Below are 252655 nucleotides of genomic sequence, written 5' to 3'. Positions count from 1 at the left end.
CATATGGAAAACACAGGTGTGGCCTGTCATGATTAAGGGAAAAGGCAGTCTTTGTCTTCCTGATCCTGAAGGATTTTCTGATCTCTCCTATAAAAACACTTGTAAGTGAAAGTTATAATGTGTAGTACTTGCAGCCAATGCTTTTCTGAGACTGTGCTCTTATTAGAAGCAAAACAAAATGCAGCTTATGAACACCTGCCAATGAGGACCAAGTCAAGAGGCAGCGTGGGTGTTGGATGAAAGGTGTTGCCCTGGCAGTAAATCCAAGTTGCTCACACCAAAGGAAGTGTTTCTAGGGAAGCTCTCTGAGCAAGAGATAAATACTTAGTCATTCAGAGTAAGCCATAAATGAGTGCTTCTTCTCCAACAAGGGAGGGTCTCATTCCAAGAGCTTAAAAAAATGGGTGGATAGCATTTCTCTCTTCAATCCATCCTTTTACTCACAATATACATTCCTTTGTTAAGAAATAAGAGTCTCTGTAATCGAACTCTTGTTGACAAGTTGTTAGAGAATAATCTATGTGGGTAGTGCTATTTCAACCATAGTTTTTTCATTGATTCTAAATAAGAAAAAAGCACCCAGACCCTTGTATGTTCTAAAATACTGTGCTGTACATATCCTGTGACTTCTTACCTATTCCCCAGAGCCACCAAGTTTTAAGATTCAACTTCTTAAGCATTTCTTCTCATCAGTCTCCTTGTTTCAGTGTTCAATACTCTTGACACACCTGAAGGCTTCATCATCTCTTGCCTATGAGTTGCACAAGCCCAGCCTCCTCAATGGTTTCCCCTACTAACTGGCCTCCCAACCCCATCTCCCATCTTTCCAAATCATGGGCCTGTTGAGACCACTTACCAACCCATCATGGCTCTCTACAAAATGAGGACCAAACTACAGAATTCAGCATGGTAGTAAAAGACCTGCATCTAGTTTCCAGGTACTGGTACCATGCATAGGTCCTAAATCCCATCAATTCCAGATAAACTGCCCTTGCATGAAAGCATCATCACTTTGATTATATCTCTAAACCTTCCCTCTTCACAAAATCACCTTTTTTGTCTCAACTCAACTGACATTTCCTCCAGAAAACTCTCCACCCTTTCTTCCAACTCAAATTAATCAATCACTCTCTTCTCCAAGTTTGTCCAGTGCTAGATATATGTATATGTATATATTTATGCTTTACTGAGATAAAATTCACATACCGCACAATCCACCCACTTAAAGTGTACAATTTAGGGGTGCCTGGGTGGCTCAGTGGGTTAAAGCCTCTGCCTTCCGCTCACGTCATGATCCCAGGGTCCTGGGATGGATCCCTGCTTTGGGCTCTCTGCTCAGCGGGAAGCCGGCTTCCTCCTCTCTCTCTGCTTGCCACTCTGCCTACTTATGATCTCTGTCTGTCAAATAAATAAATAAAAATCTTTAAAAAAATAAAGTGTGCAATTTAATGGGGTTTTTAAAGTATAGCTACAGAGCTATGTATCCATCACAATTTTAGAACCTTTTAATTTTTTTCTTTTTTTAGAGAGAGCGTGCATGCAAGAGAAAGAGAAAGAGACATTGCACGAATGGGGGGCGGGGAGGCAGAGGGAGAAAGAGAAGCAAGCTCTCCCCTGAGCAGAGAGCCCGACATGGGGTCCGATGCCAGGGCCCTGGGATCATGACTTGAGCAGAAGACAGATGCTTTTCTAAACCACCTAGGTGTCCCACAATTTTCGAACATTTTTAATCACCCCAAAAAGAAACCCAGCACCCATTAAGAGTCCCTCCCCATCTCACCCTCCCCTAGCCCCAGGCAATCTTAATCTACTTTCTATAGATTTGCCTATTCAGGACATTTCATATAACTGGAATCACACAAAATGTGGTTCTTTGGGACTGGCTTTTTTCATTTCACCTTTTTCAGAGCTCATCCATGTTTTACCATGTATCAGTACTTCATTTCATTTTATTATTAAATAATAGTATGATATTTGGATATACCAGCTTTTATTTATTTTTCAATTAACGACATTTGGGTTTTTTCAACTTTTTAGCTATTATGAATAATGCCCATATACGCTTTATCATTCAATATGTATGGTTTACTATTATAGGGTTTTTGTTTATTTGGCCTGAATCTATTTTATCACTTATTGATAAACTCCAATGGACAAAGAACATTAGTTCACTCTGTAATTTCCACATGGCAAGTATTCAATAAATGTCTGATGGATGGGTGAATGGGCAAATATTAAAGTTTCTACTGTTGGTTATTCAAGGTACTCGAAATAAAAATATTAGACTGGAATCTAGAAATCAAGAAAAGACACAAAGATTTACCTGGTATATTATAACAAACATGCATGGTTCTTTCATTCTTTTTTTTTTTTTTTTTAAGATTTAATTTATTTACTTGACACAGAGAGATCACAAGTAGGCAGAGAGGCAGGCAGAGAGGGAGAGGACAGAGGAGGAAGCAGGCTCCCCACCGAGCAGAGAGCCCGATGCGGGGCTTGATCCCAGGACCCTGGGATCATGACCCGAGCCAAAGGCAGAGGCTTTAACCCACTGAGCCACCCAGGCGCTCCACATGCATGGTTCTTAAATAAACTTTAATCCCGGCCCTATTTCCTGAAATTCCATACATGGATACAGTTGAGTCTTTCAGGGACGCAGTTCCTTTGCTAATAATAGTTTTGAACTAGGTAGACGGAAGCCTGGAAGACACTAGAATTTTCTCCTAAACTGACTCCATGGTATCTTGTTGCTCTTGGCTTGTCTGAGGTTATTATAGTCTAGGATAGTGGTTCTCCACCCTGGCTGAGCATCACAATCCCCTGTGGAGCTTTTATAAGATACAAATTATCTGGGTCCCGCCTCCCAGATTATGGTTCTACAGCTTGGGTAGGGGCCCAGGTGCTCACATGTTCTCAAAACTATTAAGACATTTCTGATGCATAGCCAGGTTCAAGAATTCCTACATCAAAAGTTGCCCCGAGGTTAAAAAGAATTAATCATATAGAGTGTGAATGAGCACTTTACTCCTAGAGAGTATTTTACTCATCCTGGGATCATGCCCATTAATACCACCTAATGTTTATAAGGCAATTTTATTTGGAAAGAGCTTTGCAGTCATCTTTTATTAGCTAGGCTTGCATGCTGGGTGACCTTGTACAAATCACATAATCCCTTTGTGTCTTAAATCTCCTCACATGTAAACTGTTGGTGATAATACTAACCCACCCTCAAGGGGTATGGTGGAGACTAATGGGGGACTTTAAGGCATTCAGCAAACATAAAAATGTTACATGCATGCTTATTAGACAGGTATGAAGTCCTAGTCACAGCCTTTTAAAATGAAACAAATATCAAAACAAACTTGAGCCTTTCCTACAACCTTCATCATCATCTCAAAGATCCTTTCCCAACACCATAGTATGGCAATGCTCTCTTTCCAGCAAGACTAATAAACTGACTGACATAATCTATAGTCACAAAGAAAGACAGAGCTAATCATGGCAGCACATATGTAAAACATCCCTGAAATAAAGTTAGTTAACCTGCCCATTTATAATTTATAATACAATTTAGAGATTATATCTAAAAAATACCCTCTTCTGAAAAATATTCTTAGAAAATATTTGTGCTTGTTCACACACGACTTGAAGCTAATGCTACGTACTCACTGTTGATGTTAAGCCTGAAGGTGCTTTCTAGTTGGCTGGTTGTTTTTTTATACGGCTATATTTAGCCTCTTCTCATCTCTCCCACCTGGCTGAAAGAATATATGGTCAAAATGAGACTTCGAGACCTAGCTCAGTTGGAGGTGAGTGAGACAGCAAGGCAGAACAAGTTCCCAACCTTGGAACCAAAGATAGGTTTTGTAAGAATAGTGACACACAACAACTAAGGGCTCATTTGTAATGTATTTTCAGCTTCTTGGAAAAGGGAATCAGAAAACAGATACAGTTTTTCCTCTTTCCATTTGGCTTTGAAAGGGCCACAAAACTTTCAAGGGCCAGGTCCCATTATATATTCCAATTCATTTACAAATGAGTGGTATCTGTGCCTCTGAATGGGAATTAGTGCCTTCATATCCACCACAGCTGATCTGACCTATGAACTAAACAAGCATGACCTTTCTGGGGACACTTGACCTTGACTATGCTCTCTTCTCTTTGAGCTCCTGGGTTTGGTTGTATTCCCAAGAGCAGCTGTCTGCTTTAGTCAAGCTCAAGACCTGCTAACAATTAAATTCCATTAAATAAATCTTTATTGAGTATTTATATCTGTGGATAGTATATTGTAGTGGTTACTGTGGAGGCTACAAAAAGTTCCTTGAGATGCTCTCACTCAACGACTTTGGGTCCTTTAGACAGGACAACACCAACAATCTCCCCACAAAGATTCCCAGGGTAGTCAGCTGACATGCTGGTTTTCCGAGGAATCCTAGATTGGCCTTCAGCAGGCACTGAGATGAAATGTTATTAACTTCTCACACAGTATTTTGCTACCTGCAATATCCTGTCAAACCTTGTTCAGAATTCAGAAGTTCCTGTGCAAAGAGCCTCAGTGCACAGAGTTTTACTGGTTGGAAAAGTCCTCTATTATTCATAGTTACTGTTTTTAAAATAAGGTAATTTCTAGCATGTTTCTACATCAATCCTCTTTCAGAGTTTCAGCAGTTTTGTTGACCATCTTAAGGGGAGAAAGAACCACACAGGCTTCATTTTAATAGTTAGGAGAAATTAATGCTAATACATGCCTTCAGTGGGATTCACTTTGGTATCTTGAACACTTTCTTCCATCAATATGGAAAATCCCCAGAAGTATGTATTGTGATTTTTTTCTCTGTAAAGAGATGCAAATGGTTACAATGAGTTTTATGATTTCCTCTGAGTCTTTCCAAGGTTTGTTTTCTCTGTCTCTCAAGGTAAGCATCCCTGCTTTGCAGATCTAGAAGCCAAGATAACATGGATTAGTTTTCTCACTTTTCTCACTGAAACTCAGACCACCTTGTCCCAGACTCCTGCTCTCCTTGAAAGCACAGGAAAAACTTACAGCATTTTAAGACAGAGGAGAAATCAGATACAATTTTCTGGTCCAGTGCTTGTTTTCCATGTCTTTCACATGAGCTCCTTAAGATCTTATATAAAATTTAATGATCCTTACAAGTTTACTTTCTTTCAACTTCTTTAACAAACAAACAAACAAAAAACATGGAGAAACACTCAACTATTTACTTGTGAATCTCTATCGCTTAGGTGATAAAATACAATCTGGGCAGAGCCAAACAAGGCATTAGAGGGTTGAGAGACAAGGAGAATGCTATACATTGAATTTGGGAATTTGAAATGCCCCATTTCAGTGATTTCCCATTTGTCTTCATGTAGAGGGTCAACAATGGCCTCTCATTTGTAGCAGATATTTTGCTCTAGAGGAAGATTTATCTGACTGATCACGGACAGGAATTCTCCAAAGAAACTTTCCACGAAACTGTATCAGTGAGAAGCACCCTATTAACAAATGTTAAAATTTTCAGTTTTACTTTTTATGTCACCTAAGTACAAACCTACCTCCTGAGAGCATCTCTTTCTTTATAGGAAGATTTAAATAAGCAATCTTTTTCCTAAGTATTTTTGGATTAACAGTAATACTTCTCTCACTTGTATTTTAGTCCTGATGATTAAACAGTAAAAATGCTAATTAGTAGCCCACATCTGGAAAGGAAAAGCTATTTCTTGATGGGCAAAATTCAAGCTGAGATGGAGACCTCACAGGGCACTATGATAAACAGGTTGGGTTGCATGCTAAGGGGAAAGGATTAGAGACCAAGTTGACCAACTCCAGAGAGATTTTGGCTTAGTGGAAAAACTAAGCTGAGATCCAAATAGATTACAGACCCAAGACTAAAGTTATCAAAATGCAGACATTTGTTGTTAGCTGGAGAGCACAGAAAATAGGGGGAAATACCCTGTATCTTTCTTTTTGACCCACAACTGACTTTAGAAATCAAACAACTTACATGTTAAGAAAATTTTTTTTCTCCTATTCACTTTTCATTTCTAGAAAGACACCAAGCTAGGGTGAAGAGAACAGTGTTAGATGGGCATCATGAGTACAGTATCCAGAATCCACACCCCTTCTTTCCATAAGTACCTACGAAAAAGTCAAAGGTGCTGTTTTCCAAATTCCACATCTGTCAGTTATTACTTCCATGATGGTGGGCAATTCTGAATTTCTAAATGCATTAGTTTTCACATCCACTTGAGAAGGAATTATAGTATGTATCTCATTGGAATGCTGCAAAGGTTAGAAAAGCCAAGGTATGAGAAAACATCTGGAGACTAAGCGTATATTAGCACTCAGCACATGTTAGAATAATGAGGGAATGGAAGAAGTCAGAGAGGAGTTGAGCTCCCATTGCCCACAGGCTAAAATCTATATATTTAGCTGGGTATTCAGTGTGCTAAAAAATCTGCTTCTTTCTCCTCACCAGCCCTTTGCTGACAACTGTCCTGCTGTAATCAAACATTCTTCAGTACGCCTTGAATTTGTTCACATTCCTGTCTCGTTCTCTGGCATTCTGATCACCCTTAGCCTCCATCTGCCAAAACTCTACCCATCTCTCAAGCATCACAAATCCCACTGTTTCCAGGAATCCTGAGGGACTTACCTTCTCCTCCTCTAAACCCTGGTCCTTACTGTCTAGAGACATAATCCACAAAACACTTAGTGCCCCAGCAGACTCCCTACAAGGCAGAAACCACGGATATAGTTCCCATTGCTGTGCACTCCACACCGTGGTGCCTTGCCAAGGGTAGATGCTGAATAGACTCATGATTGAATAAATGCACGATTTCTCACCCTGCCCCTGTTGCATTCTTGGACAAAACACTTTGCCTCCTTCAGTCTCAGTTGCCTCAGCTGTGAACAGAGGATAACAGCATGGATGTACTCCCCAGGTGTGCTGGGAAGAATAAACCAATGACTGAAAAGCAATTTGAAAATGTAAAATGACATGCTATATATAAATGTTACATAATCAAAATCATTTCCCTCTGTATTATGTTTTATTTGGCTTTATATCTTGGAGTCCTTTGTGGGTTTCAGAATCTCACAGATGCAAAACCATCCACATTAGCACCTAAATTCTCTTGGGTAACCAATGATTGTATTATAGCTCACGGCTACTTTTCCCTGGCATACTTATACATGAATCTGTCATAATTTGGGGTATTCATAACTAATGATACAATTCATTTCTAAGGGATAATCCATTTTTCCCTTCTTTAGCCAGTTACTGTTCCCATACTACTGCCTCAAGGGAACTAACTTCCATTAAACCTCAAATCCAGATGATGAGCACACTGTTTAGAAGCCACAATTGAGGAGATTACAGTCTGAGACCTGGAAAGTGGTTTGTGATTTTGAAGCACTACTCGTTTCCTGTGGCTCTTTTTGTCCCCAATTCTGAATCTCTTGTTCCCTTTATTGTAGTGTACGTGTTACCAAGTGCTCAATGCAGCCTGATTTCCTGGTGCCACGAAAGACTGGATTAGCCCTTCCCACAGGAAAACAGGCAATGCTAGTTTAAAAAAAAATTAGTAAAGGAGACTTCTGACTTTTAAGTCCACTGGAGGATCCGAATCCTAGAAAGGTCCTTCCAAGAAGACAGCAACTCTGAGGAAGAAGAGACAGTAGCAACGTAAGAGGGTGATTGTTAGCATCAAGTGAGCAATTCAATGAAAAGACATGGAACAGTGAAGGACACACGGTGAGTGTTCAGTAAACATTAGGAATTGTCATTGGCAGATGGCCCACTATGAGCCCAGCCCTGTGCTAACAGTTACAGAGTTTCTCAGGTGAGATTCATAGAAAACCAATGAGGAAAACTCAACACCCTTCATCCCCACTCCATTTGGCTCAGAGAAGCTCAGCACCTCATCCACGGTCTCAAACTTAGGAAGGAATGGAAAGAAAATCCAACTTTCAGTCTTTTGTGTTTCTAGAGCCCATATTCTCTGTCCTACTTCTTAGAACACTACTGTTCTAAGGGCTGGGAGTCTATTTTCCCTCCCTTGAATATATGACACTCCCTTTCCAAATTCCTCAGTGTTATTTATTCTGTTACAAAGTTTTAAAACTAAGAGTATTTTTAAATCTCTTATAGTGACCCTTTAACCAATGTGTGTAGTTTTATCTATCAGGCCATTTTCCCAAGACCATGTTAGTCTTTCATCAGACTTGTACTCACAGTGACATTTTTAAGAAGTTCAGTGTAGTTTTTTCTTCCAGGGCACATCTGAGGAAATCCCATGTTTTTGTAGAATGGAGGCTTCCCTTTCTCATGCATTTCTGTGACCACATTTTTACTTGGACCTGTGGCAGTAACACTCACAGGGGGCACCTGCACTGTCACTTAAATGCATGAGACATCATTGTTTTGTGGGTGGTAGCACCCTGGCTACAGACGTTGTGCCAGAGCAATCCCTGTTACAAAACATCTCCTAGTTGTGGTGTACAAACTAACACCATACTTGAGTTTGCAAAATCGCCTATGTAATATTTTGTCCTCTACATGGCAATTAATATTTCAAAAAGCCTTATCATGAGTTATCTCTCCTCTCTGTAAGATTAATCAGAAGTATTGCTGCAGTTTCATAGTTGGGAAACTCCAGTATGGGAAGGTTAATGGCTTGCCCGTAGTCTTAGAATGAACCTACAGCATAGCTGGTATTAGAATCTGCTGCTTCTGATTGCATTTCTTTGCTAAGGTGCTTTAGCTCAGCCTGTTCAAATTCTGAATAATTTTCAAAATGAATACATATTGAGAGAGGTAGTGGAAATGGAAAAAGAGGGGAAAAACAGCATTAACTTATGCAAAGCTTCCAGAAACATTTGGTAATCAAAGAACAAGGATTGTGAGGGCCCTTTTTCCTCACTTCCATTTAAAGAATGAAAGGACCATAATCCAGTGAGATTAAAATGAGTAGAAATTCCAAGTGTAGAGAGGAATTGTTCTGTCCATACTATTTTCCTATATCAACATCATTTTGTTCTTTTCAACAGTGACTACTGTTATAAATGTCATGCATTTACAGTGCTTTGTAACCACTGTCACTGCGTCCCCCTTAAGCAGCTAAACAGAGTAGCCCAATTCTGCTACTGTGGTTTTATGGCAAGGAAGCAAGAGTAAATGGAGGTTAACTGATTGCCAGCAGCACTTGGAGCTCAGATTAGAACCCATAGCTCCTATCAGTCACACCCTTTTGAAATTTAGAAGGTTCCAAAATATTGTTTGTGTCAGAGACGGGTGACAGTGCTTGAAGGCAAATTTGCTCACCACCCACACCACCACCACACACCACCCACACCACCCGTCTTGCTTCCACGGTCTCACGTCAATCTTTTCATTCCCAAGCCATTCCACAAACTTCCTCATCCCTTTGAGGGAAAGAAATTTTCTTCAGGGAAACAGGTTAGTACTAAAGAGGTGACTTCTGTGTCCAGATTTCCATGGTTTTCTGTTTGTTTCATACAGATAGGACTATAATGAGTTCTTACACAAGTAATAGATCTCCTTTTCTCTTGTAAAATATGGAGATGGCTGAAATTCAAGAGATCATTGGGAGAATGACAGCCAAAGGAATAAATCTGTACCAGAGTGATAAACTTTTGTCAAATACCAATTAAAACAGAAGACGGTAATGAAAATGTGAATGAGTGTAGACGTGCTCTTACATGTCATCCATTCTATAAAAGAAAATGAGACCAGTTACTTGTCTAAGAACCCATGGATAATCACATCTGTATGAAACAAACAGACGGAAAACCTTGGAAATCAGGAAACAGAAGTTTCTCATCTAGTTCTAACTTATTTCATAAAAAGAAATTTCCTATTTCCTTTTTTCATCATCTAACATAAATACTATAGCAAGTACAGTCAACAGCCAATGTTTGCCTCCTATTACCAAGGTGATTTTTAAAATAATCACTAGCATCTGTGAAAGACCTTCACAGGGTGTTAATATGATAAACACTGTTGGCAAACTATCCGGGAGTGGGGGGAAAAAAAGGATCCAAGGAAAGACATTTTTCCCATCATCTTCCCATCCCAACCTAGGCAGAGACCTGGTGTGTATTCCATTCAGGTGGTCTACAGCTAATTTCTTGTGGGCAAATGCCATTCTCTCAAGACACAAAGCAGTATGGTAAGCAACTGTTTAAACTGAATGGAATGGGCTCCCTTGTCTGTACCTGTCTTTTGATCCACTAAATGAGGAGGTGTTTAAATACATGCAATTTGTGCATCACAAGTAAATTTCCAGGGCCTACTAAGGACTGTCCAGACCCTGATTTTCTTGCCTGACAGCCTGCCTTATGGACCTTTCCCCACTGAGAAGAGAAGCTGAGGAGCCACCACTTGAAACTCAAACTAGGCCCAAGCTCACCTCTGAGCTGTAGCCTTCCCATTTCACTCCTTTTCAGCTATAGCCCTTTTGCCTTCCTTCTTGCCAGGGATTCTCATCAGAAATTGCTCGTGAGAGCTAAGGAGGTCCTTAGGATGTCCTTAGGAGGGCCAAGCTGCCACTGAAATAACACCTGTAAAAGTCCGTAGTCCCTCACACATGAGAAACTGAAACCTTCAGGACTTCTGAATCTGAGGGAGCCAACGCTCAGTGAGGAATGTGTTGGGGCACCAGAAAGCCTGACCCTTTTCCTGCCTTGCTGAACTGACTAACATGGTTTGAGTGCCTACTTATGGAAGGCGCAGTTCCAGGTACAACAGAGGCCGCTATGCACCCAAAGCTACTGTCTGGAGCCTGATAACATTCTAGGCCTCAACCTGAAAGCAACACCCAACCCTTTGCTTTTTGGCTTGTTACACCCACAGCTCCGTATGTGTGTATGCTGTGGCCAAGGTCCGGGCGTAAAAACAGGCTAAAGAACCTAACCGCCCACAAAAGGAGCCGCAGTGGCGCGGCCGGCCAGAGCCCACAGGGCCTGCTTCAGCTGCGGCTGGCCTAGGGAGCTCAGGCTCCTCCAGTGCCCGCCGCTAGGGAGGTCCCTGAGCTCGATGCAAGGACTTCGGAAGGGGCAGGGGCCGTGAGCTTACACCGTGGGACCCACGTGGCTCGCTCCGAGGCGTTCCTGCCAGCGAGGAGGAGCGTTCCGGGGCCCTCCGGCGGACCCAGGAGAGAGCAGCAGGAGGAGCAGCGCTGCGGTTGCCTATCCACCGGGCAGACCGACCCCAGGTAGGGTCTGGGGGGCCTCCGCTGCGGTCTAGCACCCGAGCCTCCCTTTCGCCCTCCCGCCCCGGTTCTGTCAAATGACTCAGGCGGTATGAGTTGGGAAGGGAGCCTAGGCGCTTGGTCAGGTTCCCGTTGCTGGCGGTAAGAAAGCAGGGCTGAGGAGGGGACGTGTAAGAACTTTCCAGGAGGTCCGCGGAGTCCGAGTTTCATTTCGGAGAGAACCACCAAACCGCAACCAGACCCTCTTCCAGACAGCCTGGAGCTCCAGTTTCGGGCCCGGGCCTCCGACGGTGACTGGGTGATGCGGCCCGGGACTCACCCTCTTTGGGTCTCGGTTTCTTCCCAGTGCTGGGGCTCCCTCGGGGCCAAGTTCGGCGCCTCCCGCGGACGCTAGGTGTGGGCGTTGTCGACCCGGAGTCTGTTCGCGCCGCGGATGGGCTTCTCCCTCCAGAGCTTGCCGATACGCCGTGACCCCTAGGGGTCTGGGTGGCCCCAAGCCTCTCTCAGCCAGGGTCTCTTGGGGCCGCCACTTCCCTCCCAATACGCCCGAATCCCCGCGCAGCTGCCCCCACTGCGCCAGCCAGCCCAGGCGGCCCACCGCAGCCAACTTCTCTGCCGCTGGCGCGTCTCCGCGCCAGGCCTCGGCAGCGACCGATTGGACGGCGGCGGCGGGGCGGAGCCGGACGCTCAGCCCAACCAGCGGCCGCCCGGATTCCTGAGGTCATCGCGATTGGCCGCAGGCTCCGCCAGTCACAGGTTAAAGGCGCCCCGCCCCGGCGGGGCCGACCCAGGGGCTGGCTCCGCCTCGCCCGCCGCGCGGCCCCGCCTCCCTCCGGAGCCCGGTAGCCTCAGCCCCGCGGTCCGCCTCATTCGCTGAGCAGGTCCATGAATTGTCAACGCGTTCCGGACTGCTGCTGAGCCGGGGCGCCCGCCGGGCTTGTCGTGCTCTCTCGGAGGTGCCCGCCCGAACCAGTGTGCAGGGTTCTCTAGAACGAGAGCAGTCGCTGGTTCGGGGCAACTTGGGATTCAGGACCCGCAGCAGGGGCGTCGGTTTTGGATCTGGACCCAGCGAGGAGGGTGAGTGGCCGCGCGCAAAGCGAGAGGCTCCTCTTGGCGCTGTTCGGCAAGCCGGGGGCACTGGACGGGTCTTGGCGGGCGTCGGTGCGTCCGTCCGAGCGTGGCCGCTGTGGGGAGGTCAGGGCCAGGCGGAATTTCCTCCTTGCCGGTGTCCCCACTCCCGAACTTGTTTCAGAGCGTCGCAACTCGGTCCGGGACCCGGCTCCGCGTTCTCACCAACTTGGCATGTTATAATTGCCATCATTAGGGGGGCCTAGGGACGCGTCCCCTGGCCCTCTGCGGCGGTGACACGCGCGCTGGGGGCGGCCTCCGTGCCTAGTCGTGTACGGACAGCAGTTACTACATGGCTTGAGGACCGGCTTCTGGAAAATTTACCCGCGCCGGAGACGGTGCGGCGACCCGGCAGAGGTGTCTGAGCCGTAGCCTGAGCCAGTGACCATCGTCTTCGGGGTGGGTGTTCAGCGGTCAGAGAACTTAAGTGACTAGCTAGGTTCTGCAGCCGGGGCTTCAGTGCTTTGCAGTTACTGAAAGGCATTGACAGCACGGATATTAAACTTTGTAAAGTAATTACTTTCTATTAGCACTTGTATCCACATCCCTCATGAGCTTCTTGGACCTCTGTATCACCTGCAAGGTGTGTCCGAAGGACTTCATTAGGACCAGGGCGAGCTGCTGTCTGTCCCAGTGCAGGAAGCCCGCGAGAATCCTAGACTAGACCCTGAAAGGGACCACCAGGCTGGTCGGTTGGTGTTCAAGTGATGAAGTTGTGACAGGAACTGACAACACAGGATTCAAGGTTAAACCTGACACTTCATCTGTGACCAGTCTGGGATATTTTTCCTTTCTCTGTCATAATGATAAGGGGTCAAAGCAGCTGGCTTTTCTGAGGGCAGTTACATACATGTAGTTTATATTATGTGTGGACTCAATATAATTAAATATAATATTTTCTTGTAATTTTTACTGGATGTGAATAAGAGCTTATTGAACGTCCTAGAGACTTGGGTACACAATTTGGGAATGTTTTCATCTTTGAAAATATGAGAATTGAAAGATATGATATGACTATTCATGCTTTATGCATATGTAGATGTGCGTGTGCATGTGTGTGCGTGTGTGTGTGTAAAATTGATTGGTGTATAAGAAATATATGGAAGGGGAAACAGCCTTGAACTTGTTCTGGTTGAAGAGATAGACCCTCCGATCTATGGAGTGTATGATGAGCATGTGTGTATGCATGTCTGTATCTGCCTGGTCTGTCTAGGTCAGTGTATATGTCCATGAACTTTATGAGCACTCAGTTCAATACCACTCTGGTGCAGATTCTGAGTTCCTGTTTTACAGCCCAGCAGCCGCCAGCCGGCCCATCTGTTAAAACATAACATGTACACTTGAGTCACTTCAGTTGGAGCACTAGTGTGGAGCATGGGCAGGGGGCGACCCTTAGTAGGAACAACATGCTACAAACAAAGACTGCCTCTCAAGTTCTATTTTCGTTCAGTATTCTGCCTAAACTTGTGATTTTTGGTGAGAAAGAAATAGAGTATTTGACTCTTCAGGAATGGCAAACTACGTTTCGTGAAATAATTATACCCATGGTTTGGGGAAAGGGAGTTTATAAGAGAAAAAAAATAAAATCCCTCTAGAAAAGAAATGTGGTCCTTGTCACACTACCATGCAACACTGGTTTACTGCTTTGCAGTAGCATGTATATCAGAAACTGTTTTCTTTTGCTTCTTAAGAGAATGCATTAAAACTGAATTGTTTTGCACCCCCCCAAAAAAAAAATCCTAAATAGAAGTAAACAGAGCTTTATCGCAGGGGCTATTTAATCTACTAGAGTTGAGACTGCCTTAGTAATTCTAATGAAACATGTTTTTAGGAATTTATAACCTGGATATAAATTCACGTTTAGCCTAATCACTAGTTGCAATGGTTCACAATTTATAGTTTAAGAAATCATAAAAAACCTTTATTACAAAAATTCTGATGACTAAAAGGGTATGGGGAGGAGTATAACAGCTTAATAAGTTCCTGCAGCCAAGTGACTGATACTTAAAAAAACTATAAATTCCTTTAATAACATAATTACTTGTGGTGACAAAATAAAGGCAATATTTTTGAGAAGCATAGTTGATATTTTCCCCAATTATTTTATGCTTATAATTACATTTTAGTAATGGTGTTTATTATTTATTATATGTGGGCAGAATAAACTGGAATGGTTCTCAAGAACTCATCACAAGAAATATTGTTTTCATTTTTATGGTACTTAAAACATTTTGGGGAAAATACACATTTCCCTAATCTGTGAGTGTCTTTAAATTTCTGATGGACTAAAAGACAAAATAATTCTCCTGCGTTGATATGGATCATTGGAATCAACTGTGTTGGTCCTTAGAAATTCAGTTTGTGGGCTGGATTCTGTTCTCTTGGTTTTGATTCAGGAGTCTGGGGTGGGGTTTAGTAATCTGTATTTTGAACAGGCATTCCCCAAGTGATTCTGATGCTAGGGATCCCTTCACCATATTTTGAGAAACATTGAAATGGTATTTACGGTATAAAAGAATGATCATATTCTGTGGGTTAATTTAACAAGTAATTTGTCTGGTATTTCCAAGTGGCATTTACCAGCCTTGTGAAATTTATAGGTAACACTCTAACACTCTGTCCTCAACAATGGCACCTTTGGTTCTGTGTTCAGAAGTGTTTTTTGAATCCTAAACTATCCCTGTTCCAGGTTAATCCCAATTCTAAGGAAGTCTCTCTGGAGGGGCAAGGTACTTTGAGACCTCCCCAGTCTTAGTCTCTCCATTGTGTATTCCAAGTCCAGTGGGTTTCTGGGATGCTCTGAGGTGACTTTGCCAGTCGTAACTCATATGGTCGGACATTTCTCACTGGAGAATAGAAGAATCTTAGTCCTCAGGAGCCCCTTTTGACTCCAAAGCCATTCCACGCTTAGAGATTAGAACCTCAGCAGGACTAGTACAGATTTACCCAAGATCAAGGATCTCCTTGAGAAGCTGTAGCTGATTTGCCTCTTGGTCAGGAAGGTGTCCTGGGCCGACTATCCCAAGACCTGGGTGTTCCCATTTTCTTCAACTCATCTTAGAAGTATTTTGAGCTGTCCAATTAATTGGATAGATGGACCTTTCAGCATCATGGAGAGATGGGTTGAAAATTGATTGCTTCTTCTCTATTTAAATCAGTGGGAATTTGGACTTATTAATTATTGCCTGTCAGTTTTTATTTATAGTTGAATACTGACATTCGGGGTCTATTCTCCCATTTCAGACTGGCATAATTCTCAATTTAAAATTTCTCGATAAGGTTTTAATGAAAAAGGATCTATCAGAAGAAGTTGTTCCCATTCCCCCTTTCTATCATCCGTGTACTTGAAAAAAAAACCTGACTTCTCAGAGGTCAGAAGTGTCTGGAATATTTACTTGCCTGATGACAAAAAGACGTGGAGAGGCTGGGACACTGAACTTGGATTGTTCCAGGCCACTGGATCATTACTGGGACTTTCACGGAGCAATTTCTGTTTTAAGGAGCACTTGGCAGGCATGTTTATAGGTCACTTATCTTAACAATCCTTTGAGTACAATGATTCTTTTCCTACTTTGTTACAGATGAGCAAACAGCAGCCACAAAAGAATGATAATATTTAGGTCCTGTCTTTCACATTCAAAGATAACACCAATAACTGAGAAATTGGCCTTGCATTTGAATTATCTTTATTTAGCATCCTGGTGACATGATAGAATTATGCTTAGTCATTCATATCATCTATAATTTCTTTACCTCTTTCTTCAAATTTATTTTTATATTAAATGTGACCTTCAAATAGTTTTCTTTATAAAGTTTACCCCCATTTATGATCATTGGTTCAATGACCCTAACCTTAACCAGCCAGGCTTGACCCAGAATGGCAAATAATTTGCTAACGGTCACAGAGCACAATGGCAGGAAAGCCTATATGTAGAATTCTTTGGACTCATATTTTAGACCTGTACCATGTTGCCTATTGAGTACTATTATGCTGCTAGTAATGTTTTTATAATGGCAGAATAGAATTGTTTATATTTCATTTGCCCAGATTCTGCATGAAGAATGGACCTAGAAAATTTTAAAAGCCTAACGTATAATCAAAGCCCCTGACTGTACAATGGGATTTGTGTGCCTACTTAAAAAACTATGGTAGAATGCTACTTTTCTTGAAACTGGGCCATGGGTCACTGCAAGTTTCTAAGCAACATTTTTTTTTTTTTTTTTTTGGCCATGGCATAGTCTTGACAAAATTCTTTGGTCAAAGGAATTTGACAAAGGCTTTTCTTTTCCAGTTTTCTACCCTTCTTTCTCCACCCCTATTTCCATGGCAAAAATCTACCTATAAAATATTTACTTTTCAAGTCAGTCTACTCCTTGAACATCTCCTAACACTAAAATTTTAGCCATTTTGACTATTTTTCTTCCAACATGCCCTTAATCAGGCTTCTACCTTCACTTCATAGTATTTGGGGCCTAGTCACATCCTCTAATATGGAACAGTCACTGAGCTCTAGAAGTTTTACCCTAGCTTGAGCTTTGTGGATTTAACTACAACAACAATAAGAAGAAAAAGAAAAGAGAAGACTATCAAAGTCATGTTGATAAGTGTGTCATATTAGGTATTCCAAGCTTATAGTTTCCATGGGAAATTTAAGATCCAGATGAATGAAGTGACAGATGCACTTGTCTGTGGCCTTGCAGACACTCTTTAGATACAAGCTGAGAAATATAACTGAAGACAGCATCCCTGGTTACAGAAGAAAAACAAATGTTAAGCTCTGAGAAAGGAACTGACAAAATGTGAAGGCTTGGGGTTGGAAGGGTTGGGGAGAGTGGTGGAAAAGAAGCACCTCCAGTTAAATCCCAGACAGCGTGGTAAGAAATTTATAGAGGAGCTGATGGTTTGGGGTTTCTTGGGGGCATTGGATTCTGTTTTATATTGTCTTCACAACCCGCTCGCCCTGCTTGCTTTAAATAATTTATTATAGCAGCAGGCCTTCCTCTGGTTAGTTTCCTTTTTTATAACTTTCCCCTTCTTATCTCTGGGTCTAATCAGAGGCATATATAATCTTGTGGCTGCTCTAGAGTACTTAGGAAAATCCATGATCAATATTGCTACATTATAAACCCAGGCCGTCATGTTCTATTTTGCAATGTTTTCTTCCCTGTTATATTAACTGAGTATCTATGTTTTAAACAATATTTTATGAATCTTTGCACAGTGAGACTATGGGCTTATTCTTTTTGGCTGAAAGTATCTTTGGAGTGATCCATCATCAGAATGCCGTTGATCTAATGATGTATTTATTGCTCACTATTGTAGCACTGGCAAGAAACCCAGTATGGTTCTAAAAATTTGATTAAAAAGAAATCAAGTTTTTGCAAGGCGTAGCATCCGATTGTGTTAGCAGCTGCCAAGTATATTTTATGCTAAAATATACAGACATATTTCAAGTGAGCAAAATGTGATCTTTTCAAAAGCTTTTAAAACTTTTTCCTATTAGATAAGTAGAACAAGAAGATGCCTCATAATTAGAAAAATTATAAGTGCACTCCCCATCTCAGCCAAAGGTAAGGTATAGTATTTTTTCGGGTTATATTCTTAGACACTAAAATGGATAGATTTATCTGTTTCATTGACAGTAATAAAAACAGTGGTGTTGGGGCACCTGGGTGGCTCGGTTAGTTAAGCCTCTGCCTTCAGCTCAGGTCATGATCCCAGGTTCCTGGGATCGAACCCTGCATCGGGCTTTCTGCTCAGAGAGGACCCTGCTTCTCCCTCCTCCTCTACCTGCTTGTGTGCTCTTTATTTCTGACAAATAAATAAATAAGATCTTAAAAAAAAAAAAAACAGTGGTGATAAGAACTAGCTCCTAGTCCTTGAACAATTTTCCAGGTAACCAATACAAATCAAAATTAATGAACAAACAGTAACTGAGTACCTATCATAGGTAGTACCTCTTTTCTACTTAACTAACTCCAAATGCAGTTCAAGTATTAGCGCCTTTGGGAAGCTTTTCCGTGTCTCTCTTTGGGCTGGTTGTACACTGTCAGCAGAACCATCTCTTGTAACCCCACCCACTCCTGAGTGGGAGCCCCTGGAGGGCAGGGCCCATACCTCTCATCTTGGAGCTTCTCAAGAAAGGGTATGTAAGAAATAGTTGCTAGGTGCACTAGAGGCTACAAAGAATTACAACACTTGTAAGACCTTCAAAGGATGTGCACAAGGATACTCACCATCAGCTGAAATGGTAGTTGATTGATATCAGTTGATTGATAACTGAATCCTAGTGGCAGACTTCTGGCTCTAGCCCCCGTCTCGGGGCTTCATGTAATTGTCATCCTGATCTTTCATCTTTATAGTTCCCCTCTACTCCATTCCTGCCTTGCCTCCTCTTGTGATGTCTTCAGAAATGTCTCCAACTCCACCCACTCCTCCATTATTCTGGCCTTTAATCTGTCCCCTGATTCCCTTTTTTGTTCTCTTACTCCTTGTATCCTATCTTGAATAGGCATCTAACTCATGGGCCCCACTTTGAGGCTTGGGGCAGCCTGAGTTGCATATCTTTGGAAGTCTCAAATGTACTGGCTTTTTTGGCCATCCTGGGCAGCCAACTGGCTAGTTTTGGCTGTGGGAGGTTGGGAGGTCTGGGGGCCATGGAGAAACAAGATGGTTGCTGGGCCGACAGGCCGCAGATAACCAAAACTGAGCATAATAGGGAAATTTGACATTTGAGAGTGATGCTTTAAAAATAATAATAATAAAATTTCAACAGATTTTTAATTTCAAAGATGAACTTTTATAATATTTTTCATCTCTAAATCTTTCATTTAAGAAGCATCCCCCATACAGTTGTGTACATGATGTCATCTGATGGCTTAGGTAAGTTCTCACCTCAGTTCTTCCTCTGAGTGGCTAACTGAACTTCTGCATAGACCATGTGTCCAGGTGGAGTTTATGAGCAGCCAAACTAAGCATAACTGCCTGAGGTCAGGGCCTTTAGGATGATCCTTTTATGTTAGAGCTTAACCTACTTCAAATGACTGCAAGAGATCAAGCACCCTTATTTTCTGTCTCATGTGGGAGATTAAGCCTCAGTGAACATAGGTGCTTTCTTCTTGTACCTGCCAAGAAAATATCATTAGAAAACTGAGTGATTACATCTAAAAGTTATTTAGATGTTCAAGGCATCAGAGAAGATGAGCAATCCTAGATGAGGTCATGGACTCACTGGTTTCTTTTGGATCTTGCAAGTGAGGATCACTTGCCCCTGCCTGTCTCAAGGCTTCTGCTTTCATGTGGGTGCTGGGAGCTAGGAGGATGTCGGGGGGCGGTCCACCAGCGGGGAGGCAGACGTCTGTGGAGCCCATTTCCATCCCTACGACCAGTGGAGGTTCTCCCTGTGCTGCTTTTCTTTGGCATTTTCTCAGATCCACATTTTAGCATCCCATATAGCAAATCTTCCTTTTCCACTCTGTGAATATGTTACATACACTGAGGTTCTCACAGCCAGAAAGTTCTCAGCCTTAAGATTCCCTGATTTGAACTTTTCTCCTTCATGTAGTCCTACCCCCCACTCATGTTTTCCTCTCTTTAATATTCTCTTTCCCTTCCTTTCAGGTAAGAACTCTAGAATCAATGTTCCCACTAATCTTTTCCCTGCAGGAGTTAATCATATTTTTTACCATTTTCAAAAGACTTTGCTAGAGCATGCCAGTATGTTTTTCCAATGCTAAAGAGAAGATCCCAGTTACACACTCTAAACACAGCGCAGATGGAATTAGCCTCACAAAACCTCAGTTTTTTACCAACCAGTGACAGCCTCCCCCCTTACCTAATCACTCTTACTGCCCTCTGCTCATTTTTTATATCATTAAGAAACAAATCACAAACCTCTGCTAGCAAGAGACATACATATTCATGACAACCAAAGAGATGAAGCTTTCTACAAATACCCCAACAGGTATATGTTGAATAGGAAAAAGAAGAGCAGGGTCCCCCTGATATCTTTACAGATAGACCATGTAAAGTGATGCATTGTTTGCTGATAAGTTCATAATCTGTTCTGTTTTTCTTTTGAGGCTGGGTCATTCATTGCCTTCTAGCTAACATCAACCAATGTCACTTTTTCCTTTCCCTTCGGAACTCTGGCCAGTGAGTTTCAGGTAGCTCTCCTTCATTTATTTACTTAATTTTTATTTTTTGGTGTTTCAGATGGTTTAGTCTGGTTTACCTACTTATGTTGCATTGTTTCTCACGGCTGTAGATATTTTTCTACCACTTTCCAGCCCTTGACAGCATCTCACAATTAGACACCATCCTTACATTGAATGCATTTCCATTTTCACAGCAGATCAGTAATGAAGATGTTAAGTGGAATCCTGATAGTGACCCTTTCAAGAGCTAAGGCACCATTTGCTATTCTGTCTTAATTATGGTCTCTTAGCAAATTTTCACCAGTTATAATGTCTACCCCATTTGATAAGTAATGTTTCTCAAATACTGTACAAAATTATGAAATCTATGTGCCTTATAATTTCTGCTCTCCCTTAATGGGCTAAATTTATAATTCCATAATTTTCTTATAGGAAAAATACTTATTAGACTGGAATAGCTAATTTGGTTTCAAGCCATACTGCTTTTTGCTTATTGTGAACCATTGGACATTCATGCGATCTTCTATTTTACCTCATTCCCCACCCCCACCAGCAACTCTGCCAGCAGTAATCACACTGTGACCTTTCCCTCTACGGTCAGTTAGCAGCTATGCTCTTTTGGTAAGATGGATATTTTATTTTACTGGTCCCTAATATTTTCAATTTTAAAATAACTCTGCATAGCTGAAACAAAAATAGCCAAATGTCCTATTACGCTTGTGATATTTCCCCCTTCCTTTCTAGGCACGTCTGTCTCCTGATTATAAATCATAATATTGCACCTCTTCTCTGGAGTGCTTCTGCCCCTTAATCCTCTTGTCCCAGTGGAGTGTGAGGCTGCTTCTTCATCCTTGGTATCTGACCTGTGCCTGGGATCTGTGCTAGTCGTACGAGGTCCCTAATGGAATTCTTGTAATTGTGTCAGGGCTCAGAATTGGAAGCTTTATGGAACATAAGCCCAGTGAGGAGCATAAGCTCACTTTGGTCTTCAGGGAAAAATGTATAAACTAGGCAGGTTGGAAAATGAAAGTCAAAGGTAGACTATGTGGTACCAGCTACTTAGACCAAAGCATCATCTTCCTATTGTTATTTCTGGGTTGTTTTCCCATTGAGATTTTCCAGGTGACTATCCCAGTGTTGTAAATTAAAATGCTATATCACCCCACATCCAGAATTTTGGAGCTTGCTGAGCCAGATTCAGAAGTCCTCATTCCATTCCTAGAGCTTCCCAGAGACAAAGAAACAAGTGATGTTTCCAAATGGAAATGTGCCAGATGTGGTCCACATCTACACACAACACAAGACACCAACTCACATTGACCTACACCATAAGGAAGTGTGTTATCTCATGTGAGTAGGGCAGACAGCAGGATGAGTTGATTTAGTGGCACAATTACATCATCAAGGATATGGGTTCCTTTCATCTCTCTTCCATTGTCATCCTTAGGGACCACTTCACTCTAACACTGGTTCTTATCTTCTTGGCAAGATGGCTGCAGTTGCTCAGATGTCACTCGTGGACATGACAATATCTAGAGCACAGAAAATGGACCACCCTCTCCCAGGGTCTCCTTTTTTGAAGGAGATTAAATAGTACTAAGAAAAGTCTGAAAAGACCTGTCTTCTTATCTCATTGATCGGAACAGTATCACATGCTCCATCTCAAAATCGGCCACTAGCAAGACGTTCTCCATCATTGCTTGAGGGAAGGGAGAGGTGAATTTGAACAAAATTAGGATTCTGTTAGTAAAAGAAGTGTGTGTTGGGAGTGAAGGGTTAATAGATGATGGCAATAAATGTAAGTGTCTACTATACATCATGACTTGGAAAGTAACTCCGAAATTCCCTGTATGACTACTGTGTAGCTGGTAGGTACCATTGAAATGCTATACATTTCTGGACACAAAATGGCTAGGCTAGGTTGACAGGGAGAGCAAGGCCACAATGCAGACTAATTAAGGCCAGAGAAATCAAGCCAAGATCAATAATTATTGTGATTAGAATCACAATAAACCCTAATGAATTCAAATGTACTAATTTATGTCTATTTGTACTTAATAAGTATATGATCTTTACTGAATAAAAAAGATTAAAACAATTTGCCGATTTCTCAATTCTATATTTTGGATATATTATTTTGCAGTATTTGTCCATTTGAATATAAACATTTTTTATTAACCTTATTTACATATCATAGCATTAACAATAATGATAATTACCAATGATTATAACTGGCCGTGATTTATTGAGTGCCCTTTTATAAATTAGGAATTCAGCATCCAAGAGGAGCTAGTCATTTGCTGAGCTCACTTAGCTACTGAGTGGTTAAGGTAGGATTTAAACTTAGGTTCATCTCCCCGGGTCCCTTCCCTCCTCTCCATGACTTCTCTTTACCTTGGAAGACTGTCCCAAGACTACTCTTGCCTGCATGCTGGGCCTCTGCCCATCTCTGTGACCTCATTACTTACCCCTTTGCCCTCACTAGTTTTCCAACCACATAAGCTGGTCTCATTCTCACCTGTGACCCTCTGCAGCTGCTGCACCCTTTATTTGGATCACACATCCTTAGCTCCTGTGGCTCCATTCTTTCCCTTCAGGGCTCCCCTTCACAGTCCCCTCCCTTCCCCCATCCTCTGATCTACTGAGGGGAGCCTTCCCCCATCCTCTGTCTCTGCTCCATTTTTCTTTTTCCTCTATGGTATTTGCCATAATCTTGTATAACTTACCTGCCTGTCTACTTGTTTTTGTTTGTTCCTTCTAGAATATAAAGTTCCATGAGGACAGAGACCCTAGCTGTATTTGTAAAATGAATGAAAAAATCAAGTGACTAAGTTAATGGAGTTATTTAGATGTTTTGACCTCTGATAATCCACAGGCTGCCTTTTCCTCCACACGAGGACTAAAGGAGGATGACAGTTGCCATTGAGCTGAGTACATACACTTTAGATTTTTCTCCTATAAAATCTGGAAACTGAACAAAACCTACTTTTCTTTGTCTCTCTGAGGGCAAAATAAGAGATAGATATGAGAATTCTTTGGGGAAAAGGGAGACGTGCCATAGTAGTATTACATAAAGGTTTTAAGAGAGCTTGGTAGAAGAAGAAAATTTGAGTAATATTCTTAGCTACAGTTTTTATGCTGATTATTTTTAAGGATGCCAGCTCCTTTAATGTTAGGCACAAACCCTTAAAAACTGAAGGTAGACATATAAAGCTTAATTGTAAATTGGAAGAATTATAATTGCATGATAATTTGCAGTGGCAAATTTACTTAAACAAAATTGTTTTCTCTGCTTACACATAATTTTTCATTTGAACTCATGTACCTACCAAAATAATTTATTCCTAGAACTGTGTTCTTAATTATTCTGAAGTAATTATGAAGGTGCAAATTGAAAAATAGCTTTACCTCCCATGTTAATTTGGAAGGGATTGACAGAAGTGAAGCAGTGCCTTCCCGAAGTCCCTTCTCTCTGGCTTTCAGCTCAGGACCTTCTCAACTAAAATACGTGCTTTTGTGTTTTCCTTGCCCTGTTGTTCTGTGGGCTGCTGTGTCATTTGCTAAATACATTGTGAACCATTGTTTTCTGAGGCTTCCAGTGTGACTTTACCACTCAACCAAATAAATCACCATTTCCCCCTTTGACAGGAACTTGACACGCCCCTCTGATCTGCTCACCTTTTCCAGATCTTTCCCCAGGTGACCTCACCAACCATGGCATCTCTTTCTGCATAGGATATCAGTCTAAACCCGCTGGGCTCTGTTTTCTGCCTTCTCGGCTTCCTGCTATCACTAAAACCTGTTAGAGTAGTTACTATGAAATACACTTTGCAGCTAAACTCCCTGTATCAGACTTCCAGAAGCAGATCGAAATTTTATGGTGAGTAGAAATACATCTATATTTGACAGTAATTTTTAATCTAGTTCTTCCAGACTGTCTTTATGTTTTGCATCAGAGACAAGTCAAAAAACTGAAGGGGGAAGAAAGGAAAGAGGATATTTTGATGTTGTTCACATGGTGCTTTTCCCCTGTGTGTCCTGGGGAGGACCCCTTTCTTCCTCACTTCATAACCTGGGTAGATTTGGGTGTGTAGTTGGGTAAGAGCCCATCAGTACCCAGGTGACAAGCAGATGAGTAATCAAAGGGCTGGGTCAACATATTATTTTTATTTAAAATAGGCGGGTGCATGGTCTACATAAACTCCTGAGAGACTGTCTTTGATGGTAGTTTTCATATACAGTAGATTGGCCCTTTTATGACTTGACAAAGGCTTTGTTTCTTTCTTTTTTTTTTTCTGCTTTCTAAGCTGTGTGGGTGGGAAACAGCATGAGGTAATAGAAAATGTATAGCAAAAGCAGTAGCAATGAGAACGAATCCATAATGGGTACACACATATTGCTGGAATATTTCCCAAATACTTGGGAGGGGGGTGACAATGAAGCTTCTTTGGCAGACGCAAAGTAGAACATGTGCTTTTCCATGTGTGAAGACACTGTGCTGTGAAAGGTCCTTTATGATTCACAAAAGCAGCTGCTTTCGAACTGGTGTAGCCACAGAGTTTAGGAGACTCACTGAAATCGATGTATCCAGACTCCTGGCATCTGTTTTGGAGACTGGGTTAAGTTTTGGGAGTTTGTTTATTCACAAGTGACGTGAAATAAGTACTCTTCACTAGAGTGTTAGATCTTTGTTCATTTCTTTAGGGTTCGTGGATCAGTTAGCAAGACTTAAAATTGTGAACAGTCGTCTATTAGGTTACATGCAGACATACAGGCATAAATTTGTAGAGGCTCTCTTTTTAATTTTGAAAACTATGGGTGGCAGTTGTACTTTGCCTAGTAAATCCACTTTCCTGAGTTCCTGGTCAGACATACTTTGTTTTACTGGAAGGCTTCCTTGCTAGATATTCTTAATCTTATTATACATTGTGTTTTGGTGACTTTTTAGTTTTGACTGTAGTTTTACCTAATAAATCCTGTGGTTTTATCTTTTGTACCCTTCTATTCCATTTTCTGAATGCCAGCTTCTGTCTACTCTTTTATTAGAACTAATGAGTTATTTTCATTATTCTTAAGATTTCAAAGCCCAGTAACACCAGCAGTGTTGTTTCCTATCACTTTCAACAAAATCCATTTGTTTCCAGTTCTTGGAACAAGATAAGTAACTAGGACATGATTCTTTTACTTTTTGATAGTTTTCAGTTTATTGGATACTGACAGAATGTAGCATTTGCACAGTTTGCTTAAAAAAAAAAAGGTGATAGCTTTGTTTTTAACATGTCACAACTATTATGTTTCTAAATGACAAAGCAGGAAAGATTACCACCAAATAAGATTAATGTGGCTATCTTGAACTGGAAGTCGTTTGAAATGTTTCATGGCTACACTTTGTGCTAAATATAAAAATAATTGTGTTTCCCATGTGTGAGCATCAAAAGCCCCAGTTGGAAAATCACATGGTATAGCAAGTAGGTCACTATTGATGGTAGAACATGAGACAGGAAATGTCACAGCTAAGATTAGAGGCCCAAGCAAGATGTCTCGCCATGCTTGCTGCATTGTTCATACGAAGTGGAAGGACTCAACAGGGTATAACTAACTTTAGTCCAATTTGAAAGTATTAGCAAGGATAGCTTTTTAATCTGTCATTCCCATTTGTTTCTAGATAACTCACTTTCCTGGTTGGGCAAAATAATTGAACTGCTTGGATTCGCATATTGGCAGACCTCTGAATACCAACAAAAATGGCAGCCTTTACATTCTAAAAGGATAAATGGGAGGCAAAGGCAATACTCAGCTATACAAAATCATAGCTACAGATGTACCTGGTGTTTGAAATCACGAACTAGGAGTGAGCAACTAGTTGAAAATGAATTCTCTCAAAATCTCATTTATCTTCATATTTGAAGGTGAGGTGGTGTGGGGATGTGGGGGAGCATTTTTCAGAAATCCAGTTACCTTTCCTCTTCTTTTTTGAGCGATAGGAGGAAGATTTATTATTTATACGTGGGAATTTCCACCACAGAGTATGCCCAATTTGCATACATTTGCATATTCTAATATTTAAATAAAAGGCTGGGAAGGAAAGTAGCCGCTCTCTTGCTTCTGCCCCCATGGGAGACAATACCTTATTTGGGGAAGTGGGGATGAGGCGGGGAACTGTCCAAGGCAGAGCCTCAGATTCAGAGAGATGCCATCCCCTCATGCTACATTAGGCAGTTGAACACGAGCCCAGAGAGCCGGCAGTTACTTGGAGGAGTAGGTGAAGCTTGTGGAGATGATTGAATTTGAATCTGACGCTCAAGTGCTGAGTATTCCTTCACTTCTAGCACTGAGTCCTTCCCAGAAGTAGCCTGGCTTATGGAGTCCATGTATTCCACATGCAAAGTCTCAGAGGCCTTGAATCTCAGGGGCCTTCCTAGGCTCCTGTTTTCAAAGGTCATTAATGCAGATTTAAACCCTCCACTTTGAACGAGGATTATTTCAATGCAGGTTATAACTTTCAAGAGGGGAGGTGAGTGGTGTGGAGGCTCAGTGGAGTAAGTGTTTTGACAGTTACTCTTTATTCCCTCTCCAGCTTAAATACAGAGCCTAGATTTTTATACCTGATCTAGGAATAGAATGCTGCGAAAGGGCTTGGAAGCACAGCTCTTGGAGAAATCTCTCTGGAATGAAAATTCTGGGAATGGTTTCCATTTGGCAGTAAGAGGTATTGGCTTCTGATGGGAGAAAACACAAGCGATGTGTTAGTTGAGACTGGTTGTGCCATTGTGTGTCCCTGTCACAAGCTAGCTGCTTGTGAGCTATAGAGCAAGTTCATTCTCTAGACCTCTGTCGGAGAATGTCCATTGACGGGATGGTGGGAACGTTCTGGAAGATATTTTGGAGTGCGTAAAATAGATTTTTGCTTTGGAAACCTTTGGAAAAAATCCCTTTTCTAGTTTTAAAAATACATGACTAACTAATATTTACAACTTCAGGTGCCTTATGGAGCTCTTTACCATCTTATGAAATTGGTTATCTAATTTTAGTTTCTGCTATCAGATTTCTCTTTGATGTCAGCATAAATGACCACATGGCCAGGCCCCCCAATCTCCTTGCACCCCAGTTGCAACCCTGAGCCTGGTTCTGTCCCACCTCTGACTAAAGGCAGATGTAGAGCAAGGTACCAGTCTCCTTTCAGGAAAAGGAATGGAAAACTGGATTATTTCTGTGGACTCGTTCCAGTTTTAACACTGTATGATTCTATTCATCTTTCACGCCTGTTTATTTTTCCTTTCTATAGGAAGCAAGATATAAAACTGTCTGGTTGGTAACTTTTAATTGTAAGGGGAATACTTACCAGGTGACTAGCTGGCTGCTTAAATCCCTATTTTGTCTGTTTCTTTTATCTATGTTGTATACAAGAGCTTAAATAAAATGTGTCTGATCACAAATTCCAAGCAAGAGTAACCAGTAGGTTTCATACTTCAGTGCTCGAAGAAGCAACTTGGAGGGTGGTAGGTTGTAGAGTTCTGGTTTCGTAAGAAAATAAAGAGACAGAATCCAGGAGGTTCCTGGATGGCTCAGTCTGGTTAAGCTAAGGTCATGGTCTCCGGGGGTCCTGGGATCCAGCTCCACTGAGCCCCGTGCCCGGCTCCCTGCTTGGCAGGGAGTCTGCTTCTTCTTCTTCCTCTGCCCCTGCCCTCATCCCCTCCCCACTTGTGCTTTCTCTCTCTCAAATAAAAATAAAAAATAAAAATCTTATTTAAAAAAAAAGAGAGAGAGAGAGAGAGAGGGAGAGGGAATCCAGAATGCAAACCTATAGCAGGAACCCAGTAGCATTAACACTTAATTACCTCTGTCTCTTTGTATGGGAAATACACCATCAGTACTTACAAACCAGTGTGCAAGGAAGTAGCACAAATAAAAACTTCATTTGGGGGCACCTGGGTGCCTTAGTCAGTTAAGCAACTGTCTTCGACTCAGGTCATGATCCTAGGGTGCTGGGATCAAGCCCCCTAAAGGGGGCTCCTTGCTCAGCGGGGAACCCACTTCTCCCCCTGCCTGCTCTGATTGCTTCTTCCCCTGCTTGTTCTTTCTCTCTCTCTGACAAATAAGTAAATAAAATCTTAAATAAATAATAATAAAAATAAAAACTTCATTTGTAAGAGCCAACTTGTCACTTTCCAAAAAGCTCAATGAAAAGGGTATTATAATTTTAATGAAGAGACAAATAATCCTGTGTTCTTTCCAGTGTCTCTGATGATAATGTTGGTGGAAACTCCAAAATACAGAGAGCAACCTGGACTGCATTATTTTTGTTGTCTTTTTGTTAATAAAACTTTTTCTCCAACAAAAGAGAAATGCCTCCCTTTCCTCAAACACAGACATGACCAATCAAGCTAATTTCTTAAAGGTATATCATCCTTAGCTTTTGTGAAGGACTCTGGTTTTGACAGGTTGACCTCTGAAAGGAATTGGGGGCTTGGAATCTCCTGCTTAGGAGTTCTTGATGAACAGGAGAGAAGCTAGTTTTTGTGAAGGAAATTTGAATGGACAGATTTGGGAGATCCTCTTTTGGAGCTGTCTTTATTTTAAAAACCTTCATATCTTGTTTTAAGTTAGTATCTTAGGAGATTTTGCTTATAGGTAACCAGATCTTGCTGTTGTATAAATAATTTCTCCTAGATGTGTATGACTGTCCTTTCAGATTCTTGAAAGAGGCTTTGGCCCTTGGATTGGGTTGTCTCGTCCCACTGCCCAGTGTATGATTTTGTTATTGCTGGTTGCAGTCAATCACACTGACTTCCCAAACTCCTGCACCTCACTATGGGAAATGGAGAAAACCAGGCTCAAAGAAAATAATTCAGGTGATAAAAGACTCTAAATTTAGAAAACTTTTCCCTTCCACATAACGGAATACAATTTGTTTCTTCTTCCCACACCAAACAGAACTTTCCAGAACAAATATGAAAACACATGACCCTGTCCCATCCCTCCCACTTGCAGCTGTCAAGGCTTCCAAGGGAAATTTATGTGTGTTGAATAATTTTGCTTTGCAACACATCATAATCACATGTTTCAATGTTTGTTGAGGCTGAAAATTGCCAGTCCATTTGAGGGGTGTGTGAATGTAGACTAATGGGGAGATAGAGACTTGTTGACCTTACCCAGTTCTTCTGGATGGTTTCAACCAGACTCTCTTCTAGGTGGCAGCAGGAGAAAACTCACCCAGGTGTCCTGCCTTCATTCCTCATTCACTGGGTTTTTGGATGGAGGGTTTCTCTGGAGCTGCCAGGAAGCATAACCTTGGGAATTATCCAGGAGTTCTTTGAGCACTCAAACAATGACAGCCAGTGCCCTTCTAGCAGAAATTCCATTAATTTTTAATTTTTGAGTTGGTAATGGCCCTAGAGATTATCCACATTCGGGTTTCCGAAGTGGAGTTTGTAAGATAAACCATTGGAGCATGGGAAGAAACTACTAGAATTTCTATTCATTTTTTCTCCCTCCCAATAAGAAAAATTAAGTTTTAGTAGTCTATGAATTGACATTTGCACCCCTCCCTGTTCTTTAGGTCCAAAGGCCCTATGTTCTGAGGGAGGGGTAGGTTCCCTGCGGCAAGCCGCGGTTGGTCTCTTCAAATTGTCTATAGCATGTTGCATTGCATGTGTACATGCTGGGTTAGATTAATTTGCATAATATTATTAGTTTCAACTAAACTAGCCCTAAACAACAACAAACACAAGGCAAGTAGCTTAAAAAGATTCTGGTAAAAACAAAAGCAAAGTATGAATTCGAAGGGATCACTAATTGTGCAAGCAAGAACAAGGGAACAGTTTGAAAATGGAGTTGATTCTGTTCTAGGATAAGCCCTTTGTTAGCCAAGATAGGAGTTAAAAAATGATAACCATACAGTCAGTTCCGATGGGACGTTAGCCCCCAACTTCAAAACCCTCAAGATGATGAAATGAAATATATAGATTTACATGTACTGTCATTAAGAATGAACATATTGGAAGGAAGTGAATACTTTGCCTTGAAAGTTTCCTAATGATAATACGAAAGTGCTACAATTAGAAAAATATGAAGGTAAACCCTGTACTTTTTAACCAGTGTTTAAATTTACCTATTGACCTTTATAAAATTGTAGTCAATTAAATGGTGCTCTGAAGCCTGTTTTGAAGTTTTTAGTTATATGCAAAAGTAAAAAACCCACATATATTTATAAACACTTCTTCTTCCTCCTGATAGAAGATCAGGTAGGATACTATGCTGAAAACTATTTAAAATTATTTTCTTGGGGCGCCTGGATGGCTCACTTGTTAAACCTCTGCCTTCAGCTCAGGTCATGGTCCAGCGTCCTGGGTTGAAGCCCCAGGTTGTGTCTGGCTCCCTGTTCAACAGGGAGTGTGCTTCTCCCTCTGCCCTTCTCCACCCCTCCCCACCCCCCAAAATAAATAAATAGAATCTTTTTTAAAAAAAGGAGTTTCTCGGCGCCTGGGTGGCTCAGTCATTAAGCAGCCACCTTCGGCTCAGGGTCATGATCCCAGGGGTCTGGGATCTAGGCTTGCATTGAGCTCCCTGCTCAGCAGGAAGCCTGCCTCTCTCTCTCTCTCCCACTCTCCCTGCTTGTGTGCTCGCTCTCGCTATTGCTGTGTCTCTCTGTCAAATAAATAAAATCTTTAAAATAAATAAATAAATAACTTTAAAATTAAAAAAAAAAAAAAGGAGCTTCTCTATCACAAGTGCTGCAAAAGTATTACTGAAGCTATGACTCTAATCTTGAGGAAACAAATACCCTATTAGGACAAGTTATGGAGGGCAGAAGACCTGTTTTACATTTGTAAGATGATTGATCTAGCCTATTGTATTTATTCATTTCTGCTTCACCAATGAAACACACTAAGTGCTTGTTTTTTTGGTTGTTGTTTTTGTTTTGTTTTGTTTTGTTTTGTTTTGTTTGTTTTTGGTTTTGTTTTGCTTTTTGGTGAGCTACCGCTGGATGAGATTCATTCACAATCTTTATGAAAATGTCTTGTGAGAAAAACCAAGTAGTGTTTCCTCTTGAGAAGCAGCTGTTTCTTAGAAAAGGATTCCAAGGTGAGGTTTCAAGAGATAAATTCATTCACTGCATCATTCATAAGCAAGCTAATACAGCCAAGACATTGAAGCCAGAGGTATGCAAAATGCTACAGGAGGAGACTTCCTAATTAATTTTATAAAAAACAAACCTGTAATATACAGTGTCGTTAAAGCAATACAATATTTTGTATTAAGTTGAGAAGGGACCATGAAGCTCTTTTGTACCTAACAGAGGTTTGCTGGTTATCTTATTGAAAAATAATTGAGTTGTCAAACTTAGAGATAAGTTACATTCATTTTTCTTTTTATAAAAAAGAAAGGGTTCCATATTTTGTTAACCATTTCTGTGATAATAAGCATCTTCAGTAGTATGCTACCTAGAGGCCATTTTTTTAAAACACAAAGCATAACTAATTTGTCCTTTCAAGATAAAGGTGTCATTTTAAGAATAAGGAAGAAAGTAACTGAATTTTAAAGAAACTTTTAGTATAGAGGAAACACTGTGGAAAACTGTTTGGAAATGTTTACACTGTGATTTTTAAATTTTTTATTTCTTTACTTCTTCTTCTTATTATTTGCTTAAAACTGTGACAGCTATTACAACCCAACTGCATAGAATAAACTGAACTTGGGACTAGACATTCAAATTAACATATCACAAATAATTAATCTAGTTTTCAAACATGAAGCATATTTACCTATGTTGTTCTTGATAAAATAATGATTGTTTAGTAAGGTAGTATATACACTTAGATTTAAAGAAAATATATTTAAAGGAAATAAAGTATTGTTGTTTTCATACTTACTTATACTTTTGTGATTCTGATGCTTGTTTAATAACGTACCTAATATAATGCATCATACATATCTAGCACATAAGTGTGGTATCCCTGCTCAAAGGTATTTTGGTATTGGGATTCATGATCCCATAATTTTGAAGACTACTGCCCTTGACTAAAGATTCTTAAATCTTTAAATCTTGGGGGCAGGGAATAGCCACAGAGTCTTTGAGACAATCAAAGATATGTACCCTCTTCGGGAAAAATTATACATACAAGCTGCCAGATAAAATTTTGTCCAGAATCCAGGGCGATCACATGCCCACCGAAGAGCTGTTGTCATAGACTCTAATAAAGCCCCTGGGTGAAGACAAGAATGCCCTAAGGAGGTATGTGACTTATTTGGGGCGCACAATGGCATAACCTGATCTTTCATTGAAGACCTGCTGAGCGTGCAAGTCATTACAGGCTTCAGCCTGGCTGCTAAGGGTGCAACTCTAGCTGGGCCCCCAGGGAATCCACAAGTTCAGTGGGGACTCCAGCGTGCAACATAAAATCACAATAGCTTTCACATTTAGGAGAAACTTGTGTATTTGACTGACATTAAATGACACCAATTGTGTGAGAGCATTTTGCTAAACTCTACAGGAAACGCAGAGATGGGTAAGGGGACACTTGTAGATAACCAAGTGCCAATTACTTGCTCCAGCTTCCAGCACTTTTTCTAAGGCACCTTTTATGTGGCCGAGCCTCCTGATGCTCCTCTTTAGGGTCTGCAGCTCTGATTCCTTTATGCACTAAATGAAAATGTACAAGTAAAGGGAGGTGAGGCAGCAGGTCATCCTCCTTCCTATTTCTAAGCAACCAAAGCTCACTCTTTGGGTTTATGTGCACGAGCATGCAGTTCTTTGCCTATGGAATACAGAACTGAACTCTTAGATAAATTGGCAAATGGAAGAAAACAGGGAGTAATAAAGGAGGTATGGAATTTTATAAGCTTCATGATCCCTTTCCCCAAAGGCCTGAATCTATGTAATGAGGTAGTAGAACAAATTCCTGCTGAGTCTGAATTTATATATAAAAAAAGGAAAGATAGGAATAAAGAAAATGCAATTTTTTTTTCCTGCCCAGGTCATTAGTTGATAATATTTTTGAAGGTGATAGGGAGTTTTTTTTCCTACAAATATTGGGCTCTTTGTAGGAACTAAAAATAAACAGAGCAGCCCCAGGAAATAGACAAGCATTATTGATCTGTGTCAGGGCCATTTCTACTTTAATGTTTGCAAAAGGCACAGCCCAGTTTTGCAAACCTATTTATAGAGAACAGCTCCTTCGTTGCCATATATAGATGATAAAAACAAGGTGGATTGTCAGGTAACTTTGGTTTTTGTTAGGAAATGGGACCAGGAGGGATCTCCTTCAGAATGAGTGAAGAGGGCTGTTCGCATGTGTTCCTGGGGAACAAAGAAAAGAACCGTGGGATGCAGTGTCTGCGCCCACGTTGCCCAGGGACATGCTTCTGGCCCGAGTGCCACCTCCAGCTGGTGTTTACCTCTCAGCTGCCCCAGCCTCCCTCCCCCTGTGCTGGGAGCAGGGCTGAAAACAAACAGGAAGCCTCCAAGACCCCTTCTGCCCTTCCGTCCCTGTGGAGAGCTCGAGCTCCCCATTGGTACTGACCATGCTTGCGTGCCCATGTGTGTGGGCTCCCGTGTGCACATACCCACACCTGCAATGTTTTCCTGGGATCCTCTCTGCATTTGGTTCTCCATTTACTTTTTCTTTTAATTCTTAAAATATTTTGCCCTCCACTCATTTCCTACCAGTGTCATGTACTCCTCTAATACCCCCAAACCCCAATTTCTCTAGTTTCCTTCCATCCTTGGGCTCCACTCTGCTCTTTTCTTACAACCATCAGTTCAATTCAACAAGCGTTTAGTGCGTGCTGAGCACCTGCGAGGTTCTGGGGCTGAAGAGACAAACAAGACAGAATCTCTGTCCTCAGGCTGCTCAGTCCAAGGGGACTTATGGTCTGTGCTTTGCCCTCTTGCCTCTACTCCAGTTATCGATCACTCCCTCCAGGCAGGGTTTCCTGCCAGCATCCTCCAGTGTAGTAACAGCTAGGCTTCAGTTCAGAAGACATTAATTCCCCTCTCTAAGGTCTGATTTATGAAAGGAAGTGAGCTCGTAGCAAGGGGCTCACATTCCCCAACATGAGAAAAGAGAAGGGCTTGGATTCTGTGTGTTAAAAATCTCAAAGGGATGCTAATGGGCCCGACCACCTTTGAGATGCTCAGAAGTGATGTTGTCTCACCTGTGGGCATGGTCATCCAGGCTCTGGGGAATGGCCTGTTGACAGTTTCTGCTCTGCTATGGTGGTCTTCCTGCTAGCGCAGCACGGGAATGCTCAAATAACTGACCGTTTTTAGATCGGTACAGAAAGCAGACAGACGAACCAACCCTGATGAAGCATAGGAACAGGGGACTCCAGTTTGGGGCTGGCAAAATTGCTTTCCATCATCTCTCTGCCCATTTCATAACTTTAGATCTTTGACAGGTGTAGTTTCTCTGCCCATCCAAATACAACATGAGTTTATTTTCAATGAAAGAAATACCAAGAATAGTGACAGGCAGTACATCTTTGAGGCACAAAATCCTGCCGGTTGTGTACCGGTCAGACTTACATTAAGTGACAGAGAAGGAACATGCAAACTAAAAAACATTTTAAATATAACCCTCACTTTTATGACTTAGTCCTCTGATAATCACCAGACAAATGGATCGGGGCTGAGATAATGTGAGTTCTTTACCCTTCAAGACTTTGCTGTGTGAAGGGAATTCTTCACTGGTTTCTTCACTCGTGATAGGGGTAACGTCTTTCTGGTGGCTGGGTGACCTCACTGGTTCCCAGCTTCATTCTTCACATCCTTTGGTGCCTTGTCACGCTCCATCCCTAGTCTTCCTCTGTTTCTCATTCCTTACCCTCTGGAATGTGTCACTATGTGTGCTGTCCATTCTGCCATGTCTCTGAGTGGCATGCATCCAAATGATGACAGCTGTCTTTTGTGAGCCTTTTATAAAATCATTCATTCTTGCCTTTTCCAAGAGGAGGGATGGTGTGAGGTCACTGGCATGGCAAAATCCAAATTATTTCTCATCTTCCTGCATGTTCTATCACTGCCCACTATTCTAGACCCAATAAAAGGGGCCGGGACCAAATCCACCATAACTTGCTTGCATGCTATAGTCCTCATGGTCACTGGCTGTTGTGTGGAAAACAGATTGGACTTGGCCAAAAGTGGAAGCCGAGGAACCGGTTAAGAGGCTATAAGAATAATTCAGAGAAAATCAGATGATGGTTTGTGTAAGGTGATGGCAGTGGGGATGGAGAGGATATGTGAGTTCAAGGTGGCAGAACAAACAAGACTTACTGATGATTTTCATAGGTGTGATAAGGAATGGAAGCATGATGCCTCCTAAGTTTTGGGGACAGGGAGGTTCATGAGGGAGGTACGCTGAAGGAGAGAGGAAGAGAGATAGCACAAATAAAGTTGGTTAAATGATATTATAAGGATTTCTTTCAATTACCTAGTGAGAATTTGACCTAAGATCATGAATATTAAAATTACGTAATAGCCCTTTGAAAACTATGCAGTTCAGAATGACTATAAGGCGTTGGTATTATTTGCTTTGGTTCCATGACATGGCCTTGATGGACTGGGCTGATTTCCACCCACTGTGGCCCATTAGTCATCAGAAGTTCTCTGAGGGTAAGGGGAGGGTAGTGCCTTATCTGTTGGACTCTCAGCACTAACAGTCTTACAGTAATAGGTGTTTGGTATGTTTGTTGAATAAATTAGATTGCATATTTGAGTTATACAAGAGTTGACCATCTGGAAACAAACAGCGTGTTTTGAAAATACTTCAGTCTTTGAGGGGGTGTGCTACCTCCGTCAAACACCAGATGCCAGAGTACCAGGCACCAAATCAGCAGGGAGACATGACCACCAGGTAACTGGGAACCAGAAAATTCAATGGCAGTGAGGTCCATTTATGCCTGGGAGTAGAACAGGGAGGGTCTGATCTGAAAGTCAGTGAGAAAGTAGCGTGCAGGACCAGGATGAAAGCTCAGAGGCCCAGGATGCAGGTCAAGTTATCCAGGTTCTCACCCTGTAAGGAGGCTCCATGTCCCCAAGGTACAGGCTACTCGAGAGGTTGTGCTGGGCTGGCTTTAATGCGCTCATTGAAAACTGGTCAGGGCATAATTGCCATACAAATAGGTACTATTTATGAAAAAAAAAAAAAAAGTCTGCTATCTGGAAGAAGAAGGAAAATGGACCCATTTTCCACATCATCTATGTTAGCTAAAAATTTCTCTTCCCAACTGGCAATATTTTATGTGTGTGCCCCGGCTAAGTCCTATCACTCTCAGGCCTGCCAGTATTACACGATCAATATAAAAATTCCAGTTGTTTTGCTGACTTAGGTATTCACTGAGGGATTATTTGGGAGACAGACCTGAAAAGCAATTATGTGGAAAGTTCAATATGCTAGTTCTCCTTCAGAAGGGTTGCTGAGGGGGTACTTTCTGGTAACTTCTCTGTTTTTTTGTGTGTGTGTTGTTTTTTGGTTTTGGTTTTGGGTTTTGGGGTTTTGTTTTGTTTTGTTTTGTTTTGTTTTTTAGCAGGTATACTTTCCTCCTGAAATCTTGTGGCATATGGTACTCTATCTTCCAGTTCTTAGTTTTTCTACTTCAGGCTGTCACTGTGGGGCCTCTTTAGGTAACATCCACAAATATTTTGGAGCTTGTTCTTTCTACCACAAATCTTAATAGCTTTTCAAATGGTTTTGGCACGACCTGGGACTGGCAAGGAAGGAGTAGTGCCGGGGAACAAGGGAGACTTTTGTTGAAAAGACAGCTTTTCTCAGATTGATATCCATGGAAAAATCTGTTCGTTTCCTCCTGGTGTGGATTTTGAAGGGTTCATGAAGCTGCCTCCTCCCCACCCTGTTCTTGACCTTCCCCCTCTTCTCCCCAGTGTGTGAAAGTACATTTGCGGCCATCCCCACCTGATGGCTTCCGTGTGTGGCCTCAGCCATGGAATGCTGAGTGTTTGCACTGGGTTTGCTGAGAGCCAAGTCAAGAAACAAGCATGTGGGTGCGAAGCTGAGGGACCATTTAGGATAGCTGCTCTGGTTTCGCCCCCAATGCAAGCTGGAGGACATTCTGAAGTTGAAAGCTGCAGAGTGGCCTGCAGCAGGAACAGGAACTGTGAGCTTTACTCTCAGCTGTTGGAGGAGAATTCTGGTTTGTAATAGCCAGCAGTTTTGGCTTTCTGATCAGTAGTCAGGGCTGTTAGATTCCTGGTTATACGGCTCACTGGCTATCACCTGGGCCACTTGGAAGTTACTTCTTTCCCACTTCCATGATCCCCTCTCCCTTCCCTTGCCTGTCAAGTTTTGCAACTTACTTTGTGGGCTACATCAAGTTAAAGAAACAAACCCATCCAGACCCAAGAAGTCCCATGTTGTGGGATATTTTATTTCCTGCCGTGGAAGAGATCATGATGCCAGTCAGGAGAGTTTTTAGGAATAGACAATTTTTCTTATTTTCTCCTCTTAATATTTCTTCAGTTGTTCTTAGTTTGCCAATAGCCTCCAGCGGGTTTCTGGACTAAGGTGCTTCAGTGTCTTCTTGCTGTTGATAAACAGTCGGCTGATTATTGATTTAGATCATTTTCTAAAATAACTGGCCATGTTTCTTTTCTGTGTTGATACTAGAGACATATGGTTCATTCCTCAAGAATGGTAGCAGGCAAGCCTGGGTTGACCAGGCTTGGGGTACAGAGAGTTATTGCTGACCTAACAGTTTCTCAAGAGAGAGGGAGGAGATATGAGAAAAGGATAACCCTACTAAAAATAGGGTGTCCATTTTGGGTAAACTAGCATTCAGGCAAATAAATGAAATAGGTTATTCTACTATTTCTACTAACAGGATCTGAATCCATAGGCAAGACTGCCCTGAGACCCCTGGCCTTTCATTTTGAGGTGTCGGTGGTGGTGAGAAATAACAAGCCTACTGATTAGAGAGGATATGCTCTTCTCACTTCCATCCCCACACTTGCTAAGAGGACAGTGTGTCCCTGTTGATGAACATTTGGATGATTACCTTTCCCTTATTGGTAGTGATAATGCCACAGTGAAGGTTCCCATGCATTCATTATCAGTGTTTTTGTGATCACTGCTTCCTGAGGTCATTAAAGATCCTGGATCCATACCCCACTGGAGAGGAGCAAGTACTCTAACCCCCTTTAAAGCCATCACCAGCATGCCCTCCTGTCCCTTTCCTGTTGTTTACCACACTTGACTCTTCATAACCCAATAATCGACTGTGAGTGATCAGGGTTCCCACTGAAATGGCTTCAGGGACAAGGCGGGTGACTTAAACATGTGGCCCTCTAGTATGTGTGAGAAGAGGGAGCAAGGGGACTCTTGGAGAACAGAGAAGCCCGAGGCCTGAAGACTGTGAAATCCCCCTCCCCTCCACACACAAATTTAATACCCGTGGCTTTCAGGCTCCAGGATGCCAGATGAAAACTGACTTAAGCAGATGTGCGCCCACAAGTCCCTTTATGCAAAGTAGTTCCTCAGCCCAGAAGGTCTGGGGTCCCACAACTTCTTCATCCTTCAGGGGCTCAGCTTGAATCCCACCTTCCCTGACAGATCCAGGTTCCCTTCCCCCTTGCTGTCTTAGCACTGTATTTCTGCCTCTGTTGGTCATGCATGACACTCCAGCTTCCCCTGGAGGTATTTGAGTCACTGCAGTGGGCTGATGAAAGGCTGCATCTTTGAGCTTCTCATTCCATTGGCCCTTAGCATTTCTTTCCATATAGTGGATTCTCAATAAATCTTTCTATTGGGAAAAGGATAGGGGAGAAATAAAGCCTAGCTTCAAATCACAACCACTGAAAATAGAGGTAGTATATTATATTATGGTCATGGCATCCACTGGAAAATTAAGCAAAAACCTTTGAATGTCCAGGATGTATTTTTCTGCCAAAAATAATTCTGTACAAGGAATCTGAAAGAATATCACTGAATTAGGCAAGTCCCTTCTTTCCCTTTGTTACGTCCAGCTGGGCTAATAAAGATTAATTTGCTTCCTTTATTCATTTATTTTTTCACTTATTTTTTCATTTATAGAAAAACACAGGGCAGGCTTGAATTCTCAGTGTGGAAATAACTGCTTGACTCCAATGATAATGTAACCTGGGACATCCAAGCAGTTAGAACTTGAGAAGCAAGGTAGAGACCCAGGCACCACCCCACAAAATAAACAGCACCTTGAAGTCAGATTGTGAGCAGCTTTCTCATTAAGAAGCAGGCTGGAAAACTGCCTAAATGAGTAACCTCACATGAGGTAGCATGCTGGCCCAGTGGCCCTACTGGTTTATGTTAGTGCTTTATTTAAACCGTGTGTTGAGTGGCTGTCTTCTCAGTCCTATCAGACCCAGGTTGGGAAATAGCCTCCATATTTTGATGTAGGTGGGATGTTAATCAGTTCTTTCCAAGTCTGCCTTTCTTCACCATTGAGTCCATAATGCTGAGATTTTATTTTCAAATTGGGTTTATTGAGGTATAACTTGAACAAATTCACCCTTTTTTAGTGTGTCAAGATACAGAATAGTGTCATTGTCCCCAAAATTTCTTTCATGCCCTCTTGAAGTCGACTCTCTCTTCCAGCCCCAGCCCCTGGCCCCCACTGGCCTGTTTTCTGACTCTACGGCTTTGCCTTTTCCAGGATGTTACATAAATGAAATCATACGGCATGAAGGCTTTTGAGTCTGGTCTCTTTCACACAGCATAATACCCTTGAGATCCACCAATGTTGTTCTGTGTGTCAGCGGCTAGTTCCTTTTTATTGCTCAGTAGGATTTCATTGTATGGATGTACTACAGTATCTGTTCACCAGTTGGAGGACCCCAGCGTTATTTCCAGATTGGGGTCATTATGAATAAAGTTACTATAAACATTCACATACCATTTTTTGTGTGGGAATATGTGTTTTCATCTATCTTACCTTAAATACCTACGCATGGGATTGCTGAGTTGAATGACAGGTGTATGTTTAATTCTTTCAACAAACTGCTGAATCATTTTTCAAAGTGGCTGTTCTGTTTTGCACTCCCATCATAGTCACCAGGAGAGGTCGACGTTTAAGGTCACGCGCACCACCATTTTAGATCATTTCAATAGGATTATAGATTTCAGGTAGATTGAAAGTCACCGGGGGTGTCATTTCACTTCCTCTGCCTCAGCTGTGGGTACACTGAGAGAGAGAGAGAAATGGAACATTTGGAATTGCCAAATGTGGCATTATCACTACCAATAAGAGAAATGGAATTGCCTAATTGAGATGGAACCCCATCTCAATGGATTAAGCTTTTTATTTATATACAGAACTTTAATTTTTTTTCTTCCTTTAACTAAAAATGATTAAAGTGAGCGTTTGGCTGCTTGGCAAGACTCTGCCCAGATATTGAGGGGAGATTAGAGTAGCTCTGCAAATAAGCTCAGAGAAATCTAGTAGGCCACTGAGGCATTTCTCAGCCCTCAGGCAGTTACCTGTGTCCTGGTCCTGATAGAATGGGATCATGTGGAGTCCTAGGAGCCTGAAAATGTCACACCTTTTAAGTGGGATAGTTCCAAGCTTTAGACAAACTCTCAATTGCCTCATAACTGGATTCTTTTACCTCCTCAGCCCCTTGCTTTCCGATTCTGACCACTGGAGGCTCTTTGCAAGCAAGGGTTCTTCTCATCTAGCTTTTGTTTGGTTACAACAGGGGATTATGGATTTGGCCTCCACAGCTGGCCCTGGAGCCTGAGCCCCAATGCAGGGCAGATGTGTCTGAGGGCTTTCTGGCTTTTGCTGTGGTTGGCACCTTTGTGCTCAACAGGAAGATCAGTTCAAAGGCTCTTTGGGTTGGAGGCCTGGTCCTCCTGTGGCCTACTGTGGGTCATGGTGGTTGGCTATAGAATCAGCTGGGCATCAGAAATAGGAAGGAACAAAATGAATGACTCATGGAACCTCTGATGCCCTTGGGTCACCTTCAGAGTTTGGTGGTAACCATAGAGGCCCCCTGACCTGCAAATCCAGGCAGTAACCTCCAGGAACCAGTTGCTCGCAGTGTTTAGGTAGGAATTCACTGAGTGTTCCTGACTAAGGAAAACTTTCAGTCAAGGCCACTCAACTGTGTGGAGCTTTTGTACTCTACCCACAATTCCGCTTTCACAAAAGAGGAAGGAGTGGGGTGAGTAAGTAAATGGAAAAGGGTGATTTTCTGATATTGCATTAGGGAAATGTCCATTCCATGCCTACCTATAAGCAACAGAGCTAGGAGCGCCCCCTCCCTTCCTGAGCGTGTGTCCTGGGATTGACAGGGGAAGGCTCAACAGCATCCTTAGGCAGGTCTTGTGTTCCATCGGGCTGATGTGACATTCTTCTCATGGATACTAGTTGGAACAGAATGGCAAAATTCAATGAAGAGGATGCCTGTGGTTTGGAGGGGAAGAGGCTTATTTTGTTTCTAGCTACAGATTTGACTGCAGGTGAACTTTTTAGAACTGAGTTATCAGAATGTGAGAGCAGAAGAGAAGCTGGGATGGGTACGGGATGGGTGGGGGAGACCATCACAGGTTTGGATTGTACCATATACCCTGGGGCACCCAGCAGTTTTATGCCTGATCACTTAGTATTAACTAAATGCACAGGATGGCTTTCCCTCTTACTGTCCAGTACATTGCTTCCCCAGAGCTGCCAGCTTTTGTAGCCAGAGCGACTTGTTCAACTTTGTATATTCCACGTGGCCTGAAGAAAACTCAGTTGGCAGTCCCTGTAGGTCGATTCCCAGAGGCAGCAAGTACACAGAACTATCTTTGGGGACTCTCTTGCTTGGCATATGGTGAGTTCACAATGCTAGACATTTTATCAGGCCGTGGAATACATTTGGCAAGGAAAAAAACACAGTGATAATGAATGTAGGGAGGAGAAAATGCTGTACTAGAAGACAACATCGTGCTGATAAATTTCATTCTTACTAAGTTGATATTATTGCAGAAGACACCAAGGACCAGAGCATAATAGGAAGCTGTTCATGATTATCACTGATGTGTTCTAAGTATTGCGATTAATATATTCATACTGGTCCTATCAGTAAACCATTTCTTTCTTCTACTTGTGTTATGATTTATTTTTCACTAGATCACAGTGGGACTAAATACTACACAAATCTCACTCCTCAGCCAAGGGAAGAGCTCAAGATGAATGTGTGTCCCAACTCGTGAAGTGTTTGGACCATTTGTACACTGAAATTTATACTCATATGCTGACAAGATCCATAGCATCTAGGGAGGGAGGAGGTTACTAAATTGTTTTTAAATTTTTCTTTTGCTTTTTTCTTTTTAAGATTTTATTTATTTAAAGAGAGAGTGTGTGTTTGTGTGTGTGTGTGTGTGTGTGTGTGTATGCATGTGAGCAGGGGGAGGGGCTGAGGGAGAGGAAGAGACAGAATCTCAAGCTGCCTCTGAGCCCAGAGCAGAGCCCCATGCAGGGCTGATCCCATGAACCCAATATCACAACCTGAGTTGAAATCAAGAGCTAGGTGCCTAAATGACTGAGCCACCCAGGTGCCTCCTTCCTTTGCTTTCTAACAAAGAAGGCAGCTCAGAAATTTCCAAATTGTCTTGCTACTTGAGCCGCCAAGTCTGCATTTGAATATTTTCCCCTTTAGTCCTACTATTATATGCTTTTTTCTTCTTAAGTCAACGTGTTGGTGTTGTCAGTGGGGATTAACTCCATTTAAAAAAAAATCTCTTGGGGCATGGGGTGGCTCAGTGGGTTAAAGGCTTGGCTCAGATCATGATCCCAGGGTCCTGGGATTGAGCCCCGCATAGGGCTCTCTGCTCAGCGGAGATCCTGCTTCCCCCTCTCTCTCTGCCTGCCTCTCTGCCTACTTGTGATCTCTGTCTGTCAAATAAATAAACAAAATCTTAAAAAAAAAAAATCTCTTCCTTCATGTCTAAGAAACTCTTCTAAGTTTTTGTGAAAATGATACATGTAGCAGTTAAAAAATAAAATAGCACAGAAATAATTATACTGAAAAGCCATGGTACTCCCCCTATCCCCAACTGGAAGCAACACTGAGAAGGTGCTCTATTTTAGTTAGGAGTTTTTTTCTTGAAGGGAGGGTAATGCTTAAAATGCCCAAGGACAAGGTTTTACTATAGTGCATGGCACAGTTTTTTTTTTTAATAGTTTATTTTGAACTAATTTTAGACTTAAACGAAAGTTACCCAAAAAATATGCCCTCTGTATACATGCCTCATCCGGCTTCCCCTAATGCTACTATCTTACAGAGAGTAGGGTTTGACTTGTACAAGTAAAATTCTGGGTTTCTGGCCCAGTGCATGGGCCTAAGGCAGGGGATGGAGAGGAGCATGAGGAACATGTGCAAGGCTCAGTGAACCTTAGGGAAACTTGAGGGCACCTCTCTCCTTTGCACGAACTAGTCTGAGCCACAGCTGCCCAGTGAGCCCGTAGCCCGCCAGGCTGTTCACTCCCTTCCACCCTTCCACCTTCCCAGGTTTTCTCCTACATGTTCTAGACTCTTCTCATTGTCTATCAGCCAGGGTTCTCCAGAGAAATGGAACCAGAGAGATGGAGACAGAGATGATAGATACAAAATGAGATACAAAGATACAGTTAGGGAGACAGAGATAGAGATAGATTTATTTTAAGCAACTGGCTTGCATGATTTTGGGGGCTGGAAAGTCCAAAATCCATAGATCAGGCAGACAGGCTAGAAATTCAGATAAGAGATGATGTTGCAGTCTTGAGTCCAAAATCCACAGGACAAGCAAGCAGGCCGGAAACTCAGGCAGGATTTCTATGTTACAATATGGAGGCAGAATTCCTTCTCTGGAAAACCTTAGTTTTTGCCATGGATGCTTTTCTCTGATTTTCACTGATTGTATTCACACACACACACACACACACACCTTTCCTCAAATTCGGGAGGGTAATCTCCTTTCCTTAAAGTCAAATAATCGTAAATGTTAATCCCATCTACAAAAAACCTTCACAGAAACATCTAGACATCCAAATAACTGGGTGTCCTACCCTACCTAAGTTGAACATATAATTAACCATCACCTGCTCTGCTCTTTGCCAGCCTCTCCTTGACATCCAGAAATTTGTTGAAATCTTCTTTCCCTGATACTCCCATCCCAGTTGCCTCCCTCCCCTTCTGTTATCATTTATTAGAGTCTAAGGACACATGCTTATATGTAACCTACCCTCTTCTGTTTGTAGAAACAAAAGTTTATTTGTAAAGAGAACCTCACTACTCATACAAGCGCCTCTTTCAAAAACTGGCATGGCAGCAGAGGTCAGCAGTCCTTTGGAGATTAAAAACAGAACAAAACAAAAAAGCATCACATGATTCAGCTCATATTTATTTGACTTATATATTACTCAAGACAGATTTACCAATACTGGTTCTTAGATGTCTACTGCATTGTACTTATTTTGGACTTTCTCAAATACTCACTTTATTTAGAAGGACCTATCTAAATGAAATTGTTTATTTTTCTGTTTGGATATAGATCCATCCAACTTTGTATATTTGAAAAATCTTGACGAGTTTTCAGCTTTCAATCTGATGCTTTATTTTAATTTTCAAAATCACAAAGCTTTTTTCCTTTTTTTTTTTTAAGATTTTATTTATTTGACAGAGATCACAAGTAGGCAGAGAGGCAGGCAGAGAGAGAAAGGGGGAAGCAGGCTCCCTGCTGAGCAAAGAGCCTGATGTGGGGCTGGATCCCAGGACCCTGGGATCATGACCTGAGCCGAAGGTAGAGGTTTAACCCACTGAGCCAACCAGGCGCCCCCACAAAACAAAGCTTTTTGAAGGGCTTATTCATCTCTGTAATTCACAACACCCAGAATGAGGTTGTCTAAAGTAGATGCTCAAAACAATTTTTTTTAAATATGCTGAGGTTTTCAAAAAATTATTTGGCTTTACATTATAATGGTATAATTTACTATGGTCCTTTAAAGATTTCAAATGCTTTAATTTCTGACATTTCATTCACCCCTCACATTTGATACTACCAGTCAGGTAGGTAGGAGGCAAGCACTTTTAAGTCTCATTTTGTAGGGAGGATCCTTGGGCTCTGTCTGAAATGGTAAATAATTTACCAAAACCATGTGCCTTACAGTTTCGGAATCAGCCTAATTGCGGTTCTTCTGACTCTGAATTCTGTGCTCCTTATTTTGCACATATCACAGTATGCTGTACATACCCTTGTGGGACATTACACAATGAGCATGTTTCTAAAATCTTACTACTGTGAGACATGCTTGCAGGGGACACACGTTCAGGGTATGTTCTGCTAGTACTCTAAACAATCCCTTTCTTTGTAAGAAGGTAAGTTTCCTTAAACAGTCAGTCTACCTTGCTATCTCTTTCTGTCTTCTGTTATCCATGGACCAAAGAGTCATCCACAAAAAAATGCTCTCAAGGTCAGGCTCTCTCCCAGCAAAACTGTGTTTAAGAATCCAAGATCAATGATAAATAAGACATAAGGATACAATGTTATTGTTGGAAATATAGTTAATACTATTGTAACAACTTTAGGTAATTACAGATTATGTCAACTACACTTCCATTAAAAAATAAATAAATAAAAAAGAATCAAGGGCACCTGGGTGGTTCATTCACTTGAGCATCAGACTCTTGATTTCAGCTCAGGTCATGATCTCAGGGTCATGGGGTTGAGCCCTGAGTCGGGCTCCTCATTCACCAGGGAGTCTGCTCGGGGTGTTCTCTCTCCCTCTCCCTTTGCCCCAAGCCCCTGCTTGTGCTCTCTCTCTCTCTCTCACTCTTGAAAGTAAATAAATAAAATCTTAAAAAAGAAAAAGAAAAACCACTGTGTATTTTCAGAATCAGAGCCTTCCTTCCACCACAGAAAATTCATCCATACAAAAAAGGCATGCTCTAGTATTTATATAAAAACATTGGATTAAACCTATCACAGAAGTTACTAATACCAAACGGAGCTGCAGCCCTTTTCCCCCCATACTTCCCAAAACTCATCTTTTCAGAAATCAGGTTGTGGCTTAATGAAATGATTAGATGAAAAGTAACAATGTCTTGTAAAAAAAAAAAAAAAGGCATCATTACAATCTAAGTAGAGACTTGCTATTACAAATATTTTTTTTTTTTAAGAAATACCATGTATCTTAATTTTTAGTATGAGACACCTACTAAAAAAAGCCAAAGGGTGGTCCCCAAGAGCAAAGCCCCTTTACCCCGAGCCATTCCCCATTGTTTTGAATGTCCTCCTTCCACCAGCTAGGGGCCCAAAGGGGGACAATCTCCTTGCCAAATGCTCCCTACCTTTGGTTTCCCCCTTTTTCTTTCTTCCTCTTTTTCTAAGGGCTACCTCTGGACCCTCTGTCCCACCCTCCCAGTCCCTGCCTTTCCACTGGACTCCTACACACACACCAAAAGCTTAAATGCCTAACCTACCTTTGCTGCAAATGATGTATTATTCAGACCAGTTTCAGGGCAGGCCTCATATTATTCCACTGAGTTGGCCAGAGGTTTAAAGGATTCAACTATCCTGCATATGTTTCCTGCCATCACTCATCTTCATTCAGTGCCCGGGAGCATCCATTGGGCTGGGGCTTCATCACCCAGAGCCTGTGACACGGCCTGCGGGGGCCCATGAAAGCCCAGAAGCAGAGGTGGAATCATGTGAGCAGATGTGTGTTTTCTTGGGGAGCAGCTCTATAATTTTCCTCAGATCCTAAAATGGACCCATGACCCCAAAGTGTTTAAGGACCATGACTGGCTCTGAGAAGCCCTGTGCTCCTGCTGGCTGTTTCTCTTTCCACTTGAGGCCTGGTCTGGGCTCTGGCAATGAATCTGCAGGCCATGGAACAGCGGCCAGATTCCCATCTGGTTCCCCCGTCAGCCTCCCCCAACTGCTGGGTTTGGCCTCCTGCCTTTCTCTACAGTCTGCTGCCCCTCAGCTGGACCTAAACTCTGCCGGACTGGTCTTGCTCCTTGGCATAGAAGGTGTCCCTGTCCTGTTTATTTCCCAAACAACTATAGTCCAGTTTGGTCTATTCTAGAACCTCTTTTTTGAACATAGAGAATCACTGGGCTTTCTCAACCTCCAGTCCCCGCGTCAGTGCACCTGCCCATCCCAGAGCCACCACCTCTCTTAGAGGGGACACATTCCCTTCTTAGAGAATTGCATCACTCAAATGACCAGTAGCATCCCCATGCCCTGAACAACCCTGGCATTTTCTTCCCTCCCAACCCCCCCACAATTGCAGGGCCCCACACTAACATGATACAGTTCCATCCAGAGTCACCTGTTGTAGTTCACAACAAACAGATTCTATCCTGCTTTGACCCCACCTCGATAACCTCTAACTCTCTCTTTGTATTACGATAACAGGTGTCGCATGTTCTGATCAATTTTTCAGTGTTAGAATTGGGAAAAATTACCCAAAGCTGATTAAATATGAAAACCATAAAGGAAGCTGGACATATAAAAGATAGGACAAAGGTACAGTCCATAGATTCTCGGGGCTTTCTTCTGATTTCGGTCTTTGCTTTGGTTTAGGCATCTTCTAAGAGAAGCCTTTGCATCCTGTGCACCTTCTGCTTTGCTGCCCAAGAGGGGTTTGAGATGCAGAGGGGGCACAGCTGGAAAGGAAGTTGAGGGACAGGGCTCCTCAGCTGTCTGAGCTTCAGTGGGCTAACCCTGGCATCATAAATCAAGTTGGCAGCGAGAGTGGATTTGGGGCCCCGAGTAAACTGCTGTTCCAAGTCCAAAGTTAGCTCCCCCACGAGGTCTGCATTCTCAGCCTGCTGACACTTCCGATAGTCTTTGCTGATACCAGAAAGAGAGAATTTGAGCCCTGCCATATTTAGATCCTTGCCCTAAGTCAGAGTTCCGAGTTGCTGCATTGCTGTTTCTGATACACAATCCTGAGCTGAGGAAGTGACCGGCCTGTGGCCTTGCAGACTCAAAAGAAAGCCTGGTCATGGGCAGAGTGCTAGATCCTGCCCTCAGATAGGGATGGGGACACAGGGCCCTGCCAGATCTCTTGCCTACTCCCCTTCTCTCCTGTCCTGAGGCCAACTTTTCAGAAGGGATCATCTGTCCCTTTGTTACTGAAAAACAAGCATCTCTCTTGAGAGGCCAGAGTCAACTCCCTTTGGGGGCTTGGAGGAGCTGCTGGGCAGCATATGTGTGATCCAGCTCTGCGATTCTTCTACAGGGTTCCTAATCTGAGGCTCCTCCTGCAGAGGGGAGAAAACGAAGGTGTACACAGCTGACTCCACAAGAAGCCGTCTTCACGGTTAAGAATTGTCGATGAGACTTTGCAAAGTATTTCAGAGCCCATGGCTACCAAGTTATCTCAGTTTAATCTACCCAAAGAGTTAGGGAGGAGAAGACATTATGATTAGGGTTTAGTTGACTGTGTGAACAGGGTGTCAACAACAGCCTGTACCCACGTGGAGACAGTGCAGGTTTCTTCCTATCCCACAGCAACTGAGTTCTCCCAACTTCTGACCTATCGGCCCTCCACCACAATGCCAGTATGCACCACTACTCCTTCCTGCATTTCAAGAAATTCAAAACACAAAATGTTGAGGTCAGGCTGTGCTCCTGTGTCAGAATTCATTGTAAGGTCCAGAGTTCCCTCAGTGAGCTGAGTCATTTGCCTTTCACCAAAGGACTCAAACAAATTGGTTGTCAGCTGTTGCCCAGCCATATTAGCAATGTGACAAAGATAATTCAGAACAGGGTTTGTATATCCCATACCATCCCCTACTCTCTTGAGCAATTTCTCTGTGCCAGACATTCTCTTTTATACTTCACATCTAAATTAACACCCAGAACATTCCATGAAGGTGTATTTAGCCCATGTGACAGATGACAAAATCGAGAGTAGACCGTTTTGATGCTCTAGGTACCGCAGCTAACCTTTGGTAGACCACGGTTCAGAGCCAGGTCTCCTAATGCAAGAGCCCTTGCTTGTCCTCCTGCACAATGCCATGGCTGCAACGTGCTAGATCCCAGAATTACACATTAGGATCAGCTGGGGGACTTAACAATGAGTCAGTCAGAACCTCTTCAATTGCAGCCCAGGCCACCTAGGGAAGAGGTGCCAAGTGCTCAGCTTCCCCTCCAGTAGGAAGAGAACAGACAGTCTCTCCATTATTCTGGGACGAGCATGGGTCCATGCCAACCAACGGATCCCCTGCTCTTCCTTCCCTATTGCTGCCCTCAAGACAGAGCCATTCACATTCATTCAGCTTGGGGCTCAGCCATGGTGTAGGAGAGACTGGAGCAAGCACACTGTGATGTGGGGGCTGGGCCAGGGAGTATTCCCGAGGGTGCAGTGGCAGGTGGCCTGGAGAAGCTGTGGGGACAGAATGGGCAAAACCTGCATCTAGCGCAGCGGTGGAGGAATGAAACTTATATGAGGGAAAAATGACTAGGTTTTAAAGCCACTAGGTTTATCATTAACAAAAATGAATAAAAGAAGAGGAATATTGTAGTCGGAGAGGCCTACTGCAGAGGTCATGTTGCACCCGTTGAGTATGAGGTCTTATAAGAACTTGACATGGAGCCATCCATGGGCAAGTGAAGACTTGTCAGAGACACAGCCAAACTTGCTCCATTTCCCAAGGGCATCCAAATGTGATGTGAACTCTCTGAAGAAGGTGAGAAAGCAAAGAGCAAGAACAGTGTTGTCCATGTCCTTCCAGAACATTCAGATGGTTCTCTTGTGCATGTGTCCGTGATGTGTATCTCTCTCCTGAAAACATGCTAAGTGATAAAAACAAAAAAACAAAAACAGGAAAGGCCACTATTGCATGATACCATCGATCTAAAATGTCCACGACAGACAAACCCATCATGACAGAAAGCAGATTGGTGGTTTCCAGGGGCTGCGGGAAGAGAGTAGTGGGGAATGGCTGCTAATGGGCATGGAATTTCTTTTGGGAGTGATGACAAGTTTCTGAAATTGATTACTGTGATGGACTCACAGCTCTGTGAGTATACTAAGACCAATTTTAAATGGGTGAATTGTGGAGCAGGTGAATTATATCTCAATTTAAAAATAAGGATCTCTACATATATCTCACTCAAACTGTCATTATGTACTTGACCAAAAATAAAGTCCAAACAAAAAGCCAATTCCAAATTATATCTTGTCTTTAACTCGAGAGCATGTGGGCACCTTGACCCCTTATGCAGAGAAAACACACTTCTTTATTCAGCTCTCCTCAGAGGTTACCTTAACTGTTGGCACAGGAAACAAACCCTGTGGATCAGAACATGGGAGACAGTTGAAGGGATAATTAGATTCTCCATCTCAAGAACCACACTGATTTGCAGGAGAGAAAAAGCTCATGACCCTTTGCTGCCTTGGTTATTCCCTATGAGAGCCATTCTCACTTGCCCTCTGTTTAACCTACACGTTCTTATATATTCAGGAGTTTTAAAAGTGTGAATAGAAAAGGAGAAGTCAGGGTGCCTGGGTGGCTCAGTGGGTTAAATAAGCCTCTGCCTTCAGCTCAGGTCATGATCTCAGGGTCCTGGGATTGAGCCCCACATCGGGCTCTCTGCTTGGCGGGGAGCCTGCTTCTCCCTCTTTCTCTGCCTGCCTCTCTGCCTCTCTGCCTACTTGTGAACCCTCTCTCTCTGTCAGATAAATAAATAAATTCTTAAAAAAAAAAAAAAGGAGAAGTCAAACACAGGTTCTTTCTTTGGGATATGCATTAAAATAGGAATTTGATCTTGATCCACATTTTAATTTTTTAAAAAGATTTTATTTAGTTATTTGAGAGAAAGAAAGCAAGAGAGAGAGCATGAGTGGGGGAAGGGGCGGGGCAGAAGGAAAGAAAGAAGCAGACTTCCCACTGAGCAAGGAGCCCAATGTGGGGCTGGAATCATGACCTGAGCAGAAGGCAGATGCTTAACTGACTGAGCCACTTAGGCACCCCTTTGTTCACAACTTTTAAACCTGAACAGTACAAATGTTTGGACAGTGGCACCAGGTTTCTTTATCAATGGTGGTCCTCCTAACATGCTGGAACTGGGTATTGAAGCATCTGAGGTCATCTGAAGCTAAGAAAGGCACAATCTATTGAGTTGACTTGAAAGGAAAGTTGCCTATGTAACTGATCACTCACTCCATTCTACCCGAAACTACTAACACACTCTATGTTAACTTAATTGAATTTAAATAAAAAAATTTTAAAAAGGAAAGGAAGGTGTTAACAAAAGTAGAAAGTACTATTTGGAACAGCCTTAGCTATTTCACGGCAGACTTTGGGACTGCTCCAGCATAGGGATTCTAAAATACCATAGTAGTCAAGTAATGTGTTCTCCTTATAAAATTAAAATGAGCATGCCTGGCAGCCTATGAAGAACGAAGCTTCACTCCAAACATATTTGATGTTGTCCACACTTTAGCACTGTTACTGTTGGCTTACGGATCAGAAGTGATGTTTTCTCTTGCTCTTGTTTAAAGAAAAATGGTTGGAAAATTCCCAGTTTGCTGGTGTGGTGGGAGGGAAATCGGGTGCAGGCACAAACATGGATCTCTCTCCAAACTAAACATTATATGGCACCTTCAGTGTGAAGAGCACACTTCTGAGTATTATTTGCCAAAGCCTTGCAAAGTACATTAATATCCCGCATCCATCCTACCACTGTATTTAAAGACAAGAACGTTCCAGGAAGTTCTCTCCACATACAACTTTTAACAGCTGGAGCAGGAACTAATTCCCAAAGTTCTCTCAAATCCAGCCTTCTAAATGATGCTTCTGCCTAGCTCTCTCCATCACACCTTCGGATCCTGTACTGTTGGGGGAAACAGGCTGAGCACCCCTGATGCTCCCATCCCAGAGTAGTTGATCCCCAAATGGATCCACGTTTATTTGGCATTTTGCACCTCCTTGCTCAACAGAGTAAAAGGCAAAGTAGGGACTTCCTATTAGGAGAAGCTGCATTCTCGTGAGAAGATTTCCTTCTCAGTGGACAGCGACGATCCAGAACAGCCCTGGAAGAAGTCATTTGCTCCCTGCTAGAGGCTGATTTCCTGCCCCACAGAAGCACATGCTATGCAAGAAGACGCGTGGCGAGCAAGGGGTTTTTCTGCAGATTCAGCAGGGCTCTGCATGCTAACAACCAGCTTGAAGAATGCTGAAGTCGTGTCAGTGTGTGCGAGAACGGTTCTCTGTGCAGCAGAAAGCTGGGCTGGGGGCTTGAGGGAGAGAGTCACAGGCACAATGGTTACTCCCCACTCCCGATTTTCTGTTTGGGGCCATGGAGAGCTTATTTTAAATCAGTTTCAGACTCTCTCTCAACCACCTCCCTCTCCAAACCTTTCAGTAAAGATGCTAACAAGCAGCAACACTGAAAATACTAGCTTCACCTCTCTTCCATATACTTTATCTGCCTGGCTGAGCCAGGAGATGGCTCTGAATGTTGGCTAAATGAAGTCTTCGTTTGCAAACTGATGGTGCGCGGGCCCACCCAGCCCTCAGTGGTGTATTTTGTTTGGCCTTGACTGTGTTTTCAAAAATTTTGTGAGTTGTCAACATGTAAAACTCAGGAAATTCCACATAAAAAAAAAAAAAATCTACGTCTCTGGTTTCTCTTAAAATTCTGGAGATCCGGTCATCCTAGGCTCGCATTCTCAAGGCAGATAATGTGGTGAGGCCAAGGGGTAGCTCTGCCCCGTGAACCAGACGTCCATGAGGACTCAGTACCTGCCAAGTGTAAAACATCATCTACTTATGAACAAGAGTCCTGCATTCAAAGATGCAGGAATTGAGTTCCATTTAGGATACAGGACTTCACTCTCATGTCTGTAGGGAATAAAGACTATTTCCAGCACAGCTAGAGAACCATAAGGAAAAGCACACTGAACTGGAAGACAGGTGATGTGAGTTTGTGATGCAACTCCCCTCTTCCCATGCTGAAACCTCCTTTTCCTTACCTGCACAGTGGAGGTGTTAGTAACTACCACTGGTCATCTCATTCAGCATCTGTTTATTTAATAGCACCTGCACAGAGTGGCTAACATCAAGGGGCTTAGCATCTTACAACAGGGATCTGCAATTAGGACTTCATTTTGCCCACATGTAAAGTAGGGATCATAATAATAAACTTCTCTGCATCTGGCATATTCTGTATAGCCAATCATTGTGACTTTTCATATTTTTTTATTAAGTACCAAGTGTTTGCCAAGCTTTGTGCTAGCCGTTAGCAATATGAGATTTTTCCAGGAGTTCCATTATCGGGCTTCTCCATCAGAGGGCCTTGATTTTTAGGGGATCATAACTGAATCAAAGCCATGGCCCCTCCTCCAGAAAAATGTACACACACGGTAGTTTGCATAATGTTCCAGGGATTTCGAAGCCCCTGGGGCACATTCACAGGGTCTATGCCATTGGACAGGACCCCACGGGGGTGGCCACACAGGATGTGGAAGCCGTGGTCTCAGGAGACACAGAATCACATGTGGCAATGGTCAGTCAAACGGGGCTGGGGGGAGCAGTTCTGTGTGAGGACAAGAGGCTGAGGTGCACAGAGTTGAAGCAGGCAGTAAGAGGAATTTTTAAGGAATGCAACATCACTTTTTTTCAGATGAAGAAGCCATTCCTATTAAACTAATGTAGTCAAAGCTAGCATTTTGCATATCTCTACACATGTTAAGTTCTGGAAATAGCTTCTCTCCTGTGATTCTGTAAATTTTTTTTTTTTTTTAAGATTTTATTTCCGTATTTGTGAGAGAGAGAGAGCGCAAGAGGGCAGAGGGAGAGACAGACTCCCAGCTGAGTAGGGATCCTGACGTGGAGCTCAATCCTAGGACTCCGAGATCGTGACCGGAGCTGAAGGCAGACACTTGACCGACTGAGCCACTTAGGCGCCCCTAAACTTTTTTTTCTAAATAGCTATACATCATCCTAGTTATGCAGACTAATCTCAGTATTTAATAAGGCAGACCACTGCTTTTGCATGGGGTTGATATGGGGTATGCATTTTTGTCCGTAGACCAGTCTTTTCCTGGTTTTCAAGCTATAGTTCCCAGTATGCACAAAACTGACTGCACATGGGACCCGATTATCTGTTGGTGACCCAGATGGGGCTGGTCATATGGGCCACCTCTGCCCCCGACCCTTTCCCACCTTTTGGTTGGATGCAACACTTTATCACATTCCCTGTAAAACAAATCCAACTAACCAACTCTTGGGAAGCAGGCAGGTTTTACTAAGGGCTCTGGAGACAGTGTGAAAGTTCACTGCATTTCACATCAAAATGCCTGTCAGACAACCCTCACCTGCCAAAGCTTTTCTCTTTCAAAGGCCAGACCCTCATCTTTCCTCTGTAGTTCCTCACCCACTCTGTAGCCTGTGCTAATTCAGAGAATGGAGCTCTCTAAGCTTCTGCAATTTTGCTTCCTCGTTCCTGTTATTTAATACTGGGTGAATTATGAGAAAGCCTCCGTGCTAAGGATGACAATTTTGTTTATACCATCCAAAAAAAAAAAAAAAAACAAGCCCTCCTTAGTATTCATGCTATTTGTGGTGGGGTTGGGAGGAAGTTAAATAACAAATAGATCTTCCTCTCCTCCCCCACCCCCCACCCATCAGCTTTATTCTTCAGTTACTACCTCGAAGGCATCCTTGATGTTACAACACAGAAACTCATCTCTCATTTTTGGAGGGCTGCATAGTGTTCCACTGTATACATGCAGCAGGAAGCATTTACCTTTCCTGGACATGTACTTTATTTTCCTTTTATTTTCCTATCCCAGACAATGCTACAATCAAACAAATATTGCCCACTTGTGTATCAGTAGGGTAAATTATGGGAATTGGTATTTCTGTGTCATGAATATGTACATGATAATGTTTAGTAGATACTGCTGTCCAGGAATTTGTCTTCCAGCTGACTATTTTTTTCCCCTAAAATTACCTCATTTTATATGTTTGTTTATTCATGTCCCACCTTGATTCAGTAAGGGTTTAAGGTGGCTGTCAGGGAGGTATAAATTAGAGGGAGCTGGGAAAGGAAAGTGCAAAACAAAGATAAAGACATAAAATGGACTGGTGAGTAAGGGTATTATAAAACTCATTCAAGTTCATTCATAAAAATCAATTCAAATTCATGCAAACCAGGCGACCCTCAGGTTTGGCACTAAGCTTTCCAACAGCCAATGCAAAGAGAGAAAACTCATCAGTCAGAGAATCCACAACCAAAAACAAAGCCATGGCTTGCCAGGCTCATATAAAAAACACCGTACACTGAGACAGTGTCCTCAGCAATGGCACTTCCTGTACCACATAGCACCCTCACATCTGTCCATTTTTCTCAGACCCAAAGCAGAGCCTGGCTGTTATTAGTGCATGTGCTGTTTACGTCGGGTGGGGTGGCAGCCTGGCCAAGCCTGATAAACCAACCCCCCGACTCCCAGTGTGGCCAGATAACAGGGTGTTTGTGGCAGGCATCAGCCCTCAACACACAGACCTTCCTTTCTCAAAAGCTTCTGGAAGTTGCCTTGGAGGATGACACCAGAAGTCACTCTGGGCCAGTGTGTGTAAACCCGGTCAGGAAAGCGCTCCTGAAGGCATGTTCTCAAGCAGGACACGTGGGCTGCCTGCTGGGTGAGCAGGCAGAGGGCTGGATGGATGTGTGTTCCACACTGCCCCGGGGCTGGGGGGCTAAGATCCCCTGAGGGAATGAGGAGCCAGGGGCCACCTGTGTAAACGACCAGCCTCGAAGAAATCACCAAGGGGCTGAATCCCACGACAGAGGGTCACATGGCTCCATAAGGAAGCTCTGACCCAAAGCAAAGGCAATGGATCTGAGCAGCAAACAGGAGAATAGTTAAGAGACAGCTGGACTTGGATGTGGATTTGAAAGCAGGGCAAACTAGCAAGAAAGCAGTGGGTCTCCAAGGGTCAAGGCTGGCAAAATATAAAAGAGAATGGACTGAGTCACATAAGATTTTATATCCAAACCCCACTGAGCTGTGGATAATTTTACCCATGAGCTACCACACATTGCATATGGACCCCCAGAGAGGCCCTGGAGAGGACATATCAAGAACGTATCATGAGCAAAAAGAAAAGAGTTAAGAATATGTGTCTCAGGCCCCTGAATATAGTGGGGTAGTATTTCCTTTGTGATTCCCTGGATGAAAAAAATAAAAGAAAGTAGGAGAAAGTTATCCAAGGGGAAGTAAAAAAAAAAAAAAAAAAAAAAAAAAGATACTGGACCCCCCGATTGAAAGAACTTTGTTTGAGCATCAGCCTGGAGGGGGGCCGCCAGACAAAGAAAGGGACTAAGAATGGGCCACTCCAAAGGGAGTAAAAGGAACCAAAAGAAAGTAGGCATTGGGAAATGCCTACTGGGGATATGATATGACAGAGGGAGAAAATGAGGTACATTTGCCAGCTAGAAGACTGATCTTAATGGTCTTTACATTCCCTTGATTCCTTTCAAGTGCATTTACATGAAGGTTGACTTTCGAACCCTGAGTTTGAGCCAGTACAGCTGTTCCGGGTTTTAACTTCACCCACACAGATCCTGACTCACGATTTACCAGCTGTCTCCCCTTCCCATCCATCTGCTAACAGACTCTGCTTTTGCAAGACCCGGGAGAATGGCCTCCTCATCGCCACGTTCCGCGGCGCTCCGGGCTAGCAATAAGAGCTTCCACCATGTTGGGCTTACTGTGTTGGCCAATGAGGCTGAGGAGGAAACAGGATCCCAGCTTTCGGTTCTGGTATAATTTCGCCAGAATATTATACCAGTGGAAACAGAATTTGAACTTATGTATGGGAAAACATGAAGAGATGGTAATAAAGTCCACGGCTGGACTACTGTATTCTATGTTGAAACAGATTTAAGAATGACTGCTAGCTGGATTACTTCAGGGATCACATGTAACCTAAATAGCTTTTCATTAAGACTTTTAAATCATAGAAAAAATGAATTTTTTGGAACAAAGTGCTCAGAATATGACTGAATGTATGAAAATTAATAAATGGAGAGCAAGTTACCAAAAAAGACCCATTTTCTTATTGTTCAGATGTTTCCATACATTTAATGTGGGGATCTGAAATCTTGGTCAGGACTCCTTCAAATCTCTTTTTAAGTGAGTTCATCAGATGAACACCGCTAGAAAGGTGCCACCTTTGAACAACATAATGATTTTGATGTGAAAACCCTCAATTAAGGCTCTTAATCATTTCCTTGGTAACAGGGAGTTTTGAACAAAATATAAGAGCAAGGGTATTATAAAAAAGGTTACTTATTTTCCCCTCCACCTCTGATTAGCCAAAGAACAACAAAGCCAAAATATGGAGGAAAGAAAGATGCTGTCTGGCTAAAAAACTGGAATTCGGAAGAAGAACATATTGGTGAGGCTTTTCCCTCCTTGGGTGGTGATTTCAGGACTTTGTCCCCCTTAACTGGGTATAGCCTTGAAGAGGAAAGCGGGAACCAGGGGTCTGAACCATCATCCCCAGCCATCAGACCCTCCTGGGATGAGGGTTCCCCATTCATCTTCTTTCATTCTGGGCCCACACCCTACAAAATAGTTTTGCTTAGTATTATGACACCTCCTTCAGTTGCCAGATCAGACTACTTCAGTGTCTAGCTAGGTGAGTGGCTCAGACTCTGTCAGCATCAGGAGAGGTATGCCCCCTGGGATGCCAGCTTTGCACCCCTGCAGGTGGAAACCTCACTTCCTCACACCTCTCCACATCTACCTCCCACCCCCGCTGTCAGGAACCCCAGAGAAGTGGAATTCCACGGGGCCGCACTCATTCAGCGCCCCACCAATGACAGGCTGCCGCAGGTGTGTTTACTCACTCTGTGTGACCTAGCATGCAAGCATGTGGACACAAGGTAGTCACAACCCAGCTGCTATTCCCCACCCCCTCCCCAGCAGCCTGGAGAACTATGCAGGTCAGCTTGTGAAACAGTATCCACGGTTATTTAGAAAGGAGGTTGGCATTCACAGGAGGCTGGTCTTGTTTTAAACTGCTCACTGCACTAGTAGAAGACAGGGAGGATGATTACTCTTGATTCTCCCTGACAGCTCAGGGGAGCTACAGGCCATGCGATTCTCCAGAGAGAAACGATGGCATGGAGTGGGGTCCTCTACCCAGGTAGATGGCAAAAATGACTCAAGTAAGAGTGTGTGTGTGTGTGTTGGGGGAAATACTGAAATTACAAAGTAAAAAGTGCAAATATGAGATTATAAATAAATATATCATTTGTATTCAATGTAAAAAGAGAGTATGTTTTAAAACTGACACAGAATCATGCGATGTAAAGAAGTAAGTATCTAAGGATACCTGGGTGGCTCAGTTGATTAAGCGACCAACTCTTGATTTTAGCCCAGGTCATGATCTCAGCGTCATGAGATAGAGCCCCATGTCAGGCTCTGTGCTGGGTGTGGAGTCTGCTTGAGATTCTCTCCCCAAGCCCCCACTTGCTCTCTCTCTCTCTCAAATAAATCTTAAAAAAAAAAAAAGGAGAAGAAGTATCTAATTTTCACTGGTTATGGGGGGGGGTGGAAATGCAGTATATAAATCACACAGAAAACAAATTTTCTCCATTGCTGGAGGGCATTTGGTATTGGTATCTAAATCTTCTTAAATTTACAAGTTTTGTTTTTTTTTTTCAGTGGTGTTTTTTTGTTTTTTGTTTTTTGTTTTTTTTTTTTACATCCTGTCCTAGACAGTAGACCTTTCCCTAAGATCTGGATACTTTTTTTCCCCCTCATTCAAACAAGAGGCCAATGAGAATAAATTCAAGCATACAGTTGTAAAAGCCTCTCTCCCCACGCTTACATTTTGACAGCAGTCACAGAAGATGAAACCAGCGGGGGATGTAAGTGGATGATGGTAAGGCTGTACCGGGTGGGAGGAATATGCTGATGGGAGAACCTGGCCCTCAATTAATGAATGACATCAACGCCTTTCATGTTGAACGGCACACCCGAGGGCTGGGTGAGACAAGCAGGAAAGAAGAGAAAGATCCCATCTTGTTAATTGACCTAATCGCACCTCCTTTCGCAGAACTACAGATGATTTATAATACAGAACTTCCTCTAATGTCATGAAACCGTCTCTCCCAAAAAGGACACCGAGGATGATCGTGAACAGTGATAATGAACGAGGAGACCTTTTGTCTCTTCCTCCTGCCTTTCTTTCCTCTGTGAACTTACTTAGGGAAAGCTGATGTGAAGAAACACACTTGTTGGTTTGGGTTTGTTTGTTTGTTTTTCCTGTAGTTTTTTGTCCTTTCATTTTAAGCAATCACACCCTCCATTCCAAACAGAGTGCAGATCCCACCGTTGTATTCCTACCTTTGTGGTTCTGAATGTTGGGCTCTGGAAAGCAGCAAAAGTCATGATGGAGCAGGAGTGGGTGATGAAAGCTTTTGATCTTGGAAAGGGAAAAATAGAGCGGCTCAGAATTGCAGGACTAGGGAGTCTGGCATTTTTCCTCATATTTCTAGGTGACAGACAAATTGTTAGTTATCACATATATAATTTATTAGTAATTGCTCTAATTTGCCTCCTAAGTTTCTAAGTTGCTGGTTCATGGAGATCAACTATTTTGTCCCTATAAAATAGGAATCACGTGATAATTTAATGAAGTAGCTGGCCAGTTAGGGCCCATTTCTGTGCAAATGTGGTTATGGCCATTGTAATCTAGAAAAGCGGTGGGGTGGGGTTAACAGAGTTAAACTCGTTAGAAGCCTAGTGACTAGTGTCACTCACTGGGATTAAAATACTACACACACATTTCCTTTTGTGGACATATGGGTGCTAAGACAACTGACTTGGGTTTGGTTTGCAGTCTATTTAAAAGAAAATGTTTCCTTCCTTCTTGGAGCATGGTAAGGCTGACTGCCCAATCCCTCCTGTCGGGGGTCTGGGAGACCAAAACCTGGGAAGTGTGCAGATGAGAGCAGAGCAGAGCGGGGCCTGCTGCAAGGATGCTCTACGCAGGTTTGACATGCAACTTCTGCTGCTTCTCCTCAAAGCCAGTGTTCCACTTCTCTCAAAAAGCAATTAGCTGACTTCCAGTACTGTTTTAAGGACCTCAGTGTGAAACGTATTCTTGTGGCCAGACTGTCAGATTCTCTCTGTTACTGGATCACTGCAATTTATCCACAGAAACATTTCCTACTTATCTTCTCTACTGAATAGCCAAACAACCTAAGGTCTCTTTTGTCTCTGTGCCATCAGCAAAACTGTCAACTCCCTTCTGTTTGCTGAGCTCTTTTTGCACCATTTTGTAAGAGGCAGGAACGGAGCTTAACGTTTGGTTCTCAGGTTTCAACTTGCGGTCCAGAGAATGGCAGAAATGAGGAAAATGAAGTTTTTAGCTGACCTTTGAGAACACTGGAAATCGAGGTGACAGAATAAATGTGGATTGCTCAGGCCATTTGGGAAAGTCACTCCTTTGCCCAACTCAGCTGGCAGACATCCTAGGACTGATAAAATTCCTCTAGCAGCTCATCAGAATTTAACTTGGGCTCAATCTGTCAACGTCACAGCCACATCTCCCAAGGGTACCATTTGGCGACAGGTCAAATCCATTATCACAAACACAGTGGATGTTCCTGAACAGCATTCCTAACCGTGGCCGGTGTGTCCACATGAACTGAATAGGATCAAGTATCAAAAAATCTAAGAAAAATAATGCAACTTAGATAACCCCTGCTACTTTTATTGAAATCAGGATACTTTTTAAAGTGACCAAATGGCATTTGGAAAAATGACTATACTCCTGGAACCTGAAATCAAACTATCAGTGATTAAGATTTTAAACCGAATTTGGAAACTGTACTCATGGTTTCCTAACTTCCTTAGTGTACTATTAACATGTTCATGACCAAGGAGCAGCCCCAGATGACTCTTATGGCTTAATGCTTGCTTGATCAATGTTCACTAAGCAATAAAGCAGGGTACGCAGCCCATCTATCCTCCAAGTGTAGTCTTAGGGACAGCATCATTAACATAATCTGGGAGCATATTAGAAAAGCAAATTCAGGGCCCAACCCCAGCTTACTGCGGCAGCATTTCTGGGGGTGGGGACCATGAATCTGGGTTTTTACAAGCACTTCTGGTGATTCTGATGTTCACTCAAGTGTGAGAACCACTGGCCTCAGGGGTCTCTGGAACAAGCTGTCAAGTGGCAACTGATGGTTTATGGTTGTACCTGCAGTTTTCTTTCTGCAGATGAAAAAAAACGTGACAATCAAGTGATCCTTCTTTGGTTGGAAGCTAGGTCCCAGCTGCTGATTTTTGCTTTCTTTTCTCTGAACATTTCCCAATACCTGGATCAGAACTGGGGGGCCACCATACACTGCAACTGACTTAAGGGGACAGTTTGTACTTTAAACTTGGAACGTGTAAGGAACTCCTCCTAAACTTGTTGGAACAGTTTTAGTTTGTTGGTACTAAGAGGTACCTATACACCTAAACAATAATAAACACTTTTCCTCAGTCAGCTCTCTGAACATCTCAGCCATCTGTAATACAGCAAAAAAACCAGAAAGTAGATAAAAAAGACCTTTCATCATTCAACATGTATATTACAATGACTGCACACACAAAAGCTTGTTCTTTTTAAAGAGATTTTTGGAGGCTGCCAAAATCCACTTAGTCTTACTTTCTAAAACTAGTTGTACCTTAGGATCTCATGAGAAGCTTTTTAAGAATTCATATGTGCGACACCTACATGTAAGAGCTGAAACTATTAAATGCTTAGAAGAAAACTTAGGTATCAAGCTTCACAATCTTGGGTTAGGCAACCGTTTCTTAGATACCTAAAGTACAGACAACCAAACAAAAAATAGATAATTAAAAATTAAAACCTTTGTGCTTCAAAGGACACTATCAAGATAGAGAGTGAAGAGACTCTCCACTGAATAGTAGAAAATATTTGCAAATCATTTGTCTGAATAGAGTCTAGCATCGAGCACGTATTTTTTTAACAACTTTACAACTCAACATTTAAGAAAACCACAAGTAACCTGATTTTAAAATACATGAAATATTTGAACAGCTATTTCTCCAAAGAAGATGTACACATGGCCGATAAGCACACAGAAAGATGCTCAACATCTAATGCATCGTTAGGGAAATGCAAATCAGGAACACAACGAAACACCACATCACGCCAGGAGAGCTCGAATCCCAAAGATGGAAAACAGCAAGTGTCTACAAGGCTATGGAGAAACTGGAACCCTCACACATGACTGGTAGGAATGTAAAACAGCATAGTCACTTTGGAAAACAGTCTGGCAGTTCCTCAAAAACTTAAAAATGGAGTTACCATATGACCCAGCAATCCCACTCCTAGCTTGGTATATACCCAAGAGAATGGAAGACATCAAAACTTGTACATGAATGCTCACAGCAGGCTTGCTCCTTAAAGCTAACACGTGGAAACAACTCCGGTGTCCATCAACTAATGAATGCATCAACAAAATGTGGCCCCTATTTATACAATGGGATATTACTCACCCATAAAAAGGAAGTATTGATACGTGCCATAACATAAATGAACCTTGATAACATTAAGTGAAAGAAGCCAGACACAAAAAGCCACATATTGTGTGATTCTATTTTTATGAAATGTCCAGAATACGCAAAGCCATAGACACAAATAGTGGATTCGTGCATTAGTGGTTGTCAGGGCCTGGGGGAGGTGTGATAGCTGCACAACTTTGTGAAGTATTAAAAGCATTCAGTTGCACACTTGGAAGGGTGTATTTTATGATATGTAAATTCTATTTCACGTCTTAAAAAAACATGCAACAAAGTGGATTTGGCCTGTGGGGCCATGGTCTCCCAGTGCCAGTTTAAACATATACAAACATATTTCCATAACAAAAAAAAGAATATAGGCTATATATATATACTGTATATACTGTATATATACTATATATACTGACTTTGATACTAGAACCACCAAAGATGGGGCCTAGGCATCTGTAGCTTTGCCCAGTTTCCAGGTAATTTACTTGAAATCAATCAAGTGCTGGTTGGGAAATCAATAGTTTGGGACCACTGCTCTCTATATAGCTCTGTTAGTCTGATCATCTTAGAAGGTTGAAGGAGAGGAAGGCCATTTCTACAGGGAGACAAACAGGCACTAAGAAAAAAAAAAGATACATATAGATATATCTATCTATATATATATATATATTTGCTGACAACCCAACAAGACACAGTAAAGAATAAGATGCAAATACAAAAGCATAAAAAACTCAGTGTTCTGAGGCCCCTTAGCATAGAAGAAAACAGTCATAGGTGTCATAACAAACCAAAATCATTGCTATATTACAGCTTTGATATTCATAGTGACGACCTGGAGGCATTCAGAGAAGATTAAATTGTGTTCAATAGATGTTATTTAAGGCATGTGGAGGTAAATACTCATTTTAGGAAATAGCATTTTAAGAAAGCTCCAAGTAGTAAAACCTCAAAAATCGAGGAAATCTGATTATCCAGGTAAGGTAGTTTAAAAATCCTAATAGCTTTATTTTAAAGTCTTCTAATTTTTTTTCCACTTGGATTTCACAAACAAAAATCAATCCTGCAACTAAGGAAAAATAACAGGATATAAACTTCCTGAAATGAGCATTAGACACAGAAAACACCTGAGGGGGGAGAAACCGAAATGGAGAAATTTTTGTTTTTCTAATGCCTACTCCTTTCTAAGCCAGTAGTCCTTTAAAAAAAAAAAAAAAACAACCTTATTGAGGTACAATTTATATATAATATTTTAAGCATGTAATTTGGATGCCTTTGACAAATGTATCCACACACCCATGTAACCACCATTCCAATCAATACATAGAACATTTCCATCTCCCTGGAATCCTGTGCCTCTTAGAGGTCAATCTCCCGTCCGTATACCCAGCTTGCCCCGGGCAACTGGTGATGGTTTCTGGCACTATTACTTGTGCCCCTGGGATTTGAGCCAGACTCCTACTGTGTACATCCTTCTGTCCAGGTCCTTTCAACACAGTTATGAGGTCCATGTAAGGTGCCGGGAGGCGGGGGGCGGCGTGGTTAGTAGTTCATTCCATGCTGTTGCGAGGAATGTTCCTTCTATGAATACACCAAAATATATGTACCTATTCACCTGTGTTTTTTGTAGGGGACTATTGGGACTGAAATTGCCCAAGTCTTTTTATGGACCTATGTTTCCATGGGTCCTGTGTTGGGCCATGTGTTAAATATATGCTTAGCATAACGAGAAACTGCCAAACTCTCTTCTCCAATAGTTCCACCATAGTGGTTCCACAATAGTTCCACAATAGTTCCACCATAGTACTCCGACTAGCAATGCAGTGAAGGCCCAGAACCTGGACCTACAAACCGGTAGAGAGAAAATTCTCACTCAGTGATTTCCATCTTTCCTTGGCTCATCATTTTGTCTACTGTTCCACCTTGTATTTATGGAAACTTTCATCTATATGGCTCCAAACCCTTTGTAAATTTCAACCAGCATTAGGACCGATATGCTGTTGATTATCCACATACTATATAATTAATATGCTATTAATAAAACTAAAGTTTCAAGCAAAAATATTTTTCTTGGCAGTGATTGCTAAAAACTGTTTCCAAAACAGCATTTATTTATGTTCCTTTCTAAAAAGTAGGTAATGACTGTGAATGAATCCTTGACCATTCAACATCTTGGCAGGGTTTTTTTGTTTATCCTTTTGAAAGTCCACTTTCTGTGGAAATCAGTGCCTTGGTTCACGAAAGAACAGCAGTACAGTTTAGCATGAAAGAGCTCAAGTTAGGGGGGCCAGGGTGGCTCAGTCAGTTCAGCGTCTGCCTTTGGCACAGGTCATGATCCCAGGGTCCAAGGATCGAGCCCCACATCAGGTTCCCTGCTAGGTGGGGAGCCTGTTTCTCCCTTTCTTCCTGCTTGTGCTGTCTCTCACTATCTCTGTCTCTCTCAAATAATAAACAAAGCTTAAAAAAAAAAAAAAAAAAAGAAGAAGAAGAAAGAAAGAAAGCTCAAGTTAAAGAGGTAATCAGACCAGTATGAAAATTGTGACTTCTTTCCATGAGGCCTGTTCTTTACCATATAGAGCTTTGGTTCCCTCATCTGTAGTCTGGGGGTAGGGTCATAAAGATTCATATCTCATAGAATTGTTCTGAGGACAATGATCTCATGTAGGTAAGGCCTTTGGCAATGTTCCTAGTCCATATTTATTGCTCAACAAATGGAAACTTTAAAAAAGATGTGTTCCAATGTGATTGAAGAAAAAAGTCATTATAGGAAACACAGGATGAGTTCTAGAATATAAATTCCCTCTCCTTGCTTTGACCAGGAGCATGCTCCCTCTCCCCCCTTGGAAGTCAGGGAGACTCCCATTCCATTAGCTGCCAATCAGCTCCATCCCCCACAAGGTCATTCCCTCCCCCATCCTTTGCTACTGCTGGGGCTGGCTAGGAAGAGCAGCATGCACACCTTCTCTCACCAGGTTCTGGTCTGGCTCACCTGCTCAGAAGCCTGGACTCGAAATTATCTCACTATGCTGCCCTCTGCCTCAGCTATTTCTACTAACCTCACATTGAAACATTGTGCTTCCTTTCAGAACTTGACCTTAGCATCCCACATGCTCAGGAGACATATTAGACCTATGGGCTGACGGATTAAGAAGCATCTCTTCTCTGGACCCCAGCCTCAATCAACCAATAGGACAATAGGAGAAAGCTCACAAAATGCACATCTTAAAATCCCAGAAAATCATTTTTTAAGTTTCATTTTCCAAACTCATGGACCATAAGGAAGAGAAACCCTCCAGTCTCAGGCTTTCAATTTAAAGACCATTTGGTAAATGTTTCTCTCTGCACCTGCACTTAGGGCCTTTACGAAAGAGCTAGCATTGCATCTTCCCTAGCTCCTAAATCTGGAAAAACTGCAGTCTGTCAGGAGGTGAATAAATCATAGCAGTAAGTGAGTTAATTAAGAAATGGATTGTGATTAGGTGTACGCAGCAAAGAGAGCAACCAGGGAGACTCAGGCTAACCAGCATTACAACATCAGACTCGAACACTGCATTGAGGCAATTCTTGTCACCTTATCCTCTATGTGCGTTGTGCCCTTTGCCCAATGATGTTAGTTCCACCCTTAGGCCAACGACGCATGAGGCATAAAGGAGGGGAAGCTGGGAGGAGGACAGAGGTTACTGTCTGGTAGTATCTGGGTGAGGTCATGCTAACCCTAGTTCCAGATCTTTCTGTCAAATACATTGTAAAGTACCAACTGAAGGAGAGTCTTGTCATCTCTGGCCAGTTAGCCCAAGCAAACAGCTAGCCCACTCAGTGAGTCCCCTCAGCCAGTGGGGGGAAGTGTGAAAGAGTCCAATTTTGCATTAAATATTAAAAATAGGGCCCAAAGTAGAAGTGCTCTTTACAGAGGTGCATTGGGCTCTGATGCTGCCCCTGAGATGAGTTCTCTGTTCCATGGAGAAGAGAGAATGACAGAAAATTCTGGTAAATTATTTTGATGAGCTTCAAGAGTTTAAAACCAGTATCCTTGACGTTTTGACATCCTACTGTATTTTCTTTGGTTTTCCTGACAAGAAAGGAACATTGAGGAAGAATCAGGGTTCCCACTTGCTCTCAACTGCTAAAAAAACTCACCAGATTTTTTTCTTGAAAGATTTACCAATTTAAAAACTAACTTTAAATTTCTGTCAGTTTCTTGTTCTAAAAACATTTAGTGTCTTAGATCAAATTTATCTCTTGTTAGTTCAAACTGTTAAGTAAATCTTTGTGGCAAACATCTTTTATGTCATTTACTCAAGCAGAAAATGCAAGTACTTGGTTGGCTTTTTAACTTTCTTTTTAAGGTGGCTTTTCCTTTTTTTTTTTGCCCAGTAGTTAGCAGTAACGTCCTAAGGACTGTTTTCCTCCTCGATAACTTTAACAAATCACCTCAGATTGGTCAAATCTTTTATTTTGGTTTAAAGATTTTATTTATTTATTTGACAGAGATCACAAGTAGGCAGAGAGGCAGGCAGAGAGGGGGGAGCGGGGGAAGCAGGCTCCCTGCTGAAGCAGAGAGCCCAATGTGGGACTCTATCCCAGGACCCTGGGATCATGACCTGAGCTGAAGGCAGAGGCTTCAACCCACTGAGCCGCCCAGGCGCCCCTATATTGGTTTATATAGGTATTTCTACTGATACTGTCTAGGTTTGTCCTACCAAAATACCAAGGTCAATATATTTATTGCCCTAGTTTATCTTTTAAGGGAGAATTGCATTGTTTTAGGACCCCTTCTTTGTGTTAAAAAAAATGTATTTCTAAAATTCAGATGTTTCTTCTCTAAATAACTATTTCATAAAAAATTTGTAACAGTTCATAAAAACACTTCCCCCTCTAAGTTGACAGTCATACCTGTAGTCAGTCTTTGCTCACTTGTTTTATAAACAGAAAGGGCTAGAAAACAGATGAAAAGTGCTTCAGGTCCCTATTCTATGCCATGCACAGGGCTAAACTTACCTACACTACCTGGGCAATTCTCACAAGAGTCAATAAACAAGGATATGAGCTATTATTATCTTAATTTATATAGAAGAAAATTAAACCTTAGAGTATACTAACTTTCCCATAGTCACATGCATAGAAGGAAATCTTTTGTTACTAAAAAATAATAACAAAATGGGGCACCTGGGTGGCTCAGTTGGTTAAGCAGCTGCCTTGGGCTCAGGTCAGGATCCTGGAATTCTGGAATCAAGCCCCGCATCGGGCTCTCTGCTCCGTGGGGTGTCTGCTTTTCCCTCTACCTCTGCCTGCTTCTCCCTCTGCAACCACCCACCCTCCCCCGCTCATGTTTTCTCTCTCAAATAAATAAATAAAATCTTTAAACAAATGGTAAAATAACGAAATGGATTTAGAAATAAATGACAGAATCACAAGTTCATACTTAGTTCTATTATTGTTCCTGTCACTGAAAGCCCGTAGTTACACACATGCACAAACACGCATACATTTGTGTCACCACTGTTCTATGACCTTGACACTCATTTTCTACATGAAGAAGTTCAGGCCCACAGAAGTGAAATGACTAAGCCACGGGGATAGTTACTTGAATTTCAGAGCCCACCAGCAGAAGCACGTTGTGTGCCTCCTGGGAACAGGAGTTCTTAAGATGTCGGCAGTTTGTCCCCAACTCCCTTCCCTGGGTTCTTACAGGGAGAGCGGAACTGCCGTGCTCGTGGCACAGACCCGTCCTGGTTTCTTCAGGTGATGCTGCCACCCCCGCTCCACAGGACCAAGAACTACAGGAGGGATGATGTTCAGTGTTCGGACGCCTGTTTGTTTACCCTGAGGAGGAGTAACCATGGTAGCTTCATGCTGTCGCTCTCAGGCCTGTCAATATAATTGTGTAGTGATATCACTGGAGTTGTGAAACAATCATTCACATCCGTCCTCGTGCTTATATTTAGCCGTGACTGCTAATGGTGTGATTATAGGATATAAACAAGCTCCACCCAGAGTGAGCCCGAATGACGAGATGATTGCCTGGGGACCTAGAGTTACCCAATGCATGTTGCACTATGAAATGAAAAGATCCAGCAGAGACAACTTTACTGTGACGATAAATTTGGTTTCCCACTACTACCACTTCAAGCCAAATTATGTATGTTTGATGAGGCATAATTTCTTATTAGAGTCACAGAATACTGGAGCCGACTGCATCATGATGGGATCATAATTTGAATTTTAATCGGGTTTTTGGTTCATTCCCCAATTCTAGCTAATGAAATTAATCTGATACCATAGTTATTCAGATGAATAGGGGACAACATAGGACAAAAAGGGAATAAACTGTATCGCTTACCACAAAAAGTAATGTACTGTTATAATAGTAAGTGTAACTGTTGGCAGTTTTTCCCTGACCTTTCCATGAACCGTCTCTCATCAGCCTTGGGGTGGTCACTTGTCCAAGACAGATGTCTGACTCTCGGTTTTGGCATCTCTGATGAGGGATTTAACATACTGAATGCAACCTTTTAATGATTCTCTAAAATGTTATTTTGATAACCTACATGCCAAGCCTGCATGTAGGTCAGTGTTCCTCATTTCTGACCCAGAGAACGTGCTGAAAGCTTTCCAACAAAATATCATTACCGAAGTGGAGAGGGCAGTGAGTGTAACAAACTCTGGTTTGCTCCCTTGTATGTACAGTATTTCTCTCCTTTCTTCATCTGGCACACCTGAATTCAGACGTTTAGAATAAATGTTTACAGCCAGAGATGCCATTAAATACATGAAGTCATGACTATGATAGCCTCTAACACAAGATCCTACGGTCTGTACTAAAGACACCATCAGCCACCTGAGGGTAATATAGGAAATAGGAAATTGAGTTACCTGAATAATGAGCCATTTTTCCTTAAAACTAGCCACTTTTAATTGATTCCAGGGAGTACTTAGCTTCTAACCAGAGTATTTAATATCTGGTCTTTTTTTCCAAATCACAGTTACATGTGTAAGTATATGAACAATTAGAGTTTCATAAAGGTTAAAGAGTCAGGTGGAATAAGCCAATGGAAACAAGGGAATACAATTTTGAATATTAAAACCATGGTATCTGCTGCGCTACCAGACAGTTCTTTCTTTTTTTAATATGTGAAAAATGGCAAAATATCATTACCGTAAGTGGCTCAGGGGCCTGGTAATATATTGTTTTTCTAAAGTATTTAAGTCGTCAAAGCAGGAGCAAGAGGTCAGTGTCTAATGTTGCTTAACAGCTGGAGGCAGATCAGGATGATCTTAGACTTGTTTTTCAAAACAGTTTCACAAGAGAAAAATATTAATAAAAAATTAAAAAGGAAAGTTTTAGAGTTTGCATAAAATAAGCAGTAATAAGATTTATATTCTGCCTCTGAAAGGGTATTGAATATCACTTCAATTTGCAAATATTGATACAACTGTCATATTATTTTCACATTGCGACAATTTTGAGTTTTCTTCACTTGAAACATTGTCCCAGGGGGCACTGTGACTGTTAAACTAATCTTTATTCATGATTTATGCAGCCTGAACTCAAAGCTCTGAAACAAAATTAATAAATCATGTGCTGATGGAGAGAGTGGCAGAGACCGTAGACAATTTGAAGAACAATTTCTAAGTGATTGGTACCACTTAGGCCAACTTCTGGTTTATGGAAATTTTCTACTTAAGTTATGAAAACTCTTAGGACCTCCTGGAAACTGTAGTAATTCATTTTCTTGCCTGACTTACTCGAAGAGTGGCTAAAACCAGGCAACACCAAAATGATCCATGATCAACTCACCCTTGATAACGATCAAGGAATATCACGTAGCTTGACTTCACAGCACACCAAAACTCTAACTCAAGCCCTTCCTGCTGCAATTTATGTCCATTTGTTCTTGCTGTTTTCTCAGAGGAGCTTTTAGAGTATAACTGAGTACCCTCTGTGGAAATATAACCAAGCAATCGCCTAGGAGACAAAGGTATATTGGTAATCAGTCCCAGAAATGATGCTGGTTGGAATACCAAGTAGGGCTAGCCGTCTGTTAGTTACTGAGTTGTTTTCCACCCCAATAAACAGTCATCACAGCTTTAAGAACACCCAAGAATTGTTAGCTATGATTACTCATCATGTGATTATTTTTTAAATAAAGCTTTATTTTTAGAGCAATTTTATATTTACAGAGAAATGGCAAAGATAGTTTAAAAAGGTTCGCATATACCCCATGCCGTTTCCCCTGTTATTAGCATCATAAATTAGTATATGTGTTACAACTAATGAACCAATACCAATGCATTCTTATTAACTGAAGTTTATACTTCATTCACATTTCCTTAGTTTTTACCTAATATTCATCTTGTGTTCCAGGATCCCACCCAAGATCCCATCTAATATTCAGGTGTTATGCCTCCTTAGGCTTCTCTGGGTTGTTGTGACAGTTTCTCAGACCCTTTCCTTGTTTTTCACACCCACTGGTTGGGGACCTTGTGGAATGTCCTTCAATAAGAATGTGTCTGGGGTATGAGTTTGCAAGAGGAAGACCAGAGAAGTCAACCACTAATGTCATCACACACTAAGGGCACATGGACTTATCAGAGTTGATGTTGTGTGTGATCACCTGGCTGACGTGGTGTTTGCCAGGTTTCTCCATTGTGAAGTTATTCTTCTTCCCTCTTTCCATACAGTAACTCTCTGAAAGGAATTCGCCACGCATAGACAATACTTAAGGAATGGGGAGTTACGCTCTACCTCCTTGAGGTCTGTGTACATAACTTATATGGATTTCTTCTACATAGGAGATGTGTCTTTCCTCCCTCCCCTTTTTTGATTTATTTATTCAGTCACTTATTTGTCTAAGTATGGACTCAGATTTTAAACTTTGGCTTATAGCGCAATACTACTTTATTTTGTTACTTTGCTACTTATTTTGACCTTTAGTCACTGGAGCTCTTAGAATTGGATCCTCTCTCTGTCTCTTTGAAATAACCCTACCATTGTAGGGTTTTGTTTTTGGGTTTTTTGTTTTGTTTTGTTTTGTTTTTTAGCGATTATGTGTCTTTGAATTAATTGTATCTTACACATAAAAGTCAGCCAAATTGGTAGTTTTCAACTTTTCTTCTCTATGTGCCAGTCATCAGTCAACTTCTATTCAAGTGAATATTGAAGTGGCATTTTTAAAAAATCTGTCACATTTGATTATTAACCAGAAGATTATTTAGTACCCTTGATCTTCCCTCTCCTTTTCTCTACCACCCAGTCATGAGAACTTTTCGGATTAAAGATAAATCATTTTAAAAGTAATGATGAACAAAGTAGATCAGAAGTAACTATGGACACAGAATGAATGGAGTATGAAGAATTCATTCACAAAAAAAAAAAAAAATACAGAATACAAAAGCAGTAGGCTTTTAAAAAGGACTTAAAAATTGAACTCTTAAAAAAGGCTGAAAATTCAAGATAAATGTACTAGACCATTTCTTTTTTTTTTATTTTATTTTTTATAAACATATAATATATTTTTATCCCCAGGGGTACAGGTCTGTGAATCGCCAGGTTTACACACTTCACAGCACTCACCATAGCACATACCCTCCCCAGTGTCCGTAACCCCAACCCCCCTCTCCCAACCCCCTTCCCCCTGCAACCCTCAGTTTGTTTTGTGAGATTAAGAGTCACTTATGGTTTGTCTCCCTCCCAATCCCATCTTGTTTCATTTACTCTTCTCCTACCCCCTTAACCCCCCATGTTGCATCTCCTCTCCCTCATATCAGGGAGATCATATGATAGTTGTCTTTCTCCGATTGACTTATTTCGCTAAGCATGATACCCTCTAGTTCCATCCACGTTGTCACAAATGGCAAGATTTCATTTCTTTTGATGGCTGCATAGTATTCCATTGTGTAGATATACCACATCTTCTTTATCCATTCATCTGTTGATGGACATCTAGGTTCTTTCCATAGTTTGGCTATTGTAGACATTGCTGCTATAAACATTCGGGTGCACGTGCCCCTTCGGATCACTACGTTTGTATCTTTAGGGTAAATACCCAGTAGTGCAATTGCTGGGTCATAGGGTAGCTCTATTTTCAACATTTTGAGGAACCTCCATGCTGTTCTCCAGAGTGGTTGCACCAGCTTACATTCCCACCAACAGTGTAGGAGGGTTCCCCTTTCTCCACATCCTCGCCAGCATCTATCATTTCCTGACTTGTTAATTTTAGCCATTCTGACTGGTGTGAGGTGATATCTCATTGTGGTTTTGATTTGTGTTTCCCTGATGCCGAGTGATGTGGAGCACTTTTTCATGTGTCTGTTGGCCATCTGGATGTCTTCTTTGCAGAAATGTCTGTCCATGTCTTCTGCCCATTTCTTGATTGGATTATTTGTTCTTTGGGTGTTGAGTTTGCTAAGTTCTTTATAGATTTTGGACACTAGCCCTTTATCTGATATGTCATTTGCAAATATCTTCTCCCATTCTGTCAGTTGTCTTTTGGTTTTGTTAACTGTTTCCTTTGCTGTGCAAAAGCTTTTGATCTTGATGTAATCCCAATAGTTCATTTTTGCCCTTGCTTCCCTTGCCTTTGGCGATGTTCCTAGGAAGATGTTGCTGTGGCTGAGGTCGAAGAGGTTGCTGCCTGTGTTCTACTCAAGGATTTTGATGGATTCCTTTCTCACATTGAGGTCCTTCATACACTTTGAGTCTATTTTCATGTGTGGTGTAAGGAAATGATCCAATTTCATCTTTCGGCATGTGGCTGTCCAATTTTCCCATCACCATTTGTTGAAGAGGCTGTCTTTTTTCCATTGGACATTCTTTCCTGCTTTGTCAAAGATTAGCTGACCATAGAGTTGAGGGTCTATTTCTGGGTTCTCTATTCTGTTCCATTGATCTATGTGTCTGTTTTTGTGCCAGTACCATGCTGTCTTGATGATGACAGCTTTGTAATAGAGTTTGAAGTCCGGAATTGTGATGCCACCAACTTTGGCTTTCTTTTTCAATATTCCTTTGGCTATTCAAGGTCTTTTCTGGTTCCATATAAATTTTAGGATTATTTGTTCCATTTCTTTGAAAAAAATGGATGGTACTTTGATAGGAATTGCATTAAATGTGTAGATTGCTTTAGGTAGCATACACATTTTCACAGTATTTATTCTTCCACTCCAGGAGCATGGAACATTTTTCCATTTCTTTGTGTCTTCCTCCATTTCTTTCATGAGTACTTTATAGTTTTCTGAGTATAGATTCTTTGCCTCTTTGTTTAGGTTTATTCCTAGGTATCTTATAGTTTTGGGTGCAATTGTAAATGGGATTGACTCCTTAATTTCTCTTTCTTCTGTCTTGTTGTTGGTGTAGAGAAATGCAACTGATTTCTGTGAATTGACTTTATATCCTGACACTTTACTGAATTCCTGTACCAGTTCTAGCAGTTTTGGAGTGGAGTCTTTTGGCTTTTCCACATATAGTATCGTATCATCTGCGAAGAGTGATAGTTTGGCTTCTTCTTTGCCGATTTGGATGTCTTTAACTTCCTTTTGTTGTCTGATTGCTGAGGCTAGGACTTCTAGTACTATGTTGAATAGCAGTGGTGATAACGGACATCTCTGCCGTGTTCCTGACCTTAGCGGAAATCCTTTCAGTTTTTCTCCATTGAGAATGATATTTGCGATGGGTTTTTCATAGATGGCTTTGATAATATTGAGGTATGTGCCCTCTATCCCTACACTTTGAAGAGTTTTGATCAGGAAGGGATGCTGTACTTTGTCAAATGCTTTTTCAGCATCTATTGAGAGTATCATATGGTTCTTGTTCTTTCTTTTATTAATGTGTTGTATCACATTGATTGATTTGCAGATGTTGAACCAACCTTGCAGCCCTGGAATAAATCCCACTTGGTCGTGGTGAATAATCCTTTTAATGTACTGTTGAATCCTATTGGCTAGTATTTTGGTGAGAATTTTTGCATCTGTGTTCATCAAGGATATTGGTCTGTAGTTCTCTTTTTTGATGGGATCCTTGTCTGGTTTTGGGATCAAGGTGATGCTGGCCTCCTAAAATGAGTTTGGAAGTTTTCCTGCCATTTCTATTTTTTGGAACAGTTTCAGGAGAATAGGAATTAGTTCTTCCTTAAATGTTTGGTAGAATTCCCCTGGGAAGCCGTCTGGCCCTGGGCTTTTGTTTGGAGATTTTTGATGACTGTTTCAATCTCCTTACTGGTTATGGGTCTGTTCAGGCTTTCTATTTCTTCCTGGTTCAGTTGTGGTAGTTTATATGTCTCTAGGAATGCATCCATTTCTTCCAGATTGTCAAATTTGTTGGCGTAGAGTTGCTCATAGTATGTTCTTATAATTGTATTTCTTTGGTGTTCATTGTGATCTCTCCTCTTTGATTCATGATTTTATTCACTTGGGTCCTTTCTCTTTTCTTTTTGATAAGTCTGGCCAGGGGTTTATCAATCTTATTAATTCTTTCAAAGAACCAGCTCCTAGTTTCGTTGATTTGTTCTATTGTTTTTTTGGTTTCTATGTCATTGATTTCTGCTCTGATCTTTAGGATTTCTCTTCTCCTGCTGGGTTTAGGGTTTCTTTCTTGTTCTTTCTCCAGCTCCTTTAGGTGTAGGGTTAGGCTGTGTACCTGAGACCTTTTTTGTTTCTTGAGAAAGTCTTGTACTGCTATATATTTTCCTCTCAGGACTGCCTTTGTTGTGTCCCACAGATTTTGAACCGTTGTGTTTTCATTGTCATTTGTTTCCATGAATTGTTTCAATTCTTCTTTAATTTCCTGGTTGACCCATTCATTCTTTAGAAGGATGCTGTTTAGTCTCCATGTATTTGGGTTCTTTCCAAATTTCCTCTTGTGATTGAGTTCTAGCTTCAGAGCATTGTGGTCTGAATATATGCAGGGAATGATCCCAATCTTTTGATACCGGTTGAGACCTGATTTAGGACCGAGGATGTGATCTATTCTGGAGAATGTTCTATGTGCACTAGAGAAGAATGTGTATTCTGTTGCTTTGGGATGAAATGTTCTGAATATATCTGTGATGTCCATCTGGTCCAGTGTGTCATTTAAGGCCTTTATTTCCTTGTTGATCTTGTGCTTGGATGATCTGTCCATTTCAGTGAGGGGAGTGTTAAAGTCCCCTACTATTATTGTATTATTGTTGATGTGTTTCTTTGATTTTGTTATTAATTGGTTTATATAGTTGGCTGCTCCCACGTTAGGGGCATAGATAGTTAAAATTGTTAGATCTTCTTATTGGACAGATCCTTTGAGTATGATAGAGTGTCCTTCCTCATCTCTTATTATACTCTTTGGCTTAAAATCTAATTGATCTGATATAAGGATTGCCACTCCTGCTTTCTTCTGATGTCCATTAGCATGGTAAATTCTTTTCCACCCCCTCACTTTAAATCTGGAGGTGTCTTCGGGTCTAAAATGAGTTTCTTGTAGGCAACATATAGATGGGTTTTGTTTTTTTATCCATTCTGATACCCTGTGTCTTTTGACTGGGACATTCAGCCCATTAACATTCAGGGTAACTATTGAGAGATAGGAATTTAGTGCCATTGTATTGCCTGTAAGGTGACCGTTATTGTATATCGTCTCTGTTCCTTTCTGATCTAGTACTTTTAGGGTCTCTCTTTGCTTAGAGGACCCCTTTCAATATTTCCTGTAGAGCTGGTTTGGTGTTTGCAAATTCTTTCAGTTTTTGTTTGTCCTGGAAGCTTTTAATCTCTCCTTCTATTTTCAATGATAGCCTAGCTGGATATAGTATTCTTGGCTGCATGTTTTTCTCGTGTAGTGCTCTGAATATATCATGCCAGCTCTTTCTGGCCAGCCAGGTCTCTGTGGATAAGTCTGCTGCCAATCTAATACTTTTACCATTGTATGTTATAGACTTCTTTTCCCGGGCTGCTTTCAGGATTTTCTCCTTGTCACTAAGACTTGTAAATTTTACTATTAGGTGATGGGGTGTGGACCTATTCTTATTGATTTTGAGGGGGGTTCTCTGAAACTCCTGGATTTGATGCTTGTTCCCTTTGCCATATTGGGGAAATTCTCTCCAATAATTCTATCCAATATACCTTCTGCTCCCCTCTCTCTTTCTTTTCTGGAATCCCAATTATTCTAATGTTGTTTTGTCTTATGGTGTCACTTATCTCTCGAATTCTCCCCTCGTGGTCCAGTAGCTGTTTGTCCCTCTTTTGCTCATCTTCTTTATTCTCTGTCATTTGGTCTTCTATAGCGCTAATTCTTTCTTCTGCCTCTTTTATCCTAGCAGTGAGAGCCTCCATTTTTTATTGCACCTCATTAATAGCTTTTTTTATTTCAACTTGGTTAGATTTTAGTTCTTTTATTTCTCCAGAAAGGGCTTTTATATCTTCTGAGAGCGTTTCTCTAATATCTTCCATGCCTTTTTCGAGCCCGGCTAGAACCTTGAGAATCGTCATTCTGAACTCTAGATCTGACATATTACCAATGTCTGTATTGATTAGGTCCCTAGCCATTGGTACTGCCTCTTGTTCTTTTTTTTGTGGTGAATTTTTCCGCCTTGTCATTTTGTCCAGATAAGAGTATATGAAGGAGCAAGTAAAATACTAAAAGGGTGGCAACAACCCCAGGAAAATATGCTTTAACCAAATCAGAAGAGGTCTCAAATCATGAGGGGGGAGAAAGGGGATAAAAAGAGGTTCAGAAAGAAAAAAAAAAGAAAGAAAGAAAGAAACAAAAAAAGAAAACGAATAAAGAAAAAATATAAAAAAGAAAAATATATATATATTAGATAAACTAGTTAAAAAACGTTAAAAAAGAAAAGGGTAAAAGTTAAAAAAAATTTGGCAAAAGAAGAGAAAAAAAAATTGAAAAAGAAAAAAAAATTAAATTAACTGCAAGGCTAAAGAATCATGGGGAGAAAGCCATGAGTTCCGGGCTTTGCTTTCTCCTCCTCTGGAATTCCACTGCTCTCCTTGGTATTGAAACTGCACTCCTGGGTAAGTGAACTTGGTCCTGGCTGCATTTCTTGTTGATCTTCTGGGGGAGGGGCCTGTTGTAGTGATTCTCAAGTGTCTTTGCCCCAGGGGGAGTTGCACCGCCCTTACCAGGGGCCGGGCTGAGTCGTCCGCTCAGGTTCGCTTTCGGGAGCTTTTGTTCCCTGAGCTCTTTCCTTAGAGTTCCGGAGGACGGGAATGAAAATGGCGGCCTCCCAGTCTCTGGCATGGAGGAACCGAGAGCTCGGGGCCCCACTCCTCAGTGCGCCCTCAGAGAACAGCGCCCAATTGCTCCCGTCACCCTGGCCTCCGGCCGTGCTCCGAGCTGACCGAGCCTGCGACCGGTTCAAGGTAACCCCGAGCTTAGAGCTCACTCCTTGGCTCTGTCTCTGTAGCCGGCTTCCCCGTTCTAATACCTGTAAGCTCTGCGACACTCAGACACCCCCGATCCTTCTGTGACCCTGCGGGACCTGAGGCAACGCTGACCCAGCGTGGGCTTCACCCCGGTTAAGCCTCTGGAGCGATGTCCCTCAGCGGAACAGACTTAAATGTCCTGATTTTGTGCTCCGTTGCTCCGCCGCTTGCCGGGAGCTGGCCCCTCCCCCCGCGGTCTATCTTCCTGTCGCTTTGGATTCACTTCTCCGCCAGTCCTACCTTTCATAAAGTGGTTGATTTTCTGTTTCTAGAATTGCTGTTCTTCTTCTCTTCGATCTCCCGTTGGATTTGTAGGTGTTTGCAATCTTTAGATAAGCTATCTGGCTGATCTCCCGCTACCTGAAGTAGTCTCAGCCTGCTACTTCTCCGCCATCTTCAATCACTCTCTAGACCATTTCTTAAACTAACATATATCTTATTATAATCAAGACTATCTATGTCAGAGAAACAACTCAGAGCATACTAAATAGTAAACTGGAAGGATAATAAACTAATAGTAAACTAAATACCTCATTAAAAGCAGGAGCAAGACTTCCTTCTCATCATGATCATTTAATGTTCTGCTGGAAACCAAGAAACTGTTTTCCTCCAAGGAGGAAAACATAATCATTATTTATATGTGGTATTTCTATTTACCTAAAAAAAATAGAATTGACAAAAATATAATAAAAATGTAATAAAAAGTAAAAACCTATATACAATATAAACCAAAATCAATAGCTTTTCTGTAAATGAGCAGTAAGTGTTTGTAGAATATAATGGGAAAGTTCCCATTTACTAAAGTGTAAAATACTCAGTAACAATAAATCAGTACTTAGAAAACTGAACTATTTTGCTAAGGGAAATAAAACTCAAATATATGCTATGTACCTAGATAGGAAGACTAAATATTTTCAAAATGTAATTCTTTTCTATGTTATTCTCCGGATTAAATACATTTTTAACAAAATCTCAACTTGAAAATGGTGACTCAAATTAAAAAAAAAAAAAAAACAGCAAACCTAAGAAGAACAAATAGTCTGTAAAATGTGGGAGACAAGAGATGTCTTCCACTTACTAAAATGAATTCTAAAGCTTTAAGAACTTTGAAATGTGATATTTTCCAAATACAGATTAATGAACCGGAACCTATGGAAAGATTCTAGTATGTATAAGGACTTACTGTAGAAAAGGGTGGCATATAAATGAAGGAGTTATCAATAAATTAGACTGAACCAGTTGATACGCCATTTGAAGAAAATGAAAGTTGACTTTTGATATCACACCATGCACCAAAATAAGTTATAAATGTATTGAAGCATTTATGAAATCATAAAAGTCACAGAAAATCTAGGATGAATATTTATCTGCTCTTGGAGTGAAGATTTTTCCAAGTAGAGGAATAATAGGAGATACCACAGAGAAGAATTTCTAGTTCTAGTGTTAACTTTTTTTTTTTAAGACTTTATTTATTTGAGAGAGAGTGTGGGAGAGTGAGACATGGAGCAGGAGTGGGGTTGGAGGAGCAGAGGGAGAGGGAGAAGCAAACTCCCTGATGAGTAAGGAACCCAACAAGGGACTCCATCCCAGGACTGATTCATAACCCAAGCCAAGGGCAGTCACTTAACCGACTCAGTCACCCAGGCATCCCTCTAGTTTTAATTCTAAAACTTTTGTGTCAAACAGAGTATAAACAAAACTAGAAGACAATCAACACAATTTTTTAAAATACATATAACAAAGAGCTAGTATCTTTACTGTATACACAACTCACTAAGAAAAAGGCAACAGTGAAATTGAAGATTGGGGAAATGATGTGAGTAGACAAATCAGAAAGACAAAACCATGACATGGCCAAGAAACGTATGGTCAAGTTTTAAAGGAATATTTATTTGCTTCATATTTATTTACTTAAATATTTATGTCATGAAACTCCAATAGTGAACCACCATCCTGAAGCTGTGAATGTGAAAAGACAGTTTAAATGAAACCCAGCCTTGCAAAGATTTGGTGAAATGGGTGGTTTCATCAACTACTGGTGGAAGTAAAAATTTGACTGAAAATACAAATTTTTAGGGGATGGATCATTAATGGAGACAGAACTGGAAAGCAGGCTACTATCCTGGTCCAAGCTAGGTAGTTTCTAATTACCTTGTGTGTGAACCTGAACAGGAAGTCTAATATCTCTGCATCTTCATTTCCTCACCTTTAAACAAGGAGTTTGGATTTAAAAAGATGGTCAGTGTGTGGACAAGAATGTCCTGAGACTGGGGGAAAGATGGGAAATTTGGGAGCAGGAGGGATTTTTTTTTTTTTTAGATTTTATTTATTTATTTATTTGATAGAGAGAGAGAGACAACTAGTGAGGGAACACAAGCAGGGGAAGTGGGAGAGGGAGAAGCAGGGTTCCCGATGAGCAGGGAGCTGAGGTGGAGCTTGATCCCAGGACTCTGGGATCATCACCTGAGCCTGAGGCAGATGCTTAAAGACTGAGCCATCCAGGTGCCCAAGGAGGGCATTGTTTTTAAACAGAATCTGACTAAAATCTCAGGACCCTTCATTGTAACATCATAGAAACCCCCAGAAATAATCATCAAAATATATATGGAACTTAGCAGAGAGTAGACCGTGTATTTAAAATAAGGGAGAAAAGGAAGGATTATTTAATAAATTATTTAGCTCTCATTATGAGAAAAGAAAGGTGAATTAATGCCTCATCTTGTACAGATGGGTCATTTTAGATGAATTAGGGCCCTGCATATGTAAAACAAACCTTTAAAATTATTAAGAGGAACTGGGGCATCTGGGTGGCTCAGTGGGTTAAAGCCTCTGCCTTCAGCTCAGGTCATGATCCCAGGGCTCTGGGATTGAGCCCCGCATCAGGCTCTCTGCTCAGCGGGGAGCCTGCTTCCCTCTCTCTCTCTCTGCCTGCCTCTCTGCCTACTTGTGATCTCTTTCTCTGTCAAATAAATAAATAAAATCTTTAAAAAGTTATTAAGAGGAAATACAGGGGAGAGCATCTTTATGACTATGGAGGGGAGGTTATTTTTCAGGCAGTACACAGAAAGGACAGTTCATACAGGAGAAGATTACATTAAGAAGTAAAACTCTTTTATGCAAAAGCCACTATAAATAAAGTGAAGATACAAACCCTGGACTGCAAAACTATATTTACAACACATAAAACAGAAAATATTTTTGCTTCCAGACTATGTATATAGAGAGAACCTTACAAATCAGTGTGAAAAAGACAAACAACTGACTATAAAAATGAGGAGCAAAACATTCCTTCAGGCAGTACACAAAGGAGATTTAAAGAACCAATAGATATAAAAGATGCTAAGCCTTATGAACAATTAGAAGAAATGCTTACTCAAACATGGAATTGGCATTCCTCAGCCTTCAGGAAAGCACGAATAAAGAAGGATGACTATCCAAATGCTGGGCAGAATGAATGGAACAGAGACTTTGCTCAGCTTGCTGGACCTGTGATCTAATACAGCATTTTGGAAAGCAAGTTGTCAATACATGGTAGAGTCTAGGAACATGCACTTCCACCCCTAGAAATATTTGCCAGAGAAACACTTGCAATGGAAGCCCAGTACAAGAGTATTCACCGAAGCTTTGTTTGTCACGGTGAAACCTAATGTCTGGTAATGAAAGAAAGATACAATATACTATGTGCATATTTTGTTTCCTTCATTGCTGTGTCCCCAGCCACCAGAACAGTTGCAGGAACATTTCCGGTGCACGTAAGTGTTTGTTAAATGAATGATCCCAGGGATGCTCACAGCACTTAAAAATAAATAAATGGGATCCATATGTATCAACAGGGATAGATTTTAAACAAAGCATGGGTGAACAAATGCTTTTAGACTATGTATACTATGGTACAAATTTAATACACGTACAGCAGTATTAGTACTGTTCATAGAAACTGACATATGTAGAAAAATATTAAAACATGGACTGAAAGAAAACACACGAAATTTATGATGGTGGATGCCTCTGACAAGGAAGTGAAGTATGGTAGGAAAGAGAAAGATGGAAGGAGAATGAGAGTAGGGGTAGGGGTTGTGAAACAAAAGCCCACTTCAGTTGACCTCTATAGTTTCATTTCTCTTAATAAGAAAATTACTTGAAGCCTAAATGACAAAATGGAAATTAAAAAAAAAAAAAATTCTGTGGGCACCTGGGTGGCTCAGCAGGTTGACCGTCCGCCCTCAGCTCGGGTCATTATCCTCGGATTGAGACCCACATTGGGCTTTCCGTTCAGCGGGGAGTCTGCTTCTCCTTCTGTGATCTCTCTCACTCTCTCTTCCTCTCAAATAAATAAATAAAATCTTTAAAATAAAATAAAATTCTGAGTTGTAAATACACAGGTATTTATTTTCTCTATTTATAAAACTTTTTAAATAAAAAGAATATTGTGTACCCATAAAATTATAAGGGGTAATTATATAAATGGAAGTAAGGAATGAAAAAAATGTGGAAATTAAAAATATGGTAGATGAAATTTTCAAAATTCATTTAAAATAAAGTCAAGTAAATCTCCTAGATCTTTAAACAAAAGACAAGAAGATATAAAAGTAAATTTAATGAGCATGGATACCCAGTCTTAGAAGTCCAACATGTGATTACTTAAGAACTCTGCAAAGAGAACAAAGACAAAGGGGAAATATGAGTATTTAAAGAAATAACACAGCATTTCCCAGAAACTTCAGATATGAAATTCTGAATATAAATGAGAAAGGGAAGATGCTAATAGTGCTCAGAGCGGGGTGGGAGGGGTTACTTACAAAAAAATAAGAATCAGACTGGCATTTTATGTCATTTTATTTCCGTCAGCAACTCTTAAGAAAAATGTATTCACAGTTCAAAAAAAACCACATTTGAAAACTACAATTTAAATATCATTAAGTTGTTAATCAGTATAAAGGCAAAATAAAAATTTTAGAAATCTCTGGAATAAAGATCTCTAGGGGGAAAATTGTGTGAGAATATTCTCTAGCAAAGGAAGGAGAAAACCCAAAAGAGAGAAAGAAGAACATTCAAACAAATATTGACCCTAATCTCAAAGAGTACAATGAAAAGAAATCCTAGGGTTGTGGCATGTTTGGAAAACAGTATGTCTGAGTTACAACATGAGTCAGAAAGCAACAGGAAACATGACTTCAAGAAGAATGTGAATTTTCTGTAATGATTTGATTAACCAGCTTTATGATCTTAGCATTAAGGTGAAAAATATGCTACTATTGTCAACAAGAAAAAAAAAAAATAAAGTCAATTCAAACTGTCAGGAAAAACAAAAGTCCATAAGAAATACACAGTCCAACTATGGAGCAAATGAAAATGTGTTTTGATTTAGAGCTATTGGTAAAAAATAAAAATTTTAAAACACACCTTGAAGCCTGGTGCATTCTCTTTCGAACAGTGTGGATTAAGGAACCCCGCACTTCTTCTGTCTGTGTCCAATCACACTACTTAGTTCTAAAGTGAATTCTCTTTCTAAAGATTCATTATATTAAAGTGCCCTTTCGTTTTCTGGAATTTATTCCGAAACAATATGTGGAAGATAAGTGATTATAGATAATTAAGTCATAAACCCTAAGAACGCAAAACTAATGATGTGACTGAGACAGTCTGAGTGAGAGATGGAAGAGAGGAGCAACAGAGGAAGTAAAATGGTGACAGTTTCCTCAACTTACAAAATGGCAGGAGCTTAAGAAATACTGGTTTAAACTGATGAATTAAAAAGAAACATTTAAGACTATTATTTAAAGTTATAAAGTTAGCAAAGAACATAAAAGAAAAAAATAGAACAAAATTTAGGGAAAGGAAAAAGGAGGGGGGGAAGGTAGTGGGCTAGACTTCTAATTTTTAAAATCAGGGAGTTTATTGATAGTGCTTAAATTTGATAAACTAAGAATTGTTAAAGTGGTTATCAGGACTGGGAGTAGTTTATGAACCAGAGGTGTTACGATTCCATTTATACCCTCCTTTAATGAGTCAATGTATATTACCATGAGAATATATCACTTTTTAATAAACTTGAAAGGGAGATAAAAATTTAAGGTTCTCTCTGCCTTGCTGATTCCCTCCCCTACTCATAAAAAAAAGTCCAGCTGGAGAAACTGCAGGAGCTTGCTTTTGAATTTGTTTATGTTGTAACTTCTGTATCCTTCTTGGATAGTAGAGACCCTAGATTACAGTTATGCCGAAACTTTAAAACCTACAATGGACAAAAATGTCCAGACAACTCAAATGAAAGCATTAAAGGTCAGTGCCTTGCAGACAATGCTATTGGTATACATGTAACCTACTCTTGGCCAGATGAGCCAAATCACAACCAGAATCAACAGGGAATAGATGAGTCCAGGGGACCCAATCAGCAGAGAAATGGATAGGCTTGAAATGATTCAGGAGAGTGTTCACTGTTCACTCAAAGGAACTCACAACAGAAGTATGACTCAAAATATTTCATGGAAAAAAAATTCAGCAAGTAGTTCATTTTGAACTCCATGGTTGTTAGAAAGGTATAATAATAATTAATAATAGCTAATATTTTTACTGAGTGCCTATTATATGCCAAGCAGGTGCTAAATGCTTTACATGTATTATTTCATCCTCAAAAGAGTCCAGCAGGGTTAATACTGTTATTATTATTAACCCAATTTATAGATGAGGAAACTGAGTCACCAAGGACTAAATAACTTGCTCAGATTTACACAGCTAGTAGGAAATGGAGCACAGATGATATTTCAAATCTCTCTGATTCCAAAACCCGCAAGTTTAGAAAATATGAACACATGTTTTAGGAAATAAATTAATAACCAACTACAATCGTAACACCCAGGGATTGTGATGTATTTTAATGTATCTCATCCCCTCCAATGTTTTTTTTCTATGCATAATACATTTTCTATTTCTTAACAATCAGGGATCATACTGTATGTACTATATTCTTGCTTGGTAATCCACTTTTGTCATTTAAGAATAAATGACTTATATGAGTCAATATTCTTCTACATATCAATCTTAATGTCTTCTTGGTATTAATTTATTCATTCAGTCAGTCAATATTTATTGATGCACAAGGCACTATTTGAGATTCTGCTTGTCCACTTATGTGGACAAAAATTTCTGAATTCAGGAAGCTTCCATTTCAGTTGGGTGAAATAACAATTAACACAGTAAGTGAAGTATAGATCATGTTGGAAGCTGACACATACTACAGGGATTAAAAGATAAGGCAGGATAAAGGGATCAGAAGAGCTAGGAGGGTGGTAGGGTTTTTGAAATTTTCACTGAGAAAATATTTGAGCAAAGCCTTGACAGATGTAAAAGAGTAATCCAGAAAGACATCTGGGGAGACGGCTCTTGTAGAACTGAGATATTGTTCACATTCCATAAAATTCATTCTCTTAAGTGTACAGTTCAGTGGCTTTAGTAGGTTTATAAAGTTGTACAACCATCACCACTCTCTAATTCCGTAGCATTATCATCAACCCAACAACCCCATCAACACCCTGTATACATTAACAGTAACTTGCCATTGCCTCCTCCCCAAAGCCCCTGGCAACCACTATTCAACTTTCTGTCCCTATGGCTTTGCCCATTCTGGAAATTTTCAATTCTGAAAATTCCAGAATTTCCCATTCTGGAAAATTCTGGAAATAATGGAATCATATAATAATGTGGCCTCTTGTGTCTGACTTTATGTAGTGTGATGTCTACAAGTTTTACCCAGGTCGTAGCATGTATCAGTGCTTTATTCTTTTCTGGTTGAGTAATATTCTTTCACATGTATATATCATATTTGTTTATCCATTCATCAATTGATGGACACTGAGTATTTCCACTTTGGGGCTTTTAGGAATGATGCTGCTTTGAACATTCATGTACAAGTATTGGTGGGAACCTATGTTGTTGATTCTACCACGTATATACCTAGGAGTAGAATTGCTGGGTCAGGTGGTAACTCTTTAACTGCGAGACTATTTTCCAAAGTGGCTATGCCAGGAAGAAAGCATTTAAAGCCAGACTGAACAGTTAGTACAAGGCATGTGTACAGCCCTGCAGTGAGGCCACTATGGCTGGAGGGGGTGAGATCCAGAAGGAATAGAGAGATAATGGGGGCAGGGAGAGAAGGAGGATTAGAATGTGTAGGGCCCTTTAGGCCATTGTAAGGAACTTGGTTATTCTGAGGGAAATGGGGAACCAGTGGAGGGTTTTGACCAAGGGATAATGTGACTGAGCTTCATTTTTAAAAGAATCTATATGGCTGCCTAGTAGAAAACAGACTAGGGAGGAAAGATTAGGAGACCACTGTAGTAAGCCAAGCAAAAAATGACAGTGGCCCAGACCAAGCTGGAAGCAGTGGAGGCAGTGAAAGTGGTTAGATTCTGCCTATGTTTTGAAAGTAAAATGAAGTAGATTTTGGTGGTGGTAAAAGAAAGAAAAAAAGTCAAGAATTATTACTCATCTGTTGGCTGCCGGAGCCTCTGGAAGGATGGAGATGCCATTGAGTGAGATGAAGTTGACTACAAGCAGAGAAGTTTTTGTTGGGGTGGTAGATTCCGGAATTCACCCTTTGACATGTTAAACTGGCAAACAGAGATGTTAAACAGGCAGTGGAATATGCAAGTATGGAGTAGAAGAGAGAGGTCTGGGATGGAAGTAGAAATTCGGGATTAACCCTGTTACTGGTTGCCCATTATGAAAGAAGTGAGTATAGACAGAGGAAAGGAGGACCATGGACTGCATCCTAGGGTTCTCTAGGCTAAAACAGTGGTAAGAAGGGGAGGAATAAAGAGCATCAAAGAGACAGGAGGAAAACCAATCAAGTGTGATATCCTGAAAACCAAGTGAAGATAGCATATAAAGGTGGGAAAAGGAAATATTAGGTCAAAATGCTGCAGAGGTCAAATATGAAGAGGACTGAGGATTGATTATTAGATTTAGCAACATGGAGACAAATGGTGACCTTGACCAGCAGTTTATGTGGAATGGTGCTGGCAGAAGGCTCATTGGAATGGGTGTAGGATAGAAGGAAAGGTATAGAAGGAAACTCTTGAGGGTTATGGATAGTTTCATTATCTTGATTGTGGTAATGGTCTCACAGAATATACATATATCAAAGCCAGTCAAACTGTACAATTTAAATATGTGCACATTAGAATACTTTAATTGTACATTAATAAAGCTAAAAAAAAGATAATGAGAGGACAGAAAGAAACCACTTTTGATGAGATTTGCTGCAGGGGGAGCAGAGAAATGAGCTGTTAGCTTCATCGCTGGGAGAATAGAGGATCTTTTGAGGTGAGAGAAATAACCACATATGTGTATGCTGTTGGGAATGGTCCAGAAAGAGAGAAATTGATGGTGTTCAAGAGAGGAGGGTTGCTACAGGGAATCGTGTAGAGTAGATGGTCTGCCAGGGGTGGGGATCTAGTGCACAGAGGGAGAAGGAGGCACACAGGAGGTACATTTATGGAGGCAGGTGGAGAGGCTGTGTCTACAAGTACAGATAGCAGGAGGGCAGTAGATGGGGTGATGGGAGTCTGTGGAAGTGCTCTTTGGATTGCTTCACTTTTCTCTGTGAAATGGGAAGCAAAGTCATCAGTTGAGAATGAGGACAGGGAAAAAGGTATTGAAGTTTTGAGGGGGAAAAGGTCAATGTGAAATAATTATCAAGGAGAGTGAAACTGTGTAAAGGAATGGAATGAAGAACAGTTGCTGGGCAGCATTCAGGGCTCAATGAGTCCTGTGGTCATGAATTTCCATCCCGTGCATTTGTGTAGTTTTCCCCAGTCATACTCAGCAACAAGAATATAGGCAGAGAGTTGGAACAGAACTAGATCATGCTTTTGTCAAGAGAATAGACCGGCAAGAGGTTAAGAGTTGTGGGTGTCTACAGAGAGATGGATTCTAGTGGTGGACCTTTTATTTAAACTGGCTCAGGAAGGAAGAAGGAACATCAAGAGGGTGAGGTAGAGTGAAAGATAGAAGATTAGATGGATTAGATGTCCCAGGGGAGTTGAAAGATTGTTGGAGATGGGGTACGGGAGGGAGTGAGCTGGAATTGGGGGGCAGGGGTGGTCAGACTGGGATGCATGACTCCTCATTCCATTATATAGATGGACAAGTTTGTTTCACCAGTTCAGACCCCTCTCTGAGACAGGCATATAAAATCATGGACTTTATCTCTTTTACTTCTGCCACCTCCTGTTTCTTGGTCATTGCTGATTCTCCCTGGGATCTCAGGAATTTCTACAAGGTTCAGCCCCTTCCTTCTCAGATCACTTAACCTCAATCTATCTATCCTCTCTAAATAAGCACTTTGGCCCTCTGATCCCAAGTCTCTGGTAACATCTGCCTTTGCATGCTGAGAATTCTGTGATGCCCTTGAGAACCAGAAGGAAAGCAAGGGAAACTGGTCCAGTTGCCATATGTCTGTCCCTCTAGGGTCTCCTTGGGGCAATCTACCTTATCAAGGGCTCAGAGAGAGAATGGAGAGGGATGGGGTCTTTTCCTTTGATAGCTGGGGTTCTACTTCCCTAGTCCAGAATTGCAAGAACAAAAGGTTTAGATCTTTCAGAGGGTAACTTGACCTTTCTAGAACTCTTATTGTATAGAATATGATCTGTCACTTCGTCATAGATGACAACCTCTATTTCCTGTTCCACCAAAACCCCTATAAATGTTGTTTGGAGATAGATCAACCATTGTGGTGTTGCCATATTTTTTTGGTTCAAATGACCTGTGTGATATGATCTTTAATGGGAAGTCAGTTTAACAGGATAATTAAATCCTTTAGGGAGGATTAATTGGAAATTTCTTATTTATGAGCTGTCTGGTGCCTTGTTTTCTTTAACAGATGTGTGTGAAGGAGTTGGCATTTAGATTTGAATGCGTTTTTTAACTGTTTGTCTCCTGAACATTATCTTTTAATTCCTTCCCTGGGATCTCCTTTTAATAAAGCTTTATGGAAGGAAAAATCCTCCCTCCACCCTACAGGCCCATCTTGTTCACATTCCCACCTCCATGGCTGCAGACCAACAAAGGCACTTACTCACAAAAACACACATGACGAATGCTGCCTAGCCAAGAAAGCTGTGCCCGTCAAACACCTTCCCCAGTCTGATCCTGCCAGACTGATATTTAATGTCACGCCAGAACCGACATATGGAGGTCCATCCATGTTTGTGAGTTCCCTGTGGTTTCTGTGTCCTCTTTGTACACCAGTCTTACCGTATGTATCACCAAGTCCAAGCTGGTGGCCCGTGTCACAGGTGACACAGACATAATGAAATCTACAGCCACAACTCTAGGCTGTTTTCAACTCCTCCTTCTCTCATTCATTCCTTCATTCAAGGATAACAAGGGCAAAGTTTTCCGTATTCCTTTGTGCATTTCTGCACAAGCCCTGGTCTGATGCACACGGCGGGTGCTGAATTATTAACAGACTGAGCAATCTCTGGAAGGTAGCCAACAGAGCCACGCACTCACCCACCCAGGGTCCTGCTGAGAGGGGGGCTTCCAGTGGCATTTAGGGAATGGAACTGTGCAGTTCCTGGCTTGGCGTTGCTTTATTGACATAGGAAGTGTATACTGCTTCCTTCCTCCTCCAAAAGATGATTTTGGTGAGTGAGAAGCCTAGTGGGAAGATGCAGCTAAACCAAGTGGGCACCTAGAGATGATAGATGGACAGATTTTCCCTGGATGAATACACAGTTGTCACAGTTAGGGTAACTGTTCTCACATTGCCTATACCCCCGAATGCATACACGCACGCACCCTCCTCCACCCACGAAAGATGCAGTCTCCTAACATCTGTGGTTTCAGTGACTGCCTGAACTGGCCACGTGGCTGCCTGCACGGGGGAAATGAAGTCCTTTTGTTCTTTTGCTCCCTCACCTTCTTCAGTGGAATCAAGGGTTTATGAGGTTATTTTTAGCCACTTTTGTCTGCAGGGAAAGGAAGAAAGGCAAAAGTGAAGAAATCCTGAGTTTCTGCTGCAACTTCCAGGAAAGAATGGGCTTTAAAAAAGCCCAATGGTGAAGATTAATTCCTTTGTCGATGAATGTCAGCAGCTAATCTAGTGCCAATTGCCTATGCCTGAGGAATGAGCCCCAAGGACCCAAGTGAACTAGATCATCACGCCGTGTGGCATTTGTTTTTCTCCCAAACACTGACCAGGCATCTGCCATTCCTTTCCATATTTTACACTGCAGAGGAAAAAGAAATGCCAAACAGTTTCTGCAACTCCAAAGGGCAAATTAGATATGTTTTGACATATGTTGAAAGTAAATTATTCTAAAATCTATTCACATATAGAATTATCTTTCTGGGACACACCACACGAAATGTCACTTTCACTCCTTAGTTCCTTCATGCACCAAACCAGTGGGCAGTGACTTGCCTTGCTTGGTTTTAGTGACTGAGCCAGACAGGCCGCTGGGGTTGGGGTTACTAATGGGGCGGCGGGAGACACTTAGTATCCCTCTGTTGGCCTCCCAAACAGGCAAACACTCCTGCCAAGAGGATACCATCTCCCTCCCTGGCTCGTGGCTTTCACGTCACTTTCAGGTCTTCTCAATGGCAGATAAAGCCTTGGGTCCATCTTGGCCCAAGGAGCATCAGTTTTTATTAGAAGCTAAAAAGACTTTGGAGACCTGGGGAAATTAACCACTACCTCAGATGTTTCCAGCTTCATAGACAGGGTAAAGCCACCCAGGCCCGCTTGTTCATCCTCCATTTCCCGCCCAAGCTCAGGAAGATTCTTAATGAAGAGAAGCTTTCACACTTCTTCCCTGTAGCGCTTAGGAATCAATATTACATAGTAACCCTGTACACCCAAACATGAAACAAAAGTTACCTTGCAAAGTTCCATGGCCTTCAGTCCTTGTTTTTTGTTGTTGCTGTTTTGTCTTTGGTTTTTGCTTAATTCTATTTAATCCTACATCTTAAGTACTGCTCACATTAAATTGACAACACAATGAGACACACTGTCCGAGACTAGCAGAACACCAGGGTCTGAAGGGGGACGGCAGCTGCAGAAACAAGTTCTCCCTGTAGGGCCCACCCATCTGCCCCGTGCTTGGTTGGTCTTGGCTTGAATGTCCACCCAGGGACTCTGAGGAGCAGGCAGGTGCCGAGCATTTTCCCAGGAGCTTCACAAACACCCTCGGGGAGGTCTGAGGACTGGAGTCCCCCTCCTGCTACAGATTAGGCTCAGCTGAGGTAAAGAAGCTGGAGGTGCCCAGCTGGGAAAGCAGAATTCAGACGCCATCGTTCTGACTCTGAACCCACTTGTAATCTTGACCTCTCCCACCCCCCGCCCTCCACTCAAAGCCCACTGGAAGCCACTCATTGCCCTCAGAGTCAGGTTGAACCTCTTGACCTCTACAGCTTCATTTTGCTCCTTTCCTCCCCTGTCCCTCTGCACTACTGGCTGAAGGAACTTCTGGGTCCTGGATTTCCTGGGCCTCTCTTCCCCCTTCCCCTTGCCTGGTTCGCTCCTTTATTTAGACCTTGCCTAGGTCTCAGCTGAAACCTCATTTCCTCTGGGACGCCTTCTCTGATTGCCAGTGCCCACCCTGCACAGCCACAATCAGTGCCTCTCTGTATGCTTCCAGACCACTCTGTACATTCCTCTGTCCTGGTACAGCTTCTTCTCGAGCCTGTGGTGTGCTGGTAGATACTCAGCAACCAGCTCTCTGGGGAGAAGAGGAGGGAGGTGTGAGTTAGCATTTGCTTATTTCCATGATATAAACACTTGTACCATTGCCAGTTTCAAGCCATCCACGTGGCTTCGCTGAGCTTGGGCTTGGAAAAGGATCAGTGGGAAGATCCACGCTGGCTCCAGGGGGTGTCTGTCTTATCCTCTCTGACCCGGGGCAAGACAGGGACCAACTCTGTCTTGTTGACCATTGTCAATCTCCTCAGTGACTCAGGAGAAGGGCAGGCAACAAAAGGCACTGGTATTCTGGGAAATACTAGGATAGCGACCTGTGTTGCTTCTCCACAATGAGTAAGAAAGGGAAGGAAGAACGACGGACAAAGGCTGGGTATAATAAAAACAAAACCCAACATTGACGGCTTCCTTACACACTACACAGTATTTCCACACATGCTGTTGTCATGTGATTGTTTTCACAGAGAGGTGTTTGGAAGTAGATGAAGAAACTCTCTCCCCAGAGGGGCAGGGATCCACACAGGATCCCATGGTTCACACCTGGGCCAGAACAAAGGTCTCTTGAGTTCTAGCCCCATATCTCCTTACTGTCCAGGGTGGCTTCAACACCCCTGCTTGGAGTGGGAAGGTAGACATTTGGGCATACATGGGGATTGGAACAGGGACGGTGATGGTGCAGAGATGGGCAAGGACAGCCCAGGCATGAGGGGAGTTGTGCCTGAACACACACGCACATAGCCCAGCACATGCGTGACATGGTGTGTCGGGAAAGGAATACCGAGTGAGTGACCAAGCCACTGGGGGGCAGGACTGTGAGTACTTGAGAGTGGGGCTTGAAGAATCAAATATCTGGGTTCAGATTCTGTTCCACCAAGTCGCTGTGTGACCTTGGCCCTGGAAATGTTTTGTGCCGTCACTTCCTACAACTACTACTAATTTTTTTTAAGATGTTTTAATTCACTCATGAGAGAGAGAGAGAGTAAGAGAGCATGAGAATGAAAGGGTGAGTGGGAGAAGCAGGCTCCTCACCGAGCAGGAGCCTGACATGGGGCTCGATCCCAGGTCCCTGGGATCCTGACCTGAGCCAAAGGCAGATGCTTAACTGACTGAGCCACCCAGGCATCCCACTAGTTTTTTTTTTTTTTTTTAAATAGACCCACCCTCAGAGGATTGTTAGCAAGATTAAATTAGATAACACAGACCAGATGCTTGTAGCAATGCTTGTTCTACAGGACATGCTCAGTATTATTTTTCTTTCTTTACAATGGTTTTTTTCAATGTTTTAGAAGATACTGAGATACTTTCTCATCCTTTATTGGTGTAAATCAGAGGAAAAGAAAACCTTGCAATAGTATGGTGCTGTTAGCACAAGAAGAGATATGGTGCTACCCAGCTGCCGAGGTCAGTATATTTCTGAGGAAGTTGCAAAACATGTTAAAAAAAAAAAAAAAAAAAAGCCTTGAGATGGTCACAGAGTTAGAATGAAAACCACGGACCACTTGGACTTATCTCATAGACATCTGAGGATTTGCCTTCTCCATGTAGATTCACCAGTGGCTTTATGTGGCCTAAGACATGCTTTGCAAAATACAATCATGAGTGAATTATAGAGAGACATTAAATGTCATCTAATATAAATGATTTATCCTGTACCATTTTCTTACCTGTGTGGTATATAGTTATTTCTCTGTGTTTTATTTGTAATCTGTGTCTTCAATCATCATTTTTATTTTTTTTAAGATTTTATTTATTTATTTGAGACAGAGAATAAGCAGGGGAGAGGGGCAGAGGGAGAGAGAGAGAAGCGGACTCCCTGCTGAGCAGAGAGCCCAATATGGGGCTTGATCCCAGAACCCAGAGATCACCACCTGAGCCGAAGGCAGACGCTTAACCGACTAAGCCACCCAGGTGGCCCTACAGTCATCACTTTAGCTGATAAACCCCTTTCAGGCAGGGCCTATGTTTGCTTTCGAATCAGGAGAATGGTCTTTATGTTCTTAAAATCACTTTATGTTACAAAAGTATAACAAAGACTATATTTTGTGACATGTGAAGATTACATGAAATTCAAGTTTCATTTTCGATGAATAAAGTTTTGTTTAAAATTTTTTATAATGAGGCTATGCATTTAATATTGTCTCTGGCCATTTTCATGCAGAGTTGAGTCTTTGTAACAGAGATCATATGACCTACAAAGCCTCAAATATTTACTGTCTAGCCCATTACAGAAAAGGTTTGCTCACTCGTGGCCTAAAATAACCAGTAGATCCCCAAAGAAGTTAAGGTCTTATCAGTAAATGCTACCATGGACTTGTTGAAATTCAAGGTTTTTACTGCTTCTCCAAGCTCACAGGGAATGCTGGAGACAGATGCCAGTTTTTAAAAGCCACAATGTGATCAGATAGCTCAAAATGCTCAAGAAGACATCCTTTTGGTCTCTAAGATCACTGTCATGGGAGTATGAAGTTAATTTTAAGTAACAAATACAAGGCAGAAAGACTGCAACCTTGAATCTCAAATCTTTTTTTTTTTTTAATTTTTATTCTATTTTTTTTTAATTTTTAAAAATTTTTTTATTTTTATTTTTTAAGATTTTATTTATTTGTCAGACAGAGATCACAAGTAGGCAGAGAGGCAGGCAGAGAGAGAGAGGAGGAAGCAGGCTTCCTGCCAAGCCCAGAGCCCGATGCAGGGCTCAATCCTAGGACCCTGGGATCATGACCTGAGCCGAAGGGCAGAGGCTTCAAACCACTGAGCCACCCAGGCGCCCTTCTTTTTTTTTTTTTTTTCTTTTTATGTACCCTTTTTTTTTTTTTTAAAGAATTTATTTATTTATTTGAGAGAGAGAAAAAAGTTAGGGGTTGCGGGGAGCAAAGGGAGAGGAAGAGAGAGAATCCCAAGCAGACTCCCCAGCACAGGGCTCCATCTCAAGACCCTGAGATCAAGACCTGACCTGAAACCAAGAGTTGGCTGTTCAACCAACCAAGCTACCTGGGGGCCCCAGCACCTGTGCCATGATTCTCTAATCCAGTAGGGACGGCACCAACATTGCACGGGGCTATTTACAAGATCTAACATTCTCTGTTCAGTGTTACACGATACCGTCACTGCAGGCTTAGGCCTTCCAAGACTTAACTCTCATGTCCATCCAGGCCTCTTCCACAGGCTGGGGGCAAACGGTAGTGGCAATGGGCTCTGGGTGACTGCCGGCAGAAGGGCCCCCAGTCGTTTCCATGAAGCTCTCACCAACGAACCCACAGAAGAATGAAGGCATATGCTTTCCCAGGGTCAGGCCCCAGATACAAACGGTGACTCTGCCAGAATCATACTTTAATGTTGCCCTGCACTTAGACACCAGTCAGTACCCCCTGCACCTTATTCAGATTCTGTTCCATGGGACATTATTATCACGTATTAACACATGCTTTGGCTTCAGTTTTGAAAACCCAGGCACAATTCTGAAAACTGTTTCTACCAAGTGTGAATTTTCCCACCTGTTTTTTTTCTTTTTCCTATTTATTACACCTCCCTGTTGGGTGGATTGTGTCAACATTTTTCTCCACAGTTTAGAGAAGGCAACAACTTTTTACAAAAATGGGTTTGAACTTCTAATCTTACCTGCCGTGTGAAGAAGCCCTTGAAATGCAGCTCAGCACCAAGGGGCTTAAGAGGACAGACGCGTCATTTTTTACACTTTCGGTTCAGGATTTTGCCATTTCCAGAGTACTTGATAATTGTTCAGCATTTTCCTGCAGAATTCTCATCCTTACTTTTCTGAACCAGAGTCAGTTGTGATGCACTAATGGTAGTTTCACCTGAATTATAAAAATTAACTTCTGTATCTTTTGAGGGATAACTCAGTCTCAACACTTGGTTTTCTTTCTAAAACAGAGAATTGAAGGAAATTTTACGGAATGGTTATTTTATATTTTCCACCACTCATAGTGACACTCATCAATTTTTGAAAATCAAAGCTCCTAATGATGTTTTACTTTAAGAAAATAAAAGCAAATAAGCAAAAACTTAATGCACAGCTATACTACAATTAGAATGGCTATCTGCAAAAAAAAAAAATTCTCACTGTTTACCATGAAAGATCACTCTAATTGAGGCTATATCAGTGGTAAGGAGAAAGGGGGATAAAGCATGATCTGCTAATGGATAAGGGGTAGAATTTCTACACTCAATCATTATTATTCACAGATGCCATATTTGAGAATTCACCTACTTGATGAAACATATTTGTAACCCCAAAATCAATACTTGGAACACTTTCATGGTGATTTGCAGACACACATAGAGCAGCAAAAAATCTGAGTCACCTGACACACGAATTCCCAGTTCACACTGAGCAAGGCAACGCTCAGCTGTATCCTATCTCACAGTGTAAACAAGTGTCTTTTTCACAATGTCCTCTTGTGGGTTTTTTGTGGGTGATTCTGTTCTGTTCCCAGTGTTCCGAGGCACAGGAAGGCTATGTCTTACAGAGAAAATAAGGAGTAAGATAACTTTCATTATCTAACTTACATAAGAATATACACTGGGGGCGCCTGGGTGGCACAGTGAATTGAGGGACCAACTCTTGGTTTCAACTCTTGGTTTCAGCTCAAGTCTGATCTGAGGGTTGTGGGATGGAGCCCTGCGTCAGGCTCCCCACTGAGCACACAGTCTGCTTGAGTGTCTCCCTCCCTCTCCCTCTGCCTATCCTCCCGCCATCCCCCACCCTCTCTCTAAAACAAATAAATCTTTAAAAAAAGAAAAAAGGAGGGGCGCCTAGGTGGCTCAGTTGTTAAGTATCTGCATTCAGCTCAGGTCGATTCCAGGGTCCTGAGATCGAGCCCTGCATTGGGCTCCCTGCTCATTGAGGAGCCTGCTTCTCCCTTTCCCACTCCCCCTGCTTCTGTTCTCTCTCTCTCTCTCGCTGTGTCTCTCTCTATCAAATAAATAAATAAAATCTTAAAAAAAAAAAAAAGGAAAACACTGTGTTATGTAAGTTTCATTCAGGCATAACTTATAGTATTATGGGCCCTGAGTACAATGTAAATGAATTGACAATACATATTAAATGTCTTTAAACAGAAACACATGAATTAAAGTTATGTATGGATCAATTGACAAAAATGCTAGGACCAGAGCCTTGCAGGAACCCACCCCTATATTTCTGTTAGGAGCAGTGGTTCAGCCTTGGCTAATTCAGCATTCACAGCCATTTATAGGCTATAACCGCCTCAAATAACAGAAATTGGTGGTATTTAGATTTTCTTTCTATTCAGTTCTCACATATGAGCCTTAAGTACTTCTAGTCCAGAAAAATCCCTGACTGTTAAAATTACAACTGGGGTTTTTTTTTTTTAATAATTATAATAATTACTTTCAAAGCAGGAAGAATGTCTTCCAGTTCTTCCCAGATAAGTGAAGTTCTCTTATTTATGAATACAGAACCATGCTCCAAAAGGAGTCATACTGAAGGTTGATCATTCTGCAAGGTTGATAAAGGAAAGGTTAGGCGATAAGAAGGAAAGGAGGAAACAGAGTAGGAGCCTGGGGACTGCTAGCATGAATTCTTCCATCTCAGCCATTCCTGAGACCTTTTGTTCCCCCTGTCCAGGTTGTACCATCTGGGGAAGCCTTCCTTTCAAATGAGAAAGAAAGGGCACAGGGGGCAAGGAGGTTATGTGGATAGACGCTGGTCCTAATCTTTTTTTGTAGCAATCGTATAACCAACAGGATGGAGTTGCCCATGAAAAATTAATAATAACAGAGCTTCAGTTGAAGGTCATTCATTATAACCAACCCTAGCATAGGGTTATGTTTGTTGTAGAATTAGACACTAACTGGAATTTGTACCTGTGTTATCATTACACGGTATCCAAAAAAGGGGAAACCTCTGGCAACCTTTATAAGGTTTTCTAAGAAAAGGAGTCATTTGCAACTTTAGATACTAATGTATCCACAGAATTCACTTTTATTCAAAGAGAGGACAGTCTTAGGCTTCTCCCCTACTCCCCAGATACCTGATTATAATAGCAAAGGAGATCGCTGTATTTTTTTTTCTGGTTTGCAAGAAATAAGGAAAATTATTTATTTTGCCCTCTGAAAAACTGAAACTATTACATTTTCTTCATCGCCATGCACATATGAAGTTATTTTCCTCAAACCAGATTCTAATTTTCTATAATTCAGTAGGACAGCCTGCAGAACTTTCTTGCCTCCAGATTTAAAGTGCTATGGGGAAAAATTAAATCATTGCCCAAAAAGGGAAGTGAATGAGTTGTGATACCCAGAAAAATATGTGATGACTCACAGATATGAAAAGAAGTTTCCTCTGCAGCAGGAGACTCTGGGAATACTCAGGAAAGTGACTTGGCTTTCAGTTTTCTCGTATTTTCTCCTTTTTGTCCTCCACATTAACTCCCAGCTTAGGGGGGGAAAAAAAGTTCCATAGAATCAGACCAACAGAGCTGAGAATTATGCTCTCCTCTCTTCTTAGTCAGTAAAATGGAGATTGAAAAAATCTGAGGCACACATCAATGTCAGTGGTTACCACTGCATGTATGTAATATTATAAAACTTAATCATGAAATCTTGCAGCCGTTACACACTGTCTTGCCCAAGCATTAAATACCAAGAATACTTCCTGTTTCAAAATTTGAGTCTTATCAAAAGATCATGTACTTTCCCCGTAAGCATTCATTCCTACTCAGTGCCTTAGGAAACTCTGAAGATTTGGGGGGGGGTATGCTTGTCGTAACTGGAGAAATCACCAACTTTGTTAACTCTAACTTTGGGGGGGAAGGGTTCTCGCTTTCATTCCTCTTGCCTTTAATAAGTCTTCCTTATCACCCCAACCAGAATGGCTAAAGGCACCTTGAATCATGTATGCATTTCATCAGTATTAAATAATTGTGGGAGGGAGGCACAGAAATTGGGGTCAGAAATGGAGTTATCAGATTCTAATATTTTTAGGGGGCTGGGAAATTCATAAAATTCCTTAGCTTTGGTTTCCTCATTCATGAAACAAGTGAAAATACCCACCAGCTCTTATAAGGCCAGATGGCTTAAATATACAATTGCTGGCCAGGCGATTGGGATATATAAGTTCCAAATGGGAATGATAAGTGATACTTTAGAAGAGTTTGACTGATCATTACAGTTCCTGTTTATAGATTCATCCTCTCTGGCAAGGATATGAATCACGTTAAGTATATGGATTTTTAATCTAAATTGGCATGTCTCTGGTTAAAAAGAAACAAGCTAACCAAATGTTAATTTAGATACATTGTATTTATGTAGGGGGAAAAAAGAGAGAGAGAGAGTATCCTGTCTGGGTCATTTTGTCTCTCCACTGTTGACCCTGGGCTGCCACCGAGGTGGGAGAGGACAGTGCTAGAAACCACTGATGACCGTGGGCTACACTGCTGCAATGCCTTTACCTTGGGGCTATTGGCACATTTACCGATTCATTTTATTCTGACAACACCCTGAGTGGCTCACTGAGGTTGATTTAGTTCTCATGTGTTGCTGATGAATGAGCCGAAGCGGGGGGGAAAGTAAACTGCACACTGGGGACCCCATGCCTTTCAGAGCAGAGCACCCAGGACCTCCGGGGCCCGAGCCAGGGACCTTCCCCACCAAACCAGCCGTTTCCTGGAGCAGGTTGCTGAATTTCCTCCCCTGGCTATCTCTAAAGTCATGTCTGCACCTATGGAATAAAGGAAATCCTCTAGGTTGCTTTTGGATGACTTAGGATGAGGACATAAGCTTCTCTGAGTTTTGAGTTGCCTTGCTCTGCTTTGGTTTTTGTGTTTATCGGTTGTTTCCTCAGAAGGTGGTTTAATGTGCATTCCCTCTTGAGCTCTAACATGTTATTTGTTTATCCTTTTATTCAAAATATGATAAAAATATATTTTATTTTAGGGGCACCTGGGTGGTTCAGTGGGTTAAAGCCTCTGTCTTTAGCTCAGGTCATGATCCAAGGGTCCTGGGATTGAGCCCTGTATCAGGCTCTCTGCTCAGCAAGGAGTCTGCTTCCCCTTCTCTCTCTCTCTCTCTGCCTGCCTCTCTGCCTACTTGTGATCTCTGTCAAATAAATTTTAAAAAAAAACTTTAAAAAATAAATATATATATTTTTTTATTTTAGAAAATGCTAAAAGCATAAACAATGAAAGTAAAATAAGATGGCTTATTACCTAGAGAGAACCACTGTTCCCAGACTGATATGCCATCTTTCTCCCTTTGGTAGTTGAAATTAGGGATAGAAAGATTTGTGTATCCTACTTTTTTTTTTTTTTTACATAACCCTTATAGCCTTATATTGTATTTTCCAGTGCCAATAAGCATTTATTATAAAAGTCATGTTGATGGCCAAACTAATAATCCACTAAATGGGTATACTCTATTTACTTAACCTTTCCCCAGCTGTTGGTCAGCTGTCCGTGCTGCTTGAAAGGAACACCACACAGAGTAAAACAGCAGTGTGGATGATGGATATGTCCCTCCTGGCACTTCTGGTTATGTCTCCAAAAAGGATTCCTTAAAGAAAAGGCTCAAACATGATATGCTGAAAACAAGATGCCTAAAAAGAAAGGTACGGCCATTTTAAGGCTATTGGTAGAAACCACCAAATTGCTTTTCAGGGTGAGTGAGGGCTCATGGCCCTAGCAGAAGAGAGCCTGTGTCATCTCTGTCTAACACACCGCGTCACCCACTCTTTGGATAAGCCATCAAGGATTGTGGATTCATTTTTACAGAGCCTGAGCATCACCAAGAAGATAATTGGGAATTAGCTTAAGTTTTACTTTGGATTTTAAAGCTATATATATGTGTATGTTTATATATACTTTTCAGGTTATCAGCTCTTTGGTGTTTTCTGCTGTATTAGTCCAGGGTTCTTCAGAGAAGCATAACCAACAGGATGGAAGATGATGGGTAGATGGATGGATGGATGGATGGATGGATAGATGGATGGATAGCTAGATAGATAATACATGGATACATAGACAATAGGTGATAGATAATAAATACAGGGATAGATAGGTGATAGACTAATAGATATACAGATAATAGATACCTGGATAAATAATAGCAAATACATAGATATATAGATAGATAATAGATAGGTGATAGATACATAGATAATAGAGAGATTTATTGTAAGGAATTAACCCACATGATTATGAAGGCTGACAGGTTTCAAGATCTGCAGGACGAATTGGCAAGCTGGAGATCCAGAAGAGCCAATAATGTAAACTCTAGGTCATGGGCCAACAGATTTGAGACCCAAGGAAAGCCAATGTTTCAGTGAGAATCTGAAGACAGGAAAAATCTGAAGTCCGAGCACCAGGTCAGTCAGGCAGGAGGAACTCCCTCTCATTCAGGGGAGAATCAGCCTTTTGTTTTAATCAGGTCTTTACCTTATTGAATGAGACCCACCCACATTAGGGAGAGCAATCTGCTTTACTCAATCAGTTTAAATATTGAACTCATCCAAAAATGCCCTCACGGAAATACCCAGAGTAATATTTGACTGAATAGCTGGGCACCCTAAGGCCCAATCAAGATGACACATAAAATTAACCATCACACCCTCACCCTTGTGCCACCTTTGCCTGCCTATCAGTCCCAACCATTCCCTAGAGGTGACTCTGCAATAGCATCATTTTTTTTTAACAACAGTAGCTATTTCTGGTGGGTTTGTTACATCATATCATTCAGGACCAGAAGGGATAGCCTTCCTCAACCTGTGTACATGGTAAATTGTGACAAACAGAAACCTGGTTACATGATGGGTAGATTTCCAACAGCAGCTCATAAGAGCCCAGTCACCTAATAGTGTTTCTGAATATGGAAGTAGTAGTACCATTTCAGCTGTAACCAGCCATTTTAGCACCGTGGGAAAAATCTGTCCATGATTTCTAAGTCAGGATGCCAGAAATAGGCAGCTGCCACCATGTTTCTGCCTCACACAGCAAATCAGGAACCTGAGCCTTGGTAGGTGAGAGCTTTGAGCCTGAGATCCTCCTTCCCCACATTTTCAAAAGGTTCTGAACTGGGAAAATGGGAACTGCTTTGCCTCTGAGATATTTTGTATCGTCGCTGACTCATTTAGACATTTATTCATATATTCATTCATTCTTGCTTTCATTTTGTAAACAACATCCTTCATGACACTTTAAGGAGACTATGCATATGGGCAAGTAGGAAGAGAAATTGTAAGTTCCATGTTTTAGAGCTGTTTGCAAGCCATGTTTAGGTTGACTTCAAATTCATAGTCTGCCTTTTCATTTTTCTAAATGACCTGTGCATAGAATCACCTGATTCCAAGTTTGGTAACAAACAAAGGGGTTATTCAAGATTCTATTTAAAAAAAAAAAAAAATCCACAAAAAAGGATTAATCAAAATTCAAGGAAAAAAAATTAAATGTAGCAACCATTAAGTAGCAGAGGGGATATTAGACTGCTTGGAAGTTAAATCACATAGAAGGGATTATACTTCTAAGAGATCTGTGTCACCCCTATGTTGTGTGACATTAAACCCAGATCCAGAATTCGATGTCAAGATAGTGAATTCATTTATTCATTTAATAAGTCAGCAAATATTTTTAGGTACTAACTATACACAGGCACTTATTAAAAAGTATTGGGTCTTTTTGCAGCAACATGGATGGATCCAGGGAATATAAGTCTCAGTGAAATAAGTCAGTCAGATCAAAACAAATACCATCTGATTTCACTCATATGTGGACTTCAAGAAACAAAACAAAGAAAAAAAAGACACAAACCAGAATGGGGGGGTTGGGGGCATAAATGAAATAGTTGATGGGGATTAAGGGTACACTCACCAGGATGAGTACTGGATAATACATGGAATTGTTGAATCACCATATTGTACACATGAAACTGTATGTTAACTCTACTGGAGTTTAAGATTTTTTTAAATTTTAAGCATTGGGTCTTAGTAATATTTAAAGAAGAGGAAGAGGAAGAAGAAGTAGGTAGAGAGGAGCTAGAAGGTAGAAGGAGGATCTATAAAGTATACCTTTTAATGTGGTCTTTCCAGTGACCGCATTGCCATTAAAGGAGACTGTTCATGTAGAGAAACCGCGTATGTTTCTGTAGTTTAAAAAATAATGCAGTTTACTGAAGCAGATTGGAGCTTTATTCCTTGAAACTAATAAAAGAGGCTTATGGGAGTTGGAAAGAAATAAAGAGAATGACTTTACAATCGTTTGTAGATACACAAGTATCTTTAGATGGCCTTTTTACTCTTTTTAATGAAACTACCCAAAAACCTCCACAGTAATGGGTAATTCACCTAGGAACTCATCTTCATTATTGGCATAATTTTTAATTCTCCAAGCTTTTAGTTTCGTGTACATCAAAAACCACTTAAGGGCTGTAAAAAGATCCTGAAAAGAAAGCTACATTTAGAGCAGAAAATTCTGTTATTGAATTTACCATAGTGATCATCATTTGTAAATCTATGAAAATCAGTCCAACTGATGAACAGACCCAGCTAAAGAAATCAGCAGGCCTCGTTTGCATCCATACACACTGTCATCACAGATGAGCTGTGGTTGCATTTTTCTCCCCTAGCAAACAGGATGGGTATTTTATGTCACCTTGAAAGTAGGACTTAATAAAAAGCATGATGCCGTGTATTCAGCCTCTTTCAAGTGACCAGATCCTTATGACCCTAAAAGTTGTGCATCTCCCCTTCTGCATATCCCTGTTTTATTAAAAGAACATGCGTTTCTCCCTCGTGTACCTAGTAAGCATCCAAGTGGGCCCTGCGCTGAGCACTGTGTAAACAAGATAAAGTGAGTGCCGGGTTTTAGGAGTGTTGGCATCAACAGATAGAATTGAAATGACAGACTCAGTTTGATTTTCTCCTTTGTTCTCAGGGAAGCACAAAGACCCATCCTCCCCAGAAAAGAACAGGACCGTTCACCCTCCACGTCCATACTAAATGCTTCAGAGCAGTTACCTCATTCTCGTACCAAAATGGGCAAACCCAAGGGGGAAAAAGGGAAGGTTCCAAGAGCAGTAGTGGCCTCCCTGGCCCCCCAACCTCTCATATTTGCCCTCCAGCAAAAACAGAGGAGACAGTTTTGTGTTATGTATTATATTGATGCTCTGTGTTTTTTTTAAAGATTTACTTATTTAAGAGAAAAAGAGCATGAGTTGGGGGGGTGGGCAGAGGAAGAGGGAGAAACAGGCTTCCCGCTGAGCAGGGACCCCCGGTGTGGGTCTCCATCCCAGGACCCTGAGATTATGATCTAAGGCGAAGGGAGATGCTTAACCAACTGAGCCACCCAGGCGCCCCTTGATGCTCTTTTAAGATTATACTCTTTGCACACTTCACCTTCTACTAATACCTAATTCCTCTAGATTCCTAATATGCCGGTGTATGTGTGTATGTGTGTGTGTGTGTGTGTGTGTGTGTGCGTGTGCATGTGTGTGTGTGCTTGTGTGTGTTCCATCTCAGCCCAGTGTTCCCCTGGCAAGTTCCAGTTCACCTGCTGTAGCTCAGGATCACACCATCTAGTGGCAGGATTCATCAGGGCTGACTCCATCCCTCTCCAGAGATCATATTCTGACATATAATGACAGAGAGCGCTGTGTGGGTATCCACTTGGCCAGGCACTTTCCATACCCTGTTGGCTGATTGCACAGTGACTGTGTAAGGAATTCACTGTCCCTTTTTCGCAGATGGGCAAATTGACATGCAGGCAAGTTAAGTAACCTATCCAAGACTGAACCCTGGTATCTGGTGGCAAAAGCCAGTGTTCAAAACCATGTGCCTGATTCCTAGGCTCATGATTTTTTCTTGCTCTCCCATTCTGCCTCTCAGGGGCCTTGGTGGCTGTCTGTATTAGGGTCAGTACGGTAATAAACGTCTGTGGGCTGGAACAGAAATACTCAAAGTAATCGTGTGCTCTGGAGACATCTGAGGCGGCTGCGGACCAGGCCCGGTAACTGTGGCCAGCAGTGTTTGCTGTGCGCCAGGCTCTAAACGAGGCCACTCGATACATTATTTCATTTAATTCTCAAATACGGAGTGGGCACCATTTTATCCCCAGCTGGGGGAGACATAACTGGTTGATGGAAGAGCCAGATCTCACCTGCAGACTCACTGCAGCAGAGAGAGCTTCCCCCACTTTGTTTTTCCGAAAGAAAACCGTAACCTTTTTACTGGTGAGGCCAGCGATCTCTGGCTTCTGTGCCGGTCATGTTGCCTGTTGCCCCTGGATGCGATGGCACCTGTTCTCTTCCTGTCATGCTCATATGAGAACCTTACCATAGGGATTACGCACCCGTAGTCCCCAGGCTCTGTGGCTGACTTCACAATGCTGAGATTTTATGGTAACTTGTTAGCATCAAGATACTATTATATTATAATCATTAATTGAATAAATTGACATTTTACTGGCTTAGATGAAATTGAGATGGTGATACACAGGGTGTGTGTGTGTGTGTGTGTGTGTGTGTGTGTGTGTGTGATAGCTGGAAGATATGCATTAGCCAAGAAGTCAGGACCCGAAAATACTACTGGAGGTCCAAATATCTGAGTAACAATATTACTTTCCGACAGAGAACTCTTTACTAGAAGGATTTTCAGTAGGAACTGAATTGCTTTTATTAGTTTATTTATAGTGTGCACTTCCCTTTTCACCTCTATTTCAAAAGAGGGTATTGGTGCTTTTTAGAATGTGTGAAAGTCCTCCATTTACAGAGTCCTGGAAGATGTTTTCTGCCAGTTCCTTGGTTCAGCAACTCTCAGTGAGCTCCAGTGAAGACAGGGGGAGAAAAAAGAAAAAAGCTTCCATCCTGTCCATCCTCTTTGGCGTGCATTTCCTGACCCATAACCCTCCTGCTCAGATTCCCCACACAGGGCGGGCGTCTACAGGACACTTAGGAAGCTCCTCTGATTCTGGTTCCCTGTTATTCCTCTTCTCACTGCTTTACTATTCTCCACTCAATTTCAAACTAAATGGAACTGCAGATGGGCACATGAGCACCGAGGTTTCCCAAAATACACATTTTTCATGAGCGCTTCCCTCTCGAAGTGTGTGGACAGAGCCAGTATATTATCTCCCCATTATCACTCTGTTTTAATGTCTAACTGACAGATGCCTGTCAGTAAAACAAGGCAATAATGGGCAGAAAAAGCTCTCTGCTCTCAGCAAAAAAAGAAAGACCCCGGATCCCTGTCAGGCTCGGAGATGCTCATCAGCCACTGTTAAAGAAGACTTATACGTGCCTCTTCGGGGAATGCCCATGAATGGCCTAAATGTTTTCACCCTACTTAGTGAGAAGAGGGAGCTGTTTCTCATACGTGGGCCAATTTCTCCCCCGGTGGAAGCTGGCCCAATGTGTGAATGGGTTACTGCAACCCCAGAGTGGGGTGTGGCCGTGCCAGATGGCACCTGCAGACTTCACTGGGTGAGAATGCCGTCCTGATGAGTCACAGGCAAGGTCTGGCTGATACAGGCTCAGCGATCTCAACCCGTCAGTCTGATGGCATCGAGGTTCTGCCAGTCTGCCTCCACGCGCTCAGGCTCCTTTAGATCAATCTAGTCAACAGCACCATAGTGGAAGGATACAGGGGCCAATGACACCCACTGATCTGGGCCACAATGAGCAAAAGAGGGGATATTTTAGATTTGTTCTCATTTTCCTAAGAAACTAGTCAATGCAGAAGTCCTCTGTCTATGAGGGGTGTTCAGCCTAAGGAAAGAATCTATCAACCATAAAGACGAAGTCAGACACCAGAACAGGTGAGGGAAACAGTGCCCGCCCTTCTTACCGAGAGTGCCAGACAGCAGGAACCATGTCCTTGACTTATTTTGTGTTCATTTGAATCACAAATCCAGCCCTCCAGACCAGGAAGGTGAGTTATGGGGTGACAGTCTGATTTCTCTTTTAATTTCAGTAAAAACAGGTGGAACTTGGGACGCCTGGGTGGCTCAGCCATTAAGCGTCTGCCTTCGGCTCAGGTCATGATCCCAGGGTCCTGAGATCCAGCGCCACATCGGGCTCTCTGTTCCATGGGGGTCTGCTTCTCCTTCTCCCACTCCCTCTGCTGTGTTCCCTCTCTCATTGTATCTCTCTGTCAAATAAATAAAACATTAAAAAAAAAAACAGGTGGACATTTAAGAATAATCTAAACAATAACGAAGCAACTCAGTTACTATAGCTTGTAACTAAGGCACCAATTCCTTACTCTGAAAATTGGCAATCAAAGGAAAGAATTAAGCAGTGATCATGCCTTTTCTGTGCACGTTGGATTTCAGCATAACCAGATTGCGCTGGTTGATGAGGGAAAGTTCTTCATTACAGGAGAATTCCTGCTACTAAAGTTGGAAGGGAAATTCGACTTAGAATGCTTGATTTTGTAGTCCCCCAAGTGAAATAATTACTTCACTCAACTGTCATCAATGGATGCAATAATTAGGCTGTTAGAATATTGATCGGGAAGGTCACACTGAGGGAATCCCTGCCATCACTTGAACCCACTAAAAGTGGGACGGCTACCATTACATTCGGTGCCCCCTGATATGATGCAGTGAGAAGTACACAGAGTCACCTATGAACTGTTGTGTAAGAGATGAACTTGAGCTCAGTCAAGCCCATCTATAAGTTCACAGGAAACACGGGACAGAGGAACAAATTAAATGATACCACAAGAAAGCAAAATTAGAAGACGGCTTTCTTCAGCAAGACAGTGGCATAAGGAATAAAAGGAGGTGCCAAGTAAAATATACTTAAAGAGACATCTAATATTACATCTTGGGACACCTGGGTGGCTCAGTTGATTAAGCATCTGTGTTCAGCTCAGGTCATGATCCCAGGGTGCTGGGATCGAGTCCCTCAGCAGGGAGTCTCCTTCTCCCTCTATCCTCTCCCCTGCTTGTGCCCTCTCTCTCTCTCTCTCTCATGCTCTCTCTCTCCTCCTTAAATTTAAAGAAAAAAAAATTCTAAAAAGGTCTTGTCTGGATTATTTAAATAAACCAAGCATAACAGATTTGGGGGGAGGATGATATGAATACAGTTTGGATATTAGATGATAACTGGAGGATCATTAAGTTTGTTAGACAGTGGCTTGTGGTTATATAAGAAAATGTCCATATTTTTAGAAATTCATACTCAAGTATATAAGGGGTAAAATAACAATTTCTGGGATTTATTTAAAAATCTTAATAAGAGGGGCACCTGGGTGGCTCAGTTGGTTAAGAGTCCGACTCTTAATTTTGGCTCAGGTCATGACCTCAGGGTCCTGGGATGGAGCCCATGTTGGGCTCCCAGCTCAGCAGGGAGCCTGCTTCTCTCTCTGTCTCTACCCCTCCCCCTGGCTCACACTTGTCTCTCTTACTTGATTGCTCTCTCTCTCAAATAAATAAAAAACTTCTTAAAAAATATTAATAGGAAAGAAGGGAGAAATGGCAAAGGGAGAGAGAGGAAGACACAAGTGTGACGAAATACTGATTAATTGTCGGATGGGCACACTGGAATATATGTCAATTTACTATTCTATTGGTTTGGAACTTTTCATGGTAAAAATACTAAGAAAAAGAGTAACAGAGCTCTCTCAGAGGTGGTAGTAGGGCTCCATTGGGGCTGTGACTGGATAATGTCATTATCTGATGATCAAAAATGTCATGGGTATTTTTCTTATTTTTTGAAGATATCTTTGCTAAAAGAAAAACTCATTTTGTTAGATTGGGGGGGCCGTCCCTAGAAACCAATTCCATTGCCTTCCATCAAGCAACTGGAGGAGATTTGGGTAACAAATAGTAACAAATAGTCGCTGGTGTGAAAGTGAATGCTGATCTTAGCTGGAATAACTTGCTTTCTTCAGCATCCGCAGTGGTGGTTCTCCAGGGACTTATCTGGCTACATGTGTTTTTCACATTTATTAGTGAAATTGGAGATTCAAGAATAAAACACAGTCCTCGGGAACATTTTGTTAATTTGTGACACACTAGAGATTTTTAGCCCATAAAGCAAATGAATGAGCTCCATGGGGGTATAACTGTTATTTTCACCCTGGAAGGCAGTAAAGACCCACTGTATTTATTAAGCACTTAGAGAATGAAAATGAATAGTACTATGAAAATAGGAAAGTATACTCATACTACTGCTATTAATAGTGTAAGTTTTTTTTGTTTGTTTGTTTGTTTTTTGTTTGTTCTGAAGGAAAACCCATCAGATGAAAATTTAAAAGTGAAGGTAGACCTCTGCCTATGTGGCTGTTTTATCTTAGGTAAGAAATTAATTCCATGTCAGTATTAAGTTGTTTTGTTTCTAGTCAGACAGGCTGGATCAGGTTAGAGAAACTCACCCATTCTTTCTGGCAGGACTGAGAGACAAAGAAATGAACAGACTAGATATTTGATTCAGGACCTTCCTGCTGAGCGGCTGCAAGGCCTGTGGGGCAACCCTCCACGTAAGCCGATGAGCCAGGCTATTTCCAACAGGTGTTGAAGATATTGGGCTGCTCGGGAGGCTTGGGGACAGAGCAGGCTGGTCCTCACACTGAAAAAGTCCAGTTAAATGTGATGCTCTGGGATGCTGGGTGGCTCAGTCCCTTAAGCGTCTGCCTTTGGCTCAGGCCATGATCCCAAGGTCCTGGGATGGAGCCCCCATCGGACTCCCTGCTGCTCTCCCTGCTTGTGCTCTCTCCCGCTCAAATAAATAAAATCTTAAAAAAATAAAATAAAATAAAGGTGATTCTCCAGCAGGTAGGGGCTGTGTGAGATGTGGGGTCTGATGTCAAGATGCGTGCTGAGCTGGGCTAGGCAGCCAAAGGAGAAGAACAAGAGAGAGGCATGGGCTCGAATAAGAAAAACTCACTCTTCAGAGGTTCCTTTGAAGGAATTCATTGAATGCTTTGCACTGAGGTCCATAGGAAGTGAGGAAGAAAGAGGCCTCATTCCCCACCAGTATCGTGTTGCACAAGAACCCAGAATATACACTGGGAAGAGATTCCATGATAAAGTGATCTCAGGTAACTCAGCCCTTGGTTATGTGTTGTTTTTTTCCTGAGCTTGCTGAGCTTGTTTGGATCTTGACTTAAAAGACTGGACCATTTTATTTTGGAGAAACACTAGGAAAGAACCTGTGGTTTATCTCTGCATGTATGAGGATGTGTATGTGTGTGTAGCAGACAGACAGGGAACAGAGTCTAAGGGCCGAGAAGAGTAATTCCAGGGGCCGTTCTTGTGCTTTTTCACTATCTTTACACAAGACTGTCATGTCAGCAGTTCTGCCTCCATGAGACATTTGCTAGGGCAGAGGGGAAGGTAGCAAGGAAGACTATAGAGGGGATGGGCCAGGCAGGGAGATCCAGAGCAGGATCTGGAAGGAGCCTCTTGTCCCCACCCCAGCCCCCAGCTGTTGTAAGATGACCTTACTGCCTTACAGTCTTAAAACCCTGCCCATTACCAAGTGTCCTCCTCATGCCAGCCACACACCTACCCTGGGTCCTCAGCCTCAGGGAGGAGGAGGCGGCTCAGCGGCAAGGAGCTGACTTCTGTTGCTAAGCACAGGGTGGCAGGTAAAAGCCAGGGCTCTGTCCCTGTCCCCACATCGCCCCCACTAAATGCTCCCAGAGTGCTCCTGACCCCAAAGCCAAACATGTACCAAAACAACGCAAAGACACCCAGAGACCTGATGCCTCACTAGACCACATGTGAAAGCACCATGGGAGCTGGGGGCCTTCTAATAATATAAGGCATATGATAGGGAGTCCGTCTCTAATGCCAAAGACAGGGTTGAAAAGCAAAATCCAAGGAGCTTTCATCCTTACTCTGCACTTACCTAATTCTTTGTCAAGCTGAGAGACTTCAGTTATCCTGGTGCCAAAACCAAGGGCAAAATGCATCCAAGTCTCTTGGGATGTCAAGGGCCTGAAAGCGCTGCAGGGAGACCTGGTCCCCCAGAGCCTCTGGACACCACCCTGGGAAAGGGCAAAACTGCAGCCTCCCCATGGTCTTGGTGACATGCAGATGGCGAAAGCCCTAAGGAACCCCGGCTTAAATCAGTCAACAGCTGGCTGTATTCTAGAATGCAGGAGGCTACGGTTGAGAGTTTAGCAAACCTGTATGCCTAGTACTAGGCTATTTGCACAGAAAAGCGTGAATGAGGTAAAACTGGGAATGAAGCCCGCATCAGCCTCCTTAATGGTGGGCATTCACTTGGATGCTGGCAGAACATGGGTATGAGCATAGCAACAGATTGGGAGCTTCTGGTTCTTACAGCGTATTTTGCCCTCATTGTAGCTGAACTGTTCATCCCCTGTATTATCAGAGAACCTGGTCAGCATTCCGTAGCCAGCACGCTTTTCCTTATGCTAGACAGGGAGCTGTTTGGTACTGGGCACCCTGGATATCTCTTGAAAAATATACTTTTATTTTTCATCTCCAAGTGATGTCCCATGAATGTCTTATTCTGTTTTGCCTTCTCCCCTCTATTGTTTTTAAACTTTTCATTCAACTTTTCTGATGTGTCCTGATTGCTCTCCAGTCCCCAGAACTCATCAGTGAGCTCTGCTCCCCAGCCCCCACCTCCACTCAGCAGGGCTGTGGCGGGGGGTAGCCTGTTATTATTTATAAGTGTAATTCAGCTGTTGCTGTGTCTTTGAATGCATAGGGTAGTTGTGGGATTTTTAATTGCCATTTTCATCTATATAATTAAAATTAAATGAAAAAATGGATAGCCTCCAAAATCTGAATTAATTTTATGAGCACTTCTTGAGGGGAAAAAATATGTATAAACATGATAATTGTTACTTGATTTGCCTTCAGCACGACTAGAGGATTTTACCTGCCTGAAGAGAAAATTAGTAATTTTAAATGAAAGGAAAAAAAAAAATTAGTCTGATACTTCTGGTGCTTCTCGCGGCTGAGAATCAAAAATAATAATGCGGATGGGAAAATGATAAATAATTCTGGGTATCACAAACAGTATACTGTGAGATTGGAACTCTGCAGATCCAGCTTGCCTCATGCCAATCTGGAATTTTTTCTTACCCGTTGGTTCATCACTGGTGTTTACACATTCCTCAAGAAAATGTCTTTACCCGCAAATCCAAACCTCCTTCATTATCAGAAACAAGCATTCCGCCTCCTTCCTCTGCTCTGCAAGTGTGACAATGCACACAGAAGCGGAGAATAATGAGAAAAAAGAAAGGTAGGGTTTTTTTTGGTTTTTGTTTTAAATCCATTGGGCCCGCCAAGGTTGCCGTCTCTGGACTCATGAAGCGCCTGACGGACGTGTTTATAAAGACCCGGATGGTCACTTTATTTGGAATGACAAACTCTCCGCTCCACATAATGAGGTCAGTGAAGCATCCAGAAAAGAAACGTATAATTTGGTAGCGTGGGTCTGTAAGCACAGCCCTGCCGAGACTATTTAAGTTTAATGAAGCAGCTACTTTGCCGCTACACACTCCGAGTGAATGGCCTCCTTGGCGTGTTTTTGAAAACTTAAATGTTGCTGGTAATCATGTCCCAGCAATCTCCTTGGAGAGCCTTTGTGCCCTGTTCTCAGAAGAAATATGCTGCTTTTACATGTTAATGGTTTTGAAATTAGTCATTTGCTCCATTTTCATTGGGAAAGGAAGGTCAGTGTGTGATTTCCCGCCTGCCTTCATTTTCTGTGCACATTCAGGAAACTCCAAGTCTGTTCATGGCATGCCGTGCGCTGTCTGCTTATAACATGCCTCAAAAGCCAGGGAAATGTTCTATCAAAGAGCGTTCCTATTCTCAGAGACTGTTCTTAGAATTCTGAGGCTAAAAGTCTCCCTCAGAGGGGAAAGTTCCTGGACAGGCCATTATTACTTTTTTTTTTTTCCCCTCGTTTCCATCACTGACCAACATGCACTGTCCGTTCATTGGTCTCATTGAGGAGGCCTTGCTCCCTGTGTATGGAGACCTCTAGGAAGGCTAAGGGATGTTTTCAAGATGCCTTCCTAAAACAGAGTTGTTCATGTAAAACTAAGGTCAGGCTTCTGAATCCTGGGCCAGTTTTAATGATGTGCAACTCTGGGACCAGAAAGACAGCTAGCTATTCCCCCAAATTTAGGGCAGTGTCCCCTGAGTAAGCAAGGGCATGATGGCTGGTGGAAAGGGGCCATGTCCTCGTGGCTCTGCAGCTCCTAAGAGGGTCCATGGAACCCTCCTCGGGAAAAGTATAGCCAGACTTGAAATGGCCAGACTCTGCACCATCAGAAACTTCAAAGAAATAGCCACTAGTTTCTTTAAAAAAAAAATTCTTGGAGTGGATAAAAGAATGAATAAATTTGCTTCTTGATTTGCTTTGTTGACCAACTCTGGTTGTGGGGGTGACAGAGGACCCTTTTAGAAGTTATTGAGACCTGAGGAACCTACTTCTTAAAAATCCCTGGCATTATGTGGGTCAAGTTTGGAGGTCCATGCTTGCTGTAGACTGCCCCTCCAGGCTTGGGGCCTGCTCAGTCCACTGCCAGGCAGCCTGACTGACCAGGTCAGTGCCGCTAACACACATACTCTTACCCTCTGATGTTTATCTGTAATCCCCATGGTAATGTGTACACCCCAACAGAGATGCCAGCCTAACAGATTCCACCCCGAAACAGCCGTATCGTCCTAAATCTAAGAGATGAAAGTCGACTGGTCACTGAAAATACAGCTCTAATGGAAACAGACCTGAAAAGGAACTTGGGCATAGCTTGCATTCTATTTTCCAGTGTATTTATCATGGGCTAGATGAGGGAAGGTCATACTGGCTGCTGTAACATATAACCCAAGGATCTCCAGCAGAATAGCAGGTTCTCACCACCTACCTTCACTAAACATTTTCATGGACAAGGGAAAATCTGTGTTCAGGGATCTGAACAGACAGGGCTGGGGAGAACGAAGAGAAGTGCATGAACAAGGAAGAAGGTGCCTCCATGCCACCTGCCAATGGGATGGAGTGGCACAAGGTCAGAACTCAAGCGTGATCCAGGAGGACAGCATGGCAGAAGCTCACCAGCCATGGGGGATGATGGTTTTCAAAGATAGAAACGAAATGTGGCTCAGCTTACAGTAAGAGCAGGAATGAAGGTAGCTGTGGCAGTAATTCGCTACACGTGGCTCAGTCCAGGTCACAAAGCATGTTCACGTTTATTATTTGAGGCCTCACCAACACCCCGACCAAGTGGCTCAGGAAGTATCAGTGCCTTCATTCCAAATATGCAAGAAATCTCAACTGTGGCTCAGAGGCTGAGTGATAGACCCCAGTGAGTGCCGAGCCAAGGTGCAGGCTTGAGGGCCCTGCCTCTGAGAACAGAACTTCCTCCCCTAGCTCTGCAGTCCTCCAATCTGCCAGGAGGTTCCAGGGGGCAGAGGAGGTGAACAGAGCCCCCCGCCTCCCCTCCTCCAGACGCGTCTTCCTGGTGCCAGCCGTGTTCCCATGGAAATCACTTACCAGAGGCAGACTGTTCAGAAACATGGCAACGATTAGCTGCTGCCTGGTTGGTTCCTTGCTTTGGTGAAACCTGAACTCCGTCCTTTAAAGGGGTCAGAGTTTAACAGACAGGCCTTTTGTATCTTAACAATGGTCTCATCAGGCTTTCTTTCACGGGGCCATTCCCTCCTCTTTCGCTATCGTCCTCTCATCCACCTAGCGCCGCCGTTTTCACTGTGTGCAGCTGGACTTGGCCAGTGCCAAATCATGTTTTATTTGCAGCCTGAGAAAGCAATTAGACAAGCAGTCAAGCCTGGCCAACAAAGGACCTGTCCTACCAGTGCAATCTGATGTTCAAGTTTACAGAGAAATGCCACCCCCCACCGGCACAGTGTTTTTGCCCTGAGAAATCCCCGAGAGCCGAATTCTTGAGTGAACTAGGAAGATACTCTCCCACAGGAGCAGCAGTGTTGATAAGAAAGCAGTCGAATGGTGCTTGAAATTTTGCAGGAAGATCAGTGGAAGCCCAGTTAGGCTGCAAACCGACAGCTCAGCTCTTTCTAGCATCCACAGCCACCGCCTGCTGTTTTCCCAGGTGGCTCTGAAGGAGACAGGGAAATGCAGCGGGCCATTTGTCACTGCCCCAGGTGCAACATATGCAAGCCAACTGACGCATGCGTCCTGCAGAGGCCCTCTCCTGCCCCAGGCCTGGTCCCGGCCTCCGGATTTCCTTTTGACTGGGACTGGGGAGAACAACACTCCCATCTCTCCTCCTCCACCTGAGGAGATGATGAGATCCGCTCTTGTGGGGTCAGAACCAACTCAGCCCTTCCCACCAAGACCTCAGATGTCTATGCTCCGTATTGGCCTTTACACGCCATTTGCAGTTCAAGATGTGGTCTTTTAGAAGCAATGGGAACTCATCACGGGCACGCCAATCTTGGAATCTCAAGGTACTTCTGGTGCTTGGTGGCCAGCAAATACGCCAATATGTTCTTCAGTGAGTGCCAGACCAGAGTGACCTGTCAGGCAGGTCCCCAGTGGGGTCCAGGGCTCTGAAGGAATAGCCCAAGAGGAAGCAAGCTTGAGGAGCTTTCTGTCCCTTTAGGCTCAACTCTGTGCCTGGCACTCACTATGAAGGGAAGAAATGGATCAGATGGCCTTTGATATCTCTTTTGCCTTTGAGAAGAGAAATGAAGTCCATCACCCAGAAGTGAAATTACAGATATAAAATAAGTTTAAAGGGGACTCTAGTTCTAGAATTTTTAAGGGCATTTTTATGGCAGATTTAGGTCATATATTTAGAATGGCTTCCTTTGATGAGAACTTAATCTGGGTTATAAGTGAATGAACTTGGGGACATTGTGTGCCTGAGCGATGTCCTTTCACTGGGGCAGTCTAACTCCTTCTGACAGCCCTGGTCTCCTTTCCTTCCTCTGTGCATCCGTCCTCTGTCTCCCTCCTGGTCCCTTGAGCACAGGGAGGGTGGGTTTGGTCCTGTGAGTTGAAGTTACGCAAAACCCGAAAATAGCTCTCAGTGCATGCAGACATAATGATTCCATGCAGCAAGAAGGTCACTGTGTCTGCTTTTCCTGCCAACACACTCCTAGCTCTTCATCTATGGCTGCCTTGTGAGGCCAGAGAGCTGTGCCAGGAAGTTACCCTGGGTGACTGGGAGGCATTATGAGAATTTATAATAATGTCAGTGGGGTTTTAGAAGAGCAGGCCAGGGGAAGGGGATTAGGTACAGTTTTAGAAGTTGGGGTTTGAACATCTTTCCGTTCTGTGGCCTGAGAGCTACCATAACTCAGTTACTTAAAAAAAAAAAAAAATCTGGCCTCTGCTACAAATCAACTCCACCTTGTGAACCCTGCCAAAAATTAGAAAGATACCCCCTCCGAAAGTTTACCGTGGTTACCCAAGTGGTGGGGTTATGAGTGAGTTGTGTTGTTTTCCTTGTATTTTTCTGTACTTTCTCTAACATACAGTTTCTGGCTTTGGCCATGTAAAAAGAAAGAAAGGCAACAAATCCTATTTAAAAAACAAAACCCTATAGCGGTGCCTGGGTAGCTCAGTGGGTTAAAGCTTCTGCCTTCAGCTCAGGTCATGGTCCCGGGATTCTGGGATAGAGCCCCTCATCAGGCTCTCTGCTCAGCGGGGAGCCTGCCTCCCCCTCTCTCTCTGCCTGCCTCTCTGCCTACTTGTGATCTCTGTCAAATAAATAAATAAAATCTTTTAAATAAATAAATAGCAAAACTAAACAAGCTAATCATGCAATTGTACCCTTGTATGTTACTGCCTGGCAGTTGAGAAGCCTGTGTCCCCACATCATGCCTCAGGTCAGGCTGGTGTCCAGAATCCCCTCCCCACCACCAGCTTCCAAAGGTGCCCCGGCAGAGAACAGACCACAACACAGAGAGGATTTGTGTCAGCCAAGGACAGGAATGGGAACATGCTCGAGTGAGGCCAGCCAGATACCACAGCAGCAAGGAGGGGATTCCCTTCCCGTCCAGCTGTCTCTGATGTTCAGGCCTCCCTAACATCTGCGTGTTGGGAGGGAGGGCATCAGTTCATCTGCAAACACTGCGTTCTTCTCCTAAGAACATCCATTTGATGCACATTGTTCTGGAAGTTGGGAAGATCCTGTTTTCCAGACCCGGAGGGATCAAGTACTATTTAATAACTGGGTATAACAGCCAGCAGAAAACAAGCTTTTGAAGAATTCCTGAAGTCCTCCTGGGGCTGTGGGATGGATTTGCCTCAGTTTGGGCCCTTTGCCATACAGTCTGCTTACTGATGTCAACTCAGTCCAGCAACCAGTCCTGCGTCTGTCCGTGGAGTCTGGGCCCTGTTGGGCTCCAGCGCTTGAGGAGAGCAGGCTGGGCAGAAACAGCCATACTTCTAAAAGTGAGATGCAACTCTTACAAGTTTCTATAACAATCTCTATTTTTCATGCATCACATGCAGACTTCTTACTGGATACAGTGCTGTTGCTCATACCAGCGGGTACAACTGCTTTGAATCTGAGGTCCAGTTCAAGCCCATACCACCCCGACTGGGGACAGAATTCCTTGCAGGCTATTTGACAGGCTATGTGTCAGGGAATGGATTGTTTTTAACAGGCAGTGGAGCTCTCATCCATCTTCATTTCTTGCATTCTTCTGTGTGATTCTCTATGATGAGGCAGTATTCTACTAACAAAGACTCGATTCTAATATTTGATGGCGATATCCATTAAGAAAAAATGTAACAAGCTCAAACAACTAATCACTTCCCATGAATAACTATTTAAGACAAGGCTAAAATAGGTTAAGTTTTTAAAGGAAGTTAATTGTCACGATATATTAAGTAGATAATTGTATTATGGGACACAGATACAGCAACAGTCAGAAAGGTGGACATTAATTGATTCTTTCTGGCAATAACTGTCCTAGAAGCTGCTACTTGGCCAGTCTTCCCCCCCCCCCTTCTCTCTGTTTTTAATCTTAGCATCTTAGAATGAAGCTGAATGGGGAATAAATTGCTTACCAGAAAAAAAGAGTTGCAACCGGTTTTAATAATGATTCTAGTAATTTTGAGAGTGTCAACAAAGACTTACTGCTTCTCTGGCAACAGAGCAGGGGAACTGCTTATCTCCTCTTCAGATCGGGCTCCAGAACCATCACGCCCTCCCCTCTCCAAGAGCGGGGCTCCTAAATGTTTGTGGACACCGACACGCTCGCTCTTCTGCTCATAAGCACGTCCACGCTGTCTCGGGGGCTCTGTGCGCGTGCGCGCGCGTGCCTGACATGGTAACAAGATGAGTGGGGCGCAGCGTCTAGGCTCCCCCTGTTATTTATATTAAATAATGACATGATGTGGGTGGCCTGTAATCCCCCCGTTTTCTGTTAACCACCCTGCCCAAGTAAACTATTTCCTGATCTGTCCTAGATGGAAATCCTCTATGAACGTGGAAGCCATTAGCAGAGTAATTGCTGTCTGTTACCATGACAACCAGCCGCTGCAGTCACCTGCCCGAAGTTTTGCCAGACTGCACCAGCTCAGCTGCGCCTGTGGTGAAGACCGTGGAGGACTGTGGCAGCCTAGTGAATGGGCAGCCACAGTATGTCATGCAAGTTTCGGCCAAGGACGGGCAGCTGCTGTCAACAGTGGTGCGGACTCTTGCCACCCAGAGGTAGTACCGCTATTAAAATAATTAAATCTGTAATTGATCCGACGACTCTCTGTCAGATGGAGACAGGCCAGAGGGAACGTAATTAGCGCTCAGGTCTTTGTGTCAGGTGAGAGGAGGTGCTACCGAAGTTCTCTTCTCACCGTTTCTATAGAGATAGGGCATAAAGCTCAAATTCCCCTTGTTGAGTTTTCCTCTTCAAGTCGCACGTACAGAGAGAGCCAGGCAGGCAAAGACCCCACAAAACACAGGGTGCTTTCACTGTGTTTGGTATGTGGACACTGCCGTGGTAATTATGCTCTTGTTGCCAGGCGCTAACAAAGGTGGCCCTTTGTGAGGCTTGGAGGAAGGAGGCATCTGATTTCAGGTGACAGAGCCAAAGTGATTAGACTTGTGGGCACAACCGCTGAAGAGACACTCCTGGTGCTTGTGCCAGTCAGCGCTGGCTGATGGAGCACCGCCTGGGGCTTCTACCTGGGTGAGCCTCTTCTCTGGCACATCCCCATTTGGGGGCCTCTTCTGCAGCCCCCTCCTTTGTGCCCCATAAGCCCCCCAATTTCTGAGCCTTCCCAACACACCCTGCCCTACAAGTTCCTTTTGTTCAAATTACCACAACTTGTCTCCCCTGAATGAGGAACTGAAGGGAGGCCAAAGGCTCTGAACAGCGCAGAGATGGCTCATCCAGGCCGGCACTTTGTCCCTGGAGGTCTCTCCTCTTATGCTGTTGCTCTCCAATGGCAGACGGAGAGCCATGGGCTGCCCGGCCAATACATGCTCCTTGGCTTCTCCAGCTTTCTGTCAGGATAAGTAGGGACAGGTCTGATCAATAAACGTATGGTGGGTATCAATACCGGACCTGACCTCTGATACCAGCACCACTTCTGACTCAGAAGCTTTCGGCCAGTCACTCACACACTGACTGCTTACCTCAGTCTGAGCAAGTCAACCACACCCTACAGCAGAGACCTGGGCCCACACGCACCTCTCACAGGACTGCTGGCAGCACCAGAGCATTTCCTGTCCCAGCCTGGACATGGTGGCCGCCAGACATAGACTCACACCCTTGTGTATCTTGGAAACGCTGCCCATGCATCTTCAGCTGATTGGCACAGCTTTTGCTAAGGGATAAAGTAGAAAGAAGTCAATATATATTTTCCCACCTCTCGAAAAGCTTCTAACAATTGGTTAGGACTCAGAATATGACAAGGCGATGAGCATCATTGCTCATCTCTGAACTGAGGTCACTGTATGTGCACCCATCACCCTGGCAGCCTTGAGACACCTTGTTTAGTCAGGAAGAACAGGCTACAGAGCTAAGACGACTTAGACCTGTGAGGTGGAATGTGTCTGTGCACATGTGTATCAGGGGTTTTCACATGTTCTCATCACAAGGTCATATAAACCAGATTATTTCCAACTTTCACATGCATTTGACTCAGTGGGAATGAAGGAGCCAAGAAGAGCCAGAGAAAGGTCAACTCCTTCAACTTTCTTCTCCCAGCCCTGAGTGGGACCCACTTCCAGGCAAGTAGGAAGGAAGTCTTTTTCTCTTTTAATCCCCTTTCAGCCTTCACTCATTCCCAGGATCATCCCAGAAAGGCCCATGGGAAATAGCAGTGCTTCCATGGCTGTTTCCATTTGGCTCATAGATGGTGTCAAAAGAGCGATGGGTCCAGGTCAGGTGGGGGCAGGTAGAGAGGCTGGTCCTCAGGAGGGCACATACAGGGATAACATAGTTTAAAACCAAATGCCCAGTACAGTATGAGAAGCGATACAAGATGATGTCTATCAGAAAGGAATGGTACTCTTCCAAGACACAGTATACACAGGAGCTGAGGCCATCTTAGTTTGAGCCCTTCATTGGCCACTAACTTCCCTGAGGAGTACTACATCATTTGATTTTTCCCTGACCTGAGTTTTCCTGTAGTGAAAATAGTCACCATTAACAACACATTTGCTGAATGCTGGTCCTTATTCTAAGCTTCGGATTTGGGCCATCTTTTCTCATCCTCACATCACCTACGGGGAAGGCAGGCACCATTCTTTGCACCTGTGTTAGAGAGGAAGAAACTAAAGTACAGAGAGATGACTTACTTGCACTGAGTCAGCCAACTGGTAGGCAGCAGAGCTGGGGTCCAGAGCCTGCCTCATGAACCACCATGCCGTGTGCCTTCCCAGAAAGCACAGGGCTGGTTTGTCTTTTTCCAGATTAATGGCAGAGCTCTTGACCGAGGCCGTCTCCATAGGACATACTCATTACTTGCATTCAGCTTAGTGCCCATAGCATCCCAGAGAGCATCCTTGGAAAGCTCCAGGACCACCTGCCCTCAGCTCAGTGCTCTGGGTCAGATGGCACTTCCGTGTTAGGGCTTGAGAGTTCGCTGCCAGTTAACTGGCCTCCCCTCACTCTCCCACCCTAATGAGAGAAGAAATGAAAAGAACCTCTGAGTACCTGAAACTCTGAGTCCTGGTTTGGTTCGAAAGACACAATTTGCCTAGATACTGCAGCTGATGTCATTTCAAAACAATTTCTGTTTTTAATGTGAGGGACAGTTCTTGTTTTCTGATTGGGAGTTTGCCTGAACAACATCCGTGTCCAAGACAAAAGTAACAGGCTACTCACATTCACCCACTCTCAGCCCTGGGCGACCCCCTCCTTCTTTATATCTGCAACAGGAGATGCCCAAGGACCCCGGCCCTGGCCCCCACTGCCATGTACACAGAGTGTACCTCTAGGGTCTGAATGCAGGGGTCTGTTTGAGTGGCTGCTGCCGGGGAAGGTCTGAGGGACCCAGAGCCAGAGGACCGTCCTCGTGGTGACGGCGTCCAGCCTGGTGACCAGCAGATGCCCCTCCTTTTCTTGCAGCCCCTTCAATGACCGGCCGATGTGCAGGATCTGCCATGAGGGCAGCAGCCAAGAGGACTTGCTCTCCCCCTGTGAATGCACGGGGACCTTGGGGACAATCCATCGGAGCTGCCTGGAACACTGGCTGTCATCCTCAAACACCAGCTACTGTGAACTCTGCCACTTCCGGTTTGCAGTCGAGCGCAAACCCAGGCCATTAGTGGAGGTCAGTAATTGGGGCACGTCCTGAAAACTTCACTCTAATGAGCAAATGATGTCTGCTTTTATGCCCGGATCGCAAACCGGGCGCAGCTCAGTGAAGCACAGCAGTAGCAGCGTGTGAAAGTGTGTGTGTGTGTGTGTGTGTGTGTGTGTGTATGCATGCATGTGTGTGAGAGAGACACAGAAGCAGCTCCCACGCTCACTCCGGAGCCAGCAGTAGAAAGGTGATCTCTGCGAGGAGACAGGAGAGGGCAAGTCAGTGTGAGGAGAGTGGGGAAGTTGACAGAGCTGCTCTCCCTTTTCCCATCCCTGTGAAGTGGAACAAACAGATCCATCACTCTCTTTATATAACATCTGCCCAGTTTGAAGCAACAGGTAAGTGGGCATTTGGGTTGCATAGCTCAAGAGGTCTCTGTGAAAAAAAAGAGGTGCAGAGGATAATGGATGCCAACTCAGCCTTCTGGGCTTTGAATAAGTTCCATGACCTTAGGTAAGTAATTTTACTTCTCGAAATTACTGTGAAACTTAAAACGAGGTAAGATTTCTAGAGCACTTATAATACCAAGTACATATCCAAGTGTTTGAATTTTAAAAAAAAAAATCCTGTAGGAAATTATACACAAGCTTCTTTCAGCTAATAGCCTAGCATTGGAATCTCTTTTCTTTAAAAGGCAGGCATTTCAACCCAGCCATTAAAATGGTAGGACACTCTTTCATATTTTAGGAGCTGCACATTTCTACTTTAGACCAAGGATCTAGTCCTATATTAGCTAGAAGCAGCAGAAAATATCATTAGGCTATTTTGTCCTCTCTCCTACCCTCAATTTCTACCAGTCAATTAAAAATTTGATATTAGCAACAATAAATATTCTAACATATTATGAGCCAGAGCTAATTGAAAGAGACCCAAGACCAAGATTATGGGCTTCTAATCCAGACCCACTGATAACCTCCCCCTTCTTTCAGCAGCTGACCTGGCAGAACTTTGGCATTAAACTAAAGCTAGAAATCAAGATGCCCTTCTTGGAGACTATTTAAAACAGGACGTTAGCGTCTCGGCCTTATAGCTCTGAAGAGCTCTCTTATACCTGGTCTCCTGTTTGACCTTGAAAATTTAATCAGGACCTATAAACTAGGGCCTGTTTTAGCCATGACTTACTTGCCAAATGGCATGAAATTTATTTGACTTGCCTCAGTACACCTCTGCTTTAAGACTCTGGATTGAGTGACCTCTTAATTTAACGGTCTTGCTGCTTGACATCCACTATCAGAAATTCCTATTTGCAGAGTGCCCATCAGGGATCTGGCCCCATGCCACAGCTCTAGGATTTACATTTCAGAATTTCTCTGCAGAGACAGGAGTGGGGGGTAGGTATAATTAAACGATAAACAAGGGGGGGAGGATGTCTCAAGCCCAAAGGCAAAAGTTAAAAAGAAGCCTATTTCACCTTTCCAGAAATTTCTGGAACTCCCCAAGCTGATATTGCACATTCTCCAGGGAAGCTATCTTCCCAGAATAAAAACAAAATGAAATTAAAAACAAACAAACAAAAAAAAACAACAACCATAACTCTGCTTTAAAAGGGCTACAGTCCAGTGGTCTTTACTGGTATCTCCCCAGTAAAGAAGACTCTTATTTTTGTTTGGTAAAAATCCCAGTGTGTGTTTGTGTGTCCATGTGTGTGCTCGCATGCACACATACCGGTTTTGCCCAGCTGACTCGCCTGTGTGGAATCACCCAGTGAACCCCTTCCATCTTGGAGAGGAAAACATGCACCCAGACACAGAGGTTCTTCAAAGCTGCTTATGCGAGGCCACAGACTCTGGGATCTTAGGCTGCTGTCATTACACAAGGAATCGTGGCAAATGACCTTGAGAATGTGTGAGGTGCTCTGTAAGATTTAGGGCCTTGCCTACAAAAACTTTACCCAAACGGTCACCGGTGGTGAAATTTTCATTGCACAAATGGAATGTGACATTTTTCAGAGTTAATGATGATTGAGCAAGTTGAAAGTGAAAGGCAAACCTTCTCAAGCCGGGGGAGGCTGGCCGTTTGATCATCCCATGGCGAAATGAACTTGCTGTTTGACCATAAGCAATAAAAAGAAGTTGTCTTTGGTTTCTCAGCGGGAGGACAAATGAGAACCAGGTGCAGGCAGATTTTTCAACAAATGACATTACTAATTGACTTTTCCACTCTTACCAAAGGGCAGGTTTATTCATACGGAGCTGTGCTTCATATTTTTATCTCAAGATAACCATTCATCTTTTTTGGAAAATCAGCAAAACCCGTCTATTTGGGTTAAGCATTGGGCGTATTGTTACTTTACTTCTCATTTGCACTCTTTCAGTTGCTTTAATCATTTTTGTATCTACCGGTTGGATCTGCCTTCTCATTAAAGCAAGAAAATTCTATAACATTGAATTTCAAAATCAATGTGATAATAACAGCTTCTTGTTTACTAGAGGAAGCGGTTGAAAAAGTCATTTATAAATGTTATTTGTCAGCACCCAGGTGTTAACATTGGTCAGAATCACCATCACGCCTCCAACTCCCACTGCTCAGGGAACTCCCCCAGTCCCTCATTCAGCATAGCCCTCATCCCCCTGATCACCACCGCCGTTTGGAAGACACTGCGCCATCCCTTGCTTTCCTACACTCTGTGCCGCCAGCAGCTGGATGTTCATTTTTCACAGATCAGAAACCCAGCATTTTTGTCTCCAAGTTTCTATTCACAAAGGCCAAATCAGTATTAGCACCTCCAACCTGGGCGTTATCTCCTCACTTAACCAGTGCCCAACGTGAGACACAGCTCAGTTTCTCAGAGCTGCTGTAGGGAGGGGAGGGTGAGCTAGGGGCTTCCCATGATATCCTTAGTCCCTATAAATACTTTTAAAAAAATACATTCTACACTTAAAAATGAGGACACCCTTCAATACAATCCTTTGATATGATCATCTTCTTGAGGTATAAATCTTAATAAGATGATTTTGTGTGTGCCTGTCTACTAACCTACCTACCTCCATGGGCAAACTAAATCTTTTAGTGTCCTCTGGTAAATTCATTGCCAGTTGTACATCCTAATTTTTTATTTTTTTTATTTTTATTTTTTTTGCTGCTAAGTAAGCCAGTATAATAACAAGAGCTAGTTTCAACCCAAGAGAGCTTCATTGTAATCATCTGGTTTACTCAAATGTGGGTGGATTTCCTCTAGTCCAGCGTCTGTAAATCTCTTAAGGTCTGTGTCAATCAGGCAAAGCTTGAAAGGGAAGCATTCACACTCTACATAGCAAAAAAGGAAGAGCAGATACAACACACATACATCTCACACCTCCTCGGGTAGCACTTCTCTCCTCTGAAGCTGGCGTCTTTTTCATTGATGATGGAAAATTTACCCAGTGGCAATTTGTCAGATAAATTATCCCCAAGAATAATGACCTGGTAGAATGCAGTAAATAGACAGCCACTAACCATAAACGGATTCGCTGAATGACCAGCCTGGGTGGTTTTATGGGCTCCTTCCTGCTCATTTTCAGTTTTCCTCATCTCTCTCTGCAAATTGAACTCTGATACCATTCTTTTACAACAAAGGGAAAAATACAGAAAACCAATAAAAATACCATGATGCGTTCCCCAAAATGTGTGCCTTGACTGCCGCCCACCGCTGTGATTGCGTGTGTGATGGAGCAGTTTGCCAAGGAAACCCATCTTATTATGTGCAAACAGCGTGCTTGCAACATGAGTTTCCACTGATGGGAGTATCTGGCACTGCGCTCTCCTAAGACATGTATCAGTAACACCCACCCTTGCCCGGGAGACTTATGAAGTAATAGATCAGCTCAGCACCCTCCTGATTAAAATGAAATAGCCAGGAAATGGTGCAAATCTGGGAGTGGGGAGGTGGAGAGCTTCCTAGGATCTGCTCTTCCTCTGATCACAGAGACATGGTGATTTTTCACAGAGGGAGCGATTAGGTTTCCGTATTCCTAGTTCCTTTACACAGACCCAGCTGATTGATAAGAATTGTAGGAGCAATTTAAAAGCTGTTCCCTACGACTCAGAGGTTTAGCTAAACTGAAACTGAGAATGTTTTCACACAGATCAGTTACTCAGAATAATGAGATGTAAAGCTAGAGAGAGGAGGATTAAAGCGTTTTTATCCTAAACTTTTTATTTTATATATATATATATGTACATATATATATGTATATATATGTATGTATTTAAGTCACTAGAGGAAAATGTTTCTAAAGTGTGCCCTGGATTCAGTGTAATCTCCAGCTACACAGCAGGAAGCCGAGTTGAACTGCTGTGGAGAAACCACTTTGTACCTTGGCATTTGCTATTTAATAGATTTAAGACTTCCCTCAAACCCTCTTAATAAGTACGTACAGGCTTAGGTGGCAACATCGTTTGGATCTTATTATAGTGGGTTTGGTTTGCTTTTGACTTTTAATATATCCATTTACGTAAAAACATGAGCTTTTGGTTTCAGAGCAGGCAAATTCCTCTCCGCAAACCCCTGTGGCATTGGGGTAATTAGGGAATGATACCACAGGGTACATAAAGGGATTCGAGGAGCTTCCCAGGCGTGCGTACCGCCTATTACACTCGTCAAAGGCAGGCTGGCAAGCTCCCCTCTTCACGCCAAACCGTGAGCGCAGCCTAGTAAGGAAGGGAGTGGGCCCATGACAGTCCAGAAGCACCTACTCATTAAGTCAACACCTGACTGGAGAACCTCCCTTCCCCCAACTACAAACTGTCTATCATACTTTGGACCTGTGGTTATAAATCTAAGAAAGCGACCATGGCCTTATGGTTCAAGCCAGACACGGCTGGACGAGGTCTTCCGGGAAACACACCAACGATACAGCTTCGAGCCACACAGCCCACAAGGAGATTCTGACCAAGCCTGGCTCCCGCTCACTTGCTGGCCCTCAGGCAGGTTTGGAGGGAAGGGCAGGGGGGCACAGCCCTGTGGGCACGCCAAGCAATGAGGAGAAAACACTCACTCCAGGACTCCACAGGAAACCTCTGGCCCAAGTTAGAAAAGTATGGTTGTGAGTAAGGCACAGGGGACCGAATCCAAAAGTTTCTGGCTCAGCTGGCCTCTGCCAAGCTTTTAGGAATCCAAGCACTATACAAACATGGCACCGTAGTCTTGGAGAGAAAAGCTCATATTAAACGTTCGGTAGATGAAGGCACAGGCTTACCATGGTTCTGTGAAGCCAGACTCCCTGGGTGAAAAAGTGAAGAAAGTCTCATGCACTGCTCTCGGCTTCTCCCTCCTACTCTGGGTCCTGTTGGAGGGACAAAATGGACGGCAGGGTCACCCCTGGCATCTGTGAAGCAGGGTGGGAGGGCTTTGGCTGAAACCACCAGGAGCTCCCACTTCTCACTCTCACTCCCAGTCTAACTGCCACCACCTGAGCTCAGGGGGGGGGGGGGGGGGGGGGAACAGTTTCCGCCCACTCTGCCCCTAGGCTGCCTAGTCCCTCCTAATTGGAGGCAGCTCTCTGACCTGCACCAGGTGAGGCTAAGTTCTCACAAAGCAGAGGAAGGGCTTGCGGCATTGAAAGACAAAAAGAGGGGGAGCATGTTGAGGAACCCTGTGTGTCATAAGTCATGGATAGCAGAACAGAGGCCCTCCCACTGAGTGAAATCTGGGCCGGTGACTTCACCAAGCAGGGCTTAACGTGCTAACTCTGGCCACTGGCCTGTAACTGTAGTATATCCTGCACGGGGCTGGCCGCCCACGGCCTGCAGTGAAAACTTGGACAAGTCACTTCTCTTTATGCGTTAGCTCCTCCCCAGCCAAGTAAAGCCAGGCTCACAAACTGGCTTGCTCACTCATGCACACAGGTGTGCTTTTTGCCTCAACACTTTAAAAAAAATTTTTTTAAGGATTTTTATCCATTTATATGAGAGAGAGTGCATGAGCAGGGGGAAGAGCAGGAGAAGCAGACTCCCCACTGAGCAGGGAGCCCAATGCAGGATTCCATCCCAGGATCCTGGGATCATGACCTAAGCCAAAGCCAGACGCTTAACCGACTGAGCCACCCAGGCACCTCAGCCCTTTTTTTCCCAAAAGAATTTGAATGCCTGTAGGTAGGATAAACACTCCCAGTTCACCCAGGCCTTGCCTCTTGCTTCCACCCATGCAGCGCTTTTCTCCTGCTTGCATTATCTGCCACCATTTACCTTTGAGATTACAAAATTGGGTGATTTCTCCCACCTGTCAGAATTTTCTGATACTACAAGCATTTTTTTTCTACCAGCATCTTTCAAGGTAGTATAGACTGAACCTAAAAATCTCCCTCCTATTGTTCCCACATCGTAAATGAGCTGAAATGCCTGAATCACAAATCAAAAATTCAGAATCACAAAGCAGATGAACCACGAAGAGAAGGCGCACCAACATGGACGGGGTTCCAGCACCTGGCACTTACAGCCCCCCTGTAGTGTTGGCCAGGCACTTTCTTAACCTCCGGTCAGGTCTCTGGACAGGCTGCCAGCCCGCACCTGGACCAGTGGCACCATCTTTGGGGCTGGCCAGGGGGATGACATCCCTGCTGACCGAAGTCCCAAGATCCTACACCCCGTAGTCATTCTGTCTTGAATTTTCTTCTTGGTTCTGGTGGCTAATTTGGTGGTTGCTTCGTTACTTAAAGCTTAGTTACAAAGAAGCTGTTTTAAGGTGTCTATTAAATTCACAGCTTGCTTCATTAAAAATCACTTCATTAAAAAAGCAAGCCAACCGAAGTGTTCCCATGTCCGTGCCAGATGGAAGGGAGCTCACTGCTTGGTGCCGGTGTTTTCAGGCCATCCACTGCTGGTACAGGCTTAATTTGGAGGGAAAATCCAGTTTCATGCATAAAAAGAATTACATGACCGGATTCCATTATTTTAAATTGTACTGATCCTTGCAGTGAACTGGGTTGAAAGACAAATGAGAATCAATGTTCTGAAGAGGACCTTTGGCAGTCCAGCAGCTGCTCCCTTCCACTGGCTCACTGAGGACACAAAGATGCAAAACGCCAGGAGTCATTTCAACCAACTTTTAAATTTTCATTCGCTATGTTAAAAGATATGAAGGAGGGGGCGCCTGGGTGGCTCAGTCAGTTAAGCATCTGACTCTTGATTTCAGCTTTGGTCATGATCTCTGGGTCGTGGGATCGAGCCCCACATCAGGCTCTGCACACAACACAATGTCTGCTTATTTGCTCTCCCTCCACTCCTCCCCCGTGCTTGCTCTCTCTCAAATAAATAAAATCTTTTAAAAAATAAAATAAAATAAAATAAAATAAAAATACAAAGGAGGATGAAGAATAATGTGTCAAACAGGTACGTCTCCACCACCTAGAATTAACAAACCGTAGCATTTTGTGAGTGACAGACCTTTGCAGGGACAGTGAAAAAATGGCTGTAGTCTTCACTAATTCACCCTCAGATGTTCTCAAATACAGGAGAAGATGGAACCGTGTTTTCCTTAAGCACATCCGGGCCAAGAGTAAGAAGAAGTAAACAAAATGAGATAATAATCCTGCAAGATCCCGGACCCTTTGCCCTAACTCCCAACGTAAGAACAACGGCTAGCACTGGCCACCAAGAGGTCCACTTCTTTGAAAGGCAGGCAATTAGAAGCTATTATGTGGGAGGTGGGTGTGGAGATAGTGGAGGTGAAACTGTCCCTGGGCGGCTGGCAGGAGAGCTCTGTAAAGGGGAGTCTGAGAGAGGAGCACTGCCATGTCACCGAATGACTAAAGCTGGTGATCATCTTTCCCTAAGTCCTGCCAAAACAACAAGGTGCAGTTAGCTCACAGCAACTGCCCTGTGCCGGTACGTGTCAGGTTGAAAAGAAGGGAGACATTGATTGCAGATTTCAGGTGCATCGCTACTGACACTGCTTAGGGCCCCCCCGCTGGGAGCTTCCGCCAGCCCTTCTCTTGCCTCTTCAGTTTTGTGTCAATAGCTGACACTTTTAACTCCAGGGAAAGAATACACATTATTAAACAAGTAACGGCGCGAAATATTGTGAGCAGTACATGATTATAGTTAAACGCTGCCTAATGAACAGTTGTATTCGAATCAGCAAAGCCGAGAGGTGTCTTCACTCAGGCAGCAGGAGATCAGTGGCTGTTCATTGGCAGAGTGATACGCTGTATGCCTGTTTGTAGGAGAAATTTTGCTTTTCAGAAGAGGCACAGATCCTGATGGGACACCCAAGTCCAGGGGCACTCACTAATTTCATTTTGAGTCTACCTATTTGTATTCTCAAAATTTCACATCCCAATGTGTTTTTCTTCTTGAGTTATTTACCCATTTCCAAGCAAAGGGGAACTATGGCGTGCTATACTGTTCATGTATCATCTGATTCCCATGTCTCTCTCCTCATACGGATAGTATCCTATTTTGTAGGTAAAGAAGCTGAGACTTTAAGATGGTAAATCACTCTTCAGAGATCTCAAGTACTTTCAGCCACAGGGCTAGTAGGTGGAGAAGGCAGAAGAATCCAGGTCTCCATGACCCCGTTAGTCCTTGGTGTCCCCACCATACCTGGCTTCTTCTGTCCTGACTTGAAAGTATTTCTTTTCTTTTCTTTTCTTTTTTCTTTTCTTTTCTTTTCTTTTCTTTTCTTTTCTTTTCTCTTTTCTTTTCTTTTCCTTTTCTTTTCTTTTCTCTTAAGATTTTATTTATTTATTTTTAAAGATTTTATTTATTTGACAGACAGAAATCATGAGTAGGCAGAGAGGCAGACAGAGAGAGAGAGGAGGAAGCAGGCTCCCCACTGATGTGGGAGAGAGAGAGCCCGATGCGGGGCTTGATCCCAGGACCCCAGGATCATGACCTGAGCCGAAGGCAGAGGCTTTAACCCACTGAACCACCCAGGTGCCCCTTAAGATTTTATTTATATCTTTGACAGAGAAAGAGGGAGAGAGAGAGAGTACAGCAGGGGGAGCGGCAGACAGAGAGGAGGGAGAAGCAGACTCTCCCCTGAGCAGGGAGCCCGATGCGGGGTGCTTGATCCCAGGACCCTGGGATCATGGCGTGAGCCAAAGGTAGACACTTAATTGACTGAGCCACCCACACGCCCCAAAAGTACTTCTTTTCACTTGCTTGTTGACATGGACACGCGCACACACGCACACACGGAGCTGAGGGCTTCTACACCTATAGCCAGCCTTCCTAAGAGACTAGATGTAGAGAAGATTAAAGCCCTGATCTCCTCTTGACCTTGAATTCCCCTATTAAACCAAAGCTGCTAAGGGGATGGGAGAATGAACGGGCAGAGCACAGGATTTCTAAGGCAGTGAACCTACTCTTAACAATGGTGGTTACATGTCATTTTGCATTTGTGCAAACCCATAAAATGTACAGTACTAAGAGCGAACCCTAACATAAACTCTGGACCTTGACTGGTCACTAATGATGTGTCAGTGTAAGTTCATTGACTCTGGGGGCGGGTGGGGGAAATATTGAGAATCGGGGAGCCTCTGCAGGTGTGCAGTCAGGGGGCATATGGGAACTCAATTTTGCTATGAACCTAAAATTGTTCTGAAAAATAAAGTCTATTTGGGTGGCTCTGTCGGTTAAGCGTCTGCCTTCAGCTCGGGTCTTGATCCCAGAGTCCTGGGATCGAACCCCATGTGGGTCTCCCTGCTCAGTGGAGAGTCTGCTTCTCCCTCTCCCTCTTCTTCTGCCCCTCCTCCCCCAGCTCATGCTCACTCGCTCTCATGCTCTCTCACACACGCTCTCTCTCAAATAAATAAATAATCTTTAAAAATTAAGTCTATTAAAAAAATACAAATACACACACAGACTTGAGCTGGGTCAGATTGAGAGTGGGATAGTGGAATGGCTTTGCTTCTCTGTGCCTCTCCCCCAACCCCCCAGTCCGAGGTGGTCCAAGCTCTTAGGTACAGCAGCCTATTTGGAGCTGGAGACATCGTTCTTCATTACCAAGGACTTCACACACCCTTTCTTTGTCTCTTCTTATCTGGTTACTCCCTCTCCACATCTGAGTCTCATTTACTGAGTCATTTGGTCCCCTATTTCTTCTGAGATTTTCCCCTCAGGGAAAGAAAGCCCCGTGAACACAATGGTATTAAGAGCCTTTTCCCGCCTTTCGTGAATGGCCCTGAAAGCTAATCTCTCACAATGCGGTTGTCGAGTTTGTGAGGAAAACTTCTTTAAAGACTGTCCCCTAGATCACTCACTTTGGTAAAACTGGTTTTGCAACACATGAAGGACAACGCTGGCCTTTCTCTTGAATTATTTGTATAATTGCCTCATTTCTTTGCTTCCCTTCCTTCCCTTTCATGACAGGTGCAGCAGATTTGGGGAAAGATAAGAAGGAGCCTATCGGGTCTGTGGGGCTTGGGTTCCTTCCTTCATTTTTCACTAACTGTGTATTTCTGTACCTTATCACCTGCCTGCCTGCGTGTTTTCGGAGAGGAGCCTGTGATATACCATCTGATAAAACTCTTCTTTGCAGTCCATTATTACAGAGTTAGAGGGACAGATTTGCACAGCAATGGACATGTGAGAGGAAAGTTAGGATTGTATGTGTATAATGCGAGGGCGAGAGAAAACTCATCTGAAGCTTTTAGTTTACTGAAAAATGGGTTTAATTCTTAGGTACACCATTTAGGAAAATGTATAAAAATCTGCTTGTGAAGATTGAGGTCAGATTAAAGGAAGAAAAGGAAATACTTTCTACTCATTACTTAATCATTGCTTCACCTCCAGCGATGCTGTTAGAAACAGGAGGTTGGAATAAATGGTGAGGTTCACAATCTTTTTGGGCTTGGAGGGAAAACGGCTAATATAGTATATATGAAATGCTGGCAAGTGGTTGCAGCGGGAACATTGTAAAATAGAATTTATAGGCATTTAAGGGCTTTTATCTGGGAAGAATCAGTAAAAGCAAAATTGGGAGATGAAGGGAAAATATCCACCATCCTAGAAAATAATGCCTCCTCTCCTATTTTCCTACGTCCAAAGCCTCGATCTTTGCATGAAAAGTGGGAGATGCAAGGAGAAAAGGCATGATAGACGGGAGGAATAAAATCACTCTAATGTTTTTCTAAACACTGACTTATTTAAAATCTACAACTCTAATGTTGAAACCCAGAATTCATCCATACACCAAAATAAACACATTTTCAGCTCTTTGGAAGGACATACCTGACAGATACAGACCTGAAAAATAACCCAATTAGATGAAGATGTGGCAAAGCAAAAGGATCACCGAACCAAAATTCACGCAGGATGGATTCTTTAGCAGAACCTACAAGACACTTCCAAGTTTTTTTTACCAATGGACTTTTCCAGTCTCAGATTTTACAAGCAGCTTTATTTGAGATTTAATTCATGTACATACAGTTCCCCCCACTTAAATCATACGGTTCAGTGACACTTAGCATATTCACAGAGTGTGTGACCATCATCACCGTCCCCTGTAGGACATTTTCATCACTGAAAAAGAAACCTCCTCCTTCAGCCTTCACTCCTGGGTCCTCCCCCTTGCTACCTCCAGCCCTGGGCAACCACTGATCTGTTTTATGTCTCTATGGATTTTCCTATAAATGGAACATTACAATAGTGGTCCTTTGTGATCGGCTCCCTTCACTCAGCGTTAACGTTTGCAAGGTCTAGTCTCAGATTTTGCAGAAAATATATCTTAATCTTCCTGGCTATCATTTTATGTATTCTTGGTCCCTTCCGAGTATCCTTAATATATAACTCCTACTAGTTATCACTGACTGAGTGCTTGCCCTGAGCCCCTGTTCTAGACACTTAAACGTCCTGTGTGTTCAACCGTCTCCATTTTAGGAAGCAGGGCACTGGTACAGAGATGTCAGTGGCTCTTTTTCCTCTTCAGGTGTTGCCCCTTCCCTATCACAGTTTATGAGCTGAAACCCTGGTCTTTTCTCCTCTTTTATTGTATGGAAATCATATGCACATCGATTTTTTTTATATCATCTGAATGCTTTCCATCTCTGCTCTGTATGAGTCCTTTTCTTCCTTTAAGCCCGTTAATTTAATTTGGTTGCTTTCGTGGCTCTGCTGCCCTGTAGCCATACAATTAATCTTTTAAATATCACATTTTGTGCCCTAGGTTATTTTTTTTAAAACCAGCATCTAAGGAGAAATTATGGATTCCCGGATACAGTCAAATCCTACTATTGACCCCATTCTTCAAGCTCAGAAAGTTGACTGGGACCAAGCGTTGTCTCAAGCCAATTTAAGGAAATGCTCTAGAACACTGTTTCTTCCCCCTCAGATCTGTTTGAGGAGCTGATAAAAGCTTGAACTCTCTCCCCTGAAATGTGCAGGCGTCCGGTGTTCAAATACAGTCTCCAAGGGCTCTCAGGTTTTCCAAAGCCCTGAAACTTAGTCAAGGACCCCTGATCTGGAAAGACAGTCATGTAGACAGCGAGGGAACATGTAGGTTTTTCATATGTGTCTCCTGCACCCTCACAATGTTTTGCACATGAGAAGTAAGGGAAATTTCTCAACACTCCGTGGCCCATCCCCTCTTCCCTGAGGAGTCGCGTTATAATTCTGTGGGTGCCACAGTCATGCATATGATTTGCCAGTCTTGAAGGGAGAGCTGGTGATTCAGGTATGCACATATATGGGACTGGGCTAGTTATTAACTCAGCTTCTCCTACGCTTGGCTTGGTCCTGCATGGGGACCTGTTAGGGACACATGTCTCTGGATCACTCAAGCTAAAAATGTCTGTGTGTCTCCCAACTGGAGTGGAGCTTTCCCACACACAGCCAACTGTGCTCATCCAGCCGGACTCTAGCTTGCCCTGCAATAAATGCCAGTCCTTGATGCCGTGACCCATGTCAGTTGAACTGTTGCCCTGCCCCTTCAGAGCGTCTTCCCCAAAGACAGCTCTGTGAGACTTGTAGCAACATGGTCCATAAACAGTGAACCGAATCAAGAGAAGCAATGCCAGTCAATACCACCATGGCATAGTTCTGCCTAGCATTTTGATATTCAGCGCCCTGTACCCAATGAAGGATATCCCAGAAAACCAGAGAAGCAAGAAAAGCAGAAAGAGAAAGAGGGAGACTCTCTAATCTAGGTGTGAGGGGGCTTGGGAAGGACATGTCTGAGATCTTGAAAATCATGGAAGGCTTAGACAGTGTGCACAAGGAGTGGGTAGCACCTTCCGAATGGCTTGCAGGCTGGGGGGCTACCTTTGAAATTTGGGGGCAGGGAGATTCCAACAAAAATAAAGAAGTATCAGCAAATACTCCAGTGCTGGGACTTAGGCCACTGCCTCAAGTGGAGCCTTGAGAGGTTCCAGAACCAGTCACTGCTGGGAGTTACATCATGTCTGCAAGGTCAGCTGGGCCATCCTGTCTATTCGGGATCCTTTTTGGCAACAAAACCCCGGACTCCAGGGATTGTGGATCTAAAAGTTCCTGTCTCCATGGTTTTTCCACCTAGCAGAAATCTATCCCTTTCTCAAAGTACCTCAAACCTTCTGGCTTACTTTGGGAGTAGGTGGCGCTGGGGAGACTCTCTTCTGTCCTCTATCATGCGTGTGTTCCATGTTTCATCGCAGGCCTTCCCCCACACCCCGCTCTGGGACTCCTCACACTCACACGCTCACTCTACCTCCAAGGGACACCGATTTTTAAATGTGGTCCCCTTTGAGGACCTGGCTGTGAATTTGATTTCTCTCTATATATATTCCTTTAAATATCCCCACTGATCAAAACAGAGATTTATTACCCTTATTCCTATTATTCATCAGAGTCTCCTCTTTGGTCCCGGGTTCCAGTTGGGACTCCTACGTGGTATACCGTCCTGGCACCTTTTGCCCTGTGATCCTTTCCTCCTGCTGGAAGTAATTATTCGAAGCTTCAGAAACCTGGGGACCAATAGCAAGCCAGCTGAGAGGGTGTCAGAGGCCAGCCACTGGGCTGGCTCCAGGACCAGGGGCCCCATAAGTACCAAATGAAGCAGGGCTCAGGGACCTAGGGCTGCTGTGGCGTCCTGTTTATAACAGACCACACAATATAATGCCCTTGGCTCCCAGAGCAAATCATTTCTATTTTTAGCACAATGTATACCAATCATCAGTTTCTTCTGGAAATTTCTGTTTCCTTGCCCTCTAACCTCCCTTCCTCACCTTCTCTTGCTATGTCTCTGGCTTTCCACGGATCACGTGTGTCACATAATTCTGCAGCATCCTTTCATATTTTGGATAAGCAGTCTCCATTGGCTGTGATCACTTCTGCACGGTGATGATCTAAAACAGAGCAAAATGACTCCCATTTTGCTTATATCTGAAGTTGTGATAATACGTAAAATTATTTTGCCATCTAGTCCTGCTGTGCTGCTAATCTCATCTTTGGAAAATTTCAAACCATCGGTGTGGGTGTGCATAGCATTTGTTTAAATAATGCCAGTGCCAAATTAGAATGTCTCAGACACAAACACGGTATTTATGGAGCACTATAGCCCATTAATTGGCTTATTGGCCGAAATCCTCCAGGGACCATCACAGATCTCCAGGGCGCCCTTGAACATGACTTATGCTGCAGCCAAATCACAGCTGTGAATGCCAGCACCACTGCTAAGCATGTGTTTGTGGCAAAAATTGCTCCCCTGTATTTGACCAGCAGAGTCAGGGCGAGGATGTATGTATATTTCTCAGTTAAACTCATCCTGTTTCTGCTCAAGGCCATCCTCCGGGTCAGAAGCATTTATAGTCGTCTTTGGCTCATATTTATCAAGCACAAATTAAGTATTTTAGGAAATGGGAATATAACTGTGAACAGGCCAGAAGAATGTTGTACACTAATAGACCTTACCCACCAGGGGAGAAAGACGTGGGATAAACAAGTCAATAAAAGAAAAGGTTATCTCTGATAGTGATAAGAGTTATCCAGGAAGAACCAAGTTGTAAAGAATAACTTGGTTAGAGAATGCGTGGTGGTTTGTGAAGGCGCCTCTGAAGAGGTGACCTTGGAGCAGAGAAGTGACAGAGAAGGAGGGACCAGACATGGGAAGAAGCGTACCAGGAAAAGCACCAACGCCTACACTCGCCCTCAGGCAGGAACCCGCTCAGCATTCCCAAATCAGGAAGAAACACTGACCTGACAAGTTGGCCTGAGAGGTCAAAGGAGCCTGATTCCAGGTGCTAAACTTTTCCTTCACGGACCCACTGGCACTCTGTTGATGCCTGGGGATCCCTTCTCAGAATCATGGAATGCATGGAGGGCCCACTTGGGATGCAACGATACCCCATTACACTCTAACAAAGCTAGCAAACAAAAGTTGTGATGTAAAACCCAAGGGCTTCTTTAACCCATTCTGTTGTGGCAGATCTGAAAACCAACTCTGAAGTGGCAGTATGTCAGGATGTCTGCCACAATTTAACAGGAAGTGAAATACTGTGATCTTCATTGATCACAAAGCCACAAGTATATCAGTAAGATTTTCTGCATAACTCAATGAGATGCTAGATTTTGATTAGAGGTTGTGAAAATCCCCATCCACAAATCACAGATCCTGCGAATCCTACCCTTGGACCCCAAACAACCTGGGCTGCATCACTCAGGGCTCAGGGGCCACGGGGAGGTGTTAGACTATACGCCATGGGGAGCCACTGGGGAATTTGAAACAAGAGAAATGGGGTGATCTTGCTGCTTTAGAGAAAGCGGATTCTGGGATCACAGGAAAAGGAGGATGAGGAGGCAACTGCAGGTGAGAGGCAAGGCTGGCTTGGAAGCGTAATGGCGCTGGAGAGAAAAAGACGTGAATATGTTCAAGATATATTCCAGAAGAACCAACAGGACACACAGATCGCTTGCCTGTGCGGCGTGGGGATGAGGAAGGGCCCAGTCAGGATGAGGCGGAGGGTGCTGACAACAGCCAGCAGGCGCTGTGGGACAGCATGCGTGGGAGCTGGGTGATGCCAGGTCCGTGGTGGACCTGGGCGAGTTTGACACATTGCTCCCACAGACGAAGAGATCTCTAGGAAACAGCAAATGCGCAGCCTGGGCTCAGAAAAGCCCTAGGCTGAAAGATGAGGCACACACTCTCTAGTCGAACCGCATGTCCTGAACAGAAGTGGGAACTTGAGACAAAGAGAGAGGGTCCTTCGCCACTCCCTTCAAAGCCATGTCATCCTCTCTCCTGTGAGGGAGACTCCTGGTTGGTTTTTTTTTTTTTTTCCAACTCCCCCAAAGAGGTGAAAAAACTTGATGAACAATTTGGGGGAGCTAACGGGGGTCGCCGGAAGCAATGTCCCGGCTCCCATTTTATCCCCTGCATGGTGCTACTTCCCCAGCCTTATCTACTGTGGGAGCAAACAGAAATTAGGATCAAGATTTCCTGTATTTAATACATGAAACTAACATAACAGAGTAAAACATTCTATGCCCATTACACTTCAATTTAAAAAAAAATTTTTTTAATTTTTGTAAGATTTTATGTAGTACGAAAGCAAGCTGAGGGGAAGAGTTGAAAGAACAGTAGGCTGGAGATCTCAAAGCCTGGCTCCTCTCCGTGTAACCTTGAACAAGTATCTTAACCTCACTGAAGCTTAATATCCTAATTCAAAATGGGAATAATAACACCACCTGCTGTTATTAAATTCAGCGAAAATATCTGGCATCTAACAGGCACTCGGCACATATTTTTGGTTGAACCTGAGTTGTGTAATTTTTAAACAGACATCTGACATTGTCCTTTTCTCATGTAGTTCAAGGTAGTTTTCAGGTAGAAAAAAAAAACAGATTGTAATTGGGACAAAAACAGTACAAAGGACTTTGAATAATTTACTGGATTTCTCATGCTGTTTCATGACCTGTGGAAAAACAGATGGCACTCCACAATGATTTACAACTTAAAAAAAAAAAATCTTGAACAGAAACTACAGGTTTTTCACCTTGTAGCAATAAAATAGCGCATAGATATTTCTCTTGGAAACCTAAAAAGAATGATACGTAAGCATCTTTAGTCTAGAAGGCTAAAGGCAGTGAACTTCAAGACTGAATGTCTACCCACCCACAAAAGTGTGTCCTCACCAATGAATTTCATTAGACTAACTAGTATTGTAGGATCTTTTCTGGTCAGGCTACTGGCATCCAGATGTTTATTCATTCGTTTTCATTATAAGCATCCACTGTGCTCCAGCATTGCTCTTGGACCGAGGCATCCAAGAATGAACAGAAATGAGGTCCCTGTCATCACAGAGCTCTCAGGTAGGGAGCAAAATATAAGCAAGGGAGCAAAATATAAGCAAATAAATAGCATCTCTTCGGAGAGTGTAGTATGCTCTGAAGAGAATGTAGCCACGCACTGTTTGTAGGCACAAGGAGTGTTTGCAAGGAAAAGGTACCATTTGAGCTGAGACCTAAATGATGAGAAGGAGCCAGCTGTGCAAGAATCTGGGCAGAGCCTGTCCCCCAAATGGGAACAGGCATAGGTAAAAGTTGGACATGAAGGGGGAGAGGGAAGAGGGGACATGGTCGGAGAAGTAGGCAGGTGTGAGGTCAGGTCTTCTCAGAGTCCTAGGTAAAGAGTACGGACTTGATTCTGACCATTGTAGAGCCTTAAGCAAAGAAGAAACAGGCTCTGACAGGTGGATGTTCAAAGTCACCCCAACTGGTTTTAGAGCCAGAGTGGAAGCAAGAAGGCTATTGGCTCCCACGGATGAGATGATCGTGGCCCAGGGATGGCAGCCGCGGATGTGGAAGGGAGCACCCAGATTCCAGATACCAACCGAAGGTGGTGCCTAAAGGCGACATGTGGTGGTAAGACAGAAAGGGAAGGGCCAGCTGAGCGACAGGATGGGCGGTGATGTCATTCACTGAGATGGAGGAGACGTGGAGAAAAGTAAGTGCTAAATCAAGAGTTCTGTTTCGGACAGATTGAGTTTAAGTCGTCTGTTAGTCATCTAAGTGGTGATGTTGAGTGGGCTGTTGAATACGCACATCTGGAGCTTTGGAGGGAGGCCAAGGCTGGAGAAGGACATTTTAGGATCACGAGCAAATCCTCTGTGAAGTTTTCATTTGAGATGCGTTGCTGCAAGCCTGGTTGGATGGATATCCAGAGCAACCATTGCCTTCAGCTCTCCCAGAGTCATAATTTCTTTCTGGGTGACTTCAGCTGTCCTGGAAATTCACCAACTGACTGGAGTTCAGGGATTTAAAACATCAGTAGGGTTTGTTTGTTTTTGTTCTCCGCTGTGTTTCAAATGAACAGAAATGCATGATTTTCATGTTTCATCGTAATCTCTAGATCATGCAGAGGACCCATCACATACCTGTCTGATCACTGCACTGCCCCTTTGACCTTGCAGCTCCCCAGGCAAGCAGACAGCTTAGTGTGAAATGACCAGGGTTTTGAAAATAAGACCAATGCCAAGGAAAGTAAGCCCTTGGTTAATAACTCTGCCAAGTGTCAGATGAGCAGGAAACACTCAAGCAGATAGACCCATTGAGAAACCATGTTGAGACCTTGCCTCCTTTCTCTTTTTCCTCTCCATAAATTTGAGATGGTTCTATCAGTTGTTATCCCTTCTGTCAGTTTCTTCCATTCTCATGATGGGTTCTCATTAAGGAGATTCATGGGGAAGGTGGTAATCGATCAGAGCTATTAGCCACCAGAGTGTAATCTGGTTCCAGTACAAACTGACCCACATGCTGTCCTGTCTACCTTGAGGATTTAAGCCAATTAACTCGGAGCCTGGGAAACAGAATCCAATGTCCTAGAGCTCTGCACCCCCTTCACCCCTACCCCCCGAGGAAGGGATTTAACAAATTGACACTGTAATTAGATCCAAACCTACAGTTAGCACACCTTGGAAGGCATCACTGGTGCCCGGCTCACCTTTGCACACTACTGCGTCGCTGGGGGAACGCTGCTTGCTTTCCCTCTGCTGTCTCGCCCTACGCTGCAGATCACTAAGGGGGGATTTCTGTTTTGTTTAGACGGTTGGTTGGGTGGTTGGGTTTTGGACCTCTTTCCAAGAGCACATCAGTCTCCTGGGTCAGGAACGAGTCAGGGACTGGAATGAGATCACCACAGGGAAGCAGGCAGCTCACTGGTTTCAATTCTACAGTCTCTGTGCTTCGTGTTCCTAATGGAACCAGAGAACAGAAGGCAGGAAGGGCGCCCGGGTTGCCGACAGATCCCCTGGCTGCCGTGTGGGTGGGCCAGCCAGGTGAGAGACGCCGTACAAATTAGTATTCTCAAGCATCGACCTTGGCTTTTAAAGCACAGCTAACCACCAAGTATAAGCAGAAGACTAATGTTAAACTAAAGCCCCTTCAAGAACGATATTCTGGCAGCAAAAGCTGTCCACAAGTGTCAGGATAAATTAGTAGCAGGAACCCAGTGAACCTTCTTACACCAACAAAAACATTGAAGGTATGAGCCTCCTCTTACCCACTTCATTCCCTCATTATCCATTGCCTCCTTTCTTTCTTTCTTTCTTTCTTTTTAACTAAGAATGATGATAGAATAGATTATTTTGGGTCACATCTTTGGAGCTAGACAACATGGTTCAAAGCCTAAGCCAATCTTTTTTGGTCACTTGACGTTCTCTGTGCCTCAGTTTCCCTATCTATAAAATGCTGGTGACAATAGTGTACCACTTTCAAAGGTTACTGAAGAGTAAATCAGTGACTTCACGTAGCATAAAGAGAGAGCTTTGGATATCATTGTGTGTGAGTAAACGTAAGGCACTGTCATTGATGGAACGCTGTAAATGCTGATGCTGTAAATGCAAGACGCGAGTCATATAAAGCCTCCACCTCAGGTCAGGTGGCAAGACGGACACACAACCCAACCTGCCATCAGGCCACAGCCTGCTCTGTATTACATATTTGGGAAATGAAGACACTACTGCAGAATAGGTCTAATACTCCGTGTATAATAAGTATAACTGACTAGAGAGGCACAAGACATAACAGCAAAAAATCACATTGAACAATAATTGAGATCAACATTTTACCTGTTAAGAATTAAGCCAAAATATCTCTGAGATTAAATGCCCCAACATCAGACCTCATTGTGATGTGGTAAAAGAATGAACATACAACAGAACAGTATCCTAAGAATATTTTTTAAAGGGCACCTGGGTGGCTCAGTTGGTTAAGTGACTGTCTTCGGCTCAGGTCATGATTTTGGAGTCCCAGGGTCGAGTCCCACATCGGGCTCCCTGCTCAGGGGGGAGTCTGCTTCTCCCTCTAATGCCCGCCTTCTTGTGCTCTCTCTCTCTCTCTGATTCTTTCTCTCTCAAATAAATAAAGAAAATCTTTAAAAAAAAAAAAGAATATTTTTTAAAATTACCATGATAATGTCCTGGCCAGCCAATCCTTCAGCTATTTGATGAACCAGTAAACAGTAGGACTTACTATATCCCACCTAGCTGAAAATTTGCCAGAAATCTAGTACACACACATACACAAGTGCCATTTGGTGCAGAAAGAAAATCTAAATATGGAAAGCAAGGAACAACAAAGTGAGGCTGGTTTGAATCCCACCTCTACCACCCACTTGCCATCTATCCTTAGGTGAGTTAGTAAACTCTCTTCTCTCCTGTGTCTGCATCTGTAAAATGGGGGTAATATGAGCGTTGTTGCAAGGCCTCAGCGAGACGTTGCATCATAAACTCAACTTTCTAGCACCAAGCTTGCCCCAGCCATAGCTCAGTACATTTTTTTTTCCCCTGCTATCATTCACAAAACACTAGCTGGACACCTCCCTGCCCAACTCCCTCTTCTTTCCCGATCTCTCACTCAGTGTCCATCTCTCTCTCTCTCTCTCTCTCCTGATGTTTTGTACACAACTAATAATACATACATATTTACATGGGTAATCCATGTTCATTGGAGGAAAGCAAGAAAATACAAAGCAAAAAAAATTAGAGACCACTCATGATTCCACCACCCAGATTAGCTGCTCTTTTTCTAGGAATCCTTCTGGTCTTTGGCTGTGTAAATCCACTCCATCTACGTAGGTATAAATGTCTGTGTGTTTATAAATTTATCATTACCTACACAGGATCATACAATACATTCTGTCCAGTAGAACTGTCTTCCTGCTCAGCAATATATCATGTCCATAAATATAGAACGTACATTATCATTTCAAATTACTCTATGGTATCCTAAGTAAATTCTCTAATTTATTTAGACAGTCACCTCTTGCTAGAAATGTGAGGTGTAATCCACTTTTCTCTGTTATAAACTCGGCTTGTGTAAATATCCCATATCAGCCTCTTTGGATACTTTGGCAGAAGTTCTTACCATGGTAGAGGGCAACTTTTTTATTCATCAGCAGATACTGCCAGTGGTCTTGTTCATGGCACCTGCATTTGTGTAAGAAATAAATAACACTTGGGGGTTCTGCAGAAGTTTTAACATAATACTACCTATTTAAAGAACTTCATATCTGGGGCACTTGGCTGGCTTAGCCGGTAGAGCACGCAACTGTTGATCTCAGATTGTGAGTTCAAGCCCCACACTGGACAGAGAGTTTACTTCAAAAACAAACAAACAAAAAACACAAACAACTTCATACCTAAATATGAGCCAGCAGTAAATAAAGGGTAAGCTAAGCCAAAAATACATATATATAAATATTTTTATTTATATATTTAAATATTTTAAACATTAAATATTTTAATATATGTGCTTGATTATATTTAAATATTTTAAATATTATATCTATGTATATAGTTAATACTGTGCAGAATCCAGATATTAAATGATCATGTACATATAAAAAGGCCTGGAAATTTTTTAGGAATATAGAAAATCAATGAACAATTAGAAAATGAGAAACTGGGAACCAGTAGTAATACTAATCTTGCCTTCGTGATTTATCTTACACTGGATGGAGATAAGCAATGATTTGTAATTACCTCCTTCCACACCTGAGTCATTTCATTGGGTAATGTCAAGAGCCACATAGATAAGTAAAATACTAAATTAATTTTCATAAAATGTATTCAGAATTCTCCAGCAGAAGGAATTAGGGAAAGTGTTTGCCAGGAAGGTCAGCTTGTCTGCGTACATCGGTTGCATATTTACTGAGAATCTACTATGTTCCAGCAAGTGAGGACACAGAGAAAAGTAGGCCAGGCTTCCAGATCCGTTTCCAGTGAAAATCTGCAAGAGGAATCAGCTTGCTGCAATTCGGACAACGTTGTTTAAGGATCTGGATTTCTGAATGTCTTGCAGTTTTAATATTGTTTGAATATTCTGTGGATAGGACATCTGAGCGGGAGCGGAGAAATCCGAGCCCCCTCTTCACTTTGACCCCTAAGTCACGTGAAGCAATCATTTAACCTTGCTGAGCCTCCTTAATATTAGAGAATCACGCCCAATTTCTGCTCTCAAGATCATAGCGATAGTCCCAGTATTTAGGCAAGAAAATGTTAATAAGAGCTCACTGATTTCCTTTGAAGCTGCTGAGATGTGTGGGGTAACATGACAACACATGACAGGGTCACTGTCCTTTGCATTTGATCCTTTAGGTATTTCTGTGAAATTTTTTTAATGCTGTATTTCTGTTTACCCCTCCATGATCTATTTTACTTGGGTCCACCTTAGAGCGGAGGTTGCCTTCCTTCAGCATCTCTGCACACTTGAAAGGTGCGTGACTTTGGAAAGCAGTGTGCTGGGCACTGCGGGTCATTTAATGTTTGCCTCAGCCAGACACTCAAAGCAGAGCACCTCCAGAAAACCTCTTCTGTGCCTCTCCCCGCCACATCTCTTCTGCTCACCCCTGAGGCTTTTTCTGGCCCTTCTGCTGCTCTGTCCTCACCTGGCTTGCCCTTTCCGCAGCTCTTCTGTCTCTTCCTCCTGCCCTTGAACGTGGTCTTCCCTTCACCCTCCACTGTGCACCACCCACTCCTGTGTCCCCTGTCATGCCCCTTTCCCTCCCACCAATGTTTGTGTGGGAATTACAGCCCTGGCCACTTGGGGTGCCTCCTCAGCAGACCATAATGCTCCCATTCAGAGGCCAGCCCCCAGCACTGCGAAACCCCCATTTGCTTATGGGACAAGATGGAAGACAGACTCAGCCAGCGTCTCTTCCCACTCCCACCCCATCAACTGTGCTTGAGCCCCTCCTCTGGACCCTTTGGGCTCAGCTAGTACTACATGGGGTAGCGAGATGGGAGCATTTGGAGACATGTTCCAGTGCTAACCTGAAGAAAAGCCCCCAGGCCTCATTACCGTCATGTACCCACACCAATATGTAAGCATGACTCTTCCCAGAATGGATTATGGAAAACATTTCAGCAGGCATTCAGCCTAAACCTGCTCCCCTAAGTGGGAGCACAGCAACTGTGTTTCCCATCCTGTAGGAATTCTCACCGCTGGTCTTTCAACAAGCACAAAGTTTTCACCACCCTTGTTGGGCTGGTTCAGCTCCAAAATTGGGCAGCACAACTAAGATGTCAGGGACCATCCTAAGTAGGGTCAGGGTCCTAACGCAAGGAGGGGCATTACTGAGTTCATGGAGTCACATGAGTCTCCATCTTTGGGGGATCCCCAAAACCACCCTTAGGGTCTATGACTGCGTGGAAGACTTCACAGGAATCAGAAAAGCTCTTTTCCTCATGGTTAGACAGCAAAAGGATACTAATTCAGATGAGCAGAGGAAAAGGGTCCAGGGGTAAAGTTCAGGAGGAACCAGGCATGAGCTCCCAGGTGTCCCCTCCCGGTAATGTTACCCAAACCTGCTTAATTTTTCCGGCAACAATTTGTGACAACACATACCAGGCATTATCACCCCAAGGCTTGGTGTCTAGAGGGTTCACTGGGTTCGGTCACAGAGTCACAGAGCGCCTGCATGTCTGCCCTTAGCTCCCTAGACTCCAGCCCCCCACAGTGAATGTAGGTGTTCAGCATAAATCACATCATTGGAATAAACGATTTCATTATACTCTTACCATATGGCCCAAGGCCGCAGGCATACAGAGACACTCGTAAAAGGCAAAATACTGCAAGGACTCAGAGCTCATCTCTAAAGAGCCAGTCTTTGAAAATGGGTCTTTCTGGGGAACATGCACAATTTGAGCAAACCCAGCTTGCTAAGTTAACCCCTTCCTGCAGACATTCCCAGGGCCAAGACACTGGAAGCCTCTGGCCCCACGGCAGCACTTCTCCTGTCTCAACTATTACCTTCTGGAAATACCGTCCTCTCCATCTTCCCGTAATGTCAGTGTTCAATATAATAACCTCTGAACTGTTTTCAAAAACAGCAGGCTGCCTACAGCAAAGACACTTTTTAAAATTCCGATTTTGATCCTCATCACTGTTGTCATGTTAAAGTATTATCAAGAATCACTATTACCTGGGGAGGTGGGGTATGGAAATGAGCCCTGAACTCTTCCCTGTGATCTCAGAACAGATCCAAAGCACCTGTGTCCCGTTTCAGGCGACAGAGACACCCTCGAGGGCAGTCAGTCTCCGCTCCACGCCGGCCTCTAACTGTGACTCTGCTTTTCTCTGTCTCCCCGTCTCCCCGGCAGTGGCTCCGAAACCCAGGCCCCCAGCATGAGAAGCGGACTCTGTTTGGAGACATGGTGTGCTTCTTGTTCATCACGCCGCTGGCCACCATCTCGGGCTGGCTCTGCCTGCGGGGCGCTGTGGACCACCTGCACTTTAGTAGTCGGCTGGAGGCCGTCGGACTCATTGCACTCACTGTGGCACTCTTCACCATTTACCTCTTTTGGACACTAGTAAGTATGGCCCAGGGCCCAGGGACTTGGATCAGCCAGAGCTGGCCACCCCTCAGCAGTCACAGCCTTCCCTCCCGGGCATAGCCCAGCCACCTGTCCTGGTGAAAGGCAGATCTGCAGGCGCTGGCGGGGGCGTGTGTGCCACGCTCGAGGTCCGGGTGGGTGTGCTTGTGGATGTGCATGCGCGGGCGCGTGTCCACCCCAGTGTGCTGCTGGGAAGAGCAGATCAAGGAAAGAAAAAGCTCCTGCTTCTGAGAGCCCATCAATCAAAGCCACACACCCTAGACATTCCCTTCCCCCAGGGTTCTGGGACGCCATCCGCAACAGGGCATGGCATTTTCTTTCTCTGGTTTATGTGCCTCGCTTTTGCTGGGATTGTAGCAGATCATGAATGATGCTCTTGGCCACTGCTGCTGTCACCGCCTGGGCAGATCATGAATCCTCGGGCTGGTTATTTTCTTCTTACTCCTGGACACAGCCTAAATTCTCTGCTGGACGTGGAGCTGTGTTTTGCCTGATGGTTATTCTGTGTGTTGGGATATTGACTCCGCAGCCCATAAAAACACTAATTTATCTAGCTGAGAAGCCACCACCAAAGAAACCCGTTTCCCAAATAAGCGTGTCTGCCGTATATGAGGGAGAATTCTTAAACACGTCTGTTTTTTTTCCACCCACTTAACTCCTGAAGAGAGTTAAATGCTTGGGCAGAGGTTGGCACAGCACTGATCTCACTCTCTCTGTTTCCCTCTGGGACCTGCAGGGGAGAAAGTCACTACCCGCTGGACTCATTTCAGAAACTGGGCACCCTGCTTCCTGGCATGATTCTGCTGTGCCTGCTCATTTCTAATCTGAGCACGTCCCACGGTTACTTAGTATGTGTTTCCTGTCCAGAGCATACCATTCTCTTATCCCGTAGCAAGGGGTCAGCATGTGGAAGCTTCTAGCACTCACTCACACGTGCCCCTCTGCTCTGTCTTCCAAACCCTGTCCCACCAGCTGCCAGGGCAACCTGGCCCAGGTCATTTCCATCTTGTCCATCCTTTGACACTACAGCTCTGTACCTTCCCTCGGGGTGGGGTGGGGAGGGAGCGTTCAGACAGACAGCCCGTCTGTCTCAGTGAGAAGGACATGGCTCGAGTCTTGGTAAAGACAGAGCATTCTGAGGCTTCCAACTCTCTCTGAGTCCCCCGGTGAAGTCAGGCATTCTGCTACCCACCACCAGCCAAAGCGAGAGTGTCTCCTCTAAAGGTCTGTGCTGCCCATGTGGGTCCTGATTCACTGTGAGTCAAGCAATGAGGCAGACTCAGAAGTCACAAGGTGGTGGGAATGGGAAGAAAATAAGAGTAAGACTCTTAGAATAAGAAATCAAATCACCTTTAACACTGACGCCCGGTCAACTGCATCAGCTTGGAAAAGGCAGTTCACATCTCTGAGCCTTGGCACCCTCATTCATAAAGTGGGCGTGACAGGAATGCCCATCCCGCCAGCCTCCTCCCTGCTCCTTGGCATCAGAAAGGAGAGAGCACCCGAGGAAGGTTCTCTGGAAAATAACTCTCAGTTCTTACCATGTTTACAGGTTTGCTAGTCTACGATTTTTCTTAGATGTGTGTGGAGGATGAAGGGTGGTTGAGGATGTAAACCTAATTGTTGGGCTTTCAAACCAATTTAAGGCCTTTTGGAAAACCTGCTTTGTAAAGCATATGCTCATCTATTATGAAAGAGGAAGAGTTAGCGGGGGAAAGAAGAAAGGGAAAGATTTCACCCGGAAAAGCGGATGTGAACCTGTTTCACCTCCCATCTCAGAAGAAAGGGGGCTTGGGCGGGAAGGGTGCCTGGAATGGGCTCTTTCAGGAGACTGAGAACATACTTCATTCCAGAAAGGTTTCCGAGAGGCAGTGCCCCGTAGTGAAAAGCACACGCATGAGACTCCAAAGACCCTGTGGTCAGACCCAAGATTTAGCACGCTAAGAGCTGTGTCACTCTAAACAGGATACTTACCTTCTCTGATCAGCCTTCCCCCTTTACAGGGATAGTGGAGGAACAGTGACAGCCCTGGTCACTGGGCTACCGGCAGGACTAGGTGGGGTACCTTCAGAAACATTTATCAGAGCCCCCAGAATAGGCATGAGGGTTTCTTCCTCTGCACACTCAGCCGGCCACAAGATGCAAAGCCGCTGGAGGGAGGGGAAGGCGTTCTCCCCTGGAAACAGCGCTGCAGCACCCCTGAGCCCAAGGTGACTGGATCCAGGCTAAGTCCCTCCCAGATAAATGCTGTACAGAGCTGCCCTGGCAGGAGCCGTAACTCAGGAGCTGACAGCACTTGGAAAGTGCCCTCCGGCAGAAACCCATTGTAAACAAGCTGTCAGGCTTCCGGAGAATATGCTGTGAAAATGTCTTAGATAAACAAACACCGTGTCAGTCCCAGCCGGGCTGCCGCTCAGAGAAGCCTTCCTGGCAGGGCCTCGTCAGCACTGGGAAGCAGAGAACGCAGCTCCGCTGCCGCCTTGTCATGCCTCTGCAGTCTGAGCCTGGCTCTGCCGCCCCTCGGGTACAGGGCGTTCTGGAACCTGCCGTGGGGAAGCCTACCTCTGGGAAACCACAAGCCCAGAGTGGGGTGCCATGGAACTATCACTGCCCACATCACAAACCATCTAAGGTCCAGGGACAGACATCATCTGAGTCCACGCTCGGCGCTAGAAAGTCACCCAGCGTGGCACTTAAAATGAGCCAAACGCAGACAGGTGGGGGACTGGGGTGCTGTGCTTCAGGGACCTACAGGGAGCGCCTGTGTTCCCCGCATCACGGAGGCAACAGCCAGCACCTGGCACAGAAGCTGGTTAAGGCCTGGGATGGAATGAATGAGCCATCTGTTTCCTCTGGCTGATTCCCGGCTCTACAGGGTAGTCAGTCATCTGAATTCTCCTTATAACGTTGGGAGACCTCCGGGAGGACACTGCCTGACAAGGGTTACCGTGCGCGAGCTGGCTGACCCACAGCCCACACAGCCCACGGCAGCCCGAGGGTATCGAGGGTGACCCCATGTCCGGTCCTGCTCCTCGGCCCGTGTGCTCTCACAGCCCACCTGCTTGGTGCAGCCTGAGATCAAGAAACTAGGCCTTTCCTGGGAAGACAAGGCCCTGGCCCCATCAGTAGGCCTCAATATGGAGAGGAAGGGCAGAATAAGAAATCGGTGACGAGATTTCCCACACCCTTCTGTGACTTTACAGCGGCCCTTAGGCCACAGCCCGTCACTTCCCTGACAGGGAGAGCGGTTGCTGATACGTAACACAGACATTGAAGGAGCATCTGGGTGGCTCAGTCGGTTAGGAGTCCACTCTTGATTTTGGCTCAGGTCAGGATCTCAGGGTCATGAGATTGAGCCTCCTGTCAGGTTCCCTGCTGGGCGTGGAGTCTGCTTCAGATTCTCTCTCCTTCCCTCCCCTGTGCCCCGCCCCCAGGGACATTTAAGAAATATCTAAAGTAAGTTCCCAATGTGAAAATTGTCCTGGCTTCCTTTTGGTTTGTTTTTGCTTCCCTCACTGCCTCTTTAGTTCTCTAAGTCAAACTTCCTTTTTTCCTATTCTATTCCACTGTGGGAAGGGAGTGTTCTGGAGCTCCTGGCCCAGGCTCAGCATCAACCAAGGGCATTTGCAAACCTGGGGTCCCATCTGCATTAGGCCCAAGTTCCTTGATTTTCCCCAATAAGGAGTCCTCTTCATCTGATGCTTTCTTCTTATTGACTGAATTTGCCTGCAGATTGTGATGGTTAACAGCAATTAAGATAGATGAATGTATAAAAAGATCTCATCTGTTTGTCTGAACAAGCGGGCTGATTTTCACACCTTCTGGCCAAGGAACCAGGAGACCTGCTAAGTCGTTGACTTCCCGGGTTGCCTGCAGCAGCGCTTCTCAGGCTTGAACAGATCTGCAAATCACCTGGGGATCTTGTTAAAATGCACACTCTGATTCCTTAGGTCTGGGTGGAGCCCCAAATTCCGATGTTCTAACAAGCTCCCCAGTGATACAGCCTGCTGCTGACCCATGGCCACATTGAGAGCAAGGGAAATTAGCACGTTTTTTTTCTTGTCCCCCTTCTCCTGTGTCTAAGAAGGAACATCACAAAACCATCTTCTTTTCTATATTTAACACATCAAAAAGAACAGGCCGAGAACACGACCGTGTGTGAGGCACAGTGCTAAGTGCTTTCTGTGCACTCTCAGACACCACTCCTCACGTTTTGCCGACACACTGAATCTTGCAGGGGGCAAGCAACCCTCCCAGAGTCACAGAGCCACTAGGTAGAGGGTGGGGATCCAGGCCTGGGGTGTCAGGCCTGAGATTGCTTCTCGGCTTACCCAGGCCCGGCATGCACAGCTCCTTAACATACAAATGAGGGTCTCTTGACTTGAAATCCAGCTTTCGTAGAATATCTCCAGATTCTGGTCTTTTTGAGCTGCCACAGCTCCTCATTAGTACGAGTCTGCCTTCAACTCATCTCCCTGCTCTTGGCCCTGAGCAGAAGGCATACCCACCTGCCCCTCCCACACTCAGCCATCGGCACCAAGCCGCAGCAGGACAGAATAGATGCATCGAGAACCAAGCTTAAGGAGGAAAAACAAACCCCAAACCTGATCCACTTTGGCATGTTCAGGGCCTTTTGGAGAAAAGCACATCTGTGTGAGTTTAAAAGCTTATATTTTCATACCCAAATCTCCCTGGCACTCGGCCTGTGGCATCTGCTTTCTAGCCTCAGAAATTTAAGCTAGCGGCCTTGAATTTCATGATCCTGCCAGAGAACCAGTAAGCCCTTTCTGATCCAGGGCCTGTGCCCTCTTCTGCTTCCAGAAATACTGGGCTCCAACCATGGGATCGGCCCTCTCTCTGACCACCATGGACCCTGTCCTGAGGTCAGCCCAGCACCCACCCCTCATGATTAAACAGCCCATCCCGGGCCATCTCTCAGCCTAAGTTCACAGGTATCTTCCTTCCCAGCACCTACCTAGTCATCTGGATGCTCTCAAACTGGGACCTTCCCCCGTTTTTAAAGACAGTCCGTGCACCTTCAGAAGTATAGAATTTGAATTTCCTGGGCAGTCCATTCAGGCCGGATGCCAGCCTGCTCCAGAATGAACCACAGATGTGTCTCATTCCGGGATATTTCCATGGGAAGCAAGAACTCTCTGGCACAGTTACGTGACCATTGACCATCAGTTTACTGCTCATAATGTTGTAGATGATAGAAGAGAGTCTGAAACAGAGTTGCAATCAGAAAGCGTAAGGTAGCTATTCACTCAGCAAACTCTACCCAGTAACTTCCTAAGCGCCAGGCATATGATGGGCGCTGGTCATGCAGTGATGAATATGGCCCAACCCCTGCTGTCGAGATGCTTCTGGAGCAGGGAGAGAGAGACACAAATACACTGCCGGACAAAGCACTTGATGCCCTGCTAAGGTAGGCAGGCACGAGGCACTGCAGGTGCCCAGGGAAGTAGACCCTACCCCAGGCTGAGGCTCAAGAGGAGTTTATCCAGGAACTTGGTGCCCAAACCAAAGCTTCCCCCACTGGAAGCTGTAGAATGACAGAGCTGCAGGCAGTTGGGGATCACCAATTGGGGGCCGCTGGTACAGTTGAAAGAGTTGTGCATGACACAAGTCAAAGGGTACCCTTCCTGTCATAGGCAGTCTGAATGTTGAATTGTGCAGTGTCCAACTTGCAGGAGGGAACATGACACCCAAGCATCACTCTCATTTAAGAGAGAGGAAGCTGAGGCCCAGACAGACATATGGCTCAGGTCCCACCCCCAGGGTGAGGGCTAGCGCTGTACTCACTCCACCTTGCTGCCTGTAGCCAATCTGCTTCACAACTGATGCTTTGGGGCCCAAACACTACTATCCCCAAGCTAAACCCAGCCTCTGAAGGAACCTCATTTCCTATTCGTATCCTACTTGTTTCCAATCTGAGGAGGAAGGAAGGAAGCCCCCCGGGAGCCCTGCCCATGTTCACACAGGGGTGTCCTTCGGTGGGCGCCAACACTCAGCTGCCGGCCAGCGCCGTGTGGCCCCGAGAGGCCTGTCTCACTTCACTGCCACCAGCTGTTTGGAGCTGTTTTCAATGACCTGTTTGTTTCTTGGATTGATTATCAGCTTCCGCTGACCTGAAACCTTCCCTTGTGTTTCCTCTCCTGACCTCAGGTGTCGTTTAGGTACCACTGTCGATTGTACAACGAATGGCGTCGGACCAATCAGAGAGTGATTCTCCTCATCCCAAAGTCTGTCAGCGTCCCTTCTAACCAGCAGTCCCTGCTGGGCCTCCACTCTGTCAAGAGGAACTCAAAGGAGACCATTGTCTGACGTCCGTGTGGCTGGTTTGCTGACTCGTTGTTTGGGGTTCTGGAAGTTTCTGCACTGGGGCCATGCACTGAGCCACCTCCAAACCCTTCCTGAAGCCGTAGGTCTCGGGACATCCAGAGCCATGGGAGCACTTCGCCCCGAGCAATGGACTTGGCCCCAAAGAAAGCAACGCCATTTCACTTGGAATCATGGATGCTGCAGTCACGTGATACTTGCTGAGCTGCCAAACGTGCTTACTGACCAGATACTATATGAAATTTCCCGAACACCTCTGTAACAGATGAGGAAGCTTGTCCTGCTAAAGATGCAATTCAATGCTTCCTTTTTTATTACGATTTCAAATATATATATATATATAGATATAGATATATATTAAAGTCAGATGATAATCACCATGAAAAAGCCAATGTTACAACTGGTTTCTTGGTTTGGACTGGTTTGGTTTTGGGTGAGTTTATCTGTTTCCCAGTTTCTACTGTAGATTCTTTGGGGTAATTTGATAACCAGAGTGGTCTTTTTTCATCTCCTCCTTCTCTCTTACTCAAGGGGACAACATAACAACTGCAGAGCAAGGCATAGCTGAAGGACGTTTTGTACTAAACTTCGTTTATTCCGTTTTTAAAGGGGGAAAAAAAAAAGAAAGGCGTGGCGACTCTCCTGACTGAGCTGTTTATTTAAATTTCATTAAGGAGAAAAAAAAGGTGAGAAGCACGCTCCTTTCAACTTGTTTGGTATTGCCGGCTGATAAAAACTATTTTCTAATAATAAATATCCAGTGTGTGAAAGACAAACCCCATTGATTGCAATGTTCTCTTTTTTTTTTTTTTTGAAATTATAAAACTGGTGAAGTTTCCCCAAAGAATTTTTTTATAGGAAAAAAAAGAGAGAGAGAGAGAGAGAGCAAGGAAAAATGTTGGTGTTCTTACTTCCATTCCATGTAGTTCATGTCTTAATTCTGCATTCGCAAGGAACCAGAGAATCATTAGACATTTCTAGGAACCCTGGACCTGTTTTGCATATCAATTAGCATTCCCATTGCTCTATTGAATTTCTAGCTTGACAGGTAGAGGTGGCAAAAAGCTAGTCCCAGCAGCCTACAACCCCTTTGTCTGGTTTAAAAAAAAAAAAAAAATGAGTCCCACATAGTGCCTTCCCCAAACCACAAGCCAATTCTGTCACAGGCTGAAAGAGACCTTTTTCCTAAGGGCTTCATGTCCCTCTTTTATCCATCACAGTGGAAAGGGTCTACCCTGCACTCTGCGTTTGCATCCCGCTGAAACCAGGGGCACATGGGTCATCTGAGGAAGCCCTTGCCGGCTCCCCTGCCTGTCCCCTGCCGCCCACCTACACGCCCGGGAGGAAAAGGCGGAGCCCAGCGTTGGGGAATGCTTAAAATATGGATTTCTAGAACATGACCCACATTCTGAGTATCACTCCAGCGTCTGCCTTCTGCTTCCCAAGTGGGAGAGTGGAAAGTGCAGAGGAGCAGGCAGCGAGGAGGGTAACGATTTCTGTCTGACGCGGGTGTCACCTCTGCCTGCCGAGACCCCCATTCACAGACTGCCCCCTGCACCACGTGGGGAGGGGAACAGCTGGACCGCGCTCTGCTGTAAAACTCAGATGTGCTTTATGGCTGATGACAATAGATTCCTGCCTGCCATGCTTCCCTTCGACACTCACTCCGGTAATAGACCCCTGAGCCCTTCTGGTTCCTTGCCCCGTTCGCCCCTCCAGGATGTCATTAGCCACACCACCATCCACTGTTTCTTAATTGACCTTTTTAAAATGCTGGACACCACTGGCTGCACACAGCTGTCACACATTACATTTCCAGAGCCAGGAATCCAACTTGGTCGCTGGTGAACGACAGCCCTGCCATAGAGGGGATAAATAACATCCACCCAGCCTCGGTCCCTGAGCTGTCAGGTACCTGGGTGACCCCTCCCAGTGGAATGGCACAAGCATTCAGGAGAGGACCGTAACCTCTATCCTCCCAGCCTCTTCCATGAATGAAGGAAGTGGGAGATCCCCGGGATCATTTCCTGTTGAGCTGGCTGCAAGGAAATCCTGCTGTTTGGGTTCATGCAATGAGACATAGTGACTCAAATTATCAAAGGCAGACAGGGGCCCAGCAGCTCTGTGGGGACCCTGCGCGGCAAAGGTGGGCACATCAGTACTAGGTCTGTACCGTAGCTCTTTCCCCCGTATTTGCATCCCCACCCTGGGAAATAAAGCAGAGCCCACATGCAAGAAGTCAGTCGCCTGGGCTGGGGGGTGCAGTACAGTCCAGGCAGCCAAGAGCAGCGTGGGTGCCTCCCTTTCCAGACTGCCAACTCGTCTCCTCCTCCTGCGAGACTCTGGGCTCTAACAGCACCAAGACCCATCTGAGATGTTGATGAAGTTCTTCATCGCTTCTTGGTGCTTTAGCCCTGACATTGTTCAAGGCTAGGGAGAGCGAGGAACTACAGAACGTGCAGCACAAGGCACCAGCCAAGAGGCAGGGGATGGGCGGGGGCGGCAGTCCCAGCTCTGGGTCTGTCGCCAAGCCAGGCTGCACCTGCCGTAAAAGAAGGGTACCCCTTGCTAACCGCTGAGAAGCGCCGCACGGGTCACCAGTGGCTCAGCCAGGCTTGAACTCTTCCTCTGCTTCTTCCTTTTTGAAAACTCAAGAATGAAGCAGGGAAAGGAAAGAGGAGGGTCTGGTAAAGGATGCTGGGGGTTCGCTGCTTCCCCACCATTGACTCCTTCAGTAGCCTGCTTTTCCACCCTCCTGGATGTATCCTTTCCTCACCATTTATCCTGAGGCTATTTGGTAGAGACAAATACGTGTGACCGTGAAGCCAGAGGGGGAAAGGGACAAGTAAAACAAGTCCAGAGAGCTCTTGGCCTACCCTGTGAGTGTATGTATGTATGTGTGCATGTGTGTGTGTTTGCATGCCCACACACACACACGTGTTTCTATGCTCTTATCTGGGGGTTCCAGAGAACCCAGAACGTTCGCACAAATTCTACAGCCCAGAGAACGGAGCAGAAGCTCAGATGAGCTGGAAAAATCCAATAAAGACAAAATAAATGGCATGACTTGGAAGTGACTTGTACTTGCCTTTCATGGCCTGGCCCCCCCTTCCCTGTGCCTGAGCACTGTGGCCTGTCCCTCTCGGCTGGGCTGTCCTCACAGTTACATCATCTTTAGTGGAGGTAACACATCTGTGGGCACGAAGGAGCCAAAGGGGGAAAGGGAAGTAAAGTAGCAGCCTGCCTCCCTGCACTTTGGCTGGTGGCCAGCTGGAGGCTCCACATCCTCCCCGGGCCTCTTTGTGGCCTCTTTGTTCCCCTCCTGGCACCTTCTCGGCAGCCCAGGTCTGTCTCCGCCTTCCCTGACACGCTGCCCAGCTGACAGAAACTTCACCCTCAGTCTGCTCTCACCAGGGAGAAGACACCTTGGAAAGGAAATCAGCACATGCTTCCTTTCCTCTCTGATCCAGAATGTTCCCTGAAGCTACCAGAAGATGAACCACGCAGCTCTAAGCCCTAGGGCTGGAGGCGATATGTAGGTTGTGATTCTGAAGCCATTCAGGGGTGAGGAGGTGGGCCTTGGGTAGGGAACGGGGCTCAGGATTATTTTAGGACCAGAGGTGGGAACCCGGACGCACCTGGCTAGACACCATTCCCCTGGCCAAGCATGGGGAGGGTCTACGGACTGGCAGGCTACTGCATGAGGCCTGGGGCTTCCGAGGTTTGGAGTGAGGAGAAATGGGCACTCCAAGGTAATGGCTGGGCAGTTGCACACCCACTCCAAAATGCGTCAGAATGCACGGGCAGAAATGCACAGACCAGCATGTTCTACAGTCCCCCTTTCTTGGCTTTACAAAGCTCTCCACGCCTAGGGGTTTACTGCCTTCCCCTTGTCGTTCAGCTGTTGTGGGGCGATCCTGTCTTCCTGCTTCCCAGTGCCATTGCGTGGGAGAGAACGAGCCATGAGTCAGGCGACCTGGGCTTGAGCTTGGCTCTGCACTGGACAAGGGAGCCCACCTGTCCAAGCTTCAGGTTTTTGCCTCTGTAAGATAAGGGCAATGCCTGCCTCAGACAACCCCTGTAAGATTCGTAAGGCTTTGCTCCCAGGAGTGGATGCGTGAGTGGCCGGGCCCCTCCCTCCCCTTCCTTCCACTCACCATGGCTGATGTCTGTTATTCTGCCCCAGCTTGGGTTCTGACAAACAACTTTAATAAATGATTTGAAGGACCATACACACATAGTTTAAAATCCTTTTCAAAAAGAAGAGGGACTGATTTTAAATAATCAACAGATATTTATTGAGCATACTGTGCTTGGAATAAAAAGAACAGTAAGAGATCCTTCTGGAGGTTGAAATTACTGATTTGATTGAGATCTTTGAATCACGCATCCATTTCAGTTACTCTTCCATTTCCTGACCCTGGAGCCTATGGCTAATGGAGAATTCATCACAGACAAAAAAAAAAAAAAAAAAAAAAAAAATTTTGCCAGTTCTGGATCTAGTGCTACAGAGGAAAACAAATATAGTCTATCAGTTGTCTGTATTCCCAGAAATGAGGGACTCGTGAGTCACGGAGCTCATCCATCTAGTGCCTTCTCAGAGGCTCTGAAGTCTATGCACAAAGACAATACAAGGAGATCAGCCACGGAGCCTGGCTCCTTTTGAGAAACTCTCCTTTTTGAACGTGACTTTTCACCTACTGGATCGAAAGCCACCTAATTTAGAAAATGAATATATGGACCCCGTCAAAGGTTTTATTGATCGTATTTGTGAATATGAGATGCAAAGAACAGAGTTAACCCTTCATGACGACTTCTATCACCGTCAGCCTCTATGGGTCCTTCTTCTGCTTTATTCCACGAGTACATACACTCAGCCAGGCTCTTCCCAGGAGTCACGTGCTAGGCGGCCCTTTCAAAATGACCTCTGGGGATCTTCACCGCGACCCCAAAATTCGGTGCTCTAAAGCAACCATTTCCCTACATTTCCCTGTTCCATGGGTTGACTAGGGCTCAGCTGGGCAGTCCGTGGGCAGTCTGGTGGCACTTGGCTGTCTCAGACACTCAGGTGGGCCAAGTGCTCCTCCCACGGCCTTGTGTCTCCACCTGGCATCTCGGCTTCCAGGGCCCCTCTCATCCCGTGGCAGCTCAGGACTTCAAGAGGGAAGAAGCTTATGTCCTGCGCAATGCCTGGGCTTAGAAGGGTCAGGGGTCCCTTCCTCACATCCTACTGGTCAAAGCAGTGACAAGTCCCCACCCCCTGATGGGAGGGGCGGAATTGTTTGGGGCAGTCTTTGCGGATTAGCTACCAGACCCTTTTCAACGATGGGGAAGCTTAACCTCAGAGGTTAAGTGACTTGCCCAAAGTAACAGAGCTAGTAAGGGGCAGACCGGGGATTCAGACCCAGGATCTGGAGTCCATGCCCTCAGCCACTATGCTAGGATGCCTCTCAACTTCTAGTTTTAGTGGTTCCCCCTTCATCCACTCTCATCTCCACCCTTCCTGAGATTTTATATATATATATATATATATATATATATATATATATATATATATGTATATTTGCAAAACATACTGTTTTGTGAGCAGATACCTTAATTTACATAAAAGTGATTATGCTAGGGGCGCCTAGGTGATGTAGTCAGTTAAGTGCGTGGGACTCTTGGCTTTGGCTCAATTCCTGATCTCAGGGTCATGGGATAAAGCCCATGCTCAGGCTTCAGGCTCAGCACAGAGTCTGCCTGAGTCTCCCTCTCCCTCTGCCCCTCCCCTCTGTGCATGCACATGCTCACTCTCTCTCAAATCAATTAATACATCTTTTTTTAGAAAGTGACTATGCTATAAATCTCATTCCTTCCCTCCCACCCCACCCCCACACCTAACACTACATTTTTAAGATCTATGTTGCTGCTTATGTGTCTGGGTGCCTGCTCCTAACAATGCTTGGGATTCCATTACACTTCTCTGTTCCCTTCACATTACCTCCCACTCTCTGACCCAGCCAACAGGACCCTGATGGACACCCACCCACTGAAAGGATCCTCTAGATGAGCATCCATGAGTGGGAATGCCTGACTATAGGACGTTGATATAGTTTAACTTCACTGTTTGTATGGTTCTCCAGAAGGATGGCACCATGTTAGACACGCCCCTTGGTGGCTGAATTTTGCCCTTTCTCCATTAGCTGTTCTGTATTTGTTCATTTTTGGCCAATCTGACATTACTCATATCTGTGCAAACGTGACTTCTCATTGTTCCTCCTGGATTGGAGATCTTTCCTCCTTAGTTTCTCACGTCAGCTTAATGAGCTGCCATTTGTTTTTGGATCAATATCCTCTTAACTGTGTCCATGGTGTTCTTTGTTGAACAGAAATCCTTCAGTTGTACTTTGCCAAATCTGGTTGCTGTCAGGTGCTCTGATGGGGTCGGGGAGTCTTACTGAAATGTAAGAAGTCCTTTTTCATGCCCAAACCATAAAGAGAAGTCTCTATAGTTTCATGTATCCCCGCTTAGGCTTTGGATCTATCTGGAATGCACCTGTGCCCATGACATAAGACAGGGATCCAACTTCATCTCCTTAAGTTTTCCATCACTGTCTACGAAACAGTCTCCCCTCCCGTCATTCACAGGTGCTGTCTCCTGTGTCCTATACCCAGCTCCCTGTAGACATGGGTCTGTTTCTGCAGTTTCCATCTGTGTCCCTGCATCACCTCGCCGTTTTTCTCACTGAGGCTTCATCCCGACTTTCGGGATGTAATGGAATGAGCAACCCTATCCCCTGCCAATTTCACTCTACTTTTTTTTTTTTTTTCAAAACTGACTCAGTTATTTATAGACAGCTTTTAATTCTTGTGCATAAATTTTAGAACAGTTTTTGTTAACTTGTTTAAAAGGTCCTGATGGAATTTTGATTGGGATTGTAGTGAACTTATACATTAATTTCATGAAAATTGCCCTCTTTATAATTTTTGGCAATCCCATATGATGAAAATAGCATAACACCGTTTATTTACATGCTCTTGGTGTCCTGAAATAGAGTTTTAATCATTGTCAATAACATTCTTGTGTCCCTTGCTAGTTTAATTCCTAAATACCTTATAGTTGTGTTGTTATTGTAAATGGTATCTTATTTTCTATTCCATGTTCTCGTTGGCTAGCACTGGTATAACAACACTTGTTATCCTGCACTAACACCTTTGCTGAACCCTGTGTTAGTTCTTAAAGGCTGCCAATTCCTTTCTAAGCCTGCTCTTTCCTGGCCTGGTGCAACACCGGGCCTCTCTGACTCTCCCAAGGCAGCCACGAGAGTAGGCTTGCTTGGTGGGTTCCCTGTTTTAACAAGGGGTCAGAGTTTCTCTACCATGGATATTCGCTATACATTTTTCTTATATAATCTTGTTGAGTTTCTGTTTCCTTTCTACTTCTAGTATTTTGTGAGTTTTTACATTATTTTAAATACCAAATTGGGGCTCCTGGCTCAGTGGGTTAAAGCCTCTGCCTTTGGCTCAGGTCATGATCCCAGGGTCCTGGGATCGAGCCCCACATCGGGCTCTCTGCTCCACGGGGAGCCTGCTTCCTCCTCTCTCTCTCCCTGCCTGCCTCTCTGCCTACTTGTAATCTGTCTGTCAAATAAATAAATAAAATCTTTAAAAAAATACCAAATTGAGGGGCGCCAGGGTGGCTCAGTCCGTTAAGTGTCTGACTCCTGATTTCGGCTCAAGTCATGATCTCAGGGTCATAAGATCGAGCCTCACATCAGGCTCCACACTCAGCAGACTCAAGTCAGCTTGAGATTCTCTCCTTCTGCCCCTCCCCCTCATGTGGGCACGTGTGCATGCATGCTCTCTCTCTCTCAAATAAATACATCTTTTTAAAAATACACCAAATTGAATTAGTAGTAATAATTAAATATAATTACCAGTTTGAGAAAATTGAAAATAATTAGAAATTTCTGTGAATTTTTACTTTTATCCATGCAGTAAGACATGCTATTGTTAAACCGTCTTTTTAGTCCTAGATCAATCTTACTTAAGATTTGGCTTATCCCTTTCTCTATTTATATTGAAAATGAAGAGTTCACACCAACATCACCAGTTCCAATCCAATGCCACAGAGTTGAACCTCATTTTTTCATTGCCATATTTATAGCTTCCTCCCCTACCAAGTGAAACCTGGTTTTTGCCCTTTATTTACCTACATAATCCATCTCTCTGCATGTAACGAGTCTCTCATCTCTACAGACATCCCCGTCCCTGTGGAGATGTCCCCTTTTCCAGCTCTGACACGCCACGCCAGGCCACCCTCTGTGGGGACATCCACCTCATGCCAATCAGACTCTGGTGAAGCCTGTGGATGGCCCAAACCTTCACTCAGTCCCTTCTGACTTCCTTCTTCATTCAGTGTGTTATATCTCTACCTGCTTTTTCACTCTTTTGCTAGCCAGTCTGATCCTTATTGTTGTTATTTTCAGGCAGGCTCTGCACCTAACATGGAGCCCTACATGGGACTTGAACTCATGACCCTAACAGCAAGAACTGAGCCAAGATCAAGAGTCAGAAGCTTAATCGAATGAGCCACCCAGACATTCCTTAACCAGTCTGAATTAATAGTGCACTTCATTCAACTTTTCAAAGAAAAAGTTTAGAATCTGCTTAATCTTCTTTTTCTCTCATCCTTTTTGTCCTCTGCTTCCTTAAGTTTAGCCTTACCATTGTTAAGGCCTTCCTTCTTTTGTGTTTTAGTTCCCTCTTGTTTCAGTCTTTTTTGTCTTTGTTTTTGGATAAATGATTTAAAGCTATAAATTCTCCTGGAGGTACTACTTTCCCAGAATTTTTGGACATTTTCAATGTTTAAATTTCCGTTCTAAGTATTTTTTTTAGAAGATAAATTTGTCTTTTTTGAAGATTTTTATTTGAGAGAGTGAGTGAGAGAAAGAGAGAGCACAAACGGGGAGTAGCAGGCAGAGGGAGAGGGAGAATCAGGCTCCCCAATGAGCAAGGATCCCAATGTGGGACTCGATCCCAGGATCCCGAGATCATGACCTGCCTGAGCTGAAGGCAGATGCTTCACTGACAGCCAACCAGAAGCCCCCAGTTTTAAGTATTTTTTAATTTCTCTTGTGTTCCTTTCTTTACCCCCAGTCACTACTAATGATATAGTAGATAGTCACTACTAAATGCCTTTCAGCAAACAAGCATGGGGTGAGGAGTGTTCTTTTTTTGTTTTGTATTTCAGTTACTACTACATTATGGCCAAAGAACTATGGCTTCAATGATGCTGATTCTTTGAAATTGTGGCATTTTTTGTGGCTTAGTACATAGTTGATTTTTGTAAATGTGTATATAAATATGTGTATATAAATAAATAATCTACGGTGTGTTAATTGTTTACAATTAACTTTGATTTTTTTCCACCCTTGGTCTGTCAGTTTCTTAGAAGGGCATAGAACCTTTCTGATTACAACTGCAGATTTATTTATTTCTCCTCTTAATCCTGTTGATAGCCACCTTAGATATATGTGGCAATATTTACAGATTTATCATTATCTCTTCTTAATAGATTGTTCCTCCTACCAAAGTATAATATTATAATATTGCCTTTGTCCACCTTGACATTTTAAAATTATTTTTTCTCTTTCTCTAAGTTAATATTAAACATTTCTGTATTGCTTTATGCCTCCTGTAGACAATATACTGCCAAATATTTTTTTAAATCTGAAAACCTCTTATCTTTGAATTAGTGAGTTTATCCATTCACATTTTTTTAAACATTTTGTTTATTTAAGAGAAAGCACACACAAGCGGAGGGAAGGGCAGAGGGAGAGGGAGAAGCAGGCTCCCTGGTGAGCAGAGAGCCCGATGCTGGACTCGATCCCAGGACCCTGAGATCATGACCTGAGCCAAAGGCAGACACTCAGCCTACTGAGCCACCCAGGTGCTCATACCCATTTGCATTTATTGTATGGTAAATGGGTCAGAATTCTACCACCTTATTTCACCTCTTATTATTTTTTCCTGGGATCCCATGTCCTCTTGCGCATCTACCCCCTTGACTTCTAACAAGCACCCACAGCGAGGGGAGCTAAATCCTGGCGGGTCAGCGGCCAGTGTGGGAGATGCTCTGAGCTGCCCTGGGACTCAACATCTCTCCACCGCCCCACCTCGGCAAGTGACTGTGCCCCTCAGGGAGCACCCCTATACCTGTGTCCCCATCACCGTGTTCTCATGCTTGGATTTTCACTGTTCTGACTTGCCTGGATTGCGAGCAGCTTGCCTTCTGAGCACGGAAGAGGGAACTCCATGTAGCTGGCAGGGTGGCTGGCCCTGTAGTCCCAGCACCTACCCCATCACGGATGCGAAGCAGCCCTGGGGTCAGCCCCTGACCTGGGGACAATGGGCTGGCACTACCCTTCTATGCTTTCTGGGATGTGATCCGAGAGAGAGGAGAGGACATGACACCCCAGCCAGCCCCCAGCAGTGGCAACTGGCTTTCTTGCCCCCACACCTTCTGTAGCCCCAGTGTGCTCTCAGATTCACCACCCATCCTCCCACTGCTTTGGCACTTCCGGGGCTCAGTGGGTAAAGAGGGGAAGGGAGCCAAGAGCCAGGGTGAGTCCGCCATTCTGTCTGCTACCGGCAACTCCCGAAAAGTCCTTCTGGGAGCCCTGGAGTTGCTGTGGGGACATGGCATGGAAGGAGCCCCCCACCCTTGGCTCTGGTGCCCCAGCTCCATTCAGCTACTTCACCTCTGCTTTGTAGAGCAGGGATCTGGGCTCGATGCCCCAGAAAGAAAAACGACGACGTTGAAGTTAGGTCTTTTCTTGTTCGGACATTCGTGGTCACCCTGTCTGGCTCCCTGACTCCTAGGAACCTGTGTTTGCTCCGGCAGTGATGTGCTTGGTGCAACAGGTTGGGGCCCCGCGCGGGCCCGCCCCGTGTGAAGCTAACTGCAGACTCCCCACTCCCCCCGGCACTCACAGAAAGGAGGCAGCTGCGACTTGCAACCCAGCTGCAAATAAGAAACACTGAGTAGACATAAGAAGTGCGTTTTATTCTCAGACAGGGCCTAAAGGCTGCTGACGTTAGGATTTTTCAAAGCCAGTCTTGAGATTTGTGCGAGAAAATGCCTGGGTGCTGCTAGGAGGGGGTCTCTGCAGAGTGCCCCTCACTGCCCCAGCAGTGCCATCCACAGAGGCTCGACAACACCCCCAACGACGGGCGAGGAGTATTACTTGTACAGAGTGACAACCAGAACTATGTTTTCCTGCCCTGTGAAAAGACTGGAACAGTCTAGAAGCCCAGACTGGCTTTCGGGTCATGTGCAATTAACTTTGCTAGCGTATAAAAATCCATTTTGAACTCAAAAATGTCACCGGGCTTTTCCCACCACTCGCCTTCCTTCCCTTCCCCCGCCTAGTAAATGTGGGATCAGCTGTGTTTGAGGCCTCGAGTTCTGCGGCTGACTGGTGCACGGCGTCTGGTGACGTCCACAGACACCAGTCAGAGCCCACCCTCCGCAGGGCCTCTCAGCAGCTTGGGGCTACTGGCGGGCCTGGCCCCAGACCACAGAGACAGACTAGGGCTGGGTCCTATGATAAGGGGTCTCAGATTCTGGCCCCTGGATCTATTTGTTCTCTGTCTATTCAGTCTGTGAGAGCACAGGACACCGTGGGCAACATCTTACAAAACTGGCAACCCCGAGTGAGGGGTCTGTGCATGAGGAGACATTCCCCCAGAGGCACGCATCCTTCCGGTCTCCCATCCAAGTACTAACCAGGCCCAACCCTGCTTAACTTCCGAGATCAGACGAGATCGGGCGTGTTCAGGGTGGTATGGCCGTAGACACACGCATCCTTCCGGAAGGGGTGGAGGGATCCCACTGGGCTCACAGGACAAACTCTCAGGGGCAGCTCTGGCCAGAGCGACCTCGGGAGCCCTGAGCGACCTGCTGCCAAGTCCTGAGCCGGACGCTCCTCCTGCAGAAGCCTGTGCCGGCGGCAGGGACACGGGGAAGAATTCGACAGGGGCGGGAAGCCTCCTGCACCCCAGATGAGAAGGATGAGGAATGAGACTCAGGCAAGGTCTGTAGAGGTGAAGGGACTCTCGAGCACACACCGTGTGAGAAGGAAGAGTTGGGATTTAATTTGTTTCATGGTAAAAATGCAGTGGCAGGTGGTCACCCCCACGGGGAAGACATGGATCCCCCTGCGTGCACCTGCATCTCTTGTAGGTTCCTCACTCTTTCTGCGAAGACTTCAAAAACTGGGCATGGCTGCTTGTGGTTTTGGAATACAATTTTCCTACTAAACGGAAGCAGACCACCTTGGAGAAATGTCTGAGTGTAGGTCAGGGGCGGAAAGTGTGGAAGACGGATCTGGAACACCTCGTCTTACCTGAAAGCAAAGAAAACTAAGGTGGCTGTGTCCACAGGGTACGGGATACAACTTCAGGAGGCTCCCACCAGCCTCAGATGAACCGTACGGGCGTCAAAAAGAACGACTCAGGAGTTGTTGCACATCGTCTATGATAAAAACCCACGAGTTTATAATGATACTTATACACAAGTCACCTCAGAACCGAATCATTGTTCTCCTAAGGGCTTTTTTTTTTAAGTCTCTTGTGTGTACTGTACCTTGGGATGTAAATGATAAAGAGAAGTTCTTTAGAGAAAGCTTTCACTGAACAAATATAAAAATAATGACAAAATCTAAATGAAATAATCAATCTGCCTAATGATCATTACCAGACGCTAAAACCACTAGCTAATGCAGAACTTGAGAAGGAAAGCATTAGACCCTCCACAAAACCCACAGATCAATTTTCACCTCACACAGAAGAGAAAAGCTGACCTCACACCACCCCCACCCTCAGCCCCAATGGGATACAACAGGATTCCAGAAACACCCAGGAGATGTTCTTGAGAAATCACCGAACCTGGATCTGATCAAGCTCTGCTATCTAACCACTGCTTTACAGGAACGAGAGGGATTAAAAAAAAAAAATGTTAAATACCACCAGCAACAGGGTTTCTCAATAGCAGCACTACAGACACTGTGGGCCAGAAAACTCATCTAGAAGGCTTACAACATCTGTCAAAACATGTAACATGTGGACTGGGTTTGGAGCCTGATTCAGAAAACCAAAAGTAAGGGGAGAAACGTCACAAGACACGTAAGTATGAACACTGGGTATTTGATCTTATTAAGAAATTGTTTTAGGGCGCCTGGGTGGCTTAATCGGTTAAGAGTCTGCCTTTGGCTCAGGTCATGATCTCAGGGTCAGATCGAGCCCTGGGTCAGCTCCCCGCTCAGCAGGGAGTCTGCTTGAGATTCTCCCTCTCCCTTTGCCCCTCTCCCACCTCGGGCTTACATTCTCTCTTTCTCTCAAGTAAATAAATAAGTAAATCTTTAAAAAAAAAAAAGAAATTGTTTTAGGTATGATAGTAGAATTATGGTTACATTTATGAAAAGTCTCTGTCTCTTGGAGATACATTTTGAAGGAATTATGAAGTTTTGCAGTATCTGGGATTTGCTTTAAAATTATCCAGCAGATGGCAGTACAGGGGGGTAGGGAGCACGGAAGAAACCAGATTGGCCATACGGGGTAACAGCTGAAGCTGGGTAATGGGCACACGGGGTTGACAATCCTATTCTCTCTGCTTTTACAGATGCTTAAATCTTTCCATTGTAAAAAGTTACTTAAAAAGTAGAAGATGGATGGCACCTGGGTGACTCGGTTAAGTGGCTGCCTTCAGCTCAGTCATGATCCCAGGGCCCTGGGATAGAGCCCCATATTGTGCTCTATCCCTGGGAGAAGCCTGCTTCTCCCTCTCCTTCTGCCCCTCCCGCCTGCTCATGCTCTCTCTCTCTGGCTCACTCTCTCTCTCTCTCTCAAATAAGTAAATAAAATCTTTAAAAAAAAAAAAAAAGGTATAAGTTGGGCCCAGCTGCCCGACACAAGTGTTGCCTGGAAGCTGAGACCAGAGAGCCAGAGGGGGTGGCCGCAGCTAGCACAGTGGGGGTAAGAGGCTCACCTGCACGGGAGACACCCAGGATGTCTGTGAACCAGAGGCTGCATGTTCAAAGGCAGTCACTTGTCCTCAGAGATGCCGCATGTGGCTGAGGCCAACTGAGCCAGTGTCTGCCACGCTGAAGCAGAGGCCCGGATCCAGCACGGACTGTGAGCACACAGCATGCACGGGCTGGAGAAGGTCAGAGAAGGATGTCCCGGGTTCTGAGCCAGATCGATGCTTTCCTTCCCATCGCACACGGAAGGCCAACCGGCCTCCCAGCATCTGACTTAGAAACCACAAGTCCAGCCGAGAGAGGAGAGCGCCAGTGAGGCTCCCCTCCTGCCCCCCATAGCACAGAGTTCTGACAGAGCCAGCACCACCCCTCACCCCCTGCAAACACAGACATGGTCGCGAACCCCCTGGAGTCCTGATTCTGCTTGAATAAAGCATGTGGCTGTGGTGCGCTTCCGCATGCCTGGCTTGCTGTGGCTTCGGGGGTGAGAGGGATGGTTTCCGTTAGTGCGTTCTTGGTGTTTCCTCGGTGCAATGCCAGGGCAGGGCAGGAAACCCAGGAGATTCGCAGATGGCCAGGAGGAGCTGCCCGCGGGAAGCCACATCACCCTGAGCCAGACTTCCCCGGCCCCGGATCATTAACAGTCCTCCCTGTGTTTGGGAGCAGCCGAGAGACCCCAGTGGCCCAGCAGGGGGGCCACCCTGGGGGCACATCCCTGGGTCCATCCCCACAGGGGACCAAGAGGATGTGCCTTGTGCCCCAGGGCATGACAGAGTTGTGCCACCCAAAGGCCAAAATGAGAAAACTTTGTGCATCAAACCTCAGGAAGGTCCAAAATGCATTAAGAACCTAGATAAGGTCACCTGCGTGGTGAGGCACTGAAGCTCCAGCTCTTGGTTTGGGCTCAGGTTATGATCTCAGGGTCAAGAGATCGAGCCCGCTAGCCGGGCTCTCCATTCGGCATGGAGTCGGCATGAGGATCTCTCTCCCTCTGCCCCTCTCCCCACTCATGCTATCTCTCACTCTCTCTAAAATAAATAAAATCTTTTTAAAAAGAAAGAGGACTAAAACTGGAGTTCTTCTCTTAGCAGAAAACTTACCAATTTAAGAAGTTATTCTGAACCAGAAAATACACGCCCACATACATACACGTGTAAAAAGTTCCTGTCACACACACAGCATTTCAAGAATCTGGGACAAAGCAGCTGCTTTCATAGTCAAAATCGAGGTTAAGCCCTCTAAAACCCCCTCATCCCCTCTCCTCCTCTCCCACACTCCCAAAGACAGTTCCCTGTAGCTAGGACCAGCACCCCTCCAGGAGGAAGTGCCTGGGACAAGGATGCTTGAGGGGGAAAGAGAAGGAGGCCGCAGGTGTGAGAATCAACAGTGAACCCAGGGAGAATTCGGGGAAGAAGTGGCCGCATGCCCCACGGGGGTCAAGGGATCAGAGATAAGGAGAGGATACATCTGCCTCCACAACCTCCTGGTGACTCTGCTAAACACAACACGGCTCACGCGACCCCAGATGGGGACAATTTGCCAAAGGCACAAGTCAACGAGTTGCACGCAGGTGCACATGTCCTGCCCCACCCAGCACTTCTTGGAATGGAAAAAGCCCCTTAACACGGAGCCTTCTGGAATCCCGTCAGCTCCTCGCCTCCCCGACAGAAACAGCATCAGGGAACATTATTCACTTGTCTCTCGCCTGAAACCAGCCAAATCTATTTGCATGGGGTCAGCTGCCGCCTGCCCAGCCTGCGGAAGATCCTCGCGAAACAACAAATTGCTTAAGCAGATCAGGGCGCCCTGCGGCCCCTGTTACAGGAGGTCTGCTCTCATTACGGTAACTTAGGACGCATGCCAAGGATGACAACAGCTCCCCAAATGCCTCACTTTATTTCATAATTCAGTGCTTCCCAGACCCCACCCAGCATTTCAGTCAAGAGGGGCCAGAGGCGCACAGTTACTTCTGGCCCCCAGGGTGCAGAGGGGAGGGCACGGCCAGCCAGTCACACGCTGCAAGACTCCGCCCGAGGCTCCGCAGGGGGACCCTTCAATCCCCTTTCCCAGCTGAAGGCTTAAACTGTCCTTTCTTTAAATAAAAACCTGCAGTCAACCACAGCCAACCTCCAGAGTGAGCGAAACCCCGTCATCTCAGCCCTGGGGCTGAAGCCCAGCAGGTGGGCATTCTGCGTCCCCACAGCGCTCGGGGCCGGGCACGAGGAGAGTAGAGAGAGGATGATGGCCAACTGGCACGAGCCATTTTCTCAGTGTTCGGGTCTCGATGGAAAACTCTGAAGTGATTGCCAAATGTTTTCTAGAAATCCTCTCCATGTCCCGTTCGAGCCCTGAGCACGTGGGGCACCGGGACTGTCACTGTCATCATTGGTTTGGAACCACAGGGACAGAGGCGCAGATACAGCCAGCCTGTCCCGGGTACTGACACAGCTCACAATGTCTGCTTCCCAAGGAAACAGAGGGGGACCTGCCAGGGGGGTGGCACCTCCGCGCAGGAGAGGCAAGCCGCAGGATTGCTGGACTGATCTGAAATGAATCAGTACATTGGGGACCTCTGCAGGGGGCAGCTGACATTTGTTTAGAACTGGAAAACCCAAGTGCATTTCCCATAGCTTCTAACTGGGAAGCTGTCATCCTCCCTCAAATAATACTCAGTGTTCCAAAAAGGAAAGGGCAGATGTTGCTATTCCTCAAACCTGAGGTTGCTTTCACAGGCACATCTTCACCCGGATGTGGGGTGGCAGTGGGGGCTGGGGAATGATCCCCTCTCAGGTATGGGTTTCCCTCCATGGAGGACTCACAAAGCCTAGCTTTGGACAGCTGTAGACCCCAAAACTCCAAATTTCCAGGTGCTTCCAGCCCAAATCCCCTATTAGAGCAGGTAGAGTGGAGTCTCAGAGAGCCTCAGGTGGATTCTGATTCTGCTCAGCAGCTGGGGAAGTACTTGCCAGAGCTGGGCTCAGTCTCCGTCCATGGAAACAGTCACTGACCTCGACACTTGAATTGGGTGCCTGTAAATTTCAGGTCCAAGACCTTCAGTCCAGGAGACCAGGGAAACGGGCCGGGCTACGGGCCTCTGCTGGTGCAGATACCCGCCTGGGAACCTGATGACTCTTTACCTTTCTGCCTCCACCTGCATGAGAGAGCCCTGGGCTGACAATCGGACTGACCCAGGACTAGAGAGAAATGGCCTTTCGGTACCCCCTGAGGTCCCCTCAGCTAATCCTATGAGAGGTGGTGGCCACGGTTTCCAAAGAAACTCCAGTCAGCCCACAAGGAAGTCAAAGAATTTGAACACAGTGAAAATCACACCCATTGCGACTGTGAAGGTCTGTGCAGCTGAGTTCTTCCAAGGGGAGAGCTTGTCTTTGAAACATAGCTTCCACCTAGACACACTGTCCTAATAGCCATCTCCCCAGAGGAGAGCAGTTGCCCCGAGACTGCTATGTGATCCGTCCACAGCTGTGGCTTCATGTGCCTGTGTGAGGATTTGCTGGATGCCCACACAGAGTGTGAGCTCCATGAGCATCAGGACAAGATTACACAACACTGTCTGGGGCCTAGCACACTGCATAGCGTCCAGTAAGCGCTCTGGAAATGTCTGATGAATTAATATTTATTCACGAAATGATAAAATCGGGTGCATCTGGCATTCCCAATGGCTTTCCTCGCTCAACTACTGAGCTGACGGGGAGAAATGTGAACTCTGACCGGTGCTGTTCTCATGTGTGGATTTCCAACACTAAGAGCCATGGACGGCCCTGCCATTTTGTAAAGAAAATCTCACCCTCCTTTCCAATACCCTGAGCCAAAAATTCCAGGGGCACCTGGGTGACCCAGTAGGTTGAGCGTCCAACTCTTTGTTTCGGCGCAGGTCATGATCTCAGGGTTGTGGTATCGAGCCCCCTGTGGGGCTCCACGCTTAGCAGGGAGTCTGCTTCAAATTCTTTCTCTCTCTCCCTTGGCCCCTCCACCCTGCTCTCTCTCTCACGTAAGTGAATCTTCAAAAAAAATTCCAAAGTAATCATTGGTTTTAAATTATTATTTATTTACTTAGACCTACTATCTTGGTGTGATCTTTCTACACAATCTAATTTAATTCTCCTGTCGACACCCTGTCATGGGGCTGAGTCTCAGGGTGAGGGAAAGAGAGAAGCAGGAACGCCAGCTTTCTCACGACCGCACTTGGCAGCCCCAAGCGTGTCTGTCTCCAGGGGTTCCCATTCACAAAGCTAGTTCCAAGGTGAAATCAACGCTTCCACGTCTCTTCCCAGCCTGTCTGGGCCCTCCACCCCATGTGGGGAAGTACAAACTTGGAACATGACCCAGAACTACACTTGGCATGTTTCACAGAATGGTTAATCTTCTTATCGTTAAAAAAAATTTTTTTTTTTGTTTTAACTTCCTTTCGTATCAGGGCTGAATCACCAGTTCCAATCATTCCTGTTATTTGGAGGCTGCCCCCTCTAGTAGGAAAAGTGGGGCTACTTGTACGCACCCCGGGACACTTTCCACAGTTCCCAGATACACAGTGAACACATGGCTCCGCTGAGGCCCAGCCTGCTTTCCAGGACTTGCCGAGTCTCTAGCACCTCTGCTTAGCTTACCTAGTGGTGACTCTCCCCCAGGGGAGACTTTGACATCACAAGGCAACATTACCTCCCTGATGTCAAGAAAAGCACATCCTGGGGGGCCCGGGGGGCTCAGTTGGTTAAGCAACTGCCTTCGGCTCAGGTCATGATCCCAGGGTCCTGGGATCGAGCCCCGCATCAGGGGAGCCTGCTTCTCCCGCTCCCTCTGCTGTTCTGCCTGCTCTCGCACTCTGTCAAATAGATAAATAAATAAATGAATAAAATCTTAAAAAAAAATAGTAAACAAAGAAAGAAAAGCACGTCCTGCAGCACACTGAGCTCCGGGAGGGGACATGGAGCCTGAGCACAGGCTGTGGGAAGCCGTTCCTCCTGGCCTGCCCCTCACTCAGCTATGGCTTTGCGGCCGGAGACATTCAGGGCAGCTCATCAGCACAAAAGCGTTTTCTACGGGGCACCATGCAAATCGTATTTATTACACTCGCCGCTCATTTGAGGAACATATGAAACAACAGAGACTGGAAATGGGGATTTGGGGACTATCTGACAGTTGGAACTGTTCCCATTCATTTTTGACAACGAATAGCACCTTTTCCGTTTGTAAACTCGTTCCGTAAATTATTTTCTGACAGCCGCCTGGGATAAAGTGAGCAGAGCTGTCAGATAGAGACCTGGGCAAACAGACTGAGCTCCCCTGAATACAACCGGATCTCTCATCTTGGTATTTCCAGCAGCGCTGGGCAGAACCGAGTCCCCCGGGGAATGGCCACTGAGTGAATAAATGAGCTAACTCCTGGGCCGGTTAGTGCCTCAGCAACACAAGGGATACCCCTTAGCCAGTGCAGTACCGCGAACCATATGTCAGGTAACTTTGAGGGGCAGCACTGCACTTCAAGAACCCTGCGACTGCCACTCTCTCTTAGCCAGGCCCCCAAAGTTCCCCAGGCCCCTGCAGGCCGGCCCGAGTCACCCAAATATCCTCCTCTGTGCCCAACCCCTTCCTTCTCCACAGAAGTCCCCCTTCCCAGATTTGTACACAGAAGCACTGTTCCTGGGGACCCACGGCCACAGCCCTGAGTGCAGGCCAGGTCCCTGGTGGTCTTTGTGACAGGGACTGATGGTGATTACGCAATAGGCACTCCACTCCTGTATCGTCTTCGGCTCATTCTTTTCTAAGGTTCACATTTCCAGTTTTTCTCTCAGCAGGAGAAGAACACAAAAGAAACTGGCAACTGGGAAAATGAATCATAGGAAAATCCTGGCCCCAAATAGAGCCTGGGTTCCGTTCCCTCTTGACACTGGCTGGAAGGTGGCCTAACAGAGGAGTGGGGAGCGGACAGTACGTGGCGTGGGAAGGCTGGGTCGTGTCACAATCCCGGGCTTCGGAAGGGAATGTTCCAGCTGCCACGGCTAACTCAGAAAGTAGCACTTGGTGAAGGCTGGTGTGAGCCGGGAATCTCCCTGGCTCAAATGTAGAGCGAGGGGGGAAAAGAAGGGAAAAGGAACACAAGGGTTCTGGGACTCCAAGCTGGGGAAACGGGACAATGAATGAGTCATATGGAAACCACTCTCAGCCAGCTTTGGCCAGACGGGACCTGCTCAGCAGAGCTCCCCCGCATCCCTCTGGGGACACAGTGACACTCCAGGCAACACTGGGAACAGAAGTTAAGTTGTAGCACACGGACCTGTATGGAAGGTGGTCAGAGAAACACTCCAGTGCATTCGACAAACAAGAATTATCCAGATTGTGTCACAAACACTGAGGGAAAAAAAAAGTACTGGTGAAGTTATTTCTGAGTCAGCACAGTTCTCAGGGGGGCTGGGCCCCCAACACAGAACATGCGGGGAAATCCAGAAGCCTGGGGGAGGCCTTGGGAGCCGAGAGGATGAGGCACTAAGGCTGTGGACTCAGTGTACCCCGAAGAAAGGCTTAAAAGGCAAGGGAGGATTTTCTTATTCTAGATCAAAGAAATCAACACCAATGATTAAGAAAATGATATGAAGGAGGCAGAGAAATCTTTAGAACCCCATGACCAGGGCCCATCAGAAGCAATAACAGCCAAAGGAGGGACGAAAATTACTGAAATGGAACAAGAGCTTCATTTCTCTCCATGAGCAAACTTGGACGGCACCTGAGCCGAGAATTCCAACTCCAGTTCCGATGAATTCCAATTCAGATTGGTGGAGGAAGCAGTCACGTCATCTGACGCATGTGTGTGCTTTATCGCCAGAAAGTAATTAAGCTACAGAACAGGCTGCCTCCTCACACTGAGGTGCATTTGTGCCTCTGGAGAAAAGTCAGCAGAAGACAGATCTACTGTGCTGCTGGAAATGAAGGAAAAGACGTCACAGTAGGAAGGGGGCAGGGAGGGAATTCACACACTAGGTGTGGGGCCTCCAGAGCCGACTGGCCACCCTTCAGCCTCTCTGAGTCAGCCTCTCTGATCGTCCCCCACCCTCAGTCGGCCCGACCAAGCCACGCCCACTCCCCCTACTGTCCACCGCTGATTAGCGACTCTCTTCCCCATTCAGCACGTTCACGTGATGCTCTCCCTACACCTTGAAATACAACTTCTGTGAGTTGTACATGTATTTGCCATCAGTTCAGTTCTGAGTATCTCATTAGTAAAACAGGCAAATGGCAGAAACACAGAATACTAAATATTGTGTCCTTCTGTGCCTTTTCCTTTCTGGCAGGAGAGGGAAGGAGTCTTCCCCATTTCAGAATTCTGGGTTTTCCCAGGTAACTCTTGTGGAAATACCAAAACCTGGAGTCAGAGGTTCAAGTCATTCTCCTTTGGTGGTACCTCCTAAAATTCATTCCCATGCTGCTCCTTCCCAAAACAGAACTAAAAAGATCTGCATTTTGTTTAGGAGCCAGTGATTCACAAGCAGGGGTTATTTAAAGATCCTTCTCAATTTCCCATTTTGTTTTTAACATGTGATTTGGCCAGGAAAAGAAAGGGCATTCAAAGAACTTTCTTTGTAATTTAAGAATTCATGGAAGGGATGGTGGGTGAGAAATTGAAACCACAAGGAACATGATTTAGAATAATCATCTCTCTCAAAATACATACACATACACATATGCAAATAAGTGCGCCGATGTTTGTACTGATGTGTGATGCGGAAATAAGCCGGCAAGGAGGACTGCTTCTTTCAGGGTAAACCTGATAAACTGTAACTAAATCTACATTGTAATATAGAGCCAAGCTTAAAATAAGAACAAAAACTACCTAGGTGCCATAAAGGAGCAAGCATTCAGTGTAGGGATGGAGGTCGGGGTAAGAAACATGGCACGCATTCCATTCACGGGCAGGACCCAGAAGGGAGCCCGCTGCAAAAGGCTGAGAACCATCAGGTGCTCCCACACCTCCCACTACAGCGAGCCAGCTGGCCCAGAGCAAAGCCAAACTTCTGATGGGGGACTGGAGGCAGCAGGTACAAGCGACCTCTAAGGAACCAAGAAGACCCATGCACCAGCAGCCGAGAGCATTTTTCACCACCGCAATAGGAGTAAACGGCAACAAAGGTCCAGTCCACTATCATCACTGGGGAGTTGGCACAGGAAACCCCCAAATTACTCTGTATGGTAGGGATACAAACCACTCACAAAATAAACAACCCCTGCTGAAGAAAAGTTCACAATCCTAAAAACCCCATGACAAAGTAAACCATTCCTTTCTCTGCAGCTAACAGAAAAATTACAATTTCAAGAACTCAGGGACATAGAAGAGAAACTGTAGAACAAGTGTGATTAGAATAACTCTTTAAAAGGAAGAAAAACAAAAGGAAGAAGAGTTGAAAAAAGGGCAAATCTGAAAAAGAATCAAAGATAATTCCAGAAATGAAAAGTATAGTCAATGATATTACAAATTCAATAAGGATAAAAAAAAAAATAAGGCTGAGAACAAGATTAGTGAGATAAATACAAAGAAGTTATTGAGAATACAACACAGAGAAATGTAAAAGATATGAAAGGGGGCACTGGGTGGCTCAGTTGGTTAAGAGTCTGCCTTCAGCTCAGGTCACAATCCTGGGGTCTTGGGATCGAGCCCCAAATTGGGCTACTTGCCTAGCAGGGAGTCTGCTTCTCCTACTCTCTCTCTAATGAATAAATAAAATCTTTAAAACAAAAAAGATATGAAAGAGAATAGGTTAAATATAAATCTAAAAGAAATCACCAAAGGGAAGAACACAACAGGAAAGAGATGATTCAACAAAATAAGAACACCCTGAATTTTCTTAATGAAGAAAAGAGAGATGAGACCTACACATAAGAGGAATGAATGAATGAATGAATGAATGAACAAATGAATAAAATCCCTTCTAGTGGCTCAGTCGGTTAAGCTCCCAACTCTTGGTCTCAGGTCAGGTCTTGATCTCAGGGTTATGAGTTCAAGCCCTGCACAGCGCTCTACACTGTGCATGGAGCCTACTTAAACAAACAAATAAACAAAGAACAACAACCCTGTCTAAATAGTGGTGGAAACCAGAACACCAAAGACAAAATGAAGGGGAGATTACGTGCTTGTAAAAGAGTTTGATAATCCAGTAACATACCCGTAAGCTCCTCGAATGTGGCAACACAGAGAAGACGCAGGGGCAACAGGGGCTCGGACCCTTTGCCTCTCCCACTCAGCGGGGACAGACACAAGCGCTGCTTGCTTCCTGAAAACCTCAATTTAGTCTCAACTTTGTCAGACTGAGTAAGTGTCCGGCTTGCTACACGTCCAGGGACATCACACCCTGTGCTAACAGGGCCTGGATTTTCACTCTAACTCACAAGACGGACATCTGTGTCACTGGAGCAGGCACAACGCGTCCAGGTCACAGGCGCCAATGCTTCCTAACACCTACCTCCTGCAAGTGTGCCTTCCAGCACCTCGTTTACCCAGCAGTAAAGTATCCCGAATGTATTCTGAGGACAAGAACCCCATCTTGTGGCAAAACGGTTCCAAGCCGTGGCTGGCCATCCACAGGAACATTCTCATTCTGAAGATCCATCTGTGTTGAGAAGTGATCATTTTATCTGCTTCACCAGACAGAGCATCCCCCCCGGCATTTATCTTGTGTCTGTGACGGCACCAGAGTCTGCAGTAAATCTGCAGAGCACAGTAATTTTGAGACTTTGTGAGTTATTTTCAAGGGAAAGCTGGTAGTCTTTGCACAGCTTCCCGCAGGAATATTTTAAGGGAAAACCAAACACTGACTCTGGGTTGGCTTCCGAAATTGATCATCTGTCTGCTCTAAGGATTGTCCAGACTTTCCACTTTCTCTAAGATGAACATACTTGGCTAAAGCAATCTCATGACAAAAACGCCCCAAGCCCCTAACAAATGACGGCCTAGTCACCCCCACACACAACCAAGCGGCCCACAGCACACACCTACCTACGTCAGAGCACTCACACCTTCATCCCCTAGAAGGTCCCTGTTACTCAGTATCTCTTCTCTACTTTACAGGACAGTCAAACTAGATTCTAGGTATTATCTCCATCTTCTTCCTTTGAGAGGAATGTCTTCCTCAGCATCCTTTGCCACTGTCCCTGTTCCTGTTTGGCTTTCCTATGTGAAGAGATTTTGAAAGGTCTTATTGTTAATAAGCTCAAAAATATAAAGCACTGCACACAAGGCCTGGCTCCAAAACCTTAGCTATTATCACTGTTCTTATTATCGTTACTACCGTTAGTAATGACAACAGAGTACTGAAAAGGGGTGGGGAAGACACCAGAACACAAATACAGTCTATCTTCCTCATCATCAAAGCTTAAAGAAACAACTAGCCTAAACAAGCAGCCAAATTATTTTTATGAAAAGCAAAACCAAGATAGTATTTCCCCCCCAAATGAGGCTTTAACTAAAGTTAAAAAAGACAGTAGATTAATATTAAAACAGCGTTTATTTGTTAATGTAACATAGGAAATTAAAGCAAGTTACACTATCTTTAAAAACACAGCTAATGCGTTTTAAGAGAAACCCTTCCCTCCCACCCCCCATCCCCGCATGAATTCAGAATCTAAGAGAAGTAACCATAAAACAAAGTTTTGTGGAATCCTTCATCCAAGAGTGCTTACATGATGATTAGGTTAATATTGCCTTCTTACAAAATTTCTCTTTTCTATTAAAAAAAATTTTTTGTAGCCTTGATTGTTTATTACAAAAATTCAGTACAAAAGTTCGATATATTGAAAAATGCCCCCCCTCACAGCACCATTATATATAGCAGAGAGTAATCAAGAGCAGATTGCTAATCTAGATGGAGCAATCGTCAGATTATACCCAGACACACAGTGGTTTATTTACCCTCCCATCCCCTTCTCATAAGAACTTAAAAAAACACACATACAAAAAAATGTCAAAAATTTGAGGAACCCTTCCCAAACAGTACACAGTTAGTTCAGTGTCAATAATTCACATCTTGCAACAAAGTGTATGGATATGGTTTCTTTTACAAAACTTTCAGTGTCAAAAAAGGAAATTAAGGCCATCAGATTCGCAGTTTAAAAATTCACATAAAGGAAATACAAAAATATTCTGTGCTTCTGAGAAGGCTCTGCACTGCATGTTGGTAAGGATTACCATACTTCTTTATTTGGAGGAAGACCGTTGACTTGAGAAGTCTACATAATTGCACAGCTTCTGTTGGATGCTCTTGTGGTTCCCTGATGAGGCAAAGGAGAAAGACAGATCAGTGCTAAGAAAGTAGATAACACTACTTTCAACTAAGGCAGAGACAGGACAAATCCGTATTACCTGACTGCGAATGAATCCTTATCATCTCTCACGTACCCTTTCTAACCTTTTCTTACAGACTCCTTCCAACAAATTTGAGAACAGCGACACTGAACTCCAGCTGCACATTCGGATCTAGAGGAGCTTAAAGAATAAATCTGATCTAGGTGCCTAGACCAACTAAATGAGAGTTTCTCATTTAAATGGAGAAGTCTATCTATTTATATGTAATTTTAAAGCTCCCTAATTATAATATGCAGCTGAAGTTGAAAGCTGCTGTTCAATAAATAATCTCCTTTTATAACTTGGGAAACAGGAGGTCAGCAGGTTCCATTTGGAACCACATCAGGGATCCTGACGGGCTGGGTCCTCCGCTTACACATCCCAGAGCACGTGCTCTGGCTTCACCCTCAAATGTGAAGTCAAAATGGCTCCCTCCCTCACAGTCCAACTTGTGACTTACTGCCGGACTGGGCTGAAACTGGCTTATTGAAGGTCACAAAAAAAAACCCTCTAATCAATTCGAGAGGCGACTGGACCAATTCTCTAATACAAAGTCAAAATATCTACTCTTTCATCTTCCCTCTTTTAAACCTTGAAGTCACTACCTACCCTGATCACAAAAGCTAAAAGCTTCACCCATCTGACCTCTTTTCCTTCTCTCCCCACTCAAGTTCAGTCCCTACATCTCCATGAACCTCCACTCACACAGTCCCTCCGTGTCTCTGCAGTCTGCCTTCTCGAGTCAACTGCGGATCTGGTCTCAGGGTCTCCCTGGCTCCTCAGTGTGCAGACGCTACCTGCCCAGGCATCCCGACTGCACACTTACCACCAAGCTCCCATTTCCTGTATGTCTGACACACACCCTCCGACAACTGGACAGATATGCTTGGTGCCCAAGTCTTGACACATCCCCTGTGGTAAACGAAGGACCATCACAGACTCTGCCACTCCTCCCATCAAGAGCTGAAGACTATTTACTCTCACCTGGGACTGGAGAAGGCCTAGAGATTCACTTCGGCTATGAGAATATGAGCCTTGCCTTTTAGAGATCCTTTTCACCCTCCTGGAAGCCAGCTGCTATGTTATAATTAAGCTTGGGCTAAACTACTGAAAGATAAAGGAACATGGAGAGAAATAGGGAGAACCTTCCAGCCCCAGCCATGATCTCAGCTGAATGCAACCGCAGCATTAACTTCACTCTCCATCACGTGGACCAAAAGAACTAAGTGCCCAGCTGAGCCCAGTCAAACTACCATCACGGCAAGTAAGAAACTGGTCTACAGCACTAAGCTCTGGGGTATATGTTAAGGCAGCCAACATGTAACTCAAATATCCACAGAACACCAATGCCCGTCCTCAATACTCAGAACACTGCCAGTCCTTCAGAACACCACACAAGCACACTTCCTGGAGATCTTAACTCTTCCTGTGGCCTTGTCTCTGGCATCTGCCTGCTCCAACTCCTACTGTGAGCCACCTGTCCCGCACTGAGACCTCTCTTACACTGTTACTGTACTTCCAGTCGTTATAACGCTTTCCATTAAGGGTAGGAAATGGATCTTGTCCTTGTTTTCTTGTTCAAGCTAAACCTAAAGTATCTGTTCTTAAATAGTCCTCCAAAATGTATGAGGAAGTATGCAAAACTTCATTCTACCTCATACAATCCACTTCCAGTGGTTCTCAACCCCGGGGGCTAACCACATACAAGAATGTTTTTTGGAGTAGGACTGGGGCCAGTGAAGTAAAACAGAGATTTATAAATCTGCAGATACAGAGACAAAGTCTTACAAGGATAAGGGTAAGAATTCTGATTAATCATCTGACTCAAACAGCTTGAGAACATAAACTGAACGCTCATTACTTATTAATAATTCCAATTTAATTAATTAAAATCAAATTTGGAGTTTCTTTATTTCAAGTGTTCTCAAAAGCCCAAGCATCAGCTAAAATCTATCTTATAATTAGATGATTAGAAACCTAATATAGCAAGGATTTTGTTTCCCACTGCAGTTGAGTATTACTCTGGTTTTTAAAGTTTATATGCAGATACTCTAAGTTAGTGATCTAAACTTCTCTCTCACAGAACTCTTTTTTGAGCATGCATTCCAACCCATACATACATATTTGTAAGTGATATGCAGGCCCTACCTGAACATACTAGGTACACTATAAAACAAAACTGAAATGTGACATCATTAGAAAACAAATGTTTTAAAAGATGTGCTAATGTATTCTCCCACTCTCTAATGTGCTATCTTGACTAACACCCTCAGGAAAAACGCACCAACACCAACTGGCCAATCACTTACATGGTTCAGCAAGTAACGGGGAAAAAAAAAAAAAACACCTCACTATTGATTTTGGTTTTTCCATATTTCTGTCAATAAAACTTAAATATGTGAAAGTAATACCTGCTGGTGGAAAAGTTCTTCTTCTGCAAGCACTTCGGGTGCTTCCTCCTCCTCCTCCTCCTCCTCAGGTATGGTGGTTTTAAAGACTGTACTTCTCTGAGCAACCTCCTGAAAACAAGAGTGGCTCCAACTTAAGTTAAAACCATACTAAAAAATCACAAAGGCAGTCAGGGAGAGGGAACTTTGCTTTGCCGAACTTTTAGAAAGAGCACCTTTCCTACAGTAGGGATTATTTTTTTAAAAAGAAAACAGTGGTTCCTCGAAAGCTTTAGCTACTGGGCAGGAAATTTTGCATAACTGGTAGCAGTTCTGAGATCTTCAATATTCCCTGCAGGGGAGCTCCTGGAGTCCAATGGGAAACACCTGCTGCAAAGTTTCCAATGCTTTTGATTCCGTTCTGTTACTAAGAGCTCTGGGAACCGTGTGGCACATTGGATTCTTTATAACACTCCCCAAGACTTCAGCTTCAAGATCCATGCTCCTAGCAGAAAGAAGGTACTAAATAAATGCTGACTAAAATGACAATGAAGGCCAAATGCTGTGATCTTGGGGACCATGGTGGCAACACTCCACCTTCAGCAACTGGTTCCTCCTGGGAAATGGAATCAAGACAGATGAGCCCTCCCTTCTTCACATTAGTGGAGAAGCTCCAACGTATTCCGCACAGAAAACAGGCCTGTCCCTCACTGGAGCTAAGACAGAATGAACGACTTCCATTCCCTGCCAAAAGGCTCGCGTACAGATGACTCTCCTGGAGAGAAGGCCGACTCGCACGATGCAGCCGTGTCTCTGTGTAAGCAAAAGGCTGACCAGCAAGTACATGAGTGTGTCCCACAGAGAGCCGCAGAGCTGCTCACCTTACTCTGTACCAGATCCTAAGGTCACTCAAGAAAGAGAACTCCATGCATGAAGATGCTAAGATTACGTCAGTAAAAGCTTATCTGGAATCTAACACACAACAAGCTAGTTTAAAATGGCAAAGAAAGAAAACCAAAAACCGTGTCGTACAAATGAGAGCTCCACATTAAATATGTCTAAGGATATATTTTATAAATGAAGCAAAGTGTACACTAGTACTTTCTGGGGAATCTTGATTATTGTTGCATGGACAAATAAGATGGACTATTCTGAGAGTTTCCATTAGTCAGAAACTTCAGTTCTGGGATCTCAGTCAGTGCCTACACACACAAATAGCCATTTCATAAATATCAGCCTGCTTTGACCAAACCCACACGGACAAAAAAGCATGTGAGTCTAGGTCAATTATAATGCTCTGAAGTAAGAGATCAATTGGGGGATAGCAGCATACAAAACAGAAAAAGAATTCTCAGAAAGCTCTTAGAGTACCCAGTTTTCCAAAATTCATCCTAAAATGAGGAAAGAAAAGTCAAAGAAAATCTGCTAGAGAATTCCTACATTCCAGCTCAGGCAGCTGGTGACCAGTGTAGACACCTCATCTGGAAATGTGGGCTCTTAAGGTACATGACATAAGAATATTGTCCTCAAATGCAAAACTCAGAAAAAGCAACCTTCCCAACAAATACAAATTAATTCAATTTAACTACTTTTAGTGTAAGCATATGGTTAAGTACTTTTCATTTGACAACACTTAAAAACCAATTAATGTAATGCAGAAAGCCTGTATAGAAAATGAGTGTGCTAAATGTTAAAAAATATAGAAAAATCATAAAACAAATTTAGAACCAAAAATCATTGGGAGATTGAGGCCCAGGAAATTGTTATTAGTCAAGGTGCTAATAGATAAATGTCTTTATCAAAAAAATTCCTCTCAGCAAGATATCGAACCCTATCAAGTGCCCTAAAAGACCCACATAGTCTGTCTACAAAACGTACTATCAGTTGGTCCCTATTAAAGCCTTACACACATAAAGGTACACAACTCAGGAGTGTACTGAAGCCACCTGACATGTTCACCTCTGCCAGCTCTGTGCGGTCACGACATGCTGACAGCCTGAAGTCACCACAGTGGTAGTGCAGGATACCCACACCACAGAGATCAGCAAATGTTACATACAGATCAGAGCGGTTTTTGTGGGTAGAAGAGCCGACAGTTAAACTATGATATCTCTGTACACGTAAGTTGTCATTCACATATACAAGTTTCAGTTATGACTATATTTCAGAAGGTACAGAGAGATGGCTTTCTTAGTTCCCTCACAGAAAAACTTTCTAGGGACGCCCTGGTGGCTCAGTCGGTTAAGCATCTGCCTTTGGCTCAGGTCATAATCCCAAGGTCCTGGGATGGATGGAGTCCCTCGTCAGGCTCCTTGCTCAGCAAAGAGCCTGCTTCTCCCTCTGCCTGCCGCTCCCCCTGCTTATGCTCTCTCTCTCTGACAAATAAATAAAAATCTTAAAAAAAAAAACAAAAAAACAAAAAACATTCTAGAGACAGGTGGGTGGTTCAGTCAGTTAAATTTCTGGCTTTGGATCGGGTCATGACCCAAGGGCCCTGGGATTGAGTCCTGCATCTCAGGAGCCTGCTTCTCCCTCTGCCACTCCCCCAGCTTGTGCTCTCTCTCTCTCTCTCCTTCTCTCTCTCTCCACTAGACAAATAAATAAAATCTTAAAAAGAAAGAAAGACATTCTATTTTAGCATGTCAACATTTGCTGTTGTTAGTTGTCCACTATTCCCATCCTCATTTGTCAGTGAAAGCTCCCAGTTTTAGCTGGGTCCCCATCTCTCCTAGAGAGATGGGACACACAGTCATAGGAGCAGAGGAAGATCAAGCTATTGGAGAGGAGAAGGCAGCTCAAGCTAACTCTGTCCTCCAGACTCCAGGGACTGGTTTAGAGGTGAGCCTGTGACCCAGGCTGGTACCATGTAAGTAAAGCCCTGGATGGAAAACTCACGGGGAATGAAGCTCTTTCCCACAAAGAACCAACCTCGAACAAGGCACCTCCAGGAGCATCCGGCACTCATCCTGCCTCAACCAAAGAGACGCTCTGAAAACAGGGACACAGAAGATCCTTGAGGACACTGGGTAAGCCACTGGATCAAGTCCACTATCTCTGGATTTTTGGTTGTGTGAGCCCGTATAGTCCCATTACAGACAGTTTAATTACATTTTCTGACACTTCCAATGCCTCAGCAAGAGGAAAATTTACATAAAAAATTAAACTGACTTAAGCTAATTATCTACAATCCTACAGAACAATGGTCTTTATGGTGGTAATTATGGATTGTTGCAAATATGGCCTGGGACCTACTAATAAACAGTTTCAGAATTAAAGAAATAAATTCCAAATGTATTTGTCTGACAACCACAGACGTAAAAACTGTGTTCATGAGGCACCTGGGTGGCTCAGTCATTAAGCAGCTGCCTTTGGCTCAGGTCATGATCCCAGGGTACTGGGATCAAGCCCCACATTGGGCTTCCTGCTCAATGGGAAGCCTGCTTCTCCCTCTCCCACTCCCCCGTTTGTGTTTCCTCTCTTGCTGTATGTCTCTCTGTCAAATTAATAAAATCTTAATAAAAAAAAAAATTGTATTCATGATATTTTCCTCATTTCTGATAGAAGCCACTTAACAGAGCCCAGCTAGCGGAAGACAGAAGTTGGTTAAAAAGAACAGACAAACCAACGAACCAAATAATTTAATATTCACAGATTTAAATTATGAAGGAAAACCTGAGCTCTAGTTAGCTCTAGTTAGCATTACGGAGATGTCACTCTAATACCACCTCAAGCCCCATCCCCATCACGGTATCTACCATCTATTTTGGGGGATTTTCTTTCTTTCTTTTTTTTTTTTTTTAATTTTTCTTTAAGATTTTTTAATTTATTTATTTGACAGACACAGATCACAAGTAGGCAGAGACAGGCAGAGAGAGAGGGGGATATTTTGGGGGATTTTCAACCTGCTACATTCTAAACTCCTACAGGATCACTTGTACTCCGAACACATTTTCACAGAGAAACAAACGGCAAGATGAGGCCTGCTGCATCAGCCAGGGCCCCTCATCACAGGGCTTCTGGACCTGAGCAGATCGCCACTCAGCCACGTGTGGAGAGAGCCGTGTTCTGTCAACGCCAACGTCAGGGGAGTGCCCCGCAGTGGAGCCACCATCCTTGCCACAGGGCAGTGGCCACAGAGGAAGGACCCCAACGTGCAGAGACAGAAACAAGCAAGGGTTTCCGCAGAGAGATCAGGAGGAAGCCTACAAGTGACTGACGGCATGGGTCAACAACGCTGCTCCCCTGAGAACCAGGCTGAGTATCGGGGATGACTACCCCAGAGCCGCCCCAAAATCTCGCACAACTGTGCTGAGGTTGACAGTGAAAGAATCACAGGCCATTTCCCTTCCCGGCTCTGCCTGAGATCAAGGAAACTCCTCACCCAGTAGACAAGGATTCCAGACAAAGAGCAGTCCGAAAACCAGCAGACACGCCTGGTGAGGGACAGACGGGAAGACCGCCAGGCATGGGACTCGGAATGCAAACACCTACAGCAGATGCTGTTAGTTATTTTATTTCTCTGAACTTAAGGGAGGGTCTGTGTTTAATTTTTACAATTTTTTTAGCCAGGAAATTCTTACTGAAGGCCTATTCTGTGCCAGGGAAAATCAGAATAGGTCCTTGCCCATGATGTGCTTAGGACTCTAGTGAAAGGCCAATGGGCCAAGCACCAGACAGGGTTAAGGGGTCTGCAGCTGACATCACGGGAGTGGAGAAAGAAACCCAAAGGGGAAACTGCAAGTGGACCTGCACCCACTCCCTCCCTGGCACAGCCCCATTTCTGGAGGGCAGGTATGCATGCGTGCATACGGCATGGGAGTCTTGATGGAACAGTAAGGGTAGGGAACGTTCTTTGATAAGAATCTAGGACTGACATGTTGAAAACACAGCCATCAAGCAGATGTACACTCCAAAATCTATAAACTCAAGAGTTTCACAAACATTCTGAGAGCTAGGAACATAGCTAATAGCTAATAACATAGTCACCAAAGGCCAGATATATACATTCTGAGTGTTTCCCAATGAGTATCTCTTTTATATTATACTCCTTACATTAGTATTATCATAGCTCTGTGACTTGCTTTATTATTATCCACCATTTCGAAATGAGAAGACTAAGAGAGGCGAAGGAACTTGCCAAAAGTCACAAACCCAGAGGGCAAAGGAGGCAGAAACCAGAGCCTGTGCTCATGTTCAGTGCTCCACAATACATTCCCATTTCACTCCTAAAATGTGAAGTCCTCTTCACTTTATTTACTCAGCAGCCTTGGCCTGGTGTAAGCAATCAGTCACTTCACGTTTCAATGTGACTGCAGAAAAGGTATCACACCTGCACAAAGAACTTTCAAGTGGAACAGACACTGGAGTGGTTCTGACAAAATGGCCTTACCTCTCCCTGAGAATTTTTCAATATAACCTTCACATCTTCGCCAGTGCCCCATGAGTTCTGGTTCTTCCAGATGAGGTCAGTGGGAGGACTGGCTGTGACACCAGCATTTGCAGCCCAGATCTAGAAAAAAGAAAGAACATCAGTCCACCAAGAATCCAGCCCTCCCAAATCTTCGTGACAGCAACATAATGAAGAACACTGAACTCCTAATTCTAAGTCTCAGAACTGTGTCCCAGCTTCAGACTCGCTGTAGAACTACCCGTGGGTCCAAGAGTGCCTACGTAGGCCCCAGCCTCCCCATCCAATAAATGGGAATGCTGATGCCCAGGGATCTGAGGTAACACTGTCTACATTCACCTCCTAGCCCTCAACATGTCAAAATGTGTGCCAAGTGGTCTTATTCTCATTATCCATAAAATAGGACAGAAGCGGGATTGCTGTGAAGAATAAGGGATTAACCGCACAGCAGGGCTGGGTCACTGAGCAAGGATTAGCTCTCCCTGTCAGCACCCAGTTAAGGGTTTTATGGGCCATTCTTCCAGAATGGAGCCCTCTGACCCACTCCAACAGTATCTTTCAGCTGTCAAGAGCAGTCAATGAAGAGATCCTACTAATTCCTCTCAAAAAATCTGCAGCAGACAGCCCATCTAGAATATTCTTATAGAAACTGGTATGTCTCCAATGAGGGGCAGTGTCACAATACTCCATGAGTGTCTACGGCTGAACTCCACAATGCATGCAGGGAATGAACGAATAACCCATTAATCAATCATAAGCAGGACTACTACTGAAATAGGCAAACAATTGCTTTTCCTTTTTCAGAAGCAAGGGAATTCTACCATATTTTTAATGCATTTTATTGGCAAAAGAGTACTGGTAGAGTGGAGAAAATGTGAGTCAGAAAACCTAGGTGTGAACCCTGGACAAATCACTACAACTCTACCAGCCTCGATGTCCTCATCTGTAGGGATACTACCTACAGGATACTACCTGGTCTTAAGATTTCTAAAAGACCATATGAAAAAAGAAAAGTTTTACATCCCACAAATTATTTCACAATATAAATGGCCACATCTTGGCAACAGGTAAACTAGAAATAGTATTGGTAGGTATTTTTTTTTAGGTGGGAAGAAAAATCTATGAATTTCTGATTAGAAGGGAGCCTGTCCCCTTCAGATGCCCACCTGAAGCTGAGAGATCTTCCATCAGCATTGTAACTAGGAAGCGACAAGGAGTGTTTACTGAGGTAAAACAAAAAGCAATTGGATCTGGGCTGTTAGGTCATATGGAATGTTAGTGTTTTCCTAAGTTTAAGCAACACTTTTTCACCATGGTTCCTATGGAATCATAGTTGGTTTAGTGTTAATAATAATCATAAAATGTTGGCAATCCTACTGGGTCATTTAATCTGAAACTATTCTGTTCCAGAGCTACCTTATTCAATATGCTAGCTATACATGGTCTGAGCATCTGAAATGTGACTAGTCAAAATGGAGATGTACTGTGAGGCTATCCGTACGTTCGAACACTGAGTCCAAAAAAGAAAAAAAGAAAAATCAAAAGGTAAAGTATCTGGCTAATACATTTTTATATTGGTCACATGTTGAAAGAAGAGTATTTTGGATACATTGAGTTTAATAAAATATAGTACTAAAGTTAATTTCATACCTTTCTTTTTTTACTTCTCTTTAATGTGGCTACAAGAAAATTTCAAATATATATATATATATATATATATATATATATATATATATATAAAATTCCAGAACACAAATAAGAGAAATATATATATGTATATGTAGATCTTTGCTATTGCCTGGTACAATTTTACAGTAAGATTAGTTATCACAACCATGTTCCAGAGAGCTTCTTATCTCATTTAATGCTAGCTACTGAAAGGAAGGGAGGAAGGAAGGAAGGAATAAATAAATTACATTTCATATGATAACTGAGTTCTCCACTAGACCTATAGTATATATATCTATTTGGTCCCTGAGGAACTATATCTAGTAGAAAAAGCAGATGATTAGCATAATGGTTTCACATTACTTTAGAGAGATAGAGAGCACACTCAAATCTGAATCTTCTGAATTAAAATGTCAGATTCTTTCCATCACATTATGCAGCTTCCATTAGACACATAATAGGACTGAAGAATTTTCTCTCACTATAATAATTACTGAAGAGAAGAAAGGACAGTGTGGTTAGGATATTTTTCCCATTTTTTACCATTACAAAATTAGCATCTGATATTTTCACAGTGGGTATCAAGCTCTATGACACACTATTTAAGGAAGTCTTAACTAGTTTGAGCCTTTGATCTTTAACACTAAGTAAGATGTGTATCAATCATAAATTTTAAACACATAAAATATGTGTTTAACAAGATGGGATTGGGAAGGAGACAAACCACAAAAGACTATTAATCTCACAAAACAAACTGGGGGTTGCTGTGGTGTGGGGGTTTAGGGATAGGGTTGCTGGGTTATGGACACTGGGGAGGGTATGTGCTATGGTGAGTGCTATGAAGTGTGTAAGCCTGATGATTCACAGACCTGTACCCCTGGGGGAAAAATATATATATATATATATATGTTTATAAAAAATAAAATTATTAAAAAAAATATGTGTTTAATATTTTTAAAAGGAACTGATAAAAAGAGATCATTACTTCTGTATCTTTCAGGAATAAAAATGTGGACTTCTTTCGCATCTATATCAAAGTCAACACATTGTTTGTAAAATCTACTTACTAAGTAAAAGTAAAGAAATTTTGTATTTGCTCAATGAAGCTACTTCTCTAAAAAGTATGCTATATTTAGTGACTTTTAAAGATGTGGCATTTCAGAACACAGCAACAGTGAACCGTTTAGAACTCACAGGAGAGTCAGAGTGCCAAAAGCCCATCTCTTTTTAAATCTAGAAACTTAGGGGTGCCTGGGTGGCTCAGTGTGTGCCTTCAGCTCAGGTCATGATCCTGGAGTCCTGGAATCAAGCCCCACATCGGGCTCTCTGCTCAGCAAGGAGTCTGCTTCTCTCTCTCTGCCTGCCTTTCTGTCAAATAAATAAATAAAATCTTTTTTCAAAAATAAATAAATAAATCTAGAAACTTGAATACTATGTAAAAACCATGTGACCCTCTCTAAAATAGGTTTTAAAAAGTCATTCTTTACAACAGGACCTATCACTTACTAATTTTTGTTCAAAATGTGAGTCCCTAATCCAACACCAGAGATGGTGACTAAGGGTGATGTGGGGTCTGGACACCAGAACACTACCCAGATGATGCTGAGGGTCACCCACAGCTGATGACTATCACGTTAAGGCGTACCTTAGCACTGACAGATTATCCTAATAGTTCTTTATGCCAAGCAGTATCTCCTGAATCAGACTGGGCTACAATTGTCAGTCAAGAGACAGCTGTTTTATATCTACTGGAGTAGACAAAATAAAAAGAATTCAAAGGTCAATACTTTCACTTTTAATAGTCAATTACCTCTCTCAATAAGATAGAATTTTTAAAATCTTTAATAGCACTTACAATTCCCTAATCGTGTCAAAGATGTTTTAATGCTCAATTCTAAAATGCTTCTCTTTAAGTCAAAAATTTTCTTGAGTCACTTTAACTGTTAGTTAAGACAGTGAAGTTAAATTAAATGATGATTAAATTCACTTACTGTAACAGTCTGGCCTGCCTTCAGCACGTATCTTGAGGTATATTTGTAACTGACTGATGTGTCTCCAATTTTTCTGATCATTTCCCAGCCTCCCATTGGCTGATCCTATTTATGAACAGAGTAAAACAAGGTCACATCAAGTATACAGAAAGTGATGGGTAATCAAATGAATTTACACAGATAGTTAAGCTACGATAGCTCTGTGGCTGCCTTCTCTTGATTCACATCTTCCTACCATAAGAAGAAAACATGGTTTCATCATTCAGCAAAACACTATCTTCAATAATGCTGCAGTTTTAATATTAAGGTACTTAATTTTAAAGAAGACAAACCTAGAAGAGAAGGGATGTGAACCAAACTAAATGGTTCATATTCACTGCTAGATTGGGTTGGTCTTTGAAATTTACAATACAATCTAGCAGTCATAATCACAATTATAAACATGTAGTATTTGATTACTTTAAGCTTTAAAAATATAGACACATAAGGGTGCCTGGGTGGCTCAGTTGGTTAAATGCCTGCCTTCGACTTGGGTCATGATACTGGAGTCCAGGGATGGAGTCCCGGGATTGTGTCTCAGGATCAAGACTGGCGTCGAGCTCCTGCTCAGTGGAGGGCCTGCTTCTCCCCATCCCTAACCCCACTCATGCTCTCTCTTTCTTGCTCTCTGTCTCTCAAATAAATAAATAAAATCTCAAAACAAAAATAGACACATAAGCTTAAAAACAGATGGAAGAAAATATAACCGTTTTCTTCTATGCCACTTCTGCCCATACTTAACTTCCCTTCCTCAAAGCATAAGGGGCTGAAAAGGGTCAGTGATACAATGACCAGTCCCAAGGGATGGTTATCACCTCTGGCTCCATGCTGGCAAGGGCTGCCTGGCACCTGAGGAAGGGTGCAGGGTATTTAAAATAACCAGATGCACTAATCTATACCCATCTCTAACTCAAAGACAAGAATAAACCAAGCTGAAAGCCAGCTTTAGAGTAACTCAACATGGGGCTGTTAATGCCTTTTGAAAAGAGCCAAACTACAACAAGGGAGCAGCAGAGACTACTCTTACTTTTAAAGTCGTGACTAAGAGGGCTTGGAGCCTGTTCTCTTTAGTATGTGAACTGCTAGCTTTCCTTTGCCCAGCCAAATCATTTACTCATCCACACACAGGACAGAGGAGAAAAGGTGTAATTTTCACAAACAACATGTGACAAATCCTGAACTCATGCTTCAGAAAGTGACATCCATCCCACTGCACCTACATGGAACACTCAGACCTGCCTTCCAGCATCATCTCACACCCCTTCACAACCTCCAGCTCCATGATGCCTAGCCAGGGAGAACCTTCACTATTGTACTCTTGAAGACCCCAGCTCGAAACCTCAGAATTCCCAATGAATATTTTGTTTACTTTTAAACAAATAATTTCAAGATAGGGCTCCATACTGTTCTTTATACAAATTAAATCATTAGTGTTCATTCCATCATTTAGAGAGAAAAATACTCCCTGCACATATCCGAGTCTGGGCTCACATTTCCTTCCTTTACCAACATTAACAGCTGTGAAAGAGTTATCTCCCATTTACACTCACAACTCCAACTTTTCCACAAGTCTGGGCTAGGGCGGGGAATAATAGGACCTCATCCTTGGGAAGGCCACTGTGCGAGAATGACCAAGTATGAAATACAGCTCTGGCTCCATAAAGAAATGCTAAGGAGAAACACTTTAAACCACTAAGTGTATTATCTCCTCTTCCTATTTGAACGTATACTCTGCTTCAAGAAATTGTAAGTAAAAAGGAGGAGGGAAACTCATTCTTGTGAAAACTACTGAATCCAAATGAAGTCTGAGGAATTAAGACAATTGGAAAATGATCTACCAGCTAGCAAAGCCTTCCTGGAAAAAAGGGGGTCTAATTTGCACCTGTTCGGAAGTGTTCTTCAAGCGGATAAATTTCCCATCAACATCTATCTCTTCGATGCACACGTTCCCAGTGGCTGAGGCAGAGTGGGAGATGCTAACGCTACTGCTCGCCTCTGACTCTTCCACATCGACTCTCTTCCGCTTTCCTCTAGTTGTGCGCACGCTCCGACTCGAGGATGCTCGGGACACTGTCACACGAGAGGAAGGGCTTGGAGAGAGTTTCAGTCTACATGGAAAAAATAAACATTTCATTTATGAGACACCTGTGACTTTCCTACTTTAGAAACAAGGGTATCAATATCCTGCACATGCATTTTTTTTCCTGCACATATGTTTCTAAAGCAAAACATTACTGAAGATGTGCTGCACAAGACCAACACATCTTAACTAATAGAAGTTTATTTGCGCTAGAATGTGCATTACAATGTTCTTTTAAAAAGTAATAATTTTAATGTTTTCCCTAGGAACAGAATATAATCATAATGCAGGAGTGTGGAAAAAACGGGAAGGAACCAGCCCACTGACCACCACCCCCACCACAACCACTGTTATGTTTCATAGGCTTGTCCTAATTTTTTCATACCTGTGTTTTCTTTTTATAAAATTACAATCACAATGTATGTAACAATGAAACTCAATGGCTTCTCATTCTCAATCAGACACATTCCCTTTGAAACTTTTCTAACAGGTGTCAAAGGACTTATACACTAACCTGATTTGAAAAATGACTATAAAGTCTCTTTCAGCAAATCAAGTATTTTACAACATATTAAATAATCAAAAGCTCAAGAAAAAGACTGTATATCTTGCAAAAGTCCAGCATTTAAAATAATAATAATAAGACTGCTTAAACAATATCTGTTGTTGTTTAGGTAGAAATATGATCCATACCTATTTACCACGTTAAAAAATAACAGAGAAAATATTTAAAGTTGCCTTAAATGTTAAAATAAAATTTTTGCAAAGGCCCAAACCTAGTTACTACTCTTTACATAAAAAAGGTGGGGGCAAGATGTAGACTGTGAGGTAGAGTGACACCTAAGGTGCTTACCTCTCTTCTTCACCCTCTAAGAGCTTCCTATAAGCACTGATTTCCATGTCCAGGGCTAACTTTACATCTAGAAGCTGCTCATAATCGTTCAGCTGTTGCTGCATCTGATCCCTTATTTCCGCCATCTCTCGCTCTTTGTCGGACAGCATGCGCCGAGAGTTGTCTCTTTCTTTAGCAAGCAAGTCCTCCAGCTCCTGAATCCTCTCCAAACATGCTCTAGACTGTGGAGTCAAAGGAACACATTTACTTTCTAGGAACATTCCAACATTAGCACAAAGCAGCTATTTTTAAAACATTTCCTGGACTGGAAAACAAAGAGAACCTGAAGGAATCTCTAACTTTAGAATGCCGAAGAGATTTTGATTGTAAGAATTTAAAAACTAAAATTTCTCCAATATAAAATACAGCTTCAGCAAAGTTTTGGCTTATAAAAAGACTTTGGAAAGAGATAAATTTATCAAATACAAGTGCCATAAACGTATATATAATTCTTCTCTATTTGGGCAAATAAAACAAAATTTTAAAAGCTTCAGTTTTAGTAAAAGTCTAGCCCCTACAAGCCATTTCACTCGAAAGTATAAATTAACTAAAAATGATAGAAAACTTGCCTACTAAAGAAATCTAAGGGCAGGCAAGAGTACGTTGTGGAGAAATGCCAGGTTTCTTCAGAAACCAGAGGAAGGGATTCGGCTACCTCAGGGATAGGGTCCTTGTAGGACTGCCTGTGCTCACATGCTCAGTAAGCATAAAGAGACTACACAATGCAGTACAGTCTTTAAGGTATTACTGTAAATATAAAAACTTTGTAACTGGTATTTAAAAAATGAGAAATCACACAACCTGCAACACAAAGTTCATCTGAGAAACCTTGTGTCTGGGTAGGTAATTACTCTTCTACGTTCCTCCCAAGACAGAATTCATCTCAGTAGCCTCAGAAAATGACAAAGGTTGGGGCGCTTGGGTGGCTCAGTGGGTTAGGCCTCTGCCTTTGGATCAGGTCATGGTCTCAGGGTCCTGGGATAGATCCCCACATCGGGGATCTGCTGAGCAGGGAGCCTGCTTTCCGACTCTCTCTACCTGCCTCTCTGCCTACTTGTGATCTCTCTGTGTCAAATAAATAAAAAAAGCTTAAAAAAAATGACAAAGGTGATCAACTCAAAAAGACTGATGGATAGCTCACACCCTTAGAATTACAAGCAGCAGCATCAGAGAAGGAAAGGCATATACTGTACGAAAATCTAATCTGGAAGGCTAGAAATCAAAAGTGGAATCTACGCTATGCAGATAACACTACACTCTAGGTAGTACATGCATTTCTCACAGGGGTATGGCTTACAAATTCTGAAAGTGCTTTACATCCACACTGGGAATAAACAAATAAGTAAACAGGGTGGATGAAAACAGGTTTTTCACTCTCAAAGAGAAAAGTTATAGATAAGCAAGAAAGCCAAAAATGAACCCTGTGGTATGGGGTTAGTTAGAAATATCTGTATGAACATGGGTTTAGTTTAATATAAATACAAGTGGCCAGAGATACAATTATAGAAAGTGTGTAAACATGGTTTGGCACACCCCCATATATGACCTAGCTCCAACCACAAGAAGGCCTAGAAGCAATGACTCCCCTGTACCAGTGAGGCACTCAGCATCCAGATCTTAAATTCTATGTACCATTCTCCAGTAAAAAGAACCAGGGCTCCTTGGAGAAATGGCTGATCCCAGGGCTACAGCCGGGAAAACATAGAATGAGCCTGGAGCATATTACAGCACCATAAAGCAAGAGGTGCTCAAAAAAGGGGAGACATAATGGCATTTTGACAGAATCATCTAAGCCAATAAAGGAAGGTAGTATTGGGTGGCTCAGTGGGTTAAGGCCTCTGCCTTCGGCTCAGGTCATGATCCCGGGGTCCTGGGATCAAGCCCCGCATCGGGCTCTCTGCTCGGCAGGGAGCCTGCTTCCCTTCCTCTCTCTCTGCCTGCCTCTCTGCCTATTCGTGATCTCTGTCTGTCAAATAAATAAATAAAATCTTTTAAAAAAAAAAAAAAAAGAAAGAAAGAGACAAATCTTTCATAGAATTCCACTTAATCAGTGTAGATACTCCCTTCAAGATGTGGAGCTTCCTACCTATCACCAACCCTCAAGAGTGAACTGGACACAGTGACCTGCTTCCCAAGAACAGAGTATGGAAAGAGAGAAAGGGTTATTTGACAGTAGAGAAACCTGGCAAACAATACCTTCACCAGGGATGAAGGTGAGATCACCACTTGATCCCCTGTGGGTGTCATGTGATCCATGATACAATGTGACAAGGGCACTTACTTAAAACCCATAACCCCAGTCTCATGGGAAAAGCACCAGACAAACCCAGACTGGGGGACAGTACAAAGGTAAGTGGCCAGTTCTCTTCAAGACTCCTAAGGTCAAAAAAAACAAAGCCTGAGAAACTGTCATAGACCAGGGGAGACTGCAGAGACATGTAGTAAAATCCCAAGAGTCCACAGTCTAGTTAGTAGTAATGTACCAACAGCAGTGTCTTCGTGTTGACAAACACGCCATGAGAACGTAAGATGGGGAAAACTATGGAAGGGACAGAAGGAAACTGCCATACTGTCTTTCTAACTTTTCTGTAAAACTAGAATTATGCCAAAATAAAAGGCTATTTAAAAAATCATCACTCGGGGCGCCTGGGTGGCTCAGTGGGTTAAGGCCTCTGCCTTCGGCTCGGGTCATGGTCCCAGGGTCCTGGGATCAAACCCCGCGTCGGGCTCTCTGCTTGGCAGGGAGTCTGCTTCCCTTCCTCTCTCCCCGCCTGCCTCTCTGCTACTTGTGGTCTCTGTCAAATAAAAAAATAAATAAAATCTTTAAAAATTAATAATAATCATTCAATTAACTAAAATCAGAGTAGCCACTGACACTGTATCAGAAGCGGGCATTCATCTTAAGAGTGATGCTAAACATAATTCCTGCCTCGAGAACTTGCACTTGAACTGCATTTGCAAAAACCATGCTATAAACTAAGAAATCCACTTTTTTTTCCTCACAGTCTTCTAATAAAATTTAAGTTCAAATGCCTCTCCTTCAATCAACCTCTTCACTGTACTTCTGATGTGGGAGGCAGACAGCATGAGCAACAAGGTAGAATGTAAAGGGGAGCTGACGAAAGGCATGAGGTACTCAGGATGCAGAGGGAACATCTGAGCCTAGATCTGTTTACCCCAAAATGTCCCTTGGTCTGCCTCTGATGTTACAGAGTTCTTTAAGTGGGGGAAAAACAGAATCAAGGTATAAAAAAGTTTTAAAGTTACTGTGACTCATTTAGAAATATCTGAATTGTATTTTCAACAGCTGCACTTCACCTGTTATGTAGTGAAACACAAGGAATACAGCCTGAGAGACAGACCTAGATCCTTCTTCCCAACTCTGCCATCAGGTAGCTCTGAGACTCTGGGCAGGCTGCAACTAACCTCACTAAGCCAATGTCACATCTGAAAAATGAAGAGGTCTAATTAGGTTACATGTAAGATCTCACCTCTCACTCTGGAGTACTTTATGACTGACTTGACAGTCCTGGTTTTCTTATTTTATAGTAAGTAACATAACTGTAATAGTTTACTAGAGTCTAGCTACAATAGAAGTTTCTAGTCTGGGTGTTAAAAAAACAAAACTGAGAAGTGCTTTCAAAATGCCAGTGGAGTCTTCCACAAGCCAAACAGACTGTGACCAACCAATTAATTTCACCGGTCAGAAATCCAGACAGAAATAACAGAAATGCTATAAGCAATATATGAAATTCCTAACTCCAAAACATAATACTGCTACCATCTCTATTTTATTTAAAAATATTTTCTGGAGTCAGTATTTTAAAGACTATGCCAATTTTATTTTTTTATTTACTTTTAAGATTTTTTATTTTTAAGTAAACTCTGTACCCAACATGGTCCTTGAACTTCCAACCTTGAGATCAAGAGTCAGTCACACACACTACCAACTGAGCCAGCCAAGGGCCCCAAGGCTATGTCTATTTTAAATAAAGTTTTAGGGGTACTTCACTAACATGAGTCATATAACCCAAAGGAAACTGTATGGCCTAAGAGGCAGCATGATGAAACTGGTATGACACAACACCAAATGCTTTTAAGATACACAATGGGACAATACCGAGAGGGGTGGCTTTTTTCTTTTTTATGATCTAAGAGGCTAAAGTTTATCAACTAATGAAGATACTCTTCAAGATATATTATTTATCATAAAATCTGTATTAGTAATGAACAGAGAAAAGGACATCTCCCCCACCCCCTCAGCTCTCCAAAGACAGAGAAATTTAAAACTATTCTGGCTGAAGAAGGTGCTTCTCCTATTTCATAAGGTCTTAGCTCCTAGAAACTCCCAGGGCCCCACCTAACATCATTTAAACACCTCTAACCAGAAGTTAATCAAAAAACCTTACAAGGATGGGAAGAGAACCTACAAGCCAACAGGGAAACAGTCCTGAACCTGAGTCAGGAAACATGGCTACCAAGTTTCCCAGCTTCTTACTGTCCAACGGCAGGCAAGTCTCAGACAGCCCCCTGCCCCGCCCCAGTCTATAAAACCTCTACAGCTAGCATCATCAAGGGGAATATGAAGCAGCCAAAAAAAAAAAGGGGGGGGGGGTAGGGACATGGGAAATTGAGGGAAAGGGGATAACTAGAATATGATTTATTAAACAGAGAAAAGTAATAAATGTCAACTCGAAGTAAGAACACAGGGGCCTATTTTTTGGAAAGGTAGTTATTAAGATGGTGCCATGGAAAAAAAGATTATCTTTGAAGAGAGTGAGAGGTAAAGGGAAAAACTGGCAACTAGAAGAGAAACCCATCTATCAACCTGTAGCTTCTGGGCAAGTAACTAAATTCACCTAGGTCTGTGTCTGAGTGAACTTTAAAGATCCTTCCAGCTCTAGTGCTACAGGAAAAGTTCAAAATACTATCGGGACAAAATAGGTCTAAAATAGTCTTTTAGATTATGTTACAAATAATAAAGCACATGTGATAGAGGCAATGTAAAAGCTTCTATTTTAATTTTGTTTACACTACCCGATTTTATGCAGTTCCCTGTCTGCCTTGTTTTCTAAATTCCTACAATATCTTCAGTTTTATAATCAGAAAAACGTTTTACTAAAAAAAAAAAAGGAAAAGAAAAAACAAAAAGGAAGAAAAACTTAGTCAAGAATAAAACATGCTTCCTCCTCCCTCTCTGCCTGTCTCTCTGCCTACTTGTGATCTCTGTCAAATAAATAAATAAAATATTTAAAAAAAAAAAAAAAAAAAAGAATAAAACAAAGTTTATTCTTACACGGAAAATTTAGAATAAAAATCTCCCTGAAGGGAAAAGGAAGCTGAAGATTCTTCTCAAGTAATTAAGGTGCAAAGTAGATTGTGAAAGCCTTCTGAGTACCTAGGTAGCTGCTCGTGCGCTCTGTGTCCACACCAACATGACCGTTGGACAGACACGGATCTCCACATGCACGCTGCCCAAGCTGCACCTAGACAGCGCTGTCACACACTCACAAGCACTCAGTCAGCACAGGAATGCAATCATTTGCCACAAACATTTGTCACTCGGGTGTACTGAAGACTAAAGTAGTTACTAATTTCTTAATGCACCGTTAATGCTACTTTCCCATGACCTTGATCAGTAAGGAGTCCAAACACTATGAGAACTGTCTAGGATAGCAAAGCATTTACTACTCACAAACAATTTCTGTGTGTTTTTCCTATTATGGTTTCCAAATGTGATTAAAAAGGAGTATGTCAGGAAGAGTGTGAAGATGAGGCTGCTAGATGGCTCAGAAATCTGGGCCCAGGGATAAGCCCCAGAAATAAGCCGGCATGTTACTTCCTAAGGGAAACCTCCTGAGCTCTGGATAATCTATTAATTTAGGAATAACGGTCATGCTCAGAGAACGTTTATGCATTGCAAAATGAAAACATCGGGAAAGTGTTGGACAACCAGACTGCAGAAAATACTGTGCTCTCTGAAAAGTGACACCAGGCAGAGCAAAGCAGGGAGACGACAGTGGGGAAGGTGGCCTTCACATGCAACTTGGACTCTTCTTAGAGGAAGACGCTTACTTACCTCCTTCTGGAGATTAGAAAGTTGAGATGAAAGGCTCTCAATTCTCATACGACTTTCCATCAGTTCTTCCCTGGCACTGTTGACAGTAGAAGTATTCATCTCTGATGACAATCTGGCATTCTCCAGCTAAAAGAAGAAACAAACCAATAGTCAGTCTTACCTAGTGACTTAGAACAAACGAATAAGGAAGTATGATTCACTTCAAGGCATTTCATCTCAAACCTAAGCCCTGTTGGTAACTGGCTGATGAAACAGGAAAAGCATCATGAAGTTGCTGACGTGGTACGAATTCTCTTCAGTCTTTCTGACTTCAGGCTCAATTCCCAGTACCTGCGCTTAACGATGGTAATACACCTAGGTCTTTCTCCAAAGTGTATTATTTCACCCATTATATATTTCACCCATTATATCTCTAACATGTCAGTTAATACTGCAAGTAAGGGGAATGGGTAGTAGCAACTTAACTGTGGGTGAGGTCTATAGGAAAAGAAACATCACATATCTCTAACCCACCAAATCTAATTACAGAAGATAAAGTCAAAAACAGAAAGTACTAATTTTAGATTATGTCCCAAGAGAAACACTTCCTTTCAGAAGCAAAAAATAGCCCCTTAGATAGAAACATCCTATTTCTCCAGATGCCCATAACATTCCGTTCTGCACGTGTATGAGGCACATTTGTTGGCTGTTTGTTGGCTTCCTTTGGGGCCACAGTCTAGGTGACTGACCTCCTTCACTGCCCAGCACAATGCCTAGCACTAAGTAAGTGTTAGACAATCTGATGTAGGGCTTCACTAGCCAATTACTTCATAACATGGGTTAAATGCAACATCAACAGTTGAGGCCCTTCATAGAAATTATTTACAACACCTCTATGACCTTAATTTTCTAAGTCTTCACTGATAACTCTCTTTAATCAAATCATGCCACATTTAACACACTGGGATAAAACCATTTACAAGGAAAACCTGTACTCACTGGTGTTAAAGATTTTTGCATGATCTGCATGTACACATGTGAGAAGTTTCTAGAATATTTTTTTAAATGAGTAAAAGTGGCAGAGGAAGAAATCTCAGAGACTTTCACTTGGCCCAAAGTGTGGCGGTCACAAACTATGTACAGTGACGCCATGGAAGTCTGATGAGGTGCTGCCCAGCACTCATGGTTAACTGGATGCACAGGACAGCGGAATCAGGACATGCTGTGGGAAGAAAAGTATTTTCAGAGGCTTAGGGTTCACTACTATGACATGACACATGTGATCTATCGGACAAAAAGGTAAACCTTAACCTCTGATAAAAGTGAAATAACTCTACTTTCTTTGAATAATTTCTAGTAACATTGACTTGATAGAAATTTTTTTTAAGTCCATTTTCTATTTTCAGAGAGACTAGGGGAACTCATTAAAGAAAATTAGAACGAAGCAGACATCAAGTCACGCTCCTGAGGGTGAGTTTGGTAAGGGTTCCGGGCACTCGGGGAGACCACTCACTTTGGCATGGTAAGTCTGCTCCAGCTCCTCCTTGTACAGCTTCACTTGGGCATCATGCTGTTCTCGCATCTCATGAAGGGCCTGAGCCAGCTTATACTCATACTCTATCTGACGTCCAGAATCTACCTCTACTAAGCGAGTTTCATGCTTCCGTCTGGTCTCATTGATCTCCTGGGGGAAAGATCACAGAAAACCAAGTTACCTACCACAGTTGCCCTGGGATACGTCTCCGCAACATCAGGGTCATATGAAGTATTAAAACCCACCTCCTTGGGTGTGTCCTAGAGCAGCCATGTGAACAGACCTATTTTTGCCTTTGTTTTCAAACGATAAGATTTTTGAGCTAGAACCAACAACAGAAGTGGGGGTGGCAGCTAAAGCCCTGGGGGTGGCAGCTAAAGCCCTAAGAATTTTATGTTTCTTATCAGTGGCATAGCTATGTATTTCTCTGAAGACAAGAAATGGCCTGGAAGCCTTACAGCACTACCATGAAATCATACACTAACTATGTACACTGAATGGTCATTGTTTTTCTAAACTGGTATGATGATGATCCTAAGGATGTCTCCAGAAAAAATGCACATGAAAAGTTAAACTTGCCGCTCAGAAAAACTAACTAGAAGATTTATGCTTAACAAAACTATTTTCTTAAACATACTAAGAATGCAATAGGCAGAGCAAGCTAATTTATGTGCCTTATGTTAACAGCTGGTGCTAAGGTATCAGTATCAATAGATATGGAAACATATTACCAATATTACTTTACTCTCTTAAGTACATATGACCATTCACTATTAAATAACAGAATTAGTAGGCATAGTCCTTCAATTCAGGTTTTAAGGACTATCCAAAACTAAAATGGCTAGGAACCCCAGTCCAAGAATAAAATTTCCATTCCAGCTTCTAGCTCTGAAAATACAAGATTTGTCTTTAATGGCAATAATTAAAGAGCCCACAAGAGGGGGATATTACCCACTGATGTTTGTTCCTGTGTCCTCCTCCTGCATATGACTCCCTAGGCACGTCTTCATCTTTCTTTTAACTGCTCATTGCAGAGGAAAATGCACTTGACAGAATCCGAAAACCAGGGTTCAGATTCCAGTTCTGTTACTAACCTCCCAGGGCTCATATATATTTAATGAAGCAAATGACACGTAAATCATGTAAATAAAAGGTTTAGTTCAACAGGTAATTTTGCCCTTTTTCTACCTCCTTTCCTCCTCTTCCTGTTTTCCTTCTTCCTCTCTCACTCCCTTAACTGCTCATAATAAGGAACTGAAATATATTTATTGAATAGAATTATATCCTCTACGTTAAATAAAAAAGAGGAATATTTTAAGTTCATTCTCAGAAAGGCAAACATCAAAATATTCAAAGATGAAAAAAAAAATTCAAAGGTGCTATGCAACCTAAAAATTCTCAATTACTTTTTTTTTATTATTTCATAAAGAATCAGTGACTTGCAAATAAACAAACAAAAAATACCCTACTCTTGGTTTAAAGATACAGGAGTCCACACATAGCATAAAAACTAAGTAATGATATATCACAAGCAATTTTATCAAAACAAAAATATAAGACAACTTAATACAAAAATGCCTCCATTTATAAAACAAAACTGTAGTTAACAATTATGTGATAGTATTCACTATACTTCATACAGGGAACTTCTGCACAAACTATTCCACTTTGATTGTTACCACTCCCCCAAAAGAAAAGAGCAGGTATTAGTTATTTCATTTTTAAAGAAATGACTCAAGAGTTATCCAAGTCTGTTTGTCCAGTAAGTATACTGTGCCCCAACAACTATATGTTTTAATAGAATGTAGTTGTAAAAATAGCCAAATTTCTATTTTATTATTTTTTCTCCAATTAACAAAAAGAAAATTTAAGTTCTATAATAATTCCCCATTTTTAAAGTACTTGTTAGTTGCTGTTCTCAAATTTATATTACTTCTAAAATCATTAAGTATTTAACTGCAGGTTCCATACTCTGGGTTAATTCCAGTCCTCTTCCATTTTGAGAAAATATACATTCCCCTTTCTTCAATTTTATTACTTATTTTTTTGGCAAAAGTTGCTACCTTCATCTGCCAAGGCTTGACCACAGAAACTATTTTAAAATATATATATCTAACTATAAGTGCTGTGGGTAGCCTGCCTTCAAGGTTGCCCCCAATGGCGGCTGCCTCCTGACAGCCACACCCTTGTAGAATCCCCACCCACAGCGTATCATGGTTGGTCTATGTGATAAAGAGTGACAGTACATCACTTCTAGGCTTAGAAAAGTAACAGAAGACAATGCAGCTTCTGTCTTGTGCTCCCCCGCCCTCTCTCTCTCATCAGTCATTCTTCTGGAAAGCCATAGCATGAGCAGCCGCAGGGAGAAGCCTATGATGAACTGACTCTTCATATCAACAACCTGTGAATGAGCTCAGAGGCAGTTCCTCCAGTCCAGGCTGAAAATCTGACTGCAACCTCATGAGAGACCCTAAAACATACCAATTCATGCAGTAAGGCAGCTCTCAGATTCTCCACCTTCAGAAACTGTGAGATAATAAAGATTTGTGGTTTTAAGTTGGTAAATTTTAGAGTAAATTTAGGCAGCAAGAGACACTAATAGAAATACTCAAAAAGGTTGAGAGTAATTAACCGCTATGACCAAATCCTTAGGAGTTAGATAAAGTGAAATCACATCTCTTCATTGTAAGAGCCTGAATTCTTGTATAAAACCTTTTAGCAATGATACCTTGAATAATTTACCTATAAAATTTCTCCCTTTTTTTTACTATATAGTTATAACAAAATATTTAGGATCCCTCCTTTCCTTAAAAAAATAAAATTATATAGTTACCTCCTCATACATGTTTTTACGGAACTCCAAGTCCTCGGTGAGGCTCTGACAGCGATTCTCTAAATCCACTTTAAGTAAAGTTTCATCTGCTAACTGTTTTTTGGCAGCAGCTAAGGAGGCTTCCAACTAATAGAAAGAATTGACAAAAAAAAACATAGCAATTATTTAGTAACAAATTTAAGAGATACCTATGGACTGAATCAAATCATAAATTAAAACGTTTGTATCTTTTATCTGTGTATGAAAGTCTCTTACTATAACCTTTATCACAGAACCATGTGTCCAAATGCTGGTCCCACCAAGAGTGCCACACTGAAACACCTCTCAGATCTGGTAACTGGCAACAAGTAATGGACAAAGACCTAGGAAGGATTTTAGCTACCACTTTCACTTTTTCCTGTGTGTGGAGCAATGTTAGGACTTTTTCTTTTCCTTTCTTTTCTTACATTTTGGTACAGTAATGAAACAGGTTTTGAGAGCAAGAAACAGAAAGAGCTTAAGCACAAGAGAAAGGAAGAAGAGCAGCAGTAAGATCTGCTTGACCCAGATAAAATGACTGAGAGGTGAAGATACTTTGCATGTTAGCTGCCTGTAGACTATCCTTCAGGGAAACCATAAAAAAATTTTTTTTTAATTTTTAAATAAAAAATGTTTTAAGTTAATTCAGAAATCAAATCACTCGACCCAGTCAGATGGGGAATTAACCTCCCAACAGGGCTTAAGACCAGCGTTTGCCTTACCTGGGCAATCTGATCCTTCAGATCCTCCAAATCTCCCTCTAAACTTTTTTTGTCACCGAGTGCAGTGGCCAGAGCTGCATCTTTAGAATTCAGTGCCGCTTCATATTCTCGAAGCTTCATCTGGGCTCCGTTAAGATCTGACTCTTTCTTAGCATAACTGTAAGACATTTGAAAAAATGCAAGACATCAAATTATACCCCTGACCTGAAGCCTTCTCCCTCCCTGCCAAAGGGGAAACAAAAGATGCAGTTTAAATAAAGGCTGCTATAGCCTACTAAAATTAGCAGAGTAATTTGGGAGCATTAAATCTAGAGTTTTGGTGGATAACAACTTTACCCTTCAATGATTTCCCTTCCAAGATTACTAATGACTAGATCAAAGAAGTCTACAAAGCCAATGTTCCAGAATCCTGGTGTTCTCTGCGTAAGAACATATGCCGTTCATGTTCTATAAAGAGACACTCACTACATGTTTTAGCAAGAAATGTTTTTGAAGAAATGGATATTTGTTATTTTAAAATACAATTAATATTATAAACCAAGATGTACAGGAGACATAAATCAAGATACAAAATGAGATTAAAGAAATAAAAATGAAGTTATTTTTAAAAAGTAATTTTACAACTTGATGTATCATGTAGAAATTCTTGGAAGAATTTAGTATTCTTCTTAGTATAGAATTTAGAGTTCTATCAAGTAGAATTACTTGAAGTATAGTTGATATACAGTATTACATTAGTTTTCAGTGTACAACCTAGCCATCTGACATTCATATACATTTACAAAATGGTTATTACCTTGATAAATACAGCTACTATCTGTCACCATACAAAGGTATTATAATATTACTGAGCACTATTCCTTGTGCTGTACTTTACATCCCCCAAGAATTATTTACAACCACAAGTTTGTACTTCTTAATCCCCTTCACCTGTTTTACCCAACCTGAACCCCCTCTGGCAACCATATTTGTTCTCCATATCTGAGTCTGTTTCTGTTTGACTTTATATAAGCTCCCTTAATATTACATAAGAACTCACTGGACCCAAGCTTGCAAAATACACTCCATTTCTTACATAAGATGTTATTTTAAGATTTCCTTAACTTACAGATAGGGCCTTCCTAATATATTGAGGAAAAATTATTTCAGTTTCTACTATTAATTACAAAAATGAGGTTTGAATCGAGGTTTCTTTTCCTTCCAAAATACCATTTCTTGGGGCCTCTGAGTGGCTCAGTCAGTTAAGCATCTGACTCTTGATTCTGGCTCAGGTCATGATCTCAGGGTCGTGAGGTGGAGCCCCATGGCGAGCTCTGCACTTAGGAGGGAGTCTGTCTGGAGATTACCTCTTTCCCTCTACCCCCCTGCCCCAATTCAAGCATGCGAGCTCTCTCTCTCAAATGAATAAATAAATCTTTAAATGAACAAACAGGAAAATAAAGTATCACTTTTTATTAAATGTAGTTCTATATTCTAGAATGAAATTTCCTTTGGATATATTTTGTCAAATAATTCTTTAAACAAATAATTGTTTAAAGGACAGTATTTTTTCATTCCAAATAATTGTTATCATTAATTGATGGCCCTGGGAGAGCCTTAATACCAAAATTCTCAGTAACAATTCTCAATTAAAACAGATATTATAGAAGAGTATTTCTACAACTGATGTTTGAGAATGTGCTAGAAGAAGAATCCTCAGTTAACAGGAATTCTCAAAATAATCTTTTATTATCCAAATAAAATGAAGAAAACTACTGTCCCAAAAGATAAGCACATATAATTTAAAGAGAAGAATTAATAGTATTCCTCTCTTACTCGTTTTGGCATCATAAAACAACTATATACATAAAATCTCAGCAGTCCTCTATCAGTATTTTTCTTAATTCCTGTATTTTTCAAAACCACAAGATGGCATCCTTTCACTGATGATTCAATTAGGAGGAGAAAAAAATCAGCTGTTTAAAAAAAAAAAAGCAACCCCATACAGTCATTAATTTATAACGAAAATGTCCAGTTCGGGGTGCCTGGGTGGCTCAATGGGTTAAAGCCTCTGCCTTCAGCTCAGGTCATAATCCTGGGGTCCTGGGATGGAGCCCCGCATCAGGCTCTTTGCTCAGCGGGGAGCCTGCTTCCCTATCTCTCTCTCCGCCTGCCTCTCTGCCTACTTGTGATCTCCTGTCTGTCAAATAAAAAATAAATAAAATCTTAAAAATAAAAATGTCCAGTTCATAGAAGGGCTGGGTTCTAAAGCTGGGAACTCATTAGAACAGAATCATTGCTTGTGAGGAACAATTCTGTCCTACTACATAAATGAGCAGAGCTGGGCAGAAATACATGTCATAAAACATATGATTTAAAACAAAATCATATTTCATAGAGTATTACACATTATTCACAAAAGCTACTGGCTTAAAATTACTTAATAAAAGTTAAGTACAAAAAAATTCTATCCACTATCCAATCCACCACTGCCCAGTATTTAAATCTCAGATCATAATGTGGTACTTCCAAATGCGGTATCTCTTGGCAAGGTCAACCTGTGCTTCCCAGAAACCAAAACAGCCTACCAGGAAGGATACAGAATTTTTAAAACTCCCATCAATTTTAGAGGCTACTGCATGTTCTCTTTGGTATCACTGATTTAATGGGTAAAAAAACATGCACATTTTGAAATTCAGAATGTTACACTGCAAGCCAAAATTAAGAACATTAAGAATAATTAGAACATGGTAATTTCCTCAACAACAATCAAGACCAAATGACACCAAGGAGTGGTGGGGGTGCCTGGCTGGCTCAGTTGGTAGAGCATCTGACCCTTGATATGAGGGTAGTGAGTTCAAGCCCCATGTTGGTCACAGAGCCTACTTAAAAAAAAAAAAAAAAAAAGACTAAGGAGTGATGGAATAAAGGGGATGAGAGTAGGATATGCTATTAATTTGTGGTACCTTGAGCCACCAATGACACCACTTGAAACTGCTGTCAAGTTCTTAGTTGCTTATACTACTATTAATCTGTAAAAATATGTTATTCTACTATAAATTCTTTAAAGAATTGCTTAAAGAATATAATTAAATTATAATTATACATAATATATATATTATATTCTATAAAGAATATAAAGAATTATATTTTTAGTTAAAGAACACAATTCTTTAAAGCTCTTTCACATAAGAGAATAAAGTAGACAGATACGAATCAGAAGCTGAAAATGTACTTAAAATTTAAAATTGCAAATAAAAGCTAACTTTATGTGCCCTGGCTCAAGAGGGATCCTAGGACTCTAAGATCATGACCTGAGCCGAAGGCAGGCACTTAACCAACTAAGCCATCCAAGCACCCTATTTTGGAAATTTTTTTGTTGTTGTTGGAAATTTTTGTTTTGTTTGGAAATTATTTTTGTTTTTATTGTTGTTTGTTGTTTTTCTTTTTTAAGATTTTATTTATTTGTCAGAAAGAGAGAGTACAAGCAAGGGGAGAGGCAGGCAGAGGGAGAAGCAGGCTCCCTGCTAAGCAGGGAGCCTGATGTGGGACTCAATCCCAAAACCCTGGGATCAAGACCTAAGCCAAAGGCAGAAACTTAATCGACTGAACCACTCAGGCATCCCTATTTTGGAAATTCTTAAAAGAAATTCCCCCATACACTCCCCAGAGAAAGTTACCCTGCTTTTTTATGGTATATAAAGTGTGTTTTTTCCTAGAAGGAAAAAAATAACTCTGAGACTTCTATAATCTCTAAAATTCACATACCCAGATGCCCTCCTTATCATCCTACCAATTACCATAAAAAAGTTATTAAGACTACATGCAAGTCTCCATCTAATAAGCTATGAATCAGTGAGTTTTATATGGCACATAAGTTGCCAATACCAAGGACACATGGGGGCCATGCAGAAAGTTCCATAATTTTATCATAGTTCTAACTGTATCATTATTGTTCATTCATTACAGATGACACAGGAAGTCTTGATCTAATTATCAGCACTTTAGTCAAAGTACAGAAACCTGCAGAAATGACATCCTAAAACATACACAGCACATTAACTGGCTGCAGCCACCACTTAAGAAGAGTAACATCTGACAATGCCCTGGAAGAAAGCCCAACTTAAGAATCCAAAGTTATGAGAAGCTATCACTTAAGGGGTTGGTGGGCATTATTCTTGGACAATATTTCTTAACTGGATTTGCTCAGTGTTGCTGACTTACCCTGACTAAGCTATTCCCACACCTCGAGAAAAAGACACCTTTCTATGTTTCCATTTTTATTCACAATATGAATCTAACACACTAGAAATATTCACACTGCTGAATTTAAGTCAAAAACATACCCATTTACAGTAGACGTTTACAGAAGAACCAAAACTCAAATGCGGCCAAGAAAACTTTTACAAAATGTAACTGACACTACTCCATTCTTTTTTTTTTTTTAAGATTTTATTTATTTATTTGACAGAGATCACAAGTAGGCAGAAAGGCAGGCAGAGAGAGAGGAAGGGAAGCAGGCTCCCTGCTGAGCAGAAAGCTGGGATCATGACCTGAGCTGAAGGCAGAGGCCTTAACCCACTCAGCCACCCAGGTGCCCCATACTACTCCATTCTAATGGAGAACTTCATCCCTTTATAAAAACAATTAGCTTTTACTTCAAGAAAACTTCAATTTCACCAGTCATAATAAGTTAACCAGGTCTAATCAAATATCTGACCATTAAAAACATAATCAGCTTGACAGGATACACTTACATTTTTTTTTTTTTGAAAATTTTATTTATTTATTTGACAGAGATCACAAGCAGGCAGAGAGGCAAGCAGAGAAAGGGTGGGGGGAGAAGCAGGCTCCCTGATGAGCAGAGAACCCAATGCGGGGCTCCACCCCAGGACCCTGAGATCATGACCTGAGCTGAAGGCAGAGGCTTTACCCACTGAGCCACCCAGGTGCCCCTACACTTAACATTTCTGTTAACATTCTATAATATCGACTCAAGAGTAACAGCCATAGCTTGGAGGATACAACACAGAGGTACTTTCCCAAAAAGAACCTGGTACCTACCAATAACCTTTGGGACCCATCCCTACTATCTCCTGAGGCCTAAAGGGCTAACCTAAATACATCTGCTTACTTGCCACTTTCTGAATTACTCCTGACCACCCCCTATGACCAGCAACACCACTATACTTCACTGCTTTCCTCATCTTAGTATTCTAGCCTACCACCTCTTTGACCTTGACTTGTTTTAGGATTATAATTTCAACCTTGGGTTCTGCACTGAACTACATGGCTCTGGAACTCAGTGCTGGAACTGGCTTAGATATTTGTACTACCCCTTCCATAACAAGTCTCCTACTCCTTCAATATTCTTCATTTGCCTAAGTGTACCCAACGCCGACAAGCCCCACCAATGAAGAAATGGGAGATTCAAAAATGCACTCAATTAGAGAGTCACTAGAAAATGAATGTGCAATGTAGCTCTTGGGGAAACATAACATTACTAGTTAATAAATGTAGAGCACATTTTATTTTATTTTTTAAAATTTTATTATTTCTTTATTTATTTATTTGAGAGAGAGTGAGACAGTGACAGAGGCAGAGCGAATAGCAGGCTGCCCACTGAGCAGGGAGCCCAATGCCAGGCTGATCCTATAACCCCAGGATCAAGACCCAAGCAGAAGGCAGACAGTTAACCAACTGAGCCACCCAGCCACCCCAGAGCACTTTTTAAATAAAGTCACACTACATATACATAACACAGAGAAACCCACTCAAGATCTAGTAAGCATATGACAGTAACTACTTACAAATGAATTAGTAAGTATATTGTAATCGTAAACACTTGAAAAATTAGATTAGCCACTTAAACAGGGAACAAATAACTAGTATGGAACAGAAATCTAAAAGTAAACTTACAGGGACACACACTTGGAACATAATCTGAAACTCATTACAAAATAGTTTAAGCAATGGGAAATTACTGCCCTTCTGTTTACATTTTGTTGCTCACACAGGTCAGTTTACATCACAAATGCTCAGCTGAGGTATTCAGCTTCTCTTTATCACCTACAATGTATCTGGGTTTTTTGTTTGTTTTGTTTTTTTAAAGATTTTATTTATTTACTTGACAGACAGAGATCACAAGTAGGCAGAGAAGCAGGCGAGAGAGAGAGAGAGAGAAGGAAGCAGGCTCCCTGCTGAGCAGAGAGCCTGATGTGGGGCTCAATCCCAGGACCCTGGGATCACGACCTGAGCCGAAGGCAGAGGCTTTAACCCACTGAGCCACCCAGGCGCCCCTACAATGTATCTGTTAACAAAGCAAATCTGTTCACCTTCAAGACAGGAACTGTCACATGCTTGGGTCTGGTTTTCTTCTTTCACGGTTGCCATAATTTTCAGTATTTTCTCAAGTAATTTTGTCCTTGTTCCTTGATTGTCGTATTACAGAAATGTAAGTACAAAGAGTTATATTAAGCAATTCAAAGTAAGAGATCTAAATTATAGATGACCCCTTAGTTGGTCTAACAGTTTCTGGATAGTATATGTCATTTCCAAGAAATTCACCGAAGATTATTATACTGCATATATCCAAAAGTGGACAAGAGTTCAGTAAATGACTGCTAAAATCTGTTGGAAAGGTGTGTTCTTACAGAAATCCAAGTTGGGGCGCCTGGATGGCTCAGTGGGTTAAACCTCTGCCTTTGGCTCAGGTCATGGTCTCAGGGTCCTGGGATCAAGCCCTGCATCAGGCTCTCTGCTCAGCGGGGAGCCTGCTCCCTCCCCCCCCACCCCCTACCCCCTCACCCCACCCCACCCCGGTCCGACTGCCTCTCTGCCTACTTGTGATCTCTCTCTGTCAAATAAATAAATAAAATCTTAAAAAAAAATCCATCCAAGTTATAATACTGATAGACTCAAGAATATAGAATTTTAGAAGTTATAAATTAAAAAAATAAACTAGAAAAAGGAATATTCATGTTTATAGAGATCAAAAATGGAAATATAATTATGTGGGGCTTTACTGCTTTAACATGTTAGGCAAAAGAACAGCTTAAGAAAACCAAAAACAAACCACTCTTCAGTCAGTTTTAAATTCCACTCGTATTATTCTATAGCAAAATACTATGCAGCCCTCTGCTTGCTTAGATCACCTCCTAGCAATTGTGAGACGCTATTACACATTGTCAGGTTCATCTTATAAAATAAGACACTCAACCAATACAGATTGAGAATTTTCCCTAATGCACATATTGTAATATCCTAGATGGAAAGGAGAAGATAGATAAAAGAAAATGAAAAAGAACACAAGAAACCCATGCCAACAACACCCTTTCTTTGTTCAGCTGCCTTTCTTAACTCAGCACTAACACTTCACTTCAGGACCATTCTTATTTAGGAAAACATATAAATTACAGGGGGTAAAAGGAAAAAGCCATTTAGTTTTTCCCCTGCAATCAGATAACATAACAGAAATCACTCTATATGAAACTGTTACCTCTAATCATAACCATAAAACAAGGGATTTTTAAATCCCTCAGCAGAGACCTACTCTACATGGACAGCCAAGGCAATCAGGCCCAGCTGTTTGAGCTCTGTGCTTTAATGTCCCGTAAGGTTCTTCTGAACACATGTCTGGTGGCAGCTGAATGCCACTCAACACTAGAGCAATTATTCAAGTGACTATCAGTATAGCTTCTGAGGCTCTCTTCACACCAAGCATTCAAAATTAACATGACTTTTATTATCTAGCCATGGTTCAGACTTAAAAAAAAAACAAAACTTCACTTTGAATTTAACGTAAGGATTATTATTAAGCCCAAACACAAACCTTCTGTCTTAAAACTAAACTATTTCATAATTACAGATTCAAAATGCATATTAAATATGCATCTGCTCCAACATTCATTCTCCAGCTTCAATTATGTCCCCAAAGTATCCTACCTTTCAAAGGAAAAAGGAATGTGACCCACAATATTTTTACTGAGGAAATTTAATGAATTTCCCTGCAATTAAGATAAATGTAACACACAAAATTTCTAGTAAGTTATATGATCACAATTTCTACTAACATGGTCTCCTCTGGTGCTAGTAAAAAGACTAAGATGCTTTCGCACAAACTCAAAAGCTGCAATGGATAATTTCTGGTGGTAACAAAATTCTGCTATTCATTCAATAAACGGAGCAGTCAACAAATTAGTAACAGCCTAACCAGAATCAGGCAAACCCTAACTGATACCAGCTTATAATTAGGAAAAATACTAAATAAGACTTAAAATGGACCACAGAACCATTTATTTGAAGAGAGATTCGCATATATAGTTACTTCTGTGCTTGCTTACAGGGCATGCGTAGAGCTTAAATCCTAATAGAAAATGACTTCTTGAAGGAAAAAAACAATCAATAACCACAACTTTGTGCCAGGCCATTGATCTGAGGGCTTGGAAACCAGCAGTGAACAAAATATAACAAGTCCCTGCGTTTATGGAAGGTACTTTCTAGTGGGTAGAGGCATATAATAAACAAACTAATATATGGAAGAGGTAAGCAATATTTTGAAGAAAATTAAACCAGAATAATCAGTTAGAAATTAACAGTATGTTTGGTTATTTTACCACTCCTCCATGGGTTTCATTCAACCCAATCTCACATGAAAATAGCCTCCTACAAAAATAGTAATCACTAAGTCAATAATTATCTTAGGAAAGCCTAGAGAGTGCTAGAAAAATGTACTGATACAATAGGAAACAAAGTCAGACACTAACCCCATCCACAAAGAGATTCCACTCTCATAAGGCAATCAATCATAAAGAATTATCTTAATCAACCATTAAATTTGTCAGCAAACCTCCTCAGCAAGTGCTAGGAAAGAGAAGAAAAGTACAGAATGCTACAAGAGTACATGATATAGGGTGCCTGGCTGGCTCAGTCGTTAAGCATTTGCCTTCGGCCACAGTCCTGGGATTGAGCCCCACATCAGGTTCCCTGCTCACTGGGAATCCTGCTTCTCCCTCTCCCACTTCCCCTGCTTGTGTTCCCTCTCCCTTGCAGTCTGTCAAATAAATAAATATAGTCTTTAAAAAAAAACTTAAAAAAAAAAAAAAGGAGTACATGATATAGCTTCTGGATAGAAATGTCACATTCAACACAACTTCATTATTACCCCTTCTAGAAACCCAACTAAAACAGCAAAGGCACAAATCCATTATGAAAAAAGTAAAGAGGAAATGACAAAATTGTGGAAGCTGAACACGGATGTGAAACAAGTGAAATGAGTGAAAATGAGCTTGACCAACACAAGAGTGCTCAATCCTGAGCCAGACACAGGGATACCTGAGAAGTAACCTACTTTATACTACAGATGCTGTTGATAACAAGATATACCTTGGTAACTCTGAGGTAGAACTAGCTGAAAATCTATTAGGAGGCAGACAACTACTCCATACTACGCCCCAGGGCCCAAAGACCCTCATCCACCATGGCAAAGGATGAAAAGTTTACTCTCTTAAGTAAAGTAAGCAGAATCTTAGATCAGGCAGTCACACGACACACCCAAAGGCAGCAGTACCATACCACAAAAATAAGGGAATTCGGTGGACTTGTACAGATGCTGATATCCCCTTTCAACCTCCCAGGGCTCACAGTAAGCTAGGCAGCTAAACCCCAGAAAACTGAAAACACGGACAGTAGGTGTTCCCAATGAAATGATCCTGCCATTTCACCCACGGTGAAGCTTGCTCAAGAAGCCCCACTCGTGCACACGGCTTTCCATCAGATTCCGAACACCGTTCCTGAGTATGAAGGAGTCACCAGACTTCTGAGAAAAACTCTCACTGTGGATTAACTCACCCAACGTCCATTCCACCCTCCCGGCTCTGCTTTCCCAAACTGGAAAGCTAAAAAAGCCATTTTCCAGAATCTCTTGCAGGTGGAATTTTGGAGGAAAATGAAGTACTCTAATACATCTGTAAGAGATATGGAAGTTTTTTGTTTTGTTAGATTCCTCAGGATTTCCTATGAAATCATGGCATCTACAAATAGAGACAGTTTTACCACTTCTTTCCTAATCTGGCTGCCTTTTATTTCCTTTACTTGCCTAACTGCCCCCGCTAGAAACTCCAGTACAATGTTGAATGTTAAGTGGTGTAATTGGGCATCCTTGTCTTGTTCCTGATCTTATGAAGAAAGCACCCAGTCTTCACCATTAAGTGTGATACTAGCCATAAATTTTTTATAGATACTCTTTGTCAGGTTAAGAAGTTTCCTTTCATCCCTCATCTGAGTATTTTTATCATGAAAGAGCAACACACTTTGTCAAATGTTTTTTATGCACCTATTGAGATAGTTGTTGTCCTTCATTCTAGTAATACGGTTTATTGCAGTACTGACCCACAGACTGAACCAACCCTGCATTCCCAAGATAAAACCCACTTGGTGATAGTATGCAGTCCTTTTACAAGGGGGTAGGTTTGGTTTGCTACTATTTCATTCATGGACATTTTGCACCGCTCCTCATAAGAGACACTGCTTTGTGACATTTTTGTGGTCTGAAGTTTCTCCAAAACCATGGTCCAATGTTCATTCTCCCATTTGCTGGGCCATGGGGTAGGTACTGGTACCAACAGCAGTGGCAGCTTCCTGATCCTGAACTGTAGCTACACACTGTTGTTGTTGTTTTTAAGTTCCGTGGCTTCAGTGGCGTCCTCAGACATAAAAGCTCCCCAAATCTATAGCATCCTAGGCATCATTCCAACACCTCTAACCCTTCTAATGATTTTTTCCAAGCACCTGCATTCCATATCATTTTCTTTTCTGCTTAAAATATCTAGTAGTTTCCATTTCCTGCACTAACACATCAAGGACCTAAATAAATAGAAAAAAAAAATTAACGTGGAGCACAAAGGAATGGGGAAGGAGATAAAGACTTCTGAAAAGGTAAGAGAAGTACTGCATCCATGAAATTTATTCACAACAGTATAAAGAAACATCAAGAGAGTACAAAGTTATGAAAAATTTGTAACAGAACCGCAAAAACTGGAAGATAAAATTGAGAGTATTCAGGAGAAAAAATTTTTTAAATAAGAACACTAAAGAATCATTTTAAGAAGTCCAACATCTGAATAATAAGAGTCTTAGAAAGTAATAAAATAGGAGAAAATCATGAATAAAATCATTTTTTAAAGTTGCCAAGGACTAAGGACATGAATTTCCAGACTGAAAACTATCACCATGTGACCAGCAAATTGGAAGAAAAGAAAGATCCACACCAACAAACATCCTTAAGAAATTTCAGAACTGAGGGAACCCGGGTGGTAAAGTCAGTCAAGCATCCAATTCTTGGTTTCTGCACAGGTCATGATCTCAGAGTCATGAGATTGAGTCCTGTATCTGGCTCCACACTGGGCATGGAGTCTGCCTGAGATTCTCTCTCCCTCTCCTTGTGCCCCTCCCCCTGCCTGTGTGCTGCTGCCTCTCTCTGTCTCCCTCTCTCTCTCTCTCTCAAATGAATAAAAAAAGATTTTATTCATTTGAGAGAGAGAGAAAGTGAGCATGAGCAGAGGACAGAAGAAGAGGTAGAGGGAGTAGCAGGGAGCCCAACAGGGGGCTCGATCCCAGGACCCTGAGATCATGACCTGAGCCTAAAGCAGACACTTAACCAACTGAGCCACCCAGGTGCCCAAATCAATAAATCTTAAGAAAGAAAGAAAGAAATTTTAGAATTGGACCTAAAAAAAAAGATGCTACAAACTTTCTGACTTTTCACTCAGTACTTCTTAGCAACAACAAAAGCTAGAGAACTATAAAGCATGCCTTCAAAATCCCTAGGAAATATACTTACAACTTAAAATTCTATATCCAAACTATCAATGTTTAGGCAATACAACTAGCCTAGAGAAGAGCACAAGACTCTTCTGAATGCTATTTCTTCAATAACATAAAACTAATTTAAAAAAAAAACCCTCATGATTCTAAATAACTTGATGTTTTAACAGTATCAAGTCTTTTTATATAAATTAGACAAAACTAAGTGGGAAAAATGTTATTTTCATAGGTAATCGAAAGGTGGTACAGAGAAGAAAAACTAAGGGTAATACTCTAATGAGTTCTGTTGGAAATTATGTTCAGAGTACGTACAGGCTTGGCTGCCAAACACAGTATATGTGTTCCTGAGAACTCAAATTTTGCAGACACTAGAGTAATAGATCAAATGGAAAAATAAAGTTGGAACAACCCTCTCAAACCCTATGCAGTTTTGTAGTCAGAGCACCAGCCGTAACATCAATAATTAATGATTAGTACCTCAGGAGAGGACTTGGACAACCCTGGTAAGGAGTTTAGCGTGGCTCCAACTACCTGGAGAGATGCTTATAAATGCACAGGAAGAGTCATGCTGTCTTGCAGAAATGGAGACAATAGAGACAGAAGTAGAGCTCTGAACACACCACTGCCTATAAGAGCAAAGGGAATGTACCTCTCTGGGAGAGGGAACCCCAGGAATAGGCACTCACTTTGGATTTTCTTAAAATAAAGCTGAAAAGCAGAAACAGACCCATAAATATAGAGAAGAAACTGAAGGTTGCCAGAGGGCAGCATGGCAGGGGGGTGGACAAAATGGCGGAGGGGAAATGGGATAGAGGCTTCTAGTCATGGAATGAATGAGTCAGAGATGAAAGGTACCGTATAAGGAATAAGGTCACTGGTACTATAACAGTTGTACAATGGTATTGAAATAGTTATATGGTAACAGATGGTAGCTACACTTGTAGTGAATATAGCACTAAGTACAGAATTGTGAAATCACTATGTCGTACACCTGAAACTAATGTAACACTGTGTGTCAAGTATACCTCAATTAAGAAATAAAAAATAGTAAGGGCCGCCTGGGTGGCTCAGCCAGTTAAGTGTCTGCCTTCAGCTCAGGTCATGATCTCAGGGTCCTGGGATTAAGCCCCACGTGGGAGTCCCTGCACAGTGGGGAGTGTGCTTCTCCCTCTCCCTCTGCTGCTCCCCCCTCCCCGCTCATCCTCTCACTTGTACCCTCTCTCTCAAAAAATAAAAAAATCTTCAAAATAAAATTAAAAATAATAAAAATAAAATAACAAAATAGAGTTGAAAGTGGAACTGAAGGCTTTCTTACCTTTAACTGTATTCTTTTTTTTTTAAGATTTATTTATTTATTTATTTGACAGACAGAGATCACAAGTAGGCAGAGAGGCAGGCAGCCGGGGGGGGGGGGGCAGGCTCCCTGCGGAGCAGAGAGACCCACACAGGGCTCGATCCCAGGACCCTGAGATCATGACCTAAGCCGAACTCAGAGGCTTTAACCCACTGAGCCACCCAGGCCCCCATGAACTCTATTCTTGATATTCCAGTTCCCCTTTACTAGAAAAAGTCATGTATAAATCAGTACAACCTACAATTACAATAATATCATCTCTGTACTTAAAAGCCATATTTGAACTAATTGGTGTTAAAGAAGCATTTGTAGCAACACACTGAATTAATACTTTAAAAACCAAAAACGGATCTAAAGCAATCTAAACTAAAATGTAATTACTAGGAGGATAATGGGAAGCAAATATATTATGGATAATAGAATGAAGAACTCAATTTCCCATCTTCCATAGCACAAAGTCAATAATGTCATTTAGATACAGAGATAAATACCAAACGAGCAGTGAAGATAAATGAAGGTAACCCTTTTTTCATGAGAAGCCTTGAGTGAACTGTTAGTCCTTAAATTACGCACCACATACATACTGCTGGGTAGTCGTAGGTTGGTTGGTTGGTTTTTTAAGGCTCATAGCAAAAACATCTGTTAGTCAGGGAAGAGTTCCCTAAAAAGGGGATACAGTGGACATCTGCGAGATAAGAAATTAACCCAACGATGAAAGAAGTCCAGGCAAAGGAAAGCGCTTTTGCAAAGTTGCTATTAAGAGGGAGCATGGTAAACAGGGTTGAATAAAGGACTTCACAGTGAGGGAAGAGAGCAAGACCAAGTATGGTGAGGGATGAAGCTGGAATCAGAAAGGAGCCAGCTCATGCAGGGAAGAACTTTGAGGGAGGATGACCACTAAGTCCCAGTTTGCCCAGGACAATTTCCATTCATGCCAGTTGTCCCAGCATAATTTATAGCTCCCCCTTTCACACATACAAGTACCCCAATTTGGACACTAACTTTCATGGTCACCCTGCAATTGGGTAATACTGAGGTAGTTTTAGTCTTTATCCTAGAAGCTACTCAAGTGTTTTAATTTTAAGCAAAGGAGGTGAAGTGCATTATCAGAAAGATAATTGGTCCCCTACCCAATGTTTTATGACATAAAGTTCAACTGAGAATCTACTTTAAATAAACCTTTAAGAACGTCTCCTCTTCAGAGCCAACATTCTTGTACAAGTGATCTCACAATCTCTTCCCACTCCTTCCTTAATTACCCCACTTCCTTTGATCCTACTGCCCTTTACTAGCATTAGGCACTCCTCACAATCAACAGTAATCTTCCAGCCACCCAAGTTAATAGATACTTTTAGGCCTTATCCAACCAAAACTACACTAGCATTCCTTCATAAATCTCCTTGTCCTATGACTCAACCCTTGTTCCTCTTTTCTATTACCTACCACCTCCACTGTGGGTTTTCCTTTCTCTACCTAATCCTCCTATGTAGATGTTTTCCATGTCTTTGCCCCTCCTCTCTTTTGCCTTTATCCGCAAATATCACCACGTTCCTAAAACTATACTTCCATTCAAAGTCTCTTCTCAGAAGAGAAAGAAAAAGTACTCCAGGAAAGTACTCTAGACTGCCAGCTAACAAGTCCAACACCACTAATTCACCACTAACCTGGAGCGGGTCCTCTAAACCAGCTCCCTATCCATCACGCTCTAAGAGCAACACTCCTGAGGTGCCCAGGCAGAGGAGAGTCACCCTAGACTTTTCTCCCCAATTTCCCATGCTTAGCATCTCTTAAATCCACTCTCTGTCCTTTCCCACTGCCTTTCTGAATTCAGGGGTCACCTCATAACTTCCCAAGTGTCCTTACGGATGTTTTACCTCTACTCTTTGTTTCCTCCACAGAATGGCCAGAACATTCATCCATTCATGTCACTTTTTCCTTGAGGTTCCTCATTTATTAAAATTCAACTGTCCTCTACCACATACATACATACATATATATTGCTCTAGTTAGATGAAACTACCTGCCATTCAGGAAAACACCCTCTCCTAATGTTTTCCAGCCAATTCATACTTACTTAGCTCCCAACACTTAGCTCAGACTTCAATGCCTCCCCAGTTCCCTTGGGAGGTCTTCCAAAACTTCAAAAGGCTCCTAGTTTGCCTTAGGTGGTAGTCGTTTCCTCCAGAGCACCATGTGGATACCTGCCATCATAACACTTATCACACTGTACCAATGTACTACATTTACAGTATCACAATAGCATAGTGTTTGTTTTCTGCCTTGCCCACAAAACTGTAAGCTACGTGGTAACAAGGACTGAGCATCCCATCTATTCCCAGCATCTGGGTCAAGGCCTGGCATAGATAGTACTATTCCACAAATCCATAAATAAAAAATGAACATTTCTCAAAAAAAATCTTTTTAACTTAAATTTTTTAAAAATCATTTATCTCATGAGTTTTAAAGACTTAGAACTTTTAATTCCTCTTAAATTACTATTAAGGCTGAGAGTAAGGTAAGAAAGTAGCTTTTTAAGAAAGAAGATAAGTCTTTTTCAGTAATTCATCTTCACCCTTTCCTTATTAGCAATTGAAGCCATCAATCAGTACTTCAAACAGCTGCTTCCATTTCTGCACTCTACTGACAAATCCAAAATTACCTCCTGGGGACTATGAACTATCACTGAGAAAAACATATCCAGTACCATTTGCAAACCTAACAACCAAACAGACCTGAAAATCAACTGTCCCATGTAAAGGTTCAAGTCCCAATGCAATGACCATGTATGGTAGACCTGCTTCAGGATGGTAAACCCACAGAAGAGTCCTGATGTTGGGATTACAAGAAATAACAAAGGGGGGCGGGGGGGTACCTGGTTGGCTCAGTCAGTGGAGCATGTGACTCTCGATCTCTGGGTCATGAGTTCAAGCTCCACGTTGAGCATAGAGTTTACTTTAAAAAATAACTGAAATGATCCATGTAAAAACTCTCTGGCAATGCTAGAAGACAGAACTAGGACTTACTCCAGTTCTACGATTTATCTGCTAAGTTCTCTGAGCCTCAAGTTTCCTCATTCATCAAACAGGGTTATCATAAGGCTTAAAAGACAGTGTCCATAAAGCATCTAGCATCATGTCTGGCGAACATGTTAAGTATGAAGTCAATGCTAGCACTTTCTGTTCCTTATCTTGCACAACTACTTTGATCTCCGCAGGTCTCAATTTCTGTATCCACAAAATAAGCTGGTTAGATTGAACGATCCAAGACCTCTTCTAGCAGCAAAAGGGTTCTAATTCTACCTATGATCAATAAATTCAAATGCCATGAAGGCAAAAAGTTAAAATTTAAAAGGACACAGTAAACAGATTAGCTAAGGAAAACAGTATTTAACATCTAGGGCTACACCAAAAGTATCAGCAAAAACAGAAGAATTTAATGTGCATTTTGATTGACCCCTTTATGCCAACAACATTAGCATTACAATATAAAAATGATCAAGAACTTGGGGCGCCTGGGTGGCTCAGCTGGTTAAGCGTGTGACTTGATTCCACTCAAGTCACGAGCTAAGATCAAGCCCCCTGTCAGTCTCTGTGCTGGGTGTGGAACCTGCTTGGGATTCTCTCTCTCTCTCTACCCCCCACCCCCCTCTTAAAAAAAAAAAAAGGGAACTAAAAAGAATCTCCAAAATTAAAATTAAATTCCTCTAAACAGGAAATGGGAATCCATCTGCTGTTGATGGCATCAAAAATTGGCAAAATGTTAATTACTTTATCCAGTGGCTAACATTTAACCAGTAAACTAGTTAACTTTTAACCACTAAGTTAACCGGAAGAAAAAACCTGTTACACTGTCAGCAAGAGAGAAGAGGATAATTGTACTCTAACCGCTTCCGAGAAACTGGGGAGATAAGCAGTCACTGTGAAGCATACATCCTTGGTCATAGTAAGCTAAGTGACTGATAAAGTTATCAATATATCTTTAAAATGTTTTAAATGATAGAATAGTACATTTACTATTGTAAATATAAACTACTGACATGTAAAGTAGTACTCCATGAAAAAAGATTACATATCAGTATTTATCAAGAACTATTTTGTTAAAGAAAAAAGAACCTTTTTTATTAGTAATATGGATATTAAGAGAAAAACTTAAGCACTTTTTTATGGAACTAAGGGTGATTTTAATTTTCTTCTTGGTGTTCACCTTTCTTTTCTAATTTTCCATAAGAAACATAATAATTTTTGTGTAATAAAAAAAGCTCATTTTACCCTGGGGCTAATAATACATTATATGTTAATAAAAAAAATTTAAAATTTTTTTTAAAAAGCTCTTTTTTTAAATTTCCCCAAAAAGAACAGCCAATACACAATCCCTTTACCAAAGAGCTACAGTGAAAAAAAGAAGTTAAAAATCCTGGTTAGGAAACTTCCTTAGATCCCAACATCAGTTAGGCTTCCATCACTCACTCAATGCCTCAGTCTCAATCAATCTCACTATTTGTGAATGAAAGAGACCTACACTTATGATATAAAATTCTAAAGGTCTCTAACTCAGACATACCAGAGGTGATGTCATCTATACAAATTAAAGGACAGATATTAACAGATTGTGCAGAGGGGGGAAAAAAGAATCAGCAGCATATTATAATGCTTTATCTTTCATTCTTTCTTAAATCTGGGTACACTACAAGATTACCCAGTTAAAGGGATTAAACCTAAGGATTAAATTCCAACAACTCCAAAAGATATCTTGCCCTACCATACCAAACATCCTTTGAAAGCATAGGAAGGAAGTGTTATGACAGTTTAATTGCTTGGGATTTGCCTCCTAGACTTTAACACCAATTCTAGGGGCTTCATCCTTCCATTTACTCCCCTGAAAATTAACTTTAACATGCAGGTTTATAGCTCTTGTATTAAGGTCAGGGTATTACGGTCAACTTGTTTCTACCAGAACAAAATAAGGACATAAACAAAAGACAAGTAAAAAATAAAGGTTTCTGTTTTTCAACTAATCATCCTATATACAAAGAAAATTCCGTAAAGCAGATTAGTATTTAGTACATTAGGTGTGAAAACTGAACAAGAATGTTAAAACAAGCCTGCAGTATTCTTTACGTTATAACATTTCCTAAATTTCACTCTATCAGTGACTAAAATACATAGAAAGCCAACAAAGGAAGTATATACATGTAATAAGTCCAAATATATAGTAAATTCCAACGCCCCTCCCCACTAGGAAATTAATAGGAAAAATTATTTTACCATATTTACATTTCAGTACTCTTTAAAACTGCTAAAATTTTAACAATTTTCCTTGCTAAAATATTAGCAATATTTTATCCAAATACTGCTGGATAAAATTCATCCATTATTATGATACAAATAAATATCAGGCTAAACAATGGTCTAAGTTTCTCATTTCTTCCTGAGATTCAGAAAACTACTACTCACTCCTAATTGTAATTATACAGATGAGGAAATGCAGACTCAAAGAATTTAAGTACCTGCCCCAAGTCACAAAAAATAAGAAGCTGCAACTTCATGCAGTACTCTTGAAACTACCAATCTCATACCATTGTGATTGACAGTGTCCCAAATACATTTGTTAGCAGCACGTAAGTACCAGTATGCACTTTTAAATGAAAACACATGAATCCAAATTTTCCACTAGAAGTTTCCTTACTAATGTAATAACAAAGTAAAATCAAAAGAATGTTATTTTCCCCCAAAGGAATATACAAATAGGTTTAATCCCTCAACTGCAAATCCATCTTCCTCAAAGCAATGGTGCTTGGGAATGGAGACAGAAAGTCTACAAATCTTCAGGTATATGAATACCATGCAGAAACACAATCAACATTATACTCTTTGGACAAAAAAATAAACTCCTACTTTCACTAAATTATATTTAAAAAGAAGCATTATTTGTTTTGAAAAGCCAAGAAATTATGCTTTAAATCATTAGATTTTGTACATTATTGCAAAGATTAATTTGAAAACACTGGCTTTAAGGCCTAATACCTATAAAACATTAAACTTTTTCATGAGACATTCTTTTCAGAATTTTTTTAAACAAAGGGACAGTAAAACTGGCTCAGCATCTTAAACAATCCTACAGCATCCACTATATATGTTATATACCAGCGAGCTCCCATCACCACTTTTCTAATTCATAACTCTCAAAAAGAGAAACTTACCTGAGAGTTAATTTTGCACCTTTCCAAGCTTTAAAATCTACCACAAAACAAACAAGGAATAAAAGACAACTTCTAGAACCTGATGAATCCAGTGAACTTAATAAAAAGCAGTCAATTTAAAAACTCAGATCCAGAGCCTGGGTGGCTCAATTAGTTGAGCATCCAGCTTTTGGTTTTGGCTGAGGTCATGATCTCAGGGTCATGGGATCAAGCTCACTCCCTCACTCCTTTTCTGTCCTTCCCACCACTTCTACTCATGTGCTTTCCCTCTAAAATACATAAATAAATAATATCTTTTTAAAAAACAAAAATACAAATCCATATTCTCCTTTATGCACTTCCAGAATTTCTAAAACCAAATATTTTCATTAATTTATTTGGTGACAAAATCTGACCTAAATGGACATGAGGCTATTTTTAGTTGTCTTCCTCTACTTACTGTAACTATTAATATCTTTCCTTGCAGAAATATCTGTTTCACAACCGAACACTACCCCCCAAGCCCCACTGGGGCTATCCTAATAGTACATGCACATTACCTTCTTAAAATGGAAAGTGTTTTTACTTTCAGAACACACCTAGCCATAGGATTTTACATAAAAAACTGTGGACCCATATCACTGGGGAAAAAAAAATGCATCCACAAAATTACTTACTAAACAACTGACAAACTAACTTAATTCTCTTATTTCTAGCTTCCCTGTACAGTTAATACTGAAATTCTAAAATATTAATCTTCCCCTTTTGTGTTGACTGATGACACTCATCATCATTCTTAGAAATCGATCCCCAAAAATGTTTCCAATCCATATAAGTTTGGACTGAATCAGAGTACCTATATCTTAGATCTGAGATGTTTTATAGAAGCTACTGTCAAAGGTATTGTCAAAATTATTGACAAAAGAAGTATTATCAAAATCTCTCCAGCAGGACCAAGCATCTTCATGAATTCTTCTGTCTCTGAGGTATGCTGTCTGCTGAGGAACCAAAAAGGGGCAAAGTAATTTTAGAATCTGTAATTTTTTTTTAAACATTTTATTTATTTATTTGAGAGAGAAAGGGCAAGAGTGCAAGAGAGCATGAAAGGGGGGGTGGGGTGCAGAGAGAGGGACAAGCAGACTCCCCACTGAGCAGGAAGCCCAAAGTGGGGCTCAATCCCAGGACTCTGGGATCATGACCTGAGCCCAAAGCAGACATTTAACCTAATGAGCCACCCTGGCACTCCTGGAATCTATAATTTTCTTAATCCACCTACATGATACACTAATTACAAAGACTCTAAATAAATTAAAACAGGGCGCCTGGGTGGCTCAGTGGGTTGGGCCTCTGCCTTAGGCTTGGGTCAGGATCTCAGGGTCCTGGGATCAAACCCCACATCAGGCTCTCTGCTCAGTGGAACGCCTACTTCCCCCTCTCTCTCTGCCTGCCTGTCTGCCTGCTTATGATCTCTGTCAAATAAATAAAAATCTCTAAAAAAAAATCAAAAACAAAAAATGATTCTCAAATAAAAGAGCTAAATGGACCCAAAAGACAAAAAATTTCTTCCTTTTCATCTTATAAATTATACTTCAATTATTAGTCAAAAGAAATGATTTCCAAGATTCCTATATAGGCATTAGCCACCTCACTACACCCTAATAAAAAGGCATGTCCCATTAAAAAAAGTATGTCCCATAAAAAAACCTGTAGCATCAAAATGAATTAGGAAGGGATCATCAGCAGACATTCCAACAAATTTCTAGAAGATGAAAAGTACATAAAAGTACATATCACAAAACATACACAGGACTACAGGAGAAAGTGAGGGAGACTCAAAATGGGGCCATTAACTCATGGAACAGCTTTGCACCTGATCCCCACCAGCTTATCTTACCCTAACTGCAGGCTTTCCAACAAGTTAACCAAGGGGGCAGCCCATTCATACATAAAGGTCCTAATTTGTCCTTGCATTAGAAAAGGGGGGGAAGGGGGCGCCTGGGTGGCTCAGGGGGTTAAAGCCTCTGCCTTCGGCTCAGGTCATGATCTCAGAGTCCTGGGATCGAGCCCTGCATCGGGCTCTCTGCTCCTCGGGGAGCCTGCTTCCCTTCCTCTCTCTCTGCCTGCCTCTCTGCCTATGATCTCTGTCTCAAATTATTAAAAAAAAAAAAAAGAAAGAAAGAAAAAGAAAAAGAAAAGGGAGCGAAGCAGCAACCTAAACAACAAAAGCAGTAATGCTCAACCATTCATTTGTAGATGCTGACATCCAAGGATCATGTGCATGAAAAAAAAAAATCACTTGCAAAAAAACTAAATAAATAAAAAATAACCAAACAAAAGAAACAAATGACCAAGGAGGGAAAAAGAGATAATCCAATGAACAGAAAAGAATTTTAGAAAGAAAATCCTAAGTATCATCCTCAAACAGAATAAAGAAAATAATGCATCCTTAAAACAGAAACAAAGTGAGCGAAAGAGAATACCTGTACAAAAAGATTTCTTGGGGAAAAAAAAAGATTTCTTGGAATTAAAAGTATGACTTCAGCCTTTACAATGTCACTATTGAGCTAGAGAAGAGTCAAAGTAATTTCCGAGAATGGGAAAAAAATTATGAGCAGAAGTGTTCAACATCCCCACCAGAGAACAAAGAAAATAGAGCACAGAAAGGTATGGAATAAAGTAAGTTTCCCAAAGCTAAATAAAGATTAAAATTTTAAATAGAAAAAAACCACTGACAAAAGAAAGAATGCATAATGGAAATACCCATTCCTAGTCTTACCACCATGCAATTTCAGAAAATTCGGATAACAGAAAATTCCAAAGCTTACACAGAGGAAAAGCAAAAGCAATTACCAAAAGAAAATAACTGTGACTGGCATCAGACAGAGATTACAACACTAGATGCTAGAAGACAATGGAGTAATATGGTAATTCCTAAGTTCTGAGGAAAAAAATGTTGAACCAGTATTCTATACCTAACCCAACTATCAATCAAGCATGAAACGAAACAAAGCTACTTTCAGACAAACAGGATTCAGGAAATTTACATCTTGACAACTTTTCTGAATGAGTTTCTTAAGGATGTTCTCCAACAAAATGAGGGAAAACACCAAGGAAAGTAAGATATGTGATCTAGGGGGAAACTGGGTCTAAATCAGGTTGATTCCTAGGATGTCAGCTGCACAGCATGTCTTAAGAGCCGAAAGCTTCAGGGGAAAAAAAGAATAGTTATGTAAAAGATATTATAATTACTATCTTTAAAAAGTCTTCTTTAGTCAACAAGAAAAATAAAAGACCATTTATGGACAAAATTATACCCAAAAAACCAGGGTTAGGGCACTAGGGTGGCTCAGTCAGTTAAGTGTCTGACTTGGGCTCAGGTCCTGATTCCAAGCTCAGTTGGGAGTCTGGCTGTCCCTCTGCCACTCCCCTCCACACTCTGATGCATGAGCGCTCTCTCTCCAATACACAAATAAAATCTTTAAAAACAATTTTTTTTTAATATCAGAGTTTAAACCTCAAAAGTAGTAAAATGTGGCATGTTTTGAGCAATTGATGGAATGTTAGAAAAAAAAATGCATCTGATGCTGACAAAAGGAATGTATGTACAGATTTTTTAAAATGTACTTTTAATCCCAGCACACTAAAGGCTATCTCAGAGGATATTATTTTCAATCCCTAAGCAGGCCTTCATTAACCATACCAATCCTTCGCCTCCTTTACTTTTTAAAAAATATTTATTTATTTATTTTAGAGAGAGAGTTCACGTGCACGTTAAGAGGAGCGGGAGAGGGAGAGGGAGAGACCCAAGCAGACTCTTCGCAAAGCAGGACTAGATCTCACCACCAGATCACAGGACCCGAAATCAAGGGTCAGACACTTAACCTAACTTAACCTTAACCTGCCTTATTTCTATTCCTCTAGCATCTGTTACTACCTAATATCATACCACAAACATTATTTTATTGATTCTAACACATGTATTCTTCACTTTTTAATTTTGCTGAAACTAGCATGCATCTCGCAATCCATATACAGCCTTTCTTCCTCTTTGACAAACAGAAACACATCACTGTGTAAAGTTTAAGGCATATAGCATGATGGTCTGATTTACATAGACCATTTAATGATTAACATAACAGGTTCAATTAACATCCATCTCCTTGTATAGATACAGAGAAAAAGGGGAAAAAATTCTCCTTGTGATGAGAACTATTAGGATTTAGCCTCTTAACTTTCATATATATTGTATGGCATGATGACCTCATGCATCATGTTATACATTACATATCTAGTACCAATTTATCTCATAACTATGTGTATGTTTTGACTCTCTTCCTCCATTTCCTCCTCCCCCTTCATACATACCATTTTATAACTACAGTCAGCCAGGTGGCAGTCTTGTTACCATGTGAAAAACAATCAGTAGTTAACTTTTTTTTTTTAAGATTTTATTTATTTATTTGACAGATAGAGATCACAAGTAGGCAGAGAGGCAGGCAGAGAGAGGAGGAAGCAGGCTCCCTGCCGAGCAGAGAGCCCGATGCGGGGCTCCATCCCAGAACCCTGGGATCATGACCTGAGCCGAAGGCAGAGGCTTTAACCCACTGAACCACCCAGGCACCCCAGTAGTTAACTTTTGAAAAGATTATAAAAGCATCAGCACCAAAATGCTTCAGATTAGATGAAACAGGACCTTTATCCATTTGCTGGTTATCTCCCAGCTGTAGTCAGCAAAATAAGGTCAGTAATTTATTTATTTAAAATGCATTTTAAAATCTCTGTAGTCTCTGCACATAGAACAGTGACTGGCACATAACAGATAGTTAATCTGTCACATTTTAACATCTCTGAAATAGGAATGGGTCCAACAGAATGGATCCTACACAGCTGGTTCTAATGTTTTTTCCTTAGTGGTAAATACAGTCATGGCAAGTCATTACAAGCAATGGCATCTAGGATTTGAAGAAACTCCGTAACAAAAAAATTAAAAAATTGGACAGTACAAAAAAAAATGGACAGTGGTGTGACTGAAATGACCCATTTCAAAAGAGAACTCCAAAGGTTGGGAAATCCAAGAAACAGAAAAATAAGCGTATCATTGAGTTATGAAACTAAACATCCAAATAAATAAAAACAAAAAGAGCTAAACACAATTACCTCCTGGAAAAAGCAGAATGTCACACGGCTTTCACTATAAGCCAGGCTACAATTATTTTTTTTTTATCAAATGCACTTAATTTTTATGAACTATTTTTCATATATTAATAAGGTGGGGAAGTAAAGATGCACACATACAAAATCATGGAGAATGAGACAGGGACATTCACACAGATACAGACAGAAAGACATTCATGGGCAGAGTCAAAGTCGAGTCAAGCATCTCCAGAAATTTCAACGGACAATAGAGGATGGAGACCATGACTTCTGGGAACAAATTTAGCAAATATCTAAATCATGACATCAACACTAGTTTCGTACTTATTACAATTATGCCAATTTGCTCATCGGAAAGTCAAGGTAGGCTCAGCAAAGCCTTGCAAGTTTATCCTTAGGCCCCGGACCGCTTTAGGTGTAATAATTACAAACTCAACCTCTCCACACTTCACTTTCACCGGCCCTGGCTTGTCATTAATGACAATGACAGACGCGGAGGCTGAGTTCTTTCTTACCACAAAGAACTGACTACATTAAAGAGGTGCAAAAACTCGGGGAGGAGACTGCTGCTGGGGGGTGGGCAGTCCGCGGATCAGAGAACGGTGGCCATGACATGCAAAAACCGAGCTTCCTTCGTCGGGTCCACAAAAGCACCCAAAGGGACCCGCGCCTGATTTCGTAGAAAGAAAAGACACTGTTCCCCAAAGAAAGCTAAAGAGCTTAAAAGCCCAACTTGCCCTGGGAGGGCAGAGGCGCGCAGTTCAGACCCCGCCCAAGACAGGCGTAGAACGATTGCAAAATGTCACAGGGCCCAGAGTGAGCGCGCCAAAGCGGGACCCACCCCCGGGAGACCGGGACGTCGGAGGCAGGTCCCTCCCCTTCCTCTCTCCGCCCGCGCCGAGCTCATTCATTCTTGAGGCGGGCAGCCCATCTTCCCCGGCCGGCTATCCCGGCCCCGCAAACCCTCCAGCGGCTTTGTCTCCGGCCCGGCCGGAAACCGGAGCGCGCACTGGAGCGCGCGCCGAGACGCCGCCACCCCGCACCTGGGGCCCGCCGGGCAGCCCCGCCGGAGAACCCTTCTAGATCTCGGGCGCAAGGCCCCAAACCGGCCGCTTCTCCTTGGCGGCCTCAGGTGCGCGCTTCGCCGGGTCCTGCTCGGTAGCCGGGAGAAGAAAATGTGCATCCTGGTCGCGCCGTCGCTACCATTCGAGGCCCCTTTGAGACCCCTGTCCCCGCTAAGAAACACTCGATTCTCCTTCCGAAGGGCGTAGGCACCAGGCCAGGCTCTCCCGCCCCCGAGCGGCGCCCCCCGCCCCTTTTGTGAGCCAACGCGGCCGCCAGGCGGGCACTCACTTGAGGACCAGCTGGTCGTGCTCGGCTTTGAACTTGCCCAGCTCGATCTGCAGCTTGGCGCGCTCGCGGGCCGTGTCGTCGAGTGCGCGTCGCGCGTCGGCCAGCTCGGTCTCGTACAGAGCCTTGAGGCCGGTGAGCTCGCGGCCGCGCACCTCCTCCCGCTCCGTCACCTGCAGCTGCAGCGCGCTGTTCTCCGTCTCCAGGCTGCGCACCTTGTCGATGTACACGGCCAGCCGGTCGTTGAGCTCGCGCAGCTCCTCCTTCTCCTGCAGCCGCGACAGCCGCGTGGGGCTCAGCGGCGTAGCGGGGGCGCTGGCGCGGCTGCCCGACCGCGGCGGCACGGGGGTCGCGGTCGCCATGGCGGGCGGCGGGGCGACTGGCGGGCGGAGCAGAGCGGAGAGGGCTGCAGAGGGCGAAGCGGGGACCGAAGTCACAAGCCGACGACCCGCGCCCGCGGAGAAGGCGGCGTGGGAAGGGAGAAGCACCTGGGTTGGCGGGAGCCGGGTTACAGCACAAAGGGCAAAGGGAGAAGACTGCCAATCAATCGTAAAATGCCCTTTGTAAGAAAATACGCGCACGCACTCACACACACACTCGGGAAGATTCGGGGCGAGGGTGACCAGAAGGCCGAGCAGGGTCCGCGCGCCGCCGCCGCCGCCGCCGCCGAGTCTCCCGCCCGCCGCACTTTGTTTCCTCTCAGGCGGCGCGGAGCGGCGGGGTTGGGGGGGGCGAAGGGGAGGGAGGGAGGAGGGCGGCGGGGGGCGGAGGTGGCGCGGGCAGTGGCGCTGCGCTTTCCAACATGGCCGGCGCCTCCCGGCATTCCACGTGACCGTCACCGGCCAATAGAGAGCCCGCGGCACGGTCCAGGGCTCGGGGGCCGGGCCTGTAAATTCAAAATCGGGGCCTCGGGCAACCGTCGGCCGGCGCGCGGGGCTGGGCGTGGCTGGGGAAGGACTGAGGGAGGCGGAGTGGGGCGCCTGGGACTGCTCGCCTGGCGGTCCAGGGCCCAGCGTTGGCCGGGCCTTCCCGCCACCCCGCGAGGACCCCCGGAGGGGCCGGGCCTGCGGGTGGCGGGAAGAAGCCCGGAGGTTTTCCGGGGCGGGTCCGCGCCCCCGCCCCCACCCAGCGGTTCAGGGAAATTCAAACGTAAACGGCCATAACAGCCGCGCGCAAAGCTCCTAGAGGCCAGGACGACCGCGGACGCTGTAATTTTATACCCGCCGGGCGGAGAGGGCTCGGAAACCGACCCGAAGGCCCGGCCGCTGTGGAGTTACGTAATGGGCTCGGGTGTCCGAGGTTCAAAACCCGCTGCGTGCCGGTGCCAAATGCAAGCCTTTATTTTTCTCTCGGAGGGAAAACGGTGTATGCCAACACCTCCATCGCTGTCAAACTGACGTATACCTGCGTGTCTTGAAGCGACCGAGCCCGCAGAAAAGCCAGAAACCCTGACTTGGGAGTCGCAAGTGACATTAACGTGTGAAGGAACCCGTACAAGCTGCTAATTGTTTTGCTTCACTAAAAACCAATGCATCAAAATCTAAACTTGTGTAAATTTAAGTAGAAATGACTTCTTAAGAAAAAAAAAAAAAAAAACGATCCCTCCAATGTAACTGACAACGAATGCTAGTACAATGTCCGTTATCGCTTTGAAAAGTTTTCACTCTCAGGCTGACGTTTGCTGGAATTTACTGTGCCCTGCACCGGGCTTTTCGTGGGTTATGCCTACACGCGGCCGCTTTGAGGTGGGGGAACTGTATCTTTTCCCTTTGAAAATTCACCCATTTAATAGACGAATTTCCTTAAGGCTGCCTGGGAGGGGCAGGACAGCATTTGAATCCAGACAGTTTCATTTTGACTCCAGAGCCTCGCCCTTAAACTATAACCTAGAAGGCCACCTCACAATCTAGTGGGAACCCATCTGTAGAGTAATGACAGGTTAGCTACCTTAATAATGGTAGTAATGAAGACCAGAATGTTCTTTAAATATTAATCAAGTCATGTACATAAGAATTAGTGAAGGGCACCAGGCTGCGTATCACCCTGGGGCGATATCTGGGCACCCGGAGTGAAGATGATCTCCTTATTAATGGTCCTCTTTTCTGCCCTGTTATCTAAAATACCACGCTGAGAGTTGAAGTTGGTGTTAGCTTAAAAAGAAATATTCAGACAATTTTAATAACTTAAGAAAGGTCTTGAAAAGCCAAATTACTGGTCAAGGAATGAGACCTAAGGAAGGTGAGTGCTGATCCAAGGTAATGGAATCCAGCCTTTCTGCTACAGAAAGAGTTTGGTTTTCACACCATACTCCCCTCTGCCTCAGCCTTTTAAAAAATATTTTGAATTTTTAAGTATTTTCTTTCCACTTTTGAAGTGTTCGAACTGGATGTGAAGTGATTTCAGGCATGATCTGTGTTACTCTCACGCCCATGAAGCTTTCTCTTGATAGAATCCCTCAATTTCAGATTATGTGGAGGAGACTCAGGTTATGTGCTCTTATCTGAAATGACAAAGACACTAGAGTCAAACAGTTGAAGATTTGCTACTGTTAGCTGTGTGACTAATGGAAGTTATTCCTTGGTTTCCTCAGAGGAAAATGCAGAGGATTCCTACCTTGCAGGGGGGTTTCTAAAGATTAAATTTTAAACATATAATATGGGATGAGTAGTAATTCTTTTTTTTTTTTTTTTTACATTTTATTTATTTGACAGAGAGAGTACCAGTGGTGAGCCAAGGGAGAGGGAGAAGCAGAGTCCCTGCTGAGCAGGGAACCAGGTGCAAGGCTCCATCCCAGGACTCCGAGATCATGACCTAAGCCCAAAGCAGATGTTTCACTGACTGAGCCACCCAGACACCTCTAGTAATTCTTCCTAGTAGTAATTCTGTCTCCAATCAAAAGCAATTTTAAAAAATGGGGGGAAAAATAGAAAATCTTTTAGCCATATAATTGGGCAATCATGCAAATATTTGATCAGTTTCTTGACTAAACATACACTTCCCTTATTCCCTTGGCTATTCCCATGCCTAGCCCTGTACCCGAAGTATTTTCCCTCTATTCTTTCATAATAAGTTTGTCCAGCCCTCTTCATTGAAATAAGCCCGATAGGGGCCCCTGGGTGGCTCAGTCCTTAAATATCTGCCTTCGGCTCAGGTCATGATACCAGGGTCCTGGGTCCCTGCTCAGCAGGAAGCCTGCTTCTCCCTCTCCCACTCTCCCTGCTTGTGTTCCCTCTCTCACTGTCTCTCTGTCAAATACATAACTAAATCTTAAAAAAAAAAAAAAAGATTTAAATAATTAAGTCCTGTAATCCCATCACTGCCAACATTTCCCCCAATTAATTAGAAGAGAGGTAACAAATAGTATGTAAGTTTGGTGACAGTGCTTCTTCATTTATAAGGGCAATCGTGATTTCAAATGTGCTGCCATATTTTTCCTTTAAACCTTCCCTTTCTTGTCAGGGCACATGTTCTGATTATTGGTTGGGCTGTGTGTGTGTGTGTGTGTGTGTGTGTGTGTGTGTGTATCCACCAAGACTCAACTTGCCGGGACATTGTTTCCCTCTTCAGTACTCTTCCCACAGCACAAAGCTACCTCATGACCTAGAGACAACTTATTGGACATTTGCCCTACTTTCTGTATATCGTTTGGATCTGAGACAGCACAATACAAGATACCTATCATACCTGGCAGAGGGGCCCAGACTAGGATGGGGATAGGGAGGCAGGAAGAAAGGAAGGAGATATGGAAATCTTATAGTAACCCAATTTGTGCAGGGAGAGAGGAGTGACAGCTGACCGAGATCTGAGCATACAGTACAAACAAATGGGCTAGCTAGGGCTGATGTACAAAACAAAAAATATTGCTAAGTGGTATCTCCTCAATATATGATTGCTAAATAAATGCAAGAAGAAATAAATTAATACATGTTCTTCTACTAAGGCCACATTGTTTCTGTTTAATACACTTTGCAAAGTTAATACTGTTTCCGGTTATCATGAAAGCATAACAATAAATCATGTTTCAGAAGGTTGAAATATCCAGCATCCTTTCAAACTGTAATTTTTATTTTTGTGTTTTAAAAAGAGCAAAAGAGTTTTAAAGGTGTCTTTATCATCTTCAAAAGCATCGTTCTCTTAGCAAAGCTGCATGAAATTTATATACTGCTCCAAGTTGTTTTCCAAACTATTAAGATCCGGATATTTGGTAAAAGTAGAATTGGCAGAGTTATTTTAACCCAGTGATTCTGTCTTAGTGATAAGTTAGGATTTAGTTAAAAGGAGAAACCAATTTGCATTCTTGCATTTCAGTTTTATTTCATGCCAAAATATGGTCATAATACTACTTATAAAAGTCATCTTTAAAGCATTTCTTAAACCAGTATTTATGCATCCGGTTTTCAACATTTCTTCTTCTTCTTCCTTTTTTCATCCTACAAAAGTATGACCCTTCCTCCTGTATTCTACCTCTTTAGAGTGGTAAAAATAAGGAAGTCTAGAGTCAATGTGTAAGACTTATTTATACATAATTCAGCTGTTTACTCTGATTGGAACTGACCCTGCTCAAAAGTTAAGGGCTTTTCTTTCTCACGAAGTCTTTAGTCTTTGATGGATGGTTTTATCCCTACTCAGTAACACTTAAATGTATTCATTTAACTTCAAACTACAGAGGTGAGACTTTTCTCATCTAAAATCTTTGTTTCCTGACCCTACATCTGAATTCAAGACAGCAGATGAAAAAGGAAAATAATGATATTTTCATAGTTGATGTACTAGAATAAAACAATGAATTTTCAACCAGATGTCCTTGTGTTCTTCATTACCACAATTTTGGGGTACCATTCTTCTCAGGATAGCATTGTAAAACCAGGACTAAAGACAATAACACCACTCTCAGTTTTAAAGTTTAATAATTTTGATATAGGTAGAGGAAAAGATTTAAAAAGAAAGGTAGTCTGGCTGAACGAGTCCCCTCCATCCCATCTTCCCATCCCTACTACCTCTGCTCCAATAAAAGCCTCCTGACTGGGGAAGGAAGGCGATTTGTGGGAGTCACCATCTCTTGTCCCACCCCTGAGCTGAGTTGAGGGTAGGAGTTGAAGATCCAAGAATACAGATGGTTTTTGCCTCATAGTAACATTCCTTATTTTCTTCCATCTCTCTGCAGCAGAGCAGAATCCAAGACCAGCCTTCTCTAGAACCATGGTATTTAGCAGTCTAGGGGGAAAAAAAAATGCAACAAGGGGTAGGAGAAGAAATAAGAGGAATGAATGTAGGCAGAAGAGGCTAACCATCTGTGATGGTTAATTTTGTGTGTTGAACAGACCTGGGTGACAGTGCCCAGGTATGTGGTCACACATTATTTGGGTGTTTGTGTGAGCTTGTCATGCATGAAATTAATATTTAGATCAGTGGGCTTTGAGTAAAGCAGATTGCCCTCCGTAATGTGGGTGGGCCTCATCCAATCCATTGAAAGCCTGAAAGGAACAAAAGACTGACCTCCCCCAAGCAAGATGAAATTCTAACAGAAGACAGCCTTCAGCCTTGAGCCTCAACAGTGGCTTTTCCTCCTCTCCAACCTGTTGACCTACCCTGCAGATCTCGGACTTTCTCACCTCCCTAGTCATATGAGCCAATTCCTTAGAATAAATTTGTCTATATGTACATATCCTATTGAATCTGTTTCTTTCGAGAATCCTAAGACACCTTCCCTATGTCCCACTAGAAGGATGTAGAGGAGGTTTAAAAAAAGAAAAAAAAAAAAGCCAACAGATTGAAATGAGTCAGTGGGAGAGGGAAGCCGCAGACCAACCTGGGCAAACAGGCCACCCGAGGTGTGGTGGAATGGTACACAATTCAGCAGAAGCACAAGGGGCAAAAGTGACAGAGGCCAATGTGCTCCAGAATCATAAGAAGTCACATCTAGAATAGGCCAGTACAGAGTAGAAACAGCAAAACCAAAAAGCCGGCGACTCTCCCTACAGCTGTTAAGAATCTCCCTAGGTAGGGGTGCCTGGGTGACTCAGTTAAGCAGCTGCCTTCAGCTCAAGTCACAATCCCAGGATCCTGGAATGGAGTTCTCAGTTGGACTTCTTGCTCAACAAGGAGCCTGATTCTCCCCCTCCCCCTGCCTGCCGCTCCCCCTGCTTCTCCTCTCTCTCTGTGTCAAATAAATACAATATTTTTAAAAGGGGGGGGATCAGACACTTTAAAAATCCCTGAATTTAGACTCAATCTCAGGAAGGACTGGAAGGATGAAAATGAAAAATGTGAGGGGTATTAAACTTGAATGTGATTGAAGTATAAATCTAAACTTGTCCTGGCCACTAGGAGATTGCAATCCCCAAAACCGGATGGCCCCCTACATCTCTTACGTGGCTGTCCTCCACCAGTAACTTTTTTTCCAATACAAGCTCTTCCCCAGAAGGGGGAAAAGCTGGCTTCTGGGCCTGGCAAGCCTAAGTTCTCCTAGTAGCTTGCAATATAACAAATCTCAGGAAAACTGATTTGCTTGATTGTTCTGATCGTCAGCCCTGAACCAATTACTATATCCTTTGATCAGCCATGCCCAGGCCAAAATCCACCACTTTGATAGGCAGCGTGTGGGGAGTCTCAGAGGTCAAGGCTATCATCACCAAACCACATGGGAGGGGTTCCATAAAGAATGAGGAATGTGTGCCAAAAGTGATAAAGGAATGCTAGACAAACAAAAACAGTATGTGTCTACCTCATGAAAGGAGAGAGAGAGAGAATTAACCCAAGCAGTTCCTTTCTTGCCCAAAATTCTCCAGAGATTTGCTTATTTTTGAAAGCCTGGTGGCTCATTTGGTTGAAGAGCCTACCCTTGGTTTCAGCTCAGGGTATGAGATGGAACCACGCATCCCGCTCCGCACTCAGCATGGAGTCCGTTTGTCCCTCTGCTCCTCCCCCCAGCTCTAAAGTAAAATCTTTTTAAAAAATAAAAAACTTAAAACGTTAAAATACAGGAGTGCCTGGCTGGCTCAGTCAGTAGGGCATGCGACTCTTGATCTTGAGGTTATGCTTTCAAGCCCCACATTTGGCACAGAGCTTACTTACATGCATACTTGCATACATAAAGTTAAAAATACAACCTCTAAAAGGTTTAGGATACCTCAAAGTCATATTAGTCTAGTTATTAATCCATGCATTTATTCACCAAACATTTGTGGAGGATTTCATTACATGCAGAGCACAGGAGACTAATGCACACGGTCCCTGCTCTCAGGAGCCCAGCTGTGGACAGGCAAACATAAACAAACTGTGCCTCCCAGTGCCAGGTACTAACAAGGAGGCGTGAACAAAAGGATGCAGGTGCATCAAGAACCAGAGAGGTTTGTGTGCTGGGGAGGAAGTCACCTCTTGGAAACAGATGATCTCTGAGCTGTGCTTGGAAGAATTTCAGCCTCCAGGGACTGGAAGATGAATCCAGTACTCTGTGCAGACCTGTAAATGGCAAACCACAGGCCTCAGGGAGAATTCAAGGGAAACTCCAGAGGGACTCCCTAATCTCCTATGGTGTGCTTTTTATTTCAGACCACGCTGTGGACAGGGTGCTTGAAACTAAGAATTAGTAAGGTGGTAAAGGAGGTAGATTTTAGTCAACAATTAACTTGAGGCCTGGCTTACCATAGTCAAGAAGAATGGAAAATTAAGGAAATTGCCGTACAATTAAAACAAGTAGATTACTCAAACTGTGTTGATACCTTGCCTAAGGCAAAACTAAGGTAGAAAACCAATTAAGCAGGAAATTTTGTTGAGTAACTCCTGTGTGCAAGGCATTACACTACATCCTATGAAAGAAATTTTTTAAGTGTGAAGTGTGATTCGTTCCCTCAATAAAGGTATTGTGTGTGTAGAAATGAAATATACAGGGGTTGCCTAGGTGGCTCAGTTGGTTGAGCGTCTGCCTTCAGCTTCAGATCATGATCTCAGGGTCCTGGGATCCAGCCCGGCTTCCAAGTGAGCAGGGAACCTGCTACTCTCTCTTTCTCTGCTCATCCCCTTGCTCATACATGCTCGCTCGCTCTCTCTCTCTCTCTCTCAAGTAAGTAAATAAAATCTTAAATGAAATATATACACAAAAAAGTAGGTGAATCAATCAAGCTATGAATGATGTAGGTCCAAAGGAGTGAGGTTGATGACAAGTGTCTGGAGAATGAATTAATCCCCACAGGTCAGGACAGCATGAGAGGAACCAATTTTTCAGGAATAGAACTATTCTGTAATGTTAGATGACTCTATATTTTGTATAAAATATATGTATTTATGAATGCTGAATATGAGTACCTGGGATGTAATGCTACCAGAAATATTCTGTTAAAGTCTCTGAAAAGACATGACATTGTGAAGTAATTAGGGACCCCTCCTATTTGCATATATGTTGAGTAAAGGGGCGACTGAAACTCTCCTATATTGCTGATAGGAGTACAACCACTTCAGAAAATTGTTTGGCTTTTCCTTATAAAATTAAAAATGCACCTATTCTGCAGGTCAGCAATTCTACTCCCAAGACAAATGAAAGCACATGACTACTGAAAGACTTGCAGAAAAAGTTTTTTTATAAAAAGTTTTTTTTTTTTAATAAAAGCCCAAACTGGAAACAATCCAAATGCCCATCAAGAGAATGGACAAATAAATCATGGTGTAAGTACCATTCAGCAATTAAAAAGAATGAGTTACAGATACCTTCACCAATGTGGATGAATCTCAGAACATTATATTAAGCAAGAGAAAAAGTACATTTTATATGATTCATTTACATGAAATTCAAGGACAAATAAGTGTAATCTTTGTAAAAGAAATCAAAACAGTGGATGTCCAAGGGGGGGGAGAATTGATTGGAAGGGGGCATTAAAGAACTTTCTAGAATGATAGGGTCACGGGTATATGGACACAATTATATAAGCTCACTAGAGTATACACTTAATATGTGCATTTCACTATATGTAAATTTTACCACTGTAAAAATAAATGTATTCTGGTCTCTTATAGATTAGATTTTTAAACTCCTGAGATGTACTTCATAACTATTTTTTTGTAAATAGACAAGTTTCCATCTTATTTGTTATTTGAATTCTAAATATTCTGTGGACTCTAATACCTGTGTTATTTCTTCAGGAGACAGAAATTGTACACAGTCATTTTTTTAAGACAGTGACTTGATCAGATTTAAAAGATGCATTAAACTAATATAACGTTGCATGTTAATTTTACTTCAATTAAATTTTTTTAAAATATTTTGTTTATTTATTTGACAGACAGAGATCATAAGTAGGCAAAGAGGCAGGCAGAGAAGGGAGGGGAAGCAGGCTCCCTGCTAAGCAGAGAGCCCCATGCAGGGCTCGATCCCAGGACCCTGGGATCATGACCTGAGCCGAAGGCAGAGGCTTAACCCACTGAGCCACCCAGGTGCCCCGTCAATTAAATTTTTTATTATTTTTTTCAATTAAAAAATTTTAAATAAGGGGTGCCTGGGTGGCTCAGTAGATTATGCGTCTGACTCTTGATTTCGGCTCAGGTCGTGACCTCAGGGTCATGGGATCAAACCCCATGTCAGGCTCAGCGCTCAGCATAGAGTCCGCTCGAGATTCTCTGCCTCTTCTCCTCCCCCCATGTGCATTTTCTCTCTCTCTCTCTCTTTCTATTTATCTCTCTCTCTCAAATAAGGAAACAAAATCTTTAAAAATTTTTTTTAAATAAGAAAATAATATAAGATGTGTTTGAGTATGAAGACAAAGGTGTTCAGGCTGAAATGAGTTACTTGTGGAGAGTACTTTGCCATTTTTGTTTTGGACAGATTGGAATATGTTGGAATACGAATACTACAAAACTGAGAACTTCATAAAGAAAAAAGAAAATTCTACTTATGAAATTCTGATGTGCACTATTATATTCATTTTGCTTTATAAGATTGCATATTTAGACACTGATCATTCTATCGATGGCATACAAATACTGATCTCTAGCAATCCAGGGACCTGAGTTCTTTTAATAACATAACAACATTCTAAACAACTGAAGGCACACCATAAGTTTAATTCAGTAAGAGTGGAGAAGGAATTTTTAATAAGGGGATGAGGAGAAGGGAGAAAAAAAAGGGACTTATCAGAATCCGGGGTAGCATTATGACTTACAAAAGAGATCTAGTATTCAAATTTTATACTTTATATTTTAAAAGACAAAAAAATCACCTATCATTTCAATAATAAATATTTTAAATTTTGATTAAATTTTCTCAGTCAAATGGGCTTTATTTAAAAATTTTAAAAGTTTTTTTTCTTTTTTAATTTTTAAACTGGCTGTGGTGGGGGAAGACAGAAATCCTCCTGCCTCTAAGGGGGTTTTTTAGATTTGAGGTGGCAGATGAGAATTTTGTGTTTATCACAGGAGCTCAAGGGATGACAGCGTTATGATACACTGCCGTGGAGAACAGACAGGAAATAGAGCACGCGGCTCCTGCCCTTAGTCTCGCTGGGGCTCCTGAGTTACAGCCAGAGCCGTATAAGTGAATATACAATTACCTACCAGAAGTAATTAGGTCAGACAGCCCGCCATGTCATCTATGACTACAGAGAAGTTCTGTTCTGACACCCCCTTGAAAAACCACCCTGTAGTGACTTGAATCAGCTCCACGAGGTTTTCAGAAAACCGTTGTCATTTAAAAGAAATTGGTTTCACTTCTCTAATCTTGACCTCTGAGTTTTTTGTCATTTACTATATATTTCCTGAAAGTGATTTAAATTGGGCTGAACTCAAAGCAAGGAAGGGAGAAAAGAGGTCTCCATGGTCATAGGGAAGTCACACAGGAGAGAGTCCAGCATTTTTCTTTTCAAAAGTAAAATGGATCCAAAATGGGGGCTTCACCCCCAAATATTTAAAGTCATTCCTCCTATGAACTCCTGTGGCATTATCATCTAGAGCAGTCATTTGGAACCTAGCATATTGCTTTTGGGTCTGTCATTTCAACCAAACCATAAGACTCTTTAAGGCTGATGAACATCCTTGGGAGACACTGCAGAGGATGAAATATGGTTACTTTTCTGTCTATAGGCCCCCATATTTGAGTAGAGCAATATACAGCAAGGGATGATCTAAGTACCCTGGACTTCCCTGATTTCATGACAAGTCTACTTTATCTAAGAGCTACTTCTGCATACTTCCTTTGAGCAAGGGGCGCTGGTAGTCATGAGCCAAGAGATACACTTAAAATGTCTCAAACAACGATTTAACAACTTTGTAAGACTTCCATTTAGAAAACTTATTTTTTTATTATTCTGGTCTGAAGGTAAGAATCTGATCTATAACATTTATTTTAGTCACCACTTATTATTGATAAAATAGTACTAAGTGTCATAAATAATAACAGACAATGGAAAGCTTTTTCTCCTTAAATGCCAATAGCCTATTTCAGTTTCAGGTTAGTATGTCATTTCATATGCTTCGTCCAAATTTGATCATGATTATTGTTGAAGAAATTTCAGGAAATGAACCACTTGTTTGAAAATGCATATTTTTAAAAATGGATATTTTTAAAATGGAGTGTTGCCTGCTAAAGCTATGAGAAAGCAAACCATAGATGTCTCATCCACCCCAAATGGAATCTGGTTAACATCAGATATACTGTGACATCTAAAAGATGTTCAGCCAATAGGATAAATATCAAACACAAGAATAAGATACATGTATCATGTATTAGCAAGCATAAGGAAATGTGAAAGCTTGGAAATTCAGTGGAAGAGAGTTACAGAATTGCATGTTAGAATCAGGATTAGCGCTCTGTTCTGGATCACCAGAAAATACAGAAATACACTACTTCCCTCCCATTTGTCTCTAAAATTCCCCAAATGATTTCAGTTAGGAGATTAAGCAGTTGAAGACCAAGATGCCTGATCTCTTTCTGCCGTCGGGACAGGTGGAGAGAAAGACCACAGAGACTATTTCAGGTACTGATTTGACTGATTGCTAGACAAATAAAACTGAGAATATTTGAGGGACCAATGGAGATATGTTAGGGTTCAGGTAGCATAAAGTCAGGACAGTGCAGGCTTTAGAATCAGGAATATCCAAGTGTGAATCCTGCATAGTCTCGTGCTGCGTGACCTCTAGCAAGTTACTTAACATCTGTGAAGCTCCATTTCCTCATTTGTAAAAACCAGAGAAAGAACTACCTCACAGGGATGTTAACAGAATTGACTACATTAATGTACACACAGTCTATCTGGTACCTATTCAGGGCTCAGTAAGTATTTATTCCGCTTCCTTCCTCTACAAAAAGAGATATTAGAATTTTTGCTTCCCAATTTTAAAAGCTTCTATTCCACTTAGCATGTAAAACATTATACCAGTACTGAGAAAAATCAGTGCCCCTTACAACACTGCATTTTCAAACTGTTAACGGTTTTACTTTGTCATGTTAACGTTTATCTTGGCAGAGAGTCAACATCTACACAAATATTGCATAGCACATGTAGTGATTGACTTACTAAAATTTTATTCTCTTTCACAAAGTTTCAGTGAATGCCCATATGGCTAGCTCTAGAGAAATCACGAAGTAATCAAGACACAGTCCCCACCCCAGAGAAACTGACAGAGTATGTAAGGAAAAGCCAATGTTAGGACCTCTGACATGGGCTCGCCTGAATCTTTATATAATTATCTGTAAGCCAACCTCTCTCCAAACACATGCTATGCCTCTTGAGTTTAGACTTCTTAGCCAGTTTTTATCATTTTATTGTTGTTTAAATATTCAGGCACAGTTTGATTGGTTTGGATTGATTTTTATAATAGAAAGAATACATGACTTTCAGTTAATGTTATCAAAACATCAATTGGCACCTAGTTAATGGGCATCTTGCAAAAAATGGAAGGAGAGGAGATCTATTTTTCTTAGATCCTATGATACTTAAACCTGCTTTGCATGTCCCTCTACCACTTCCACGTTTTGAAGAGGGCAAAAAAAAATGCACACTCTCTGCCTGACCACAAGATCAACCACTACTGCATGCTGGCCAGGAAAAGGGTAGTATTAGGGGTGTAGCCATCTGCTTGCCACAGACTGCTGGTGAGACAAGAAAAGCTAATTAGCACCCCAACCCTCACCCTTACTCCTCCCTACTCTCCATGCCTCCACCATCTGGCTGGCCTCCCTTTTCCTCTACCACACCAGCTTCTTTCTGCATCCTATAGCTTGGAGAGGTCAGAATCATTTGCCTCTCCTAGCAAGAGATAAGAATAGGCTTCGGCAGCAGCCTGGACCATGAACTTCTAAAATTTTAAAGGAAATTGCACAAATCACCTCTCCCCTCCCACCAGCAATGCTCTCTTTCACTGGTGCCCGTTATTTTACTGGAAACATCTCTGCCCAAGAAAATCATTAGGTTGGCAATCCAATCTGTTTTATAATTGACAATTGTCTAAGGATAGGCAAGCACCTAGTTCCTGTGCTGAGTCTCTTTTCACCACTTTAACTGCGGTTTGGAGGACAGCAGTGGGATATAAAATCATTAATTAAATATAGTACATTTCACCATAAATCCACAGGAAATGGTGAGAAGTAACTTTGGTATGAGGCAGCAATGACAACTCAAATGTCATCATTTATAAAAGATGTCAGAAAAATAGGACATCGGTGAAGCAGATTAAGATTTTGAGACTTTGTGGAATTAAAAGAATGAAACTTCTAACTAGTAAACAAATATAGATTTGTTTACTATTAACAAATCTACTTGCCTACTTACCTGAGAAATAATGCACTGTGGATAAACTGATGTTTCATTAACAAAAATCCTTGTTAGTAGGTTATTTGGATTTAGTTACAAAAACAACAGTATTGTTTTTCTGTATTTTGTTCCTATTCTGACTTATTTTTTTCTTTTTTTCCTACCTTATAGTAATACAAGCAAAATACTTTTTAAAGAAAATCTAACAGTGTCCACATAAAGGATGAAAGGTGGTAGAAAAAGAACTTTGAAAATTATAAAACTGTAAATATTGGCTCAAAATAAGATGATTAGAATATTGGAGATAAGCTTCAGTTAAGCTTACTATGAAAAAGACTTGCTCCATAGCTGTATTTCAAACATAGCAGTGTAGGGACGCCTAGGTGGCTCGGTCAGTTAAGCAGCTGCCTTTGGCTCAAGTAATGATCCCAGTGTCCTGGGATCGAGTTCCACATCGGGATTCTTGCTCAGCAGGGAAACTGCTTCTTCCTCCGCCTCTGTTTGCCTGTGCGCTCTCTCTCTCTCTGACAAATAAATAAGTAAGTATATAAATCTTAAAACAAAAATTCAAACATAGCGGTGTAAAATTTTTTTGGCGGGGTGGGGGAATACCATGAGGTTTTGATGTCAGAATTTTTGCCTTACTAAACAAACCTGCTAAAAGAAATTGCCCAAGTGTGTCTTTTCATTTTTGTAACGGAAGGAAAGGGAGAGCAACAAACTTCACTTTCAAGAATTCTGAATTGGAGAAAATTAAGCTCTGATTCCACCCCGTACAGAACACCAGATGCTTCCTACCTGTAGGGGACATCTGTAACTTACTCGGGTTCTCACCCTCTGAACTGTCTTCCTCCATTTGGGGAACTCCTCACCATATGAATCTTAGCAAGAGATAGGGTCTTCCTCCTATTCTAGATGCTAAAAAAGCCAACTAGCCAACCATTTCTTTTGCAAGTCTAGGTTTGGCCAGGCAGAGACACGAGCCCCAGAACTTGACGCAAAGCAATGAAAGAGTGACAAATTTGTTCAGGTAGCTACGTCCAGTTTCCAAAGGCAGCGGGGACAGAGCACCAGCCTATATGCAGTGTTGGTGGGGATCACAGCTACAGCTACAGAATCTACCCTTCCTTGGCAGCAACAATGACCTTCCCAGAGAGGTTCTGGGATCCTTGGCATGTGGCTTCTTTTAACCTAGGGCTCTAGCCATCCCATGATCCTGTTAATTACCTGATGGTCTTCAGTCCCCTCCTTTTCTGCATAAGTGAGAATCAGGTTCTGTGCTTGCATCCAGGAACCCTAAGGGATACAGTGGGAAAGTGACTTAGAATTAAAAAGAGAGGAACCAGGGAATACAGTTTCTCATATAAGCTATATACTGCTCACAAAAGACATGTAGTTGAAGGTAAGAGCATTAGTAAAGAGCCATGTGTGTATTTTTTCCTTAAGGTAAGTCAGGGAGGTGTGTCCAGGGGGATATATGGGGGAAAGACCAGTTTTAGTAATGATCTAGAAACAAGGAAGCGAAACCTTATCCCTTCATCTAGGTCCAGGCCTAGATAACTTACATGGTTAAAACCGCAGGAGTACAAATTAACTGAGGCATTTCACAATTATATAAAACAACATACAGAAAACAAAATAAAGTACATTAAACACATGAAAATATGTAAGTTGGGGATTGGAAATAGGAACAGGGGACAGAGATAGAGGGAATGGTTACAGCAACTCTGGTGCAAAATATAGGGCTTGCCTCTGAAGGCTTCTGGTGCATTTTCCTTCACCCCTGTGATCTCCAGAAGAAAAAGAAACTCTCCAGCTGTGACCTTCAGGCATGGAGATGAGCAAAGCAGAAAACTGCTTTTGGGGAGGGACTGAGCCCCAGGCTGCTCCCCACAGCCCAGGAGCAAATAGGCAGCAGGGGGTCGTGCAAACATGTGCCATGCAGATCCATGGGGCAGAGGATGATGATGTTAAACACCCTTTTTTATAAACAAAACTCTTCCCATCTAAGCCTAATTATAGTATAACCATATCCTCAGCACCATGTTTGGGGAAGATGTGGTGATGGTTGCAGAACATCATGAAAGTAACTAATAGCACTGAATTGTACACATAAACGCCAAGGTTTGTCAGTAGGGTGGTTCTTCAAAAAGTTAAAATCAGAACTATTCTATGATCCAGCAATTGCACTACTAGGTATTTACCCAATAGAGAATACAAAAAGATTGATTCGAGAAGACACACACACCCCCCGATGTTTATAGTACCATTATCAACAATAATCAAATTATGGAAAGAGACCAAATGTCCATGACTGATGAATGGATAAAGAAGATGTGATATATATATGTCTGTGTGTGTGTGTGTGTGTATGTGTATACATTATGTATACACACGTATACACAATGGAATATTACTCAGCCATAAAAACGAAATCTTGCCATTTGCAATGACATAGCTGGAGCTAGAGTATTATGCTAAGTGAAATAAATCAGAGAAAGAAAAATAGCATATGATTTCACTCATATGTGGAATTTTTTTTTTAACTAGGCTCCATGCCCAACATGGAGCCCAGAGAGGGGCTTGAACTTAAAACCCTGAGATCAAGATCCGAGCTGAGGTGAAGACATGAGCTGAGATCAAGAGTCCAACATTTAACCAACTGAGGCCCCCAGACACCCACTCAAATTTGGAATTTAAGAAACAGAATAAATGAACGTGGTGGGGCGGGGGGTGTCGAGAGGCAAACCAAGAAACAGACACTTAACTGTAGAGAACAAACTGGTGGTTACCAGAGGGAAGGTGGGGGCGGGGGCTGGGTTAAATAGGTGATGGGGATTAAGGAGGGCACTCGCTGTGATGAGCAGTGGGTGTTACATGTAAGTGTTGAATCACGAAATTCTACACCTGAAACTAGTACTACAGTGTATGTTAACTAACCGGAATGTTAATAAAAAGAGGGAAAGGGGTGCCTGAGTGGCTCAGTGAGTTAAAGTCTCTGCCTTCAGCTCAGGTCATGATCTCAGGGTCCTGGGATCAAGCCCCACATCGGGCTCCCTGCTCATTGGGGAGCCTGCTTCCCTCCTCTCTGCCTACTTGTGATCTCTGTCAAATAAATAAATAAAATCTTTTAAAAAATAGGGAAAAATGACAAGATCTTTTATATATATTTTACCACAATTTAAAATATTAAGAATGTAATATACCAAAAACCTTTGGATTTATACAATTTGGGGGGGGATTGTATTATATCTGACAGACACCTCAACAAACCAGTTAACAATTTTTCATAGCATTTAGGATTTTCACTTTAAAGCATTTGACACTTGGTGCTAAACATTGCAACCTCTTTGGGAACTGAGAGATTGTTCTTCTTGTCTAATGGGTAACTAGGCTCTTCCCTTCATAGCACATTACACGGCTATATCAGGGACAAGAGAAACACAAACGTCCCCGGGTTTGAAATACATCAGGGGTTCACCACTAAAAAGAAATAGAAGGGAACAAATAAGAATGCCACAGAGATGGACACCCTCACCCAGAAATTTACAGCCCTGCCAGAAGGAGGTTAAAAATTACCTGGTGAAAATGAAAACTGTGCTTGGATGTAATGGGCCCTCTGTTTTAATCTACGAGATTTCATGAGAAGCTGTGGGCTCCTGGCCCACCCGGTGTAGGACAGTGCCCCAGAATGCTCCCTGTGCTCAATCACCCACAGCTGTAGGGTCTGAGCTGCCCTGGGAGCCTGGGCATGGCCAGCCCTGCAGCTGTGATGGGGACGGTCTCTTCATTTCTAGACAGGTGACTGAATTTGCCCTGCTCATTCTTATCCCCAGGCTCCTCCCTCCACCTGCAATGTCCTTTCCACTTGTTAGCATACGTCCGAATCTGACCCAGACCTCCAGGGTCAGCCAAAATAGCACCTCCTTCCTTTCCTAGTGCCCTGCTGGAGAGCCACCTTCGAGACAAACCAAACTGTTTTCCAAAATGATTGTAGACACCGTTCTCAGATATTTTTGACCAGGAAAGAAATAGGGGATGGAAATCAGAAGGGTCTAACAGCTTCCCATTTTTGGCATGGATAAGGCAAGCAAAATTTGCTAAGGAAAAATACCCTCCCTACTACCCCCTACTGTTCTAACAAATCTGTTTGAAAACTACAAGTTTAGGCCTTGTAGATCACCCAGCAATCTTTCAATATCAAAAAATGCATTTCTTTAAAATTATTAATGTAATCTACCTTGTGATTTTAGTGTCTTAATTCAAAGTAACGGCCTCTCTTTACAAATCACCCTTCTATAATTATTATAGAGAAAACAGGTGGCAAACATATTTTTTCCTTCCTAGTTTGACATTTAACTTTTGTTAAATTGCTATTAATTTCCATTCTTGGTGGCTTCCAAGGAAATGTTTACGTTGACCTGACCAGTTGCTTCCCAATTTTTTAAAGATCACACACACGCAAAAAATAATTATTTTTCATTTAGGAATACAGAAGCAATGAGCTAAGTGAATCTTTTTTTTTTTTTTTTTTTTTTTTTTTTTAGATTTTACCTATTTATTCATGAAAGACAGAAAGAGAGAGGCAGAGGCAGAGGGAGAAGTAGGCTCCCTGCCAAGTAGGGACCCTGATATGGGACTCCATCTGAGGACCCTGGGATCATGACCTGAGCCAAAGGCAGATGGCTTACCATCTGAGCCACCCAGGCACCCCATTTTTTAAAAAGATTTCATTTATTTGAGAGAGAGAGAGTGCATGCATGCCTGAGTGAAGGGAAGGGCAAGAGAGAGAGGGAGAGAGAATCCCAAGCAGACTTTGTGCTGAGTGCAGAGCCGTTGTGGGGCTCAATGTCACAATCCTGAGATTAGGACCTGGGTCGAAATCAAGAATCGCATGCTTAATTGACTGATCCACCCAGGTGCCCCTGGGCTAAGTCAATCATATCCCCAATTACTCTGTATAGGGCCCTAGCTCTTCATTCATTCATTCATTCATTCATTCATTCATTTTCATTCATTTATCTATCTATCCACCCCTTTCTCCATTCCTTGTAACTTCCCTTCTCCACTCTTCTTTCCAATTCCCTTAGGCAGCCATTTCAGATGTTTAGTGTATATTATTTTGTCTACTGTGTAATTATAAAATGTATACATTTTGTATACAATGATATACTTGTATAAGTGCTCTCAGGTTGTAGATCTCATTCACTCTGTTTCTTTATTCCCTGAGCAAGGTCTTGCTGTGTCTACATCTAATCCGTGGGACTTCATGGTGGACACCGCCTATATCTGGCACCCACTGCCAGCACCTGCCTCTGTGGATGCTGCCATGGTGAACAGTTTTGCACATGGCCCCTCATGGACCTGAGAAGGATCTGTTGGATCACAGGAGATATGGACATTTATGGTGAAGAAGTACTGTCCACTGCTCCCCAGACTGCTGCCTACACTAGTCTACAGGCTGTGCACGAGGTGTCCCACAGGCCTACGCGCACGCACTCACACTTGGCATGGAAATGAGAATATTTGTACGGCACACCACGGTGAAAGATAAGGAAAACAGGCCACGGATTCTGACAACCTTGGGCCCTCCAGCCTCCCTGAGGCAGAATGTCAGCTTACATCACAAGGCATTTCTCCATGTCACAGCACAGATGAGGAATGTCGGAGTGGGATCCCCTCCCCACAACAACTATCCTCTGAAAAAAATGACTCAAGTGTCAGGATCGTGTGGAATGAGGGAGAGCCGCTGGTTCAGTGTCACGGGGAATCCCTTTTGTAATCACTCTTCCACCAGGAACAGTAGCTACTGCTGATCATTCTGCCGCAGTCCTGGGAGCAAATGTTGCCTCTTTCCATTTAAGGACGGAGCAAGTGAGGACAAAACGGGTCCAGGCCTCACAGCCAAGGGTCTGGGGAATTAAGTGGAACTCAGGACTGCTTGACTGCAAACCACGATCTCTTATGCTTTCCTGGAAAATATTTCAAGAATAAGAGGCAGAAATAAAGGCTGCACAAGACATTAGCCTTGCTTCTTTGGGGAACATGGAAGAGCCTAGCTAAGGGCTCCACGACCCACCTGCCCTGTGAATGCTGCCGATTCCAACAAGAGCACAGATCCCTTGCTTTTGTTTTGTTACCTTGGGTTTTTAGGAATTTGGGTATGGCAGTTGAGATACAAACTGATAAACTTTATTTGGAAACATCTGATGATCTGAGAACCATTGAGCTTGCTTTGTTAGTTGTGTGTGTGTGTGTGTGTGTGTGTGTGTGTGTGTGTGTGTGTTTGTTTTCCTTTAGAAGTGTAAATTGAGTGACTAATGTGTTTTCACAGCCTGAGGTTGACAGAGGGAGTAAAATAGGCATCTTTTCCATTCCTGAATAAAGAAAAGAAGGAAAATATCCCCCAGAGTTTATTTTTTAGAGGACTCTAAAAAGATAAAACAAAAAACAAAAAACCCAGCTTCCGGGGTAGAAAGATCAATAGTTCAACAGATGATATCTTCATTGATTCATAGGAAATAGAATATTTGTTGCAGTCTGGAATGAAAATTTTCAGGATTTCCATATATATTGAGTTCTGGAAGAGGGAGAAATATTTGCTCATATGCTTCTCTAGAAATGAAAATAATATACTAACCAGGCAGACAGCTGATCTGTGCATGTTTGGCCTGCATTTTGTAATTTCTGACAACACCATGAGCTGAGGACAGGGAGGGACTGACACAATCCCTTTCCTGGACAACTGTTTGTCCAACCTGGGGGTCACCCAAGGCTTTTCTGACCTTCCAGAAAAGCCTTTCCGCCATCTTTCCACCTTGGGTCTTGCGTTAGCTGTGTGAGGTCCAATACATCATGGAAAAGAGACTTAGGACATTAGTGGGAGACATAGAACTGGGACTTCAAATAAAGACAGTCTACCAAAATAGTGACTCCAACAGTTATAATTACATGTACATAATTTAGACACAGTTAATGATGGTCTTCCATTTACATATTTAGAAAGACTGTAGATAGCATAATGTTTGGATGTGATGAAGTACGATGATATCAGAAAATACATGCTTGCATCTATACAGATACACACATTAAGACGAGAAGCCAATTAACACCTGTGACATATCACAATAATGATATATTTTTGGACCTTTTTTGAAAGTTAAATTCTATTTACAATTTTCTTTATTTATTCTTATTTTAGAGAAAGAGAGACAGAGAGAGCACACACACACAAGCAGTGGGAGGGGCAGGGCGGGGAGAGGGAGAGAGAGAATCTCAAGCAAACTCCCCTCTGAGAGCATGGAGCCTGACGCAGGCCTTGATCCCATGACCCTGAGATCACAACCAGAGCCAAAACCAAGAGTCAGCCAGTTAAACTACCCAGGCACCCCAAAAGTTACATTCTACTTAAAAACCTAACTAAATAAGAAATTGGTTCTTGTCTGTGTGTTCATAACAATTGCCAGTTTTTTGCCTCTCACATATCTCCCATTGCGTACCAAGATGACAGATTCATCCTGGATTTTCTACTAGTCACACATCTGCCTCTTATTACTGCACCAGGCCTCATTTAATTAATAAAAGAAGTCACAAAATTAAATATGAGGAAAGAATGCATCATTTAATGTGTTCATCACTCTACAATGGAAAATAACCAAGGTTTGCCTTTAACCATACTATGTGGTTACAGTATTAAAGTTGGTGTGTGGGTGGCAGTGGACAGCCCCCTTCTCTCTGAAAGCCTCCACAGAGCCCACTGGAGTGGATTCTTTTTTTTTTTTTTTAAGATTTTATTTATTTATTTGACATACAGAGATCACAAGTAGGCAGAGAGGCAAGCAGAGAGAGAGGAGAAAGCAGGCTCCCCGCCGAGCAGAGAGCCCAATGCTTGGCCTCAGGACCCTGAGATTATGGGAAGGCAGAGGCTTTAACCCACTGAGCCACCCAGGCGCCCCTGGAGTAGATTCTTGGTTCTCCTAAGTCTTGCTTCTGTTGTTTGGTTCTACCCTACCATCAAGGCTGACTGGGCCAGAGGTGAATCCTGAGCAAAGAAGGAACAATCAGTGTCTCTCTCCCAGAAAGTAGACATTTTGATCTAGAAATGTTTGAGGCAGCAAGCACTCTATGGAGAAAGTCTCTGAAGGTGTTCTTGTTCAGCAAGTTCCCCAGAGACGCCCTGCTTCTGCCCTCCCAAGGCCTGGTGCCCCTCTTCTGTGCACTGAGGAGATCCTCCAGAGTTCTCCCACAATACCTCAACCCCTTGGTTTTTGGCTTAAACTCTTTCTCTCTCTCTCACTTTTCTTTTTCTTTCTTTTGCGTGTTGTTGTTGTTGTTGTTGTTGTTGTTTTTGGTCACTTGTAACCAGAGAAAAACTGAATTTAACATAAAAGGATACACATGTCTAACAGGATGTTACTTCAGTGCTAACATGGGATTTATGGTTTCTGGTAAACTGAAGATCACCGGCTCATGTTCTGGCTAATTCTATCCTTACTGGAGTACAAGAAATCAGAATAGCCACAACTGACATGCTTGGAATTTGAAGGTAAGTTAAAGCTGTGTGTTAGAAAATGATTTGAGGAATTTGCAGAAAAATTTGGGTCCTGTTAACTTAAACACTAAACTTTTTTTCTTTTCTTTTCTTTTTCTTTTTCTTTCTTTTTTTCTTTTTTTTTTTTTTTTTTTGAGTAAAGAATAGCTGAAAAAAAAAGTGTCTGTTCGACTTCCTTTCAGAATCCCAACATCACACAGGAGACTGTGAATATCTCTAAAAGTTACCATTCAGTTTCTTATAACCAAATGAGAGACTTCTCTCTTGTTGAGCCCCAGATACGAATGCTCACGCTGACCTACTCAGGATGTAAAAGTCCTAAGTCATTAGACGGCAGTGAGATTTCAAAGAAAATGTAGAGAGCAGGAAATGGAGCTGAACTCTTAGCAACGCATGCAGATTACAGTAGCAGCCAGAGAGTGTGGTGTCCTGTTCCAGCACCTTCTCTGGGCTGGCTGATATGGTCTCATGGACCCAGTTAACGCTCAAAGAACTTCACAGGTACATATTGTCTAATGTGAGGCAGGACAGCATCATTATACCCAGGAACTCTCCAGCTTCTCAAGTTCAGATGAAAGCAGCAATCTTGGTTTTGTCTGACACTCGGGGTGTGT

The 252655-nt window shown here is 42.8% G+C and overlaps 2 protein-coding genes, 1 long non-coding RNA gene and 1 pseudogene across 4 annotated transcripts; 1 reads left to right on the top strand and 3 right to left on the bottom strand.

The window, feature by feature from the left end:
- Positions 1-12107: 12107 nt before the first annotated feature.
- Positions 12108-153695, top strand: MARCHF3 (membrane associated ring-CH-type finger 3). The gene is made up of 5 exons (XM_032851953.1): positions 12108-12315; positions 118508-118751; positions 121615-121819; positions 146344-146553; positions 152746-153695. Exons 2-5 carry the CDS (start codon positions 118564-118566, stop codon positions 152902-152904), a joined length of 762 nt encoding a protein of 253 aa, XP_032707844.1. The 5' UTR covers positions 12108-12315; positions 118508-118563; the 3' UTR covers positions 152905-153695.
- Positions 153696-164648: 10953 nt separating this feature from the next.
- On the bottom strand, positions 164649-164762 carry LOC116864441 (annotated as a pseudogene).
- Positions 164763-177432: 12670 nt separating this feature from the next.
- Positions 177433-230442, bottom strand: LMNB1 (lamin B1). Its single transcript, XM_032851952.1, has 11 exons — positions 229758-230442; positions 203917-204073; positions 203177-203302; positions 200323-200493; positions 198831-198956; positions 192713-192933; positions 191662-191887; positions 189741-189845; positions 186064-186183; positions 180699-180806; positions 177433-178214 (listed from the first exon to the last, which is right to left on the bottom strand). Exons 1-11 carry the CDS (start codon positions 230114-230116, stop codon positions 178173-178175), a joined length of 1761 nt encoding a protein of 586 aa, XP_032707843.1. The 5' UTR covers positions 230117-230442; the 3' UTR covers positions 177433-178172.
- Positions 230443-232062: 1620 nt separating this feature from the next.
- LOC116864070 lies at positions 232063-248216 on the bottom strand. 2 transcript variants are annotated; one of them, XR_004381934.1, is made up of 3 exons: positions 248182-248216; positions 244718-244786; positions 232063-232254 (listed from the first exon to the last, which is right to left on the bottom strand). It is a non-coding gene; the product is annotated as an uncharacterized LOC116864070 (long non-coding RNA). The 2 variants fall into 2 exon arrangements; XR_004381935.1 differs by lacking the exon at positions 232063-232254 and adding an exon at positions 237151-237215.
- Positions 248217-252655: the final 4439 nt, after the last annotated feature.

Source organism: Lontra canadensis, unplaced genomic scaffold, assembly GCF_010015895.1.
Source record: "Lontra canadensis isolate GAN:19392208 unplaced genomic scaffold, GSC_riverotter_1.0 scaffold5, whole genome shotgun sequence".
Classification (NCBI taxonomy): Eukaryota; Metazoa; Chordata; class Mammalia; order Carnivora; family Mustelidae; genus Lontra; species Lontra canadensis.
This window is presented reverse-complemented; position numbering and strand designations above follow the sequence as displayed.

Coding starts and splice junctions, on each gene's coding strand:
- MARCHF3 (XM_032851953.1), top strand. CDS start 118,564: ATGACAACCAGCCGCTGCAGTCACCTGCCCGAAGTTTTGCCAGACTGC. Junction 118,752..121,614: donor CGGACTCTTGCCACCCAGAG/GTAGTACCGCTA, acceptor CTTTTCTTGCAG/CCCCTTCAATGACCGGCCGA. Junction 146,554..152,745: donor TTTACCTCTTTTGGACACTA/GTAAGTATGGCC, acceptor TCCTGACCTCAG/GTGTCGTTTAGGTACCACTG.
- LMNB1 (XM_032851952.1), bottom strand. CDS start 230,116: ATGGCGACCGCGACCCCCGTGCCGCCGCGGTCGGGCAGCCGCGCCAGC. Junction 198,957..200,322: donor AGCAGACTTACCATGCCAAA/GTGAGTGGTCTC, acceptor TTCTTCTTTTAG/CTGGAGAATGCCAGATTGTC. Junction 192,934..198,830: donor TTTCTAATCTCCAGAAGGAG/GTAAGTAAGCGT, acceptor TTGACTCCACAG/TCTAGAGCATGTTTGGAGAG.